This window comes from Capsicum annuum, chromosome 7, assembly GCF_002878395.1.
Source record: "Capsicum annuum cultivar UCD-10X-F1 chromosome 7, UCD10Xv1.1, whole genome shotgun sequence".
Lineage (NCBI taxonomy): Eukaryota > Viridiplantae > Streptophyta > Magnoliopsida > Solanales > Solanaceae > Capsicum > Capsicum annuum.
The window spans coordinates 157,769,801-158,022,360 of NC_061117.1; the positions used below are offsets into that span (position 1 = coordinate 157,769,801).

Below are 252,560 nucleotides of genomic sequence, written 5' to 3' on the forward strand. Positions count from 1 at the left end.
CACCACTTTGACCATCACAGCCAAGCCAATAGAGCCACGTTCTGGATAAGGATTGATGGACGAGTTGATGGACCGTTAGATTTTTTACGGACCGTCATCCAAGCCGTCAACTCTTATCCAGTGAACCCCATTTCTGGTCCATGTATGTCGGTCAAAATGACAGATCATCAAGTTCCTGATGAACCGTCAGTCGGTTCATCTCACGCCACGTTCAGTTTACTTCCAGGTCATTTTAAAAAGGGCATTTTGGTCACTTACCACTTGCCTATATATACCCAGATGAGTCCAAATTCAGCTATTTTTCTCATTATTATTTCACAAACAAAAACTAGGGTTTCTCTCTAAATTTAATCTCCCAGAACAAGACCTAATTTTCTTCAAAAATCAAAGGATTTCAAATCCTTCAAGTTCAAAAATATCAAGAACCTTGAGTCAGGTATGCGTAGTGTTTATCTATGGATCCATTTCATTCATAGAGCTCAAGAACTATGTTTTAAATATTATTTTGTGATTGTCTTATTGTGATATGAGCATGTATATGTTGATGATTGTTGTTTAAGTTTCAAGGTGATATCTAAAGGTGTTTCCATGAAGTATATGTGTTTGTTAGTTGAAAACCATGATCCTTATGTGGCTTAATGTGGTAAAAATCATGAACATGCTTAAGCTAAAAGAATGTATGAAAACTGTTTGATAATATGCCTAGGATGATAGAATTCATGTCCTATGATTTAATAGTGCTTAAATGACAAGTCCATGCTCTATGCTTTACGATTTCCCATGAATTCCATATGAGTGATATACGTTGTTGTTGTGATATGGATTGACCATGATATTGAAGCTATGCAAGTATATACATGTTGTATGAATTTCCCTTCCATGTATAAGATGTTGAGAACTATGATTAGTGTGAAATCCCCTACTCATGATATGGTAAATTGTGGACTCTACTCTTACGATCAAGTTAGCAATGTGTGTCAGTTTCCTTCCATTGAGTCCTGAGGGTACTTATACCTAAAAATATAGTTGTGTGCCTAGATCTATGTCATGTATCACGATAATCTCATTCAAGCCATGATCCATAGAACTCAGTCGGGCATGTGACTCAAGAAACCTCAGAAATCTCATGATCTCATTTAATTCTCAAATAGTAGCACTAATCCATCAGTCAACGGATGTCAGTTACTCAGTCAATGTACAGTCAGTAAAATATCGTTCAGTCTCTTTAGATGGGAGTAGGAGTTAGCACCGAGTGAACCCAAGGATAGGAACTCACCTGCCAGTTTAGGGTGTGATTCTTAGTAATCATCCTTGTGTTCCAGAACTACGTAGCCAGCATAGGTTGAGATATCTTAACCTGTCAAATTAGGGCTGATGAGGTGGCTTAATCCACCAGTTTAACGATTCCCACCATTCTTATTTTGAGTACCTGCCAGCTAAGGGGCACTCACAGTGGTCCTTACCAGTGGCGCAGTATTGACATCCTTCCAATTGGGGCAGAGATTGGACCCTAACTTAGCTATATGCATTATTGGGGCATGTCGGTCAAACAACTACCTCCCACAGTTTCAGTCCTAGACTTAGTAAAAAAAACTCAGATAGTTCTTCAAATTTTAGTATATCAGGATAGTCAGATAGAGTCAATTCAGTTACAAAATGGAACACAGATAGTTCTATTAGATTCAGGACTGTTAGACGCAGTCATCTATGTTATCAGAATTTCAGTATTTGTCATGATATATATCAGTAGATCATGCATTAGTGTTCAGATCTAGATATCACGTAATCATGATCTCAGTTACTATGTATGCATGTTTGCACTCTTACGTTCATATCAGACAGTCAGTTAGCACCGTTCATGTATGTAAACCCTTTTGCATTTAGCCTACCTCACTCGTATACTCAGTACTCCCAGTTGTTTTGACGTATTTGTGCTATGGTGCTTTCTTTCACGTTACGCCATAGGTTCACAGATACGATCTCCAGATCAGCAGTAGCAGTAGCATTCCAGTCGCAGAGTTGCAGTGAGTCTTCATTCATTCGAGGATGATATTATTTATTTCATTTATTAATTTAGTTCAGTTTTGCTAGACGGAGTTACTTGGAGACATGTTCCTTCAACTCCTTATTCACACAGTATTTAGAGGCTTTCAGATTTAGCTCGGATTTGATTCAGATTTCAGTTGTTTTGGGTAATCGTTACCCCATATGTATGTTATGATTTGTCAGATATTCTATGTAGTTGAACCTTATGGCCTATTATTTATGCTTTTCACATTATAACATCACATATTGTAGTATATAGGTACAGATATCAGTCATGGGTTAGCTTGTGGTCCCTCGGGGTCATGGGCACCATGTCGTAATCCAATTCAGAAAACCACGGTGCTACAAACTTGGTATCAGAGCCTAATGTTCAATAGATTCCTAGGAAGTCTGAAAGCCGCATATGGTAAAGTCTTGTGCATGGGTGTGTTGCATGCCATATTTATATTCAAGAGGCTATAAGACATTTTAGGAACAGTTTCCCTTCTTTCAGTATTCATATCGTGCTAGTGAGCATAATCTCAAGTTAAACTCTCAGTCTAATCCGTTCTTCTCTTATTTTAGAATATGCCTCCAAAGAGAGGAAACCAGCCAGTTCCTCAGGCTGAAAATCCTTTGGGCGAACATGTTTCTCATGCGGAGTTTAGGGCCATATTCACCACACTTTCTCAGTTTGTGGCTGCCCAAAATGAACGGCCACCAGTTATTTTGGCCAATCCAGTGGCCAGCTCAGCTGCAGCTAGGATTCGGGACTTTACCCGAATGAACCCTCTATCTTTCTTTGCGTCTAAGTCTGATGAAGACCTTCAGGAATTCATTGACTAAGTCCAAAATGTCATAGACATCATAGGAGTTACTTCTTGTCAAAATGCCAAGTTAGCCGCATACCATTTATGGGATGTTGCTCAAACTTGGTACAAACAGTGAAATTCTGAGAGGTTAGAGGATGCAAGTCCTATAGAGTAGGAGAAATTTGTCATGACTTTCTTAGATAGATTCTTTCCCCAAGAGCTGATGGACGTAAAAGTTCTAGAGTTCATCAACCTTAGGTAGGGAAATATGATGGTTAAGGAGTATTCTCTCAGATTTACTCAGCTAGCTAGATATGCCCCTCATATGGTTGCAGACAATAGGGATAAGATGAGAAAGTTCGTGTCAGGGGTGAATGATAGCATGTTAAATGAGTGTAGGTCTACGATGTTGAAAAGTGATATGACTTTAGCCAGGCTCATGACTCATGCTCAACAAATATAGGAGCAGAAGATTAGGAATAGGGAGAGACAGAACAAGAGAGCAAGGTCAGGTAGTTTTAGTTTTGATCAACCAAAATCAGAAGGAGGAAACTGTTCACATTTTTATCCAAATCCATCAGTTATAGCTCCTTCCTCCACCACTGCCCCAGTGCTAAAATTCAGAGACGGCAACAGAGATAGAGCACCAGGCTCTAAGTCTCAGGGCAGTGTCAGCAGTGCCCGAACTAATCCCTGTGTTAGACTTATGGTAAGAGCCATAAGGGTACCTGTAGAGCTGGTAGCGATGTTTGTTTTGGTTGTTGCAAGCCAGGCCACAGGATTAGAGGGTGTCCACAGTTAGGTTACGGGGTTAGCAGAATCGCACCACAGCCCAGTTCGATCGCCTAAATCAGTAGAGTGCCGCTTCCAGTGTTACTAGTGGACAACGTCTAAATAGACTCTATGCTCTTCAGACCCGACAGGATCAGGAAAATTCTCCTGATGTCGTTACTGGTACGTTATAGATTTTCCATATTCATGTTTATGCTTTGCTTAATCCAGGTCCATCCTTGTCTTTTGTTACTCCTTATATAGCAGGAGATTTTGGAATCAGTCTCAAAATTCTAGCAGAGCCCTTTAAGTCTCTACCCTAGTAGGTAAAACCATCATAGCTCGGCGGGTATATAGGAACTGCCCAGTTATGATGATTTAGAAAGCCATATCAGCAGATTTAATCGAGTTAGATATGACTGATTTTGATGTCATTCTCGGCATAGATTAGCTTCATTCCTACTATACCACAGTCGACTGCAGAACCAGGGTAGCTCAGTTTCAGTTCTCGAATGGCCTCATCCTAGAGTGGAAGGGTAGAACTTCATCTTTTAGGGGTCATCTTGTCTCCTACCTTCGGGTAAGGAAAATGATTCCTAAGGGGTGTGTGTATCATCTCGTGCATATTAAAGATTCCAGTTCTGAATCTTCTAGTCTTAAATCAGTCCCAGTTGTAAATGAGTATTCAGACGTGTTTCTTGAACATCTTTCAGGCATTTCTCCTGAAAGGGAAATAGACTTCGGCATTGACCTTATTTCAGATACTCGGCCTATTTCTATTCCTCCATACAGAATGGCACCAGCAAAACTCAAGGAACTGAAAGATCAGTTGAAGGATCTCTTAAATAAGGGATTCATCAGGCCCAGTGTATCCCCATGGGGTGCACCAGTCTTATTCGTGCGCAAGAAAGATATTTCTCTCAGGATGTGTATTGATTACCGTCAGCTCAACAAAGTTATGGTCAAGAACAAGTATCCTCTTCCCAAAATAGATGACTTGTTTGACCAACTTCAGGGTGCCAGTTATTTCTCCAAAATAAACCTCAGATTAGGCTACCATCAGCTCAGAGTTAGAGAATGTAACAGACCAAAGATAGCTTTCCGTACTCGGTATGATCACTTCGAGCTTCTAGTTATGTCCTTTGTTTTTACCAATGCCCCAGCTAATTTCATGGACTTGATGAATCGTGTGTTCAAGCAGTACTTGGACATGTTCGTCATAGTCCTCATAGATGATATCCTGGTCTATTCCCGTACAGAGTGTGATCATTCAAACTATCTCAGGTTTGTTCTTCAGACTCTCAAAGATCACCAACAATTTACCAAATTCAGTAACTACGAGGTTTGGCTAAGATCAGTAGCATTCTTTGGCCATCTTATTTCCGGTGATGGCATTAGAGTAGATCCTCAGAAGACCAAAGCGGTAAGAACCTGGCCTCGCCCTGTATCTCCATTAGATATCAAGAGTTTCTTAGGATTGGCTGGCTATTATAGACTTTTTGTCGAGGGATTTTCTTCTATTGTATCCCCATGTCCAGATTGACTCAGAAGAAGGTCAAGTTTCAGTGGTCAGATCCTTGTGAGAAGAGTTTTCAAGATTTGAAGACTTGACTGACCTCAGCTTCAGTTCTATCTCTTTCAGATGGTTCAGATAGGTTCGTGGTGTATTGTGATGCATTCAGAATGGGTTTAGGTTGTGTCCTCATAGAGCATAGTGAGGTCATAGCCTACGCCTCAAACAGTTAAAGCCCAATGAGAAGAATTATCCTACTCATTTTCTTGAGTTAGCAGCCGTAATATTTGCCATAAAGATTTAGAGGCATTATCTATATGGAGTTTATGTAGATGTCTTCACGGATCATAAGAGTTTCGAGTATGTCTTTTCTCAGAAAGATCTCAATCTTCGTCAGAGAAGGTTGTTAGAGCTTTTGAAAGATTATGAAATAAGTGTCCTTTACCATCTGAGCAAGGCCAACATTGTGGTTGACGCTCTCAGTAGACTCTCCATAGGTAGTGTTTCTTACGTCGAGGACAATAAGAAGAAGATAGCTTAGGAAATCCATCATCTCGCCAGACTAGGTGTACGCTGAGTCGATTCTTTGAGGGTGGTGCATGTATTCAGAGTAGTTCAGAGTCATCTCTAGTTTTCGAGGTAAAAGAAAAGCAAAAAAGAGATCCTAGCCTTGTCAAGCTAAAAGAGTCAGTTTAGAATCAAAGACTAGAGGTTTTCTCCCAATGGGGAGATGGGGTTCCTCGTTGTCAGGGTCTCTGTTTGTTCCAGGTGTTGATGACTTAAAGCAGCAGATTCTTCCAGAAGCACATGGTGCATGATACTCTATTCATCCAGGGGACACTAAGATACACCACAACCTACAGAAAATCTATTGGTGAAGTGCGATGAAGAGAGATATTGCAGAGTTTATGGCTAAGTGCTCTACATGTCAGCAAGTTAAGATAGAGCATCAGAAGCCTAGTGGACCCATGCAGGAGTTCACCATTCCTACTTGGAAGTAGGAAGAAGTGAACATGGACTTTGTGATGGGTTTGCCTTGAACTCGTCATCAGCACAATTCAGTTTGGTTATTATTGACAGGATGAACAGATTAGATCATTTCCTTTTAGTTCATACCTCTTATTCAGCCGAGGATTACGCCAAACTCTATATCAGGGAGTTGGTCAGATTACACGGTGCTCTATTATCTATTATTTCAGACAGAGGTACCCAGTTCACCATTCACTTTTAGAAAGCATTCCAAAAGAGTCTTGGTATCCAAGTCCATCTCAGTACAGCCTTTCATCCTCAGACAGATAGTCAAGCAAAAAGGACCATTCAGATTCTTTAAGATATGCTAAAGGCGTATGCAATTGATTTCAAGGAAAGTTGGGATGACCACTTGCCTTTGATTGAGTTTGCATACAACAATAGCTATTATTCCAGTATTAAAATGGCTCCATTCAAAGCTCTCTGTGGAAGGAGGTGTAGATCTCCAATTGGTTGGTTTGAAGTTAGTGAGGCCTCAGTCATAGGTCCTGACTTGGTTTTTGACGCCTTACAGAAAGTTCAGTTGATCAGAGAGAGACTACAGGCTGCTCAGACCCAATAGAAGTCTTATGCTGATGTTCGTAGAAAGGATCTCAAGTTTGAGGTTGATGACTATGTCTATCTCAAAATCTCTCCCATGAAGGGAGTGAAGAGGTTCGGCAAGAAAGGGAAACTCAGTCCCCGCTATGTTGGTCCCTTCAGGATTCTCAGTCATTTAGGCAAGGTAGCTTATCAGCTTGAATTGCCTTCAGATTTAGCCTCAGTTCATTCGTTCTTCCTTGTATCCTTGCACAAGAAGTGCATAGGTGACCTAGCAGTTGTAGTCCCTATCTAGAGCGTTGATGTTAAGAACAGTCTCTATTTTGAAGAGATTCCAGTCAAAATCTTAGACTATTAGACTCATCGATTTAGGAACAAAGAGGACCCTCTAGTTAAGGTTCTTTGGCAAAATCAGTCCATCGAGGGAGCTACTTGGGAAGCAGAAGCAAATATGCGTACCAAGTATCCTTACCTCTTCTCTAATGATTCAGATCAAGCTCAAGGTAATAGTTTGCCTTAAACTTATTCAGTTTCATATTCATGTTCCCATTATAAACGTGGTATCTACTACCATTTCATACTCTTCATGCATTCATGTATCAGTTCGGTTATAAAATCATGCATCAGCTATGCATTCTCGTCTTGAGAAACTCGGTTTATCAGAACACTCAGTTAGCCATGCATCAGATGTGAAAGAGTTTAGTATATTTAGCATGTCAGTCATGAAGTCATGTCTCAGTCACTCATGTTCAGTTCATGTTTATTTATTATTTTCCATCTTAGTCAGTCTTATTTGAAGACGAATGTTTTCAAGGGGGAGATATTGTAATACCCGTGCTTATTCCTAGCTAGAAATCATATCAAGGATGCTAGTACTTTCTTTGAAATACAAATTTATTTTTTTACCCATGGTATTTTTGAGATTTCTACTTTCTATCATGTGGGAAATTGAGTTATCTTTCTAACGATACCAATTTTGTCCAAATCCGACACCAGACGAGGAAGTTATGGATGTTTTACTCAGAACTAACCAAAACGTCTATATGCGACGTCCAAGTTGATGGACCACCAAATAAGTGACGGACTGCCACTTTGACCATCACAGCCAAGGCAGTAGGGCCACGTTCTGGATAAGGATTGACGGACGAGTTGACGGACCATCAGATTTTTGATGGACCGTCATCCAGGCCATCAAATCTTATCCAGTAAACCCTATTTCTAGTCCACGTATGACGGTTGAAATGACGGACCATCAAGTTCCTGATGGACCGTCAGTTGGGTCGTCACACGCCGCGTTCAGTTTACTTCCAGGCCATTTTAATAGGGATATTTGGTTACTTACCACTCGCCTATATATACCTAGATGAGTTCAAATTTAGCCATTTTGCTCATTATTATTTCACAAACAAAAACTAGGGTTTCTCTCTAAATTTAATCTCCAAGAACAAGACCCAATCTTCTTCAAAAATCAAAGGATTTCAAATCCTTCAAGTTCAAAAACATCAAGAACCTTGAGTCAAGTATGCGTAGTGTTCATCTATGGATCCATTTCGTTCATTAAGCTCAAGAACCATGTTTTAAATATTATTTTGTGATTCTCTTGTTGTGATATGAGCATGTACATGTTGATGATTGTTGTTTAAGTTTCAAGGTGATATCTAAAGGTGTTTTCATGAAGTATATGTGTTTGTTAGTTGAAAGCCATGATCCTTATGTGGCTTAATATGGTGAATTTCATGAACATTCTTAAGCTAAAATAATGCATGCAAAGTATTTGATAATATGACTAGGATGATAGAATTCATGTCCCATGATTTAATAGTGCTTAAATGACAAGTCCATGCTCTATGCTTTACGATTTCCCATGAATTCCATGTGAGTGATATGTATTGTTGTTGTGATATGGATTGACCATGATATTGAAGCTATTCCAGTATATACATATTGTATGAATTTCCCTTCCATGTATAATATGTTAAGAACTATGCTTAGTGTGAAATCCCCTACTCATGATATGGTAAATTGTGGACTCTACTCTTATGATCAAGTCAGCCGTGTGTGTTAGTTTTCTTCCATTAAGTCCTGGAGGTACTTGTACCCAAAAAATATATCAAAAGAATAGTATGCATACGGAGGGACGAACATCATCTTATGTACTATCAAGTTTTTTTTTGGTTATCATTGTTCTTGTTTTTGTTATTATTTTAATGAGGAAGTAAGATGCATGGAATAAGTTACATAGAGGTTTACAAATTTATTTAATATTAAAAAGTATGTACATGTCATTCAAGGGGGAGGCCATGGGATCTTGCCTTTAATTTTTCTATATTGAATAATTAAGTTTATTTTGATGTTCTATAGCACTCACTCTTACATAATTATTATTTCTTAATGTTATCCAGTGGTCGAACAAGTTTTGGTTATCATTGTTATTGTTTTTGTTATTATTTTAATGAGGAAGTAATATGCATGACATAAGTTACATAGAGGCTTACAAATTTTTTTAATATCAAAAAGTATGTGCATGTCGTTCAAGGGGGAGGACATGGGATCTTGCCTTTAATTTTTTCTATATTGAATAATTAAGTTTATTTTGATGTTCTATAGTTTTCACCCATACATAATTATTATTCTCTTGATGTTATCCAGTGGTCGATCAAGGATATTGTTCTCAATACTTCTCATTATTTATCATATCTTCCTCTTAGTTTGGTAAAGAAAAAGGTAAGTTATTATAAACAATTCAATTCCACATGTTTAATAAACCAATTCATTGGAAAGAAAAATTTTAAATCTTAAAAAGGAAAATCATCATCGTTGTCTACTTTTTTATTTTATGAAAGACAGGAGTTTTCATAAAATAAAATAAAATTCAAAAACACCAAAATATATAATTTGTTTCAATGGTTTTAAAAATTTAGTAACCAAAGTTCAAAATGTCAAAAAAAAATGTCATTCATTCACTATTAATTAAATTATATGTAAGCTATTTAACCTAAAAAATTATTACATAAGATGTACTTTTTATGATTATGGTTGTTCGCAGATTTTTCTGTGATTATGGTAAGCCAGGATAAGTTAGGGAAAATTTTCCAAGACTTAGTAGGAGGTCAGCGCTAGAATTCTTAGGCTTTTAGGCAATGACATCAAGTTACAGAGGTCCTGGTGGTTCCCATTCAGGTAGGAATGGCATATATTTACCCAAGTGGTGATAGAGGTGTTACCCTTGTCCAAGGATGATTTCCTTCATTACTATGCATTCCCTTGTAGACAAGAGGCTCCTAATGTAGTTACCACAGATGTTTCCCTAGTGTGCCATCAATCTGCTATGGTCTTATTTGATCCTGATGCTACATTCTTTTAATGTGTTTGCATATTTTTATAATATCCCGTATGTTTCCTAGCTTAATTTTTCTTCTAGAATATCAAATACTAGCTTCAAAAAATGGATAACTTTTATTACATGTGAAATCTTCCAGATTTAGACCCTCCATTTTGTAGTAAATTGAATAAGATTTTCATCGATATCAATTTCTCCCAAATTCGATACTCGGTTGAGAAGTTATGGCATTTTTAGTAAATTAGTATGCCATCTGGAAAAACTCCATGTCGTGGTGAGGGATAAATACTCATTCATCAAATTTCAGTAGACCTCCGCGATAAGCCCGCATCGCGGTGATGTCCAATTTTTCAGTTGTCAATTTCCAGTAGGCCAACGAGATGGTACCGCATATAAATGATGGCCTAAATGGCATTTCAATAGAGTACCGCGATGGTGGCGCATCGCGTTGATGTCCCAGGTACCAGTTGTTAAATTCTAGTGAGCCACCACGACAGTGGTGCATCGTGGTGGTGAGTTAAATCGGGATTTTTGTTCTCTTTTTTTAGTTCTGATTAAAGTTTAAAAAGGGGAACTTTGGTCAATTCCCAAGCCCCCAATTCATGAATAACACTAGATTAAACCCATTCTAAACTTATTATGCTTATTTTTCATCCATTCTCTCTCAAAGCAAAACCTAGAGCACAAAGTTTACTCTCCAGGAAATCAAATTCCTCCATTGTTTCTCCAAGAGAGCTCTAAATTGTGGATTCCCAAATCAAGATAATCAAGAACTCATCTTCAAGAACTCAAATAGGAATCAAAAATTCAAGTATCTCCAGTCAATCACCAATTAAGGTATGTGGGGTTTATGAATAAGGGTCCTCTTTTATCCTTGTGATCATACCTAAGTTTTATTTCAAATTTATATGATTTTGAATGATTATACATGAGTTTTAAATTGGGATTCATACCCATTATTTCTAAATTGCAAGATGATGAGATTTCAAGTGTTTTAGAAGTTGAATTGCATGACTATTTTTATATTTTCATGCCTATTGCAGTAATTTTTAGATTTTCGGATGAATTATCATTGTTTTCATTATCAAGCATGATTATTATGATGTTTTGACATGAGATTGATGTATGGGTTATTATCCAAAAATTGAATATTATTATTTCATAAAAGATTATGCTTTAAGCATCAGATGATCAGTTTATTTTCAGATTTTCAGTAAAACTTTGATCTTTTGATCCTTAGATAAGATTTGGAATCCACTTTACAAATTTATTATAGATTACACAACTCAGAATAGCTTTACTTAAAGATTGAATCAGATAAATGCATAATTGGTTTTATGATAATTATGTTGGTTTTTAAAGTGGATTTCCAACAGAATGAACATACAGATTAAAAAGGAAGTAGTATTTAGCACCAAGATGGAACTATTGGATTAGCGTGTCCTATCTTCCACAGAACTACATAGCCAATATAGGTACAGATTATTCCCATTTTTATATGGATGACGGTTACAGATGTGATAACTTAGATTAGGTTATACTCCTTGGCAAGAGTATGACACCTCTCCCCATCGTGAGGTTTTCCCCTAAGGGGAATAAGACTTTGGACTCCATGTTAGCTCACATGATTTATGTCGATTAGAGAACCTCCCTTCTAGTAAAAGTAAATAACAATTTTTGAGTATTTCTCCACTAGTAAAGAAAATCTTTTAGAAAACAAAGTGTAAAGGCTCACAACTTTATTTAGATTATGCTTTACAAAAAGATATTAGTTACAGATTTTAGCTTTCATATTTCAGATACAAAAGTGAGTACTTTCTATACTTGGACATCATGATTTACAGACCAATCACTAGCAGAGCTTTTAGAACTAAATATTATGACTCACTAGATTTTCAAAGTGTGATTTGTTATCCATGATTACAGATTTCAGATATTCTAGCTTATGTGAGTCATTTAAATTTAGCATGCATTATTTTACAAACTATGATGATGATTGACATTATGTTTTACTTAAGTATTTCACCGTTATATACTCAGTACATCCTCAAAGAACTGATCCACATATACATCTGTGTTATATTGTCTCATATTATAGGTGCAGGTGCTCAGTTTCAGCAGCGTGAGTGATTTCGAGCATCTCTATCTACATTCCGACAGTTGGTGAGTCCTCGTAGATTGGGAACTTATTCATTCATTTTACTTTCAGCTTATCAGTTTAGATGATTCAGTATTCTTTTTAGACAGTTCGAGTCAATAGGGGGTTTGTCCCAATGATTCTCTAGTTATTAGTGGTAGAGGCTTGTCAGACCGCTAGATTTGATTCGAACTTACAGTTTTTGGGTTCTCATAGATTATATTCAGATTATTCTCAGTTATTTCAGACAGATTTTTGCATTTAGTATGACTTTTATGTATGTATTTTTCTTGTTATCAGATTCAGACTTAGTAGAAGGCAGATAGGGTTAGCTTAAGGCTACTCATAGTCTTAAGCACCATGTGACATCTCGGGACCAGGTTTTGGAGCGTTATAATTCTATATAGGGTCTTGAAATAATATGTGATTCTCTTTCAAGTGATATAACTATTTCTACCCTTGTGAGAGGTTCCTTAGTGGTGGATTGAGTGCATCAATCTTGTGTTGTGACATTGTTGTGTTATGCCACATGGGTAGACTTGATTATCCTTGATATGAAAAATTTTAATGTTGATTTGAGAATGGATTGGCTTTACTCTATGTAACGCAATTCTTGATTGTAATGTCAAGACAATCATTTTACTCGTCCCAGGAGCTTGGCTTACTCTATGTAATGTGATTCTTGATTGTAATGTCAAGAAAATCATTTTACCCATTCCAAGAGCTCCTAGGTTAGAGTGGAGGGAAACCCAATGCCTATATTTGAAAAGGGTGATATTATTCTCAAACACATTAAAGTTAGCTGGGAAGAGTTATATATTATATTTGGTCTATGTTTGTGATACTAATGCTTATACACCTCCTTTAGAGTTGGTACAAGTACTTAGATATTTCTCGAACATGTTTTTAAAGGACCTTTAAGACATCTGATGTTGGTATATACACTTTTTTGCCAAGCTTTTTCAATGACTTCACTTAATTTTGAGGATAATATAGCTTGATTTACTTATTTATAGTCATTCGATGTTTTAGAACTTATGTAAGGTGCTTTTTGTATTATAGGTGAACAAAAATTATTTGACTAAACATAGAATAAAAAGAAAGGATCTTTCCAAAACAAGCTAGAAATAAAGACCAAAGGGTTGCAGCGCAAGTCCCAAGGTGACGAGAGTTTAAATTTCACACCTTTATGAAGTTTTTACCTGCGGGAGCTCCTCTGAGGTGAGGAGATCCAAGGTAAAGTCCATTAATTATTCTTTATTACTATTGTGATGCCCATGTGAGAGTTTAGATTGATATCATTGATGTCTTATATGATTCTTTATCATTGTGTTTCCATGAGAGGGCTTATATCATAACTTATTTGAGATTTGGGTAATTTGAACCAATGCATTCCATTGTTGAGTAGATTATTGTATGTTATTACATTGATTTTGATATGATCATGCATTCCTTGTTATTGATTTTACCAGGACCATGCATACGCATTCATCACTCATTTTTATGAAACTGGTACTACTATGAAATTTGGATTCATTGTTAAAGAAAATGAACCATTTTATAAAATATCTTAGTCTATAAAAGTGTCGCCAAGGTTGATTGATGATATTGAGATTAGTATATGGGTTGTGAATTCCCATAGGTCCTTTCCTTAAGCTTAAGGCTCGAAAGATATATACAGGTTGTACTTTGGGCATTGCATTTTATCTCATATAAACACACAACATTGCATTGCACTGCCTATTGGGTGATATTGTGGTATTATTACATGTTGTGTATTCATTATGACTTGATCCATTGAGACTTTGTGCCACATCTATTGATTGCAGGCTATGCACTTTCTCTATATTACAATGGATTACTATTTTTGTATGATGAGTGTATATATATTAATGCATAGTGGAATTCTCCCCTGATATGTCTTATTCTACTTTTATTGATAGTAAAGACAAACTATTGTCGCTGACAAAACAAACCATCGCTGATAAAGCCAAACCGTTAGTGCATTATTATTTCTCTAACATACTTGGATAAAGCCAAAACCACCAAATTGTCATCACCATCATCGTCGTTCCACCTCTCTCATCATGTTTGGTGCCACCAATTACTGAGCTACACCACTATGTCATTGGTGTTCTTTTTAGTGAACTTTTTTTATGAATCCAACATCTTGTTTTTATGAATCTGATCTTTTGTGACCTTTTCTCCCCTGTTTTTGTTTTTCTTTCCTCTTTCAGCAGTCTCTGATATTTTTTATTTCCCAGATGCACCAGTAACAAGACCAATATGAGTTGTCTCCGATAATAAGATTTCAGCGACCCATTTCAACCCAACTTGCCAAAATCATACAAACTACCAAAGAAAATAACAAGTGCACTCACTCCCTCTTACTAAGAAATCCTCTCATTATCAATTAGCTCATGAGCAGATTTCTCAATAACTGACAAACGACCAATTCTTAATTAGTTTGTTCATCATCAAAACTTGTTCCATAGTATATTGATTTTATTACTTATGACATATGTTGTTGATTCTTGTTTATTTCTTCTATATTTATTGCTTTTGGCATACATTGTTCATTTTTGTTATTTTTTATAGATAATTGCTTATGGCGTATGTTGTTGAATCTTGATTCTCTTTTGTATATTCCTATTTTTTCCTTAGCATATAGTGGTGCACTTCAAATTTCATTACCGATTCACTCGTTATTACCATTGTGTCTTGTTAATCTTACCTATTTATTTTAGTCTTACCTATATGAATGAATTCTTATTTTCTTCTCTTATTGAGTAGTAGTTGTGGTGGTTGATGGTATACTAGAAGTATATCATAGGTTGAGGTCAGGGTCGGGGTTGGGGTCGGGATCAGGGATCGAGGTGAGGTCGGGGTCTGAGTTTGGTGTTTGGGTAGGGTTGAGTTTTGGGTTAGGATCGAGGGGTGGTAGTGTTAAGTGGGATAAAGGAACCTCTAGGTTGAGAATTTGGTCTTGGAACATAGGAACTCTTCAAGGTAAGTCCATAGAGCTCCTAAAGATATTTAGGAGAAAGAAGATTAGTATAGCTTGTCCAGGAGACCAAATGAGTAGGTTCTAAGGCAACGAATGTGGACGAGTATAAGTAGGGGTACTCTGGTAGCTTGAGACATATTTTTTCAATTTTCATCAATGATCTTGTGCTCCCCACACTTAAGCTCAAACATGTTTTTTAGCTATAAAATTGGATATTCAAACTTTTTTAAATCTACAAAAGAAAATAAAACAAAGAAAAAAAATGTGAGATTATAAAAATAAATAAAAAAATAAGAAGTTACACTACTACTTCATTTGCCTATCACTTTTCCTTCCACTTTGAAGCTATGACTGGCACCCCTAATTTTTTTTCTAATTTTCTACTATGTCCAAGGGACGATGGTATCAAAATAAAGGAACAAAGCAAAATAGAGGTTGCATGTTGCACCTCTTGGCCCTTAAGCAAGGAATACATTTCTTTGAATTTGGCACAAGAAAATCAAGAATGTAGACATATTTTTCCTCCTCTTTACACTTTTTTGTAAGCTCAGATGGTTCGATTATGCTATCTAAACACAATATGGAGAAATAATTAGAATGAGGTCTAATACATCCTAACTCATGAATTATATTATTATTTACACACTCATATTCACACATACTAGATTCTTTAAAAATAATAATTTCTAAGATGTCAATAAAATAAGAGTCCTCATCGCTCCATATTTTGTAAAGATGTTTAATAAGAGTAGTAAAATATTCAAAAATAATAATAATAATAATAATAATAACAATAACAATACAAACTTAGCATATATATATATATATATATATATATATATATATATATATGTGTGTGTATACACACACACATACATACATACATACATATATACATACACACTCACACAAAAGATATAAGGAGGACTAAAAGTCAAATAAACACAATTGATCTAATTCTAAATCGTATTTTTTTGCAACAGTGTAAGAATTTGATATCGCACAAATTACACCATGCAATGAAAAATGAAGCGGTCATTGTCAAATGTAGAACTCAACCAATATTGAGGTCAATCCCACGAGGAATATGGTTAGGACCTAGGTCAATGCAGTTATTTAGGATTTTAATCATTTATTTTCAATGGGGGGATTTGATAGAACAAGTAAACAGTTTTTTTTAATTGAAGTAAAAAGTGAAAAAATATCAGTTTATGTTGAAAAAAATCAATAAGAATGATAAACAAAGATTGTGTTTCTGATGATTTCATAACTCTGTAGGTTCTACGTACTAGTGATTTATCTTGGTGCTTAACGTGTAGAATTGAGAGGTTACGTATACTTAGAATAGCTTTATGCTCTTGAATGACCTCAAGTAAGTTTTCTTCTCTCCTGAGTTTGTGTTACTAACCCCTATCACACCCGAGTTTTACCCAAAAGGTTTTATGTAAGGGTTTTCAAATTCAAAGGTAATCAAAATACTATTTTGAAAAGAAATTTACATTTTAAACTCAGAGTCACCACTTGACATTGGTCTGGTGTGCCAACTCACCTTAAAAATATACCTTTTCAAAACAAATGACTCAAAATTGATTCGCAAATAGAGATTTTGGTTAAAAAATTTATAAATCGAGAAAAAGGTGTGAGCTGTGGTTTTAGCATGGTCTCTTCATTAACTCATATCAGTATTAATAGACACTATAAGTGAATACATCACACCAAAAAACCAAACACATAAGAAATACACAAAAATAAAGAGTAATGTTTAGTTTGATTATACATTCCAAAATAAAAGAAAGTACAAAAATAAATTTATGTTATCCTAACTAGCCTAAACTATTCTTTACCCGACATCTAGGGTCTTGATCGTGATCGGCCTCTACATTTATATTTGTACTTTGGGGCATTCCTCCAACAAAATAAATACATTTGACTCAAAAAACATAATTAAAGAAAATCAAATCAATATAAAACTAAATAATTATCAAAAACTTATAATTTTCGTACTCAAATTTTTGAACTACCGAGCGCATAACACAACCTAATCTAATAAAGAAACTAACGGTGGAACTTTAGACTTAATCCTTCAATGTTTAAAAAAAGATGAAACTCCTTATTTTGGATCTTTACTGTTCAATCTCATTAACAACTCATAACCAAAAATTAAATTAATCTACCACACCCCAAACAATTGTGAGTCATATATTTGTAACATCAGCACATCAAATTAAGACAAAATAAAAAGGGATAAAAGTAAAGAATTGAACCTCTAATAAAAATTTTTGATATTACTATAGTATAAATCTGAACCATAATTCAAATAAAAGTCACACCGAACATTGACCAAAACTCGGGAACTGATTTCGAACCTCCAATATTTGTTTTGCACCAAATGATCAACCTTTTATAAGAAAGAACTAGAAATGAACTTTCTTTTTTTCTCAATGATATTTTCAATAAAGGAAGGTGTGGTTTGATGGAGTTTATTGTGTGTGTTGATGGTCTTCACCATTGAATTACTGAATTGGGTCGCTCTATTGAAATAAATTCACCAGAGATGGAGTTTGTCGTTGGTGGGTGTTAATGGCAAAGGGAGTTATGGAATTAGAGGATGTATAATGGAGATTCTGAAGGAAATTAGAGTGTGTTGCGACTTTTAATTGAGGAATTATAAGGAGAATAGTGGAGATTTTGTATAAAATTCAAAGTGTTTGGATTGATAAGGATGAATGAAATTTCGTTTTATGTCCTGTTGTTACTAACAATGGCATGGAAAATTGGAATTGGTCATGTTATTTTCTGGTTGTTGTTGTTGGATGTGTAGTAGAGAAGTTATTAATAATGTATGGATATTCTGTCAATTGTCATGAATGAAGAGAGTAGTTTTGCCATTTTTGTGTTCGGCGGTGAAGGAGGTTCCAAGTGGAATTTTGTGTGTGGTTTATCTATGATGATGAAATACTTTATGTGTATATTCATGTTGAGAGAGTAATGTCCAGATTGTTAAAAATGTGAGATGAGGTAATTTCTTTAGTAAAATATGGAAATTTGTTAGTGCGGGTGAGTTTAAGTGCGTCAACTATTGTGGTGGAGGAAAGAAATATTATGTTATAGTCTAGTGTAGGGTTGGTGGAATATTGAGGGTGTAGATTTGAATATTGTAGAATGATGTGTGAATATTATTAGGTGATTAGTGAATATTTTTGGAGGGTGTAGTCTAAATATTGTTTGCGTGAGTGTAGGGTAGTATACCAAAACTGGATGAACAAGATAAATAGAAAATTAAAATATTAGGATGACTGAAAATTTGCTATGTGGCTCTATCTAATTAGTTACTATTTTGGTATTTTCTTTATAAAGGAAGTACTAAATAAAAGGTAAAGATATTTTTGTATTTTTTATTCTTTTCGATAAAAATGAAATATTAGCATAAGATACGATTCTTTTTTGATAATTTTGAATTTTCAAATTAAAACCTACTAAAAATAATATAAAACTCATAAATGAGAAGATTATGTCGAAACAAGAAAATATTTAAGGTTATGATACTTTGAAAGGTTTAGGGAGGATCAAAAATCACATGTTAATAGTTGGCCCTCTTTGTTTTGAAACACAACGTTTTTTCAAATAAAAAAGTAGATAACAAGTCAAGTTTTGATCCGACTGTTATTTTAATGAAAAAATAAAGAAAGAGATGTCATCGAGTCATTATTTGGGACAACCTATATATTTCAGGTTATAAGTTAATCAGGTTATGTATGATTCAAGAGAGTAAAAGGTGAGAATAGAATATACCAAGATGGGGAGTCGAGCAAGGTTCTGTCTGCGGCTCTTGCTATTCCATCAAAGTAAAAACTAAAACTTAAAAGGAAAATACAAGTACAAGATCCTACATATGTAGCTTCTCTTGAATCTTGACTTGAATCTTTACTTGAGTCTTGAGTTTCAGATATCATCTTACTTTTTGATAAGTGCCTTGATCTTGAAGTTGAGATTTGATACTTGAACTTGGGTGACACTTTTCAAATGATCTTTTGAGGATATTCTTGAATATTTGTTCTTGTGATTTATAGTAGGATTGAAGCAGATGTCCAAGTTCTACGCCACTACATGTTAACTATGATTGTCATTGAGATCAAATGTTCTCGAAAATATGAGAATCAAATTATTTTTAGCAGGTGAAACCTACACGACATCATAAACAAAAGAAACAAATCCAATTTTTAGCCCTGATTTGCACTGAAACAATTTTGTAGGTTATTAGCAATTGCAAACTTTAAACACAAACTCATATTAGGAAATACTTATCTTAGAAGAAAATAGAATAAAGGATCTCAGACTGGGAAGCGTGTATCCTAGGAGCAAAGAAAAGGGAAGTCTCCGACTAAAAAATTTTATCCCTGGAGAAAATAAAAGGTGATTGTCTACTACTAGGAATGGTCATCCTAGGAGACGAATTCAAGATAATTGTCTTCTACTAGGGATGTTCATCCTGGGATATAAATGCAAGATGATTATTTGCTTTTATGAACGTTTATCCTAGGAAACGAATGAAAGATGATTATCTGCTACTAGAAAATGTCATCCTAGGTGACAAATGCAAGATAACAAGATGACTATCTACTATTAGGAATATTCATCCTAGGAAACGAATCGAAGATGATTGTCTGCTACTAGAATGTTTCTCCTAGGAGCTGAATGCAAGATGACTGTCCGTAATTAGGAATGTTCATTCCAGGAGACGAATGTAAGATCATTGTCTGTGCTAGAAAATTTCATCCTAAGAGATGCATGCAAGATAACTGTTAGCTACTAGAAAATGTCATTCTAGGAGATACATGTAAGATAATTATCTGCTATTAGAAAATGTCATCCTAGAAGATGAATGTGAAATGACTGTCTCATACTAGAAGATACTATTCTAGGAGAAAATAAAAACAATCAACTCAGACTAGGAAGTGTCATCCTAGAAGAAAATGAAAATCTACTGTCTTAGACTAGGAAATGCCATCCTAGGAGAAGAATTAAAAAAAACTATCTCAAACTAAAAAATGTCATCCTAAAAGAAAATAAAAAATAACTGTCTCAGACTAGGAAATGTCATTCTCAGAGAAAATGAAAAGTGATGGATATATGCATGAAATAGTGAAAAGTGAGAGATTTTACTGCAATTCTATTTGTAAACTCAAACCTCTGGAATTGACTTTATATCACAAAATTTGCCCTAATTTTAGGGGGAAAAAAAAAAGAAAGATTGTGAGTTTCAAAATAGTGGTTGGTTTGTGGTCTTGACTTTGAATGCAACAGCTCTTTTTATTGTCATATTCGATTTTGACCTCAATTTTTCTATATTATGTTTGTTTTGGGGGCAATCTTATTGCAAAATTACTAATTGAAAATTTCAAACTTTCATAACTATTGTACTGGTCTCATCCAACAAACATTGAACCTTGTATTCATTCTCAACTGGACAACCACAGTAAATAATGGTGTGTTTCATGTTTAATGTGCTGATAAGACTTTGCTTTGTGCAATTAAAAAATTGGTAGCAAATTTTAAAATTATTTCTTAGTTTTTATCAAAGACTGACTCAAGAAAAATAAAAAATAATAAAGTGATGAAAAAAAAGATTATTTGACAAACATTGTCCCTTTGAGAAAAGAAAAGAAAAAAGGACTCCTTGAATGGCAGTCGACTTTAATGATCATGACATGCATTTTGATTTAAATGACCTGATTTGTTGATTCCATCTGAACTCTGTCCTTGTTGAATGTTAAAATTTTGAAGTCAAGTTTTGTAGTTGTAACTTATGCACTGGACTTGAAACCTTATTCGACTAGTTGTGGTCTGAAGAGTTTTCACCAATAAGTCTCTCTCTTTTTTTTCTAAATCTTTCATTCACCATCGCCTCATGATTCCCATTATGATTTTCATCGATAAGACTCTTTCATTTTTTTACTTTCTCTCAACTTAAAGATACCTTAGACGTTCGTGAGGATTTCCTCTAATAAGACTCTCTAATAGAACGACATTGTCTTTTGTATGATAATCAAATCGAAAGCATGTTTGATTTTTCTATTCTTAAAAATTGATCAGAAGGTCTTTCTTTGGACTATAATGTGGCTTTTGAATAGAATTAGAAAGAAAAGAATGGAATGAAGGCATAAAGATAACACCTATAACAGGGTTAAAGACTTACAACTTTTGAAATTGACTCTTTTGACAAACATAACAACTTTTTGTCCCAATTCCTGTGATAAAAAATTTTCAAGATATTTCTTGGTTGGACCGAACTCCAGGGTAGGACTGCCTACATATCTTGCCAAATTAAAAATCAGATCACACGTAGTTCAAGAAGCTTTTGCTGATTTTTTGATTTGATTAATGTTTTTTTTATTTTTTGACTCTAATTTTGATTCTCTTTTTTGTTTTCTTCAACTCTGTTCTTTTTGGATTTATTTTCTTGATACTTTTTCTAACTCAAAATTTTGACTCTATTGGAATTCCAAAAAAGGGATATGAAATAAATAATATTAAGACTCAAAAGGAATAGCAAAGGATGAAACAACATTTGGATAGTAAAATAAAATGTATTATTCACATAAATCCTTCAAAATACCAAATACAAGCACTGTACATTAAGAAACAAAAGTAGAATCACAACATATATATTAGGGAACATTTATGCCACTTTTATTTCATGATTGTTCAATAGAAATCTTTATCTGGGAGATATCTTCTTCACAGCAGATGATACATTTCAAGTTAGATGAAATTTGCCCTTTTAGCTTTCTTTGACATCAAAGGATTTGTTTCCTCTTATTGAACCTCTTCAAACTTTTGTAGTTCAAGATGCTTCTGTGCTCCTTCTATTTCTCAAATGTTTTTTTTCTCTATAGTTATTTCATAACTAGACAGGATTCTAAGATCTGACCAAAAATTCCTCATGCATATCATGTGATCAAAGCTAAAATAAAATAAAATATTTACAAAGAGAGTTAAATGGAAAGGATCAAAATGACTCAAAATAGAAAATTATATTTCATTAAGCAAAGATAGAAAGGCTTGACAACAAAAACTATGACAAGATTCATTAAAAAAAGCTATGACACAACTCATTAAACAAACAAAATAAACAAGAATAGGAAGATTTGACTCAATTAAAAAAAAACAAAACCTGAACTGTAAAATAGAAATGATGAAAAAGTAAACTACCGGTATGTTCCCCAAAGAAAGAATTGTTACTTCAATTGTCAAGCTTGACATCGTACCACTCATTTACATATCAGTTTTAATGAAATCTCCAACAATTTTGTTTACTTTTTTCTTGAGAATTGAGAGAATTACTATACTCCTTTTCACCATACTGAATGTGATGGTTATATAGGTCAATGATTTTGAATATCGTTTCTAGATAGTAATAGTGACTATCAAAAGAAGTAGGTGAACTTTTGTTAATAGACCCAGGTATGAAAGTGGTTGTGGACTTGTGAAAGTGGGAGCAGTGGACACGACAAAAGGAGTACTTCTGAGAGGTACAATTGGAGTTTGTATAGTGGAAATACCCAGAATAGTAAGAAGATTATATGTTGGGCTAATAACTGGAGGGTAAAGGGGATCAATTGTCCTAGAAAATGGAGCTTGGGTGGATATTGATATAGTAGAAGCACCTCATAAAGACAATGGTGTGGTGGAGGTGGGGGTTGGCCAGTAATCCAAGCATAATGCACATGAGCCAATTGTTCTTTCAACCTTCTTACTTCCTTGAACAACCCTAATTCATGTTCAGCCAATTGAATTTGAAATTCATCTCTAACTAAAGTGTTTCTTTCTTCCACCATTGATACTTTTTTCGTTGATCTTGTGAAGTAGTTCAATTTTGTCAGTGTACCACAAACCAACCACTTTAAGAAAATCTATAAAGGAAGTTTTTCTTTTGAATTTTTCTATTAAAGCACAAAAGAAAGATTTTCTTTTGAATTTTCTATAAAAGAAGTTTAAGAAAATCTTTTTGCATTTTTTATTTTGAATTTCAAATGAAAATGAAATCTAAAATTATCAAAGAAAACTATTTTTGAACTTTTCTCTTAAAGACAAGTGTGAAACAAATTAATATAAAAGAAATAACGAAGAAAATCTGTTTTTTTAATAAGGATAAAACCGCCAATTTTTGATATCTTCTAAATAAAGATTACCGAACCAAAGAAAGATTGTCTATATATCTCACTCTGAAAGAGGAGAATCAAGCTTGCGTAATTCGTCCAGTTGGACTGTTGAGAAATCTATGAAAGGATAGATTGTGACTTGTGATACACGACTCTTATGTACAAATGAAAATAATTTTTTTGAATTTTTACCATGAAATAATTCTAAAAACCAAAAACCCAAGAAAACCACAAATAAATAGAAAAGAAAGTAAAATATTTTTTGAAAAAAATAATTTTTGATAAGCATAAAGACACTATAATACAAGAAAAATCTTTTTAAAATTTTTGTCAAGATAAAAATATAGAAATCTCCTAAAAAAATATTTTTGAATTTTCTAGTTATAAAAGCATGCTAATGAAAATAATGAAAAACTCGATTTGATTTCTTTACTTTAAGAAATCAGTGCAAAAGGTAAAAATTATTTTGATGTTTTGATATGTGAAAACAAAAGCCACACAAAACTCCCACAAAATAAGAAAATCTTTTTTGATTTTTTCTAACCTGTCCTTGCAACCCTCGAAAATCAGTCCACCAAAACCTTTATGCCCTAAAAAATGCAACAATAAGCACATAGGGATGCTTTAGACGAGTCTTTGTCGAGTCCTGCTAAGTCTTATGATGCATATATTTGTGTCCTGAAGGCTGACCTAAGTTGGGGTCCACTAACAGGGTAAGGTCATTTGGGGCGGCACATAGTCGATAGCGGCTGCTATAGTTTTCCACCCACTCTGTGCTCCAATGCCACCCCACCTAAATAATTTGAAAGACTAAATAAAATATTTGTGTATTGATACGAGACAAGATACGAGAATAAGAATCTAAATACGAAAAATGAAAGACAAAGGGATAGAATGATAATAATAGAAAGATAGACACAAAGAAGGTAACAAAAGAGCAATCAAAAGGTATTTCAAATCCAAATACCATTCTTGTTGATTACCAACTAGCACCTAGCTCTTACGTTGACAAAAAGGAAATCGAAAACTCTATATAACCACCATTTCTAAAAAAATATCAACATTGGCATTTATAAGAACTTCAACACACTCTCTAAAAGAGTTTTATCTCAATCAATATCCAAAAACTAACTAAGAAAATAAGCTAGCTGACAGCGCCCAAGCACACACGCAAGTGTACGTGGTCTTATCAAGTAGTAAAGTGGCTTCAAGAAAGCCCAAGTATCGATCTCTCAGGGACTTGCGTTCGCCGCCTATCTAATTCTAGTTTAACCAATTGAGGAAAGTTGCAAATAGAGTTTTAGAATGTAAACTAAAAAATAAACTAAACAAATGTGGGAAAGTAAATAACTTTGGACAATGAAAGGATAGAGATCCAGGGTTAAGGTTTATGATCAATCATACTACGTTATTGAACTACATTCATTAAATTGCTTATCATGGTTGTTGATTCGTAGGGTTAATTGTGTGATTATCCTTTCCCAACCTCTAATCTTTATCTAAGTTGAACCTTACATCTACATCATTGAGCGGGGATGTAATGATCCAATTAGGTTATTTAAGCTATCTTCCTACGTGTGAATCAAGTAAGGCATCTAAGTATATCCATGTCCTAGATGCTAATTCAAGTCTCTTATTTTATAAAAAAACAAGAACCATACTTTGCTTATCTCTGTGTTCTATCTCCCAATTCCCTCTCCTGAGATCACAAGGTTGACAAATTAAAATAAGAATAAACAAATAACTAATGATGATAAGCAAATTAACAAACTTAATTCAAAACGAAAGTAGTCATGATCTTGGACTTAACCCCGGAAAGGGGGTTTATCCTCTAATGGGAATATTCATCATCCAATTCCTTAGATTGATAATACAAAACCATGAAAGAAACTAAATCAAAGACATATAAACCCTAAAAGAAGTGTTAAGTAGCCCCACAACTCATCCAAGACATCCAAAAGTATGTAAAAACATGATATAACATGTATTTATAGTATAGGAGTAAGCCAAGTCTGTGTTGGAATCAAATTTCAGCAATTTGTGAGCATGGGAATGGGTGGGGCGTCGCCCTGGCTATAGCCCCGCTCCAGGTGAGGCTGAGCCTTGGATAGAGTGCCACTCTAAGTGAGGCTGCGCCCTAGCTATAGACCTTCTCTAGGAAAGGATAAGCCCTGCTTATAGCCCCGCTCCAGTTAAGGCGGCGCCTCAACATAGCCTTGAGCTACTGGAATTTGCTCTTCGGATTTTGGTTAAGTGTTGAGTCTCCCCTCTTAATTCCTTGTCTTGTGGCGTCTTTCCCATGATTTCCAAGATTCTTTAACATCAAAATATCATTATATTCAGATCCAAAAGCCTTCTACATTATCACACCACACGAATTAAAAGAGAAACACAACACAACATCCATAATGACTAATCAAAACAAGAGATAAGCATAGCTAGTTCGCATTGATCTTTCACTTATTGTTCCAGCTGTAGACTCATTTAAATTGAACTTTTATCACCACCAACAAGTTATTCCACTCATAATCACTCATAAAAATCATTTGGAACACATTAAACACAATAGAATCCACCGAAATCAACTAGACAAGTACCTAGCTCAAGCTAGTAACACTAGTTTTCCGGGTTGAACTCTAAATGAAACTTTTAGGTACAAACTTGTTTGGAAATCACTCTAAACATCATAAACACATGCTTAAATACTTTGATACAGATTTATCTCATTATCAACCTATATAGAACATGAATCATCCTCAAAATAAGGCTAAAAAGGCTAGAATAGTGACGCTAGAATGCATAAATATGCCCAACATCACCACCTCACACTTAAAGCCTTGTTCTTCCTCGAACAACTCTTAACTATAATAATCATCAACTCAGGAGACTCTACACTTCTACTAAATGCAAGACACTCAAGCTAGCACTACAATGACTACATGGATTGCAAGTTTACAACACTAAGCATGTTACAAACACAACTAAAAACTAATGAACATTAATCCAAAACATCCTAGCCTCAAGAATTGACTCACCTAGTTGGCAAACTCATGCTTATAATTCAATCAAGGAAATCATACAAATTACCCACATTCATCAAACATGTTCCCCTCACAACAAGAGAGTTACCCATAATCACTCATAATCAAGCAATTCATAACATGATGGGTACAAGAATAAAATTATACTCACTCTCACAAAGAGTTCACAAGTCACACACAATGAACCATAGGCTTTTCCTTAGTGTAATGCTCCACTAAAAGTCGAATGTAAAGCTTAGGATCAATTAGGCCTTTTCCAGGTTGTAATATAGGCTAAGGGATGGGTAGAAACTATTTAGGAATAGCGACTAACCTCTCTAAGAGCTTTAATACACTACATTATATATTTAAAATCAATCTTCAACAACCAAAGTACAATTTTCATACACCCATATCTTTTTGTTTTACCCCATCTCTTTTAAGTGTTTTCACAAACATATGGTGGGCATATTGTTTATTCCTTCAAGATTCAATTTTTCTCATTCTCTACAATTATGGAAATATTTCTAACATTTATTATAACAATCCTAACCATCACACATCAATCATACACACCAATAACTCTTACCTTGGGGCATCAATTTCACCTTTTTCTTCTTTAATTTCTTAAACTCTTTTTTCAATTTTTCATTAAAGTACTTAGGAGCTTTTTGGATCAAATTATGATCTATCAAAAAAGGGATTAGTCTACATATGATGCTACCAAATAAAAGGCTAAAGGATCAATTGGGGTTAACAAGGATAATACATAAAGGGTAGGATAAATAGAAGGTACAAACCAAAGCTATTAAAGAAATGTCTAAATCATCTCTTAAACCCATACTCTTTATTTGATTCACACACACACCGGGTAAGTTCTAGACATCATATGTAACAAAGAATATACAAAAATCTCACCCTCATATGGAACATTCTCAACTCATATAGGATTATTATATAATCTTAACCAAACCATAGCATGAATTCAAAATTAAGCCAACAAGTACAAGAGTCACTAACTTGAGCCTAAGAGTCTCAAAAATAACAATTCACTTATTCTACATGCTTTTACCAAATAAAACACTTGCACCATGCAATCAAAAATAGCACCAGTAAGAATATATCACTTATTCCTAACCTAAAAAAAATTAAATTGAGCTAGAATTTGAGAATTTCCCCACCCCACACTTAAAAATATACTTTGTCCCCTAAGTGAATTTAAAAGTAAGATATAGAAATACTTCTTGAGGCCTCTATGCCTAGCTAGTAGCATCCTTACACATAAAGAAGATCCATGAGACCCCACACTCAATTTTTGCTATGTTCTTAGCTCAAGTTTATGGTACTCAGACTTTCCATCAACCTGTGACTCAACTAAAAACAAAAACTACGTGAAATAAAACTAAAAACTAAAAAAGAAAACATACCTTATCTTGGGTTGCCTCCCAAGAAGCGCCTGATTTAGTGTCGCAGCACGACCCAATCATGTTTTTTTCTCCGCCTTGAGGATATAAATTTCACCCCCAACATCGCATCTGTCTTTTTGCCTCGATCATAGGGAGGTGCATTTTTATATTGCTTATCTTGTGCAAAATTAAGAATATAGGATTCTTTTTCCTCAACTTCACACTCTTTCACTATTTTAAATGATTCCACAGACAAGACATCATCTAAACATAATGTAGAAAAGTTCTTTGAATGAAGCCCAACCAATCCTACTTTAAAATTTACACTATCTTCAACACCCTCACTCATATTCACCTTCTCAATTTCAGACTCAAATGAAAAATGACAATCGAGTGTTTATGATTCTTGTTGTGGTAGTTGTATCCTCTTAACCTCTTCAACATATTTAGTTTCTGAGTACTCAGACTTCTATGAATTATCACTAACTTTCTCTGCAACTAGTTGGAGAGTCAACTCAGCATCTACCTTCAACTTATTATCCAATTGCTCTACAGCCTCCCGATAGTTCTTCATGTCGGCCAACATTTGTACCTGAGAAGCTAAAATTTATTTCATCATCTCCTCCAAGTTTTTAGTTGACTGATTTGGTTGGACCTGTTAAAACTACTGCTGGTGGTTATTCTATAATTGAATTTGTGACTGATTCAGCCCTATTTAATTATAGTAGTTTATATAATTTTCCCTTTCAGCATAGCCCACAAACATTACTGAATTGGGATTTATAGGGTACACATCTTCACAATTACCACTTTGACCACAAATCATACACCATATAGAACGTCATCACTTGAAAACCATCTATCCTAGGATGCCATATCAAGAAGTGTGACAAAAAGAAATAAAAAAAAAAAAACTAAACAAAAATTATATCATCTACAACTCAATCTAGAAAAACTAAAAATAAGATAGTTGCCTAGTTACAAGTCCCCAGAAATGGCGCCAGAAACTTAACAGCGCATACACAAGTGTACGTGGTCTTATCAAGTAGTAAAGTGGCTTCAAGAAAGCCCAAGTATCAATCTCTCAGGGACTTGTGTTCGTTGCCTATCTAATTCTAGTTTAACCAATTGAGAAAAGTAGCAAATAGAGTTTTAGAATGTAAACTAAAAAATAAACTAAACAAATGTGGGAAAGTAAATGACTTTGGACAATCAAAGGATAGAGATCCAGGGTTAAGGTTTACGATCAATCATACTACGTTATTGAACTGTATTCGTTAAATTGCTTATCGTGGTTGTTGATTCGGAGGGTTAATTGCACGATTATGGTTTGCCAACCTCTAATCCTTTACCTAAGTTAAACCTTACAACTACATCATTAAGCGGGGATGTAATGATCTGATTAGGTTATTTAAGCTATCTTCCTACGTGTGAATCAAGTAAGGCATCAGTACATCCCTGTCTTAGATACTAATTCAAGTCTCTTATTTTATAAAGAAACAAGAACTATACTTTGCTTATTCCCATGTTCTATCTTTATATTCCCTCTCCCGAGATCACAAGGTTGACAATTGATGTATTCTAAGGGTAGCTAATTCTTAAAATAGATAAAACAAGAATAAACAAAAAACTAATGATGATAAGCAAATTAACAAACTTAATTCAAAATAAAAGTAGTCATGATCTTGGCCTTAACCCCAGAAAGGGGGTTTAGCCTCTAATGGGAATATTCATCATCCAATCCCTTGGATTGGTGATACAAACCCATGAAAGAATCTAAAGTAAGGAGATATAAACCCTAAAAGAAGTGTTGAGTAGCCCTGAAACTCACCCAAGACGTCCAAAAGTATGTAAAAATGTGATATAACATGTATTTATACTATAGGAATAAGCCAAGTCTGTGTTGGAATCCAATTTCAGCAATTTGTGAGTATGGGAATGGGTGAGGCATCGCCTTGGCTATAGCCCCGCTCCAGGTGAGGCTGAGCCTTGGCTAGAGCGTCGCTCCATGTGAGGCTCACCTAGTTATAGCCCCACTCCAGGCAAGGCTGAGCCCTACTTATAGCCCCGCTCCAGTTAGGGCAGAGCCTCAACATAGCATTGAGCTACTGGAATTTGCTCTCCTAATTTTGGTTAAGCGTTGAGTCTCCCCTCTTAATTCCTTGTCTTATGGCGTCTTTCCCATGAATTTCAAGCTTTTTTAACATCAAAATATCATCATATTCATCTCTAAAAGCCTCCTTCATCATCACACCACACGAATTAAAAGAGAAACACAACACCCATAACGACGAATCAAAACTAGAGCTAAGCATAACTAGTTCGCATTGATCTTTCACTTATTGTTCCAGTTGTAGACTCATTCAAATTGAACTTTGCTCATCACCAACAAGTTATTTCACTCATAATCACTCATAAAAACCTTTTGGAACACTTTAAACACAATATAATCCACAAAAATCAACTAGACAAGCACCTAGCTCAAGCTAGTAACACTAGTTTTCCAAGTTGAACTCTAAATGAATCTTTTAGGTACAAACTTATTTGGAACTCACTTTAAACATCATAAACACATGCTTAAACACTTTGATACACATTTATGTCATTATCAAGCTATATAGTACATGAATCATCCTCAAAATACGGCCAAAAAGGCTAGAATAGTGACACTAGAATGCATAAATACACCCAACATCACTAGCTCCTATGTATTTATAGGTTGGGCTAATTATTACACCTTTAGGGCCCAAAATTGAACCAATCGAAAGAAAAGGCCAACTAGGGGATGGTTTGAGACACTTTTGAAATGCTCTTGCCTCCTTCAACCTCGTCAAAGTACTTTAACCCTTCTTAATGGTAGTTTTCATCCATGTGGAATATTTTAATAGCACTACGGAGTCATTAAGAACCTCAAGCATTATATGTATCCTATCCAAAGGTCTGGAGACAATTTGGCTTGTGTCATCCTCCCCTTCTTAAAAAGGATTCGGCCCCAAATCCAAACCTTAGAAAATAAAAAAGGACAAACAAACACAACATCCTCATGACATGAGGGTTAGGTTTAGTACAAATAATCATAGCATTATGACAAGGTTGCACACACTTAATATATAACCAAGGATCCCTCGTTTTAATAATGAAAAACTTATTAAAAATATTACAGAGGAATTAGATATGACAAATATTAAGAGATAAGGAAATCACAAAGGTCATAAGAAGGTGAGACTGCATTCATGTTAGGAGTCATAAGACACAATTGCTTCACTATCTCTTCAAGAGATCATACCAAATATGGTACCAACAATGGTTCAAAAATTTAGAAGGGTTTTTTGGAGTCAAAGATGTGAATGACCCACATAGAATTATAACTCAACCAAGTGAACCAACAAACAAGATTCTTAGATCCACATAAAATAATTCCAAGACTAGCACGGATATCATCATAGGCAAAGAGATAGTATAAAAAAGAATCAAGTATACAAGTATCATCCAAGGTGCTATTATCTATAAGAAGGCTATTTCGCTCAAAAGATTTAGAACATAATGCACATAAGGATGGAATCAAATCTTTAAGCACATATAACTTTTTCCATTCAAACAAGTTCCCTTAAAAAGGGGGCCACCAATTGTAAGCAAGTCACAAAGAAGGGTATCACATTCATGGAATTCATCTAAAGTATTTTCAAGAGGTAACTCTCTCCTTGACCTACAAGTAATGAAAATTTGGTCAAAAATGAAAACACATAATGTTGAACTCTCTTGGATCTTTTTCTTATTTCCCTTCTCTAATGAATGCTCATCTTTGTTGAAAATGCATCCCATGCACAACTTGGGTCTATCAAGCGAGTGATACATCCCCGATCGCCATTTCTACATGAATTTTGTAGAGATTCGTAAAAATAATGAAATTTCTCGAGCTAAACAACTAGATCGACACCAAAAAGCTATGATACCATGTTAAATCTCTGCAATGCAAGAGGTTAACTAGCAAATAATGAGCTCAAGCTGGAAAAAATATTTCCTGATCATAAGCTGCAGATTAGAGTGAATACAAAAGAGGAAGAATATAATTGCTACTACCTAAATCCTCTCTCTATATAGACAAAAGCTTTTCTAGACTATTAAATTTTTGAATTTGAAAATATATTATTATTATTTAAAAAAATTATTAATTAACTTAAAAATAAAAACCCACAATGAAAGAGTTCTAAATGAACTCTTATATCTCATAAACTTATCTGTATAAAAAAAAATGAGATATATATATATATATATATATATAATGATATATATAGTGGTAGTAGCACTACTTGGTGATATTAATAGTAGTAGGAGTAATAAAATAAAATAATATATATAGCTATTTACAATTATAATGATTTATGTATTTAAATAAATATCGATTTATGGTGTGGGCCCATATCTCCCTACTTTAAATTATTTTAAATTCATTAAAAGAATTCATATTTTTAAATCATTATTACCTTTCATAACAAAAAAAATAATCTCTTAATAAACAAATAAAAGAAAAGAAAAGAAGAAAAAAAAATAGAATAGGAAAAAGTTTAAACAATGTCTATATTTTACAATAATAATAATTAATAAAAATGACCTACACGTCTCATACCTTAATTACGTCATAAAGATTAGATGAACTTTGGATTCAAAATCAATTGGTTGTGACTTTTCCTTTTTAATAGCATATTTTTGTGTCACAAAAATTATAATCCTCTTTAGGTTCCTTCTTATTAGTAACTATAAACTTTTACTCCTTTATCTTTTACTTTGTTTTTTAAATTTATATTTATCCAAATCAAGATCCTAATCAGTTAATTTATTTTTTGTGATAATTTATTCATCTAAAATGATATTTTGATATTTTTGGTGTACTTATGGAATGGCAATAAAGTGGATTAAATTTTAAACACCAATTGAACTTGGTGTTACTCTCAATGATAAATTGGTAAATTTCAATCAACAATCACTTATGACTTATATTTTCTTATTGTTAGTCTTATTATCTTTATCATACCTTCACTAAATTTTTATACATTTAATTTCTCTGAAAGCATAAAAAATATCTTAAGAGAAACCAACATCAAAGAATATTTCAATCAAGAAAAAGCCAAATCCATTAAAAAAAATATCCGCTTACAAATGTTGATGCGATAGAATATAAGGTTACAGTATAATTTTGACTAAGATTAAAAAAGTACAATTCTCTGTCGTAATCATATTCATTATAAAGAACAATACTCTAATTAGTATTTTTTTTTACTGTCACTTTTTTGGGATCCAAATATGAATTAGTAATATTATTATATATAATTTTTAACTTTAAAAAATTCTAAATAAAATTATTAGTAATCACAATAATAATAAAAATAATAATAATAAAATAAATAAATAAACAATAGTAGAGGTCATAATAGTACATATTAATAATAATATAATAAATGGTGTTTTAACCTTTTCATTTTATTCAAAAATAAAATAATTCTTTCCCTGTTCCTAAATAGTGGTATTTCAATCTTTTCATTTTATTTTAAAATAAATAATGTTTTGACTTTCACATGAAGATATAAAATGGCAGAAATGTTCCAGATACTATTTTGAATTATAAAACAAATATTGAATTGATAATGAAAAATTTAAATTTAAATATTGAATTTTAATAGAAATATATAAATTTTTGAATTGAAGAAAAAAATAAAGATCGTATTCAAAATTGAATTTAAAAATACGTATTTGAAATTAAAGTTATTTTGTTAATTATTATTTTATTTTTACTCATATAGATTTGGTTAAAGATGGGGAGAGAGTAATTAATAATATAATATCTCTAGATTGTGAACAATATAATAAATTAAAGTATAAAAATAACATGATTATTTTTTTCATTTAGATTTGATTAGAGGAGGGAAGATTGGGTGGGGGAGGAGGCGTGTGATGGCAATGGTGATGGTGGTGGAGTATCATTATTTCTAAAAAGATTACTATCTTTTTAGGCAAATTATAACATAAATTTATAAACATTTAGATATTTAAATTTATTCATTATATATTTGAGATCATAAAAATATGAAACATAATTTTTTTTGCTAATTATAATTCTATTTTTACTCATAGATTTGGTTAGAGAAGTGGAGTGGAGAGGAGGTATATTAACAATCTAATATTTTAAATTGTTTCTTTGTATAAATTTGGTTAGAAGTGGAGCGAGGGGGGGGTGGGGGGGGGGGGGGGGGGGGGGGGGGGTTATGGTGATGGTGGTGGGGGTAGAATTTTTTTTTTTTTCTAATTTTGTTGAGAAATAATATAATAATTAATTATTTTTTTAAGATAATATAATTTAATATGCTCGATGAGATATTTCAATATGAAACAATTAGAAATAACACTTTAAGATTATCCGCGCATCGGGCAGGTATATATACTAGTATATATATAAATTAAAACTACAAGCAAGACAAGAAGTCAAGTGGCAAGATATCAAAAAGCCACGTGGTAGTTTTAGGATAAAATTAAAAAATATTGTAATAAAATTTTGAATTGAACAATTAGTATTTGAATTTGAATTACACTATCCTTTAAGAAATACTTTCATTATCTGAAAAATAGAAACCATAATTAAAGAGTTTTAATAGACATTTACTATTTTAAGTTTATCTCTTTTAAAATTTAAATATTATAAAATATATTTAAATATAATTTATTTACATGAAAAGGATAAAAATATTATTAAACTAATATTAATACAAATAGTAGTACACAAGTTGTAGTACTTTTAGTTTAAAAAAGAAAACATAGGAGTAATTATTACATGAATAATTGTAGTAGTAGTAGTAGTAACAACAACATATTATCAACGACAATAATATAATTATTACAATAGTGATATTAATTAAAATAATTAATACAATATTTTTTATGAATATTAAATTGTGTGGTGTAATGGATAAAGTAATAAGGTAAAATTTCAAAGGAAAAACTACATAAATTAGCAATCTTAAGACATTGATTACAATTAATAGCAATAGTTTCTCAAAATTACAACTTATAACAAAAGTAGCAATATTTTGCCTTTTTAAGGGAAAAGCTCGTAACTTTAATCCCTAATTTTATCTTACCCTTTTTTTATGCTACTTTACCAATTTCAATTTTTTTTTCAAATACCGATTTTTTCTACATCTATTAAGGTAAATTGATTTTACAGATGTAATATTTTTCATATATCTCTTTCATGTAATTTATTGTCATCATTTTTTTTCCATCTTCTTCTGCGTATTGGTTTTTTCTTCTTCTTCTTCTGATTTTGCTGCTTAATAGAAGATGTCCCACCATTCTCATAGCAGTAACTCTCATCATCATCTTCTTTTGCTATGTTCTCATGTTCATTTAGTTTTTTAACTTGTTCAGATTGATAAGGTGAGAGTTCCATGTTAGGCTTCTCTATTTGATCAGAAAATTTGACTATTTTAGGGTGCATATAGTAGTCTTTTTCGCTATCAGAAAGTTCAACACTTGCTTCAGGTTCATTTTTGGCTAACGATTCTTCAAATAACACTGACAACTCCTCAAATTTCTTCAATGATGCAGGTTCTCTACTTTGAATCTTCGTATTTTCACAAATAATATTCTGGACCTCTTTTTCTTTGGCCATTAAACGTTTCTGAAATCTCACGCCCTCGTTCTTTGCTTCACCAAGGACCTCCTTTAGATAAGTCACCTCAGATTCAAATTTCTTGAGGGAATTCTTCAAATAGGCTTCTTCATCTTTTTTGGCAGAAGCTTGTTCCTCAACTGTCAAAATCATGAAAAGAAAAATATTGAGAAAATATTCATCACCAAAATCCACAAAAATTCAAAAATCAGTGAAAAAGAGGTAGTCGAATGAAAAAGGAGAATCTAGTAAAATTGCAAGTCTGTTTTATCTGATTATGAATCTGAAGAAGAGAAAGTGAGAGAAATTTTATAGTTTCTGGACAACATCCGAATATACGTATTTTATATATACAATTTATAAGGTGTGTATTTATTTTGAGTTTTGTTAAGATATGAAATTGTAGTTGTTAATTTGATGATATGTCTATGTTATTTTTAAGATATGTATTTTGTATTTAGATTTGTTATTGATAACATTTGTATTGTTATGTATAAGATATTTAAGATATGTATTTTGTATTTAAGATTTGTGTAAGATATTTGTATTTGTTACTGATAAGGTTTGTATTTGATGTCCAGTTGTATTCTTTTTTTAGTAACTTATATTTGGACCATTCATGTATTCTTTTCTTGTTATTGATATACATATGTTATATTCATGTACATATGTGGTAATGTAACTTGAATATGTATTTTGTTAATATATATGTTGATTTTGATCCAAATCTTCTTCGCACGAGATATGCTTTAATTTTGTAGCATTATGGAGATAACAGAAAATAAGAGAAGGCACAAAGTGATGATGAAGCACTAATAAGGCCTCCTAGGAAAATCGGGATAGCAGAAAACGCTGAAGTTTATAAAATTTGATGTGTGCTTTTAATTTATTGTATTTGACAACAATTAACTTTAGGTGGACAAAAATGTAGTTGAATATTTCTTAAGTTTCATATGTTACTTTAATGTTGAAAGTTAATGATATGTTAATGTTAATTTTTCTTTTATATTTGGATTATTGATGTTCAATATTATAAAATAGAATAATTTTTGTGGTTATATTATGAATCTGTTAGCAATATGTCGTTATGAATATGTATTTTTCAGTTTTGCATATGTATTTATTAGTAATGCATATGTATTTTTCAGTTATTCTTATAGATTTATAAATAATACATATATATTTGTCCAGTTTTGTAAATGTATTTATTAGTAATTTATATTTATATTCCAATTATGCTTATAAATTTATCAATAATACATATTGTATTTTATCAGATTTAAAAAGTATTTTTGAAAAATGAATATGTATTTTTTCAGATACGCAAAGCAGATATGAATATGTATTTATGAACAATACATTTGTCCTTTACAATTTATATATGTATTTATGATCAATGCATATGAATTTTTTCAGATATGCATATGGTTCAATGTAATAAAAATACATATGTATTTTTTTTGTTATTCATATGTAGTTATGAATAACGCATATGTATGTATCTTTAATGCATAATTTTTTTTTTATTAATACATAGGGAAAAGGCATCATTTCCACCCCAAACTATACCCGAAAAGTCTAAGTCACACCTAAACTATACAAGTGACCCATTACACACCTAAACTATATAAAAGTGATATTATTTCCTCCCCGCGACACCCATGCCCAAGTTTAATGAGTGGAGTGCACTCCACTCGCCCTCTTGTGGTGCCACGTGTCTAATTTAATTTTCCTTTTTTATTAAAACTTGACCTGCCCCTATTACTCTTTTAACCCATTTATTTAACCCATCCGGTCCGACCCAACCTCATTTTATACCCTAACCCGATCAAACTTCTTCATCCAAATGAGAAGTCATCGGATGAGATAAAAAACGTGGTAGATGATTCACCTCTCTTCACTCCTTCAATTTTTTATCAAATTTAAACCCGATAGAATAGATAAACAATAATTTTGCTCTGTTTCTCATTGTTGACAAGTAAAAATTATTTTTTATCTCTTTTCAGTTCAAGTTGATTTGGTTGATTTCAACGGAGGTGGTACGATCTAGGATAAACACTTAAGGTTACGATCTTTTATGTAGGAACTACTAATTTTTAGTTCAAAGGTTAGTTTTCTTTTCTAAATATAGTAGATCTAGGATTTATTTTCGTTCCTAAGTTAGATCTACCGTTTTTTGAGTTAGGGTTTTTCCGCCTTTAATTTGTCCAAATTAACGTTTTATTTTTATTTTGATGCTCAATATGTGATAATATAACCCTTGACATTTATAGTAGTTCGATTTTACTAGGGTTTTGACTAGGGTTTTTAATTAGGTTTTTTGAATTAGGGGTTTTTGTTTTCTTTAATTTATCTTGAAAACTGATCTGTTATAGTTTGTTTATGTGCTTCAATCTATAACAATATGAGCTTTGAGGTTCAATATGTGATAAATAACGTGTGATACTTATAATTGTTGCATAAATACTATAATTTTTTTATTTTTATGTACTGTGAGACTTGTATCTTTTTGGGTTTTGTGTATTATGAGACTTGTATCGTTATTGTGTTTTTGTGGTCAATGATTTCAAGTTTATAAAATGAGTTTTGAACTGATCACTTTGCGATTGTACCATGGTGGAGAACTTAATATGGGTAAGGTGAAGGGGAAAAAAGGAAAAAGATTAGGGGGTGGACAAGTTACTGAATTTTTGGATGTTGATGTAGATAGGTTTTTTTTATTTGAATTTAGGGATTATGTAAGGTATTTAGGGTATATTCCCAAACAATGCGTACTATATGTTAGACTGCCCAAATGTTCTAAATTAAAAGAAATTAGGTCAAACAAGGACACACTTAACATTTCAAAGAAATTGGGTAATGGGCAAGTTTTGGAAGCTTTTGTGTGTCACATGGTTGGTGAACCTGAGGTGGCCCCACTTTTGGAATTTGTAAGTGATGAAGAATGGCATGTGGAGGGGAAAAGTTGTGTATCTTTTAATAAAGACACTAAAAATGACATTGAAAGTGTTGACGGGCATCTAAAAATAGTGAAGATGCCCCTCCTTTTAACCAACCTATTGCTCATACTTCTTCTCTTCCTACTGACCAACCTACTGCTCATGTCTCTTCTCCTATAGCTGCTACTCCTAGTAGTTATACTGCTGCTCCTAGTATTTCTATTGCTGCTCCTACTAATTCTACTGCTGCACCTTTTGAATCTGTTGTAGATTCAGATGTAAAATTTATTGATGGAGGTATAGAGATTGGGAGTGATATGGATGAATATGTGGATGAAGAGTTAAGAGGTTTTAGGGAAGAAAAGAGGAAAAAAAAAAGAGGGGAGAGAAACGAGTAATTCCTGAACATATTAAGTTAGGAACTGGAAGAAAGGGACCAGATATTGGCTATGATGAATCTGCAGGTGGTGATAGAAATTGTTTGGAGGGAAAGTTAGCTGGTGATGAACCTTTTTACCTATCTGATGAAGCTGCCAACTTTGAAACTGATTCAGATGATGTAATAGATGAAGAAGATGAAGTTGAACAGGTTGAACACAGAGATAAAGCTAGAAGGAGGAAAAAAGTTAAGAGAGTTGCATATTATTCAGACTGTCAGAAAGTTGTGTGGGAGTTAGGACTTGTTTTAGAAAGTGTTAATGAATTTAGAGCTACTGTTACTAAATATGTTGTTGCTGAACATGTTGCAATTGAGAAATGTGTTAATGAACCTACAAGGGTAAGGGTTAGGTGTACAACTGGTTGTCCATGGCTTCTTTATACTAGCATTGATTCTAGGTCTATGAACTTTGTTGTGAAAACCTATAATTCAGTTCATAAGTGTGATCCTATCAATAGGAACATACTTTGTAATACCAAGTTCTTAGCTAGTAACTTCAATGAAAGGATAAAGAAACAACCAAATATTAGAATTTTTGAGTTTCAGCTGCTTATTAAGAAGGAGCTGGATTTACATGTTGGGAGAACAGTGTGTAGGAGAGCTAAAAATAAGGTGATTGTAGAACTAATGGGTGACTATAATTTGGAATTTGAGAGAATTTTAGATTATAGAGATGAGTTGTTAAGATTAAATCCAGGTAGTACATGTGTAGTGAAGCTTCATGATGAAATATTTGAAGATGGTAGAAAAATGTTTCAAGGTTTCTACATATGTTTTGATGCAATGAAGAAGTCCTTACTAACTGGTTGTAGGAAGTGCATTGGTTTGGATGGATGTTTTTTAAAAGGAGTGACAAAAGGGCAGTTATTAGTTGTTGTGTGTAAAGATGGTAACAATCAAATGTTGCCACTGGCATGGGCTGTGGTTGAGATTGAAAACAAGACTAGTTGGAGTTGGTTTATCAGGATTGTAAAAGAAGATCTTCAGCTAGGAAATGGGACAGATTTGACAGTGATAACAAACTTGCAAAAGGTAAAGAAATGTTGTTTTTGCTTCTGTTTCTGTTTATATTGTATTTGTTTCTATTTATGTTTATGTTGTAACTATTTTTGTTTCTGTTTTAGTTGCAGGGATTAGAAATTGTTGTAACTGAATATTTACCAAATGTTGAACATAGAATGTGTGCAAGGCATGTCCTTGCAAACTGGTCAAAAGATGCTATATGTAGAGGTATTAAGAAGAAAAAATATTTTTGGAGGTGTGCAAGATCTACCTTTGAGGCTGAGCTTAGGGACAACATTAGATATATGAAGATGTTAGGGGGAGAAGGAATACTAGATAAGTTGATGTATTTTAATCCAGAGAGATGGAGCAAGGTTTACTTTAGCTTTGGAACAAAGTGTGATGTTGTAGACAACAACATGACAAAATATTTTAATGCATGGATTTTAGGAGCTAGGCATAAGACTATAATTACAATGTTAAAGGAGATAAGGGTAAAAATAATGAAAAGAGTGGGACAGATGAGGGGTTTTTGTGAAACTTGGATCAGTGACATTTCTCCAATGGCTTTGAAAGTGTTAAATGATAATACAACAAGGTTTATGAAGTGCAGCATAGAATGGAATTCTGATACAGGATATGACGTGCTTGATAGAGGATATAGGCATATTGTGGATCTTGGTAGAGAATATTGCAGTTGTAGAGAATGGATGTTGAAGGGCATACCATGTCCTCATGCAGTGGCTGCTCTTCACCACAAAAAATTAGAACCAATAAACTACATCTCTCACTGGTACAATAAAGAAACTTACATGAACACATATAGTTTCTTCATTCAACCAGTTTTGAATATGAACATGTGGCCACAATCACAAAATATCTCTGTTATGTCACCTCCTGTTAAGAAGCTACCAGGTAGGCCTAGAAAGAATAAAAAGAAAGAAGAAGGTGAAACCAGATTGAGATTTCATGTGGCACTTGCCATAACAAGGGTCAAAATAAAAGAAGATGTCCAATAGGTGCACCTGTTGCTGGCACTAATGAAAATCCTGGCCCAAGTCCATCTGCTAGTGTAGACCCAAGTATAGGTGCAAGTGCAGCACCTACTGTTGGAAAAGGAAGAGGTTCAACTAGAAGAGGAAGAGGTAGACCACCAAAGAATTCTAAAGAAAAGGTATTTTATTTAATTTGATAGTGTTGTGAACTAATTATGCTTGCCTTATACTAAATATCTTCTTTTCTTTGTTTTTAGTGTGCTGGCAGACCAATAATGGTTGGAATGAGATTACTTGACACACAAAGTGGATGCACAATTCTTAATGTAAGTTTACTACTACATTTACTATCTAAATTTTATTTACTACAATTTCATTTACTAAAGTTGACACTTTTTTCATTTGAGCAGTCGGGAATGCCTAGTGAAAGATTTAAAACTGCCAAGTCTTCAGCATTTATGACTGGAAATCTCGGATATACGCCAAAAACTGGTGTAAAATGGAAAGGAAAAAAAGTTATGACCTCCAGGAAACTACAAGAAATGAGAGGCAGAAAAGAAGTGCAAACAAGGTCCAAGGCTGCACACTAGTCAAGAAAGCTTCAATATTCAATCTCTATGAGAAGTTGGTGTAGATTACATTTAACAGTGTATAAAGCTTGGCAGTTGTGATTGCATTTAAGACTGTTTTTGATAATTCACTGATGTTGGCATCTGGGACTGCATTTAAGACTATTTTTTGGTAGTTCACTGATGTTGGCAACTGTGACTACTTTAAGAACAATCTATTAGTGGCAGCTTTGACTGCATTTTGTAACTGTAATTAGTTTAATAGTACTGATCTTTTTGTAAATGTATTTGGCTATAAGATGTAATTGACACTCATTTTTTGTTAATGATTGTGCAGTTGTAAGTTCATTGTTGCTGAAATTTATGTTTTTGCTTTTGTACCAGTTGTGGCTGTATTTATTAATGTTAAATTTGTGTTGTGATATTGAAATTTATGTTTGTGCTTGTACATCAGCTGTGATTGCATTTAGTGTTGTTATGTATACAAATTACAACACAAAGAACCACTGAAAACAAAGCCAAAACTGTTAAGCTCAACCGTACAATTTTATTACATAATAATTTAATTACACAAACTGGCAGTTTTGTCAAAGGTAACACCTAATAATTGATACAAATTTCAGCCCCCTAAAACATAATAAAAACAAAGCAACTTAGTTTAGGGTTGCCTTCTTGGAGCTCCTTTCAAGAACATGAATTGAAATAGAAAACTAACACCCAAAATACATACACAAATGAGAGTAGTCCATAGTATTTTTTCCCTTTTCTTGGACTTAGCCAACGTGATCTTCCATTTCTTCTCATTTTCCTTCATCATCTTTAAATCATCCTGAAAATTGTCCATTTGTAATTTTATTTTGTTAATGTCTATTTTGCTCTCCACAGATTTGGTTGTCCTAGTAGTCTTGTCATCAACTATTTTGTGTTCACAAAATGCACAATTTGCCGAAGATTCAACTATTTCCTCAAGCTCCCAATTCTTCCCAACAATTTAGGAATAACAAATTTTGATCGTTCATCAATAGAATCATCCTTTCAAAGTCAAAAATTGCATGATCTAGCATTCTAAAATGAAAGCAATTAGATTCTTATACACTATTCAAGATCAATGTTTGAAGGAAAAATTCACTTAATCCATAGTAAGGACAAGTCCAATATCGTCTACCCGGATTTCTTGAGGTACATGAAGTCATCAAAGGCAAAAAATGTCCATGTTTGCATCGAACCTCGACCAACTCGTGATCTTTTTCTTGCTTACAAAGTCTACTCAAACTTATCTTAGTCATTAAAGTACCTTGATTAAGAAAAGAAGGTTTAAGAGAGGTTGAACAACATTTGTGGGAAGAAAAAATTATGAAAATGGCAACAAAATTAAGACAAAATAATCATCAATATAGCAAGAAATGGAAGGACTAGAAAGATTTAGTTACCAATTCTTCAAAAAAATGCTCTTCAATTTCAATTTTGAGAGATAAAATCGGGAATTAGGGTTTCCTTTTGAGCCCCAAATTGGATTTAAATAAGAATAGATCTGTTGCATATTAAAGAGATATACTTTTAGCCGTTTAAGTTTTTCATTGAATAGGCTGGACGCGCTTACACCAAGTGTAACATATGCGCCTAAGAATGGGTGTCACGGGGAGGAAATAATATCACTTTTATATAGTTTAGGTGTGTAATAGGTCACTTGTATAGTTTAGGTGTGACTTAGACTTTTTAGGTATAGTCTGGAGTGGAAACGATGCCTTTTCCCTTAATACATATGTATTTTCAGTTCTGATTAATATGTCGTTATATGTTTTTTCAATTTCATATATTTTTATAATGCAGATGTATTTATCAATAACACAAATGTACCTTTTCAGTCTGTATATGTAGTTTATGGGAATATTTATTTATTAGATTCTTAGACGTATTTTTTAGACTTTAACTATTTGTATGTGTAGTTTTCATTATCTTTAGGTTTAAATATTGATACAAGTATGATCATGATCATGACACTTTTGAGTATATTTGAAGACTAGTCACTAAAAGGCTCTTTTGTCATTTATCTATTATTTGTAATGTTATATAGATAGAACCTTGTAGGGTTTATTTCTTAGTTTATGCTTGATATTGAAGACACTACTCTTGTGATATAGAGTTCTCAAAATTGAAATTAGGGCATAACATAAGGGTGGATTCTCTTATATATTGCAAAGTTTGAGACTTTGGTTCTTTGAGAGGTGGATGCCCATCTTGTGTCATTGTAAGAGTTAGGTGTTTTTTGTATGAAGTGCTAAAGGTCCAAGAGTGAATATGCTCTTGGGTTGTTAAGACTACATCAACACTTGTCTAACTATCTATCTTTGTTTCTTGTCCTAATCTTGTAGTTTGTGTTGTTGTTGTTCAAGCTGTTTGGTTATTGTCGTTCTAACATTGTTGTTCTTTATTTTTATTATCATAATATAGTTTGGCTTGCTGTTGGAAATTAGGTGTTAAATACCTCATTACATGGTGTTCTAGTTGTGTTCTTGAATCCGAGAGGGGTCACCAAAAGAGGTCCATAGTTCCTTGAACTAGTGGACTATTTTAGTGTTTGTTTTCTTGTGTTCTTGGGCTGTCTTGTATCATTTGGCATCAAAACAAGGTTTGATTTTGTTCCAACAAAATCAATCTTGGGATTGTTATCTTGAAAATTAAAAAAAAAAAGTGAAAAGAAAGAAAAAAAGTTATTGTTCACATTTTTAGGGTCTTTTAAAAAAACTTGATTTTTGTATGTTTTGTGTGTTTGTAGTGTTAGATCCTTGTTCCCTAACACTATCAGAGTCTATAAATTGAAAATACCAACAAAAAAGAAGTGTTAAAATTAAAAATCCCCCCCCCCCAAAAAAAAACTAAACCCGTTTTTGACCCTATGTCAAATTTTGAGTTTTTGATTTTGTGTTTTTCTTGTGTTTTTAGTGTTAGGTTTGTGTCCTCTAACACTATAGGAGTATAGGGTTAGAATTTGAGCTAAATTGAAGGTTATTTGAGCCATCCACCATAGTTAAGCTTGGGTTTGAAGAAACCTGAAGGTGGGATCTCATTGTGGGAGGTTGTTTTGAGCTCACGAGTGTTTTTTTTTGTAGAATTTGTATTGTATTGTTGTGTGTGGCATTGTGGACTGATTGGGTGTCTTGTTGGAATGTAACTTGAAGGGTTATTTTTGGTATAACCACAATGGAACCTTAGGCTTCAAATGCTCAAACAATGGATAATAATGCCATCAATCTCATTTTGGCTCACCTTGAAACTATGTCCCGAAATGTGGCTAGGTTGAATGTGGGTCTTAAGAAATTAGATACTGGATGTGGCATCAATAAGTGGGATATTAGAACGTGTGGAAAGCCAAAGGAGTTGATCTTCCACAACTCAAAACAATTCCCCAACTAATACTCCCGGGACCATGCACCAAATGCTATATCCACCAATTGCCACAAATCCAACCAATCTCTACTCCCGAAGACAAGAACAAGATAGACCAAACCATCCTCCACTCCACCAAGTCTAACAAAAAGGTCTTGGAACCAAAATAACACCACCAAACCTTCCTATCCAAACTCCACTTGACCAAAGACTTCACTATCCAAATCCAATCCCGCCACTACAAGCTCTACTAAACCCAAATAGAAGAATCCATGTTGAGGGCTATGGTAGGGGAGAACAATATGGTGGTTATAGGACGTATGATGATGTTTGCTTGAGGAAAGAAAAAATGAGGGGTAAACATAGGGAGTTAGACCGAGAGGTGAGATATGGCCATCTAAACCGAGATGTAGGTCTCAATTTCATCAAAGTGAGCCTTCCCATTTTCAAAGATGAGAGTGATCCTGAAGCCTACCTTGCATGGGAGTTGTCTTGTGACAAGATCTTCCAACGTAATGATCTCATCGAAGAAAAGAAAAGTTGTTATGCTATAGCTCACTTCGAAGGGAATGCTAATACATAGTGGGAATATGTTAAATGGTTTGGGAATGAGATGATTGGGGGACAACCTCCTCCTTGGTTTCGGTTGAAGAACCTTATGCGGCAACGGTACTTGCTTGAGACTTATAGACATAAGCTTCTTGCCAAATTTTATAATTTGAGGCAAGGGAGCAAGAGTGTCATGGATTACTACGATGAATTTCAACAATTAATATTGAAACTTGACCACCGAGGAGAGAAAGTAAGTCATGACATTGTACTCTTCAAGGTTGGGTTAAACAAGGACATCTCCACTCGCATGACGCTTTACAAATTTGACACCGTAGATGGAATCTTCCACGTGGCTTTAGAGGTTGAGAGGGAGCTCAAAGAGAACTCATTCATGGATACCCAAGCTGAGGCCACTAAGGGTTTCCAAAAACATCCTCCAAGGTATGAAGGTAAATTGAATTCTACTTCTAATCCCAAGGAATTTCAATGCTTCAAGTGTCAAGGGTGGGGGCACAAGGATAGTGAGTGCCCAAACCGGCAGAATATGATCCTAAAGGGAGGTATATTGTACTATCTTGGAGAAGAGGTAGGCATTGACTCGGTTAATAATGATGACAAACCGCAGGATGGAGAGAAAAAAAAGCTGAAGTGCAAAATGAAGAGTATAGAGAAGATGTGTGGCCGAAAGAAGGAGATTGTGAAGTGCCTTTGTAAAAGAGGTGAGCCCGTGAATTTGTGGTCAAATTCCTCTCAAGATGGAGAGGATGATACAAATATGATCATGATCATGATACTTTTGAGTATTTTTGAAAACTAGTCACTAAAAGGCTCTTTTGTCATTTCTCTATTATTTGTAGTGTTGTATAAATAGGACCTTATAGGTTTTATTTTCTTAGTTTATGCTTGATATTGAAGACACTACTCTTGTGAGAGAGAGTTCTCAAAACTAAATTTAGGGTATAGCATAAGGGTGGATTCTCTTGTGTGTTACAAAGCTTGAGACTTTGGTGCTTTGAGAGGTGGATGCCCCTCTTGTGTCATTGTAAGATTTAGGTGTTTGTTGTATGAAGTGTTAAATATGCAAGAGTGAATATGCTCTTGGGTTGTTAAGACTACATCAACACTTGTCTAACTATCTATCTTTGTTTCTTGTCCTAATCTTGTAGTTTGTGTTGTTGTTGTTCAAGCCGTTTGATTATTGTGGTTGTAACATTGTTGTTCTTCATTTTCATTGTCATAATATAGTTTGGTTTTCTGCTATAAATTAGGTGTTAAATACTTCATTACATGGTGTTCTTGTTGTGTTCTTGAATCCGAGAGGGGTCACCAAAAGAGGTCCATAGTTCCTTAAACTAGTGGACTGTTTTGGTGTTTGTTTTCTTATGTTCTTGAGCTTTCTTGTATCAAATATGTATTTTACAGAATAGTAGTTGTATTAATTGATTACATATATAATGACTTTATATAATGATGTATATATTTGCAACTTCAGTAAAATAATTACAACAAATTAAATATAACAAATTCAAGAACATCAAACATTTTGTCTTACAACATAGAATCACATAATTGTCAATGAAAAAATTCAACACTTGTTTATTGACTGAATACATCAACAAACTTATCCTTATTATATTTCCTACATAAACGCCTATTATGACATTTAAATCCACATGAATTACAATAATTTTTGTTCTTCTTTCCGATTATATCTCTTCCTGATTTTTCACGATCCTTCTTTGAGGGTCTTTCAGGTGGCTGCTTATATTTCGGGGGCAGAACAACCTCCTCTAATGCCTCCGATAAAATTATCCAGTCATTTTTATAAGGTAGAGGATAAACTGAAAGATCATACGTTCTCAAGACTGTTGGATAAACTGAAAGATCATACGTTCTCAAGACTGTTTTTGGCTTGTATAAATCTGAGCAATATGGTTCCTTCTTATAATTTTTTATCAAGTACTACAAAAACATGCACACATGGTATCTCGTTCAATTGGAATGCATGGCAAGATCATTTTTTTTCTTAAGGAAAATAATAAAATATTGCTCCTTGTCGTGGATTGTATAGACATACTCTGAGGCTGATATAACCTGAAATTATTATAAAAAAATTTACAAAAATAAAAATAATTTTGACATTTGTAATTTCTAATTAGCAAATGTATTTTACAAATGCAGCATATGTATTTTACAAGTCTGCATATGTATTTTTCTGCTATGCATATGTGTATTCAATTTGAATGCATTTGCAATTCAGATCTACATCAATATAAGAAGTCCGTAGTGTGTAGTGTTGATTATACAAAGTATTTATGCTCATCAATATAGCATCACTGATGTAATCTTCATATTTTTATTCATATGTCCATCTATCGGAGTGTTTAACGAGAACAAATATGTTTTTCATTGTCAATGTCCAGAACACTACAAAACAGTAAATATAAATTCAATTATCAAATATGTACACATACAATAAATCATTTGTATATACACAACTGGAAAACAAATTTCAATGAAACAAATCCTTTAGTCGAATAATATGTATCATCAACTAAAATTCAAAATTAACGTATAAGAATTGTTATTTAGTTTTATAAATACATAATGACAAGGAAAACTTTGAATTTGAAAAAAAAAATTGCTAAGAAAATTTTTCAAAATACGATCTCAAAATTTGAACTTTATGACTATTACGCAAATTTGTTATTAATTTTTGAGAAATTTTCGCAATTATATTTTATGAAATTCATAAATAGAACCAAGATTGTTTATTAATACCTGTAATTGTAGTGTTGTATTTTTAATTTTTCTTCACAAATTTCAGACATTGGTCAATAATATTAGAAGCACTCTATTTTTTTTAATTTGTTTTGAGTTGCTGTTTATCAAAAATATTTTTTGAATTTGAATGTGTTGATGTAAATTAATGGTTGAGGTAAAAATAAAAGAGTCATATAAGGTAAAAGGAATCTGTTTAATTAAATGTGGCATAAATTAAGGAACAGTTTCATCCCTAATTTAACTCTAACTGATTAGAGTTAAATAAGGAATGGATACCTATTTGTATATATATTTATATAGCAACCTCTACTAAAATACAAAATACATATTGCTATTTTTCGTAATTTTGAAACTATTGCTATGAAAGTTATAATTAAGGCAATACAGTTGCTATTTCTGAATTTTTCCCAATTTCAAATAGCAATTTCAAATATTTTATCTCATTCAAATATTACTTATAAGGTAAATATGTATTGTTTTTTTTAAAAAAAAAAAATGGATAAGAAAGAGTAACAACTAAGAGTAACAACCTAATCTTTCTATAATAATTAATATGATATTTAAATTTGAATTCAAAGGAACTTAAGCTGGAATGAATCTCTTACACATACTCATACAATAACAGGTACTCCTACAATAATAGGTAATGTTAATCTTCTTTTTCTTCTTTTGTTATTGATCATTAACTTCATTTACTGCATTTTTATGTTTTTCACTATTTAAATTTTTTTTTTCTGGTTTTAACATTTTTATTTTTTATATGTAGATTAGTGATAATCATATTGCAGGCTAATTTTAAGTTTCTTTCTCTTTTTTTTTTGTTATTGATCGTTATATTCTTCGTATTCTTCACTTTTTAGATTTATTTTAACATTTTACTATTATATTTAATAGGTTAATTTTTATCTACTATATTCAAGTCTAGATTCAAGTAAATGATATTTTTTAATCTAATTTTGTTCTTTTTATTTTTGCTAAATATAAATAAAATTGAATACATTAAATAAAGATTTATTTTTTATTGAGAATTTTTGTTATGTTGACATTTATTGAAAAATTAAGCTCCTTTCTTCTATAATTTGATGCAAATTTAATATTTTTAATTAAAATAATAATTTAAAATTGTATATTTTTTTAAAAAAAACAATAAATATATCCACTGGGTAAGAAAATAGGCCTATTGAAAATAGCCACTAGTAATAAAATATGCCTATTGAATATAAATATTGATGTTGAGTTGGTTGAAACTTGAAAGTTAGAGAATTTGTAGGAATCCCGGTGCAGTTTAATTTTGTTTTTACTTCTCCAGAAAATACGGTCAATTTACTTGTATTTTTATTTTTCAAGAAAAAATATACACTATAATCTTGGCTTCATTAAAAGTTGAAGAAATATACTTTGATTTTATTGTATGTAAAATTTATAACAAAAAATTTTAATTTTTAATGACTAGTTAAAAATTTTATTATCAAAAATAATTGCAGTTACAATTAAATAAAATACAGCTAGCTGGTCTTTTGTGAATGAGACACTTAGAGATATTTATAAAAATATTTAAATGGAGTAATAATTTGAAAAAAAGAGTTAAGGAGAGTATTTTGTCTAAAATGGAAACTTTTAATAAAGGACAAAAAATTCAAATAATATTTCTAAAGCTCTTCACACTATTAGAAATTAGAGATTAGAGATAGAGATTGGAGGTTAGATATTCTGTAGGGGTGTGCATCGGTCGGTTTGATTCGGCTTTCTATATTATCGGTTCAGTTTATCGATTTTCGATTTTTAAATATGCTAAACCAATAATCAAACCAATAAAATATTTTTTATCGATTTTCGATTTGTCGGTTTATAGGCCTTAACGGTTTGGTTTTCGGTTTAGCCGATAAGAAAATACTCATAAAATAGAAATAGTAATAACTAACATGAAGAAAAATGAATCTTAGTTGCAACCAAAAAATCCTAGATAATGTGTTTTAATTTACAAGAATCTTTAAGTTTGGACTAAATGTTGTTAGGAAAAATTAAGAGTTTGTATAATTGAAATAATAGGTTTTTTAATTTATAAAAATTAAAGAGAAAATAAGATAAATATATAATAGGTCATATATATATATATTCTAATTGGGTTATCGGTTTACCTAATAACTCAATACAAAAAAATCGAACCGAACCAATAACCTAATAAATTTTTTTAATAAAATCATTAAAAACCATTAACCCAATAACATTTTTATCGATTCGGTTTGTCGTTCGGTTCGATATTTGCACACCCCTTGATTAGAGTTAGAGATTAGAGATAGATGCAGATGTATTGTAGATGTAAATGTAGATATTTTCTTTAGAAAATTTTCTTGAAATTGAAAAAAATGGTTTTTTTTTTTTTTTGTTTGTTTTTACAAGTGTCACTTCACATTGATTGTGTTCTCTCCACTTCTCATTTTCACCCTCTCCCTTATCCCCATATTATTTGTTTAAATTACATACAAATATTTTAGAATTATATTTTCTACTTAAATAATTAACATAAGAAAATAGATAAGAAATTGAATCATTTTCCTAAAAATGAAAAAGGGATAAATATACCCCAAGTTATGATAAATGATATGTATATATTCTCTGTCATATCTTGGGTACACATATGCCCCAATCTAATATCAATTATGATAAACGGTAGGGACATATGTGTGCCCAAAGTATGAGGAGGTTATATACAAATCATTTATCATAGTTCGAGGATATATTTGTACCTTTTCCGTTCTGAAAAACATGTTTCAAGAAAATATTTTTCATAAAAAAATTTCCTTCTTACCAAACACACTTTTAATATAGAATGACACTTGTGAAATTTATTTTTTCTATTCCATTAAAGAAATTATTTTCCGTATTTTAAAAAACTTATTTTCCAATATCTCTGACTAGATAATTTATTTTTTAAAAAAAATAAAAAATTAGAAAACATACACATGAATTTTCAATTATCGAACAACGAAGAGGGCATGCTATATTCCTACTTAAAACATAAGCACAATACAAATAAAATATAAGTTTCTTGGATTCTTCACACTAGGTGTCACACCTATATCAATATGATATGAATGTGAGTGTGGGTGTGAGAACCATATCTGATTATCAATTAATTGTGGGAACTTTAAACAAAGTTGACAGAGTAACTTCAGACAGATTCAATGATTTTTACAATCAAAATAAAAGTTAAGGTGAAATTAGAGAAAATGAAATACCTTGTACATAGAAACTTCTATACTACCTTTTCTTTATAACCTTTATAATTCTCTGCTAAAGTTCTCCACATTATATCTCATAATTTAGGTTTTAAAACTTTATTTTTAAATATTTGAATCATTTTTAGCCGTCCCTGCACTCGTATTTATACCTGAATTCATATCCTCGAATCTTAAAATTTAAATCATGTCGATCTTTAGGTTTCATATGAGACACTCACACCTGGGTATTTTTTTTAAATAAACTGTGCATTTTATTCATCTTCAGCCAAAAAGGTTCACGATGATTTGAGGGAGTTACATCAGTGAATTACTACCTCTCCAGTTAGAAGAGAAGAATAGACACTTATCCTATCCACATGAGATAAATGCATTGAATGACTTGGGTAAATGCCTAAACAGAGTCCCAAGATCCCAAAAAACCTACTAAAGTTCTACTAGAGACAAAAATTTGTACAAGGTCAAAGAAATCATTACGGGGGATCCCATGTTAGATCTTTCTTCTTTCTTGTGAATTACTACCTCTCCAGTTAGAAGAGAAGAATAGACACTTATCCTATCCAGATGAGATAAATGCATTGAATGACTTGGGTAAATGCCTAAACAGAGTCCCAAGATCCCAAAAAACCTACTAAAGTTCTACTAGATACAAAAATTTGTACAAGGTCAAAGAAATCATTACGGGGGATCCCATGTTAGATCTTTCTTCTTTCTTCTTTCTTCTACTGATTCTGAGGCTAGCCATGTACCATTTATCCATTGTCATCAATCCTTTAACCCCTGTTGGCAGTTCATTAAAATCTTCATTCACTCGGTTGTGAGGATGTGAAAAGCTCAAAGAAGCCAGTAGACCGGCTACTTTGTTTGCTTCTCTAAAGCAATGTTTCAATGTGTAACCAGTAGTATCTATATGGACCTTAAATTCTTCCACCTCCTTTTGAATTCTCCATGAGGCTACGTCAAACTCATTCACACAATCCACCAAAAGTTTTAGAGTCACTTTCCACCAAGATCATATCATACCGATTCTCGACACACCACTCTATACCATAAAGCAATGCCTTGGCCTCTGCCCAATTGCTAGTGCCTTGCCCAAGGTTAAGCGAATATGCCAGAATAAAATGCCCCCGATGGTCCCTAATCATACCTCCTCCTCTATAAAATCCCACCTTATAACTATCGTCTGAACTTACCTTAATGAAGCTGATGAGAGGTTTCAACCACTTTACCTAAATATGATTTTTGTCTGTGATTGATCCTCGCATCGGATTTATAATACCATTCCAGTTCAGCTGGACATTAATTTTCTCAAATTGGTTATTTACAATCACGGCTACCGTCTTAGCTATGTGATTTATGGCCTTGCCAATATTGTAAAATTCTTTATCATGCTTAGCCATGCATCTTGTTATATATAACTCCCAAATAATAACTGTCGGGATGCATTTCACAACCAATTCATGAATAGGGTTTTTGCCCTTCCAGGTCAACCAATATTTCAACATGATTCTTAATGTCACATTAGCTGAGGGGATACCCACTACACCGTAGAATGCTAACCAGGCATCTTTAGCGAATTCCCCGGTGCAACTGAAGTGCTCAATATCTTTCTCATGAGGAGTCTTACAACAGCAACATCTTTCATAGCAATTCCCATATTTTCTAACCTCGAGTCTATTGGAATTTTGTCTCTTAACGCTATCCACAACATAAAACACATTTTGAAAGGCACTTTTTATGCCAAGTTCTCATATCAAGCCAGTTCCTCTCTCTTTTTGTCTCTGCAAGTTCTAGGCTGATGATACAATGAATTTGCCACCTTGTTCAGGTATCCAAATGGCCTTGTCCTCATCTTCATTAACCAAAACCAAATTCATTGCATATATGTGATCTAAAATGTGATCTGGAAGGTAGATATCCCATCCATTCCAGTGCCATTGACCATTAAAAAAGTATCATTTAACTTTCTCTCTCCAGGTTTTCTATCTTCGGGAAAAAATTGCCACGAAGTATCAAACCCTGTCCAAGTTGTCTTGCCATATTGAGATTTCTCCTCTACCAACTTTCCACAAAATGAATTCATCCATATTAGCCTTCACTTTGCACATGGCATTCAAGGAATGAGAGTTGCCAAGTACCATCTTTTGATAACTGGGTGGATTCTAGTGCAATATTTTGCCATAACAAACTCTCTCCATAAAGAATTAGAGGATCTAAGAATCTACCATTGTTTCATGGCAAAGGCCTTGCAAATATCTTGTAACCTTCTAAAGCCACCCCCTCCTTCCTCATATGGATAATAGAGCTTCTCCCAGGAAGCCCAATGATATTTTTTTTTCTCATTGGAGCCTCCTAGAGAAATCTAATGAGCATTTTCTCTACTTCATTAATCAAACTCATTGGAGGGTGTAAAGTTGTTATTATATTAATATGAAGTGAAATCAATATATATTTTATCAATATTTCCCTTCCTCCGATTGACAACAGTTCATTTGGCCGTCTTTCAATCCTGTTAATAATTTTACACATTATTTCAACAAACAAGGAAGCCTTCTTCCTTCCTTTATATAGAGGGCATCCCAAACACTTGATAAGAAGTTCCTTGTAGTCCATCCCAGTAATCTTCACTACTCTTTGAGCTGCCTGGGGATGTCCTTTGCTGGAAATCGAGATACTAGATTTCATCTTATTTATTTCCTGGCCTGAGACTTGTTCATAGTTATTTAGAGTTTCCAATAGCAACTCCAAGAATTTTCTGCATCCACTAGAGAAAAGAATAACATCATCAGCAAATGCTAAATGGTTAATAAAAAGGCCTCTTTTATTCATACTAAAACCTTTAAAGTCCAGAATATTAAACAGGTTGTTCAATTTCATAAAAAGATATTCAGCACTAAAAACAAACAAACAAGGGTATATAGGATCTCCTTGTCTTAGGCCCCTTTCAGATTTAAAGAAGTCATGTTTGTTTCCATTGACAAGTAAGGAATACCAGTTAGAAGAAATATGTCTAAAAATTATGTCAATCCATCTTTTACAGAATGCCATCCTTCTCATAAGAATATATAAGTATGGACAGGAAACTCTATCATACACCTTAGCCATATCTAGCTTTAGCACAACATTCTCATCTACATTAGCTTTGTTAATGTCTTGAATGATTTCCTGGGCTAGCAAAATATTTTCAGTATTAGATCTCTCTTTAATAAAACCACTTTGATTATTGCTAATAAGAGTAGGAAGAAATTTATTCAATCTATTGTTAAGAACTTTAGAAAAAATTTTACTAGTTACATTGTAGAGGCTAATAGGTCTCATGTCAGAAATTTATTGAGGGTGGTTAACTTTAGGAATCATAGCAATATTGGTATGAGTAAGCCATTTAGGGAGGTTATCACCATAAAAAAAATTAAAGCATTAGTGATCTCAGGGGTTACCACTCCCCAAGAGGATTGAAAGAACTTAGTTGTGAATCCATCAGGCCTAGGGACACTATCAGGATCCATGCTCATCAGGCAATTCCTAATTTCTTCTTCAGTGGGAATCTTAGTAAGCTCCTCGTTGATCTCTTCTGTGACTGCTATATTTAGACAATCCAAAAAGGTGAAATCATTATATTCTGGGCACTTGCTGAAAATGTCCTTGAAATACCTGACTCCTGCATCAGCTATTTCATCATCATTTTCAATCCATTGCTACTCTTCATTCATAATTTTGTTGATGCCTATCCTTCTCCCCCTATTCTTTAGGACTGCATAAAAGTACGCAATATCTTCATCTCCATCAATTAACCATCGAGCTTTGGCCTTTTGTCTTAGAATATCCTCTTAGATCTTCGGGTACTGAACATACTCAACCTTGGTTTTATTAAGCTCAGTTCTAGTGGAAGGAGTACCATTGTCTTGTATTTTTTTTCAAGGTTGATGATCTTCTGTTCTAGCTTCTTTGGTACCTCATAAAAAATTCCCATATGTAGATTTAGACCATCTACTAAGTTCTGCAACAGTTCTTTTGAATTTCTAATGAAGCACCCGCATTGTATTTCCTTGGCATTCAATAGACCAACTCTTTTTTATAGTTTCTAAGAACTGTGGATGGATTGTCCAAGTATTTAGAAATTTAAAGTATCTAGTAAACACTTTCTCCTTATTAGTAAATTGGATAAGAAGGGGTTCATGATCCGAACAGGTTCTTGCCAATTGACTTACAGATGTCTTGGAGAAGAGGTCAAACCACTCAGTGTTGTAGAGCATTCTATCTAGTCTCTTCCATATAGTATCAGGAGAATCTCTCTTGTTGCACCAATAACGAATATTTCCAGAGAATCTTGTATTCTGTACTCCTACATCTGTCATGAAATCGAGGAAATCAAAACTCTTTTCTAATCTATAGGGGGATCCTCCAAGTTTTTCCTCTATTTCCGCAATCACATTAAAATCTCCAGTTAAGCTCCACGGTACTTGGATATTTTCTGATATGTTAACAATCTCTTCCCATGATAATTTTCTTTGTATAGACCTACATTTAGCATACACCATAGATAAATGAAAATCAGTTCCTGAGGTAACATGATTAATTCTACCATTAACACTTTGATATGAATCATGAATAATATTAATATTAAAGTCACTGGTCCAGAGAAGCCGTATTTTGTTATTAACATTAGCATAAGATCCTTGCATGCCAAATAATCTCATATAGAAATCTATATGAATGGCATTAATAAAAGGTTCTTGAAGGCTAACCAAGGAGATATTATATTGGGACTTAAGGGTCTGTCAAAAGCACTTAGGGTCCTAACACTTCTAATATTCTAAGACAATATGTTTATTATTGGGAACTATTAGGATTAGAACTCTATAAATTTATTTGATCATTATTGTCACTATCTACCATAGAACAGTCCTTATGGGTTGCATCTTTGGTATCTAGTTTATTAAGGATTGAAGTAAGCTTCATTTCATCCATTATGTTATTTTGAGAAGTATTAAAAACTCCCTATAGTTCCATAGAGTTGTTGTTGGGATCATTATTCGTCTGTTGAGTTGGGATATCATGAAAGAGATATTCTTCCATTTCCTCTTCAGAAACTGATTTGTACTCATCCTCCATGTTGCTTTCTTTCTTTGCATCTTCTTGGCTAGGGTTCTTGTTAGTGTTTAGTTGCATTCCTTGTTTTAAAACCAAGGCTTCATCCTGCCTCTTCTCTTTCAGGCCTATCTCAGGACCTTTAATCTTTATCGATACTGACGTACATCATTGTTTTTCTTTAGGGCCTCAATTTTCATTAAACAACACTTTTGTTTCTCATTTGAGATATCTGCTACCAGTTGGCTTATGTCACCTTCTTTATTTTGCTTTCCTCTTCTACTTCTAGTCCTCCTTTCGCATGGTGGATTAATGTTCTCTACTACTTTATTTTGTGCTCGGGGTTTCCCATTTGATTATTTGTAGCTCATCTCTTGGGGGGATTAGAACTGCTAAAACTTTTTCTTTTGCCCTTTTTATTATTGAGGGCCCCACCTTTATTGGTGCCTTGAGTTGTGAATGTCCTTCCAAAGACACTAGTTTTTCAGGTACTCTATCTTTAGCCTCATCCTCGAAATGTTAGACTTGGTTTTCGACTTGGTTGTTCTGTTGTTTCCTTGAGGCCGCTTCTCCCTTTATCAACCTTGAAAGTGTCCCTTGTTTTTTGTTCTTACTTCTTCCTTTTGTCATTATTTCCCAACCCTCTTCATCACGTTTGCTAGGATTTTTCTCCAAAGTATTCTTAGCAATGGCTTTTTTTTTTTTTTTTTTTTTTTTTTTTTTTTTTTATCATGAGCCCCAATCTTATCCACTTGCATAGAATTAAGGTCCTTGAGAATGCCTCCTTGATTATCCTGCATTCCCTGCTGATTCACTTACACATCCCCTTTGTTATTATTGTCAGTTTTTTCTCTCAGCTCTGGATGTAGTATCCTACAATTGAAATTGTGCCCTGTGCTTTACAATTGAAAAAATATTCTCGGACATTTTCATATTCCACCCTTTGTTTGATGGATCCTATTTCTCCAATATCATTTTTAATCACAATATGAATTTCAATCAACTAAGGTTTGGTTACATCAATCTCTACCTTAATTTTTGTTGTAATTGGCCTAGATTTGGATAGAGTTTCTTTGTCGAATAAAATCGGGACCCTAACTAGGTCTGTAATTTTGCAAAGAGTGTCCCATTCAAAGAAGTGCAATCTTAAATTTGGGATGTTGATCCAAATCAGGGCTAAAGTGGTTTCATCTTCAGGTTTGAAATCTGCCCGCCACTTTAAAAGCTTCATTTACATATTGCACACTGTTATGAAATTTCTCCCGTAGACATTCCTATAGTCCCCTTTTAAGGCAAAATCCAAGAATATATGGTACATACTGTAGGCACCTATCTTAACAGTGCCTCTTAGAGAGATAACTTTTTGAAAATCCTCTCTTATTTTCTCAATAGCGGGGCGGGTTCTTGAGAACTTACCTATTATGGTTAGTCTGTAAGTTTTCGCTAGCATATTATTTTCTTCTTTGGAGAAGGAGACCATAGGTTTTCCTTCTACTATATCGTAGGGTTAATGAGATAGTCTCACCTTCCTCTTTGTCCTACTTCCTCTGAGGCACCCAGAGCCCCTTTGAAGTGGAAGGAGGGATCAATTTGGTTGTTGATAGAAGGGTTGTTATTCAGATGATTCAAAGGTGGAAAGTCCCATTTAGCTTGATTTTGAGAATCTGGTGTGTGTGGGGAAGGGGGGTTTATGTTAAGGATTGATGATTTTTCATAGTATCCATTAGAGCTCCGCTGATCGTAGCTCCAAGAGACAATCGTTGTCGGTCTAAGTCGACCGTTGTAGAGTAACGTTAGAGAGAAGTTAAGAGAGAGAAAAATAATCGTGCCCTTTACTCATTTCCTACTTACTGGTTTATTTGATACCTCACACTCGAGTATGAGGACAAAATTGAAGGAAAGATGTCTTTTAAGTCTTGAATAAAGGACTGGTGACATTGACCAACTTAAAGGGTCAAACATCATTAGAAAACTTGATTAAGTTAATTGTGGACTTGATTAATATTTTTAAAACTTTCTAATCTTTTCAAAAATACAAATCAACCCAACCCACACCTCTCTTCAATCCAAATCAACCGGTCTTTCTCCTCTCTCTCGACAGCTTCTCTCAACTCTCTCCCAACCAATAATTCTATGAATTTCTCCTTTCAATCCTCGGTGACTTCAACCTTCGACGGCAAATAGTTGGGCTTTGAGTTCCCCTCTTCAATCTAAATTAGCTAGTCTCTTTCTTCTCTCTCTGGACAGTTTTTCTCAACTCTCTCCTAACCAACAGTTCTACAAATTTCTCCTTTCAATCCTCGGTGACTTCAACATCCGATGAAAAATAGTTGGGCTTTGAGCTCCTTTTCAACCTTCAATCGATATGACAGCCTTGCTCTCCAGCTATAATAGCTTCAAATTCTTCAACCTTCAATCGACGTGACATCCTTGCTCTCCAGCCACAACAACTTCAAATTCTTCATCATTACTTTTCTTCTTTCACAGGTAAAAATTTATGGCCTTTTTAGTTTGAAGAAAACAAGGAACTTGAGCTAACATCTCTTATAGTATTGGTTAACAATTTCAATATTTGTTGCTTTAATTTGAAAAACGATCTGAATAAAACTCTAATTTCTGGTATTTCTTGTCTTCACTTTTTGAAGTGAATTATAATTTTTGGTTGTTTGTTGCATTTTTTTGAAGTTTGATTTTTATTGTTTGTGTTTATACAAACAAAACAACAATTTGGGTTGATTTGTTTTGTTCTTGTTCTTGATAAAAATGGTGATATTGTTATTTTTCTGTTGAACAAAATTGTGCTACTATTTTTTGTTTTCTCCAACAGATTATCAATCTGGTGCAACATTTTAACCCTCTGATGCAATAGATTTATACTATGATGCAACAGATCAACCATCTGATGCACTAGAAGATCCATCAGATTAAAATTCTGATGTAATAGATTAATCATCTGATGCAATAGATTTAACATATAATGTAACAATTTAACTATCTGATGTAACAGATTAACCATAGGTTGCAACAGATTAAGCATCGAATAAAAAATCTAATGCAACTAATTAACCATTTGATGCAATAGAGAAACCATCAGATTAATGATCTGATGCAATAGATAAACTTCCTATTAGATAAAATCCTATCAACTCTTCAAATAGGACATGTCCAAGACTTGATTTTTTCAACTGATCATTCAATTGCCATGATAGACGACCCTTATGTTGGAAGAAATATAAACAATATTGACCGTTGATAATTGTTCTAATAGATCACTCATATATTGCAATAGATATGTGACCTGTTGCACAGACCATTCATCTTTCTTAACAGATGAGTGATATATTTTGTATTATCGCAATAGATTACTCAGTCGTTGCTGTACGTTAGTTTACTATTCTGACAAATCACTCATACGTTACAACAGATGTGTGATCTGTTGCACAAACCATTTATCTTTCTCAACAGAGGAGTAATATATTTTGTATTATCCCAATAGATTACTCAGCTATTGCTATAGTTTATTTAACTAAACCAATAGATCACTCATATATTGCAACAGATGTGTGATTTGCTGCCCAGACCATTCATTTTTCTCAACAGATGAGTGATATGTTTTGTATTATTACAACAGATTACTCATTTATTGCAACAAGTTATGTAACTGTTCTAATAGATCACTCATATATTGCAACAATATAGGATCTATTGCATAGACCATTCATCTATCTTAAAAGATAAGTGGTACGTTTTGTATTATTACAATAGATTACTTATTCGCTACAACAGGTTTGTTATATACTGCAACAGATATACTACCTAGAACAATAGATAAGTGATCTGTTAGAACTGTTATTTTACTATTTTGCTTATTTGATTTACTGTTATCCTTTTTTAACAATGCATTAATCAACTATAATATATTTTTTTATGTTTTTGTTAATTTTAGATAATATGTCTCCCAAATGAACAGAAACTGAATCAAGTCTAAGTAAAGGAACAAGTGAAGTAGCTAGGCTACATTCACCATGCTTTGAGTTTGCTTTACAAGCATTATCTCAATCAGGAGCAGAATATGATAAACACAGGGAGGAGGAATATTTCAAAACAGATGATCCAAATGCTAGTAGCCCTTCCACCAATGATTTGGCCAAAACCTTCAACATTAATCGTTATCCTGTGAGAATGCAATACGATGGTGCCACAGATTTAACGGGTGATTTCATGGTTAAGTCATCCATAGGAAAATTTTTCGACGCCTTCATAAAAATACTTTGAGAACAAAAATTAGATGCTTATTTCAGGGACAGCTGCTTTAAGAAATATCTTGATTCGCCGAAAGACAACAATGCTCGTTTCTAAATGAAAATGGTATATGAACTTCTCAAGCGTAGGTTTATATATGAAAACAAAGATAAGATGGATGAGTTATGGATAAATTACTATGGCATGCCATTTTTTTTGTTGGAAGAAGTTTGCCATAGTTACTGAACTAAAATGTTATCCTCCTTCTCAAGTTATACCAATTCTAACCCCAAAGAAAGCACCCCGCACACCCAAAAAAGGCAAAGGCAAGTCGTGTGATCGTGATGACTTGGTGTCTATTGTTGGTCCAAGCTTTAAAAATAAAAATTTGATAGAAGTGTTGAAAGATAAAGGACTTTCAAAGAAGCACAGTCATTGTGCATGGTTTGGTTTGTACATAATATTCTTTGGCCGAGAGACGCTAACAACAACATAAGTGTTGGTTTAATAAAGCTCTTCGAGGATCTTGAGACATTTAACAACTATCCTTGGGGTTATGAAAGCTTCAAAATGAATATCAAATATTTATTGACTCCATTAGCGCCAAAGACAATCAACTTATATGACTTTCCATGAGCTTTCATGGTAAATGTTTCTTTCTTTTATTATTATATCATTCATTTTTTTACTCAATAATGGTTTTGATTTATTGGCGTTATTTTATAGGCTTGGGCATTTGAAGTCATTCCTTATTTGAGATAACAAGTGAACTACAAGGAAGAAGTTTTCTGTCCAAGAATCTTGAGATGGTTGTCGGCCAAAACTGATAAAAATGTAAATTTTTTTGATCTCTTCAACTCCCCGAAGGATGCAGTAAGTATAATTATAATTAAGTTTTTATTTTAATTAATGATTTTTTTGAATGATCTAATCATCATTCTAATAGATGTAATGATTTATGTTAGATTGTGCATCCGTCGCTAGTTCAGAACAATCAAGAGTTGAAGATGCCATATTTTCTTACTTTATGGTCTGTGCAAACTTTATCAGACCCTAAGGTCATAGACAGAATAAAAGTGGAATTGTTTGGAGCAACAACCATTACAAGAAAAATAATTTTTGAGAGTGGACTTGTTGTTGATGATAGTCTTAGTGGTGATGGAGCTGTTGGTGATGGTAGTGGTGCTACTATTGATGCTAATGACGATCCTCTTATAGTATTTAAAATAAACAATTATGAGTATGATCATACTGGTTATACAGATTTTACCTCTCTCAACGAATGTTTTGCATGTAAATGTCAAGACTGTAGGGTGAAACATGATGTAGTAATTAATGTTATTGATGTATTAAATGCTTCTATAAAAGGAATTAACATCTAAGAGGGGTGTCAATCCATCAAAGAGGATTTTATTTCCATCCACTCCATTAGAGATTAAGGCTAAGAGGAGAAGAAAAGTAATTTCCAAGGTATTATCAAGCATCCAAAAAAGCGAAATTGCAACTCCTCTGTCTGTGTGTTGTACTGAGCAATGTACAATGTCCAAAAGAGAGTAGCACGAGACAAAGAAGGTGAATATATATGCCTTCCAACTAACAAATAGATACATATCTATTTCAACAGATGATACATCAGCTGAAAATTATCAAACAGATATATATATCTGTTACAACAGTTGACTAACTTATTACACCAGATAAAGTATCTATTGTGACATATGTCTCATCTATTTTAGAAAATCAAACATCTTTTCGTACCACTTTTATTTGTACCAACAGATGACCTATCTACTGCAACAGATGGTTCATCCGTTGGAAATTATCATACAGGTCTTCCTCATGTAGAAATTTTTCCCAACAGTTGATTCATTATTGCAACATAAATATAATCTGTGTGGGATAATTTAAAATAGGAGGAAGACCTGTTTGATTTGCTAAAATAGATGAGTTATCGTTTTGCATTATGTTGTATCTCCGTGATTAGCATTGACCAATTCTGACTTTCTAGGTGGATGTAGAAGCTACTGCTGAATAACATTAACAATACGCTACTCATTTTATGGAAATACGGAGAATAGAAAGCGCAGAAACCATACGTAGAGACAATAAATATCCATGATGAGCAAAATCGAATTTCATAGCACCGGATGAAGAACTACTTGTCCATATTGAGTAGATCTTTATAGCTTGAGTCTATCAAAGTAATAACCTCACCCATCCTTAGGAATCCTTGACATCAATACTTAAATTATTGATGTATTTGTTGAGATCTGTACCCATAACAATATTTTACATTTCATTTATTCATTGATTTATTTCAGCTAATATCTTAAGGCTTTAATTTATTTTATTTTGTCTATGAGTTTTATTTTTTCTTAGATTTGAACTTATTAATTGAAATGGAATACTAGATTCAAATATTGCAATTGATAATGTATCTGTTGCAACATACGACACATCTGTTGGAAAATATCGAATAGATTTAGACATATGTTGCAACAGGTAGGTAATCTGTTGGAATTTATCAAACAGGTCTTTCCACTATTATAACAGATAGACTTAGATAGAAACATCGACATAATGCAAGATATGACCAATCTATTGCAACAGATAAATGATATGTCAGAACAGGTAGAATATCGGTTACAATGGATGGAGAATCTGTTGAATTATAAAAATTCAACTTTTATTGGACATAAAAAATTGCCACTACATGTAAAAAAATGAAAGTGAATTGAAATAAAAAAGACGGAACCCATCGATAGTGTTCAGTTCAAACACCTAAAATAAAATAGACATCAAATATGTCAGGCTGGCACTTTTTGCTGACTTGGCGTCTGATTTGGCCCCCAACGATCATTTTTTCCCCCATTGTCTTATATATTCATCTTCTTCCTAACCTACCATACAAATGCCTTGAGTGACAGAAAACATGGTGTACCGTCAGACATGTGACAAACCACCAGATGGACCGTCAACCCTTATCCAGAAATCACCTTTCAGAGGAACTCAGTGATGATCAATATAGTAGACCGTCAGTCATGCAATGGACCACCAGATGGACCATCAATGCTTACCTAGAAACCACCCTCCAGAGGAACTCAATGACGGTTAATATGGTGGACCGTCAGTCATGCGACGGACCACCAGGTGGATCGTCAGGTCTTATCCAGAAACTGCTATTTGGAAGAAATGAGTGACGGACAAGATGGTGCACTGTCAACTCTTTGACGGTCTGCCATATGGACCGTCAACTAGGATGCGACTTTTCTGTTTTTAAATTTTAAATTCCTTTTTTAGCTAGGAACATATAAATACAAAATTATAAGGTTAAGAAGGGATCCTTTTTATTTCTTTTACAAGTTTTATCATCTATTAAAACTCTTTGTAACCTAGTACTTTGAGGATTATTTAGATCTGGAAGTACTTTAGCATTATACAATTGATGGCTGAAGATTGAAGAACTGATTCTTAGGATTATTTGTAAGTAAATTCTTAATTTATTTATGAATAATACAAGAATGGCTTCTTCTTCTTCTTCTTCTTCTATGGAGTATTGTGGCTAAGATCCCATAACTAGGGTTATGGGATCCTTAATGTGAAACGCATCTATGGGTTGGGAATCAATTTGAGTTCCATAATTCAATGACATTGCATAAACCTTTCTTCAATTTCATGACTTTTCTTGGTTGCAAAATTGAAGAGTGAGCCCTAGAACAACACTTGTTTGAAAGGAAAGTGTTTGTTGGGAAAAGAAAATGTTTACATGAATTCTAAGGGCTTTAACCTTTAGAGTAATAGCAAATGCCCTAACAGGATTAGCTTACATGAGAAATGAGTTGAAAGAATAATGCATCATTCGAGTTTGAGAGAATTAGAGGATAATCTATCCACTTAGGTTGAGAAACTAAGGGATAAAGAATAAGACTCAACCTTTTTTGCAATTGAATTTGCTAAGAGGAACTCATAAATGATTCACAACCCAAATGGTGCTAGCATTTTGGTGACCATAACCCTGGTTTGTTTAATCTCATAAAGTTACAAAATACAAAGAGAATCATTAGTTGGAATACTTTTGTTACAATTAATTATTTTACAAATTAAAACCCCAAAACTCCCCTTTTTTGGTTAGGAACCTTTGAACAACAGTCTAATAACGATTACAACACTTAGTGAGCATAGTATTCCTTGTGGGATTCGACACCCAACCTAGTTGGGTTCTATATTTGACAGCGACCACTTACACTTTCTACCGAGAGTTATAATTTGGGCGTATCAAATTTTGGCGCTGTTGCCGGGGAATACGATTGTCAACTAAGTTTGTGATAGTTAACAGACCCTTTGGTCAAAGATGCTCAAACTTTACTTTTGGTTTGTTGTTTTTGTTTTGAATAGGTTGACTATTGTGCATGACAAGTACACGGAGACCGGGTCAACCATTATTACCTATAAATCCTGAACCATATCTCATTGCAGAATGGATGCGCAATGAGACCCTGAAAGGATAGCTGCTCAATAGGAGAAGGCTAGATTAGCTGCAATGGCAGTTGTGCAAGTAAATCAGCAGAATGCTGATAATCCATGTCGGGTACCAAATCCTGATGATGAGAACCTGGGTGATGATGAGCTATTAATTCCAAGGCGTGCAGATGATATGGCTGCACCAGTGAACAGGAATGTCAACAAAGATTGTCAGGCTAGAATGAGACCCCAATACAGAGCTATGCAGTTTGCTTTTGATGATGATGATGACAAATTGGATGGGGCTGGTGCCACAGGGGTTAGTATTCCTCCGCCTTTAGCACCCGGAGCTAAGTTTAATATTACTAGCAGTATGATCCTGCTATTGCAACTCAAAGGGTTATTTGGTGGACTTGCAGGCGACGATCCAAATATGCATCTGATTAATTTTATCTCAACATGCAAGTCGTTTGACAATCTAGGGGTTGGAAAAAATGTAATCCGACTGCGCTTATTCCCATTGTCTCTATTTGGAGGGGTCTAACTCCCAACTCTATTACCAATTGGAGGCAACTGAAAGATGCTTTCCTAGAAAGATTCTTTCCGCCGTCCAAGAGAGCATAATTGAGAGATGAGATAAGCAATTTCAGATAGCTTCCAACTGAATCTCTCCAAGAGACTTGGGAGAGGTTCAAGAAGAATATTATGCGGTGCCCAAATAAGTAGATGACCAATGTCCACTTGATGGAGATATTACTTAGGGCCTTGAATTCGGTGACTAAACCAGTGGTAGATAATGCTGCGGGTGGGTCATTCATGGACCTCACTTTTCTTGAGGCATCTGAAATGCTTGATCATATGACAAATAAGAGTAGAGCTTGGCATACCAGGGATTCTGAGGTAGCGAGCTCTATTGTATCTATTGGCATGACCACAGAATAGAGGCAAAGGAAAGAGGAACGTGACCTAGATATTGCTCACATGAAAACACAAATGGACCTTCTTACTAAGCATTTATTATCAGAAAAAACAAAAGGTTAAAGTTGTTGCATCACAGGGAAGAGCTGAATCTGATTCTGAGAAGAAAGCAAATTACTTGAATAATCAGGGGGGTTTTTGAGGCAGTGGCCAAGGAAACCAAGGTCGGAACTACTATAAAAAATACTGGTACAAGGACCAAGACCAAGGGAATTGGAAGAATAAGAATGACAGAAGTGGTTTGTATGTCCCTCTTGGAAATCGTGCAGCTACTGCATCTAACTCTAGGAAGATATCCATGGAGGACATGATGGCTAAGCTATTGAAAGGAGTTGAGGCAACCAACACAGGAGTAGATGAGCTAAAAAATGATTCATCTTTAATGAATTAATTGGTTGACTCACATTCCACTTCAATAAAACAGTTGGAGCAGCAAATAAGTCAACTATCGGCGGTATTTAATCAAAGGAAGGCTGGCACTCTACCAAGTGACACAGTGTAAAATCCAAGAAAAAATGGGTCATGTGTGGCAATTACTACCAGGAGTGGTAAGGTGTTGGAAAACCCATTCGTGGGTAAGCCTGTGGTTGATTGTATGGAGGAGAGTGTTGTTAAACCAGGATGAGATAATTCATAATACTACACCTAGCTGTCAGTAGTCTGAAAAGATTGAAGATGAGAAGAACAAAGAAAAGAAAGTGTGGAGAAAACTCTCCCAAAACCACCATCCCTTTTTTCTCAGAGAATGAAGAAGAAGGACGATGACAATAAGTTCAGTAAATTCGTGACCATACTGAAGCAACCGACTATAAATGTGCCTTTGGTGGAGGCACTGGAGCAGATACCAGGGTATGCTAAATTCATGAAGGACCTTTTGACAAAGAAAAAGGGCAGCAATCTTTGAACCGACAGATAATTTCCATCATTGCAGTGCGATTGCCATAAGGTCCTTAGTATAGAAGAAGGCAGATTCGAGAGCTTTCACTATTCCTTGCACGGTTGGATCTTTGGATTTTGATAAGGCTTTGTGTGATTTGGGGGCTAGCATTAATTTGATGCCGCTAGCCATTTATAAAAAGTTGGGGTTGGGAGATCCTACTCCAACTAATATGCGGCTCGTGATGGCAGATTGGTCGGTAAAACGGCCTGTTGGTATTTTGTACTATGTATTAGTGAAGGTTACTACCATTATTTTTCATGCGGATTTTATTATTTTGGATTGCGAGGTAGAGTTCGAGGTGCCCATCATCTTAGGTCAACCTTTCCTCATAATCGAAAGTGTGCTGATCGATCTGCGAGCGAATGAGCTTTTATTTTGGATGAATGATGAAGTGGTACGTTTTGATGTATGCAAATCAATAAAGCAACACAAAGAAATAAATGTGTTCTCTATAGTTGATGTTTATTATGAGGACGAGCAGGAATTATCTTTAGAGGAGCAACTTACTGTTAGGCCATTGACTGCTGTGCTTATGAACTTTGATCGTGAGGATATTGAGGAGTACAAAGAAACTGTCTGTGCTTTGATAAAAATGGGGTCATATTCTTATGCCCCTAAGAAGCTTGATCTAGACCTTAAGAATCGACCTTCACCATCGGCGAAGCCATCCATTGAAGAGCCACCGGTGTTAGACTTGAAAGAGCTACCTAGTCATCTAAGGTATGTACTCTTGGGTAGTGGAAATACACTGCCGGTTATTATTGCTGCTGATCTAGGCGAACAACAGGTGGAAGTTCTCATCTCTGTTCTTAAGAGATACAAGAGAGCTATTGGTTGTACTATTGCAGATATCATTGGTATCCTTTCTGGCATATGTACGCATAAGATTCAGCTAGAGAAAGATACCCACTATTGAGCATCAGTGTTGCCGAATCCACCTATGCAAGAGGTAGTATGGAAAGAAATCATCAAGTGGCTAGATGCAGGGGTGGTGTACCCAATCTCAGACAGTAAATGGGTGAGTCCTGTACAGTGTGTGCCCAAGAAAGGGGGCATGACCGTGTGACCAATGAGAAAAACAAGTTAATTCCACTCAGGCCTGTCATAGGGTAGAGGGTGTGTATGGAATACTGAAAGCCCAACTCGTGGACACTAAAAGATCACTTTCCAATGCTATTCATGGATCAGATGCTCGATCGATTGGAAGGTAGAGGTTGGCACTGTTTCTTGGATAGTTATTTCGGGTATAACCAGATCTCCATTGCTCCTGAAGATCAGGAGAAGACGACGTTCACATGACCATATGGAGCATTTGCTTTTAAAAGGATGCCCTTTGGTTTATGTAATGCACCGACCACATTTCAGAGGTGCATGGTGTCGATCTTCTTTGATATGGTTGAAGACACCTTGGAGGAGTTTATGGATGATTTTTTAGTTGTTGGAGATTCCTTTGACTTGTGTTTGCTGAACTTAAGTCAAGCATTACAGCGGTGTAAAGATTTTCACCTGGAACTTAACTAGGAGAAATGCCACTTCATGGTAAAGGAAGGCATTGTTGTCTGTCATAAAATTTCTGTGAAAGGTATTAAGGTAGATAGGTCCAAGGTTTAGGTCATCAAGAAACTACCTCCCCCATCTCTGTAAAAGAGGTGTGTAGCTTTTTTGGTCATTCAGGATTTTATCGTAGATTTATAAAAAATTTCTCGAAGGTTACAAACCCATTATGGAAACTTCTTGAAAAGGAGGCCAAGTTCTTTTTTGATGATGACTGCAGGTAGGCGTTCGAATGCATTAGGCTGAAATTAGTGGAGGCTCCAGTTATTATTACTCTGGACTAGATAAAGCCGTTTGAACTAATGTGTGATGCTAGTGGGGTCGCGTTTGGTGCTATGTTGGGCTAGAAAAAAGATAAGTTATTTCATCCAATCTATTATGCCAGCAAAGCCCTGAATGGGGCTCAAAAGAACTACACTGTCATTGAACAAGAGCTCCTGGCTGTAGTTTACGCCTTTGAGAAATTCAGAGCGTATTTTCTAGGGACCAAGGTGGTGGTCCACAGGGATCATGCATCTCTGAGGTACTTAAAGGCTAAGAAAGATGTGAAGCCGAGATTGATCCGGTGGGTATTGTTGCTTCAAGAATTTGACTTTGAAGTAAAGGATCGTAAGGGATGTGAAAATCAGGTGGCTAATAACTTATCCAGACTTGAATGTGAACAAGCAATCAAGGACAAGTTAGATATTGATGATTCTTTTCCTGATGAGAAGATACTAGCTACAAAGCTCGAGCAGATTCCGTGGAATACTGATTTCGCAAACTATATGGTGAGTGAGGTGATGCCAGATAATATTTTCTTTCACTAAAGGAAAAAGTTCCTTCATGATGTGACCCAGTATTTCTGGGATGATCCCTATATTTTTTGGTGAAGTGCAGATTGTGTTATTAGGCGCTGTGTCCCAGATGTGGAGATGCTGAGTATTTTGAAAGCATCCCATGCTTCACCTGTTGGTGGCCACTGTGCAGGTGACTGTACTGCTTAGAAAGTATTGCAGAGTGGATACTATTGGCCCACGTTATTCAGATATGCATATGAGCTTGTTCGTAGATGTGATCAATGTCAAAGACAAGGATCAATCTCCAAACGCCATGAGATGCCAATGTCCAAAATAATGGAAGTAGAGTTGTTTGATGTATGGGGCATTGACTTCATGGGCCCATTTGTAAGATCATATGGGTTAAAATATATCCTAGTAGCTATAGACTATGTATCGAAATGGGTAGAAGCTATGGCGTTGGATGACAATGAAGGAAAAAAAGTTGTAGCATTTTTTAAGAAGAACATATTCTCCCGTTTTGGAGTACCAAGAACAATCATAAGTGATGGGGGATGCCATTTCTTTAATAAAGTTTTTAGGGTTGTTTTGGCAAAGTATGGAGTAAAACAACACCGAGTAGCAACTCCATATCACCCACAAACTAGTGGGCAAGTGGAGGTGTGGAATCGTGAGATTAAGGCCATTCTCGCCAAAACTATGAACCTAATAGGAAAGATCGGTCTCGGAAGCTAGATGACGCCTTGTGGGCGTACCGAACTACTTTTAAGACACTAATTGGCATGTCTCCGTATCAGCTGGTCTATGGAAAGGTATGTCATTTGCCAATCGAGCTTGAGCATAAGGCCTTATGGGCTCTCAAAAGGCTGCATATGCACTGGAAGGAAGCAACTGATCTAAGATTGGAGCAGATAAATTAGATGGATAAATTTTGTCTCAGGGCTTATGAAAGAGCTGACTTGTATAAAGAGAAGATGAAGAAATACCATAATCAAAGGATTGCATAGAGAGAATTTAGGAAAGGTTATTTGGTACTTCTTTTCAACTTCAGACTGAAGCTATTTCTAGGTAAGTTGAAGTCTAAATGGTCAGGTTCATTCAAAATTAGCCAAGTCTACTCATCTGGAGTAGTTGAGCTTGAAAATGAAGATAGTTGTGTCTTCAAAGTGAACGGGCAAAGAATCAAACTTTATATTGGTCCAAAAGACATAATAAAAAATGTTGATGTCTTTTATCTCGATGAAGTCTAAGTACTCGAGATACCTGAGTCATTCCGTGACATTAAATCAGACGCTAGTTGGAAGCAACCCACAACATGTTGTTGTAACCATAATTAGAGTCTATTTTATGTTTTTGTGCAATTTTGATGCGTTAATGAAGTGTGCAGGGCCAGAAATGCGGTGAAAAGGGAAATAGCCATACATCTGAGTGACTGGACCATTGTGATAGACGACTTGATGAACCACTAGTCCTCTGATGGACCAACACTTGAACCGTCAAGAATTGGCAAGAAAATGCATACACTGGATAGGATATGATGGACTAAGTGGTGGACCGTCACATACCTGGTGGGCCGTCAAAACAACCGTCAGAAGTAAGACTGGTGACCCATATTCTGGTAAGCAGTGACAGCCAATCTGGTGGACCATCACAGATTTGGTAGACTGTCCCACTTACCGTCACACCAAAATAGAAACACATCGACTCAGGTAAGGGATGACGTTCCGAGTGGTGGTACATTACATTCATGATGTGCCGTCAATTTGACTGTCACTTTAACCCTAACTCTGAATCGGGTTGGGCTAAATTGGTACGCTTTATAAGTACTCCGTATTTGACCCGAAGTGAGTTTTTGAGAATAAAATTGAGTGGGTACGCTCATTGTAACCATTCCATGACCTTTGACTTTTCCACTTCTTTAAGATTCAAAGAACCTAAAGAGAGTTATCCCATCTGAGGCCCCTCATCTCCTCTATTTGTGCCTTAGTTAAATCAACTCAACTCTCCCGTCTCTCCATCACAAACCAAAAAGTAACACAGGTGCTAGAATTCATATGTTAGCTTTGTCTCTAAAGCTTCAACCACATAGTGTAATTGAGAATCGAGGTAAGTGAAAACCCTTCTCTTCTGGTAGTCCATATTAAGTGTAAAAGAATGATTTATTGGTTTGTTCTTAGTGTACTGAGTATGAATGTCTTGAATTAAAATTCAAAGTACAAACTGGTGTGAAATCTGGGTGATATAAAGTGTAAAATGAGACTAATGTGCTTAAAATATGAGTTTAGAGCTGTGATGGTAGTTGAAAATATGATTTGATGTGCTATTGCTCGACAAAATGGTCGAAACCATACTTTTTGGCTGAAGACGAAGATACGATGGTCAAACTGGTGGATCGTCAACTTTTTGATGGACCACCAAGATGACTGTCAGAATACTTAAAATGCATCTTCTATATAAGCCATGACGGTCGAAATGGTGGACCTTCAACTTTGTGATGGACCACCACGTTGATTGTCAGAAGGCTCAAGATTTTTTTTGTCACTGCTTAAGGGCTGGCAGTTGAGTTGGTGAACTGTCAACTTTGTGATGGACCACCTAGTTGATCGTAAAAAATCCTAAGATGTTGTGGGTCACTACTTAAAGATTGACGACAGAGTTGGTGGACCGTCAGATCCACCGTCAGACCATATTTGCAATAATTCTAACTGTGTTTGAATTTTGAACTGACTTCTTAAACTGGTTTTCAGGTGATATGGCCCCTAAAATTCCATAAGCCAGAGGAGGAAGATCTCAACAGTGTAGAAATGCATCCGCACCGGCCTATAATACTAGGCGAACTGAAAGGGAAGCCATCACAATCCCCCAGTCTGAGGAGGGGAGTGACAATAGCATTAGTTTCACTGATTCAAGTCCGAATGAAGCAACAGTTTTTTTAACCCAACCATTACCCATAGAAGGTGAAGCTGAAACAGCTAATGTGGGGGATCAAACAGAAACTACTGATGCAGAAAATGAATAGGAGGGTGATAATGTTAGTAGGAGAAAAGACCCCCAAATTCGAGATGCTATCAGGTGGAAAATAGAGGGATCACATAAAGAGTTCTATGACGGGTTGACACCCATAGATTGAGGGATCCGAAGGTCATTTCTAGATCAACATCAGATTATAACAACAGAGCTTCATGAATATCCCAAGTTAGAGCGCTGGTTCAACGAATATGGACTAGCATGGATGAGCAGGCCACCAGGAAACTATCAACTGAATTGGGTAAGAGAATTCTTTGAAAATTACCTATGTTTGGTGAAAGCAGAATGTCCAAAGGGAAATCCAATCTCACATAGACCAAATAGGAAGTCTGTATCGATCCGAGGGGTCACCATTGATATCTCAGCCTGAACAATTAATAGGATGCTATTCGAGCCAGGATATGAGGCTCCACCTGTGGTCCCAGATTTTGAGTATAGAATAAGAAATGCTTCCGGTCAGAGACGTTGGGTGGTCTCGTTATTTACTGATGATGAAAATCCCTCTTGGTTGACTAATTCCAAAGAGTGCATCGCAAAGTTCACTCTTAGCTTTAAAGCTAAGTTATGGTGGGCTATTGTCTGGTTGAGGTTAATGCCAACAAAAGGAGATGGGAACCTGGATCATCACAGAACAGTAGTAGTGTCCAGTGTTATTTCAGGGCTACCAATTGATTTTGGTCAGCTAATTGTAGATGAGATATTTGTGCGAGAACTTAAAGTGACCACCTCTGTACCCTTCCCATGTTTGATCACTGAATTATGCAAACAAGATGGGGTGACACTGATCAGTGGGGTTGACAATGAGGTACAGGCTACACGTAAGCAAGACATTGAGAAGTCAAAAAATGAATCAAAGTTTAAAATTCATGTGACCAAAGCTTCAATATCAGTCTCAGTCTGTACCACTTCCCGAAGCCACAGAAATGCCCGAAGGTATGCCTTTAACCATTACGACATATGTGCCACCTGATTATGGCCCTAGGGTACGTCTGCAGGGTTAGATTCTACACAGTTTATTGGTGGAGCGAATTTTGCGGAATACAGATTCAACCCGGTGAATTTTTTCAAGGTGGTGAAGAATCAAAAGTGGTTTCAGAAGCAGTTGGAAAAGTGGGTTGGAGATTTCAAACCTTTTATGGATGAAATTATGGCTGAAGCAGTCAGGTCATTTCAAACTATTCAAGTTAGGATGGATAACATGGAAGCTTACATCAACAAAAGGCTAGATTCACTATCTCCCCCTGATCTTGCCAATCTCATGGCTGAATTTGAGCAGGCAAAGGCTGACATAGTGGAGTTAAAGAAGAAAAAATCACAAATGCCTGCATTTGACCTAACTTTGGCGATAAGTGATGATGATAAGGGAATTCTGGATCTGATAGGTAGACCCGTGAAGGATAAAGGCAAGCAACAAACGGATGAAAAAGCAGTAAGAAAAGAAGAAAAAAGGAGAAAGAGAGAAGCAATGTCACCTGATGAGTTACACTAGCATAACCTGAAGAGAGCTGTAAAGAAGTTAAAGAAAGAAGCTAAAATAAAGCAAAGACAAGAAAATAATGAAGCGGAAGGAGTCTCTAATAGTGCTACCCCAGCAAGGGGGCGCAGTGCAGGTTTAATTCATGATACTATCCCTCAAAATATGGAGGGTGAAGTTGTGAGCGCTTCTACCACCATAGGGGCCAACATTGCATAGGGTGAGGACGCAGGGACCTCACCCCACCTGACAGATGCCTCAGAGGGTAGGAGGCAAAGTAGATAACCCAATCCTCAGTTATGGTAATTTATTGCTTTAAGGATAATGCATATCTTTTTATGTGGAGGTGGGGTATATTTACACCATGGTTGGATGTATTGCCGATATTCTGAATCTAATCATGTACTATGTAGTAGAAGTAGCATTTTTAGGGTATTTTTATTATTGCATTTCAAATTCTGCAGCCTATGATGTAAATATATATGTTTAATGAGTATCTATAAAATATTTCTGTTTCAGTACTTTGTTGTAAATATAGGCTATAAATGATACGGGATAACACTATGAGCATGTGTATGTAATTATTTACCTTATTCATGTAAACATGTGTATATAACTCTCAGTAATTCTGCATTTAGCATTAGTCTAGAAGAGGTGCATGCAACATACAATGAACATTCCAAGAAATGCAAAGGAAGTTTAATTTCGTTGCCTGTGGGTGTGAGGTTTTACTTGCAGTTCTTTCATAGGTTAAGACCTAGAACTTGCCCAAGTCATAGATACAGTCTTCTAGGGGAGTCATTAGGATATAATAATAGGTCTCCTTGTACTTTGAGCCCTTCTAACCTAAATAAACAACACCTACCAGAAAGATTATCTCTTTTGAACCCATCTTTTGTCTTTAAAACCCGTTCTGAAATCCTGTCACTGTTAATTACTCTCTGTAGGGTTTTAACATTCAGCTCCAGCCTTAGTAAATTACTTAGCATTGTACATTTTAACTTAGATAAAGCATCTAAGTTGAGGGTGGCTAATGTTAAAAGATTGGCCACTGACTGCATTAGCCTGGGTCGAAAGACAGCTGTTATAAAAAATAATAATATATATAGAAACTTGAAGTTGAAATGATGCTAGGGCAAGGAGAGTTAAGTTTCAATAAGTCACTTTACCCAAAAACATACCCCTCCTGACCTGAAACCTTATTGCAAGCCTCGAAAAAACCTGTTTGATCCTAGTGAGTCAATCTTGAGGTAGTGTAGTATGGCTAGGGTAAGCCTATGGGTATTTGGACTATGGTTGTAACTTCTTTATGAGTGTGAGAGTTAGACTTTGTCCACATCAAATAATGAGTGGTGGATTTCATTGTTGTGAGGGCAACCTAAGTTTCAATAAACTTAATTGTTCTCGGTAGAATGTAACATTCATACTTGTGAACTGAACTATGATAAATGCTGGGTGTGGAGCCTGATGTGTTAAATGTAAGTGATTGAACTCATAAGTGAATAGTTGCATCAAAATATTTCAAGGGCGGGTTGCTTGTCATTTTACTGTTCATGTGTGCAATTAGGTGCTGAGTTGCTTGAGGACAAGCAATTACCTTAAGTTGAGGGTGTTGATGTTCCGGTATATTACGGAATATTTAGCATCATTTTCTTAGGAAAATTGTATGTTTTCAAGCAACCAAAGTGTTATTTAATAAATTTTTTAGTGTTTTCAGTGAAAGGAGATAACCACAGAAGAAAGTTGGAAAAAGTAGCAGAAACTGAGTTTGACGGTCAAAATGGTGGACCGTCAGTCTTTTGACGAACCACCAAGTCGACCGTCAAGGCAATCCAAAACCTACCATACAAATGCCTTGAGTGACGAAAAATATGGCGGATCGTCAGACATGTGACGGACCACCAGATGGACCGTCAACCCTTATCTAGAAATCACCTTTCAGAGGATTTCAATGATGATTAACATGGTGGACCGTCAGTCATGCGACGGACCACCAGATGGACCATCAATGCTTATCCAGAAACCTCCCTCCAGAAGAACTCAGTGATGGTTAATGTGGTGGACCGTCAGTCATGCGACGAACCACCAGGTGGACCATCAGGTCTTATCTAGAAACTGCTATTTGGAAGAAACAAGTGACGGACAAGATGGTGGACCATCAACTCTTTGACGGTCCGCTATATGAACTGTCAACTGGGACACAGATTTTTTGTTTTTAAATTTTAAATTCCTTTTTTAGCCGGGAACATATAAATACAAAATTTTAGGGTTAAGAAGGGATCTTTTTTCTTTCTTTTACAAGTTTTATCATCTATTAAAACTCTTTGTAACCCAATACTTTGGGGATTCTTTAGATCTGGGAGTACTTTAGCATTTAACAATTGATTATTAAAGATTGAAGAACTGATTCATGGGATTCTTTGTAAGTAAATTCTTAATCTATTTATCAATAATATAAGAATGACTTCTTCTTCTTCTATGGAGTATTATGGCTAAGATCCCATATCTAGGGTTATGGGATCCTTAATGTGAAACACATCTATGGGCTGGGAATTAATTTGAGTTCCATAATTCAATGACATTGCATAAACCTTTCTTCAATTTCATGACTTTTCTTGGTTGCAAACTTGAAGAGTGAGGCCTAGAACAACACTTGTCTGAAAGGAAAGTGTTTGTTGGGAAAAGAAAGTGTTTACATGAATTCTAAGGGCTTTAACCTTTAGAGTAACAGAAAATGCCCTAATAGGATTAGCTTACATGAGAAATGGGTTGAAAGAATAATGCATCCTTCGAGTTTGAGAGAATTAGAGGATAATCTATCCACTTAGGTTGAGAAACTAAGGTATAAAGAATAAGACTCAACCTTTCTTGCAATTGAATTTTCTAAGAGAAACTCATAAATGATTCACAACCCAAATGGTGCTAGCATTTTGATGACCATAAACCTGGTTTATTTAATCTCATAAAGTTACGAAATACAAAGAGAATTATTAGTTGGAATACTCTTGTTACAATTAATTATTTTACAAATTAAAACCCAAAACTCCCCCTTTTTGGTTTGGAACCTCTGATCAACAGTCTAATAACGATTACAACACTTAGTGAGCACAGTATTCCCTATAGGATTCGACACCCAACCTAGTTGGGTTCCATATTTGACAGCGACTGCTTACACTTTCTACCGAGAGTTGTAATTTGGGCGTATCACTAGGGTTTGTTGAACAAAGTCAAGGCTTCTGAAGAGAAATAAAATCAAGCAAGAAGATACTACATTGTTGTCGTTATTGCTATTGGTTTGGTGTTATTGGGCACACAGATATTCAAGCCTAATTGATAAAATTTGTATGGTGGTGTATTTGCTACTGGTTTGTTGTTGTCGAGCACATGGATATTTGAGAGTAATTGTTGGAAAATATCAAATAGATTTAGGCATATGTTGTAAAATTTAGCTCATCTATTGGAAATTATCAAACAAGGCTTCCCAATGTTGCAACAAATTAGACTCAGATTAGATAGAAATAACATCGGCATAATGCAACAGATGACCAACCTATTGCAACAGATAAATTATCTACCAAAACTGATAGAATATATTTTACAACAGATTGACAATCTATTGCATTATAAAAAATTCAAATTTTATCAGAAAAAAATTATTGCCACTACATGTATATGTAATTTAAAGTAAAGTGAAGTATGACTTGAAATAAAAAATTATTATTTTACAGGCTCTTCTATATACACAGGCTCTAAGCATTTAGTTAGTACCCCATAAGCCCAAACCTCTTATAGGTTTACCACATCATTATCGTACAAAAAAGTCATTGGCTCCGCCATTTCTGTGCCGGTCAACAAATATTCGATGTATGCAAGAGCGTATAAACCACACGCAAAATAGATATCATATTTTGGAAGGTTCATTCCCTTGTTTCGAACTTCAAAATCCCATGATTTCTTCATCAACACTTCAACTAGCAAATGATTCAGCAGTTTACTCTCCCTCAACAAGATATGTAATAGGTCCATCAGTGGCTGCACGTGGAAAAAAAGATTGACCTCGTCGATGGCAGGTTCATTACAGTCATAAACTTTGATCTTTCTCTCCTCGAGTAGAATATCAATAGCACGATAATGTATGTTGTTTATGCTAATGACTGTAATAATCCTCTTTACCTCGGTCCAACTCTTATCGTGTGGATTTGGCCTCTCCCTTCTAACATATTTTATCAGTTCTTTTTCATCTAAGTCCAATATAAAGACCAAGAAATCAAGTCCCGCGCCACAGGCAGATGCATTAGTATTGATTTGATCGTACTTACCCTTGAGCTTCTTGCAGAAGTAGAGGTCCACTATCCTATCGGCAGCATCATAAGCTTTCGGGTACGTTAATTGCCTTTTCCTCATAAGGCTGAGAATTTTGTCAACATGCTGTGATATAAGAATTCAATTTTTAAATAGGTTAGTACTTGTAAGGATGGTCCATCTGTTGCATAGGGTTCTCTGAAACAATAATCCAACGCAACTAATGCAACAGATGGATAATAAGTTACAACAGATACACTACCAGTTGCACCAGAATACCCAGCTGTTGCAACAGATTTTACATTTGTTGTGTAGATTATTCTTTGTGGGGTAGATTAGAATTCTAGGTTGGGAAAAGTAAACTTGGCTTATCCTCGTATCTCATACGCATATCAGTCATAGTCTGGAAGTCTTGGGGGAAAAAGGAGGCCTGTGGTAATCTGGTGTGCCTGACTTGGCATTCTTGGCCTATTGTAGATCCCTCTTCTCTTTGGTGCCAATTTCTGTGTATATGTCCACCTTCTTGAATGACCCTTGAACTTTAACTGCTTTTGGAGAGGGAGGAGTTGCAATTATTTTTTATTTTTGAACGGAGAGTACGTCGGTTATTTCTCTTTTCTTCCTCCTAACCAATATTGTAGAAGTGTATGGCTCTCTCACCTTCTTGGATGGTATGACACTCCTCTTGGATTTGAATTCCTCGACAGCTTTAGAGATAACCTCTACTTTTTCAAAGAGTTTATCCTGGCTGTCCTTGCACTCTTCGTATTCGCAATGGGAACACGAGGGTAAAGAAGGGTGAGAGAGACTTGTGTAAGGGTGAAAAGGGGTGTTTTCAAACATATTTATTTTTTCTTGAGCATCAACATGCTCATCATCATGAATGGTAGCAGCATCAGGATGCCTACCACCAACACCAACAACTCCACCAGAAGAAACAACCAGATCTGCCTTAGTAGGTTGGTCATGTAGAGCCTCAACATTAGGCTGACCTTGCCTAACTACTATTCTTATGGCTATTGCTCCATCCTATTCCTTCTTTATTAACTCCACCATTGGGTCTGCTATAGTATCAACATGACCTAGAGTAATATAACAAGTCATCACCGACTCCTTCTCAGTAGACACGATCCATGGATGCACAACCTAGAAAAAAAAGACAGACACATTTAAATCATATAATATAATAATTTTCACAGTTGGGTTACATTTTAACACAGTCAACTTCTGCAATAGATTAACAATATATTGCATCAGATTACCCATCTATTACATAGTTTGCAGTAGATGGTTTAAATCCATTTGAGTTGGGTTCAGAGAACCAGAGAAACATATGGAAATTTGATGCAAAATATCAATCATCTATCGCAACAGATTACCAATCTGTTGCACCAGTTGCACAAGATGGGTAATCTGTTATGTTACATATTATGCAATAGATGATCTGTATGTCGCAATAAATTAATAATATATTATATTAGATTACACATCTATTGCATTATTTTGCAGTAGATGGTTAATTTGTTAGGAGTCGGGTTTAGAGAATCATAAAAATTGATGGGTAATCTGATTCAAGATATCAATCGTCTGTTGCAACAGATTATCCATCTGTTGCACCAGTTAGCACAGGATGGGTAATTTGTCACAACAGATGTCCCATCTTGTGCATCAGATATAACATCTATTGCATCAGATATAACATCTGTTTAATGTCTTTCATTGAGTAAAATATTTTACTTGAAGAAGACATACTACATCATTCGGAGGGTTAAAGAGATCAGCCTTATTAATTTTGGTGTTGCTCTTTGTAGCCAACTACCTAAACATCCTTGGATGAGAAACCTCATCTGGGTAATCCATTACTTACTTTCGGAGGAGAGAAATGACTTCAAATTCCCAAGCATAAAAAATGTAAATGGGAAGCAAGCAAAAAAAATTCATAATAACTACATTCAATATAAATTAATAGGTGAGTGAAAATAGTGATTAATTTTACCATGAAAGCCCAAGGAAAGCCGTATAATGTGGTCATCCCTTAGGATATTTTGTCAGTAAATATTAGACAGTTAAGTAGAAGCTGTCATATCCCCAGGGGTAATTGTTGAATTTATCAAAATCCTCAGCACGTGCAAATAAATCATCTTCTATGATCTTGTTGACATCTCTTGCAAATATAACCGAATGGGCAAACCAAACTAAGAACAATTGCTCCCTGTACTGCTTTGGTATGGTTTTATCAATGATAACTGTCAACAAATTCAATGCTTTGTAGCCACGTCGAGCTATGTCAAACAACCCATCTATTTTTTCCTTGCATTTTTTTGCCTTGGATCTTTTGTGGGGTGTTCCCTTTGCGATAGGTGGTTCTTCTAGACGATGACATCTCAAGCCTGTCATTATGGCAAACTCTTGCAAACCAAAACAAATCGGCATGTCACAGTAGTTGATCAAAATTTCATCCATCTTTTTGCCTCTCTCATTTGAATCTTTATCATCCCTCACATACTTGATCTTGTGCTTGAGAAGACCATATACCATCCTCATATGGAAATGGGCAAGGGGGCCCTCAAGGAGCTCAAAAAAGCGTCCAAAGCAGCTCTTCTTAAAAAGTCCATCTACGTTTTCGTTCTTCATAATTTTCCTAAAATAAATAAATTTTCTCCCCATTTGACATTTAAATACAATTTTACCAGTTGGTTCTTCTTCTTCTTTTGGGTCATTTATCGGCATCACAACTTGAAACTTGTCAATACTAAAAATTTTGACATGATCATGCTAGGATGTCGATATTAATTCACGCCCTATTGGTGATCCATTATCATCATATTAATGATCATCCTCTTTCTCTTTCTCACTCTCTAATTCCTCCCCTTTCTTACTTTCATTTTCTTCATCACCATCTATAGACCCTTGCCCATCTTCCTTAATGTTGTTTTCATATCTCTCCTTAGCTTCACTTTTCCCTGACTGAGATTATTTGGGAAGCTCCTCCGAATCCCTCTGTACTGTAGCCTATTTTTGGGTGGTCAGACGTTGATCCACTTTCACTTTCTTTTATTTTGTGAGAAATGTTTTACCTACAAACAATAGAAAAATAAAAATTACATTATAATTGTTGTATGCATAAATTTTAAAAAGTATATTACAAACACCACCAATACTGACACACCAACAGCCACCACCACCATAAATACCACTAACCAATTCTACAAATACCATAAATACCAACACCACCGACAGCCACCACAAACACCACCAACCAATGCCACCAACAGCCATTACAAGTGCCACCACGATGACCACCAACACCATTACCACCACCACCAACACCACAAACACCATTCAATAGTACCGTGACAGTCAATGGAACACTGCGATAGAAACTAGGGTTTACTCGAGTTCTTCCTACGATTTTACCATCAAAACTTAAAATTGTAAATCCATTCGCGAAGATAATACAACTAAAAGTTTTTTTTCATCATTAACTTAAAAGCCCTTATTTTTAGAAAAAATAATAAATATAAAACTCTTCTTAAACTCTGTTACCGATGAAGACAGAGAAAACAACTGATACAAGCAAGAATAAAGTTGAAAATAACACCTATATGGTCAAAAATGAGAAGAAAATTGATCTGTTGTGAAGGGTTGAGCTATTTGTTAAGTAGTTGTTGTCTGTACTGTATAATTGAGTGAGAAAGAGAAAAGGGCGAGAACTCAAAATTTAAAATGATGAGACATTTTTCTTGCAAATGGATGATTTGTAGGGGTTGATTTGTATTTTAAAAAAGAACGACAAGTTTTGAAAATGTTAATTTGGTCCGAATTGATCTTAATTATTTTTTAAATCTATAAAAGAGATGAGTAATTTTTAACCATCTCATCATGCAATTTCCAAAGACTCAATTGAAGTTGTAGTTGACCCTATGAACTCACCCCTGGTCCTAGATTAATCAATTTAGGTATTAGACTCTAACATATGAACTCAATTGAAATTGTATAAAAACAAATGTTCAACCTGTTGCATCAGATTATGCATCTGTTGTAAATGATGAATCAGATTAAGTCATTTGTTGCAATAGATTAGGCATCTGTTGTAAATAATCAAACAGATTAAGTCATCTGTTGCGACAAATTACCCATCTGTTGTAAATTATCAAATTGATTATCATATGTCGCAACATATTACACATCTGCTATAAATTATCAAATAGGCGCTGCCATCTGTTGTAGTTAGCCCTATGAGAACTCACTCTTAGTACTAGATTAATCAATTAAGGTATTAGTTGAACATATAAGGTAGTAAGAATCGGTTCAAATCAGAGTGATAGATTGACGACTCTGGTCAGGAGGAACGCAACACCGTCTCATTATGCAATTTCCAAAAGTCTCAATTAAAGTTGTAGTTAACCCTATGAGAACTCGCCCCTGGTCCTAGATTAATTAATTAATGTATTAGTATAACATATGAGCTCAATTGAAATTGTATAAAAGAAAATGTTCAACCTATTACAATAGATTAACCATCTATTGTAAATTATCAAACAGATTATGTCATTTGTTGCAACAGATTATGCATCTGTTGTAAAAAATAAAATAAATTGTCATCTATTGCGACAGATTACCCATCTACTGTAAATTATCAAATAGATTAAGTCATATGTTGCAACAGGTTACCCATCTATTATAAATTATCAAATTGGCACTGCCATCTCTTGTAGTTGACCCTATGAGAACTCACCTCTGTTCCTAGTGTAAACACCTAATTTTTGACCAAACCTAAGTTTTTTCGCCATTTTAGTGTTCAATGTATTTTTAAGGGTCTAAATTAGATATTTTAAGTTTATCTTATTTTTACTAAATTTGTTTTAAAATTTCTGAAAAAACTTCAAAAATAGAGTTAAATTTTTAAATAAGTTTTTATTTATTGTTTATTTATTTATTTATTTTAAGGAAAAAGAAAATTTTCTAAATTATATTTGTTTTCTTCTTTTTAACGTTTAATAAATAATTTAGTGATATTAATATTTCGTAAAACACGCTTTTAACTTACTTGTATTTTATTAGATTTAAATAAATTTTATCTTCTTTTTATTATGTATTTTTATTTTTATTTTAAACATTAATTTGGAAAAAGAAGAAAAAAAAGAAAGAAAAGAAACCCGAAACTACTCCCACACTTCATGTTCTCTCCCACTCTCTCCACATACACATGTCTCAACCTCTCCTAAATCCAACTCCCTCACATTCAACACAAAACAAACATACATACATAGATCAATATATAAACACACACATAACAGAAGAGAAGAGGAAAGATATAGAGGATTAGGGAAACAACGAGGCACATCTGCCCAAAAAAAAATAAAAGTAGGAGAAAAAGAAGAAAACAAATCCAACACTTTTGTTCCAAACACATACAGACAAAACCCAAAAACAAGAAAGGAAAAAAGTAAAAGAAAGAAAAAGTAGTGAATCCAAAGGCAAACAAAAAAAAAAGAAAATTGAGAGAACAAAGGGGATAATAAGTTGGATATTGAGGTTTGGTTCATGATTTCGAGTTCGTGGCTTCTTTCTTTTTTAGGAAATTATTTTACACAAGAGGTAACCCTGAATCTTCACCTATAATTCAATTTCATGTTTATATGAAACTTGATTCTAATATAATGAAGTTGCTCAAGTGTCATGTGCTTAACTGTTAACATTTATAGCATATGTATTCTCATAATTTTATATAGTCAAATTCATATTAAAGTGGACGTAACAAATGATATGTTTTTGCATGCTTAAGTTAAATTACTTGTCCTTAAGTTGATAAGAAAAATTATTATTTTTAATGTTGGTACTAGCGGACATTGTGTAATTTGTAATAGTGAGCAAAAGTTAGTTCATATATTAAATTTAATAAAGGATATACAGTAATATGAAATAATTTGTACAGAAATCTTCTGTTTAAGGTCCACTCTTTCCCTTCAAACATTTTTTTCCGAATTTACATTGATTAGTTGTTGAGTTAATACATTTTATTTGATTCGTCTGATTTTATGTTCAGTACTGAAATATATTGTTACTTTCATATAATATAATGACTATAGAGTTTTAAGTCGTTATAATTGAGTTTATTTAAAACTTAAAGATTAGGTTTTAATGTGAGTACAAACAGTAAAGAGAAGTTGAACTAAAACGTGAATAAATAGTTGAATAATTTATTTTCATTTAAACTCTCTGCTGATTTAAGTGAATAAAAAATTAGGCAAACATTAATGCTTCATTGATTGTTAAGATTTCTTTTAGGAATGAAATACAATCAAAAGAGCGAAGCGAATAATTCGTAAAAGAATGAATTTAGGTTCTTGACCTTTAGTAAACTAAAAGTTCAATATATAAGTGAAGATTAACGATGAAGTTGGAAAGCCTTGCTACCGACCATTCATTATAATAAAATTAATCTACCTTTTGAAGCCGATTGAATTGGGTTGGGTAGATTTTATACCTATTAGGTGATTATTTAGACTAGGAAAATGGGGATGGATCATAAATGACTCAAAGGCGCGAGAAATATATCAAAATTTGTAGTAAGGCTGGAAAGTACTGCTACCGGTAAAGCTGCATAATCATATAATAGTCAGTTTTAAATATATTTCAAAAATAAATAAAAGCAGGATGTAAGTAACTTTTAGGCTAACAAATATTATGTATCCAAGAGATTAATTTAAGCCAGACGTAAGTCATTGAAGCAACCGTGCTAGAACCACCAGACTCGAGGGGTGCCTAACACCTTCCCCTTGGTCAACAGAATTCCTTATTCGAATTTCTAATTCACAGACCAAAAATAAAGAGTCATTTTCTTTTGAATAGGGATTCAATAAGGTGACTTGGAACACCCAAACTCAATTCAAAGTGGCGACTCTCTAAATAAAATAATCTCTATTCAAAACATTACTTTAATTGAAAAAACCCATTTTTCTCTAAAACCAACTCCTTAGCGGGGTTGGATGCAGTAAAAAATAGGGGTATGATAAATGGCGACTCCGCTGGGGATATAATCAGAATTCGAGCTTTTATATTCACTTGTTTTGCTTTATTTACTTTTTATATTATATATTGTTTGCCTAAATGTGCTATTTGTCTACATGTTTATCTGCTTTGATATTATTTGAATTGCAATATAAACTGTCTTCTCTCGTGCACCTATCTGAGTCTTCTAAGATATTGTATATTCGAAGATGCGGTATACGCTCCTGAGCTTGAGATACTAGAGATGCGACAACACTCCTGGGAAGGATTCTGTAGTCACCCATGATTTAGGACGGGAAGGGACCAACAGTGAGGCCGGAAAGTCCTGCTACTAGTAAAGCTGTCCCTACCCTACTCGAGTTGTCCGCTCATTTTATAGCTAGTATAGACACCTTTCTCCATTAAGTTAAACCTAGTTGAACTGAAACTTAGATATGGTTATCCCTTTTAGGCTCCACTTTATTTGCATCACGTGCATATTTTACTTAGTGGAGGCTCGACAAAGGTTTGAATGTCTAAAAGTACCCTCTTTTAAGACTATCTATTTTCTATACCACTAATTGCATTAGCTGTTAGACTGTTTCGAATGTTTGCCAATTTCGGAATCCGCTAATGTAAGAGAGGCTAAAAATTGCCCTCTAAGACCTATTCTTTTTCGAAACCCAAATAAGGTGCAAAATTTGCTTTCACGATAAAAGAAAAAAATTAAAATTATCAAGTTTGTCCCAATCTGGACGAACTACGCACACTTGATTCTCATCTCTGCGAGATACGTAGGCAGCCCTCCACGGGTTTGATGATCCTCAAAAACGAAGGTTGTATTTTCTTAAGAAAAGAAAAAAAAAAATTTTGATCCTTATAAAAAAAATCAATCAATTTGTTTTCAAAATTTTTTTAAAAAAATTATTAATAAATTCAATAAAATCATTTTCTTTTCAAATAAAAAGAGGATTTCTTCATGTCTCCTACTTCACAAACTACGCACACTTGATTCTCATCTCAGTGAAATACGTAGGCAGCCTTTCTTAGGTTCGGTGATCCTCATTAAATTTGAAAAAAAAAATAAAGGACGTTAGTCTTCTTCTAAAAGAAATACTTATATAAAGTAAAAAAAAAGGTGTTTATTAAGATTTCAAAAACAAAAATAGAAAAGAAAAAAAAAGTTTTTCCTAATTCAAAATCCTAAAAAAAAAAAAAAGTTCTTTCTTCATCTTTTAAGCTTCCTGAACTACGTTTGACCTGATTCTAGTTTCAACACGATACGTAGGCAACTCTTCTTTTGAGTTCGGTCTTATCTTAAAAAATAAATCTTTACCTAATAATTGGGACCAACATACTTAAAAATATGAATTGAAAAAAAAATTAAGTGTATTATGAGATACGATAGAGCGGACCAACTTGATTGTGAACTACAGATTCTTTTGATGCCTCTAATTATACTAAAGTTCACTTGCAAAGTTTTATTGTTCTAAGTAAAGTTTAAAATAAATCTTACCTCACTGTTTCATGTGCATTGAGTGGTGAGCTTTAGATTGAAAATTCAAAGGCATCGCTCTGTTGATCTAGAACTTGGCTTGAATGTTTGTTGAGGGAAAATTTTGAGATACACTAGGTTTGGGAAAGGATCATAGTCCTTATTTCATTCGATTGTACATTCCATAACCCACCAAATGACATTAATCCCTAGCACTTCTCTCTTTGAGCCTAAAATATTTTCCTTGGATAGCCATATCTGGGCCTATACCTTTCGAGTGCTTATATGCACTATCCCTCTTTTGGCCTACTTCATTGAGCGCACTAAATAAGTACAAGTTGAAAATGAATATTTAAGATCAAAGGCACCAGAGTCAAAGAACGTATAGCCCAAGAGAACAAAAACAAAAGATGACTTCAAAGAAGAAAGAGCAAAACTCCACAAAAAAAAAGATGAAAAAAAGAAACTCCAACAAAGATGGAGAATCCTCATCATCATAAAAAAAGATTAAGAAAATACTTTTACCAAAAAGAAAAGGGGAAAAGCTCTAGCACAAGATTCATACAAAGTCAAAGCAAATACACGACAAGGGGCAACGAAGCACAACAAAGAATATTGAGCGCCAAATCGTAACTAATGGCAAAAGCACAAAAATAATGCAGTGCTCATTGAGGAATTAGTCACTTGACTCTCAAATATCATCCTACCTGTCCCTAATCCTATAATATCATCCAATGACAAGTCCTACATGATTTCATTTTGAGTGTTCTCTTATTAGGGAATATTTACATGATTTTCAAGCTTATGGTATCTCATTGCATGTGTTGAATATCTTCTTGAGTGTGAGTGATTCTTGAATGTCCTCAAATCTGAACTCTTTTATTACGAGTAAATTAGGACTCTAGTTGTGGTAAGGGCACTTGAAACTTGAGGATAAGAAGGATTTTAAATACTTGATTGAGGCAAGATAAAAAGATCTTGTCAAAAATTAAGTATATTTGAGGTACCATTTGAAACTATAAGGATCACTTCTAAGTTGATCTTGATTTTTGCTCGAAAGTAATTAGAAATAATTCGACCATAATGCTAATTGTTGGTACCAATTGAAGTCAAGAAATTAATTAATTTCATTCTTTCATTCTCCAGATATTTACAAAGCACATACTTTAAAAAAATGAAATAAAAAATATTATGTTCTCGTGAACTACGTTAGACCTAATTCTTGCTACGCAAGATACGTAGGCAATCCTACAATAGGGTTTGGTCTCGTTGAATAAAATTCTTTTTACATCCCTAAAAGGTATAATACTGGGGTATATTCTTTTTATTAAAAAAAGAATTTCAAAGTTCCTTGCATCTAAAACTGGGGCATATTTAAAAAAAAAAAATCTCACATACCTCAACTGGTAAAACATCTCCTGAGTACTCTTTAGGGAACAAAACTCCCTAATTCATTTTCGTCTCCATAGGGCACCATCCCCTAGTTGAAATCTTATTCATCTTCATAGGGTTGACATCTTATCTCATCTTCACAGGGCGCCATCCCCTAGTTGACATATTATCTTATCTTCATAGGGTGCCATCCCCTAGTTGACATCTTATTCGTCTTCATAGGGTGCCATACCCTAGTTGACATCTTATTCGTCTTCATAGGGCGTCATCCTCTAGTTGACATCTTATCTCATCTTCATAGGGCGCCATCCCCTAGTTGACATCTTATTCTTCTTCATAGGGCGCCATCCCCTAGTTGACATCTTATTTATCTTCATAGGGCACCATCCCCTAGTGGATATCTTATTTTGTCTTCATAGGGTGCCATCTCCTAGTTGACATCTTATTCGTCTTCATAGGGCATCATTCCTTAGTGGACATCTTATCTCATCTTCATAGAGCTCCATCCCCTAGTTGACATCTTATTCATCTTCATAGGATGCCATTCCTTAGTTGACATCTTATCTCATCTTCATAGGTCTCTATCCCCTAGTGGACATCTTATTTCGCCTTCATAGGGTGCTATTTCCTAGTTGACATCTTATCTCATCTTCATAGGGCGCCATTCCATAGTTGATATCTTATCTCATCTTCATAGGGCGTCATCCCCTAGTTGACATCTTATTCGTCTTCATAGGGCGCCATCATCTAGTTGACATCTTATTCGTCTTCATAGGGCGTCATATCCTAGTTTATATCTTATTCATCTTCATAGGGCGCCATCCCCTAGTTGATATCTTATCTCGTCTTCATAGGGCGCCATCCCCTAGAGGACATCTTATTTCATCTTCATAGGGTGCCATCCCCTAGTTGATATCTTATTCATCTTCATGGGGCGCCATACCCTAGTTGATATCTTATCTCGTCTTCATAGGGCTCCATCCCCTAGTGGACATCTTATTTCGTCTTCATAGGGCGTCATCCCCTAGTTAACATCTTATTATCTTTATAGGGCACCATCCCCTAGTGGATATATTATTTCATCTTCATAGGGAGCCATCCCCTAATTGACATCTTATTCGTCTTCATATGGAGTCATCTCCTAGTTGACATCTTATTTCGTTTTCATAGGGCGCCATCCCCTAGTTGATATTTTTTTCGTCTTCATAGGGCGCTATCCCCTAGTTTCCATTTTCTTCGTCTTCATAGGACGCCATCTCCTAATTGACATCTTCTTCATCTTCATAGGGTGCCAACCCTTAGTTGACATCTTAGGAAACAAACTTTCCTATTTTTCTTCTTTATATCTTCTTAGGGTATGACAATCCCTAGTTACATTTTAAGAAGTAAATATCCTAATTCTTTTTTCATGCATTCTCAAGGTATAATATCCCTTGGTCGCATCTTTGAGAATAAGAATATTATTTTATTGCGTACCTAGCTTAGATTTCTATAATTCTCATTTATTTATTTTTAAATTAGTTTATAATTTTTTTTCTAATTACTCACAAAATTTTAATAGTGCAAACTAGGGCAAAAAATTTTGTTTCTTTTGTTTTGTTTTCTTTGATGAATTGCAGGTTTTTCTGCAAAGCACATGTTTGATGCCAAGAATGGATTTTCATCTATGGTCAGAATATAGAAGAATGATCAGTTTGAAGATAGTTAGAGTCAGCTTTGCATCTGCCCAACACTCAAGAGACGTTTTTTTAGCTTCTGATCAGGAGAACAAGCATCCAAAGTATTCTATGAACTATTCTTTAGTAGAGTGTCAATGACTCAATTCAAGTTTCAAGTTCAAGTCTCAAATCCTAACTTCAAGATAAAATTTTGACATCAAGGTACCCACCAGAAGAAGGTGAGGCGATAACGGAAGATCCAAGAGGAAGATCTGAAGCAAGAGCATCAAGACAAATAGAATAGATAGGATCTTGTAATTTCATTTCTAGTTTCATTTTTTTCTTTTGCTCTAATGTAATAAAGGAGCCAAGAACCAGAGCCTTGACAGGACCTCACTCGACTCTCTAACTCATTTTTCTCATTTCTACACCTATCAGAACTACATGTGACCTGATACTCTTATAACCCGAGATATGTAGGATGCCCAAAGCCAGGGCTCGGTCACACCTCTTTCCCACTTATTTACAAATTAATTTTGAATACATGGTTGGGACCAAAATTAGTTATGTTAACTTCTTTGCTTGAAAATTCTCCATATTTCAAAGCAAAGAGAGACATTCTGTAAACACCTAATTTTTGACCAAACCTAAGTGTTTTTCACCATTTTAGTGTTCAATGTATTTTTTTAGGGTCTAAATTAGATATTTTAAGTTTATCTTATTTTTACTAAATTTTTTTTAAATTTTTTGAAAAGACTTCAAAAATAAAGTCAAATTTTTAAATAAGTTTTTATTTTATTGTTTATTTTTTATTTATTTTAAGGAAAAAGAAAATTTTATAAATTATATTTTTTTTCTTCTTTTTAACGTTTAATAAATAATTTAGTGATATTAATACTTCATAAACATGTTTTTAACTTACTTGTATTTTATTAGTTTTAAATAAATTTTATCTTCTTTTTATTATGTATTTTTATTTTAAACATTAATTTGGAAAAAGAAAAAAAGAAACCCTAAACTACTCCCACATTTCACGTTCTCTCCCACTCTCTCTCTCCACACACACGTCTCTCAATCCTCCCAAATCCAACTCCCTCACGTTCTGCACACAACAAACGTACATACATAGACCAATAGATAAACACACGCACAACAGAAGAGAAGAGGACAGATAGAGAGGATTAGGAAAATAATGAGGCACATCTGCACAAAGAAAAAGAAAAGTAGGAGAAAAAGAAGAAAACAAGTCCAACACTTTTGTTCCAAACACACACGGACAAAACCCAAAAACAAGAAAGGAAAAAAGTAAAAGAAAGAAAAAGTAGTGAATCCAAAGGCAAACAAAAAAAGAAAATTGAGAGAATAAGGGGACAATAAGTTGGAGATTGAGGTTTGGTTCGTGATTTCGAGTTCGTGGCTTCTTTCTTTTTTTGGAAATTATTTTGCACAAGATGTAACCCTGAATCTTCACCTGTAATTCAATTTCATATTTATATGAAACTTGATTCTAATATAATGAAGTTGCTCAAGTGTAATGTGCTTAACTGTTAACATTTATAGCATATGTATTCTCATAATTTTATATAGTCAGATTCATATTAAAGTGGACGTACCAAATGATATGTTTTTTCATTCTTAAGTTAAATCACTTGTCCTTAAGTTGATGTGAAAAATTATTATTTTTAATATTGGTACTAGCGCACACTGTGTAATTTGTAATAGTGAGCAAAAGTTAGTTCATATATTAAATTTAATAAAGGATATACAGTAATATGAAATAATTTGTACAGAAATCTTCTGTTTAAGGTCCACTCTTTCCCTTCATACATTTTTTCTTCCGAATTTACATTGATTAGTTGTTGAGTTAATGCATTTTATTTGATTTGTCTAATTTTATGTTCAGTACTGAAATATATTGTTACTTTCATACAATATAATGACCATAGAGTTTTAAGTCGTTATAATTGAGTTTATTTAAAACATAAAGATTAGGTTTTAAGTTGAGTACAAACAGTAAAGAGAAGTTGAACTAAAATGTGAATAAATAGCTGAATAATTTATTTTCATTTAAACTCTCTGCTGATTTAAGTGAATAAAAAATTAGGCAAACATTAACGCTTCATTGATTGTTAAGATTTCTTTAAAAATGAAATACTATCAAAAGAGCAAAGTGAATAATTCATAAAATAATGAATTTAGGTTCTTGACCTTTAGTAAACTAAAAGTTCAATATATAAGTGAAGATTAGTGATGAAGTTGGAAAGCCCTACTATCGACCATTCATTATAATAAAATTAATCTACCGTTTGAAGCTGATTGAATTGGGTTGGGTAGATTTTAAACCTATTAGGTGATTATTTAGACTAGGAAAATGGGGACGGCTCATAAATGATTCAAAGGCACAAGAAATATATCAAAATTCATAGTGACGCTGGAAAGTACTACTACCTGTAAAGCTACGTAATCATATAATAGACAGTTTTAAATATATTTCAAAAATAAATAAAAGCAGGATGTAAGTAACTTTTAGGCTAACAAATATTATGTATTCAAGAGATTAATTTAAGCCAGACGTAAGTCATTAAAGCGACCATGCTACAACCACGGGACTTGAGGGGTACCTAACATCTTCCCCTCGATCAACAAAATTTCTTATCCGAATTTTTAGTTTGCAGACCAAAAATAAAAAGTCATTTCCTTTTGAATAAGGATTCAATAAGGTGACTTGAAACACCCAAACTCAATTCCAAGTGGCAACTCTATAAATAAAATAATTCCTATTCAAAACGTCACTTTAATTGGAAAAACTTATTTTTCTCTAAAACCAACTCCCTAAAGAGGTTGGATGTGGTAAAAAATAGGAGTGTGACACCTAGATTAATCAATTAAGGTATTAAATCAATATATGAGGTAGTAAGAATTAGTTTATCTCAGATTAATCGATCGACGACTCTGGTCAGGATGAACGCAATACCATCTCATAATGTAATTTCCAAAAGACTCAATTAAAGCTGTAGTTGACCCTATGAGAACTCACCCTTGGTCCTAGATTAATAAATTAAGGTATTAGTCTAACATATGAGGTAGTAAGAATCGGTTCAGCTAAGAGTGATCGATCGACGACTCGGGTCGAGAGAAATACAATACCGTCTCATCATGCAATTGTCTAAAGACTCAATTGAAGTTGTAGTTGACCCATGAGAACTCACTCCTAGTCCTAGATTAATCAATTAAGGTATTAGTCTAACATTTGTGCTTAATTAAAATTGTATAAAAACAAATGTTCAACCTGTTGCAACAGATTAACCATCTATTGTAAATTATCAAACAGATTAAGTCATTTGTTACAACAGATTATGAATTTGTTGTAAATAATCAAACAGATTAAGTCATCTGTTGTGACAGACTACCCATCTGTTGTAAATTATCAAATGGATTGTCATATGTCGCAATAGATTACCCATCTGTTGTAAATTATCAAATAGGCACTGTCATCTGTTGTAGTTGACCCTATGAGAACTCACCCCTGGTCCTAGATTAATCAAGTAAGGTATTAGTTGAACATATGAGGTAGTAAGAATTAGTTCAGCTCAGAGTGATTGATCAACGACTCTGGTTGGGAGGAACGCAATATCATCTGATCATGCAATTTCCAACGACTCAATTGAAGTTGTAGTTGACCCTATGAGAAATAACCCCTAGTCCTATGTTACATTTGGTGTAGGCACAATGAACAAGATATGAGCTAAATATATACTACTACATCATCATAGTAAATCGTTGAAGGGGAGGATGGTTTGTTATTTCGGGTACAATATCTGCATAAATAACAATATGAACTTCAACACTAAGTTCAAGAACAACTTCAAGAACTACAATGAAGTTCAACAACTGCAAACACAAGTTCAAATGAACTATCAAAATGAAGTTTCTACTATTTTCAGGAAAATAATAAAACCAACTTAATAAATGAAGATGAAACAGAAAAGTTTTAGAATCAAGTCTCCCGAATTCACGGTGTGTCCTTAAGAAATTTATTCCCATCAAGTACCTGGGGTTAATGGAATCTTTCCTCCTAGGATAAAATGATTCACTTTCAGAAATAGTCGTACCTCAAATTTTCTAAAACTTCAAAATCACTCAACGATTTGATGATCATACAAGAGTTTTTATAAGAAGAAGAAGATGCTTTTTCAACACAAATTGGTGGCTTTACCGGAGAAAAAATTCAGGTATTTATAACCATCAAGGTGTTGCTTTATAAATATAAGTAGAGTTGTCAATATAGGCTAGCACAGCCCAGCCCAGCCCAACCCTAACTGGCTACAGAGATAAGTAGGCTAGGATGGGCTGGCCTTTTTTAATAAAGGTCCATTGAAAAGTCAGCCCAGCCCAGCCCTAAGCGGCCTACGAGTTAGGATGGGTTGGCCCTTTAAAAAATAAAAATGACCTAAAACATAAGAAACGAAAATATATAGCCCTTTTAAAAATCACTTTATTGCATGTTCTAATAGTACAAATAAAGTGATTAGAAAGATCAATTCACAGGCAATATTAATTAGAGATCCAGCCAGCTCATTCCCCCAAAAAAATGCCAACCACCAAAAGATGGACAAAAATTAAATTCAAAAACTTACGAGTCTTAACAGGACTAAAATATTGCCCAGTTACAAAATAAGTCTAAGTTTTTAAATATTACAAAACCAATCAATTAAAACTTATCAACTCCATTGCACTTGCACTTGTATTATATTCTGAACCATCAATCACATTTGAATCAACATTTGACATAGTTTCCTTAAGAAGTTCATCTTCATCTACAAATAATTCACATGAAGCAAGATATTAGTTATATAACCATAAATAATTCACATCAAACAAAATATTAGTTATATAACCATTAATAAATGCTTTAAGAAAAATAGAAAATATTACCTGTATTAGATTGGGTAAATCCATGCAACCAATTTCTTGTAGCAACAAGAATTTGAACATTTTCATGGTGGATACAATTTCTATACTTAGTAACAACACGACACCAATACTAAATGCAGATTTTGATGCTACTGAAGTAATTGGAATACTCAGTACATCACGTACCATCACTAAAAGATTAGGATATTTTTTTCATTATCCTTCCAATACTTGATAACATCCATCTCTTGAAAAGATTCATAATCAAGCTTTTGTTCCTCTAAATAAAGGGTCAATTCTGACTTTCCAGCATTACAAACAGATAAACTCTCATAATCTTTAAACTCCTATTAATTTAAAAAAGAAAATATAATAACAATATAATTAAAAAAGATTTGTAAGAGGAAAAAGAAAAAGAAAATTGGAGAGGGAAAACGGCTGGAACAAAAGTAAAATAATGTAGATATCAACACTTTGGCAGACCAACTTTACCTCTTTTCCTCCTTTTATTTCTTCCTTCTATTTTTTACTACTATATAATAATAATAATAATAATAATAATAATAATAATAATAATAATAATAATAATAATAAGTTAACAACAACAACTACAACTTTATTGCCCAGCCCTGCAAATAGTAAGAAGCTACTAATCAAAGCACCACATAACTAATTATTATTATGTGAATATATATAATAAACAAATTAGTACTTGTACCAAACTACCAATCAAAGAATCACATAACTAATTATTCCGTAAACTGTAATATGTCATATTAGAGTTAAAGACAAATTTGAAGAAAGAAAAGTAGAAAAAAATAAAAGAAAAAGAATTTGATACTTACAACAAATAAACTGGATTTTTTTGTTTGGATTGATTTCCTTCTTCAATTGGTTTACATAGAAGAGTAGTAGCTATCAATGTCTTAGCTTGATTATTTTCATATTGTTCAAAGAGCTTGTGCAATTTTTTCTCAATAGTTGCAACACTTTCTTCTGTCGAAGAAGCATCCACCTTTGAGAAACAAAATTCTAAAAGTTGTGTCTTGAAGCGAGGATCAAGAATGGCTCCAAATGAGAGTACCAGACTAAATCTATTCTAATATTTCTGAAACATTTTGAACATTCTTGCAGCCATTTCCTTAATAACTTCTTCATAACTACTTAAATTCTCCTTCAACATGCATTCAATTTTCCAAACTTGCATAAAATACAAGTTGGATGTCGGATAACTTGAACCAGAAATCAGATTAGTTATTTCATATAAAGGTTCCAAGAATCCAAGTATTTTTCTGCCCTTCTCCAATGATCAAATGTAGGACAAGGAGAGTAATTTCTGTCGACCAACTGTAGACTAGAAAAAGCTTTTACATATTGTAGTGCACTCTCAAGCATCAAGTACGTTGAGTTCCATTTGGTTGCCACATCCAAACTTAAACCCAATTTTGTACTAATCCCCACTTGCTTAACACATTGTTCAAATTTTCTCATTCTACCATCAGATCTTTTTACATACTTCACACTTTTTCTAATTCTAAACAAGGCATCAGTAGCTGCTTTTAAACCTTCTTAGACAATCAAATTAAGAATATAAGCAGAACAACGAACATGAAAAAATTCGCCATCACATAATAAACTCTTTTGCAAGCCAAGATGTCTTTTTAAAATAGTTTGCAGGCTATCATTATTAGTGGCGTTATCCAAAGTAATAGAGAAAACCTTCCTATCAATGCCCCATTTCTTCAAACAATCATATATGGTTACAACCAATTCAACTCCAGTATGAGGAGGAACCATACGACAAAAGTTTTAAATTTTAGCAACTAACTTCCAATTATCATCAACATATTGAGCAGTTAAACAAAGATAACCCTCAGACGTACCTGCTGTCCAGCAATCAGAAGTTAAGCAAACTCGATTAGGAATCTTGGCCAAGGCTTATATTAACTTTTCTTTCTCTTTGAAATACACCTTTTGAACATCCACAACACAAGTGTTTCTTGACGACATTATCACTTCTGAATTAACATAATCTAACAAAGCTTTGATTTTTTTTATATTCAACAAAAGAATACAACAAATCATGCTCAATAATAGCTTCATCAAGCTTTTCATGTGAAATCATTTGATCAATTTTTCTCGACTGTATATTACCTTGCTGATCTATATACATCTAACCCAAATCATGGTATTTGAGCATTTTGCATTTATGTATGTATCATTTTAAATGTGATGTTCCATAGTTCTTACTATTTGGTCTCAGAGTAGAACCAACATTGTATATTTGGTCTCAGAGTAGAACCAACCTTGTATACTCCCTTACAGCCTCCGCATTCTGCCCTTTCCACGCCATCTTTGCCTTTACCAATCTTTTTCATATATGTACAAACTTATGATTTTAATTGCTTTGTTTTCTTCTTCTCAGGTTCTTCATTCACCTCTATAGAATTCTCATCTGCACTATGTCTATCAACATTCTCCATTGATTCTCCTATAAAAAAAATAAACATTTCAAAATATAATTTCAGACTTCAAAAACTAAAAATAAACTGTAAAAATGGTACCAAAGAGAGGTGTGAAAATAATGCAAGTATATAGTGAGGAATTTGTTAATTCAATCTCATACATTACATAAACTGATCTGTTAATCTCGTAAATATCATAAACTGATCTGTTAATCTCGTACATATACATAAAGACCCTTGGCTCAAGTAAAACAATTGAAAGATGGTTTGAAAAGGAAATACAGTAGTGAGGAGGTCATGTTGAAAATAATAGAGAAAAGAACATTAACAACAACTATTAGTATGAAAAGTTGACAATAGAAATACAAAAAATATCAAGGTGTTTGACCATAAAGGAAAACTACTTTAGAGCAGCAACAAAAACTATATAGAAAAAGTAGAAACAGAAGTAGGGAATTAAGTTTTCAAGACCAAAATATGCTTACCTAATTTTCTAAAATTTACAAAGCTATTCAATCGCAGCACGACAGTTCATCACTTTAGCACGACAGCAGCAAGTTCAGCAGTTCCTGTTCAGCACAGTCACAGCATGGCAATAACAAGTCTTAAAGAAAACAAATAAAAATAATATATATTTATAATTTGTAAACCCCAAAGGCTAAAGTGTAAGGCTAATCCAGTAAAATGAGTAATCCTAATTCCTAATTCTCTAATGTAAAACTATGTAAGTTTGTGTATGTGGGGTTGGGCTTGGGCTTGTCTGAATGGGGTTGGGGCATTGGGCCTTGTAGTGACTAGTGTGCACTTCAATTTTTTTATTTTATGATTTATTAAAATTGATAAATAAAATACTAATCTTAAATATTTTATAATTATTTTTTTAATTTACAGCCCACGGGCTGGCCTCTGAGGCCGACGGGCTAGGCCTCTAGGGCCAACGAGTCAGGTGGGGCTGGGCTTATAAGCCTTATATTTAAAAGGGCTGAAAAAAATATAACCCAAACCCATTTTAATTAAAGGGTTGGGCTGGGCCGGCCTCACGGGCTAAGCCCATACTGACAGCTCTAATTAGATAAGCACTGGTTAAGAAAGGTGCACCTCTTCATAAAGGTGCAACTCTTCGAAAAAGATGTAAATCTTTGGAAAATTCACAACCCATTAGAAAGGTTATAACCATCAAAAGTGAAAAGGTGCCTATTCAAATTGCATTCTTTATCTTGACATCTTTCCAGAAAAAACATATATTCATTTTTCATTCACATATCTTACAAGCCTTACAATCCCCCACAAGAATGGATAATGGCTACATTATAAAAAAAATATGGAAAAGTATGTGATCTACAAGCAAAGACTAATTGCATCTGGATACGTAAGTTTTTGTTTGAACTTTCCGTAGTGAACTTGCATCAGATGCACTAGGTTAATCGATAGATGTGATATCCTTAAACCGTCGAACTTTAATGTACATCTAGGCAACACAAGCCATGCAATCAGTCTTTTACCATTTATGGTTCTCATGATTTTGTTCATTTTATCTATGAACACGACTTGCTTTCATGAGAACTTAGAGAATAGGCCTTTACTATTATTCTTCTTGAAGTGGCTTCGACTTTACTTTCACATAGGTGATTCATAAATGTTTTATCCTTTAAATAAAATTATTTGGTCAAATATTCCAACCTTAGAAATTATTTAAAAGCATCAAACCATAAGCCTTATCCTTGTTTCCTAAAAACTGTCTTCTTCATAAGAATAGGTTAAGAATATTGACAATGTTGAACCATCGGTCACAATTTTATTTGATCTCCTTGAACCTAGCTCTTGGAATCTCCGGTCTGCTAGGTAGAGTTACCGCTATGATGACTTGTCCAAGGCCATAAATCTATTCTCTTTGATTGTCTCTTAAATCTTTGTCTAGATAGGCCCTTTGTAAGTGGATCCAATAGATTATCTAATGATGGGTGTATTTGTGCACTCTAATGTTACTATTCTAGCTTGTTTAGTCTTGTTTTAAGGACAATTAGTGTGATTTATGTGTGACGATGATATAAATAGGCATATAAGTGTTCAAGGATGTTTTTACAATGGTTAAAAGTGTTTTCAAACAAATGTGGGTTTAGTTCGTTCAATTAGAGTTTAGATGAGAAAACTAGTGTTACTAGCTTGAGCTAGGTATCATTCTAGTTAGTCTCAGTGGATTCTAATGTGTTTAATATATTCCTTATGGTATGAATGAGTAATATTATATGGAACAACTTGTTTAAATTGTGCAACATTCAATTAAAATAAGCCAAGAGTCAACAAAACATTATAACGTAAAGTGGTCGAGACTAGTGCTTAGATAGAGTTTTTTGTTTGTCGTTCTTGTTATTTTAATGTGTTGAACTCTAATACATGATTTTTGATGATGTAGGATGCTTTGGAGTTGATTATGGTGATGTATGGATGTCTAAATGCCAGAAATTAAAGGAAAAACAACACCAAAGGCTTGGAAGGGAAGGTAAAATAATGTCACTAGCATGGAACACAAAGATGGATGTTGAGCACTTAACCAAATATTTGGATGCAATTTCCAGTAGCTGTAGGCTATATACTGGCGACACAGGCTCCATAGCATGCTGTTTTACCTTATAAAAATTTATGAGATGCAACTTCCAGTGAAGGCATGCGATATGCCCGTGCAGCACCCTTTATTTTGGTGCAATTAAGCTCGTGACGCGTGCTATACTATGGTGCAATTATAGGCATGACCTATGCTGTATTTCGGTGCTCCCATGCCTGCATTGCATGCTTTAGTTCACTGCTCTAGTTTTATGATTAAAAGCACGTGACATCTTTTAATCCTACAAGGTTTAGGATTAGTTTATTATATATACACACACATTACATACTTTATGGGGAATCTTGGACAAGCTTGGAAAGCTTGTGACGTTTTGGACGTATTTGGTAGGCTGCTGCACATTATTTTTGGTTTTATCATTCTTTATTTAGCTTTTAATAATATCATAACATGTATTCAATTATTTGGATCATGATTATGAATATTAGTGGCTAAAAACTCCCTTGTCGGGGTTAAATCCAAGAACATGACTACTATTATTTTGGATTAATTTTGTTTAATTTGCTTAGCATATTTGGTTACTTGTTTATTCTTGTTTTAACTATTTTGAGGATTGAACACCCTTAGAATTAAGGGTGACAATTTCAGCCCATATTTGCGAAAAGAGTCCATTTAACCCATATTTAGTGAATTGGATCACTCATATTTCAAATGGGTAAATATGGATTTCAACTCATTTTAAAAGCTCATACAAATATGGACAAAATGGGTAAAATATGGATACCTATTTAAACACAGAGATCACCCACCTATGCTTAAAGTTTCAGTTTTTTTTCTTTTCTAGTTTCTTTTCTTGTTCTTTTTTCTTTCTTTTTTTATTTAATTTAATTTTTTTCTTTTTTATTTTTTTACTCATTCATTATAATTTCTTTTTTTCTTTCTCATTTTTTCATCTATTTTTTTATTTTATTTTTCTTTGTATTCTTTTTTTTTTGCTTTCCCCTTTCTTATTCTTATTTCATCATTCGTATTTGCTTGAGACCTACATGTGTTAATAAATATAAACTTCTAATTATCTCATTTAGCCTATATAATTCATAACATCTCTTATCAATTAAATATAATCCATAGTCTCACTCCTTTATTATTATTGTTTTCTATCTTTTTTTTTGTTTTTTCCTTTCTTTTTTCCTTCAATTTACTATTTTTTTCTTTCTTTTTTCCTTTAATTTACTTTTTTTTTGTTTTTTTTTCAATTATTTTTTACTTGTTTCTTACCCTTTTTTTCTCTTGTTTCTTACACTTTTTTTCTTTCTTCTTTTTCATTATTTTTTTCTTTTTCAATTTTATTTCTTTGCATTCTTTTTTTTTGTATTTCCGTTTTTCCCCTTTTCATTCTTGATTCGTCATTTTTTTATTTTTTTATTTTTTTATATTCTTTTCCTTATCTTTTTTTTTGTCATTGCATTTTATATTTTTTTACTTTAAATTTATTTGTATCATACTATATATTTTAAATAAATTTATTATTTGTATTTGAATAGTTTAGTTGTCAATATATGCAATTTATTATTTGTATTTATATACAAATAAGTATATGAATTAAAATAAATATGGGTTATGGTGTAGTGGATGGGGCTGCTCCACCCTTAATCAGAGATCGATGGTACGACCCTGGTTATGGAGAAAACTCTGTTAGGAGCGCTGCCACCTTAATGGGCCCTGCAATGCCCGATTCGAATTAGTCGGGGCTCCATTGCAAGCACCGAACACAGATGAAAAATAAAAAAAAAGTATATGAATTATTTGTATTTTCTTGAGACTAAAATATATATGGCTGAGGATCCACATAGCCCTCGAACTATAAATGTTAGGCGAATATAAATCAATATGCACTTATGGTATTTTCATTATCATAAAAAAAAAAAGGAAACCAAAAGTAGAAAAAAAAATAAAAAGTAGAAAGAGAGATAGAAGTTAGAGATAGAAGAGAGAAAAAAGCGTAAAGAAAGAATTGAAGAAAAAAATACAAAAAAAATCAAAAAGAAAAAATAATGAAAAAGGAGAAAAAAAAACTAAAAAAGATGATGGTGAAAACAAATATACTGAGTGGTTACGATATTTTAGTCATCATCCATAATTTGTACTTGACTTAACCATGTTCTTCGAAAATAAAAAAAAATATAAAACATAAAATACAACCAAAAAAGAAAAAAATGAGAAACAAGTAAAAACAAAAAAATAAAAAATAGAAAAAATAGAGACTAAAAAGGAAAAGGAAAAAAAAGAAAGAGAAACAAAGGGTAGAGGGTAGAGATAGAAGAGAGAAAGAAAAAATAAATGACAAAAAAATGAAAAAAAAAAAAAAAACTAGAGGCTACATATAGAAGAGAGACAAAAAAAACTAAAAAGAAAAAACTAAAAAAAACAGAAATGGAAAAAAAGTCAAGTTGATATGATATAAAAGTTTTAAGTTTTTGACTTAGGATTTAAAGTGGGTTGAAATCATTTTTACCCAATCCATATTTGACCAAATCTATATTTACCCATATTTATATGGGCGGACTACAATCCAAAGCATTTTTGCTCTATCCATATTTAACCCGTCCAAATCCAATCCAATCCGCCCGCTTGCCACCCCTACTTAGAATACATATATTGTCTACCTTTTGATCTCAGGAGAGGGAATAGGAGGATAGAACGTAGGGATAAATAAAGTAAGGTTTGTATTCTTTTATAAAATAAGGAATTCAAATTAGCGTCCAGGACAAGGATGTACCTAGAAGCCTTACTTGATTCATATGAAGAAAGATAGATTTATGCACTTAATTGGATTATTACATCCCCGCTCAACAATGTAGTTGTAATATCCAAGTTAGGTAAATGACTAGAGGTTGGAAGACCATGATCATGCGATTAACTCTACGAATGAACAACCAAATAAGTGATCTAACGAATGAAGTTCAATAACATAGTATGATTGTTCGAAGTTCTTTAACCCTTGGATTTACTCTATTGATTGTCTCAGGTTTTTTATCTTACGTATTGCTTACTTTACTTTAGTTTGCAGATATTCAAAACTCTTGTTTTGTTACGCTTGTACTAGATTGATCTAAATTGTGAACTGAAATTAAATAGTTGTTAGAACAAGTCCCTGTGGGATCGATATTCAGCTTTCTTGAAGGCCGCTCTATTACTTGGTAGATCACGTACTCTTGTGTGTGCATTGTCAAGTTTTTGGCGCCGTTGTCGGGGGCTTGTAGTTTGACAACTGTTTATTTTTAGTTTTGCTTTTTGGATTACTTTAGTGTTTTATGCTTGGTTTTGGTTTTGTATTTGCAGGAAGCATGTTTTCAAAGTAGTAAGCTGGCAAAGGCTCTGGAATTGGTTGAACCAAGCCCTAAACCTGAGCAACTTTTCCATCAATGAAGGAGAAACAATCCTTCTTCCATGGGTTCCACAAATCGAAGAAGATCAAGATAATCCTGCTCTTTTGGCTGATGAATAAGAAGCTCGTAGGACAGTTCATGAAGTGGCAATCCCACTTCTAACAAATCTAACCTCACATTTTCAGAAACCAGCTGATGGATAGAGGTTCTAGCTAACTAATAATATGGTGCAACTATTGATTAGCAGTAGAAAGTTTACAGGGCTTGCACATGAAGATCCACAGGCCGACTTGCAGAATTTCATTGAATTCACTGACATATTTATTCTGACAGATGTGAATACTGATTATGTGAGGCTGACACTCTTCCCCTATTCACTTATTGGGGAAGCTAAAAAGTGGTTGAACTCTGAGCCAGTGAATTCAATCACATCATGGGATGACTTATTGTAACACTCCGATTTGCTGAACCAAAATGCTATACGGTTCTCATGACCCCAAAGGACCACAAGCTAGCCCATAACTGATATCTGAACCTGTATACTACATAAAATACTGAATAATATGAAAACATGCACTGAAAGGCCACAAGGTTCAATACTAAACATAACATGGATGAGATAACATCTGTGGGGTAATACAATACCCAAAATAGAAATGTAAATACTAAAGTCTGAAACATAATAGTCTGCATCTAGTCTGAAATCCTCTACTGTCTAAATAATTTGAATAAGGAGTTGATGGGATATGTACCCAACTAACTCCAACTAATAACTAATCAATGAAATAGTGGAGAAATAATTATGTCCTCGAAGGATGAGGACTCACTTCTATTCTAACTACTGAGATTAGAATCTACTGCTGATCTGGAACTTGTGTCTCTGAACCTATGGTGCAACATAAAAAGAAAGCACCATAGCACAAATGTGTTATTACAATGGAATGTACTGAGTATACACGTGAGGTAGGCTAATGTAAGGGTTGACATGCATGAATAATGCTAGCTGACTATCTAACATGAATGCGAGAATACATATATAACTATGTAACTGTAACTAACACTGTGATATCGTGATTACTGAATCTGAATACTGATGACATGACATACTAATACCTGATAGCATAAATAGCAGTATTTGAATATAACTAATAACATGGGTGACTGTATCTGACAGTCCTGAATCTGATGGAACTATCTGAGTTCCTTACTGTATCTGAGTCAACTGTATTTGAAAATCTTAAATCTAAAGAACTATCTGAGTTCTTTTACTGAGATTGGTACTGAAACTATGGGAGGTAGTATTTAACCGACATGCCCCTGATACTCCATTATGGCTGAGTTGGGGTCCAATCTGTAACCCCAATTGGAAGGGTGTCAATACCGCACCACTGGTAAGATCAAGCTATGGGCGATCCTTTTCTGATAGTGTCCCCAAAAGAAAATGGTGGGGCCCTTATCTGACAGTGCTTATCCACCTCATCAACCCTCAACAAACAGTGTTGATGTCTCAACCTATGCTGGCTACATAGTTCTGGAATGTAAGGATGACTTCTAAGGATCACACCCTCATCTGATAGTGTGTGTCCCCATCCTTAGGTTCACACGGTACTAATTCATACTCCCATATGATTGGACACTAAACATGATTTACTGAACTGAACATGAGCTGAGTTACTAAGTTCTATTGACTGACAGAATACTACAAATATCTGACAACTGACTGAGTCATGAGATCATGGAGATTTTTCCTGAGTCATAAGACTATCTGAAGTCTAAGGATTCATAGCTTGACTGAGATGTAAGGCCCCACAAAGTTTCCTCATAGTTTGAGCCATAGGGCATGTCGAGTGAGGCATGATTCCAGCCCTAAAAGATTGAGAAGTTTCTTTCTAAGTGAGTGACATGTTAACCATATAGAATTTCCCTAATTTTTACTTTTTTCATGTGGAAAATATGATAAGCTTTTTGTCGATATAAGATTTGCCCAAATCCGATACTCGAGTAAGAAGTTATGGCTAATTTAAGCCTTAGTTGTAAAACTGCATCATTTAAATGCCTGGCTCATCACGGAGAGGGTTGATTTGGCAATTGTTAATTTCCAGTGAAACCCCGCGATAGTGGTGCATCATGGAGGAGTCCCAGATCCCAACCAGTAGGAAAACACGATGGCTTCGCATCACGGATGCTGCCAATTTCCCAATTGGCAAATTCCAATGAGCCACCGCGATAAGTGGCACGCCGCGGAGGCCAATGAAATCGTGTTCCAGTTCAATTTTTCCAGTTTCGTACAGATGTTTAAAAGGGCACTTTGGACCTTTTTCAAGCCTATAAAATCATGGAAACACTAAATCAAAGTCATTTACAGGCATGTTATGAGGTTTTTCTTAAGTTTTCTCTCAACATAAACCCTAAGTATCCAAACCACTTCCAAGAACCTCCAGAATCCACCATGGATTTCCTAAATTGAGTCGAGATTCAAGGTTCCCAAGTCAAGGACCTCAAGAACCCTCATTCTAGAGTATGAATGGAGTTCCAAAAGTGAGAGTTCATCAAAAGTTTCTAATTCAAGGTATGTGAGTTTTTTAACAAGGGCAACCCTTTCACCCTTGTGCCCAAAAGGCTATTTATATCATGAAATTCTTAAAATATATGAGGTTTTTTTTACATGAATTTGAATTGGGTTTTTCACCCATTATTATTGAATGCTTTATATTGATATTTCCCATGAATTAGGAGTCAAATGACATGATTTCTACATGTTTTCTTGAGTATTTAATGCTGGGTATAAATCCCATGATTTTACTCCTTGATAAGCTAATATTTTTAATGTTGAGATATTGAAGCATATGGCTATATTGGGATTTTGAGGTAACTTACTGAAATTTCCAGATTTTCACATGATTTATGAATCTATATGCTATATATTATGCTTTTGATAAGCTTTAACTTGAGATTTAATTATGGGTTAGTAAGCCCTATTTGAGACTTGTGAAATTATGAACTCTTGTGCTATGAGCAACCATGTTTTGAATATTTTGAGATGATTGAGAAATGAATTGACCTAATGGTCCCTGAGCTTTGAAATCCACTTCACTATATGAGATTATCAATTTGATTATTGGGTTCGTGGTGAACCATGTGATTATTCTAAAAGTAGATTTTTTTATAAGATGAGCGTAGATAATCTAAAGGGAGTAGTATTTAGCACCAAGTGGGTAAGTTACTACGGTTTCTTATCCCAAAACTACATGCCACAATAGGCTGGGCCTGAGGCTGAGTTTATGATGATTATGACTGGGCCCGAGGTCATGTTTTATTTAGTGATCACTAGACCTAGGTTATACTTTGTGGCAAGAGTATGACGCTCCTCCCCAATGTGGGGTCTCTTCCTTAAGAGGACAAAACGTTGGACTCCATATAGCTCACATGGTTTATGTTGGTTACGAGAACCTCTCTTGACATTTAGACTTCGAGATCAAATACTTATTTTTCCTTCACTATAAACTATTTTTCCTAAATGGTTAAATTGCAAAGATGTTTCCCCAACTAAAGTATCTTCTTGATGTGAGTTCTTTCCTAAATGAAAGCATTTTCCCTTCTTATAGTACTTTTATAAAGCCTTGAGGTAAGTTGTTCCCATAAATTAGAATGCCTTTCCATTTAAGATGGAGTGATTTCCCTAAAGCTTGAGATTAGATATTTTCCTAAAGTGAATAAAATGCCTTCAAGTATGTTTTCAAGTTATATGATTCTGAAATCCAAGTATATGAGTTCTAAATAGTTATGAAATGTTCAGCATTGAAGAAGTTTTACTCTCTATGAGACTTATGCATGAGTTGAAAGTATTGTTTAAAGTCCCTTAGCCTTTGGGTATTGAGAATAAAAGAAGGTTTTGAATTTTGAGATTAAACAATGAGGACTCACGAGATTTGTATTACATGCTCTATTCTACATGACTTACGAGCTTTATATTTTATACTTGTTCAAGCCATGAGAGTCGTCTCATAATGCATACATGATTTGATTAAAGAATACTGTTACTATTTTATTCATATGAATTCTTCCCGCATACTCAGTACATTCCAAGTACCGATCCATATATATGTCTATGTGCTATATTGTGTCATAATGTAGGTTCAGGTGCTCAGTCCTAGCCTCGTCAGTGATTCTTCGAGTACCTTGCCTACGTTTTCTATAGTGGTGAGTCCTCATGATTCGAGGACTAATCTTCAGATATTTACCGTACTTGAGAGACTATGTTTTATTTTTAGTTTATTTTGAGTCAGTTAGGACCTATCCCAATGTCTCTCTAGATTTTAATTTGTAGAGGCTTGTCAGACTAGTGTCAGACTTGTGATGTGTTGAGGGTTCAATATTATGGTTTTATTGAGATTTCTCTATATTATGGTCTTATGGACCGAGTATATTTTCCATATTTCTTTTCATGTGATATGACTATGCTAGTGCTGAGTCCAGTCTTATCTAGAATTGAGTGTCATTGGTAAAAACCGGCTCTAAGGGTTAGCTTAGGGCTACTCGTAGCCTTAGGCACCCTGTGATGTCCCGGGAGATGATTTCAGGTCATTACAAACTTGGTATCAGAGCCTATGGTTTCTAAGGATTCCTAGGGAGTCTGACAAGCAGCGTTGAGTAGAATTTTGATCATCGGTGTATAGCGTGCCACACCTATGAGCAAGAGGCTATGAGATAATTTAGGAAAAAGCTATTTCTTCTTTTAGATTCTATTATGCCTACAGTTGTCCCTCTTATCTAATGATCCATGCACTTTTATTTTCAGAAAATGCCTCCTCGAAGAGTGAATGTCTGAGGAAACAATGATGAGCAACCCCCACCTGTTGATCCTTTGAATGAGATAGCGTCCCAAGCTGAGTTTAGGGCAGCCTTTCAAGCATTTGCCCAAACGGTCACCGCAAATGTTCGGGCCAATAACTAGGCCCCAGTTGCTAACCAGCAGGGTGGTGATATAGCCGTGGCTAGGATTCATGACTTTATACGGATGAACCCACCTGAGTTCTATGGGTCAAAGATAGATGAGGACCCACATTTGTACTTGGAGGAGGTGAGGAAGATCACAGACGTAATGCATGTTTCAGAAGATGAAAGTGTTTAGTTGGTATCCTACAGACTGAAGGATATTGCTTATGATTGGTTTATGTCATGGAGGAAGGGTAGAGGTGAGAATATCGCACCTATAACTTGGCAAGTTTTCCAAGATGCCTTCTTGGATCAGTTCTTTCCACTTGAGATGAAAGAGGCAAAGATTGAGGAGTTCATGAACTTCAGATAGGGATCCATGACTGGTAAGGAGTATTGTTTGAAGTTCAATCAGTTGGCCAAGTACGCTACTGATTTGATTTCTGACACCCGGGCTAGTATGAGTAAGTTTGTGACCGATGTTTCTGGGATGGAACTGAAGGAGTGTAAGGCTGTGATGTTGCATAAGGATATGTATATGGCTAGGTTGATAAAGCATGCCCAATAGATAGAGGTGGATAAGGTTAGAGAAAGAAATAAAATGAGGGGTATCAAGAGGGAGAGATCTGATCAGCATGAGTTTAGCCAGCCTAGGTTCCGTAGAGGGAATCGCCCCCAATTTTGGAGACGTCCGTCTATTCCAGTTCCTTATTCAGCTAGTGCTCCTACGCCGAGAGGTAGGCCAAAGCAAAGGAGTAGGTCTTTCATTTATGGGCCACAGAATAGTGTTGGTAATAGGCCCCGTTATTCTTCTTATGCTAAATGTGGTAGAAATCACCTTGGGAAGTGTTTTAAAGATGTGAAGGGTTGTTTTGGTTGTGGTAAGCAAGGCCACAGACTTAGAGATTGTCCCCATGCTAGACTGGGGAATAGAGATGCCCGACCTCAGGCACAGGCTGCTAGTGCACCAGTTCTGGTACTTCGTCCTGGCCCTGCTCAGTGTGCTTCTTCGATCACTGCTAGCGGTCAGTGCCAGAATAGGTTCTATGCTTTGCCACCCTATCAAGAGCAGGAGGACTGTCCTAATATTGTTACTGGTATGCTCCGTGTCTTTTGTCTTGATGTTTATGTGTTGTTGGACCCCGGGTCAAATCTCTCTTATGTGACCCCACTTATGGTGGTAAATTTCGAAATGAGTCCTGAAAAGATTCCTGAGCCTTTCCTAGTTTCTACACCAGTCGAAGAGTCAGTTGTTGCAAAACAAGTGTATAGAAATTTCCTTGTTACTATGCTTTATAGAGTCATACTTGCAGATTTGATAGAGTTAGACATGATAGATTTTGACCTTATTCTGGGTATGGATTGGCTTCATTCTTATTATGAATCTATAGATTGTCGTACCCATGTGGTCAAGTTTTAGTTTACTGATAAACCAGTGTTTGAGTGGTCCGAGAGTTCGGTATCTCCAAAGAATTATTTTATCTCCTATATTAAAGCCAGAAAGCTTATATCCAAAGGTTGCATCTACCACCTAGTTAGGGTCATGGACACTAAGTCCGATTCTCCAACCATCCCGTCGATTGATGTTGTTAATGAGTTCCTCTATGTCTTTTCAGAAGATCTCCCAAGGGTACCTCCCAATAGAGAGATAGAGTTTGGAATTGACCTTCTTCCCGACACTCGGCCTATTTCCATTTTGCCATATTATATGGCACCTGCCGAGCTTAAGGATTTGAAGAAAACACTCAAAGATCTCTTAGACAAAGTTTTCATTAGACCCAGTATTTCTCCTTGGGGCGCATCTATTTTGTTCGTGCAGAAGAAAGATGGATCTTTGCGTATGTGTATTGACTACCATCAACTGAACAAGGTCACAGTCAAAAATAAGTATCCTCTTCCGAGAATTGATGACCTGTTTGATCAGTTGCAAGGTACAAGTTATTTTTCCAAGATAGACCTTAGATGCGGCTATCATCAACTTAAAGTGAGGGAATGTAATATTCCAAAGGCAGCCTTCCAAACCCGTTATGGTCACTTTGAGTTTCTAGTCATGTCTTTCGGGCTAACCAATGCCCCTGCAGCCTACATGGACCTCATGAATCGAGTGTTCAAGCAATACCTTGATATGTTTGTCATTATCTTTATATATGACATCCTTGTTTACTCCCGTGATGAGAATAACGATGCATCCCATCTTAGAATTATCTTGTAATCTTTTACAGATCACTTTTTGTTGTTAAATTTAGTAAGTGTGAATTTTAGCTAAGGTCTGTAGCCTTTTTGGGTTATGTTATTTCAGCCAAAGGTATTAGAGTTGATTCCCAGAAGACAGAAGCTGTGAGAAACTGGCCTAGACCCATCTCTCCATCTGACATTAGGAGTTTCTTGGGTCTAGCAAGCAATTACCATCATTTTTTAAGGGTTTCTCTTCTATTGGATCTCCTATGACTCGGTTGACCCAAAAAAAGGTTAAATTCCAGTGGTCCGATTCCTGTGAGAAGAGTTTTTAGGAGTTGAAGACTCGTCTCACTTTAGCCCTTGTGTTGACATTGGCTAATGGTACTAATGGTTTTATGGTGTATTGTGATGCCTCTAGAGTTGGTTTGGGTTGTGTGTTGATGCAAGGGGGTAAGATTATAGCCTATACCTTTAGACAGTTGAAGCCGCACGAAAAGAACTACCTGACCCATGATCTTGAGTTAGCTGCCATGGTTTTTCCTTTAAAAATTTAGAGACACTATCTTTATGGTGTTCATGTTGATGTGTTTACTGATCATAAAAGCCTACAGTACGTGTTTACCCCAGAAGGAGTTGAATCTTAGGTAGAGGAGGTGGTTAGAGTTTTTGAACGATTATGATATGAGTGTGTTGTATCACCTAGGCAAGGCCAATATAGTGACGGATACCCTTAGCAGATTGTCCATGGATAGTGTTGTGCATATTGAGGAAGGTAAGAGAGAGTTAGCTCATGATGTTCATTGTCTGGCTAGGTTGGGTGTTAGATTGCTTGATTCAGTGGAAGGGAGTACGTTGGTGCAGAGTAGTTTTGAATCCTCTTTAGCTTTGGAAGTGAAGGAGAAGCAAGATAGGGATCCTAGTTTGGTCAAACTGAAGGAGTAAGTTAAGGACCAAAAGGTCGAGGTTTTCTCCTAAGGAGAGATGGTATATTTAGGGTGCATGGTAGGTTGTGTGTTCTATGCGTTGATGATTTGAAGCGGAGGATTATGGGTGAAGCACATGGCATGCGTTGTTCCATTCATCCCGTTACTACCAAGATATATCACAACTTACAGGAAATTTATTGGTGAAACAGTATTAAGAAGGACATCTTCGAGTTTGTAGCAAAGTGTGTGACATGTCAATAGGTTAAGGTGGAGCACCAAAGACCGGGTGGTGAGATGTAAGAGTTTAGTATACCCACTTAGAAGTGGGAGATGGTGAATATGGACTTCGTGATCAGGTTGCCTCTTTTGTGTCATCATCATAATTCTATTTGGGTTGTTGTGGATAGTTTGACTAACTCTGCACATTTCTTGCCCGTGCATATATCTTATACGGCTGAGGATTATGCTAGATTGTATGTCTGGGAGTTGGTCAGACTACATGGAGTTCCTTTGTCTGTCATTTATGATAGGGGTACTCAATTTACTTCTCAGTTTTGGAGGGCATTTCAGTAGGGTCTTGGTATCCAAGTTCTTTTGAGTGTAGATTTTCACTAATGATAGATGGTTAGGCTGAGAGGACCATTCAAACCCTAGAGGATCTATTGAGGGCGTGCGCTCTTGATTTCAAAGGAAGTTGGGATGAGCATTTACCATTGATAGAGTTCGCCTATAACAATAGTTTCCATGCTACCATTGAGATAGAACTATTTGAGGCTTTGTATGGTAGGAGGTGTAGATCACCCATAAGTTGGTTTGGAGTGGACGAAACTGCTGCGTGTGGGCCTTATGTAGTGTTCGAATCTATGGAGAAAGTTAAGTTGATTAGAGAAAGGTTAAAGACTACTCAGAGTCCACAAAAGTCTTACGCAGATGTGAGAAGGAGAGATCTTAAGTTTAAGGTAAGTGATTTGGTGTACTTAAAGATTTCACCCATGAAAGGGGTAAAAAGGTTTGGTAGGAAGGGAAAGCTTAGTCCCCGTTATGTTGGCCCGTATAGAGTCTTGAGCCGTGATGGTAAAGTGGCTTATGAGGTTGAGTTGCCTTCGGAGTTGTCCGTCGTTCATCCTATCTTACATGTCTCCATGCTTAAGAAGCAGATTGGTGATTCCGTTGTGGTTGATCCTTCAGAGAGTGTTGATATTTAGGATAGCCTATCCTTCGATGAGATTCCCATGGAGATCCTAGATTTTTAGATTCGTAGACTAAGGAACAAAGAAGTTCCCTTGGTCAAAGTTTTGTGGCAGAACCAATCTGTTGAGGGTGCTACTTGGGAGGCAGAAGCAGACATCCGAGCCAAATACCCACACCTCTTTTCCGCAAGTTCAGATCAATCCGAAGGTACCATTCTTCCTTGATTCAGCTTTTCTAATCTAAAGTTCAGCTATGCATCTATCTTTGTATGAGTTCTTGCGATATCTGAAGTGGTCATCAGTTTAGGAAGATCTTGAACCGTTTAGTAATTGTTTTGGCTGTGTGTACTCAGATTTTACTGTATTCTGAGCCTAACTAGCGACATTCGAGGATAAATGTTTCCAAGGGGTAGATATTGTAAGGCCTCGCAAAGTTCCCTCATAGTTTGAGCTGTAGGGCGTGTCGAGTGAGGCATAATTTCGGCCCTAAAAGATTGAGAAATTTCTTCCTAAGTGAGTAACGTGTTAACCATATAGAATTTCCCTAATTTCTAATTTTGTCACGTGGGAAATCTGATAATCTTTCCATCGATATAAGATTTGCCCAAATCCAACACTCGGATAAGAAGTTATGGGTAATTTAAGCCTTAGTCGTAAAACGGCATCATTTAACTGCCTGGCACGTCGCGGAGAGGGTTAATTTGGCAATTGTCAATTTCCAATGGAACCTCGTGATAGTGGCGCGTCGCGGAGGAGTCCCAGGTCCCAACCAGTGGGAAAATACAATGGCTCCGTGTCGCGGAGGCTGCCAATTTCTCTATTGTCAAATTCCAGTGAGCCACCACGATAAGTGGTGCGTCGGGAGGCCAATGAAATAGGGTTCCAGTTCAATTTTTCCATTTTCGCACAGATATTTAAAAGGGCACTTTGGACCTTTTCCAAGCCTATAAAATCATGGAAACACTAAATCAAAGCCATTTACAAGCATCTTATGAGGTTTGTCTCAAGTTTTCTCTCAACATAAACCCTTAGTATCCAAAACCTCTTCCAAGAATCTCAAGAATCCACCATGGATTTCCTAAATTGAGTCAAGATTCAAGGTTCCCAAGTCAAGGACCTCAAGAACGCTCATTCTAAAGCACGAATAGAGTTCCAAAAGTGAGAGTTCATCAAAATCTTCTAATTCAAGGTATGTGAGGTTTTTGAACAAGGGTAACCCTTTCACCCTTATGCCCAAAAGGCTATTTACATCATGAAATTCTTAAAATATATGAGGTATTTTTTACATTAATTGGAATTGGGTTTTTCACCCATTATTATTGAATGCATTATATTGATATTTCCCATGAATTGAGAGTCAAATGACATGATGTCTACATATTTTCTTGAGTATTTACAGCTGGGTATAAACCCCATGATTTTACTCCTTGATAAGCTAATATTTGCATTGTTGAGATATTGAAGCATATGGCTATATTGGGATTTTGAGGTAACTTGCTGAAATTTCCAGATTTTCACATGATTTATGAATCTATATGCTATATATTATGCTTTTGATAAGCTTTAATTGAGATTTAATTATGGGTTAGTAAGCCCTATTTGAGACTTGTGAAATTATGAACTCTTGTGCGATGAGCAACCATGTTTTGAGTATTTTGAGATGATTGAGAAATGAATTGACGTAATGGTCCTTTAGCTTTGAAATCCACTTCACTATATGAGATTATCAATTTGATTATTGGGTTCGTGGTGAACCATGTGATTATTCTAAAAGTGGATTTTTTTATAAGATGAGCGTAGATAATCTAAAGGGAGTAGTATTTAGCACCAATTGGGTAAGTTACTACGGTTTCTTACACCAAAACTACATGCCACCATAGGTTGGGCCTGAGGCCGAGTTTATGATGATTATGACTGGGCCCAAGGCCGAGTTTCGTTTAGTGATCACTAGACCTAGGTTGTACTCCCTGGCAAGAGTATGATGCTCCTCCCCAATGTGGGATCTCTTCCTTAGGAGGACAAAACGTTGGACTCCATATAGCTCGCATGGTTTATGTTGGTTATGAGAACCTCTCTTGACATTTAGACTTCGATATCAAATACCTATTTTTCCTTCACTATAAGCTATTTTCCTAAATGGTTGAACTGCAAAGATGTTTCCCCAACTAAAGTATCTTCTTGATGTGAGTTCTTTCCTAAATGAAAGCATCTTCCCTTCTTATAGCACTTTTATAAAGCCTTGAGGTAAGTTGTTTCCATAAATTAGAATGCCTTTCCATTTAAGATGGAGTGATTTCCCTAAAGCTTGAGATTAGATATTTTCCTAAAGTGAATAAAATGCCTTCAATTATGCTTTCAAGTTATATGATTCCGAATTCCAAGTATATGAGTTCTAAATAGTTATGAAATGTTGAGCATTGAAGAATTTTTACCCTCCATGAGACTTATGCATGAGTTGAAAGTATTGTTTAAAGTCCCTTAGCCTTTGGGTATTGAGAATAAGAGAAGATTTTGAATTTTGAGATTAAACAATGATGACTCACGAGATTTGTATTACATGCACTATTCTACATAACTTATGAGCTTTATATTTTATACTTGTTCAAGCCATGAGAGTCGTCTCATAATGCATACATGATTTGATTAAAGAATACTATTACTATTTTATTCATATGAATTCTCCCCGCATACTCAGTACATTCCAAGTACTGATCCATATATATGTCTGTGTGCTATATTGTGTCATAATGTAGGTTCAGGTGCTCAGTCCCAGCCTCATGCATGATTTTTCGAGTACCTTGCCTACGTTTTCTACGGTGGTGAGTCCTCATTATACGAGGACCAATCTTCAGATATTTATCATACTTGAGAGACTATATTTTATTTTCAGTTCATTTTGAGTCAGTTGGGACCTATCCCAATGTCTCTCTAGATTTTGATTTGTAGAGGCTTGTCAGACTACTATCAGACTTGTGATGTGTCGAGGGTTCAATATTATGGTTTTGTTGAGATTTCTCTATATTATGGTCTTATGGACCGAGTATATTTTCCATATTTCCTTTCATGTGATATGAATATGCTAGTGCTGAGTCCAGTCTTATCCTGAATTGAGTGTTATTGGTAAAAACCAGCTCTAAGGGTTAGCTTAGGGCTACTCGTAGCCTTAGGCACCCTGTGATGTCCCGGGAGATGATTTCAGGTTATTACAAACTTGGTATCAGGGCCTATGGTTTCTAACGATTCCTAGGGAGTCTGACAAGCCGCATTGAATAGAATCTTGATCATCGGTGTGTAGCGTGCCACACCTATGAGCAAGAGGCTATGAGACAATTTAGGAAAAAGCTATTTTTTCTTTTATATTCTATTATGCCTACAGTTGTCCCTCTTATCTAATGATCCATGCTCTTTCATTTTCAGAAAATGCCTCCTCGAAGAGCGAATGTCCTAGGAAACAATGATGAGCAACGCCCACCCGTTGATCCTTTGAATGAGATAGTGTCCCATACTGGGTTTAGGGCATCCTTTCAAGCATTTGCCCAAACGGTCACCGCAAATGTTCGGGCCAATAACTAGGCCCCATTTGCTAACCAGCAGGGTGGTGATGTAGCCGTGGCTAGGATTCATGACTTTATACGGATGAACCCACCTTAGTTTTATGGGTCAAAGATAGATGAGGATCCACACTTGTACTTAGAGGAGGTGAGGAAGATCACAGACGTGATGTATATTTCAGAAGATGAAAATGTTTAGTTGGTATCCTACAGACTGAAGGATATTGCTTATGATTGGGTTGTGTAATGGAGGAAGGGTAGAGGTGAGAATGCTGCTCCTATAACTTGGCAAGTTTTCGAAGATGCCTTCTTGGATTAGTTCTTTCCACTTCAGATGAAAGAGGCAAAGATTCAGGAGTTTATGAACTTGAGACAGGGATCCATGACTGGTAAGGAGTATTGTTTGAAGTTCAATCAGTTGGCCAAGTACGCTACTGATTTGATTTCTGACACCCGGGCTAGTATGAGTAAGTTTGTGACCGGTGTTTCTAGGATGGAACTGAAGGAGTGTAAGGCTGTGATGTTGCATAAGGATATGTATATGGCTAGGTTGATAAAGCATGCCCAATAGATAGAGGTGGATAAGGTTAGAGAAAGAAATAAAATGAGGGGTATCAAGAGGGAGAGATCTGATCAGCATGAGTTTAGCCAGCCTAGGTTCCGTAGAGGGAATCGCCCCCAATTTCTGAGACGTCCGTCTATTCCAGTTCCTTATTCAGCTAGTGCTCCTACGCCGAGAGGTAGGCCAAAGCAATGGAGTAGTTCTTTCATTTATGGGCCACAGAATAGTGTTGGTAATAGGCCCCGTTATTCTTCTTATGCTAAATGTGGTAGAAATCACCTTGGGAAGTGTTTTAAAGATGTGAAGGGTTGTTTTGGTTGTGGTAAGCAAGGCCACAGACTTAGAGATTGTCCCCATGCTAGATGGGGAATAGAGATGCCCGACCTCAGGCACAGGCTGCTAGTGCATCAGTTCTGGTACTTCGTCCTGGCCCTGCTCAGTGTGCTTCTTCGATCACTGCTGGCGGTCAGTGCCAGAATAGGTTCTATGCTTTGCCACCCTATCAAGAGCAGGAGGACTGTCCTAATATTGTTACTGGTATGCTCCGTGTCTTTTGTCTTGATGTTTATGTGTTGTTGGACACCGGGTCAAATCTCTCTTATGTGACCCCACTTATGGTGGTAAATTTCGAAATGAGTCCTGAAAAGATTCCTGAGCCTTTCCTAGTTTCTACACCAGTCGAAGAGTCAGTTGTTGCAAAACAAGTGTATAGAAATTTCCTTGTTACTATGCTTTATAGAGTCATACTTGCAGATTCGATAGAGTTAGACATGATAGATTTTGACCTTATTCTGGGTATGGATTGGCTTCATTCTTATTATGCATCTATAGATTGTCGTACCCATGTGGTCAAGTTTTAGTTTACTGATAAACCAGTGTTTGAGTGGTCCGAGAGTTCGGGATCTCCAAAGAATTATTTTATCTCCTATATCAAAGCCAGAAAGCTTATATCCAAAGGTTGCATCTACCACCTAGTTAGGGTCATGGACACTAAGTCCGATTCTCCAACCATCCCGTCGATTGATGTTGTTAATGAGTTCCTCTATGTCTTTCCGGAAGATCTCCCAAGGGTACCTCCCAATAGAGAGATAGAGTTTGGAATTGACCTTCTTCCCGACACTCGGCCTATTTCCATTTTGCCATATTGTATGGCACCTGCCGAGCTTAAGGATTTGAAGAAAACACTCAAAGATCTCTTAGACAAAGGTTTCATTAGACCCAGTATTTCTCCTTGGGGCGCACCTATTTTGTTCGTGCAGAAGAAAGATGGATCTTTGCGTATGTGTATTGACTACCGTCAACTGAACAAGGTCACAGTAAAAATTAAGTATCCTCTTCCAAGAATTGATGACCTGTTTGATCAGTTGCATGGTACAAGTTATTTTTCCAAGATAGACCTTAGATGCGGCAATCATCAACTTAAAGTGAGGGAATGTGATATTCCAAAGGCAGCCTTCCAAACCCGTTATGGTCACTTTGAGTTTCTAGTCATGTCTTTCGGGCTAACCAATGCCCCTGCAGCCTACATGGACCTCATGAATCGAGTGTTCAAGCAATACCTTGATATGTTTGTCATTATCTTCATAGAGGACATCCTTGTGTACTCCCGTGATGAGAATGACCATGCATCCCATCTTAGAATTATCTTGTAATCTCTTAGAGATCACTTTTTGTTGTCAAATTTAGTAAGTGTGAATTTTAGCTAAGGTCTGTAGCCTTTCTGGGTTATGTTGTTTCAGCCAAAGGTATTAGAGTTGATTCCCAAAAGAAAGAAGCTGTGAGAAACTGGCCTAGACCTATCTCTCCATCTGACATTAGGAGTTTCTTGGGTCTAGCGAGCTATTACCGTCGTTTTTTAAGGGTTTCTCTTCTATTGCATCTCCTATGACTCGGTTGACCCAAAAGAAGGTTAAATTCCAGTGGTCCGATTCCTGTGAGAAGAGTTTTCAAGAGTTGAAGACTCGACTCACTTCAGCCCTTATGTTGACATTGCCTAATAGTACTGATGGTTTTGTGGTGTATTGTGATGCCTCTAGAGTTGGTTTGGGTTGTGTGTTGATGCAAAGGGGTAAGATTATAGCCTATACCTCTAGACAGTTGAAGCCGCATAAAAAGAACTACCTGACCCATGATCTTGAGTTAGCTGCCGTGGTTTTTGCTTTGAAAATTTAGAGATACTATCTTTAAGGTGTTCATGTTGATGTGTTTACTGATCATAAAAGCCTACGGTATGTGTTTACCCCAGAAGGAGTTGAATCTAAGGTAGAGGAGGTGGTTAGAGGTTTTGAAAGATTATGATATGAGTGTGTTGTATCACCTAGGCTAGGCCAATATAGTGGCGGATACCCTTAGCAGATTGTCCATGGATAATGTTATGCATATTGAGGAAGGTAAGAGAGAGTTAGCTCATGATGTTCATTGTCTAGCTAGGTTGGGTGTTAGATTGCTTGATTCAGCAGAAGGGAGTATGTTGGTGCAGAGTAGTTTTGAATCCTTTTTAGCTTTGGAAGTGAAGGAGAAGCAAGATAGGGATCCTAGTTTGGTCAAACTTAAGGAGTCAGTTAAGGACCAAAAGGTAAAGGTTTTCTCCTAAGGGAGAGATGGTATGTTTTGGGTGCATGGTAGGTTGTGTGTTCCGTGTGTTGATGATTTGAAGTGGAGGATTATGGGTGAAGCACATGGCACGCGTTATTCCATTCATCTCGATACTACCAAGATATATCGCAACTTACAGGAAATTTATTGGTGAAACGGTATGAAAAAGGACATCTTCGAGTTTGTAGTAAAGTGTGCGACATGTCAATAGGTTAAGGTGGAGCACCAAAGACCAGGTGGTGAGATGTAAGAGTTTAGTATACCCACTTGGAAGTGGGAGATGGTGAATATGGACTTCGTGATCAGGTTGCCTCTTTTGTGTCGTCATCATAATTCTATTTGGGTTGTTATGGATAGTTTGACTAAGTCTGCACATTTCTTGCCCGTGCATACATCTTATACGACTGAAGATTATGCTAGATTTTATGTCTGAGAGTTGGTCAGACTACATGGAGTTCCCTTGTCTGTCATTTTGGATAGAGGTACTCGATTTACTTCTCAGTTTTGGAGGGCATTTCAGTAGGGTCTTGGTATCCAAGTTCTTTTGAGTTTAGATTTTCACTAATGATAGATGGTCAGGCTGAAAAGACCATTCAAACCCTAGAGGATCTATTGAGGATGTGCGCTCTTGATTTCAAAGGAAGTTGGGATGAGCATTTGCCATTGATAGAGTTCGCCTATAACAATAGTTTCTATGCTACCATTGAGATGGCACTATTTTAGGCTTTGTATGGTAGGAGGTGTAGATTACCCATAAGTTGGTTTGAAGTGGGTGAAGCTACTGCGTGTGGGCCTGATGCAGTGTTCGAATCTATGGAGAAAGTTAAGTTGATTAGAGAAAGGTTAAAGACCGCTCAGAGTCTTCAAAAGTCTTACGCAGATGTGAGAAGGAGAGATCTTGAGTTTAAGGTAGGTGATTTGGTGTACTTAAAGATTTCACCCATGAAAGGGGTAAAAAGGTTTGGTAGGAAGGGAAAGCTTAGTCCCCTTTATGTTGGCTCGTATAGAGTCTTGAGCTGTGTTGGTAAAGTGGCTTATGAGGTTGAGTTGCCTTCGGAGTTGTCCGCCGTTCATCCTATCTTACATGTCTCCATGCTTTAGAAGCAGATTGGTGATTCTGTTGTGGTTGATCCTTCAGAGAGTGTTGATATTTAGGATAGCCTTTCCTTCGATGAGATTCCCATGGAGATCCTAGATTTTCAGATTCGTAGACTAAGGAACAAAGAAGTTCCCTTGGTCAAAGTTTTGTGGCGAAACCAATCTGTTGAGGGTGCTACTTAGGAGGCAGAAGCAGACATGCGAGCCAAATACCCACACCTCTTTTCCGCAAGTTCAGATCAATCCGAAGGTACCATTCTTCCTTGATTCAGCTTTTCTAATCTAAAGTTCAGCTATGCATCTATCTTTGTATGAGTTCTTGCGATAGCCGGAGTGGTCATGAGTTTAGGAAGATCTTGAACCGTTTAGTAATTGTTTCGGCTGTGTGTACTCAGCTTTTCCTGTATTCTGAGCCTAACTAGCAACATTCGAGGATAAATGTTCCCAAGGGGGAGATATTATAAGGCCTCGGAAAGTTCCCTCGTAGTTTTAGCCGTAGGGCGTGTCGAGTGAGGCATGATTTCAGCCCTAAAAGATTGAGAAGTTTCTTCCTAAGTGAGTAACGTGTTAAACATATAGAATTTCCCTAATTTCTAATTTTTTCACGTAGGAAATCTGATAAGCTTTCCATCGATATAAGATTTGCCCAAATCCAACACTCGGATAAGAAGTTATGACTAATTTAAGCCTTAGTCGTAAAATTGCATCATTTAACTGCCTGGCGCGTTGCGGAGAGGGTTGATTTGGCAATTGTCAATTTCCAATGGAACCTCGTGATAGTGGCGCATCGCGGAGGAGTCCCAGGTCCCAACCAGTGGGAAAATACGATGGCTCCGTGTCGCGGAGGCTGCCAATTTCTCAATTGTCAAATTCCAGTGAGCCACCACGATAAGTGGTGCGTCGGGAGGCCAATGAAATAGGGTTCCAGTTCAATTTTTCCATTTTCGCACAGATATTTAAAAGGGCACTTTGTACCTTTTCCAAGCCTATAAAATCATGGAAACACTAAATCAAAGCCATTTACAAGCATCTTATGAGTTTTTTCTCAAGTTTTCTCTCAACATAAACCCTAAGTATCCAAAACCTCTTCCAAGAATCTCAAGAATCCACCATGGATTTCCTAAATTGAGTCAAGATTCAAGGTTCCCAAGTCAAGGACCTCAAGAACCCTCATTCTAGAGCACGAATAGAGTTCCAAAAGTGAGAGTTCATCAAAATCTTCTAACTCAAGGTGTGTGAGGTGTTTGAACAAGGGTAACCCTTTCACCCTTATGCCCAAAAGGCTATTTACATCATGAAATTCTTAAAATATATGAGGTTTTTCCTACATGAATTTGAATTGGGTTTTTCACCCATTATTATTGAATGCATTATAATGATATTTCCCATGAATTGAGAGTCAAATGGCATGATTTCTACATATTTTCTTGAGTATTTACAGCTGGGTATAAACCCCATGATTTTACTCCTTGATAAGCTAATATTTGCATTGTTGAGATATTGAAGCATATGGCTATATTGGGATTTTGAGGTAACTTGCTGAAATTTCCAGATTTTCACATGATTTATGAATCTATATGCTATATATTATGCTTTTGGTAAGCTTTAACTTGAGAATTAATTATGGGTTGGTAAGCCCTATTTGAGACTTGTGAAATTATGAACTCTTGTGCTATGAGCAACCATGTTTTGAGTATTTTGAGATGATTGAGAAATGAATTGACGTAATGGTCCTTTAGCTTTGAAATCCACTTCACTATATGAGATTATCGATTTGATTATTGGGTTCGTGGTGAACCATGTGATTATTCTAAAAGTGGATTTTCTTATAAGATGAGCGTAGATAATCTAAAGGAAGTAGTATTTGGCACCAAGTGGGTAAGTTACTACGGTTTCTTAACCCAAAACTACATGCCACCATAGGTTGGGCCTGAGGCTGAGTTTATGACTATGCTAGTATTGAGTCTATTCTTATCTTGAATTGAGTGTCATTGGTAGAAACCGGATCTAAGAGTTAGCTTGGGGCTACTCGTAGCCTTAGGCACCGTGTGACGTCCCGGGAGAAGATTTCGGGTTGTTATAGAGAGTATCATGAAAACATGACATGGCTCTAGGTGCACAGCTAATGTTTCGGGTACAAGTACCCCAGGACTCGATGGAAGGAAACTAACAAAGCATTACTTACTTGAATACATAATAATCATCATAATACATTTACTGAAGCATTTCATCAAACATGTGATAGGCATAAGCTTGTACGTACATGGGGATTTCATGATATCATGCTAATCAGACACTTTTCCCTCATCTAGGCATCCAACCAAACACATAATAGGTATAGAATGTGTAAACAACATCACACAACAATTAACTATCGTGATTCAATTCCAATTTAATCATTCAAGGGTTTAGTCCTAGGGTTTCATGAATCTATACCAATACAAATCAACCCATATGGAATTTAACACTCATTCATGGAATACAATTAAATTACTCATTATCAACATGAACAAAAGCATCCCAATCATGAAATTCATAAGAAAATCCATAACTTGAATTTAGAAAAGGGATTCTTGGGCTTCATGGACGAAAAGAGTCCATGAATGAACACTATGTATACCTTAGTTCATGATTTCATGAAGATTGATGGTGAAACCTTCTTGAATTTGAATCCCCAATAGAAACCATAGCTTGTTCTTGAGAGAAACTTGAGAGAAAATAGTATATTTTGGGTGAAGAATAGCTAAATCACGTGTTATTGGGTTTAAATAAGGGTAGAAAATTGACCCTTTTAACCCTGGACGTGTCATTTAATTTTAGAAAAATTTTCCCGAACTGGGCCCTGGCGCGACGCGGTGTTATCGTGCCGTGTCACTATAAATTGACAATTGGGAAATTAAGGGATGGTGCAATGCGGAGCCATTGTGTTGCCTCTTCTTTCGTGACCTGGAACTTTGGTGCGACGTAGGGGAAATTGCGCTGAGACACTGGGAAAAGGAAAATTCTGAATTTGAGTGCTGCCGCAATGCGCCATAATTGCGGACACCTAATGGAAATTGCCAAATGCCATTTCCTCTTGTGGCGTGGTGCGTCACTGACTAATATGGTGCTGTTTTTCGACGGGAACTTGAAATAGTCATAACTTCTTACCCGGTTATCATATTTAAGCGAATCATATATCGATGGAAAGTTTATTGAATTTTCTACATGACAAAAAGTGAAAATCTTGAAAATTCCTCATGGAATAATTATCATTCACTTTAGAAGCTAATACTAGGAATTCTTGGGATAAAATTTGCTAGAAATCTTCAGGGTATTACAATGTCTCCCCCTTGAGAACATTCATCCTTGAATGAGACTAACTGAGAGGGGAAACAATAAGTTGAACATAAACTGAACATGAATAACTGGAACATGATCTCATGACTAACAAGCAGAACATAATATACTGAACATGCATATCTGATGCATGTGTAACTGATTCATGAATGCATGACTGAATATGCAATGGAACTTGATACCAAGTTTATACTGGGAACATGAGCGTGAAACTGAATACCAAGTTCGTGATGAGCACTGATCATGAAATTGAGTAAGCTTAAGGAGAACTGTTACCTTGAGTTTGATCTGAATTAGCGGAGAAGAGGTGAGGATACTTGGTACACATGTCTGCTTCTGCTTCCCAAGTAGCTCCCTCGACGGACTGATTTTGCCAAAGAACTTTAACTAGAGGGACTTCTTTCTTCCTCAATCTAAGAGTCTGATAGTCTATGATTTTGACTGGAATCTTCTCGTAGAAGAGACTATTTTGAACATCAATGTTCTAAATAGGGACTACGACTGAGGGTTCACCTATGTACTTCTTGATCAAAGAGACGTGAAAGACTGTATGAACTGAGGCTAGATCTAAAGGCGATTCAAGCTCATAAGCTACCTTGCCAAAATGACTGAGAATCTTGAAGGGACTGACATATCAGGGACTGAGCTTTCTCTTCTTTTTGAATCTCTTCACTCCCTTCATGGGAGAGATCTTTATATAGACATGATCACCAACCTCAAACTCGAGATCTTTTCTATGAACATTTGTAAAAGACTTCTATCGGCTCTGAGTATCCCAGAGTCTTTCTCTGATTCATTGGACTTTTTCTAAGGGGTCGAATACTAAGTTAGGACCTATGACTGAGGTCTCACTAACTTCGAACCAACCAATTAGAGATCTACATCTCCTACCATAGAGACCTTTGAATGGAGCCATCTGAATACTGGAATGATAGTTGTTGTTGTATACAAACTCAATCAAAGGTAACTGGTCATCCTAACTTCCCTTGAAATCAATTGCACACGCCCTTAGCATATATTCTAAAGTCTGAATGGTCCTTTCTGGTTGACCATCTATCTAAGGATGGAAGGCTGTATTGAGATGAACTTGGGTACCGAGACCCTTTTAGAATGATTTCCAGAAATGAGAGGTAAACTGGGTACCTCTTTTTGAGATAATAGACAACGGAACACCGTACAATCTAACCAACTCCTTGATATAGAGTTTGGCGTAATCCTCAATTGAATAGAAGGTATGAACTGGAAGAAAATGAGCTGATTTGGTCATTCTGTCTATAATGACCCAGACTGAATCATGCTGATGACGAGTTTGAGGCAAACCCGTCACAAAGTCCATGTTCACAACTTCCCACATCCAAGTAGGAATACTAAACTCGAGCATGGACCTACTAGGCTTCTGATGTTCTATCTTAATTTGCTGACATCTAGAGCACTTAGCCACAAACTCTGCAATGTCTCTCTTCATCCCACTCCACCAATAGATTTCCCGCAAGTCGCGGTACATTTTTGTGGACCATGGATAAATAGAGTAGTGTGCACCATGCACTTCTGCAGGAATTCGCTGCCTTAAGTCGTCTACACCTGGAACACAGAGATGACCCTGACAACATAAAAAAACATCTCCCCCTTGGGAGAAAACCTCTACTTTCTGATCCTGAACTGACTCTTTCAACTTGACAAGGCTGGGATCTCTATCTTGCTTTTCTCTCACCTCGGAAACTAGAGATGATTCTGAACTACTCTGAACACATACACCACCCTCTGAAGAATTGACTAAGTAAATGCTTAGTCTAGCAAGTTGATGGAATTCTTGAGCTAACTTCTTCTTACTATCCTCTACATTAGAAACACTACCCATGGATAGCCTACTGAGTGCGTCGGCCACTACGTTGGCCTTGCTCAGATGATAGAGGACACTGATGTTGTAGTCTTTCAAGAGCTCTAACCACCTTCTCTGACGAAGATTGAGATCTTTTTGAGAAAAGACATACTGAAGACTCTTGTGATCTGTGAAGACATCTATATGAACTCCGTAGAGATAATGACTCCAAATCTTCAAGGCAAAGACTATAGCTGCTAACTCAATATCATGAGTAGGATAATTTCTCTCATGGATTTTAAGCTGTCTGGAGCCGTAGGCTATAACCTTACCATGCTACATGAGGACACAACCCAAACCTACTCTGGATGCATCACAATACACCACGAACCCATTAGAACCATCTGGAAGAGCTAAAACTGGGGCTGAGGTAACTCGAATCTTCAACTCCTAAAAACTCTTCTCGCAAGGGTCTGACCACTGAAACTTGACTTTCCTGAGTCAAAAGACTATCTGAAGTCTAAGGATTCATAGATTTACTGAGAGTATCGTGAAAACATGACATGGATTTAGGTACACAGCTAATGTTTTGGGTACAATTACCCCCAGGACTCGATGGAAGGAAACTGGCAAAGCATGAGTTACTTGAATACATAATAATCATCATAATACATTTACTGAAGCATTTTTATCAAATATGTGATAGGCATAAGCTTGTACGTACATGGGTATTTCATGATATCATGCTAATTAGATAATTTCCCTTCATCTAGGCATTCAACCAAACACATAGTAGCCATAGAATGTGTAAACAATATCACACAACAATTAGCTGGTAGGATTCAATTCCAATTTAATCATTCAAGGGTTTAGTCCTAGGGTTTCATGAATCTATACTGATACAAATCAACCCATATGAAATTTAACACTCATTCATGGAATACAATTAAATTACTCATTATCAATATGAACAAAAGCAACCCAACCATGAAATTCATAAGAAAATCTATTACTTGAATTTGAAAAGGGATTCTTGGGAATTATGGATGAAATGAGTCCATGAATGAACACTATGCACACCTTAGTTTATTATTTTGTGAAGATTGATGGTGAAGCCTTCTTGAATTTGAATCCCCAATAGAAACCTTAGCTTGTTCTTGAGAGAAAATAGTATATTTTGGGTTAATAATATCTAAATCACGTGTTATTGGGTTTAAATAGGGGTAGAAAATTAACCCTTTTAACCCTGGACGCGTCATTTAATTTTAGTAAAATTTTTCCAAATTGGGCCCTAGCACGATACAACGTTATCGCGCTGTGTTACTGGAAATTGACAATTGGAAAATTGAGGGATGGCGCGACATAGAGATATTGCGTTTCCCTTTCCTTCATGACCTGGAACTTTGGCGCAACGCGGGGGAAATTGCGTCGAGACACTGGAAAAAGAAAAATTCTAAATTTGAGTGCTGGCGCGACGCGCCATAATTGCAGACACCTACTGGAAATTGCCAAATGCCATTTCCTCTTGTGGAACAGCGCGCCACTGACTAATATGGTGCTGTTTTACGACGGAAACTTGAAATAGTCATAACTTCTTACCCGATTATTGGATTTAAGAGAATCATATATCGATGGAAAGCATATTGAATTTTCCATATGATGAAAAGTGAAAATCTTAAAAATTTATCATGGAATAATTATCATTCACTTTATAAGCTAATACTAGGCATTCTTGGGATGAAATTTGCTAGAAATCTTTGGGGTATTACACTTATCCTGAAAGTTCCTCATCAGATTCTATCTATCTGGAAAAACTACAAAACTTCATACTAGGATAGTGAGCTTTAAATAGAGGCCATATGAGAACTTCTATCATGCTTAGGAGCGGTTTAAGGCACTTCTTCAAAACTATCCACATCATTAATGGTCCAATGAGATACTTGCTCATACTTTTGTAGAAGAAATTGACACAACACAAAAATTTTGCTAATTTAGCTGCATGTGGTCAAGTGCTGGAGTTGACTTATGATGAGCTATACACCTTATTGAACCATATTGCACAAGAAAATCCAGAGTGGCATGGTGATTCTAAGAGTGCCACAAAGAAAGTTGCAGGAGTGTTGGAGGTTGACCAATACACTACTTTATTAGCTCAGGTTACTGCATTACAAAATTTGATTCATACTCAGTTCAGCAGCCTGAAAGTGGGAGCTACACAGCCTGCAATATCAATTAATGTAGTTCAGTAGACCAGTGGTTGGTGTGAGGTTTATGGTAAGAGTGGTCATTTAGTGACTATTTATGCTGGCAATCTTGAGTCTATGATGTATGTCGGAAATACTTAAAGGCAGAATTATGGGAACACCTACAACATGAAGTGGCAAAATCATTCACTGAATCAGTCTTAGAACACCCAACAACAACAGATTTAGCAGCCACAGACACAATAAAATTAGTCAACTAGCAACTTGGAAAAGATGATGAAATGGATTCTAGCTAATTAAACGCAGTTGGGTGCAGTTTTAAAGAACCAACATACAACCACAAGAAGCTTAGAGTTGTAGTTAGGGAAGTTATCACAGACACTAAATACTTGGCCTCAATGTGGTTTTCCAGGACATACAAAAAACCAAAAATAAGCTATGGCAATCACTTTGAGGAGTGGTAAAGAGCATAATAAAGAACCTCTAGAGGTAACTAAGGACATAGATGCTGATGCAGTGACTGAATAGGTAAATGGAAAAGTTGCTAAAGAGTCTAGGAAGTCTAAGTAATCGAGAGAAAAAGTTTCTGAAAAAGTGAAAAAGATCCCCCAACTACCTTTCTCGCAGAAACATATAAAGGCAAAGGAGGATGCGTGCTTCAATAAGTTTATTGACACGTTCAGAGAGCTACACATTAACTTAACTCTTTTAGATATTTTATAAGTAATTCCCAAGTACGTGAAGTACTTGAGGGATGTAGTTTCTAACAAAGTTAAGTTACAGGATGTGGGGGCGGTAACCTCACTGAGGAGTGTAGTTTTGTGGTTACTCAAAAGATGCCCAAGAAGCTTAAGGTCCCAGGGAAGTTTACTCTCCCTATTTAGATTGGTAAAAATAAGGTGGTTCAGGCACTTAGTGATTTAAGGGTAAGTAGCAACTTAATACCCCTATCTTTGTTCAACACATTGGGCTTCGAAAAGCCTAGATCGAGCTCTGTGCTACAGCAGCTGGAAAATGGGACCATAGCTCATCCTAAAGGGGTTATAGAGGATGTTCTCATAAAGGTTGGTAAATTTATTATTCCTGCTGACTTTATTGTTCTAGATTTTCAGGCAGACGAACAGGTACCAATCATCTTGGGGAATCCATTTTTTGAAATAAGAGGAGCTTTAATTGATGTGAGAGAAGGAACACTCACAATGAGGTTGGAGGATGAATAGGAAATTTTCAAAGCTTACAAACCGCTTAACACACTATCCCACTATAAACACTTATGCATGATTATTGTTATCAAAGAGGATAAATGTGAGGTGGTGGAGCATATTCCACAAAATACCTCTTCGAACACCCTCATTGAGTAGCGTAACCCACAACTACCTAAGCCCAACATAATGTAGATTGATGAGCCTAAGAAGGCTAGAGTTGACAAAGAGGCTGACCTTGAGAGTTCACACTCAAGAGGTTAGAAACAAATAAGAAGATGGCCTCCAAGTGTGAGGAAAATAATGAAAAAATTAGGTTAAGTTAAGTTGGGTCGTGCTTCGACACTAAATCAGGCGCTGCTTTGGAGGAAACCCAAGTTAAGTAGGCATGTTTTATTTTTAGTGTTTACTTCACGTAGTTTTTGTTTTGTTGAGTCACGGGTTGAGGGAAAGTATGAGTACCAAAAACCTAAGCTAAGGAGCATGGAGAAGACTAAGTGTGAGGTTCCTGGACCCTCTTGATGTTTAAAGATGCTACTAGGTAGGCCTAGAGGCCTCAAGAAGTATTTCTATCTCGACTTTTAAAGTATACTTTGGGGACATAGTAGATTTTTAAGTGTGGGGTAGGGAAATTCTTATTTTTAGGGTAAATTTAAATTTTCTTTTGTGTTAGGAATAAGTGAGATATTCTTGTTGGTGCTATATTTGACTACATGATGCAAGTGTTTTGGTTGTAAGAGTATGTTGATTGTGTGAATTAGTTGTTTTTAGACTTCTAGGCTCATGATTATAACTCTTGTACTTGTGGCTTAAATCTGAATTCATGCTATTATTGGTTGAGAGTCTATGATGATCCTACTTGAAATTAAGCATGTGCCAGGTGCGTGTGAGGTATTGTATATTCCTTGTTGCATATGACGTCTAAAACTTGCCTGGTGTGTGTGCAAAGCAAAATAAAGAGTGTGGGTTTAGGTGGTAATATAGTCATTTCTTTGATAGCCTTATTTTAGACCTTCTTTTTGACCTACCCTTTGTGCTTAATCCTACTAAGCCCCATTGAGCCTTTAGCTTTTTCTTTGGTATCCTCATATGTAGCCTAATCCTTTCTTTGAAAAAATTAGGGAGTTAAAGAGTGTGAAATTGAAGAAGAAAAAGGTTAAAGTCAAGTCCCAAAGTGATGGTCACTGGTGTGCAAAAAAGTTATTGTGTTGTGGTTGGGAGTTAAAGAAATTATTTGAAAGAAGTTCCCATTTTTAGCTCTATTGTGTTACAATGAAACATTTTTTGCCCTGGTCCTTCTTGGACATTGTGCACCTCAACTAAGGCAAAATGCTTACATTAAAGGTGGATATCATAGGGGTGCATAGTGTAAAGTGGGTGCCAAAAAAAGAAAAATAGAAAGATATATGTGTACCATACTCTCACCATAGTGTACGTAAATGAGCTTAATAAGATGGGGTGAAAAGAAAAAATAATAGGGTAGACATAAGTGGTGTGAATTGGTTATTAGAGTTGAATTAAATGTAAAAAGTGATGTATTGAAGCTCTTAGGGAAAATAGTCACTATTAAGCCAAAATTGTTCCTACCACTATTAAAGACCTATTGATCCTAAGCTTCATCATTCTAATATTAGTGGAGTACTGCACTAACGGAAATCATATGGTTCATTATGTGCAACTTGTGAATTCTTTGTGAGAGTGAGCAAAATTCAGTTCTTGTACCTATTGTGTTATGAAATGCAATTATATGAGTGAGCAGGGGTAAATTTCTTATTGTGAGGGAACATGTTTAATGAATATGGGTGATTTGTATGATGCCCTTTATTGAGAAATATGCAAAAGTTTGCCATTTGTTGATTCAAATATTAAGGCTAGGTGTATGTAAGTAGTAGTCTTGAACTACCAATTGTGTACATAACTTGTTTAGTGTAGAATCTTGCATCCTGTGTAGTCATTATAGTATTATCTTGAGTGTCTTTGCAGTAGTTTAAGTGGAGAGTCTCCTCAGCTTATGATGCTTATAGTTAAGAGTTGTTCGAGGACGAACAAGGCTTTAAGTGTGGGATGATGATGTTGGGTGTATTTATGCACTCTAGTGTTACTATTCTAGCTTGTTTAGTCATGTTTTAAGGATAATTCGTGTGGTTTATGTGTGATGATGATATAAATTAGCATATAAGTGTTCAATTATATGATTACAATAGTTAAAAGTGTTTTCAAACAAGTGTGGGTTTAATTCGTTCAATTAGAGTTTAGACGAGAAAACTAGTGTTACTAGCTTAAGCTAAGTGTCGTTCTAGTTAGTCTCGGTGGATTCTAATGTATTTAATGAATTACTTATGGTTTTAATGTGTAATATTATGTGTAACAAATTGTTTAAAGTGTGCAACATTTAATTAAAATAAGACAAGAGTCAACAATGCATTATAACGTAAAACGATCGAGACTAGTGCTTAGATTGAGTTTTTAGTTTGTTGTTCCTGTTGTTTAAATGTGTTGAACTCTAATCCATGGTGTTTGATGATGTAGGATTCTTGTGGAGTTGATTATTTTAATGTATGAATGTCTAACATGCTAGAAATTAAAGGAAAAACAACACCAAAAGCTTGGAAGAGAAGGCAAAATAATGTCATGAGCATGGAACACAAAGATGGATATTGAACGCTTAACCAAATATTTGGATGCGATTTCCAGTAGTTGTAGGAATATTTGGATGCAATTTCCAGTAGCTGCAGGCTATATACCGGCAACACAGGCTCCATACCGTGATGCTTTACCTTAGAAAAATTTGTGAGATGCAACTTCCAGTGAAGGCATGTGATATGCCGATGCAGAACCCTTCATTTGGGTGCAATTAAGCTCACAACGCGTGCTATACTAAGATGTAACTATGGGCGTGAAACATGCTGTATTTCGGTGCTCCCATGCCTGCATTGTATGCTTTAGTTCACTGCTCTATTTTGATGCTTAAAAGCAAATGACATCTTTTAATCCTACAAGTTTTAGGATTAGCTTATTATAAATACATATACGTTACACACTTTGTGGGGAATCTGGGATAATCTTGGAAAACTTGTGATGTCTTGGACGAATTTGGGAGGCTGCTACATATTATTTTAGGTTTTATCATTATTTATTTAGCTTTTAATTATATCATAATATGTATTCAATTATTTGGATCATGATTATGAATATTAGTGGCTAAAAACTCTCTTTTCGGGGTTAAAGCCAAGAACATGACTACTATGTTTTGGATTAATTTCGTTTAATTCACTTATCATATTTGGTTGATTGTTTATTCTTGTTTTAATTATTTTGAGGATTTAACACCCTTAGAATACATATATTATCAACCTTTTAATCTCAGGAGAGGGAATAGGTAGATAGAACATGGGGAAAAAAAGTAAGGTTTGTACTCTTTTATAAAATAAGAAATTCAAATTAGCATCTAGGACAGGGATATACTTAGAAGCCTTACTTGATTCACATGTAAGAAGATAGCGTTAAGAACTTAATTGGATTATTACATCCCGGTCAACAATGTAGTTGTAATGTCCAAGTTAGGTAAACGATTAGAGGTCGGGAGACCATTATCATGTGATTAACCCTACGAATCAACAACCAAGATAAACGATATAATTGTTCAAAGTGATTTAACCCTGGGCTTTACTCTATTGATTGTCTTAAGTCTTTTATTTTACGCATTGCTTACTTTACTTTAGTTTACAAATTTTCAAAACTCTTGTTTGGTTATGCTTGCACTAGATTGATCTAAATTTTGAACTGAAATTATACAGTTTTTAGAACAAGTCCCTGTGGGATCGATATTCAACTTTCTTGAAGGCCACTATATTACTTGGTAGACCACGTACACTTGCGTGTTCGCTGTCGTTATCCTTTAATGTGACATAGTCTACTGTGATAATTCCACTAGAGAGTAGTTCTCTAACGTTATTATGCCTTTGTCTTATATAATAAGATTTACCATTATACGTCATACACAGTATATACATACTGGTTCAAAAGGTTTGAGCTAATAAGGAATATCTTTCAAGAAATGTTGGAGTCATTCAACTTCTTCACCAACTTTATCTAACGTGATAAATTCATATTTCAGTATAGAGCGGGTAATACATATCAATTTGTATGATTTTCAAGAGACTGCTCCTCCACCTAAAGTAAATACACATCCACTTATGGATTTTATTTCATTTGATCCGATGATCTAATTTGCATCACTATATCCATCAACTATCACTGGATATTTGTTATAATGCAAGCATAGTCTTGAGTATGTTGTAGATCCCCCAAAACTCTTTTCATTGCCATCCAATGAGTTTGATTAAGACTACCTGCTATGTCTGGTCACGTACAATTCATAATATATATCAAACTTTCCAACACTCTTGCATCGTCGAACTGTGAGTCACTTTCACCTACATTCTTTTGAAGTGAGAAGCTCATGTCTAATGGAGTCTTGGCAATTGAAGTCCAAATACTTGAATTTGTCAAGTACGTTTTCAATGTAAAGAGACTGTGACAACCAACCCTTGCAGAATTCTATGAATTCTTATTCCTCAGATCACATTTAAAACTCCAAGGTATTTCATATCAAACCTATTCTCAAGCATTCGTTTCATAGCATTTATGTGAGAAATGTCTCTACTTATGATCAACATATCATCCACATACAAGCAAATAATGACTTTGTGATTTGAAGTGTTTTTAATGCAAACAAATTTATCACATTCATTTATATTGAAGCCATTTTCCATGCATTCCACTATTTGGAAGCTTAATTTAGTTCATAAAGTGACTTTACAAGTTTTCACACTTTCTTTTCTTTACTAGGAACCACAAAACCCTTAGGTTGTTCCATATAAATTTCTTCCTCCAATTCTCCATTTAAGAATGCCCATTTGATGAATTTCAAGATCATAGACTGTAGCTAAGGTAAATAACATTCGAATGGACGTTATCCTTGTTTTAGGCAAGTATGTGTCAAAATAACCAAGGCCTTCTTTTTATCTAAAGCCTTTCACAACAAGTCTTGCCTTGTATTTGTTAATTGTACCATCAAATTTTATTTTTCTTCTGAAAATTCATTTGGAATATAAAGGTTTATTTCCTAGAGGAAGATCAATCAACTCCCAAATATTGTTTCTCAAGATTGAATCAATCTCACTATTGACTGCCTCTTTTTAAAGGATGAGTCCGAAGACAACAACACTTCTTAAATATCTGTGGCTCATTTTTTAGTAGAATGATACAAAATCTGATCCAAAGAAAGTCGGCATTCTTTGATGGGTGCTACACCTTGGATTCTCATCATTAAGTACATTCTTGTTTAGTTTACCTTAAGGTCATTTAGACCCCCCACTAGATTTCTCGTGTGCAATTTTATACCAAAAATGTGTTTAAAGAACTCAACATTATCTGATCCAATTATCAATTTTTTTTAATATCTAGACATTTGGATTTATGAATCAAAAATCGACATACTTTACTGCTTTTAGCATATCCAATAACACATACTCACAATTATTTTTATCCTATAAAACATAGGAACTTGAAATTTTACTAGAAACCCCCACACTTTGAAATATTTCAAGTTGGATTCCTTCCTTTTCATTTTTCATATGGAATTGAATGTGTCTTACTATGGGGCACTCTATTGAGTATTTAGTTTGCTGTAAGAATAGCTTCCCCCAACAAGTTTTGTGGTAAACCTTACTTATGACTAAGACATTCATTATTTTCTTTAATATTTGATTTTTCTTTCCATAATCCCATATGCCTGAGGTGAATATAGGGTAGTAGTTTGATGGACAATCCATTTACTAAACATATCTCTGTAAAAGAAGATTCATAATCTCCTCCCCTATCACTTTTTATTATTTTAATCTTTTTATCTAACAAACTTTCAACTTCTATTTTATATTGCCTAAACGTGTCTATTGTTTCATCCTTAACATTTAACAAATAAGAATAAAAATATCTAGTGTAATTGTCAATAAAAATTATAAAATACTTTTTCTCACCACAAGATGGTGTTGACTTCATATTACAAATGCATGTATGCATTAAGTCCAAAGGATTGGAAGTCCTTTCAATAGACTTATACGGATGCATGACATACTTTGATTCCACATATGTTTGACACTTTGATTTGATGCACTCAAAGTTAGGAAAAACTTCTAAATTGATAATATTTTCAAGGTTTTGTAATTGCCATGTCCTAAACATTCATGCCACAATTCATTTTACTCATGTAAGTAAGAAGAGATAGAAATTTAATTAATTTCAACAGTCATTACATGATCTTAAAAACACCCTCGGTGAGGTAACCTTTACCTACATACACTCCGCCTTTGATAATTACATTCTTATCAGAAACAAATACTTATTTGAATCCATTTTTGGTCAGAAGTGAAATAGAAACCAAGTTCTTTCTCAACTCTAAAACATGAAGGACGTTGTTGATCGTCACCACCTTGCCCGATGTTATTTCATGCAATTTTATCTCATTTCTTTAACTTTTGCTATTGCGGGGTTAGCCATATAAATATTTTTCTCATCTTGAGCCATAACATACGATGAAAACAACTCCTTGTTGGCACATAATATTTTTCTCATCTTGAGCCATAGCATACGATGCAAACAACTCCTTCTTGGCATATATTTGGTAGGTGGCAGCCGAATCAATCCACCACCCTCTAGGATTACCAACCAAGTTGCATTCTGAAAGTACATTACAAAGATCATCAATTCATCTTTGGATTCAATTATATTGGCTTGATCCTTCTTCTTTCCTTTGTTAGGGGCTCGATAGTCTACGAACATATGGCCAACCTTTTCATAATTAAAGAAATTTCCTTTGTATTTCTTCTTTGGAGGATTGCTTTGTTGTCCAAATGCTTTATTTCATTTCTTTGCTTTGTTAGGGTCTTTCTCCACAGTATTTGCTCCACTAATTATAGAATTCCATTTTGACCTCTCCTCGACTGCTTTGTTATATTATTTAATTTGTAACCTCACAATGAGGTCTTCAACTGACATCTCCTTTCTGTTATGCTTCAAGTAGTTTTTGAAGTCTTTCCACAAAGGTGGTAACTTCTCTATTATAGTCGCTAATTGAAAATACTCATTCACAATCAACCCTATATTAAAGGTCATGTAATAACTAAGAACAATATTAACATGCTCAAATAAGGTATTTATATATTAATACCTTCTCCTAGAAGATAATGGATGATTACTTGCAATTCTTGAACTTAAGAGATGATAGTTTTACTATCTATCATCATAAAGTCAAGATTACAATGAACTTTTTTATTCCTGCATCCTCAGTCTTATATTTCTTTTCCAAAGCATCCCATAATTCTTTCAAGCTTTTCATACCGCTGTACATATTGTACAGGTCGTCTTGAAGGTCACTCAGTATATAGTTCTTATATAAGAAATTCAAGTGTTTTTAAGCCTCCAATAGAATGAAAAATTCCTTGTCCGATGTTTCTTCGAGCAATTCTGAAGCGTTTCGGAGATGAACCTTTGAATACTTAAAGTAGTCAAACAAAAGAACATTTTTTGCTGCCAACATTTGAAATTCATACCCAAAAACTTTCCTGGTTTCTCCCCTAGTGTCATAGAGGGTGCATCACTTGAATGGCTTAGCGTAGTAATAGCTGTTGCTGCTACACTTGCCATTCCATCATTAGTGTGACTTTCAACAGGAATTTTTTTTTGTCACAAAGAGACAACCAATTTAGTATGTCAAAATACTAGCTATAAAGTTCTAAAACTTTAAACACCAACTTGTTTCTAGTATAATGATGAAGTGTTTATGTTCTTCTAATCTTCAACCGAATGAACTTTAACTCATGATTAAGTTTTTATATCTTAAAATTACTTTTAAGTTGAAATAGAGTAGAAATCCAAAAGGTTTATTCTCCAGATACACAAAAATACAGAGAGTCCAATGAATCGCTGAAGTTTTTATATTTTTCAAACCAAATACCCACACTGATTTATTGGTGAAGTTTTTATATTCTTCCAACCAAGGTATTAGACAATCACAAGACTTTAGTTTCCAGAAAATCAGTCTCAATAAAGATTACAAAAGTACTTTCTTTATAAATGGTGAATTTTTCCCCTTTACCAAACAAGCACAAAATAAATATATTTTTTCTATTAAATTTCTTAAGATTGTTATTCTAGGTACAAAATCTGTATATATAACAATATGAACTTCAACACTAAGTTAAAAAACTACAATGAAGTTCAACAACTTCAAATACAAGTTCAAATGAATGATCAAATAAACTGTCAAAATGAAGTTTCTACTATTTTCAGGAAAATAGTAAAACCAACTTAAGAAATGAAGATGAAACAGAAAAAGTTTTAGAATCAAGTCCACCAAATTTATGATGTGTCCTCAAGGAATTTATTTCCATCAAGTACCTGAGGTTAATGCAATTTTTTCTCCTAGGATAAAATGATTCACTTTCAGAAAATAGCGGTACCTCAATTTTTTTTAAAACTTCAAACTCACTCAACGATTTGATGATCGCACAAGAGTTTTTAGAAGAATAAGAAGATGCTTTTCAATTCAAATTCGTGTCTTTACCTGAGATAAAATTTAGGTATTTATAACAATAAAAGCATTACTTCATAAAGAGAAATAATGATTTAGAAAGGTTCACCTTTTCATAAAGGTGCAACTCTTTGGAAAAGGTGTAACTTTTCAAAAAAATCACAACCCATTGAAAGGTTATAACCATACAAAGTGAAAAAGTGTCTATTCAAATTGCATCCTTTCTCTTGGTTTTTTTTGAAAGAAACACCTATTCATTTTCCATTCACATCTCTTACAAACCTGAATGGTTAAATATAGAGATCACCAAAAAGAGAGAGCAACCAAGATATTTCAGCGGTAGCATGGGCAGTAGAGCAATATTCTACCTCAGCACTCGAGCGTGAAACAACACTTTTCTTTTTTGAGGACCAAGAAATTAGATTATTACCAAGAAAAATATAGTATACCGAGATAGATCAATGGGTAATAGGGAAACCAACCCAACCTGCATTAATATAACACTTTAAAGAACCAATTGAGCCTCATGGAATGAACAAATCATGATTTATGAAACCATATAGGTAACGTAGAATACATTTAACCACAATTAAATGGATATCCAAGGAAGAATTCATGAACTGTGCAATCTGACTAACAACATAGGCAATGTTAGGATGAGTAAAAGTTAGGATTGAAGACCACCAACAAGACTACGATACAATGAAGGATAAAGAAAAGAGTTATCATTAGAAGATAAAAGACTTACTTATTCAAGAAGATCCTGAATGTACTTGGATTGTCTAAGAAAATAACTACCCTTACATCTAGAAATAGAAATTCAAAAAAAAAAATTGACTAGACCTAGATTTCTCATGGAGAATTAAGACATAAGATTTTGGATGGTAGATTGAAGTAAGGAACAAGAAGATGAAGTGATAAGAATGTCATCCACATATAGAAGAAGAATGATTATGTGAGAAGAAGATTTGTAAACAAAGAGAGAATTTTCAGACATACTATTTTTAAAATTATATTTGATAATAAAGGAGGTGAACCGACAAAACCATGCTCTTGGATCTTGTTTTAAGACATAAAGGACTTTGTTCTACTGAAAAATATAATATGGAAGTTGTAAAAAACTAGTTGACTATTTCATAATACCAGTTCACTAAGAGTGATATGTAAAAAATGCATTCTTAACGTCTATTGATGCTAATTGATGAATTTCCAACCTATAGAAGTCGTTAAAACAAAAATAGTTCAAATGCTGACTGGTTTACCACTGGACTAAACATTTGATCATAGTCTAATCTAATTTTTGAACTATTCGCTAGTGGTTAGGGATTCTTTAGTGGAGAGAAATGAGATTATCGAGTGTAAAACATCATCTGGAAAATTCATAATCAAGTATGAAGCTTATATTTTTCCACTAATGGCAATATAATTAAACTTCTGATGTTTTCGATTTTGCATTTGAAGATAATGCTAGGCTTTGGAAACTTGATCAATAGGTTCCATCGATTAATAGATGTCAATTATTACTATGATTTCTTGTTGGCTCGTATTTCAGGTGTTTTCCTACGGTTTTATAAGACCCCACAAAATTCCTAAGCTTAATTCAGTCCTTTAAGTATGTCAAGGGGATCCCAGACATAGAAAATTCTAACTAAGTTTCCAGACTTCGCGTTTGGACTTATATTAGGTATTAAAAATCCCAATGGGATGAAAGTTCTTAAATGTAACAACATTCCTATATTTGGGGATAAGGGAAAGGTAGGTTTCCCTGACCTTTTCCTCAATGGAGCATGCAGAGAAAGTATATTTGCAGAATTTTAATAATGATTAGCCCACAATGCTCCAGTATTTTTTAAAACTAGAAAGGTTGGATCCCATTTGGTCTCAGAGATTATTAGATTTAAAAGAAAGCATAACTATGTTGATTTCCTTATCATAACGAATAACAAATAGAAATAGTGATCATCCTAGAGGATTGACCCTTGAGAATAGGGGTGGGTTTGGAATTGGACAGGGGATTGAGAATGGTCATAAGTATATAGAGTGTTGTAAAATTGAAGAATAATATAATTTATTTTGTCTTGGGTGAAAATCCAATTACTAGACTCAGACTTAAGAGAGGTTATCCTATTTCTCCTTCTTCTATTAATGGTGGTGGAATGAAAGAATTTAGTATTAGCATCACCCTCAGCTAGCCAATTTATGCTGGATTTAATTTTCCAAAACTCATGCTCCTGTCTGAGGATTTCACTAAAAGAGAGGGTTTAATATATTTCCAGACCATAGAGAAAAGGGTTATTAGGGTAATTTAGAGACCTTTGGATACCATCCAACCCGTCCAGTAAATTTTTCTTATTATGGAAGATGTGCCCAAAGGTACCTTTATTCCATATCTTTATATGGGTCTCAAAGTGAGAAATTGCTTTAGAGAAGTTGCTGTGGAGATCAAAAGATCACTGGACCAAAGTAGGAAAAGAGGGTTGAGAGTACTACATGATCTTTAACCCGAAAGGATTTGAATAGGTAGGATGGTATCTACAGAGTTAAAGAAGAAGAGGAAAGTGATTAGAGTGTGTCCTAGGGAGTTGGAAGATAGAAGAGTCTGGGAAGGAATTTATCCAAACTTTATTGGCCAAATACCTATCTAACCTTTCAAGAATCAGAGAGTGTCCATTTTGATATCTTTTATTAGTCCAAGTGAACTTAATTTGATTGAAACCTAAGTATATAAGTGTGACACCCCAGATTATTGGTTCTTAAAACTTTCTAATAGTTTATTCTCACTGCCTGAACTATGATTACCCTTATGAACCATAGGAAGTCTTGACGGGTATTACAAACCCAAACTGTAACTTGAACACTGTGTATGGCTAAGTTTCTATTCTGAGTACGAGTGGCTCACAACAAATCGTATGGACTTATTATGAGTCGTGATGTCCCAACCATCATCAAACTAGTGTGTGTTCCAAGTGTTGCTGTCTTGGATATGACTTAGACCCTACGAGTCGTAGTTTCACAATCTGAGTCGTATGATGTAAGTCGTAGGATCAACATTACAGGTGCCCTCTTACACTATCTTGACTACGACTCATGGTAATGAGTCATAAGTTTTCTTAACGAGTCACTATGAGACTCGTAACGACTGGCGATAATTTCCCAGCTCTTAAGTGGATGGCACTTTAGACAATTTCATTCTTACCCAATTAAAACCCCACATCCATAAAGCACTAAAGGGGGTTATTTTTCATTAATAATGTAATCAAAACACACTTTATTCTCTCCAAATTTTCTCAAGCAAGATACTTAAGAGTTTCCAAGAGGCTCATCAATTAGAGCTCTTAAGGGAAAATTCTCTCTGTAACTCTTGATATTTTAGGCATGTATATCTTCCCCAAAACTTATTTTGTTAAAATAATGTGTTTAAATGGTTACCCATGTGGTTTAATTGTTGGTTTTAGAACATGGGTTGAGGGTTTTGAATGATTGTTATTTATGTGATGTTCTATGTTTACATATAAATTGTTTATGTTTAAATAGTGGTTTTTAAATCAATTTAATGCACGGGTATAGTGAATAACATAGGGGATTATGCTTTCCCTAAATTTTGTGGATATTGACAATTGAATTAGTAAAAACCCCAATCTAATTTTGTAAAGTCAATTTTGAGTATGAGTAAAATTGTATTGAACTATTTTTGAAATAATTGCATGTTATAAAGAGGTTATTAAAACATAGTAGTTTGATTTAATGAACAAATATAGTCATTTTTCCCAAGTTAATGGAATTATGATGGAAAGTTGATGTTACCTTGCAAGTGTAGTTGGTTTGACGATACCAACAGTGTATGCCTAAATGTTTATTCTGGTTCAATGAATGAGAATGTGTGAAAAATATTTTAATGGGGCTTGAAAGAGGGTTGTGTAGCTGAGTCATGAAAGTAGAGGTTTTGGGGGAAAAATAATGGAAGCCGCGATTGCAGACTTGGGGATATAAATGACCGGGTGTTTTGATTCTCCCTTATTATATGATTAGGGGGTTTGCGTACCCCATATTATATTGCATGATTGGGTGCTTAAGTTACCTTGGTATGCCAGGTGGTTCGAGTCCTTCATGGTGCATATATACATCCTCTAGTTCGTGTGGCTACACATACTGGGCCCTTCTAGTTGTGGAAGAGCTAGACCCATATAGACAATGGGTTCCTCTTTATAAAAGTTAAGCTACAAAAATCTAGGCTAAAGTTTTAAAGTGCATGCTAAGCCTTGTTCCCTTTCTCGACATATTATTTATGTGTGTATATGATGATGCTCACATGGTTTTGAATTTGATTTGACTTGGTTTTATTTTATTCCCTATCCCTAAGTTACATGCTAGTTCTCAACCCACTAACTGTCCCTAGATGATGTATCCCCACGCAATGCTAGCACCGGAGATACTTTTACTTTTCCTATATAGTGTTAGGTGGATTAGCTTAGTTCGTTGGTCATTCTGGTGAAGTAGTGAGATTAAATTCTCTAGAAGACTTGAATATTTGATAAAGTTCAAACTACACCTCCTCTTAGAAGATGATACGATCGTTGTCAATATATAGTAACCCAACGAAGGTTGGGGTTCAATCCAAAGGGAACACGTGGAATCGTGGATCTTATTAGTTGTAGTTAGCAGGCAGAACAAGAAAAGTAAATGGGTGGTTTTGTGTAGTAATCTCGAGCAAGTAACTTTATCAAATTTGGTTGTATTCAGTTGTAGGTGAACACTTGGATTGTGTTCCCATAGCTTCTCAACTTTGTAGTCTTATCATGCTTTTTTGAACCAACCCAATACTTTACATGCATAATTGATAAGTTATGTACCTTCTATAGTCTTTTGGATGAGCATAAGGATTTCACCCTCTACCTTATAAGTCTTAGGATGTCACCTTACTAACCCTTATCTTGATCCCAGTTAACTATTACTTTTGGGTCTCTAGTGATTAGATAAAAGCTAACAATCTTACTTAGACATAACCTAGAAATGTGGATCGATAGTTAAAATCCAAATTAATGTTGTCTTTATCTTTTTCTAGTCACTACTCCTTTTTGGGAGTAAGCAAAAATATCTAGGCAGGATCCTAACGTGTGCACCCATTAAGAAAACAATCATAATGAAGATAAAGAAATGCATGCATGGGTATCAGTTTAGAACAAAAACAACACTTCTCCTACTTTTTCAATCCGCTAGGGTTTCCACAACCTTAGCTATAGGTTTTATCCACATATGCATGTGAATAAATCAATATCATTCATAATCGAAAACATAGATGAAATCACAATGACAGAAGTAATAAGCCCTACAACCGTAACTAAATTAATCAACTGAAGTCAATACAAGAGAATCCCATGATCAAAATTGAATCTTGGAATCAAAATATGTTTGTGAGTATCAAAATTGCATAACTCCTACTAAAACACATAGAGGGTATTTATAGTACATGTACTCACAAATTGCACAATTCCAACTAAAACACATAAAGGGTATTTATAGTACATGAGGATACCCTAAAACCACAACCTAAATGGAATATGAGAAAATAGGGTCGGTGGCCACATGTGGTCTATACTTGTACCCTAACCCTGGACGCAGTAGTACCTTCGGTTAGTAGGGTAAGTGCAGGTACCAGATGTAAAAAATCCTTCAAGTTAGCTCTTGGGATTTTGGAATTTTGGCACTTGTTTTGCCTACTTGTGGTTTGTAGGTCCTATTTGCAGTCCACGTGTTGACTTGATAAGTGCCAGGAGTCATTTTTTAGCTCTTCTTAAATTCTTGAACATGCTTTGATCATGAACAAGCTGGAAAGTGTCCTGAACATCTATAATTGCTCCAAAAAGTAGCCAAAAACACTTTTTTTCATCTTTTTCATGAACTTAGCATCCAAAATATGGTTTTCTGCAAAACATACCCAAAATGCATCATATCTAACAAAATAACTTCAAAAACTTGCATATTTTCCCCTTTTTAAGCATAGAAAGTGCTATATTTCTGTAGCACATCAACACCCTTAACTTATAATGTTTACATGTCCTCATGCAACAAAACACGACAAAAATAAAAATGATGCTTTACTAGGAGAATCTAAGCTATTCAAGGCAGTTAGTCAACACTTTAACTTAAATTACAACATCCCCCTCCTATCTAAATTTTTGAAACCACTGTGTATAAATATAAAGCACAACATTGTGACACAATGGGATCAAGGTATGATTATTACATGAGCAATAAACAACTACTCATATATACAAGTTACACTACCCAAAATATGCAAATAGCTAGCTATGTGACTCAAGTGCCCTCACAACAAGGATGTCCCACTCACTCATATGCAATAATAGATGCCAATATAGGGACAGTCAAGATACACTCATACTCAAAAGATAAGTTCTAATCAATGTGCATCAAATATCATAGGCTTGCACTTATTTTCTTCACCTTAGCATTCGGATAGTCAAGTTAGGATCCATATAGGACTTAGCATTCGAATAGTCAAGTTAGGATCCATATAGGACTTTTCTCAGCTTGTAATGTAGGCTTAGGGGCTGGTATGGTGCATATAGACATATCAAGTGACTAAGCCTCCTTAGCACTATACTAACCTTGGGGTCTTACTTACTAGCAAGTTTTCTTTTTATTCCACCCTTATTTCTCCCTTTTTATTCTTTATTGCACATTTTGGTTGGGTGTGGTCTTAATTTTTTTTTTTTTGCTTTTCCATAATTTTTTCTTTTTTTATCTTTATTTTGCTACCACACTAAAACATCCTAGGTTTTCACCCTTAGAAAATTTCCTAGAAATCTATTCTCCAAACCCAATACAACTCTGTATATTGGGGTATGAGTGGTATGGTATAGTGTTAGTTGGTAGGATGGCTTTGGTCACTGGAATGGATACGACTTAGGGGTGCAAGTCGTATTAGTGGTTACGGGTCGTTTGGTTTCTTAACTTAATCTTAGACCTTGTTACTAAGGTTGAATCTGAGTATGAGTGGCTCATCATGAGCCATAAGCCAGGGTACGAGTCATACGCAGGACTCGTATAGTAGATAGTATTTAATTCCTCAACTATTCCATTCGGCCATGGATATGGGTTATGGGTATTGATCATATACTATGGTTACGACTTGGTTAGATGAGTAGTATATTGGACAGTGTTTGATCCAAGGGATGAGGTTGGGATATAAGTGGTGTAAACCAGTTATATAGGAGGATACAACTCGTATGGGTTAGTCGTATGATATTTCCCTACTTACCCTAATTAGGACTCATGACTTTTAATACATTTAACAGTTTATTTATCCTATTATTCTATTCATTAACACTTATAAACTATTCCAAAACATCTCATAATTCTCTCAAGAGCTTTTGGGGCAAGGAAGCTAGGTTTTTAACTAAGGGCTTGCTTTGGGGTTTGCTTTGGTGATTTCTTTCCATCAATTCTTTTGTTTAAGGCATGATTCTCTTCCCTCATTGTAATTTCAACTAAAGTCATCATTTATATGATTGATTTCATAGTTTTTACTATTTTATGATTGTGGTTTTCAACTATTATTGTGGGTCTTGTTATTGAATGCTTGGTTATGGTTTTAATTATTCTTTTATATGCATTAATGGCAGTTTTGGACAATTGGATTGCATGGTAATGGTTTAATGGTCATTGGAATAGGTTTTAATTATATTATGCCCCCAAGGTGTTTGATGAAATACTTATAAAGATATGTTCATTGCATTAACTTCTTTTAATGGAAATTTTACATATTTTAAATTGGATCAAAGATTTATGCATGGTTTAAATGGTTTGAAAAAAATAAAGGCTAAATGGTTATTCTTATGGAGAACATGGAATTCTCCCAAGTGGATTTAATATGGTATATGGAAAGGGCACCTAAGGTCCCCTTTAACCTAAATGGTTTATCTATGAATATTACTAGCAAGTAATGGGGTGGTATGATGATACCACCAATATTGGCCTTGGTAATAAATGGTAAATGGATGGTTATGGCATGGTTTTAATTGGGCATTAATGGTAGGGTGTGTAGCTAAGCCGTGGAAGGTGGCAGGCTCGGTGGGGCCAAAACTAGAAACTACTATTTGTCGATATGAGGGGTCCTTGATAATCGTATTTGGGTGTCATATTTTATATTGGAGGGATGTACTAGTCATCCCATGTGATATTGCTCGATTGTGCGGATACAAGCACTGGGACACTTTCAGTAGGAGGAGCTGAAATCATATCGCTAGTGGGTAGTTAGGACGACAAAGATACACAGCCCATGCAAAGGTTTTCAGTGCATGCTAAACCCGATCCCTTTTTTCCTGGCACTTATATATGTATGGTTTTATGCATTATGGATGGCTTTACTTGGTTTTATGAATGGCATTATTTTATCCTTACCCTGAGTTTCATACTAGCGGTCATTTGCTAACCCCGTCTACTGGCAATTGTATACCCATGCGATGCAGGAACCGACAATTCTACTCCTCCTGTTTATCATATGGATTTGATATCAACACTTGGATTAAAGTGGTGACCTTCTATTCTTTTGTAAGGCATTATTTCATGTTATGGATTTCGTTAGACACTTTTCTTTTATTTTGGATATTGGTTTTAGCCATGGTTGGGGGCATGTCCTAACCGAATTCATTTACTCTTTTGGATAGAATCTTTATGGTACTTCTGAAGGTTGGTACGAGAGAAATCGATATTGGTTCAACCTTGGCATTGGAATAAGTCAGAGGGTTAACATCATTGGATGATATTGTTGGTTGTTCATCCAATTACATTTTAGGATTGATTTTATATTATCTATTGGTTTTCCCTTTTATTTATAGTCTATAGTCTGGTTTGGTATGATTGGGTGGTTGGTGTGGTACAGTTGGACTCAGTTGGGTCGGTCATGATTGTGGCCCTATCCCTGAGTTTTAATGAGAACAATAATGTTATCTTGTTATATGTTCGAAATTCAACCCATCTAAGGCTAAACATAGGTGGTTGGGTTGGGTAACAGAGGGTGGTCTACAGTCCTAGTTGAACTTGGGATGCCCATTATGACAAGGCCCAGGGTCGGGTCATGTCAAGTTGGTATTAGATCTTTAGGTTAATGGTCAATTGAGAAGTCCATAAAGACATGTCGAGTAGAGTCTCTTTTAGGGGTTTGAAGCATGCCACACCCATAAGAGAGAGGCTGCAAGACATTTAGGAATGTTTTACTTTCTTGGTATTCTATGTTCAAGCTTGAGTTCTCAATACTGGAATCTCCTCTAATCCTTTTTTATTCGTCTTTCAGATTATTCCTCCTAGATTTGGAACAGAAGGAAATTCTTCTGTCCCATATGGGGATAATACTGAAGGGTTACATCCTACGTCTGGAGTATATCTTTGATCCCATATTTCTATTCCTAATGGTGATGGAGTTCTTCCTATTCTGGCTTGTTCTCCTTAGGTACCTTAGGGCAACGTGACGAACATAAAATTTCGTCAGTCTATTTAAGTCGTTGCCCAATTAGTTGCTGCTTAGGCTGAGTGGGGTGTAACTGGTGCTTAATCTATGGAGGCCACAAAGGTTGGTAAATTTATGAAGATTGGTCCTCTAACTTTTACTAGGGTGATGGTGGAGGAGGATCAACAGGGATTTTTGGATAAGTTGGAAAAGATCTTTTGGGTGATATAGGCCACTACTGTAGAGGGGGTTAACTTTGCATCTTATCAACTCAAAGATATTATTTATCAGGGGTATGAAGAGTGTATAGGGATAGAGGTGCTATAAAAGAGAAAGAGTTATGGGAGGCTTTTTTTAATGCCTTAATGGATCGATTCTTTCCTCCAAAGTTGAGGAAAGCAAAGATGGAGGAGTTTATGAACCTTAGGTAGGGGAGAATGTCTATAAAAGAATATGCTTTGATGTTTCATTAGCTATCATGATATGCAACTAATTTGGTGGCTGATAAGGTTGAGAATGAGGAAGTTTTCTTCTAGGTTTAATAGAGATCTAATTATGGAGAGAAAAACTGCCTTGCTGATTAAAGATATAGACATCTCAACATTGACTATTCATATGCAATAGGTTCAGGATGAGAAGAGGAAACAAGCAAAGTTTGGGGATAGCTAGGAGAAGCAGAGAAGGTTTTCTAATCAAGGAGATGCTCAGTCTCAGGGTGGTAAAGATGGTGACAAGTGGAAGAAAAAAAAGTGGGTGAGTTTGGTTTTCTTTTTTATCAGTGCTTCTTACACACAACAGTTGGGAGACAGGCATCATTAAGCTGGTGAGAATTCTCGAGCATAGGTTACCCAATCTTAGGTGAGCGAAGGTCAGTTAGTTTCTTTGTGTTCTCATTGTTGATTGTATGGTCATGCTTATTGGGGTTATTGTGAGGTAGTAAGGGATAAGTTCTTCAAGTATGGCTAGGCAGGCCATTGGCTCAGGGATTATCCGATCAATAAGGTTGCTAAGGGGTGAATAAGATTCTTGTGGCTTCATCTTCTACTCCTACACCTGGTGGTATGGCATCTGCTTCTATTACTACTCCTGGTTCTAGTGTTGGTCGGAACAAGCTGTATGCTATAGAGTCCTGACAGGAATCCGAGGCACACCTAATATAGTTTATGGTATGTTACAGCTTTTCTTATATGATGTATATTTATTGCTTGATCTGGGGTCCACTCTTTCTTTTGTGACTCCATATGTGGCTGTCTCTTTTGGTTTTGATCCAAAAGTTATCGCGGATTCTTTTTCTATTTATACCCCGATAGGTGACTCAATTATTACTAAGAGAGTCTATAAGTAGTGTGTGGTATCTATTAGTAGCAAGAAGACCTTGGCAGATTTGCTTGAGTTGGATATGGTAGATTTAGATGTAATCTTAGGTATGGATTGGTTGTATTCTTGTTATGCATCTATGGATTGTTATAACTATAGGGTTATCTTTAAGTTTCTGGGTGAAACGGTTATAGAATGGGAAGGTAGTTTCTTAGCTCCTAGGAGGAGGTTTATTTCTTATCTTAGAGCTCGGAAGTTAATCTCTAAGGGTTGTCTTTATCACTTGGTCCGGGTTAAAGATTCTAACTTGAAATATCCTTCTTTATCTTCGGTCCCTGTGGTCAATGATTTTCCAGAGGTCTTTTCAGATGATCTTCCTGGTGTTTCTTAGGATTGAGAAATAGGGTTTGGTACTAATTTGTTTTCGGACACTCATCCAATTTCAATTCCTCTATATAGAATGGCTCCGGCTGAGTTGTGGAAACTCAAAGAGTAACTTAAGGATCTTCTGGATAAGGGGTTTATTCATTCCAGTATTTCTCTATGGGGTAAGCTGGTGTTGTTTGTACACAAGAAGGATGGTTCTCTTTGGATGTGCATTGACTACAAGCAATTGAACAAGGTGATGGTCAATAACAAGTATCCTCTTCCTAGGATAGATAATTTGTTTGATCAGTTATAGGGTGCCAAGTTCTTCTATAAGATAGATCCTTGGTCTGGGTACCATCAACATAGGATTAGGGAGGTGGATATTCTTAAGATGGCTTTTCATACTCGGTATGGGCATTTTGAGTTCTTGGTGATGTTGTTTAGGTTGACTAATGTTCCAACAGCATTTATGGACTTGATGAACAGAGTGTTCAAGAAATATTTAGATCTCTTGGTCATTATGTTTATTGACGACATTCTGGTTTATTTAAAGAGTGAGTTGGATCATATTAATCACCTCTGTGTGATGTTACAGGCCCTAAAAGAACAATAGTTGTATGCCAAGTTCTCTAAGTATGAGTTCTGGTTGAACGCTGTGACTTTCATGGGTCATATTATTTCAAGTGAATGGATCATGGTGGATCCGCAGAATGTTGCTGTGGTGAAAAAGTGGCCTAGGCCCATGACTCCATCCTATATTCGGAGCTTCTTAGGTTTAGCCGGGTGTTATAGGTGGTTTGTGGAAAGCTTTTCTTCGATAGCTGCTCCTTTGACTAAGTTGACTCAGAAGAAGGTTAAGTTTTCTTGGTCGGATGCTTGTGAAGGGAGTTTTGAGAAGTTAAAAGATAAGTTGACTTTGGCTCTAATCCTGACCTTGCTGGAAAGCAATGATGGGTTTGTGGTTTATTATGATGCATCTTGGGTAGGGCTTGGTTGTGTTTTGATGTAGCATGGAAAGGTGATTGCCTATGCTTCCAGGCAGTTAAAGGTACATAGGAGGAATTATCCTACTCATGATTTAGAGTTACTAGAGATTGTGTTTACTTTGAAAATATGGCGGCATTATTTGCGTAGATTTCACGTGGATATCTTTTCTGATCTCAAGAGCCTTCAGTACGCATTCACTCAAAAAGAGGTAAATCTCAAGAAGATGAGATGGCTTGAGCTTATCAAGGATTATGATATAAGTCTTCACTACTACGCAGGTAAGTCTAATAAGGTTGTTGATGCTCTTAGTAGGTTATCCATGGGGAGTTTAGTTCACGTGGAGGAAGGCAAACAGGAATTGGTGAAGGATATTCACCGCTTGGCTAATCTTGGAGTTCGTCTCTTAGACTCTAAGGATGGTGGTGTGATGGTGCAAAAAGTAGTTCGGTCCTCTCTTGGTGCAGAGATTAAGGAGAAACAAGTGTTATATCCTATCTTAATGAAGATTAAGAGTGATGTTGGTAAGCAAAAGGTAGTGATGTTTGAGATCAGTGGTGATGGAACTTTATGGTACCAAGGTAGGTTGTTTGTTCCTAATGTCGACAGGTTGTGGTAAAGGGTTTTGACTAAAGCGCATGAGTCACACTATGTTGTTCATCCCGACTCGACGAAGATGTATCATGATCTCAAGAAGATCTATTGGTGGAATGGCATGAAGAGGGATATGGCTAATTTTGTGGCTAAGTACATGGTGTGTCGATAGATTAAGGTTGAGTACACGAGACCAAGAGGGTTGTATCAAGTAATTGATTTTCCTGAATACAAGTAGGAAGTAATCAATATGGAATTTATTATCAATTTTTCTAAGTCTCGAAATTAGTATAATTTGATTTGGGTAATTATGGATAGGATGACCAAGTCTGTGCATTTCTTACCGGTGCAGACTACCTTTTTGATAGAAGATTATGCAGTGTTGTATCTTAAAGAGATTGTGAAGCTACCTAGGGTACCTATTTCGATTATCTCTGATAGTGGCACACAGTTTAAATCTCACTTCTAGCGGTCTTTCTAGAAAGGGTTGGGAACTAAGGTTAGTCTGAGTACTTCTTTTCATCTACAGTCAGATGGATAAGCGGAGAGAACCATTCAGACATTGGAAGATGTACTCCGTGGATAGGGTGACTAAGTCTGCCCACTTTTTACCAGTGCGAACTACCTTCTTGGTGGAAGATTATGCGAAGCTGTATCTTTAGGAGATTATGAAGTGGCATGGGGTTCCTGCTTCAATTATTTCTGATCGTGGCACGCAGTTCACATCTCACTTTCAGCATTTTTTTCAAAAAAGGTTGGGGATAAATATTAGTTTGAGTACTGCTTTTCACTCGTAGATGGATGGGCAAGCAAAGAGAACTATTTAGACATGGTGGCAATTGAGTTGAGCATCAACCTTTGGTGGAGTTTGCTTATAATAATAGCTATCATTCTAGTATTAGTATGGCTCCTTTCAAGGCATTGTATAGTAGAAGGTGTATATCTCGATTAGATGGTTTGAGCTTTGAGAAGCGGATATATTTGGTCCTGATTTGGTTTATCAGGTGATAGAGAAGGTGAAGGTGATTTTGGATAGGCTTAAAGCTACCCAAAGTCACCAAAAGTCCTATACGGATGTTAGGTATAAATACTTAGAGTTATAGATTGGGGATAGAGTGTTCCTCAAGGTATATCCCATGAAGGGAGTTGTGCGATTTGGCAAAAAGAGGAAACTCAGTCCTTGGTTCATTGGTCCTTATGTGATTTTGCAGAGAGTTGGCAATGTTTCTTGTGAGTTGGAGTTTCCATCTAGCTTAAGATTTTTTCATCTGGTCTTTCATGTTTCTATGTTGAGGAAGTGTCTTGGTAATCCTTCTTGGGTTGTCCTTTGGAAGGATTGGGTATCTCAGATTCTCTGTCTTATGAAGAAGTCCCGGTTGATATATTAGATAGGTAAGTTCATTCGTTTTGGACCAAGGATGTGTCTTTGTTTATGGTTCTATGGTAGAACCATAAGGTAGAAGAAGCTACTTAGGAAGTAGAAGAGGACATAAAGTCCAATTACCCGTATTTGTTTTCTACTTCTTGGATTCATGTGGAAGATATGTATCTTGAACACATCTTTATTTTTTGAGTTTGTTAAAGGAAAGATTTACATTTCTTCCTCTTTGTTTTCAAACTTTGTTGAAGGGGTGTTTGATAATGCAAATGACTCTGTGTGTGGTTACCCCTACCTTGTTTGTCATTCGAGGAAAAAAGTTCCTAGTGGGGGAGACTAAACATCCTGGTTTTTGACCCTTAGAAAATTTCCTAGAAATCCCTTCTCCAAACCCAATATGACTCATGGGTACAAGCCGTATGCTGGGTACGAGTGGTATGTTCGTATCGTATGCTGACCAATGTTAGTTGGTGGGATAGTTTTGATCACTGGAATGGTCACAACTTAGGGGTACGAGTCATAAGGCTTGGTACGAGTCGTATCAAGAACTCATATTGTGGGCAGTGTTTGATCCTCCTGGTATTTCATTCTGCCACGAATACAGGTCATGTGTACAGATCGTATGATGTGGTTATGACTTGGTTGGATAAGTCATATACTTGACAGTGTTTGATCCAGGGGTTGAGGCTTGGATACGAGTGGCAGATACCAATCATATAAGAGGGTACAACTCGAATATGTCAGTCGAATACCTGTGATATGTTTTTAAGGGATTTAAGTAGGGGTGTTCTGGATATTACCCTACTAACCCTAATTAAAACCCACGATTTCTAATATACTTAGGAGGTTATTTACCCTATTATTCTATTCATTAACACTTAGAAACTATTCCAAAATATCTTATAATTCTCTCAAGAGCTTTTGGGGCAAGAAGGCTAGGGTTTCATCTTACGGATTTCTTTGGGCTTGCTTTGGTGATTTCTTTCCATTAATTCTTTGGTATAAGGCATGATTCTCTTCCCTTATTGTAATTTCAATGAAAGACATAGTTTATATGATTGATTTCATTGTTTTACTATTACATGATTTTGGTTTTATCTATTATTTAGGGTTTTTGATATTAAATGCTTGGTTATGGTTTCCTATGGTTTTAATTATGCTTTTTATATACATTAATGGTGGTTTTGGACAATTGGATTGCATGGTAATGGTTTAATGGTCTTTGTAATTGGTTTTGGTTATATTATGCCCCCAAGGTGTTTGATAAAATGCTTATAAAGATATGTTCATTGCATTGACTTCTTTTAATGGAAGTCTTACATGTTTTAAACTGGATAAAGGATTTATACATGGTTTAAATGATTTGGAAAGGCTAAATTCTAAAAGGTTATGCTTGTGGAAAATATGGAAGTCTCCCAAGTGGATTTAAATGGTAATTGGAAGGGTACCTAAGGTGCCCTTAACATAAATGGTTAGGCTATGGATATCTTGCAAGTAATGGGGTGGTATGACGATACCACTAATATTGGCCTTGGTTAATAAATGATAAATGTATTTTTTGGACATGGTTTTAATTGGGCATTAATGGTGAGGTATGTAGCTAAGTCGTAGAAGGTGGCAGTCCCGGGGGGACCAAAACTGGAAACTCATAGTTGTTGATATGAGGGGTATTCAATGACCATGTGCGTGTGTCACATTTTATATAGGTGGATGTACTAGTCATTCCATGGGATATTCCCTGGTTGTGAAGCTACACATACTGGGGCCCTTTCAGCCAGTGGAGCTAAACCCATATGGCCTGTGGTAGGATGAACGGCAAAGCTACCCAACCCAGGTAAAGGTTTTAAATGTATGCTAAACCCGGTCCCCTTTCCTGGTACTTATATATGTATGGTTGTATGCATTATGGATGGTTTTACTTGGTTTTATGATTGCCATTATTTTATCCTTATCCTGATATTCATCTTAGCGCCCATTCGCTAACTCCGTCTACTAGCGATTGTATACCCACGCTATGAAAGAACCGACCATTCTACTTCTCTTGTTTAGCATGCAGATATGGTATCAGCATTTGGACTGAAGTGGTGAGCTTTCATCCTTTTGGAAGGCATCATTTCATGTTATGAATTTATTTAGACACTTTTCTTTTATTTTGGATATTGGTTTTGGCCATGGTTGGGAGCATTTCCCAACCAGATTTGTTTATTCTTTAGGATAGAGGCTATGTGGTACTTCTAGGGGGTTGGTATGGGCGGGATTAGTAGAGGTGTCTGTGATACCCGATTTTTACTTAGGGTTAAAACAGGCACGCCGTATGGACTCTAAAAAGAATTAATTTTGTACAGAGTCACCACCTAATTTTAAGGGAAATTATTAAACAAGTGTGACTTTATTTAATCTGCAAAACCATTTTAGATTCCAAGTAAGGCTTCAAATTATTCCGAAAGAAAGAGATTAGGTACCCTTCAGAATTCACAAATGTGGTTCTCCGCCGGACTTAGGTTTATTAAAAGATGAAGGAAAAAATTAATGTTTATAAATATAAATATAAAATGCATATTAAAATAATCTATATTTAAAGTGTATATAAATTACATATATCATTATAAAAATATGAACGTAAAAGTATGTAAAGACATGCAACCAAAGTACATAAGCAAATTGTATGGAAAATGAAAAGGAATTCCTAAAAGAAAGTATTTTTAATTCTGTTTGATTAAATATCTAAATTAATTTAATTTTTTTTTTGTATAAATGTTAACTACCTAAGTTTGCCTATACGCGTGGTGAATTTGTATAAATAAATAACATCCCCGCCCAACGCCCCAAAAAATAAAATTTTACTATGATAGTATTTGTTCAAGTATAAAAATATAAAAATACAAACACAAATTTAAGGTCTTCTTTTCATGCCATTCCCAACGAATATTCCCAATAACCTGTACAAACACTTGTAATAACAATGTTAGTAACTAATAAATAATAACAAAATAAATTATAAAGGAAAGATATGTGTGTATATATGTATTTAAAAGTATAATTTTTGTTAAAAAGAAGGCTTAGATAAAGTTTTAAAAAAATTATAAAAATTTCATCATTGCCCGAATTTATTTATTTTATTACGTATTTATATACGTAATATCCGTCTTTTTATTTGCGGAGGCCTCAAAAAATGACTAAAAATTTAGTCATCCACCAAGTGTTGGTCCTTGATATAAAATTATAATTTTGAGTCTTTTGTAATGGGATGGCCTCGAAAATCCGATGGAAAGATCATTTCATCAGCCAAGTTTCTATTTTTGATATAAAATAAATAACTTGAAAAGTAAAGGTCATCTTTTGTATTGAGGTGGCCTCAAAAATTCGACGAAAAGATAATGTCATCGGCCATTTTAACAACAACGTGCCATAACAATTAAACCTAATTAAAATTTAATACTAAAACCAACAAACTACAATAACAAATTAAAATCCAATTGAAAATAATACTAAAATTAATGAGAGGACATGGAAAATTAAATTCAATCGAAAATTACACATCAGTGACTAAAGAATAAAACCCAAACTCAAATATCACTTCCAAATATCTTTAAGAACAAATATTATGAACAAAACAGTGCAATAACATAAAAATAAGATAAAAACAATACAAGTCATAGGAAAAGCTCAATGAAGTTACTGAAAATTGTGTGCAAAATCATCTAAAAGGTTATGGTAATCATAAATATTAATTAAAAAAATAGAACAAAGAGCAACAAAGTAGAGAAGCAAACAATGATGGTGAAATAACATTAGATAATACCCATAAATGGAGAACCCCATGAAGTTTCTTGAAGGCTGCTGTCAATAGCATTTCTTAGCCAGATCTAAAATTCATCAGTAGCCTAAGCAAGGAGCATCTTCATTAACTATGGAAGATCTGGTTTTACGAGCTCATCATTTGCAATTTGTGGTGGTGGGCAACAAGGAAAGAAGGAAGAGGGAGACAGCGACAGTGAGACCCGCTGGAGCTCCGACAATGGTGGTAGCATGGGCTGCTAGCTTGTCTGGTTGACTGCTCTGCCGGTGCTATTGAGGTGGAATAGCGGTTGACAGAGATGGAAAGGAAGAGAAAAGAGGGATGAGAGGCGGCAACGAAATCCGTCGTCCATAGCCATAGTTTAATGCAGCGAAGAACAAAATGGCATTAGGTTTTTAGAGAGATAAAGATGGTTGATATGTGTATATGCATGTGTTGTGTGTGTGTGTTGGTGTCTTTTTTTTAGTCCTTTTCAAAGAAAGTAAAAGGAGTAATATTGAAAATTAAAAATAAATAGTAAATAAAATCATCAAATCCACTTTTTCTCAACAAATTCCTTAAATTTGGGTAGTAGGTGAAAGAAAGTCAAGTGTCATAATGATGATGAGACCTTGACTTGACTGATTTGTTGCTCTGTGCATTAAAATAATTGACCCGACTCAACTTTTACGGGTTATAATAAATTTACAAAAATGTAGGTATTGATATGTAATTACAGAAAAATGTAAAGAACGTTAAAATTATTAAAATAAAATTAATTTGAAAATACTGTAAAAAAATTATGACGTCAGGTCGTGCACGTGTGCAGATGATTGTAAAAATGTTAAAAGATAATAAATTGATAAAAAATCTCAATATACAGAGAATTATCAATAAATTATAAAAAGTAAAAATATAAAAAATAAATTGACAAACTCCTAAAGTAAAGATGAATATCATTAATTTATTAACAATTGCAAAAAATATGTGAAAATTGTATTTTGTCCCCTTTAACGATCAGGAAGCCCAAAGACGTTAATTTTAAGCATGGAGAGCAAAAATTGGGCGTCAACAATGATGATTATCAATAATTTATTAACAATTGCAAGAATATGTGAAAAATTGCATTTTGTATGATGTGTTAATTTTAAGTATGGAGAGCCAAAATTGGGTGTCAATAATGTCAGCCTTAGCATTGTATTAATGTTGAGGTTGACATCATCGGACATGATTTCTCACCATCCCATCATATTAAATTTTGTGATTGATTTTCATATTATATTTTGGTATTCCCTTTTGGTTTATGGTCTATGGTTTGATTTGGTATGGTAGGGCAGTTATTGTGATACAGTTGGACTCAGTTGGGTCGGTCATGGTTGTGACCATATGCCAAAGTCTTAATGAGAACAATAACGCTATCTTGTTATATGTTGTAAATTCAACTCATCTAAGGATGGATATAAGTGGTTGGTAGGGTAAAAGAGGACGGTCCCCAGTCCTAGTTGAACTTAGGATGCCCATTACGACAAGGCCCGATGTTGTGTCGTGTCAGACCCCCCAAAATTAGAATCCTTAACCCGAACTAAGTGATACAAACACCTTTTAGAAGTCATCTTCTGAGCTATAAGTTAAGAAATAAACATACCTTGAGTCACTAAGGAACTTCCCTCCCATTCGACTACCGGTTCATTAGGAAATTAAAAACTAACTTTTTGTGTCCTATAATCCAAAGTACTATAGCACGAATAGAGCCAATCTATCCCCAAAATTACATCAAAATATACCATGTAAAGCTTTAGAAAATCTATCAATGTCTATCTTTGAAAGATAGACACCACACAACCTCTATAGATCTTTCTGGCCACAACATAATCACTCATCAGAGTAGACACAGAGAAAGACTCAAAAATGGTTTAAGGACCAAAACCAAAATGCACAGCCACATATGGGGTCACTAAGAAAAAGTGGACCCTGAATTAAGCAAACAATAAATATCATGGGTGAAAAGCTATAACATACCACTGACAACATAAGGAGATGCCTTAGATTCCTAGCAACTGGAAAGAGCCTAGATACGATTTTGGCCAAATCCGGTACTAGAAGTAGCACCCATTGGTGCAAGAGCTGAAAAAGAAGAAATCGGGACCTTATTAGCCCTAGTGCCTACTCTACCTGTAGGACAGTCCTACTACATGTGACTTAACTAACCACAGTTAAACCACTAATTTCTCCCTTATAACAATAACTCCAGTAAAGTTGGCCTCAAAATATATAAGGAGGACATGATGAGGCTGACTGAGCACCGCTATCCAAAGATAAGGCACTGTATGACTTTGTATCACCCCAGGTTTTTTGTCCCTAAGAATTTCTTGACCTTTTGAGATCACAACCCAAATTATGACTCTCCCTAAGTGTCGTAGGGTGTTTATACTAGTTGTAGGACCCTAATCATAGCCTGACCAATAAAGTTTTCCTAAGTTACTGCCGTGATAATTGGTAGACTCAACGAGTCATAATGACTCTCTATGAATCATAAAGTACAAGTGGTAGGGTGACCAATGGGTGCCCAAAAGTTTTTGTCTTGATTACGACTTGGACCTTATGAGTCGTAAGGTTAGTTGATGAGTTGTATGGTGACCCATAATCACTGGCGACCATTTTTTAGCTTTTAATTAAGGGCACTTTGATATTTTCCCTCTTCCCCAATCATGACCCATGACTTAAGACGATTTTAGCGTATCATTATCACTCCAAAACTAATTAAAATAGCTTCTCAAACTCTCTCAAATCTCCAAGTTAAAGAACACTGAGGGTTTCTAAAAAGTTGGTCACTTAGGACCCTCAAGGGTGATTTCTCTCTAAAATTATGATACTTTCAGGCATGTTACTTTTCTTAAAATCTTATTTTATGAAAAATCCATGATTTAAATGGTTTAATTGTATGTATTTTAATATAGGTTTTGACATGGGTTGAGGATTTTGGAATGGTTGATCCTTGAATTCTTTTTCAGTGTTTTTCATAAGTTGTTCACATTTTGAATTTAATATTTTTGAACTAACGGGGTGCATGGTTATGGGAATTGGAATAAGGGTCGATTTATTCCACCAAATGATGGTTTGGGCTTAAAATTGGTCTTGGATAATTGTGTTCCCTCACCCCATTTGTGTAAATGGCTTTAAATAGTAAAATGATCACTTGTCTTGACTTACTCACCAATGTTGTTGCATTGGTGGTTAAACAATGAGCATGCATTTTGAAAGCTTTTTTGGCTATGTTTTGATTTAATTAACAAAGGGGGTCAAGGCATTTCCCCAACTAACTGCAATTGTAATGGAATAATTATGAGCTTCCAAGCTAATGGTATAATGACACCTGAGGTGTGACTTAACGTATAATTCCTTAGTTAAAGAATGGGTTATGTAAAACTTCTTTTAATTGGGATTAATAAGGGTTATGTAGCTAAGCCATAAAGAAGTGGGTCTTGAATGACTTATACTGGAAACTCATGTTTACCGACGTAAGGGTTGGTCTTGATAATCATGTGCATAGTATACACTATTGATATATAGTTGTATCTTGGATTGACATGGGGTTGGGGTATTCCCTGTTCTTCCTTGATACCTTTGATTTGTGTGGCTAACATGGACTAAGTCCCTTTCAGTATGAGAAGTTGAACCCATATAGCTCATGGGTGCATGTGTATGATGGTTGAACTACATAGCTAGGATAATGATTTACTATCATGCTAAACCGTGTTCCTTATCTTGATATGTTATATATATGTATATGATTATCTATGCATGGTTTTGAATTGTATTCTAACTTGGCATTATTTTATCCTTTCCCAGAGTGATATGCTAGTGCTTACCCCACTAACTGTCTGTGGACATTGTATCATCATGCAATTTTAGGTCCGAAGGCATTTCTACTTTTTCCAGCACAGTAATAGGTGATTTTAGAATTTTTCATATATCAGCTTAAAGTAGTAAGCCTCCTTCTTCTAAAAGGCCCATTACTTTTTAATTTAATATGTCATAGACTATTTCCTTTTTGGACTTGTTTGGCTATTGTCGAGGATATGTCCAAAGTTAGATTATTTTCGGATTATTAAGGCCTTTGTAGATATTACTATGGATTGGGTATTGATGTTAACACTATTAGATTTCTTTAAGTTTATTATTTTCTATCTAATTATATATATAAAATTCAACTACTACTGGGTGTGTTATGTTCTTTTTGACTAGGCAATGAGGGAGGTCTCCGATCCTAGATGGACTTGAGTTACCCATCATGGCTAGGCCCTAGTTTATGTCATGACAAAGTTGGTATCAGAAAGTAGGTTTTGTGTCATTGGGTGTCCAAAAAGCCATGTTAAGTAGAGTCTTTTTATGGATGTGTAGCGCTCTACACTTATAAGGGAGAGACTATAAGGAATTTAGGAATATTTCCCTTTATTGTGCTCTATTTTTGGGATGTAGAATCTAGGATGTTGAGATCTCCTCTAATTCTAGTTTGTTCACATTTCAGTTCATGCTTCCTCGAAGATCAGATGCTTGCGGAACCTTTTCTATCTCACCTGAGGATAATGTGAATGGAACACATCCTTCTTATTGAGTTTAGACCTGGTCTAGGATCTTGGATCCTAACTATACTACCTCTCTTGGAGTTCCACCGATCCCTACCAAACCTTCTCGGGCTCCTCAGGTTAAGGGTGATCATGCCTTACCGCTTCAACGAGAGGTACTAATGCCAAGTTTTGCCATTCTATTCATCTATTAACCAATTAGTGACATCTCAGTTACGTCAATCAAGTCTTACAGGTACTGCTGTGAGTTCATTTGAGGTTACTCGAGTTAAATGGTTTATGAGACTTAATAATTTGACCTTTTCTAGCTCTAAGGTTGAGGGGGATCCTCAAGGTTCATAGATGAGATGGAGAATATTTTTGGTGCGATGTGTGCTTCTAACTCTGGGGGTGTGGATTTTGCTGCATACTAGATAAAGAAAGTAGCATATCAGTGGTATGAGGAATGAGATCATTCTAGGGGTGGTGATGCAGAGTTGGTAATATGGGATAATTTTTATAGCACTTTTCTTGATTGCTTATTTCCTCAGGCTTTGAGGGAGGCAAAAGCTGAGGAGTTCATAAATCTAAAATAGGGTAGGATGGATATGAAAGAATAAGTATTGAAATTTCACTAGTTGTCCTGCTATACTCCTGAGCTAGTGTCAAGTATGAAGGCTACGTTGAGGAAGTTTTCTTTGGGCTTTTCACAAGGCTTGGTGTTAGAGTGCAAGGCCGCCTTGCTAAATAATAACATAGATCTCTGTAGGCTTGTGGTGTATATACAACAAGTTGAGGATAAAAAGAAGAAACAAGTCGAGATAGGGGAGAGGTAAAGGAAGAGATCTAGGTATTTTAAGCCGGGTGGAGGCAAGCAGATTAGTGGTAGAAATAACAGGAAGTGGTCTATGAATAAGTGGGGAAATTCTAATTCTTATTCTACGGCTAGTTCTCCATATCCTAAGATGTTTGGTGATCCCTTCTTTTAAAGAAATAGTGGATTTAAGATACAAGGTGCCTAATATTAGTCCAGTGAGGCTGGTCTGCTCCATAGTATCCTCCTTGTAGATTTTATGGTCAATTACACTGTGGTTTTTGTTATGAAGGAAAAAATAAATGTTTCATATATGGCTAGCCTATCCATATTCAGAGGAACTTTCATCCAGGCGATGTTGCTACTAGGGATAATAAGGTCCTAATTGCTGCTTCTTCTGATCAAACACCAAAGAGTGCAAAATCTGGCTCTTGAAATAGTTAGAACTATCTTTATGCTCTTGCCACATATTAGGATTTTGAGGTTTCTCCTTATGATGTTATTGGTATGCTTAAAATTTTCTCTTGTGATCTATATTGTCTGCTAGATCCTGGGTCTACCTTTTCTTATGTGACTTCTCATGCAGCTATTCATTTTAGTTTTGGTAGCCAAAGTAATTCAGACCTCTTTTCTATATCTAACCTGATGGGTGATTTAATATTTGCTAAAAGAGTTTATAGGGGTTGCGTGGTGTCTATCTGTGGTAGGGGGACTTTAGTGGATTTGATCGAGCTGGACATGTTACTTAGGGATGGATTGGCTTCACTCGTGCTATGCTTGTCTTAAATTTAGGACCCAAAGGTACAGTTTTCAATTCCCAATGAACTGGTGATTAAGTGGGAAGGTAGTTCCCTAGTGCCTAAGGGAAGGTTTATTTAATATCTAAGAGCCCAGAAATTGGTTTCCAAGGGGTGTCTATATCACCTAGTTCAGGCTAAAGATTCTATCTCGAGGGGTCTTTCATTGCAATCTTTCTCGATCATTGGTGAATTTTCTAAAGTGTTCCCAGATGATCTTTGTGGTATTTATCCCGATAGAGAAATAGACTTTGGGATTGATCTTTTGCCAGATACCTGTCCTATCTTTATCCCTCCTTATAGAATGGCTTTAGTTGAGTTGAAAGAACTTAAGGAAAAGCTAAAATATCTTCTTGATAAGGTTTTTAATCATCCTAGTGTTTTCCCATAGGGTGCTCCTGTGCTTTTCATACATAAGAAGGATAAGTCCCTTCGAATGTGTATAGACTACCTCTAGTTGAATTAGGTGATAGTAAGGAATAAGTATACTCTTTCGAGGATTGATAACCTGTTTGACCAACTTCAGAGTGCTAAGTACTTTTCTAAGATTGAACTTTGGTTGGGTTATCATCAGTTGAAGATTATGGAGGTGGATACACCTAAGACTACTTTGTGTACCTGGTATGGTCATTTTAAGTTTCTAGTGATGTCTTTTAGGTTGATTAACACCCCGACAACATTTATGGATCTTATGAATTGGGTATTTTATCAGTTTTTAGATTTTTTTTATAATTGTGTTTATTGATGATATTCTGGTATATTTGAGGAGTGAGGAAGATCATCCCAATCACCTCTGTATAGTGTTAAAGTCCCTTAAAGAACAACATTTGTATGATAAGTTTTCTAAGTGTGAGTTATGGTTGAATGTTGTTACATTTCTAGGTCATATTGTTTCTAGTGAAGGGATCATAGTAGATCCATAGAAAGTTGAAGTAGTTAAGAAGTGGCCTAGACCCACGACTCCAACTGATATTCATAGCTTCTTGTGTTTAGTTGGGTATTATAGGAGGTTTGTGAAGAGTTTCTCTTCAATTGTTGTTTCATTGACTGATTGACTCAAAAAAGGTGAAGTGTTTGTGGTCGGATACTTATGAGGGTAGATTTGAGAAGTAGAAGGATAAGTTGACTTTTTCTCCTATTTTGACCCTGCCAGAGGCTACTGATGGTTTCATTGTTTATTGTGATGCGTCCTGTGTTAGATAAGGTTGTGTGTCGATGTAGTGGGGCAAGGTTGTGGCATATGCCTCTATGTAGTTGAAGGTTCATGAGAAGCACTATCTAACTAATGACTTAGAATTATTGGTTATAGTCTTTGCTTTGAAAATTGGGTGCCACTAATTGTATGGGGTTTATGTTGTTATCTTCTCAAACCATAAGTGTTTACAGTATTTGTTCACCCAAAAGGAGTTAAATCTCAGGGAAAGGAGGTGGCTTGAGTTGCTCAAGAACTATGATATGAGTCCTTATAATCATCCAGGTAAAGCTAATATGGTTACTAATGCTCTTAGCAAGTTATCCATGGGGAGCTTAGCTCATGTGGATGAGGAGAAGGGGATTTTGGTGAAAGATATTCACTAGTTGGCTAATCTTGGAGTTTGTCTCTTAAACTCTGAGGATGGTGGTGTGATTGTTCAAGCGGTAGAGAAGTCCTCTCTTTATGATGTGGTGGAGGAGAAAAACATTTTGGATCCTATTTTGATGCAGATCAAGAATGATAAGGGTAATTAGAAGGTGATGGATTTTGAGATCGGTAGTGACGGTATCTTGAGGTACTAAGGTAGATTGTGTGTTCCTTATGTTGATGGGTTGCGAGAAAGGATCAAAACTAAGGCTCAGGAGTCAAGGTACACTGTTCATCCCAATTGAGAAAGATGTACCATGACTTGAAAGATATCTATAAGTGGAGTAACATAAAAAGAAATGTGGCCAAGTTTATGGCTAAGCGCATGGTGTGTCAACAAGTGAAGGTTGAACACTTAGAGGCCTGGTGATTTTTCTCAAGAGATTGAGTTGCCTGTGTAGAAGTGGGAAATGATCAATATGGATTTTGCCAGCGGTCTTCCACGGTCTATCCATTAGTTTAATTCAATTTAGGTCATTGTTGATAGGATTACCAAGTCCTCTCATTTCCTACCAGTGGAGACTAACTATTCTACACAGAATTATTCTAATCTCTTCATTCAGGAGGTCGTCAAGTTGCATGGTGCGCCTGTCTCTGTTATGTATGATCGTGGTATGTTGTTCTTATCTGATTTTTGGCGCTTATTTAAGAAAGGTTTAGGGACTAAGGTGATCCTTAGAACCATTTTTCATTCTAAAATGAATGGACAAGTGGAAAGGACTATTCATACTTTTGATGATATGCTAAGGTCTTGTGTGCTTAATTTTTGTTGTAGTTTGGTTAAACACTTGCCTCTCATAGAGTTTGTATATAATAATAGTTTTCACTCTAGCATTAGGATGGATCATTTTGAGGCTCTTTATGGTAGGAGTTTTATGTCTCCTATTGGGTGGTTTGAGGTTTGTGAGAATGGGTTGTATGGTCAAGACTTGGTTCACCAATCCATGGAGAAGGTGAAGGTTATTCGAAGTAGGATTAAGACTGCCTAATATCGCCAAAAGTCCTATAAGGATGTGATGTTAAGGGACTTGGAGTATCATGTGAATTATTTGGTGTTCTTGAAGGTGTCTCCTATGAAGGGGGTTATGTGGTTTGTAAAAAGGGAAAGCTTAGTCCCCGTTATGTTGATCCCTATTGTATTTTGTGACGAGTGGCAATGTGGCTTATGAGTTGGAATTTTCTTTGAGTTTGGGTTCTATTCACCTATTGTTCATTTTAAATGTTGAAGAAGTGCATCGTTGATCCTTTCTTGGTTATTCCTTTTAAGAGTGTTGGTATTTTAGATTCCTTGTCTTATAAGAAAACCCCGATAAAGATTTTGGATAGGCAAACCTGTCATTTAAGGACTAAGGATATGGCTTCAGTGAAGGTCCTATATAGGAACCAAAAGGTTAAAAAAAGCTATTTAGGAATCTATAAATGACATGAATTCCAAATATCCATTATTGTTCTCCGTTTTGGATAATCATGCTTGAGGTATGTGTATTCATTGATATCTTTGTTTTTTATCTTTGTTAAAGGGAAGTATAATTGTGTTCTGTGTTAAATCGTGCTAAAGGATGGCTTGATTGACGTAATACCCCGTACTAATCCTATCTCGATTCAGCTCTTAGTTGCATGCTTAAGGGGCTTAAGACCTAAAAATTTAGCCAAGTGTAGGAGACTTAGTTTTATTTTTGGCCACTTAACTTCGATGATTTTTATAGTGACCTTCTTAACCCTGAGATGTAAGTTTTTGAGTTGATTTATGTTCAGGGGTGTAAGTAGCATGTCTCGGGTAAGTTTTGAATTTTTTGGATGAGGTTTGGACCACGTTTAGATTTCGAAAGAAACAAGTCACCGCGATTGTGGCGTCGTGGTAGAATAGCGAAGGAGGCCTTGGCGCATCATGATGAAGGATCAATCAGCGTTTTAGTCACAAATAATTTTAGAGGGATATTCTGGTTTTTTCCCATGTCCCCAATTCATAAAAACATGACCTAAGTCTTCAGTTAGGGATTATATGCCCATATTCTCCACTTTTTTCTCTTAAGAACAAACCCTAATCTCCCTCTCTAAGCTCATCCATTCCATCATCTTCTCTTCAGGAAAAATCAAGATTTTAAGTTCCCTAATCTAAGAATCTAAAGAAAGCTTTCAAGATCATCTCTATGGATTTTAAAGTCAAGGTTTCTCCACAAAGTCAAGTCTATTAAGGTATGCAAGAGTTCATCCATGGGTCCCCTTTCACCCATGGAGCCCAAAACCTTTTTTTTTTAATTAAAGAATGAATTTTTTGATCATTATATTATTTTAGATATTCAACAAAGATTAAATTTCTTGTTTTCATTGTGTGTTTAATTCAATACAGCTTATGTGTGATTCCATGCAAGATTTTGAATTCCTCATGCCATGAATTTGAGTTTCCCTATGCTGTATTCAAGTGAATTCCATGATACATCCTAAATTCATGATTTTTAGCAACATTCCCATATTTGAATTTCATGCTTTCCACATGTTTGACGAAATCCCCATATCATGTTTAATCAATTTCAATATGAATCTCCAGTTATGAATTTTACCATGTAACTCTATTATTCGCTCATGGTTAAGACATTCCCGTGTTCAAGTTCATGATTCCTAAGTGTTTTCATTGCAATTCACCCTTGACACATTTGAATGGTGATTTTTGCATGTCACATCCTTAACCCATAATTTTAGTATTGAAATTATATTATTATCTCACGTTTTAACCATTCCCATGCTTAAGTCTATGAATTCCAAGTGTTTGATGAAATGCCCTAATGATTGGGTTTTGAATATTGACTACTTATTATGTCCCAAAGCTTTAGTATGTCCTATTGTTATCATTATCGAGTCCTTGGGGTTATGAATACCCTAAATTTAGTTGTTTACCTAGTTTTCAGTACCTACAGAATGGCTTCAGATATATTTGAGTATTATCAATTCAGTTAGTTATCATATCAGTCAAACTTAGATCAGTTTAGTAATTTGAGTCAGTTCAGTTAGGAGTAGGATTTAGCATCGAGCGAACCCAGGGATGGGAGCTCACCTACCAGTTGAGGGTGTGACCTTTAGTAGCAGTCCCTGTATTCCAAAACTACGTAGCCAGCGTAGGTTGAGATGTTAACCTACCAGTTGGGGGTTAATATATATCTCACTGTTTCACTTGCCAGTAGAGGGTGAATCTTTAGTCCTTTAGGACTTTACTTTAGTGGATCTATGCAGCCATGTGTTAGTAACCATGGCACAGTACTGACACCCTTCCAACTGGGGTCACAGGTTGGTCCCTAATTAGCTCATATTAGGGCATGTCAGTTAGATGATAACTCCCATAGTCTCAGTATAGTGTTCAATGTAGTTTCAGTTCAGGTATGTTTGACCAAAGCATACAAATCTTCAATTATTTAGTTATTAGATTTCAGTCTTTCAATTTATAGATTATTCTAGAAATATTCTTATGTTTGGTCTTGCATTCTCAGATTTTATAGTTTTTATGCATTTGTGCTCAGCTATCTCGTGTTGTTCAGTAGTCCATATTCATATATCAGTTACTCAGTATGTAAAGATAGTTACCCCTTTTTCTTAGATTTCACTCATTCCGTCAGCCAGGCATCAATTATTCAGTTAATCACATCAGTTCGGTACATATATGTTTGGTTTAGAACATTTACGTATTTATGTTTTACCATATCCCAACTTAGGTTCTACTTATAATATAAAAGGAAAGTCTTAAGAAACTAAGTATAGTGATTCACCAACTTATCATATTATGTTTGTTACTTATGATTTAAGCTACTTCAGATTTTAGTTTATTTTAGTCTCTCGGTGAGTCTACTTACACCTAGTCATGCATGTTTTAAGATTACATATAAAACCATTCTTATTATTGAATTCACCCCCGCTTACTCAGTATATTCCAGAAGTACTGATCTACATATATGTCTGTGTGGCTACATTATTTGATAATATAGGTACTCGTTGTAGTCCACACATCATGATCAGATAGTTGCAGATTTCAGCCAGCAGGTGATGAGTTCTCCTACTTCAGGGACTTCAGTCAGATGTTGTTCATGTACTTTACTTTATTACTCATATATATTGATTAGTGGTAGTTGGGGTCATGTCCTAGCTATCTATAGTCAGTATAGTAGAGGCTTCATAGATGCCAGTCAGAGTCAGTCATGTAATTTTAGTTCTCTCCATAGTTTTTATCAGATTGTAAATTATATCCGTAATATAATTTCTCTCAGATTATGTCATGATTAGATTTTTGCATAGCAAAATAACTGTTATTATATTATAATTCAGATGCTTAACAGTATGCCAGTTCATGGGTTATCTTGGGATCACCTATGATTCCAAGCACTGTGTTACGACTAGGGGGTAGTCTCAGGTCTTAACACTTCATTGTTCAGGGTTGAATGATCCTGGGGGGGAGAATATAACACTCTATATTTTTGGTCACTGAAAATTTATCGACCTTTGAGCTCATTGCCAAGATTATGACTCTCACTGTGAGTCATAGGGTGTCTATACGGGTCGTAGGACCCCAACCATAGCCTGACCAGTAAGGTTTGTCCAAGTTGCTTCCTTGATCACAACTAGACTCAACTAGTCTTAATGACTCTGTATGAGTCGTACGGTACCCGTCGTAGGGTGACCAGTGGGTACCCAAAAGTTTTTGTCATGATTACAACTTGGATGTTACGAGTTGTAGGGTCACTTAAAGAGTCATATGGTGACTTGTAGTCACTACCGACCATTTTTTATCTTTAAAATAAGGGTTCTTCGACATTTTCCCTCTTACCCAATCGTGACCCATGACTTAAAACCCCTTTAGGGTATCATTATCATACTAAAATAAATCAAAATAACTTCTCAATCTCTCTCAAATCTCCAAGGTTAAGAACATTTATGGTTTCCAAGAAGTTAGTTAATTAGGTGTCACGACCCAATTTCCTCGGGTCATGATGGATTATAGGTTATAAGTGTTCAGATGATAGCCCATAGGCCTCGTATTGGTTATTTCAGTTTTAACCTCGAGTTTCATCTTTCTTTAGGATTTTTTTATGATTTACTCAGCGGGAGTAATATTCTTGAATTGGATTCAGTATGTCTTCATTCTCGATGGATGAGACATCTTAGAGTGGAATATTCAGTGATGAGTAGTTATACCTTGGATTTTTAGATTTTAGTTTAATTTTCATTCAGACTGGTTGGAGCATTGGTATGGATTACGTTCCATTATTATCTCAATTTGTATGCTCAGATAGAACCTTATGAGCTTATTCTCATGTTTACTTTATAGAATTTCTACGGATCAACTTCAGTTCTTTGATTTGTCGTGATAAGACTGTGTGGACGAGACTCAAGTGATTTTCCTCTTGGCTTGGAGTAGATAGCAGGTGCAAAAATGTAAAGGAAGGTTATTTTTGGATTTAGAGTCAATTTTATGACTCATGTCTTGGTTTGATTTTTGCTTGGATGAGCCTTTATTGATTTATGTTGATATAGAGGTGGTATCATCGTGATGTGATTCAGATGTGAGTCCATAAGACTTTCTAGTACAGTTGAAGGCCAGTTAGCGATTAAGTTGGCTATTTTGGAAGTAGAATGGGAGTTCCAATTGAAAAAGGGATACCTATGGAAAAATTCCTTGCAAATGTTTTCTCTCCGCTAAGGTTATTTGTGAAGTCATGCTTGGATCAGGCAAGCCCAGTAACTTATCTTTTCAATTGAGATTCTTTCTATTCGTTGACTTTCGGGGCGAAAGTTATTTTAGTAGTGGATATTGTAATGATCCTTCAGGTTATTTTTCATACTTATGCTTATCTTCTGAGGTTATTTTCTGAGCATCTCTTTAGCTCAGTAACTTATCTGAGGTTATTTGTGAAGTCATGCTTGGAGCAGGCAAGCCCAGTAACTTATCTTTTCAATTGAGATTCTTTCTATTCGTTGACTTTCAGGGCGAAAGTTATTTTAGTAGTGGATATTGTAATGATCGTTCAGGTTATTTTTCATACTTATGCTTATCTTCTGAGGTTATTTTTCGAGCATCTCTTTAGCTGTAGGGGCTATATAAAGGCCCCAAGATGCGTTTGGGGCATTTACCCTTCACCATTTAGACCCATAAACCCCAAAATAAGTGTAATAACTCAAAACTAGTCTGGGGGGTAACTTGGGAGCTTAATTATCATCTTGTATCATGATTATCTTCAAGATTATGGAAAGAATTTCTTGAATTCATGCTTGAATTTCTTAGTTTGAATCCAAAACCCCAATTTAGCTTAGGGATTGATTTTAGGACAAAGTATTCTTAGGTTTTACCCATTCCTTGAGGGTTATGATTCCTTATTCATGTGTTAACATTGGGTTGGTCTTGGAAACTCATTTTTCGTATGCGGGACCCACTTGGAGTTTTGGTGTCATTTTTGGACCCAAAGCACAATAGTGCAACATGGGTATCATTAGACTCGTATTAATGAGTAGATTATGGTGTTTATAGTGTGATGGAATTTTGTTGATTGTAAAGTGAAAATGAGAATTTGGTGCATGAAGTGAGGTTTTACGGTTTAGCCTTGAGGTAGGCTTCTATCTACTTTTCTTCATAGATAATGTGTGATATATGTTGCTTGCAAATATGGATGTTAGGCTTGATTATAAGTAGGATAACTTTTCCTTGGTATATTGATGTTTGGGGATTAGATGAGGGTTTTAGACTCGTAAGATGACATGTTTATAACCCTTTTGTATCCTATTGCCTTCCCTCTTTACTTTAGATTAGTTATAGCATGGATATGCTATAATGCTATGTTTGGAATATGGCTTTAGATTTGAAGCATGATTTGTATATGTAGACTTATTGGGCTAGTAAGGTAGTCTTGAAATCATAAGTTGGGTAGAGTTGACTTGAGTACCCTTGTTTCTAGTCGAAGTTGCTATCTTAGGCTTGAATATGTCTTACTTGACATCTTGAAGATGAACTAGATACCTTAGCCTAGTTTGGGGCACAGCGTGCCTAATTATTAAAATTATGGATTAGAAATGAGATCGTTCGATCCACTTAGGCCTAATATTATGTTAAATCTTGTGGACTTAGTTGCAGATGTTAGACATAAATGAGGCTAGTAAACCTTAGAATAAGTTTACTTCATAACTTGGTAACTTGTATTGATGTTCCTGGATTGTGGCTTATTAGTTATGGTTATGATGCTCCTTGCTGAAGTGATATTGGAAATTTAGAGATGATATTCTTCCTAGATACGTTATGTGGCCTAAAGAGATGCTATTTTCTCTTAGACTTAATGATTGGCCTATAATGATGTTATTTCCTCTTAGACTTGATGATTGGCCAATAGAGTTTCTATTTACTTTAGTCATGATTGTTGGACCTATAGAGATGATGTTCCTCTTGGATATGTAATTTGGCCTAAAGAGGTGATATTTCTCGTAGTCATGATGTATGACTGTAAGACCCCTCAAAATTTCCTAGATTAATTCAGTCCTTTAAGTTTGTCAAGGGGTCCCAGACTTAGAAAATTCTATACTTAAGACTTAGTTTATTTTTAGGATTTCGAAAGTTGGCAATCTCATTTTGCGAGCTTAAAGTCCCTTAAATATCTATATTTTAGTTAATTCATGATCAGGAAGGTCAATAGGTGTTCCCAGACAAGTTTCAGATTTTCGGACTTCGTTTGAAGCTCCTTTGGAATCCTAAAATAGTGTACCAACGCAATTTTGGTGTGCCGCATCGCCCATCGCGTTGGTTAATATTTTCCTCAGCTACCAGAATCAAATTCCAGTGAGTCAATGTGATCATGGTGCGACACGTTGGATATCGTATCAGTGCCATTGATGCACCGCGTCGACTTGCGTATCAGCAATCCAGTTTTCACTCATTAAAAGACCGTGTTCTTGGGGGTATTTGGATCTTTATCCCCCGACTCTCATCCCCCAAAACACAAAATTTAATACCCTAGGAAGCAAATACACTCATTCTTTCTCAATTTCTCTCAAGAACAAGCCTTAGGGTTTTTAAATTTCAAATCAAGAACACAAGATTCCACCATTAATTTCCAGAAATTCTTTAACAAGGTATGTAAATTGTTCATCCAAGGGTCCTTTCCACCCTTGGAGTTCAAGAAACTTCTTTCAAAACTATGAGTTGTGATTTCCATGTTGTGGGTTTGAATGTAATCATGTTGATGTTGTGGAATGCATTCCAAGTTGAAATCTTTATGTGTTTCTTGGTATTATGATAGCATGTAAGTTGAAATTTGATTCTCTTATATTGAAACTCTTGAATTATGAAGTCATGATGTATTAGAATTATTGATCATACCCAAGTATAAAGCTATGCCTACCATATGTTTGATAAAATGCTAAATTGAGACTATGGTGCTTTTGTGATCCTTTGGTGATCTAAATGATGAACTTATGCTATACCCACATGTTCACAATATCTTCTATGTTAAAGCTGTACTTTGTATGTGTTTGATGAAATGCCTCATAAGATCATATTGTGAGTTGTTGACTATTGTCAAGTATTCAAGAATTGTCATGTCTTATTATTTTCATTCTATCGAGTCCTGGGGGTATTTAATACCAAATAATTTAGCTGTGTACCTAGAGCTAGTGTTAGTTACAGACAGTCTCAATCATGTCATGATCAGTAGTACTCTAGTCCAGTTACAGATGTCAGGAAAACTCAGTATCAATCCAATCCCATTAAGTATTCAGTTCAGTCCTCTGCAAACTCAGTCAAATAACAAGACCCAGTAGTATTCCATCAGTCAACGGAACTCAATAAACTCAGCTTAGTTCAGTTAATCAGTACAATCAGTAACAGACCAGTCCAGCCTAGTATGAACTAGGAAATCAGTCAGTGTCTATTCAGTTGGGAGTAGGATTCAGCACTGAGTAAATCCAAGGACGGGGACTCACCTGCCAACAGAGGGTGTGATCCTTAGAAGCAGTCCTTATATTCCAGGACTATGTATGTAGCGTAGGTTGAGATATTAAAACCTGCTAGTTGAGGGTTGATGGGGTGTCTTAGCCTGACAGTTGAGGGTCCTACCATTCTTATTTGAGAACCTGCCAGATAAGGGTATCTCTTTAGTGTCTTTACCCGTGGCACGGTACTGATACACTTCCACCTGGGGTTATAGGTTAGATCCCAAATCTATTCAGAAAAGGGCATATCGATTAGATGATTACCTCCCATAGTCTCAACCTCAATCTTCAGTAAAAAACTCAGATAGTTTTACAGATTTCAAGATTTTCATATACAGTCACTCAGTTCAGTACGAAACTCAGCTAGTTCCATTAGAAATGGGGCTGTCAGACACAGTCACTCAGCAAACAGCATATCAGTTATCAGTTATACAAGTTATCAGTAATCTATGTTATTGGTAAACTCAGTATTCAGAATCTTTATGACTTTAGTTACAGTTATATATTTATGCATGTATTCTCACGCCGTCATGTTCCTATTAGTCAGTCAGTTATAGTTCATAGATATGAACCCTTGCATTAAGCCTTACCTCACTCTGCATACCAGTGCATTCACACGTACTGACACATACTTTTCTTTTGTGCTATGGTGTTTTATACCATAGGTTCAAATGTACGAGCCCCAGAGTATTCTTAGCGATTTAGACATTCAGCCAACAATAGTAGACTAGCAGTGCGTCCTCATCATTTGAGGATTTTCTTTTATTTCATTATCTCATTAGATTCAGCATTTCTGTTGATGGAGTTAGTTGAGGGATTGTCCCATCAACTCCTTATTTAGATAGTTCAGTTTAGAGGATTTTTAGACTAGAAGTTCAGCTAGTATTTAGTATTTCAGATTCTGATATTTTATTAGACTTTATAGTTTTCCTTTTATTAATATTATAGTTTTGAACCTTATGGCATTTCAGTCCATTATTCCGCATTATACAGTGTTATTACTCAGTTATTGCAGCAGGTATTAGTCATGGGTTAGCTTGTGGTCCTTCGAGATTATGAGCATCGTGTAGCATCCGGGGTACCAGACTCGGGGCGTTATAATGACCTATTGATATAAGATATCCTATAGACGATTACATGCCCATATATGTTATGCCTCCTAGATGTGAAATGCCTCTTATGTGAGAGATGATTACATGTCTATCTATATTATGACTCCTAGTTGTGAGATGATTAGTGGTATTCTATGACTTATAAATATGATTATTGATGTAAGTCCCGAATATATGTATGGGCCTAAGGCCATGATTATGATGTTGTGATTATTCTGGATAAATTAATGGGCCAAGGGGTGTGTTATGATATTGATTCAATAGACAAGAAGTGTTTATCATCATGATAGATGTGATTACAATTTATAAATATGAATATGCATATGCTTGTATACACATATCTCTGGTATGGGACAGAGGAAGATGATGTACGATGCTTACTATTCCATTGATTGAATACTGGTGATGGAATGCATAGATTTGGTATGTTCATGATTATTTACCATTATAAATTATGTGATTATAGCTGAACTGTGATCTTATGACTTCACGTATTAGTTAATGAATCTTGCTTAGTTGAAACATGGTATCTAACGATAGTTAGTTAATGAATGGTGTCAGTTAATAAAGAATGGTTAGGTGACAAGTAGTAATATATTGTCTAGTAATGATTAATGGATATAGGATGATTAGTTGATTATAATGAATGGTAGATAAATTGAGGTTTTGGCCTAGTGATGAACCTTGACTAGATGATAGGAATTGGCTATTTAATAAATAATGGTTAGTTGCTATCCCATGAATAAAGATTATGTGAAGGATATTGTTTAGGCTAATAACTAAAGGTTATATGATGACTAGTGAACTAATGGTTCTATTTAATAAGTGCTGGTTAACTAATAACGAGTAATTGAGAAGTATTGACTAGATAGATATTCTATTGTGATATGTCTATGTTTATGATTATTTTAGTGTATCTTATTCGATAATGGTAATTATGATGATATTTATACCCGACAAGTCCAGAGGATACTATTGTGATGATATTGATACCCGCCAAGGCCGGAGGATACTATTGTGATGATATTGATACCCGCCAAGGCCGGAGGATACTATTGTGATGATATTGATACCCGACAACGCTGGAGGATACTATTATGATGATATTGATACACGGCAAGGTCAAAGGATACTATTATGATGATATTGATACCCGACAAGACCAGAGGATACTTTTGTGATGATTTTGATACCCATCAAGGCTATAGGATATATTGATAATATGTTGGGATCCGGCAAATACGGAGGTTAACTACGATGACGATGGTCCTGATGAGGACAGTTATAATGAGTTGTGATAATGATTCTATACTTTGCATTCATTCCTTCATGCGCATCTCCTATCACCAGTATGCACCTATGTCTATCAACCGGTATGGGACAAATTATATGGATGTGGGTGAACAATATGCCTTGTGTTGTTGTGTGTTGATTGAAGCTTCCGAGTTTAGGGCAGTGGGGGTACGCATTGGATCGGCTAGGTATTTGGTTATCCGGAGTAGTTGGTTATTCACACCATTATTGATATTGTTGTTATCATTGTTATGATCATTATTACGGCTAGCTTATGAAAGATTGATCCTTAATTTGGTATCGGAATTTGAGGTATGTAATCGGCCTCTCCTATCATATAATTTCAGTATTATGCATGATTATTTCATTTCTAGCCATGTGGATTAGAAACCTCGAGTATGATAGTATTTAAATCCCAATTCTATTATAATGAAGTCTCAAAATGAGAATATGATTATATAGGTTATTCTTTGAGATGACCTCATGTTTATATGTATGTATACCTATATATATCTAGCTATATGAAGCTATGATACTACCGTATATCCCTTCTTTCATTGTTCATGTTGTATAGTCATTTCTTCGCCTTGTATATTATTATATATATTTTTCTTTTAGTCTTTATTCGAATATTGACCTAGGATATGCGATATAGCATTGACATAAATTAAATGTAGATAGAATAGGATAGTTCGCCCTGATACTTCCTTAGTTTTATTATTTTAGACTTTTTGACATGAATATGATAGTTGTTCCTTATTATCTTATTGACTTGTCATATGATTTTTGTACTCTTGGTTGTAGTTTCCATTTTGTTTATATATTGTATATATCTACTTTATCTTTGGAGCTCAGTTAGCAGTAGCCTACTGAGTACCATTCATTTGGTACTCATACTACACTTTTACAGCCTGCAGATCATAGTATGGGTTATCGCTGCTAATTTGTGCATCGTGCAGAGCATCCCTGATCCAGAGACTTAGAGTGAGCTCCTGAAGTTTAGAGTATAACTTATCTCTCTCTTATGTATTAGACTAGTCTCTCTTATGTATCAACAAATACGTCTTGGGGCCTTTATATAGCCCCTAGAAACTCAAAAATAAGTTTTTGACCCTCAGAACTCATCCGGAATCCAAAGAACATGATCCAATAGTGAGTTTTGAGTGTAAATCACATTTAAAATCCATTGGAATCATCAAAACTTTCATCGGAGATCATTAAGGAAAAAGGTGGGAAGCACACCTATAGTTTCATCAATCTTATTAAAATCAACGTTTTGAATGCGATGGTGAAGTCTAATTTTCATTTTGAGGTCATTTCAACCAAATGTGGGTACCACGCCCATCCTTTCCAATTTTTAACTTTCTGACCAATAGGTTGAAATGAGCTTGGATGCATTGGGACCCAAACCAATGGTCTACCTAAACTAAAATTGATATTGTGGATCTTTTGGCATAGTTGAATCCAAGATAGTTTACTAAATTTTCTGTCTGATGGCCATTAGGAACCAGCAAAGACTTCAAAATAAGGAATTAGCTCTAAAAACCAAATGAACTGCCTGGTAACCGAACTATCAGTCCCAGCAAGTCATAAATGAATTAGGGCATCTATGGAGAAGCTCAAATGGTGAAGATGAGCATAAATATGGAAAACGGCCTGAAGGGTCAATACATTAGGACTCATAAAGGTTATTTCTCTCCATAGTTGTTATACTTTCAGGCATGTTACTCTTCCCTAAATCTTATTTTATGAAAAACATATGATTTAAATGGTTAAATTATATGGATTTGAATGTGGATTTTGACATGGGTTGAGGGTTTTGGAATGGTTGATCCTTGAATTATTTTCCCATGGTTTCATGAGTTGTTAATTCTATGAATTGAATGTTTTTGAACTAGTGGAGTGCATGGATGTGGGAGCTGGAATGGGGGTCTAGGTATTTCCCCAAATTGATGTTTTGGATTTGAAATTGGTCATGGATAATTGTGTTCCCCCAACCTACTTGTTTAAATAGCTTCAAATTGTGATATTGATACTTGGCTTGAGTTACTCACCTATGATGTTGCATTGATGGTTAAACAATGAACATAGATTTTAAAATCCTTGTTGGATATATTTTTATTTAATCAAAAAAATGGGTCGAGGCATTCCCTCAAATTAATGAAATTGTAGTGGCATAATTATGAGCTTGCAAGCGAATGGTATGATGATACCTGAGGTATGCCTTAATGTATAATTCCTTGGTTAAAGAATGGGTTATGTTAAAATTATTTTAATTGGGCTTAGTGGGGGTTATGTAGCTAAGCCGTGAAGGTGTGGATCATGAATAACTTGCACTGGAAAGTAATATTTGCCAATTTGAGGGATGGTCTTAATAACTGTGTGTATAGTTCACACTATTGATATATATATTTTTGTATCTTGGATTGAGATGGAGTTGGGTCATTCCATGGTCTTTCTTAATACCTTTAGTTTGTGTGGACAACATGTATTAGGGCCCTTTCAAAAGGCAGAGCTGAACCTATGTAGCTCGTGGGTGCCTATTTATGACGGTCTAGCTGCATAGTCCAGGATGATGATTTACTATCATTCTAAATCTTCTAAATCTATGTTTATGTATATGATTATGTGTGCATGGTTTTGAATTGCATTCTGATGTGGCACTATTTTATTCTCTCCATAAGTGACATGCTAGTGGTTATCCCACTAACCATCCCAGACGCTTTATCCCCGCGTGATGCACGGTCTAAAGGCTCTTCTACTTTTCCAGCGTAGTGATAGGTCATTCAATAATTTGTCATGTGCCAGCTTAAAGTGATGAGACTCCTTCTTCCGAAAGGCCCGTTACTACGTGTTTTAGTATGACATAGACTTTACCTTTTTGGAATTTTTTTTGCTATTGTCAGGGGTATGTATCGACTTAAATTATTTTCGAATTAGTAGAGGCCTTGTGGATATTACTGTGGATTGCGTATTGACGTTGACACTCTTAGATGTTTTTGAGCTTATTATTTTCTATCTTGTTATATGTTTGGAATTCAGCAGCTGCTTGGTGTGTTATGTTCTGTCTGACAAGGCAATGGGGGAGGTCTCCGATCCTTGGTGGACTTGAGTTACCCATCATGGCTAGGCCCTGGTTTAGGGTGTGGCAGCCTTAGGATCACTACTAGTCTGAAATCTATGATCACCAGATGGCTTTGGATAAGGGGCACAAGAAAAAAAATATGAACCAAAATTTCCCCAGTTCTTTTTATTTCACTATTCTTCTGACCCCCACCTAGCTCTGAATACTTGAACTTCTTATTATGCCTCTCTACAATCTCTGCCTGTTTCTTGTTTTCATCCTTAACCTGTTGCATATAAACCACAATTCTAGAGATTTCTAGGTCATTGTTCTACATAGCGGCCTTACATTCCAAGACTAAATCACAAGACAAACTAAAGCAAACTTTCTCATCCTAGCCCTCATGATAGATACCAACTCCGGAGCATAATGAGACAACTGATGGAACTTCAGGGCATACTCATTCACAAAAATCATACCCTACTTAAAATTTACAAACTCTTTTGCCTTAGCTTCCCTCAACTGCTGAGGAAAGAAATGAGCAAGAAAAGCACTGGAGAACTCCTCCCATATTGCCTGCTCAACATCATCTCCCCTCGACTACTCCCAGTACTCATTGCATTGATATGCCACGCCCTTCAACCGATATGCTGTAATACCTCGAAAATGAGTCTTGGGATGCCACACGGTGCTCGAACTCCAAGTAGTCTCAGACTAACCCTAAAAGCCTGTTGCTTATTTTGATGACTCAAATAAGGTAATAAAGGCATACGGTATGAGAAAATACTAAAATACTGTCTGAACTGAATTGAGTGTATCGGCATATAATGTTTGAAAATACTTAACTAAGGAAAATCCAAAGAACTAACACTAAAAATCTAAAATGTAGCTATTAGTTGGACAAGTCTATAATACTACTACTAGAGAGTCTCTGGGACAGACCCCTAACTGAGGACTCACCATTGTCGGGATGTAGATAGAGATACTCATGGTCAATCACGTTGCTAGAACTGAGCACCTGAACCTATATTATGAGATAATGTAATGCATAGACATATATATGGATCAGTAGTTTTGGAATGTACTGAGAATGTGGAAGTGAATGCATAAGTATAAATAATATCTCAATGTTATCAAAATTCATAAAATATGCATGCTAAATGTAGATGATTCACATAAGCTGAAATATCTGAATGCTAAAAATCACGAATCATGAATGATAAAACATACTGCATAAATCTAGTGAGTTATAATATTTAGTTCTGAAAGTTGTACTTTTACTCTTTCAAATCATGCATACTAAGTGAAAAAGGACTCATCTTTGTATCTATAAACTAAAACTGAACTCTCATAGCTAATGACTTATGTAAAACAAAATCTGAATAAAATCGTGAGCCTTTACACTTAGTTTCTAAACGTTGTTCTGTTATTCTATTTTAGGACTCAGGCTTTGGGGAAATACTTTTAAAAACTATTCTGCAAGGGAGGTTCTTCTAACCAATATATACTATATGAACTGACAGCGCCCAAGAGCACACGAAAGTGTACGTGGTCTTATCAAGTAGTAAAGTGGTTTCAATAAAGCCCAAGTATCGATCTCTCAGGGACTTGCATTCTCCGTCTATCCAATTCTAGTTCAACAATTGAGAAAAAGTAAACAATATAGTTTTAGAATTGTAAACTAAAAAGAAACTAAACTAATGTGGAAAAGTAATCACTTTGGACAATCAAAGAATAGAAGCCAGGGTTAAGGCTTACGAACAATCATACTACGTTATTGAACTTTTTTCATTAAATTGTTTATCTTGGTTGTTGATTCATAGGGTTGATTCATGATCATGGTCTCCCAACCTCTAACCGTTTACCTCACTTGGATATTACAACTACATCTTGAGCGGGGATGTAATAGTCCAATTAAGTTCTTTAAGCTATCATCTTACGTGCGATTCAAGTAAGGCTTCTAGGTACATCCCTATCCTAGATGCTAATTCGAAACCCTTATTTCATAAAAGACTACGAACCTTACCCTGTATATTTCCATGTTCTATCACTCTATTCCCTCTCCCGAGATCACAAGGTTGACAATTGATGTATTCTAAGAGAAGATAATCCTTAAAATAGTTAAAGCAAGAATAAACAAACAACCAATAATGATAAGAAACTTAAATGAAATCAATTCAAAATAAAAGTAGTCATGATCTTGGCCTTAACCCTGGAGAGGGAGTTTAGCCTTTAATGGAAATATTCATCATCCAATCCCTTGGATTGATGATATAAATCATAAAGAAACTAAATTAAAGAATGATTAAACCTAAAAATAAGTTATGGTAGCCTCCAATGCTCCAAGATGTCCCAAAGTGATTAAAAACGTTTACAAAGTTGTATTTATAGCAAAAGGGTTATCCAATATGTGTTGGGCAAGGAATCAACGTGCAGTCCAGGGGTGAATGGAGCATGCGACGCACGCTGTATTACATAGGAATAGAGCATGTGATGCACGCATATCGCACATACACTGTTTTGGGTCCCTTCTGAGTCTTTTGTTGTGTAGCATGGACCAAGACACTTTCCACGCACTCTCACTCTCCCAAGACATTTCAGGTTTACAAATTTGTGTCAAGTTGCGTATTGTGCTTCCATGATCCATTCCAAGCCTTTTTGAGTTGTTTCCACTTGATTTGAAGCTTGTATATCCTTAATATATCATCATGATCCATTAACCAGGCATCCTTTAACATTAAATACAATAATTTAGAACTCAAAACAACACAACATCCAAGATAGAGAACTAGAAACACGAGCTAAGCATAGGCTTAATTCACTTTGATTTCTAACTTATTGTTTTTACTCTTGTCTTAATCCAATTGACCCTTGAAAATTACCAAAAAGTTGATTCACATATAAATACACAATAACAACCTTAGTAAATCATTAAACATGTTAGAACCCAATACGATAGACTAGACAAACACCTAGCTCAAGCTAGTCACACTAGTTTTCTCGGTTGACTCCTAAATAATCAATTTGAATCAAAACTTGTTTGGAAACACTATTAAACATTGTAAACACATACATGGAAACTTAGATGCACACTTATATCATTATCACCAAATTAAGCACATGAATAATCCTCAAAACAAGGCTAAAAAGGCTAGAATAGCAATGCTAAAATGTATAAATTCACCCAACATCACTACGCTAAAAGCCTTGTTCGTCCTTGAACAATTATTAACTATAAGAATCATGATCTTAAGAGACTCCACACTTTTACTACATGCAAAAAACTTAAGTTAGTACTACAATGACTAAATGGAATGCAAGTTTGCAACACTACGTATGTTATATACCATTTAAAGCTCAAGAATCGTACTCCAAAAATCCTAACCTCAAGAATTGACTCAATACATGGAAAACTCATGCATATTGCTCAATATAAGACATCATACAAATCACCCACATTAATCAAACATATGCCCTCTCAACAAGAGAGTTACCCATAAACACTCACAATAATGCAATTATCATAATGGGTATACAAATCAAGTTACGCTCACTCTCATAAAGAAATAACAAATTACACATAATAAACCATAGGCTTTCCCTTAGTATCATACTCCACTTAATATTAGAATGTTAAATATAGCATCAAATAGGTATTTTCTAGGTTGTAATGTAGGATAAGGGACGAGTAGGAACTATTTTGGCCAAGAATAGTGACTATCTTTCCTAGCTCTTTAATACACTACATCATACATTTAAAAACAATTTATAACAACCAAATCACACCATTTTGTTGACTTCCCCATTCTTTTGTTTTTGCCCCATCTGTTTTAAGTATTTTCACATGCGCATAGTGGGTGTATTGTTTATTCTTTCAAGATTTAATTTTTTTTCTTTTTCACAACCTTGGGAATATTTCTACACGATATACATCACTCCAAACAACCACACATCAAATATAAACACCAATAACTCTTATCTTGGGGCATCAATTTCACCTGATTCTTCTTCAATTTCTCAAACTCCTTACTAAATCAATTTTTCATTAAAGAACTTAGGAGCCTTTTTGGATCAAAATAAGGTTCATAAAAGAAGGGATTAGGATACTTATGTGGCTAACAAAGAAAAGGTTAAAGGCTCAATGGGGGTTGACTAGGATAATGCCCAAAGGGTAGGACAAATAGAAGGTCTAAAACAAGGCTATCAAAGAAATGCCTATATCATCTCCAAAACCCACATTCTTTATTTTGCTCCACACACATACCGGGAAAGTTCTAGACATCACATGCAACAAGGGATATACAAAAACCTCATACGCATATGGTACATGCTCAACTCAACAGGATCATCATAGACTCCTAACCAAAGAATATCATGATTTCAAATTTTAAGCCACAAAGTACAAGAGCCAAAAACTTGAGCCTAGGAGTCTCAAAAATAGCAATTCACTCATTAAAAATGCTTTTATCAAACAAAACGCTTGTACCATGCAATCAAAAAGAGCACCAACAAGAATGTCTCACTTACTCCTAACCTAAAATTTTTAAATTGAGCCAAAAATTGGAAAATTCTCCACCCCCACTTAAGAATCTACTTTGTCCCCAAAGTAAATTTAAAGGTAGGAGATAGAAATACTTCCTAAGTCCTCTAGGCCTAGCTAATAGCATATTTTTGCATCAAAAGGAATTCGGAGGACCCTACACTCAGTCTTTACCCTGCTTATTAGCTCAAGTTTTTGGTACTCAGACTTTCCATTAACCTGTGACTCAACCAAAAATAAAAACTACATGAAGTAAAAAAATTAAAAATTAAAAAATAAAACATACCTACTTAAATTTACTCGGGTTGCCTCCCAAGAAGCGCCTAATTTAGTGTCGCAGCATGACCTAATCAACTTTTTGCTCCATCTTGAGGATATAAATTTCACCCCCAACTTAGCTTCTATCTTTTTGCCTAGCTCATAGAGAGGTGGTACAAAAATTAAGGAACCGAGTAATAGAATGTGCATGGTAAACCACTCGGCCTTAAAGTGAGGTATGTTTTTATGTTGTTTTTCTTGTGTAAAATTAAGAATATAGAATTCTTGTTCCTCGTATTCATACTCTTCAACTATTTTAACTGATTCCACAGAAAAGATATCATCTAAACATAATGTAGAAAAGTGCTTTGAATGAGGACCAACCAATCCCACATCGAAATTTACCCAATCCACAACATCCTTACTTATATTCTCCTTCTCAACTGAAGTCTCAAGAGAAAGATGACAATTGAATGGTTGCAATTCATATGGTAGTGGTGGTATATCCTTAACCTCTTCAACAATTTTAGCTTTCGAGTACTCAGACTTCCTTGAACTGTCAGGAAATTTATCTTCAATAGGTTGGGAAGTCAACTCTGTATTTACCTTCATAGATATCTGTGAAGGTTCTTCATTGAGATCTGTACCATTCCTTAAAGTAATTGCAATTACTTATTCACTATACTTGACAAATCACCTTGAGGTCTGGTATTATGTACCTATTGCACTTGCCTTACCTGCATTACTAAGTTTTTCACGATAATTTGCTGATGCTTTAAAATGGCCGCATTTATCTTTATGTCTGCTGACATCTATGTTTGATCAACTACAATTTATCTTAGCATCCCTTCCAAAGTAGTCGTTTGAATTGGGGCCTCGTAATTCTAAACCTGTGACTGTTCAAACTGTTACTGCTAATTATAGGCGTTCACATAGTATTGCCTTTGATCATAGCCCATAAACACTACTGAATAAGGATTTACAACACACATATCTTCAGAATAAATACTATTTCCACAAACCATACACCATATAGAATCTTCATCACTCGAAAACCATCTATCCCAAGCTTCCATGTCAAAAAATGTGATAACAGCAAGTAAAAAGAAATAAAAAGAAAAAAAAAGTAATAAACTATATACAACTCAATGTAGCTAAACTAAAAATAAGATAATTGCCTAATTACAAGTCCCCAGCAACGGCGCCAAAACCTTGACAGCGCCTAAGCACACACGCATATGTACATAGTTTTATCAAGTAGTAAAGTGACTTTAAGAAAGCCCAAGTATCGATCTCTCAGGGACTTGCGTTCACCGACTATCCAATTCTAGTTCAACAATTGAGAAAACGTAAACAAAAAGGTTTTAGAATTGTAAACTAAAAATAAACTAAATTAATGTGGTAAAACAATAACTTTGGATAATCAAAGGATAGAAGCCCAGGGTTAAGGCTTAAGAACAACCATATGACGTTATTGAACTTCTTTCGTTAAATTTCTTATCTTGGTTATTGATTCATAAGGTTAATTGCATGATCATGGTCTCTTGATCTCTAACCGTTTACCTAACTTGGATATTACAACAACATCGTTGAGCAGGGGTGTAATAGTCCAATTAAGTTCTTTAAGCTATCATCCTATGTGTGAATCAAGTAAGGAATCTAAGTACATCCCTATGCCAGATACTAATTTGATTTCCTTATTTCATAAAGAAACACAAACCATACTTTACTTATTCCCATGTTATATCACCCTATTCCTTTTTTTGAGTTCACAAAGTTGACAATTGATGTATTCTAAGGGTCGCGAATCCTTAAAATGGTTATAAAAGAATAAACAACTAACCAATAATCATAAGAAACTTAAACAAAATCAATTCAAAATAAAAGTAGTCAAGATCTTAGCCTTAACCTCGAAAAGGGAGTTTAGCCTCTAATGGAAATATTCATCATCCAATCCCTTGGGTTGATGATACAAACCATAAAGAAAAATAAATTAAAGAATGATAAAAGCTACAAAGAAGTTTTGGTATCCTCTAATATCTTCCAAGGACTTCCAGAAGTGATTAAAAATGTTTACAGAGTTGTATTTATAGAAATACATAAGCCCAAGCCGTGTTGATGAAGGAATCAATGTGCAGTCCAGGGGTGAAATGGAGCATGCGACGTATGCTGTATTCCATAGGAATGGAGCATGCGATGCATGAATATCACATGTACACACTTTTTTGGGTCCCTTCTGAGTCTTTTGGTGTGTAGCATGCGCCAAGATACTTTTCCATGCGCTCTCACTCACCCAAGACATTTCAGGTATCCAAATTTCTGTCAAGTTGGATATTATGATTTCGTGATCCATTCACCCAAGACATTTCAGGTGTCCAAATTTCTGTCAAGTTGCATATTGTACTTCCGTGATCCATTCCAAGCCTTTTTATGTTGTTTTCACTTGATTTAACTCTTGTATATCCTTCATATATCATCATAATCCATTCACCAATCATCCTATAGCATACATCACAATTTAGAGATCAAAACAATACAATATCCAAGACGGAGAACTAGAAACACGAGCTAAGCTAAGGCTTCATTCACTTTGATTTCTAACGTATTGTTTTGACTCTTATCTTGATCCAATTGACCCTTGAACATTAACAAGTTGTTTCGCATATAAATACATAATAACAACCTTAGGAACTCATTAAACATGTTAGAACCCAAATCGAAAGACTAGATAAACACCTAGCTCAAGCTAGTCATACTAGTTTTCTCGGTTGACTTTTAAATGATCAATTTGAATCAAAAATTGCATGGAAACACTATTAAACATTGTAACCACATACATGGACACTTGGATGAACATTTATATCATTATTACCACATTAAAAACATGAATAATCCTCAAAATAAGGCTAAAAAGACTAGAATAACAATGTTAAAATGCATAAATTCACCCAACATCACCATCACTCACAATTAAGAAATTTATAACAATGGGTACAATAATATTATATAGTGGTATACCAAGTAATATAGTGGACTTCAAGTAAGAGGAATATCGATCCCACAGAGACTTGATTCGGCAACGATTTAATTTTAGTTTATAATTTAAATTCAATTGATGCAAGAGTATCCAAAATAGAGTTTGGATATTATAAACAAGGAAAAGTAAATAATACGGAAAGTAAAGGTCTTGAGACAATCAATAATAGAAAACCCAGGGTTGAAGTACTCTGAACATTCATATTATGCTTTTGGATTTCATTCGTTAACTTGCTTATCTTGGTTGTTGATTCTAGGGTTAATTGCACGATTATGGTTTCCCAAATCAAGTAACAAATATCATTGTCCTAGATACTAATTCAAGTTTCTTATTTTATAAAAAAAAAACAAGAACCATACTCTACTTATTCCCATGTTCTATCTCCACATTCCCTCTTCCGAGTTCATAAGGTTGATAATGGATGTATTCTAAGGATTTTGAATCCTTAAGATAGTTAAAACAAGAATAAGAAAACAACCAATAATTATAATCAAATCAAACAATATTAATCCATAGCAATAATACTCATGTTCTTGGTTTCAACCCCAAAAAGGGGGTTTTAGCCATGCATAGTCATAATCGTAATCATAAAGTTGTAATTAACGATTAAAAACATATATGAACTAAATGAAATTAATAAAAAACTAATTATAAAGTTGTATAAGCCCCTAGATCTATAAAATATTTCCAAAGATATGTAAAAACGTGATACAACATGTATATATAGCATAAGGATAAGCCAAGTCCATGTTGGAGTCGAATTGGAGTGAAAAGCCCAGGGTAGAGTGGACCATGCATCGCACCCTATATTCCTATGGAATGGAGCATGCGATGAACCATATATTCCATAGGAATAGAGCATGGAACGTATGCTAATAGCATGATGCTACGGGAATTTGTCCTCCAAATTTTTGTTAAGTGTTGGTCCTTCCTCCTTCTATCCCTTGTCTTGTGGTGTCTTTTCATTGATTTTAAAGACTCTATATAATTCATATATCATCATATTAAGCTCATAAAGGATACTACAAGAACAAACCATAAGAATTATAAGCACAAACACGTAACATCCATCACGATGAATAAAAAACAAGAGCTTAGACTAGGTTGATTTCCATGATCTTTCACTTCAAGTCTCCACTCTTCTCTTGACTCATTTGACTTTATAGACTCCTAAAAACTTGTTCCACATATAATAAAACATTTAAATCCACAAAGAAAACATATAACATAACAGAATCCAACAAGATAGACTAGACAAGAAGCTAGCTCAAACTAGAAAGACTAGTTTTCTCTATTGAACTCTAATTGACTCTTTTATGTACCAAATTGTTGGAAAACCCTTGTAACCATTATAAATACATGATTTAACACTTTGATACATATTTATATCATTATATACCTATATAGTATAGAATCATCCTCAAAACAAGGCTAAAAAGGCTAGGATAGTGATGCTAGAATGCACAAATGTACCCAACATCACCACCCTACACTTAAATCCTTGTTCGTCCTCAAACAACTCTTAACTATAATCATTATCAACTAAGGAGATTCAACACTTCTACTGAATGTAAGATACTCAAGATATCACTACAATGACTACATAGAATGCAAGTTACTACACTAAGCATGTTATTTACGCAATTGAAAGCTCATGAACACTACTTTAAAACATCCTAACTTCAAGAATTGACTCACCTAGTGGCAAACTCATGCATATTTCTCAATCAAGGACATCATACAAATCACCCACATTAATCAAACATATGCCCCTTACAACAACAGAGTTACCCATAATCACTCACAATAATGCAATTCATAATATGGTGGGTACAAGAATCAAATTAACCTCACTCTCACAAAGAATTCACAAGTTACACATAATGAACCATAGGATTTCCCTTAGTGTAATGCTCCACTAATATTGGAATGTAAAGTTTAGGATCAATTAGGACTTTTTGGGTTGTAATGTAGGATAAGGGACGGGTAGGAACTATTTGGAGAATAGTGAATAACCTCTCTAAGCATTTTAATACACTACATTATACATTTAAAAACAATTTCCATAACCAAATTACACCATTTTTGTCTACCCTATTCATTTATTTTTCCCCATCTCTTTTAAGCATTTTCACAAACATGTGGTGGACGCATAGTTTACTACCGTAAGAATCAATTTTTCTCTTTTTTTTCACAACCTTGGCAATATTTCTAGCATAAATTATATCACATCCATCCACTACACATCACATATAAACACCAATGACTATTACCTTAGGGCATTAATTTCACCTTTTTTTTCTTTAATTTCTCAAAGCCCTTACTAATTCAATTTTTCATTAAAGCACTTAGGAGCTCTTTAGATTAAATCATGTTCTATCAAAGAAAGGAATTAGGATACATATGAGGCTACCAAGGAAAAGGCTCAATGGGGGTTTACTAGGATAACACACAAGGGTAGGACAAATGAAAGGTATAAAACAAGGCTATCAAAGAAATGCCTAAATTATTTCCTAAATCCACACTCTTTATTTCGCTTCACACACAAACCGGGCAAGTTCTAGACATTACATGCAACAAGGAATATGCAAAAACCTTACACCCACATGGCACATGCTCAACTCATATAGGATCATCATAGACTGTCAACCAAATAATAGAATAAATTCAAATTAAAGCCAACAAGTACAAGAGTCATAAACATGAGCCTAAGAGTTTCAAAAATAGCAATTCACTCAATCAACATGCTCTTACAAACAAACCCACTTGCATAATGTAATAAAAAATAGCACTAACAAAATATCTCACTTATTACTAACCTAAAAAATTTTAAATTGAGCCAAAATTTTAGATTTCCCCACCCCACACTTAAAAATCTACTTTGTTCCCAAAGTGAATTTTTAAAGTAAGAGATAGAAATTCTTCCTGAGGCCTCTAGGTCTAGCTAGTAGCATTTTTTTCATCACGAAGGTCTGTGGACCCCACGCTTAGTCTTTGCCATGCTTCTTAGCTCAAGTTTATAGTACTAAGACTTCCCATTAACCAGTGACTCAACCAAAAACAAAAAATCCATGAAGTAAAAAAAATTAAAAAATAAAAAATAGAACATACCTACTTAACTTTACTCGGGTTGCCTCCCAAGAAGCGCCTAATTTAGTGTCGCGGCACGACCCAATCAACTTTTTCCTCCATATTGAGGATATCAATTTCACCCCCAACTTAGTATCCATATTTTTGCCTCGCTCATAGGGAGGTGGTACAAAGATTAAGGAACCGAGTAATAGAATGTGAATGGTAAACCACTCGGCCTTAAAGTGAGCTATGTTCTTATATTGCTTTTCTTGTGTAAAATTAAGAATATAGGATTCTTGTTTCTTATCTTCATACTCTTCCACTATTTTAAATGATTCCACAAATAAGATATCATCTAAACATAATATAGAAAAGAGCTTTGAATGTGGACCATTGTAATGCCTCGGATCTGGTACCCGAAATGCTACACGGTGCTCATGACCCCAAAGGACTACAAACTAACCCGTGACTGATATCTGTACCTGTATATTGCATAATATACTGTATCATTGCAGAAACATGAACTGAAAGGCCATAAGGTTCAAGAGTGTAACATAACTGATAAAGATATAACATTTAAATGGGGTATGAAATATCCAAAACAAAACTGAAATAACATGATAGTCTAAACATGATAGTCTGAAAAGCCTCTAACTGACTGAACTGTCTAAATGAGGAGTTGATGGGACATGTCCCCAACTAACTCCAACTAATAAATTACTTAATGAGATAATAAATAAATGATCATGTCCTCAAGAGTTGAGGACTCACTGCTAACTCTGACTTCTGAGACTAGAATGCTACTGATGCTCTGGAGCTCATGCTTTTGAACCTATGGTATAAGACACCATAGCGTAAATGTGCCAGTCCTTTGAATATACTGGTATACATGGAAGGTAGGCTTAATGAATGGAGTTCATATGCATGAACAATACTGTCTAACTGACTAATATGAACGTGAGAATACATGTATCAATACGTAGTAACTATATCTGAGATCGTGATAACATAAATTTACTAATAACTAATATGACTGATAACTAAATTTTGATGACTGATATAACTAATGACATGAGTGACTGTATCTGACAATTCTAAATCTGATGAAACTAGCTGAGTTTTATACTGTATCGGAGTTAACTGTATCTGATAGTCCTAAATTTTGTAGAACTATCTGAGTTCTAATACTGAGACTGAATAACTGTATCTGATAGTCCTGATTCTGTAACTGAAACTGTGGAAAGTAGTTATCTAACCGACATGCCCCTAATATGCTATTATGGTTGAGTTGGGGTCCAATCTGTAACCCCAATTAGAAGGGTGCCAATGCCGTACCACTAGCAAGGACAAGCTGTGAGTGACCCTCATCTGATAGTGTGTGTTTTCATCCTTGGGTTCACTCGGTGCTAATTTTTACTCCCATCTGAATAGAACTGAACATGGATTACTGAAATGAACTAGACTGAATTAATAAGTTCCGTTGACTAACGGAATAGTATTGAGATTACTATATTACTGAGTTTTCCTGAGTCACATGACTGACTGAGTTCTATGGATCATGACTTGACTGAGGATATCATGAAAATATGACACTAAAGCTAGGCACACAACTATATTTTTTTGGGTATAAGTACCCCCAGGACTCGATGAAAGGAAACTGACAAGGCATGACATTCTTGAATCCATGACTAACATCAACAATATATAGTCTATTGACTAAGACATTTCACCAAACACTTGACATACATAACTTATACATGAATGGGGATTTCATAATATCATACTAGTATGGCATTTTTCCTTCACATAGGCATTTAATTAAACATGTGGGGAGCATACTTTGGTTATACAATCATCAACACATGTAATAATCAAGGATACATCAATCAACTTGTAAATTGAAGAAGGTTTATCATGATTATTATGCAAATAATCACATACTAGGGTCAATCATTGGAATATGTAATTTAAAACATGAATCAAAACCACACAACATAATCAACATGAATTTCAATTCAATTTGAATCATGAACAGTCACAAATGCCCAAATCTTAGGTTTTGAAAAGAGATTCTTAAGCTTCACAGGTGAGAGAGACCCATGAATCAACATATGACATACCTTAGTTCTTGATTTAGTGAAAATTAATGGAGAAACTTTCTTGAAATTGAATTCCTAATTAAAACCCTAGCTTGTTCTTGAGAGAAAATTGAGACTTTCATGTTAAAGAGCTTGAATAGAGGTAAAAACTTGACCCTTTTAACCCTTGACGTGTCTTTTAATTTTAGTGAAATTTTCCTAAATTGGACCCCTAGTTCGACGCGGCGCTATCATGCCGTGTTACTGGAATTTGACAACTAGGAAATTGAGGGATGGCGTGATACGGAGCCATAGCGTTGCCAATTTATTTGCAACCTAGAAGTTTGGCGCGACGCTCCACTATCGTAGACCCCTACTGGAATTCGACAATTGCCATTTTCTCCTACGGCGCGGCGTACCATAGACTAATATAGCACAGTTTTACGACAAGAACTTGAAATAGTCATAACTTCTTACCCTGTTATCGGATTTAGGCGAATTTTATATCGATGGAAAGTTTATTGAATTTTCCACATGGCAAAAAGTGTAAATCTTAAAAATTCCTCATAGAATAAACATTATTCAATTTAGAAGCTAACACTTTACATTCTTGGGATAAAAAATTTAGTTAGGAAACTTTGGGGTATTACAACCATCCATTCCCATATTTAAATTTACACAATCCACAATATCTTAACTTACATTCACCTTATCAATTGTAGTCTAAGAAAAAGATGACAACTCAATGGCTACGATTCATATGGTGGTGGTGGCATCTCCGTAACCTCCTTAACAATTTCAGTTCCTGAGTACTCAGACTTCCTTGAATTGTCAACAAATTTGTTTACCTAGAGCTACAGTAGTTACAGAATATTCTCAGTAATGTTACTAACAATAGTACTCAGCAATCAGTCACAGTTTTAGATCAGTATTCAGTTCAGAACTCAGTAAACTTAGTCAGTTAACTAGATTCAGTAGTACTTCATTAGTTAGCGAAACCTAGTAAACTCATTTCAGTTCAGTTAGATAGTACGATCAGTAATAGTTTCGTCAAGACTAGTATGGACTAGAAATCAGTTCAGTGTCTATTCAGTTGGGAGTAGGATTCAGCACCAGGCGGACCAGGGATGGGGACATTCTTAACAATATAGGGTTTGATCCTTAGTAGCAATCCCTGCATTAAAGAACTACGTAGCCAGCGTAGGTTGAGATATCTCCTAAAAGACTAGGGTTGATACATCTCGTATGAGTTTTTTTGCCAGTGAGGGTTAACAAAAGAGCTTTCTGTCTGAGAGGGTTAAATTACAGCTTATCTTTACTTGTGGCACGGTATTGATACCCTTCCAACTGAGGTTATAGGTTGGACCTTAATATATTCAAAGAGGGGCATGTTGGTTAGATAATTACCTCCTATAGTTTCAGTTTAAGTCTCAGTATAGAACACAATTTAGTTTTACAGAATCAGGACTGTCAAATATAGTCACCCAACTCAATATAGAACTTAGTTCAGTTTTACATAATTTGGACTGTCAGAAATAGTCACCCAGTTATCAATCAATAATGTCAGAAATAGTTACTCAATTATCAGTATTACAGTATCAGTAACTCAAATATTAGTTAATCAGTATTTAGAACTCAGTAACCAGTGTTAATATGATCTCAGTTACAGTTTATGTATTCATGTATATTCTCTTATTCAGTTATGTTCATGTTATTCAGACAGTTATTCTTCATACATATGAACCCATGCCTATCAGCCTACCTCACTTAGCATACTAGTATATTCAAGGGTCGTTTGGTAGAGCATATAAGATAATACTGAATAGGCTATATTAGTAATGCTGGGATTAGTAGTGCAATGATTAGTAATACTTGGATTAGTAATACTGGGATTATTTTTTAAGCAGTGTTTGGTTTGATGTATTGAAAATAATATGTATTATTATATTTTAAAAAGAATACTTATTTGTTTACAAAAATAACCTTAACATATTATAACTTTGTGTAATTTCTTCGCAAAACTTTATTATTCTTTTTTTTAAATTAAAAAAATGAACAATATAACTAATTATTTACTTTGAAATAATTTTAAGATTTAATCATTCACTTGCAATTTTTTTGGAGTTATCGTTTCTTTATTTGTTTATTATTTGCTTGTTGTTCCCATTTTGTGGTATTTTTAAGTTGGAGGGGGGTATGTGTAACTTTCGAATGAGATAATAGAATCATTATTAAAATAAAGTTGTGTTCGGTAGAGTGTTAAAACTAAGTAGAAAAATTATTTTTATTTATGAATATCCTATTTACAAAATTAAAGCTTATATGTAATCCTACAATTTATTTTCGGATTTCGATCAATAAGTATTTTTTTAAGTTAATGGAGTAATTTTTTTATGATTAAAATTATTTAGAGGGATATTATTATCTTGATAAATTGAAAAGAAGTAACTCACATTGAATAAATTGAAAAAGATTTAGAAAAAAATAAATGAAATTTGAGGCATTTTTGTAAATAATAATAAAATTTGTAAAATAATTTATTTAAATAAATTTATCAGTACAAATATAAAAAATAAAATTACGAAAATAAAAAAATATTTAAAAGAATTTGAGGGATATTTTTGTCTTTACACATATTAGTCCATGGTATTAAAACTCATGTACTAATAATACCACCATATAGGATGTATTAGTAATACACCCTATAATACCATATAGGGTGTATAACTAATACATGGTATTAGTAATACATAGGTTCAAAATTCTACCAAACATAGTATTAAGTAATACCACGCTTAATCATGGACTATTTTTTTACTACGTCCTACAAAACGACCCCTCAAAGTACTGACGCATCCTTTCTTTTGCGTTATGATGTCTTATATCATTGGTTCAGATGCACAGGCTCCTGACTGTACTTAGCAGCCCAGCCAATCAGCATCAGATTTAGTGGTGAGTCCTCATTATTCGAGGATAGAATATTATTTCAGTATTTCAGTACAGTTTTCAGTAGTCGGAGTTAGTTGGGGGCTTATCCCATCAACTCCATAATTTAGACAGTTAGAGGCTTTCAGACTAGAGTATTTCAGATAGATATTTTAGTATTCAAATTTCAGTACTCAGTATTTGTTTCAGTTACGAACCTTATGGCATTTACAACCCTTACTTCCATATTTATTTTAGTTATATTATTATTACAGTGATACTATTAGTGCTCATAGCAGGTACCGGTCATAGGTTAGCTGGTGGTCCTTCGGGGTCGCTAACACCATGTAACGTCTGGGGTATTTACTCGAGGCATTACAAACTTGGTATTAAAGCCTAAGGTTCAATAGAGTCCTAGGAGATCTGTAAGCCGAGTCTAGTAGAGTCTTGTGCATGGGTATGTAGCACACCATACTTATGGACAGGAGGCTATTAGATGTTTTGGGAAAATTTTTCCTTCTTTCAGTATTCATGTCGTGCGAGTGAGCATGAGCTCCAGTTAAACTCTTAGTCTAATCCTTTCCCCTTCCTTTTATAGAATATGCCTCCAAAAAGGACTAAGAGAAGAGGAACGGGAGACCTGCCAGCACCTCAACCCATCCTGCCAGATCATCTGGATGAGCATGTCTCCCACACAGAATTCAGAGCAGTTTTCACCACCCTAACTCATTTTATGGCAGCCTAGAATAAATGCCCAGCTGTGGTTCCAGCCAACCCAATAGCCAATACTGTTGCAGCCAGGATTTGGGACTTCACCCGAATGAACCCTCCCTCTTTTACTAGGTCAAAGTCAGATGAGGGCCCACAGAAATTACTTGATCAGGTGTAGAAGGTTACAGATATTATAGGGGTGACTGCTAGTGAGAGTGTTGAGTTAGCTGCATATCAGTTATAGGATGTGGCTTACTCGTGGTTTAAATTATGGAAAGTAGAGAGGGCCAGAGATATAGGGCCTATAGAATGAGAGGAGTTTGCTATTGATTTTCTGGATAGGTTCTTCCTGCTAGAGTTGAGGAAAGCGAAGGTTTTAGAGTTTATTAATCTGAAGCAGCGCAACATGATAGTACAAGAGTATTCTCTCAATTTTACTCAATTAGCCAGATATGCCCCTCATGTGGTAGCAGATAACAAATCTAAGATGAATAAAATTATGTGTATAACAGTGTGGTTAACAAGTATAGGACCACAATGCTGATTAAGAAGATAGACATATCTAGGCTCATGGTCTATTCTAAGAAGATAGAATAGGCTAAAAATAAAGAAAAGAAGAGGGAGAAAAAAAAGCTGGAACTGGTAGCTTCAACTTCACCCAACCTAAGTCAAAGAGTGGTAATCATTCTCAGTTTTGACCAAAATCTTCAGTTCTAGTTCTGTCCTCAGCCAGTGCTCCAGTGCCAAAATTTAGAGACGGCAATAGAGATAGGGCAAATGGCCTTAAACCATAGGGTAGTGTTAGTAGTGCCCAAACAAATCCTCTCTGTTAGAAGTATGGTAGAAACCATTAGAGTGTCTATAGACCTGGTAGTGACGTATGTTTTAGATGTGGCAAGCTAGGTCATAGGGTCAGACAGTGTCCTCAGATGGGTTTATAGAGCCAGCATAATCGTCCCCCAGCTCAGTCTGGTTGCCTAAATCAAAGGGTGCCACTTCCAGTACCACCAGTGGACAACGTTCAAATAGACTCTATGCACTTCAATACCGACAAGATCAGGAGAGTTCTCCTGAAGTGGTCACTGCTACATTACAAGTTTATCATTTGCATGTTTATGATTTGCTAGATCCAGGAGCTTCTTTGTCCTTTGTAACTTCTTATATAGCTGTTGACTTCAGAGTTATTCCTAAAATTATAGCAAAGCCTTTCTCCATATCTACCCTAGTGGGTAAATCTAACATATCCCGATGGGTATACATGAATTGTCCGCTTATGGTATCTCAGAAAGTCACTTCAGTAGACTTAGTAAAATTAAAGATGACAGATTTTGTTGTCATTATCGACATGGATTGGCTTCATTCATGCTATTCTTTAGTTGACTATAGAAATAGAATCATCCAATTTTAGTTTTCTAGTAAACCTTTCCTAGAATAAAGGGGTAGTACTTCAGCACTTAAGGGTCAGCTTATTTCCTACATTAGGTCAAAGAGAATGATATCTAAGTGATATGTCTACCATCTCATACGAGTCCAATGCTCTAGTTCAAAAACCCCTAATCTTGAATCAGTGTCAGTAGCATGCGAATTCCCTGATGTGTTTCTCAAAGATCTTCCCGAGTTCCTCCCAAAAGGGAAATTGACTTCGGAATTGATCTTCTTCCAGATACCCAACCCATCTCTATTTTACCATACAGAATGGCTCCAACAAAACTCAAGGAGTTCAAAGAACAATTGAAAGATCTCCTAGATAAGGGATTCATCAGACCCAGCATATCCCCGTAGGGTGTACCAGTTCTATTCATGCGTAAGAAAGATGGTTCTCTTAGAATGTGCATTGACTACCATCAGTTGAATAAATTCATGGTCAAGAACAAGTATCCACTTCTTTGAATTGATGACTTATTTGACAAACTTTAGGTTTCCTATTACTTTTCTAAGCTAGACCTCAGATCAAGCTATCATTAGTTCAGAGTCAGAGAATGTGACATTCCAAAAATAGCTTTTAGAACTCGCTATGGTAAATTTGAATTCTTAGTCATGTCCTTTGGTCTTACCAATGTCCCAACAGCTTTCATGGACTTGATGAACCATCTGTTCAAGTAGTACTTGGACATGTTCGTCATAGTCTTTATAGATGACATTCTTGTCTACTCCTGCAGTGAACATGATCATGCAGACTATCTCAGAATAGTATTACAGACTCTCAAAAGCCATTAGTTGTTCACCAAATTTAGTAAGTGAGAATATTAGCTAAGGTCAGTAGCCTTCCTTGGTCATATAGTTTCTGTGATGGCATTAGAGTGGATCTTCAAAAGACCAAAGCAGTAAGAAACTATCCCAAGCCCATTTCTCCAACAAATATCAGGAGTTTCTTGGGTTTGGCTGGATATTACCAATGGTTTGTTGAGGGATTTTTGTCTATTACATCCTCTATGTCTAGATTAACTCAGAAGAAAGTCAAATTCCAATGGTTAGATTCTTGTGAGAAGAGTTTTCAGGAGTTGAAGACAACTCACTACAACTCCAATTTTGACTATACTAGATGGTTTAGATGGATTTGTGGTATATTTTGATACATCCAGAGTTGGTTTGGGTTATGTTTTGAAGTAGAGAGGTAAGGTCATAGCCTATGCCTCGTGACAGCTTAAGCCCCATCAGAAGAACTACCCCACTCATGATCTTGAGTTAGCAGGTGTAGTATTTGCCTTAAATATTTAGAGGCACTATTTGTATGGGGTCCATGTTGATGTGTTCACAGACCATAAGAGCCTCCAGTATGTGTTCTCTCAAAAAGACCTAAACCTCCATCAGAGAAGGTGTTTAGAGCTATTGAAAGACTATGATATGAGTGTTCTGTATCATCCATGCAAGGCCAATGTAATGGCTGATGCTCTCAGTAGGATGTCTATGGGTAGTGTTGCTCACGTGGATGATGATAAGAAGAAGTTAGCTCAGGAAGTTTATCAACTTACTCGACTAGGTATCCACTTAGTTGATTCAGCAGGGGGTAGTGTATGGGTTCAGAGTAGTTCAGAATCACCTCTGGTTTCTAAGGTAAAGGAAAAGTATGAAAGAGATACCAGTTTAGTTAAGTTGAAGGGATCAGAAGATAGAGGTTTTCTCCTAATGGGGAGATGGTATATTGCGTTGCTAGGGTCGGATATATATACCAAGTGTAGATGACTTGAGGTAACGGATTCATATAGAAGCACATGGTGCGTGCTACTCTATTCATCCAGGGTCCACTAAGATATACCACAACTTGTGGGAAGTTTATTGGTAGAGTAGGATAAAGAGAGATATTGCAGAGTTTGAAGCTAGATTCTCAATATGTCAGTAGGGTTAAGATTGAACATCATAAGCCTAGTGGGTCTATGTAGGAGTTCAGTATTCCCATATGGAAATAGAAAGAAGTGGACATAGACTTTGTGATGGTTTTGCCTCTTACTCATTGTTAGCATAATTCAGTTTGGGTTATTATAGACAGGATGACTAAATCATTTCATTTCCTACCAGTCCATACCTCTTATTCAGCCGAGGATTATGCTAAGATTTATGTAAGAGAGTTGGTCAAATTGCACGGAGTTTTGTTATTCATCATCTCAGATAGAGGTACGCAGTTCACCTCTCATTTCTGGAAAGCCTTCCAAAAGGATCTTGGTACCCAAGTTCACCTCAGTACAGCCTTCCACCCTCAGACAGATGGTCAAGTAGAAAGGACCATTCAAACTTTGGAAGATATGCTAAGGGCATGTGTCATTGACTTTAAGGGTAGTTGGGATGACCATTTGTCATTGATTGAGTTTGCGTATAACTACAGTTACCATTTCTGCATTCAGATGGCTCCATTTGAGGCACTGTATAGGAGGAGATATAGATCTCCTATTGGTTGGTTTGAAGTGGTTGAGGCTGCAGTGGTGGGGCCTGGCTTGGTATTTAATACCTTAGAAAAAGTTCAGTTGATCAGGAAATAGCTTAAGATAGCTCAGAGCCGACAGAAATTGTATGCCGATATGTGTAGAAAGGATCTCGAGTTTGAGATTAATGACTATATGTATTTGAAAATCTCTCTTATGAAAGGAGTGAAGAGGTTTCGTAACAAGCGGAATCTCATTCCCTGACATATCAATCCTTACCGAATTCTCAGCCGTTTTAGAAAGGTAGCTTACGAGCTTGAGTTGCCTTCAGACTTAGCCTCAGCACACCCAATGTTTCACGTCTCCTTGCTAAAGAAATGCATAGGTGACCCAATAGGTGTAGTCCCTGTAGAGGGTATAGATGTTCAAAACAGCCTCTCTTATAAGGAAATTCCAGTCAAAATCCTTGATTATCAGATTTAGAGACTGAGGAACAAAGATGTCCCTCTAGTCAAAGTTCTTTGGCAAAATCAGACTATTGAGGGAGCAACTTGGGAATCAGAAGCAGATATGCAGACCAAGTATCCTTACCTCTTCTCCACAAACTTAGACTCAGCTCAAGGTAACAGTCTTCCTTAAATTTACTCAATTTCATGCTCAAATGTAGTTACCAACTAGGTATCAAGTAACGTTTCATACTCATTCATGCATTCATGAATCAGTTCAGTCATGTACTCATGCATCAGATATGCATGTTCAGTATACAAACTAAGCTTATCAGTAATATCAGTTATGAAATCATGCATCAATTCTGCATGTTCAGTATGATAATTCAGTATATCAGTACTCTCAGCCATGAAATCATGATTTAGTTGTGTATGTCCAGTATGTACTTTCAGTCTATTAGTTCTCCCATATTAGTCAGTCTCATTCGAGGATGAATGTTCCCAAGGGGGAGATATTGTAAGACCCTGCAAAATCCTAAGATTAATTCAGTCCTTTAAAGCGTGTTAAGGTGTCCCAGACTCAAAACGTTTTACCTAAGTATTCATACTTAGAGTTATTTTAGACTTCATAGTTTGCGATCTTATTTCATGACCCTTACGACCATTAAATGTTGATCTTTAAGTTGCTTCATGATCAGGAATGTCAGTAGGTGTTCCGGATGAGTTTTAGATTTTTTGAACATCATTTGAAGCATGTTTGGAGTCCAAACCAGTGTATCAACGCGATCTCAATGCGCCTCATCGCCTATCGAATTGATGAATATTTTCACCCAGCTCCCAGTGCAATTCAAGTGAACCAATGCGGACTCAATGTAGCGCGTTGGCCATCGCATCAACCCATCGATGCGGTGCATCAGTCTGCGCGTCGTTAGGCCAGTTTTCAGTCATTGAAAAGACACATCCTTAGGAGTATTTGGGTTATTTTTCCATGTCTATCAGCCCTCAAAACACGAGATTTATCCACTTTAGAGTCAAAATTCATTCATTATTCTCAAAATTACTCAAGAACAAAACCCTAGGGCTTTTAATTCAAGGTTCAAGATTCAAGAACTCACCATCAACCTTCATAAATTCAAGTACTCAGGTATGTGAAGTGTTCATCCAAGGGTTCCTTTCACCCTTGGAGTCTAAGAAACTCTTTTAAACTTCAACTAGATTATTTTCATGATTTCCAAGATTGGATTTAAGTGTATTCATGATTATAATGTTAATTGGGGTTCCCGTCTATGGTCTATTACAAGTTTCATATGGAATTGATTATCATGTGTGTAGTATCATGTGAATTTATGTTAAAGCCATTGAATTTATGAATTTGGGAATTTATGTTATGATGCCTACATGTTGTTTTAGTATCATGTGCATAGTTCTGCTCCCCAAGTGTTTGTTAAAATACACATGTAAGTTAAATGGGAAAGAATTCTTGGCATGCTAGTATATGTGTAAACTTATACCTTACAGGTGTTTGATAAAGTGTCTCTATGGATGAGTTATGAACCAGCACATAGTTTTATACTTTTAAAGTTTACTCTATGCTTTATTTTTCATGCTATCGAGCTAAAAATTTAGCAGTTTACCTAGAGCTACAGTAGTTGCAGAATAGTCTCAGTAATGTTACAAACAGTAGTACTCAGTAATCAGTCACAGTTTCAGATCAATATTCAGTTCAGAACTCAGTGAACTCAGTCTGTTAACCAGATTCAGTAGTACTCCATCTGTTAGCAGAACCCCGTGAACTCAGTTCAGTTCAGTTAGACAGTACGATCAATAACAGTTTAGTCAAGCCTACTATGGACTAGAAATTAGTTCAGTGTCTATTCAGTTGGGAGTAGGATTCAGCACCGAGCGAACCCAGGGATGGGGGCATACCTGCCAGTATAGGGTTTGATCCTTAGTTGCAATCCTTGTGTTATAGAACTACATAGCCAGCGTAGGTTAAGATATCTTCCTACCAGACTAGGTTTTATATATCTCGTATGAGTTTTTCTGCCTGCAAGGGTTGAGAAAAAAGCTTCTTTTCAGAGAGGGTTAACTCAAAGCTTGTCTTTACCCGTGGCACGGTACTGACACCGTTCCAACTAGGGTTACTAGTTGAACCCCAATCCATTTAGAGAGGGGCATGTCAGTTAGATGATTACCTCTCATAGTTTTAGTTTCAGTCTCAGTATAGAACTCAGTTCAGCTCTACAGAATCAGGACTGTCAGATATAGTCACCAGCTCAGTATAAAACTCAGTTCAGTTCTACAGAATTAGGACTATCAGAAATAGTCACCCAGTTATCAATCAAGACTATCAGAAACAGTCACTCAGTTATCAGTATTATAGTATTAGTAAACTCAGATATCAGTTAATTAGTATTCAAAACTCAATAACCAGTATTAACATAATCTTAGTTACAATTTATGTATTCATACATGTTCTCTCATTAAGTTATGTTTATGTTACTCAGTCAATTATTGTTCATGAATATGAACGCATACTAGTACATTCAAAGTACTGACACATACTTTTCTTTTGCGCTATGATATCTTATATCATAGGTTTAGATGCACGGGCTCCTGACCGTACTTAGCAGCCCAGCTTATCAGTAGCATACTTAGTGGTGAGTCCTTATAGTTTGAGGACAGAATATTATTTTAGTATTTCAGTACAATTTTCATTAGTCGGAGTTAGTTGGGGTCTTATTCCATCAACTCCATAATTCAGACAGTTAGAGGCTTTCAAACTAGAGTATTTCAGACAGATGTTTCAGTATTTAAATTTCAGTACTCAGTATTTGTTTCAGTTACAAACCTTATGGCATTTACAGCCCTTACTTCCGCATTTATTTTAGTTATATTATTATTACAGTGTTACTATTGTTTAGTGCTCATAGCAAGTACAAGTCATGGGTTAGCTGGTGGTCCTTCGAGGTCGCTAGCACCGTGTAGCTTCCGAGATATAGACTCAGGGCATTACAATTTACCTCCTTAGTTATTTGTGAAGGTTCTTCATTGAGATCTATACCATTCCTCAAAGTAATTGCAATTACTTGTTCACTGCCGTTTGGCAAATAACCTTGAGGCCAGGTATTATTTACCTGTTGCACTTGCCCTACCTGCATCACTAAGTTTTTCACGACAATTTCCTGATGCTCTAAACTGGCCCCATAACTTTTTAAATCTGTTGACATCCATGGTTGATCATCTAGAATTTGTCTTAACATCTCTTCCAAATTGCTCGTTTCAATTGGGGCCTGGTAATTCTAAACTTGCGGCTGTTCAAACTGATGTTGCTGATTATAGGCGTTCATATAGTATTGCCTTTGATCATAGCCCACAAACATTACTGAATCAAAATTTATGGCATACATATCTTCAGAATGACCACTATTGCCACAAACCATACGCCATATAGAATCTTCATCACTCGGAAACCATCTATCCCAGGCTGCCATTTCAAGAATTGTGATAACAAAAAGTAAAAGGAAATAAAAAGGAAAAAAACTAATAAACTATATACAAATCAATATAGCTAAACTAAAACAAGATAATTGCCTAATTACAGGTCCCTGGCAACGACGCCAAAAACTTGACAGCACCCAAGCGCACACGCAAGTGTACGTGAACTTATCAAGTAGTAAAATGACTTCAAGAAAGCGCAAGTATCAATCTCTCAAGGACTTTCATTCGCCGACTATCCAATTCTAGTACAACAATTGATAAAACGTAAATAAAAAGGTTTTAGAATTGTAAACTAAGAAGAAACTAAACTAATACGGAAAAATAATGACTTTGGACAATCAGAGGATAGAAGCCCAGTAAGAACAATCATACTACATTATTTAACTTCTTTCGTTAAATCGCTTATATTAGTTATTGAGTCGCAGGGTTAATCGTATGATCATAGTCTCCCAATCTCTAACAGTTGACCTAACTTGGAATTACAACAACATCGTTGAGCAGGGATGTAATAGTCCTATTAAGTTCTTTAAGCTATCATCCTACGTGTGAATCGAGTAAGGAATCTAAGTATATCCATATCCTAGATACTAATTTGAATTTGTTATTTCTTAAAGAAACACAAACATACTTTGCTTATTCCCATGTTATATCGCCCTATTCCCTCTCTCGAGTTTACAAAGTTGACAATTGATGTATTCTAAGGGTCGCAAATCCTTAAAATAGTTATAAAAAGAATAAACAACTAACAAATAATGATAAGCAACTTAAATAAAATCAATTAAAAATGAAAGTAGTCATAATCTTGGCCTTAACCCTGGAAAGGGAGTTTATCCTCAAATGGAAATATTGATAATCCAATCCCTTGGATTGATGATACAAACCATAAAGAAAACTAAATTAAAGAATGATAAAACCTAAAAAGAAGTTGTGGTATCCTCCAATATCTTTCAAGGACGTCCAAAAGTGATTAAAAATATTTACAATTTTTATTTATAGCAATAGGTTAAGCCCAAGCCGTGGTAGCCAAGGAATCAACGTGCAGTCCAGGAGAGAAATAGAGCATGTAACGCATGCTGTATTCCGTAGGAATGGAGCATACAACGCACGCATATCACACGTACACACTATTTTGGGTCCCTTTTGAGTCTTTTAGTGTGTATCATGCACCAATATACTTTTCCACGTGCTGTCACTCGTCCAAAACATTTAAGGTGTCCAAATTTAAGTTAAGTTGTGTATTGCGCTTCCGTGACCCATTTCAAGCCTCTATGAGTTGTTTCCACTTGATTTAAAGCTTGTATATCCTTCATATATCATAATAATATATTCATAAATAATCCTATAGAATTAAACACAACAATTTAGAGCTCAAAATAATACAACATCCAAGATGGAGAACTAGAACCACGAGCTAAGGATAGGCTTCATTCACTTTGATTTCTAAATTATTGTTTTGACTCTTGTCTTGATACAATTGACCATTGAACATTACAAATAAGTTTTTTCACATATAAATACACAATAACATCCTTAGAAACTCATTAAACACATTATAACCCAATACGATAGACTAGACAAACACCTAAATCAAGCTAGTCACACTAGTTTTCTTGATTGACTTCTTGATGATCAATTTGAATCAAAACTTGTGTGGAAACACTATTAAACATTGTAAACACATACATGGAAACTTAGTTTCACATTTATATCATTATCACCATATTAAGCACATGAATAATCCTCCAAGCAAGGGTAAAAGGGCTAAAATAGCAATGCTAAAATGCATAAATCACCCAATATCATGAGCTATCATAGTGTCCAACGTCTAGTTCCCTTATAGGAAAACCTCATGTTGGGGAGAGGTGTTATACTCTTTCCAAAAAGTATAACCTAATATAAGTTATCATAGCTATAATTGTCATCCATATTAAAATAGGAATAATCTGAATAATTTGTACGTACTTTGGCTCGTAGTTCTGGGGCATGTAAACATATCCAACTCAGTGCTAAATACTGATCCCTTTAAATATGTATGCTTATTCTTTAGGAAATCCACTTTAAAAGCTAGAATAAGGGTTTATAATGAATATCAGTAATACATCTATCTGTTTTAAGTTGTAATCAAAACTAATCGATTTTCTATAAACTGTAGTAAAACAGTAAAGTGGATTCCATAACTTAACTGAGGATCAAAAGATTAAATCTTTTCTAAAAATTATGAATGTAAGCTAGTCATGGGATGCTTAAAGACATCATCTTCTTGAAATATCAATACTTATACTTAGGGCTTAAATCCCACATTTCAAACTCATGTCAAACTATAATAAAGTCATGCTCAATCATCAAAATCAAGAAATTCTTGCATAATTCTAGTCAAGATAGTGAAATTTAATTCTATATAAAGTCATCTCATACGTATAAACATGCAAAAGTAGAGAGGCAATTCAACATTTTATCAATTGAAACATCAACATTTTCAAATAATGATAATTGGGTATGAACTCTAAACTGTAAATCATAGAAATTCATGTAAATTTAATTTAACAATCTAGTTTTGGGTACAAGGATAAAAGAGGATCCTTGCTCATAACCCCACATACCTTGGTTGATGAATTGAACATAAAAGCTTGAACCTTTGACTCTTTAATGGTGTTCTTGAAGCTTCTTCTTAAAGTTCTTGAACCCAGAACTTTGGATTATAAGCTTTCTTGGAGTAGAAGTTATGGAATTTTTATTGATTCTTGGAGCTAGGGTTTTGTTCTTGGAGAAGAAAAGGATGAATAATGAAGCAACTTTGTTATTTGGGGCTAAAATTATGTGTTTTAGACGGATTTGGGTGAGGGTTAATGACTCAAATACCCCTATAACACGTCATTTAACACATAAAAACTGGGCACCGATGCGATCAATTATGCATCGTGTCACTCACTTCAACACGATTGGCGACGCGTCATCTACATTGATGTATCCACCGATGTGGCGCAATGATATCACATTGAGGTTTCGTTTTGTCCAACTAAACATGCCCCAATCCTTTTTCAAAAATTACAAAACTCACCCTGAAGGTATTATGGACTACCTTGATTATGAAACAACTTAGAATTCTCATTCCAAGGTTGAAAAGGTTGAGAATAAAGTCGTTAAAGTTTAGAAGCCAAAAGTGAGACTAAGCCTTCAACACTTAGCTAAAATTTCAGGTCCTGTGTTTATAATATGCCTCTTCTGTGTTGAATTAAACTAGAAAAAATATGGTGTATTATAATATTTCCCCCTTGAGAACATTCATTCTCGAATGAGACTAGCCAAATTGAAGATACTGGAGAACTGAGACTATATACTAGCATGCACAACTAAAACTAAGACTATATGACTGAATCTAAAACATGATGAGCTATTGAACTAATCTGTGAGTGCATGAATTGACATAAAAATAACCATATGGCTGAAACTGATACTGGAAATGAACTTAGTTAAAGAAGACTGTTACCTTCGGCTGAATCTTAGTTTGGAGAAAAGAGGTGAGGGTACTTGGTTCATATGTCTGCTTCTGTTTCCCAAGTGGAACCCTTAACAGACTGATTTCTCCATAGAACTTTGACCAAGGAAACTTCTTTTTTCCTTAGTATATGAATTTGGTGATCAAGAATCTCTACTGGAAGCTCTTTGTATTAGAGGCTATTCTAAATATCTATGCTTTCTAGAGGGACTATAACAGCTGAATCATCCATGCACTTCTTTAATAAGGATACATGGAACACTGGGTGAACTGATGCCAAGTCTACGGGTAGCTCAAGATCATACGCTACCTTCCCCACACAACTCAAAATCCTATAGGGACCTATATACCGGGGACTAAGATTCCCTTTTATGCCAAGTCTCTTCACCAGCTTCATGGATAAAACTTTCAAATAAATAAGGCCATTCACCTCAAACTGAAGATCCATCCTTCTTATGTCTGCATAAGATTTCTGACGACTCTGGGCTACTTTTAATCTCTCTTGAATCAACTGAACTTTCTTCATAGCCTCAAACACCATATCTGGCCCAAACAAAGTAGCCTCACCCACTTTGAACTAACTGACTAGTGACCTATATCTTCTCCTATATAGAGCTTCAAACGGGGCCATTTGAATGCTAGAATGGTAACTGTTATTATAGGCAAACTCAATCAACAATAAGTGGCCATCCCAACTGCCTTTGAAATAAAGTAACACATGCCCTCAACATATCCGCTAAGTTCTAAATGGTTCTCTCTGTCTGACCATCTGTCTACGGATGAAAAGCTAGACTAAGATGAACTTGGGTACCAAGACCCTTCTGAAAGGCTTTCTAAAACTGAGTACCCCTATCTGAGATGATGGACAATGGAACTCTGTGCAATCTGACCAACTCTCGGATATACAGTTTAGCATAATCTTCATGTTGCAAAGACTGATAGGGTAATCCAGTCACAAAGTCCATATTCACCTCTTCCTACTTCAAAGTAGGAATACCAAACTCCTGCAATGTGCCATCAGGTCTATGCTATTCTACCATAACCTATTGACAAGTTGCACACTTGGCTACAAATTTTGCTATATCCTTCTTTATACCACTCCACTAGTAGACTTCCCACAATTTATGGCACATCTTAGTGGCTCTTGGATGAATGGAGTAACGCTTACCATGAGCTTTTACCATAATTTTCTTTCTCAAATCATTAACACATGGCACACATAATATACTCTGGGATCTCAACACACCATCTCCCCCTTGGGAGAAAACCTCTACCTTTTGGTCTTTGACTGACCCCTTCAGTTTGACCAAACTAGAGTCCCTGTCCTGATTCTCTTTCACTTCAAAAACTAGAGAAGATTCTAAACTACCCTAAACCCAAATATTCCCTTCAGCTAAGTCAACCAACCTCACACCCAATCTAGCTAACCGTTGAATTTCCCAAACTAGTTCTCTTTTATCATTCTCTATATGAGCCACACTACCCATAGACAGTCTACTAAGAGCATCTACCACAACATTGGCCTTACCCGAATGATACAACACACTCATGTCATAATCCTTCAACAATTCTAACCGCCTTCTCCAACAAAGATTTAACTCTCTTTGAGTAAACACATACTGCAAACTTTTGTGGTACATAAACACATCAACATGCACCCTTTTGAGATCAACTTTCTACCCTTAAGATAGGATATAAAATGACTCTTGGGAGACACTGAATTACCTTCCCACTCAAAGACTGGCTCATCAGGAAACTGAAACTTTACTACTCGGGTGTGACAATCTATAGATACATAACAGGAATAGAGCTAATCCATATTAAGAATAAGGTCAAAGTTGATCATATCTAACTTTACTAAATCTGCTACTATGATCTTATGAAGGATAATGATAGGACACTTTCTATAAATCTATTTGTCAACAACTGACTCATCCACTGGGGTAGAAACCAAGAAGGGCTCAGAAAGTTTTTCATGTCCTATATTAAAATTTACTGCAACTAATGGGGTCACATAAGAGAAATTCAACCTGGGGTCTAACAACCCATAAACATCAAGATGAAAGACATGAAGCATACCAGTAACAATATTTGGTGAACTCTCCTGCTCCTGTTTGGATGGTAAATCATAAAACTAATTCAGGCGTTGACCGCCACCGGTACTGGATGAAGTACCCTGAGAAGGTATTGGCAGCCTAGAGGAGCTGGGGCACTAGTAGCCTAAGTCTGGGGATGAGCATCCCTGTCTCCTACTTAGCATGCAAACACTCTTTGATTCCATGACCTAACTTACCACAACCTTTCTGTCCCAACAGAAAATCACCGAGATGATTCTTACCACACTTAGCACATAGAAGATAACTGGCTTTTATACTCACACTACTCTGAGATCTGGACATGGAAGCCTTACCTCATATCTCCTACCTAGCCCTGGGGGTGGGATCACTGGTTGAAGACAACGTTGGTATAGATAAATGATTTTGAAACTGTGAATAATTTCCCCCTCCAAACTTAGCCTGGCCATAATCAAACTTCCCAATTCTAGCCTTTTTATTTCCCCTCTCTCTTTCCTTCAACTTTTCTACCTTAATCTGTTATGTATGAATCATCAGTCTAGTAAGATCTATATCCCCAATAAATAGGGAAATCCTATACTTCTTGACTACCAAACCAGATACTCCAGTAATAAACTTACTCATACTTGCTCTAGGGTGAGTCATCGTATTAGGGGCACACTTAGACAACTGATTGAACTTAAGGCAGTATTCTTTCAATGTCATCAAGCCCTGCCTTAGGTTCATAAACTTCTCTACCTTAGCTTCTCATATTTCACGTGGAAAGAACCTGTTTAAAAATGCATCCTGGGACACCTGCTAACTCATAGGAGCTGCATTCTCAACTCTACCATTATTCCACATAACCAGCCAATCATATGCTACATCTTTCAGCCTATAGGATACCAACTCTAAAATCTCTTCTTTAGTAGCATGCATAATCTGAGTGGTCTTCCTCACCTCATCTAAGTAAAGTTATGGGTCCTTACCTGCCTTTGACCTAAAAAAACTCAGGCGAATTCATTCTCATGAAGTCATAAATTTTAGTTGTTGCTAAATCCCTGTTCTGCTGAAGTGGAACTACCAACTGATGGTTGCCCTAAACATTGGCAGTTACACCTTATGCCAATGCCTGAAAGGCAGCCCAAAATTTAGCATGGGATATATTCTCATTCAGAAGGTCAGCAGGATGGGTGGTTGGTTATCCTTTCTGCATGCATTAGCTTGGTGAGGAGGCATTTTCAACTATCAGGTAAGAGCACGAGTTAAAAATAGATAAAGACACTGTAAGCATGATAGATAATAAAATAAAAAGATGATTTCCTAAAAATGTCATATAGCCTCTTGCTCATAAATGTGGCGCGCTTCACACCCATGATCAAGACTCTAAGTAACACGGCTTGCCTGACACTCTAGGACTCTTATAACCTTAGGCTCTGATACCAAGTTTGTAACGCCCCAAAAATGAGTCCCGAGGCGCCATACAGTGTTCGAACTACAAGTAGTCCCGAGCTAACCCTGAAAGCCTATTACTCATTTTGATGACTCAAATAAGGTAATATAGGCATGCAGTATGAGAAAATACTGAAATACTACCTGAATTGAACCGAGTTTATCTACATATAATGTCTGAAAATACTTAACTAAGGAAAATCTGAAGAACTAACACTAAAAATCTGAAATGTATCTATTAGTTGGATAAGCCTCTAATACTAGTACTAGAAAGTCACTGGGACAGACCCCCAGCTGACTGGAACTGTCTGACATAACTGACTAAAATAATCTGGAAAGATGGAAATCTGAATAAATGGGTCCCCAAACTATAAGGACTCACCAATGTCGGGATGTAGATAGAGATGCTCATGGTCAATCAAGCTGCTAGAACTAAGCACCTAAACCTACATTATGAGACAATGTAGCACATAGACATATACGTGGATTAGTACTTTCGGAATGTACTGAGCATGTAGGGGTGATTGCATAAGTAGAGATAATAGCTCAATGTTATCAAAATTCATAAAATATGCATGCTAAATGTAGATGACTCACATAAGCTAGAATATCTAAAAGCTAAAAATCATGAATCATGAATGATAAAACATACTGCATAAATCTAGTTAGTCATAACATTTAGTTCTGACAGTTGTACTTTTAATCTTTCTGCTAGTGAAATAAGTAGGACTGAAGTTAAGTTTATTTTCAAATAATGCATGTTAAGTGAAAAGGACTCACCTTTGTATCTGTAAACTAAAACTGAAATCTCATAGCTATTGACTTATGTAAAACAATTTCTGAATAAAATTGTGAGCCTTTACATTTAGTTTCTAAAAGTTGTTCTGTTATTCTGATTTAGGACTCAGGATTTGGGAAAATACTTTTAAAAACTATTCCGCAAGGAAGGTTCTTATAACTGACATACACTATGTGCGCTATCATAGTGTCCAATATCTAGTTCTCTTATAGGAAAACCTCACATTGGGGAAAGGTGTTATACTCTTGCTAAGCAGTATAACCTAATCTAAGTAATTACATCTGTAATTGTAATCCACATAGAAATGGGAATAATGTAAATAATCTATGCCTACGTTGGCTCGTAGTTCTGGGGCATGTAAACATACCCAACTCGGTGCTAAATACTACTTCCCTTAAATTTGTATGCTCATTTTGTAGGAAATCCACTTTAAAAGCTAGCATAAGGGTCTATAATAAAAACCAGTTATGCATTTGTCTGTTTTAAGCTGTAATCAAAACTAATCTAATTTCTATAAACTATAATAAAACTGTAAAGTGGATTACATAACTTAACTGAGGATTAAAAGATTAAATCTTTTCTAAAAAATTTGAATGTAAGCTAGTCATGGGATGCTTAAAAACATCATCTTCTTGAAATATCAATACTTATAATAAAGTCATGCACAATCATCAAAATCTTGAAATTCTTAGATAATTCTAGTCAAGACAATGAAATTTAATTCTCAATGTATATAATATCATCTCATATGCATAAAAATGCAAAAGTAGAGAGGCAATTCAACATTTAATCACTTCAAATATCAACATCTTCAAATAATGATAATTGGGTATGAACCCTAAACTATAAATAATAGAAATTCATGTAAATTCAATTTAACAATCTAGTTTTGGGCTTAAGGATGAAAGAGGATCCTTGTTCATAACCCCACATACCTTTCTTGATGAATTGAACGTAAAAGCTTGAACCTTTGACTCTCTAGTGGTGTTCTTGAAGCATCTTCTTGAAGTTCTTAAACCCAGAACTTTGGATTATAAGCTTACTTGGAGTAGGAGTTATGGGATTTTTCTTGATTCTTGGAGCTAGGATTTGATTCGTGGAGCTAGGGTTTTGTTCTTAGAGAAGAAAAGGATGAATAATGAAGCAACTTTGCTATTTAGGATTAAAATTATATGCTTTGGGAGGATGTAGGTGAGGGTAAATAACTCAAATGCCCCCATAACCCATTATTTAACACATAAAAACTGGGCACCGATACTATGAGCGACGTGTCACGCCGCTTACTGCAACGTAATTGGTGATGCATGGCATCATTTACATCGATGCGGCTACCGACGTGGTGCAATGATATCGCGTTGAGGTTCTGTTTTGGCCAACCAAACGTGCCCAATCCTTCCTGAAGGTACTATGGACTACCCTGATCATGAAACAACTTAGAAATTGACATTCCAAGGTCAGAAAGATTGAGAATAAATTTGTCAACATTTAGAGGCCAAAAGTGACACAAAGCCTTCAACACTTAGCTAAAATTTTAGGTCCTAAGTCTCTAATGTGCCTCTTTTGAGTTGAATGGAACTAGAAAGAATACGGGGTATTACATATGCATCAAAATCAACACCCTCTACATCTGTAGCATACATCACCCTAAAGATATTCTCCATCTCATTAGTAAACCCTTAAATATCATCTTCAACCTTAGAGCCAGTAAAGGTTGGGGGATTCAACCACGTAAACTACCCAACTTGTGTAACCTTAAAAGAACTCATAACAGTACCAATAGAAATAGAGTGATGACACTGAGATGTCACCAATTGAGTAAGTAAATGAATAGATCTAAGAAACTCTACATTCAAGATTTCTTTTTGAGGTGACTAAGCATACGTATCACCAACTGAGAGGGACTAGTGGGGACTGATGGAACTCCAGGTGCAGCGGCACAATCTGGAGCAGGGACCTTGACTGGGTCTGTACTCTCTAAATAAGTTAAGTTCCTTCCACTTTGCCCTTAGATGGGGCAAAGGTTTTGGAAGAGTTTCTACGAATATCATATCTCCAAGGAAGCATGATCTGAAATGCGAGCAAACTAGGGGTTAGAAAAGTTCAAGACACCAGACTCTATAGCCCCAAATAGAACATAAGAAAAGGAAACATTCCTAATTGCCTTGTAGCCTTCCCCTTATAAATGTGGCATGTTACATACCAATAAAAAGGAATTTTACTCGACACGTCTTTGTGGATACCCAATGATTTTGAACCTATACTCTAATCCAAGTATGTAACGACCAGAACTAGGGTCTAGTCGTAATGCATATCTCAAGCCCACTGAGGTCCAAAGACCACACCCACATCCTGTCTAAAAGATAATCCAAGATGACAAAAAAAGACAACCGAACATTATATAAGATAGTCAATGTACTCAAAAGTAGATTACAAGAGTCAATAACAACCATTCAACCCATACAGGTCCACAAAAGACTCTAAACCAATCTAAATATCAAATTAGGTCAGGACATACCCCCGACCATTACAACGACAATGATAATGATAATGTTAATGTAAACTCTTTACTTTTAAAGTATGGAAAGAAACCAAAGGAATCACTAAGCTTTCCAAAGGATGGAATCTCACCACTTCACCTCGAACCAACTAACGAATTAGATCACCTAATACACAATGGTCAAGGAATTATCTTCGAACCCTATATTATAAAACAATGTAGTGTCCTATGATGATTAGCAGGGTAAGCGCTAGCATGTAACTCAGTATAGGGATAAAATAATGCAATTTCAAAATCATGACCAACTCAGTGTACATATTTATATACTTACATCCATCCATATATATATAAGATGTTGGGATAGGGAACAAGGTTTAGCATGAGATTAAAAGCCATTAACTTAGACTGAGTAGCTTTAACAATCCTAAAAACACCCAATGGCTATATGGGTTCGACTTCTCCCTTTGAAAGGGCCTAGTGCATGATAACCACATGAACCAAAGAAATCCAAGGAAGGGGCAGGGAATCCACGACCCCAACCATTCCAAAATATAGATATATATAAAGTGTGAAATATGCACAAAACCACCCAGGCCCCCACGCTGCCAAATATTATTTCCTGTATCGGTTCCCTCAGGACCTCCACATTCCATGATGAGATACAAAACCCCTTTTAAGCCTAATTAAAATATTTATATGTAACCCTTTCATTTAAGCAAGGATTCATTTATTTAGGCATATACTAAATGGTATCTTCATACCAATTTAATTAAGCTTGGAATCCAATTTCAGTATGTCAAATCAAACCAATTAGCCATAAGACTCCAAAGTTCAAATTTTAAATTAGTCCATGGACACCAAGGCCTTACAAAACTATTTTATCCATTTAGTCATTAACGCAATGCAATAGTATAGTAAATTATGCAAGACCATGTAATTGTCCATATTTCAAAATCAATTATGCACGTGGGTTGGGGTTAATACAAATTCTAAACCAAAAACCATAGTTTTGGGGAATTCATGACCCCCCTTACATTATCCATACCCATACACCAAATGAGTTTCAAAATCCATTAATAAAGCATAAACAATTGCATATAAACCATAGGAATTACCATTTAAAGAATAATCATCCAAAACCCTAAACCAAAATTCCAAAATGAAACATTTAAACTATGTAAATGACAAAGCATTAAATGCCAAGATAAAATACAAGTTTTAAGGGTGAGATACATGCCTAAAAATATTGAGAATTTGGAGAAAAAACCACGCATTAAGCCCTAGATGACCAATCCCTCAAAACCCTAGCCTTGCTCTTGATTGGTGAATTTGAGAAAGGAGAGTAGTTTATTTGATTGAGTAATAAATAGTTATGGAGTTTATTAGGTTGTTTTATGTCGTGAGTTTTAATTGGTGAAGGAAGGAAATCACCAAAGTTCCAATAATTAAAATATAGGAAAAACTATACCTAATGACTATGGGTCACTTCACGATTCCTGAGAACTGGTCACGAGTCATCACCATGACTCCTGTCTGGGTAGAAAGTTTGGGCCACTATACTAGTTTTGTCACGAGTCTCTCATTGTGACTTTTGACCTAACCATATGATTCGTAAGGTCTAAATCGTGACCTCAACAGAAACCATAGACAAACTTACTACTCAGGCTACAATTATCACCATACAACTCATCAACTAAGTCATAGCCTGAGCAGTGAGCACAATACCAAGAAAATTTCAGAGTTTAAAACCTGGGGTGTTACTATTTAGGTCTTAATTTCTTATATTGTAAGTAATGAGAATGTTGGTCTTATATAGATAATGTGACGAGTTCTATCCAGGCACAGGTGAATTTTAACAGGATAAAAATATAATTTAATGATTTATTTTAGATATTTTTCTTTTCCTGATTGGTGGATTGTCATGTGATTAGTGGTTTAGTGTTTGTGTTGAACTTTCTATGTATTGATATTGATGGTATTTCCCTTTATGCACGAGCTTTGAATTATTTAAATTAAATTGATGAATACTTGAGCTTGTATCTAGTGTTGTTGATGTGAGTATGGTCTTGTAAGCTTGAATTTTAGATATAATTTATTTCTTATCATTGTGTATCATGCAAACATTGAGAATGATGATATTTTAAAAAAAGCTTATTTTGAAATGACTTATATGCCTAATAGAAAGTATTTGAGTGGGGTTTTCAAATTTACATGCATGCTCGATGGAAAATCATTTTTGGTGGCTCGATTGGAAATCGTTTTGAGTGGAGTCATCAATTTTTATGCCTAATTGGTAAGCGTATCTAGACCTTTTGAGTCCCTTATAGGTCCCAATTAGGCAAACAGAGCAGTGGGTGTATATTGTTATATATTGCTTAATATTTCATCTTATTATCATTTCCATATGATCATTTCGTTGTGTTTTAATATTGCATTAGCTAACTTAATTATATAATAGTGTACTGAAAAATCTTGTTGTTTTCCCTTATATTGAGATATATCTACTAGACTTGGTGTGATTTTCCTGAGTGCAAGTTATATAGTTATTTTGAGTGGTTGGTTTTGGTGTTTCTCGCCACCATATTGAAATAGAGTCGATGGACAATGCCTATGCATACATGTGTTTTCATATTCATGCTTGTTAGTTTCTTCACCTTATGTGCAGGTACTAATCTGGAGGTATTCGGACATTAATTTTACGATTGTATGAAGATTTCTTCATGGAGATCCCTAGTTAGTGGCTATTGATTTTAGTTTCCTTGGATTTCCTGTATATTTTACTCTTGTAATTTCTCCATATTTTAGACTACTTTGGACAATTCACTATATTATTTTTATTAGAGGCTTGTACCTGTGACTACCAGACCTTGAGTATTTGAGATCATTATATTGTATTTTTCTATTTTAAGAGTATCTGAGTTTTGTTATTTATCTTAATTTCTTTCTACTTCTTAATTATTTGGGTTAATGTCTTGGTTTGGGTTTAGGCTATCTTGTCGCGATGGGCATGATAGGTTCCATCGTAATCCTGATGTTGGGTCATGACAGTTGTTACCTGAACTATAACTAAAACAATAATACTTTAATCTTATTGATTAGTTGGCTTAATCAATTCATATTATCGTTCCTTATACATTCACCTAACAATGTATTCACTTACTTAATCTCTAATTTATAGGTCAAATTGAAATGCATATCCTTAACCTCATAGAAAATTCAACTATGATATTTTTTATCAAGTAAATATTTTGGTGCGCACCATAAGGCTAGGACAATTATGCTACTGATTTGTCTCGCTATCCCATTTACTAAATTTCTTAGACTTTTATTTTAAAAATAAGTTTTGGTAGTTATGAATAGCAATTATTCTAGTGGCCAAAAAAAATAGTGGATGGACAATTCCTCCCCAACTGTCCTTGGGGTCAAATAGGTCAAAATGAGGAGCACCCTACTATTACATTGTAGTAGGGACCAAATCATGTGACACTACATTTCATAGATGGGAATGTACATTGGCATTTCAGAGAAAGGACACCTAATGATCTATAAGATGAGTAAGAAAAACATTACTAGAATTATGCTAGTTTAGATACGGAAACCACAAGAAGAATTGGAATTTTTTACTATTCAGTCCAAGTCCTTGATGAAATAGTTGTACAATTAGGACTAAAGAGTGATAGAGTTGCAAAAATCACTAAGTATAATGTCTTCTAACAACATCAAAATAGGCGATCAAACTCTTCATGATCCAAGCCATAGATCATGCAGGCAGCTACCTAACTCTACCCTAGGTAGGAGAGACCTTACTACCGAATCATTCATTTCACGTGGAAGTTAAAATAATTCTTAATTCAAAATATATTTCAGTTTAGTTTTTTCATACACCATTAGTTCAGTACATTTGAAAAGAAAAAATAATGGGGAAAATAATAAAAAGTTAATTTATAGAAACTAGTCTAAACCGGTACATGAACACTAGACATGGAGTAGGGGAATCCATGATATAATATCTATGCAACATCGAGAGGAAGGCATTGTAGGATAAGTATTACTATCACTATTATAGAAACCCAAACTGACCTGCAACATGGCTATGTCCTCGAAAAGAAATGTAGTAATTGAAATTTTAGTACAACCACACTACTGGTAGGTACCATCAGTCAACCAGGTTAGAAACAAATAATAATAAAAGAAAATAGGAAAGAATCCATGACTTCAAGTAAAATTCTAATTATTAATCCCATACTCCCAACTTATTTAATCACACTTAGTCTCTCTATGACCTACTTGTCATTTAAGATCTTCGTATATCATTATCCTTAATAATTCATTCTACCATGCCTTATTTTATCATTTTATATGCCCTATTTCTAACGTAGCTTTGTCAACTCTATAGGGTTCATTATATCAACACTTGAGACCACTAGTGATAATAGGGTTCCTTATAATTCAGATAAATAGTGTTGCCCTTATAGTCATATAATCTCAGAAAATTGTACTCACATCATATTCCCTTGAGACTGACTAGAAAGAAAAAGCCATCACCCGTAATAACAATTTCCATAAAACAGACAATCACCATGTATAAATATAAGCACACACAAACTGCATATGAGGAATATTCAACATGCACAACATCGCTTCCCCTTCTCAACTTATCGCCATCATCATCATCCACATAAACATCATGAACATCTGATATAATATCATATTCAACAACATTAATTCACCATCCCATTATCATTTACATCATCAATATCATGAGCCAATATGATCATTATCAACATCATCTCATTATAATCAATATCAACGTTAATAACATCAACATCATAAATACCATGAGCTCAATATCATCATAATCAACAATATCATGAATGGATATGTAATGTAGTCACAATCACATATAGAACCTAAAAGAGCATTATGAACATTCAATCATAAATATATGTAAAATATCAAAGGGACTACCACACCCTCATCACTGGTCACTACAAAAAAGGCCAAAAAATGATGCAAAAAAGCGACGAACTGTGTTTCTTTAAAAACCAATGAGAAAAGTGACAATGTCCGTCATTTTTTTAGTTTAATGTTTATTTTTATTTATTTTTAATTAAAATCGACAGCCAACATCTTAATATCCATTGCTTTTTTTGCAGATTATTGTGTCAACTAATTAAAAAATAATTTATAATTTTTTTTAATAAATGTGATATATAGCATCGTAATTTATTAAAAACTAATAATAATTATTTTTTTGAAAAGCGACATAATCCGTCGATTTTTAAATTTGATTTTTATTTTTATTTATTTTTATTAAAAGCGAAGGACAACGTCGCTATAATTTTATTTTTTAAAATATTAATTCTAGAAAAGTGACACTGTCCGTCGCAATTTATAATTATTTTTTTTATTTTTTACAAAAAGCGACGAACAGCATCGATTATATTAAAACTAAATAAAAATTAATTTTTTGAAAATCAAAGTTGTCACTCGCTTTTTAAAATTAATTTTTATTTTTATTTATTTTTATTAAAATCGACGAACAAGGTCAATATAAATTTTTATTTTTAAAATATTAATTATAGAAAAGCGACGCTATCCACAAAATTTTTAATTAATTTTAACTTTTTTGTACTTTACAAAAAGTGAAGGACAGTGTCGCTTTTGTTAAAAATAAATAAAAATTATTTTATGATAAAAAGCGATGTTTTCTGTCGGTTTTTAAATTTAATTTTTATTTGTATTTATTTTTATTAATATCGACGGACAACGTCGGTATAATTTTTTATTTTTAAAATATTATTTATAGAAAAGAGACTTTATCCGTCGCAATTTTTAATTTTTTTTATTTTTTCATATTTTTTACAAAAAGGGACAGACAATGTCGTTTTTGTTAAAAATAAATAAAAGTTAACTGTATGAAAATGACACTGTACATCGATATTTGATATTTTTAATTTACTATTAAAAAAATAATTTTTATATTTAGAAAAATTAAGTGTATTCAATTATATATTGAATACATTGATATCATACGATCGGTTGATCAAGATAATAATATACTGTTGAAGTTATAATATAATACTATAAGCTAAATTAAATGATAATTTATCAGAGAATATATGAAATACGTTGTATTACGAGGTAATATAAATGTGTATGTGATGTATATATTACATATTGTGAAGTTTATAGTCAATCAACTATATATATTGAATACATTGATATCATACGGTCGATTGATCAAAGTAATAATATATTGTTGTAGTTATAATATAATAATGTAAGCTAAATTAAATGATAATTCATCAGAGTATAAATAAAATACGTTGTATTACGAGGTAATATACTCGTGTATGCGATGTATATAGTACATATTACAAAGTTGATGGTCAATCATATATATATATATATATGCATGTATGTATGTATAAATACATATCTCTCGTATAGTGATGTACATAGTAGTTAAAAGCTAGCTAACTGAATCTATATATTCAAATATTTTGAATAATATGTTAACATCATATGATCGAGGTAATAATACACTATGAAAGTTATAATAATGAAACTAATTAACTGACAATTCATCATATTAATACGTTGTATTATCGAAATCTCCAATTCAATCTTTTTTTAACTCAATTTCTAATCCCAATTTGACTCACCTTCCTAATTTTAATCTCAATTGTTCATCATATTTGATCAACGGTCAATATTAAAATCAATTTTCATTTTTTTTCTTGAAATTAGGTGTGCGTATCTGTAATGCCCCAAAACCTTGTCCCGAAATGTCACACGGTGCTCAAGACTACAAGTAGCCTTAGGCTAACCCTGTCTTCCTGTTACTAAATCTGAATCTCATACTGATAGGAAATATAGACATAGAAGTCATGCAAAATATGGAAATCTTTCTAAAATAACTGAGAATAATCAGAATTTAATCTCTGAAAACCAAATACTGTAAGTCTGAACAAATCTAGCGGTCTGACAAGCCTCTACTACCAATAACTAGAGAGTCACTGGGACAAACCCCCAGCTGACTCGAACAGTCTGAAAAGAATACTAAACCATCTAGGCTGAAAATCTGAATAACTAAGTCCCCAAACTACGAGGACTCACCAACTGTCGAGATGTAGATGGAGATGCTCGAAAATCACTCATGCTGTTGAAACTGAACACCTGAACCTACATTATGAGACAATGTGACACATAGACATATATGTGGATTAACACTTTGAGGATGTATTAATATATGGGGGTGAAATGTATAAGTAAAATAAAGTCTCAATAAACATCATAGTTTGTAAAATAATGCATGCTAGATGTAAATGACTCACATAGGCTGGAATATCTGAAATACTGATATTTGTAATCATGAATAACAAATCATACTTTATAAATATAGTGAGTCATAACATGTAGTTCTGAAAGTTGTACTAAAGTTATGTCTGTAAATTATACTATCTAAGTGTGAAAAGGGATCACTTCTATTTCTGAAATTTAAAAGCTGAAATTTGTAACTAATCTTTTTTTGTGAAACAAGATTTGAATAAAGTTGTGAACCCTTACACTTAGTTTTCTTAAAAGTTTTTTCGTTATTCTTTTCTATTAGGGAGGTTCTTCTAACCGATATTAACTATGTGAGCTAACATGGAGTCCAACGTCTCGTTTCCCTATAGGAAACCTCACGATGGGGAGAGGTGTCATACTCTTGCCAATGAGTATAACTTAATCTAAGTGATCACATTTGTAACTGTCATCCATATAAAAATGGGAATAATCTGATAATTTGTACCTACGTTGGCTACATAGTTCTGTGGAAGATAGGGAATGTTAATCCCACACTTCTCGCTTGGTGCTAAATACTACTGCCTTTAATTTGTGCTCATTCTGTTGGAAAATCCACTTTAAAACGCATAAGGGTTTATTATAAAACTAATTATTCATTTATCTAATTAAATCTGTAAGTAAAGCAAATCTGATTTCTGTAACCTGTAGTAAATCTGTAATATGGATTCCAAATCTTATCTGAAGATCAAAAGATCAAATCTTTACTGAAAAACTGAAAATAAACTGATCATTCGATGCTTAAAGCATAATCTTTCTTGAAATAATAATCTTCAATCTTGGGATAACAACCCATGCATCAATCTCATGTCAAAACATCATAATAATCATTCCAATAGAGTACCGCAAATGGCCTACTGAAAATTGACAAATGGGAAATTAGACTTCACCATAATGCAAGCTTATCATGGTGGTTCACTGAAATTTGACAATTTCTAAATAAGCCTTCACCACGATATGGTGCTTGTCCCAATGGCACACTGTCAACACTAAAAGTACCATAACTTCTCAACTGAGTATCAAATTTAGGCGAATTTGGTATCGATGGAAAGCTAATTCAATTTTCTACTTAATAGAGGGTCTAAATCTGGAGAATTCTATATGTAACAAAAGATAATTCATTTTTGAAGCTAGTCTTTGACATTCTAGGAGAGAAATTAAGCTAGGAAAAGTATGGGGTATTACAATATCTCCACCTTGGGAACATTCATCCTCGAATATGGCTAGTTATGCTGAAAATATTAAGGACTCTAAGGCTATAAGCCATCATGCACAACTGAAATAAACTGTATGACTGGGTCTAAAACATACTGAGCTACTGAATTGATCTGCGAGTGCATGAATTTATATGAGGACAACTATACAGCTGAATATGAGAATGGAAAAGAGCTGAATGTAGGAAGACTATTACCTTCGACTGAATCTGAGTTCGTGGGGAAGAGATAAGGATACTTGGTATACATGTCTGCTTCTGCTTCCCAAGTAGCACCCTCAACGGACTGCTTTCACCACAGAACTTTGACTAAGGAAACTTCTTTGTTCCTTAGTCTACAAATCTGATGATCAAGAATCTCTATAGAACTTCTTCGTATGAAAGACTATTTTGAATACCTGTACTTTTTAGAGGAACTATAACGGTGGAATCGACCATGCAATTCTTCAACAAGGACACATGGAATACTGGATGAACTAAGGACAAATCTGTGGGTAGCTCAAGCTCATACGCTACCTTTCCAAAATGACTCAAAATTTATAAGGGACCTACATATTGGGGACTAAGCTTCCCTTTTTTGCTAAATCTCTTCACCCCCTTCATGGGTGAAACTTTTAAATACACAAGGTCATTAACCTCAAATTCAAGATCTCTTCTTCTTATGTCTGCATAAGATTTCTGATGACTCTGGGCTGCTTTTAATCTCTCTCTAATCAACTGAACTTTCTCCATGGCTTCAAACACCATGTATGGCCCAATCAAAGCGGTCTCACCTACTTCAAACCAACCAACTGGCGATCTATATCTCCGCCTATAACGAGCTTCAAACGGAGCCATCTGAATACTAGTATGATAACTGTTATTATAAGTGATCTCAATCAACGACAAATGGTCATCCCAACTACCTTTGAAATCAAGAACACAAGCCCTCAATATATCCTCTAGAGTCTAAATGGTCCTTTCTGCCTGACCATCTGTCAGTGGATAAAAATCTAAACTAAGATAAACTTGGGTACCAAGACCCTTCTGAAAGGCTATCCAAAACTGAGAGGTAAACTGAGTACCCCAATCTGAGATGATACACAAAGGAACTGGATGCAATCTAACCAACTCTCTCATATACAGTTTGGCATAGTCTTTAGCTGTGTATGATATGTGAACTGGCAGAAAATGTGCTGACTTTGTCAATCTGTCTACTATCACCCAAATCAAATCATGATTTACGACTCAAATGGGATAATCCAGTCACAAAGTCCATATTCACCTCTTTCCACTTCCAAGTGGGGATACCAAACTATTGCAATGTACCACCAGGTATTTGGTGCTCTACCTTAACCTGTTGATAAGTTGCGCACATGTCTACACTCTACTATATCTTTCTTCATACCAATAGATTTCCCACAAGTCGTGGTACATCTTGGTAGCACCTGGATGAATAGAGTAACGCGCACCATGCGCTTCTGCCATAATCTACTACCGCAAATAATCAACACATGGCACACATAATCTACTTTAGTATCTTAACACACCATCTCCCCCTTAGGAGAAAATCTCTACCTCTTGGTCTTTAACTGACTCCTACAGTTTGACCAAACTAGAATCCTTATCTTGCTTTTCTTTCACTTCCAAAACTAGAAAAGATTCAGAAATACTCTGAACCCAAACATTCCTTTCAGACGAATCAACAAACCTCACAACCAATCTAGCTAACCGGTGAACTTCTCAAACTAACTCTTTCTTATCATTCTTCACATGACCAACACTGCCCATACACAATCTACTAAGGGCGTCTGTCACTACATTAGCCTTTCTCGGATGATACAACACACTCATATCATAATTCTTCAATATTTCTAACCACCTTCTCTGAAGAAGATTCAAATCCCTCTGGGTAAACACATGCTGCAAGCTTTTGTGATCCGTGAACACATCAACATGCACCCCATAAAGATAGTACCTCCAAATTTTAAAAGCAAACACAACAGCAGCTAAGTTAAGCTCATGGGTCGGGTAATTCTTCTCGTAAGGCTTAAGTTGTCTAGAGGCATAGGCTATAACCTTACCTCTCTGCATCAGAACACAACCCAGACCAATTCTAGAGGCTTCACAATATACAATGAAACCATCTGTACCATCAGGTAATGCTAAAACTGGGGCTAAAGTGAGTCAAGTCTTCAACTCCTGAAAACTCTTCTCCCAAGAATCTAACCACTAAAACTTAACTTTCTTCTAGGTCAATCTAGACATAGGAGACATAATGGATGAGAAACCCTTAACAAAACATCTGTAAGACCCATCTAAACCCAAGAAACTCCTAATGTCTGATGGAGAGATAGGTTTAGGCCAATTTCTTACTTCTTCTGTCTTTTGGGGATCAACTTTAATACCATCACTGGAAATAATATGACAAAGAAAAGCTACTAACCTTAGCCAAAACTCACATTTACTGTATTTGGTGAACAATTGGTAATCTCTAAGAGTTTGCAATACAATTCTAAGATGGTCTGCATGATCATCCTCACTATGAGAGTAGACAAGAATATTATTGATAAAGACTATAACAAACATGTCCAGATACTATTTGAATACTCTGTCCATCAAGTCCATGAAGGCTGCTAGGGCATTTGTTAGCCCAAATGACATAACTACAAACTCGAAATCACCATAATGGGTTCTGAAAGCTGTCTTTGGAATATCATATTCCCTTACTCTAAGTTGATGATAGTCGAATCTAAAGTCTATCTTGGAGAAATAACTTGCACCATGGAGTTGATCAAATAAGTCATCAATTCTAGGAAGAGGATATTTGTTTTTTATTGTAACTTTATTCAGCTGACGATAGTCAATGAAATATGCAAAGAACCATCTTTCTTTTACACGAATAGGACGGGAGCGCCCCATGAAGAAACACTAGGCCTTATGAAAACTTTATCTAAGAGATGTTTAAGCTACTCTTTTAACTCTTTAAGCTCAGATGGAGCCTTACGATATAGAGAAATAGAGATGGGCTGAGTGTCTGGAAGAAGGTCAATCCCGAATTTTATTTCCCTATCGAGAGGTACCCCTGGCAAATCTTCAAGAAAAACATCATGAAACTCATTGACTACACTAACTGACTGAACTGTAGGAGTCTCAGACTTAGTGTCATTGACTCAAACTAAATTATAGATGTACCCTTTAGAAATGGACTTTCTAGCTTTAAGATAGGATATGAAATGACTCTTGGGAGATATTGAATTATCTTTATACTCAAAGACTAGCTCATCTAGAAACTGGAACTTCACCACTCGGGTGCGACAATCTATGGATGCATAACTAAAATAGAGCTAATCCATACCAAGAATAAGATCAAAGTCAACCATATCTAGCTCTATTAAGTCTGCTAATAAGATTTTATGAAGGATAGTGATAGGACACTTGCTATAGATCTGTTTGGCAATAACTGACTCACCTATTGGTGTAGAAACCAAGAAGGGCTCAGGGATCTTTTCAGAGCTTATTTAAAAATTCACTGCAACTAGTGGAGTTGCATAGGAGAAACTCGACCCAGGGTATAAAAACACATAAACATCAAGATGAAAGACACGAAGCATACCAGTAACAACATCTAGTCAATCTTCCTGCTCCTGATGGTATGGTAAAGTATAAAACTGATTCTAGCACTGATCGCCATCGGTTCTGGACGATGTGCTCTAAGGAGGGACTGGGCGACCCAGAAGAGATGGTGCACTAGTAGCCTGAGTCTGGGGATGAACATCTATGTTTCCCTGCTTATCATATGGACACTCTTTGATTCTATGACCCAGCTTACCATAACCATAACAACCCTTCTGTCCATCCAAGCACTCACCAGGATAATTCTTTCCACACTTAGCACATAGAGGATAACTGGCCTTCCATTACACTATTCTGAGATCTGGACATAGAAGACTTACCCCACTGCTCCTGCCTAGCTCTGGGTGCGGGAGCACAAACTGAAGATAGTGCTGTAATAGATGAATGATTCTGATACAGCGAATGATTTCCCTCTTGAGACCTAGCCTGTCCATACTCAAACTGCCCAATTCTAACCTTCTTATTACTTCTATCTCTTCCCTTCAACTTTTTTGCCTCAATATATTGAGTATGAATTATCAATCTAGCAAGATCTATGTCTCCAATAATCATGGAAGTCCTACACTCCTTGAGTACCAAGATAGATACACTCCAGTAACAAACTTACTCATACTAGCCCTAGGATCAGCCATCGTATCTAGTGCATACTTAAACAACAGATTGAACTTAAGGCAGTATTCCTTCACTATCATTGAGACCTACCTTCAATTCACAAACTCCTCTATCATAGCTTTTCTCATCTTATGAGGAAAGAACCTATCTAGAAAAGTATCTCAAAATGCCTGCCAACTCATAGGAGCTTTATTCTCACCTCTTCTTTTCCATATAACCACCCAATTATATACTACATTCTTTAATCTATAAGATGCCAACTCTATACTCTCTTTCTTAGAAATATGCATAATCTGAGTGATCTTCTTCACCTCATCTAAATAAAGTTATGGGTCCTCACCAGCTTTCGACCCAAAAAACTTTGGTAGATTCATTCTCATGAAATCGCTAATTCTGGCTGCCACTAAATCACCATTCTACTGAAGTGGGACTGCAGCCTGATGGTTTCCCTGAACATTAGCAGTCACATCTTGGACTAATGCCTAAAAAATAGCCCAAAATTTGCCATGGGATACGTTCTCATTCAAAAGATTAGCGGGCTGGGGTAGCTGCTTATCATTTTTTCAGACATTAGCTCGACGAGGAGGCATATTCAACTGTCATGTAAAAGCATAAGTTAAAAGCAGATAGAGATACTGTAAGCATGATAGATTATGAAAGAAAGAGATGATTTCGTAAGAATACCCCTAGTCTTCTTCTCATAAATGTGGCATGCTTCACACCCATAATCAAGACTCTACGTAACACGGCTTGTCTTGCTCCCTAGGACTCTTATAAATTTCAGGCTCTGATACCAAGTTTGCAACACCTCAAAACCTAGTCTCGAGATGTTACACAGTGCTCAATACTATGAGTAGCCTCAAGCTAACCCTGTCTGTCTATTACTAATTCTAAATTTCATAATAATGGGAAATATAGACATAGAAGTCATGCTAAAAGCGGAAATCTATCTGAAATAACTGATAATAATCTGAATATAATCTCTAAGAACCATATATGTGTAATACCCTCCAACCAATATTAGAGCCATGTACCAAGCTTATGCATAGTGCATCATGGTTCTTTTATAGTTTTATGAGTAAGTTTGATATATATTAAGGCTTCAAATAACTCCCAGCTATCAGACGAATCAAAACATTCCTTACCAATTCAATTCTTGAGAAGGATATTAGTATAGTCAAATTCAAATGATCATATCTCTCATTATACTTTGAATTTTTGAGCTCATGATCTATCAACAGATATATAATTGAATTATATTTCCAACGATACTAATTTTGCCTAAATCCAAAATCGGAGCAAAGAGTTATTCCTATTTTACTCCAACATGTCAGGCTAGAAATAGTGTGACGACATTCGTGATAGCTTACCACATTTGTGATGCCCTATCACGAAGGTCGTCAGCCTTAGGTAGAAACCAGATCCTAAGTGACAATATTCGTAACAGCTTACCACATTTATGATACCCTATCACGAAGGTCATCAGCCTTAGGCAGAAACCAGCTTCTAAGTGACGACATTTATGATAGCTTACCACATTTGTGACGCCCTATCACGAAGGTCGTCAGCCTTAGGCAGAAACCAGCTCCTAAGTGATGAAATTCATGATAGATTACAATATTTTTGATGCCCTATCACGAAAGTCGTCAGCCTTAGGCAGAAACCAGCTCCTAAGTGATGACATTCGTGACAGCTTACCATATTTATGATGCCCTATCACGAAGGTCATCAGCCTTAGGCAAAAACCAGCTCCTAAGTGATGACATTCGTGATAGCTTACCACATTTGTGATGCCCTATCACGAAGGTCGTCAGCCTTAGGCAGAAACCAGCTTGTAAGTGACGACATTTGTGATAGCTTACCATATTTGTGATGCCCTATCACGAAGGTCGTCAGCCTTAGGAAGAAACCAGCTCCTAAGTGATGACATTCATGATAGCTTATCATATTTGTGATGCCCTATCACGAAGGTCGTCAGCTATGATTTTTCAGTAACTGGGAATTTATTTCATAAGGGTATTTTGGTCATTTCCTTCACCTTCCACGAATTATAACCCTAAAGAGGCATAATTTTTCCCATTATTTTCATCAGTTAAACATCTCAAAAACCCTCTCTTACGCTCTCAACCATAAGATTAGGGTTTCCATTAAACTCATCTCTCAAAAGTAAGATTCAAGCCCTTTTCCAAGATAAATGAGAATTAAGTTTCCCAATCCAAGAAATCTCCAGCAAATCATCAAGGTTTCCTTTCTAAGGTATGTGTAGTGTTCATCTATGGATCCAATCCGTTCAAAGAGCCCAAGAACCATGTTTAAAATATTATTTTGTAAACTTTTTATGGTGATATGAGTATGTACATATTGACGATTATTGGTTAAGTTTCAATGTGAATTCTAAAGGTGTTTTCATGGAATATATATGTTTGTTAATTGAAAACCATGACCTTTAGGTGGTTTAATATGGTGCAAGTATGAAACTCACCTATGCCTTAAAGAATGCATGCAAGGTGTTTGATAAAATACTTAGGATGCTATAAATTCATATTTGTATGGTTCTATGATGTCTAAATGACAAGTCCATGTTATCTATATACTTCAATATAAATCCCATGCTTTTTATGTGTTACTATTGTGGTGGTATAAAGTATGTAATATAATGGAGATATATAATATGTACACGAAATATATCCATGCATTCCCTACAATGTTTAAGATGTTGAATAACTATATGAAATATGATATCCCCTACTTATGATATTATAAATTGTGGACTCAAATCTTGTGATCAAGTCATGTCATGTGTGTCAATTTCCTTCTATCGAGTCCTGGGGTATTCATACTCAAAAAACATAGTTGTGTGCCTAGAGCCATGTTATGTTGTCATGATAATCTCAGTCAAGCTATAATCTATAGAACTCAGTCAGTCATGTGACTCACGAAACCTCAGAAATCTCATGATCTCAATTAACTCTCAGATAATAGTACTACTCCATCAGTCAATGCAAGTCAGTTAATCTGTCCATGTATAGTCAGTTGAATCATGTTTAGTCTCTTTAAATGGGAGTAGAAGTTAGCATCGAGTGAACCCAAGGATGGGGACTCACCTACCAGTTTAGGGTGTGTTTCTTAGCAGTCATCCTTGTATTCCAGAACTATGTAGCCAGCGTAGGTTGAGATATCTTAGCCTGTCAGATTAGGGTTGATGAGGTGGCATAACCTGTCAGTTTAGGGTTCCTACTATTCTCCTTTTGAATACCTTCTAGCTAAGGGTCACCCACAACTATCCTTACCAGTGGCGCGGCATTGACACCCCTCCAGTCGAGACAGAGATTAGACCTCAACTTAGCTATATGCTTTATTGGGGCATGTCAGTTAAACAACTACCTTCCACAGTTTCAGAATCAGTCTCAGTAAAAGAACTTAGATAGGTCTTCAGATTTTAGTATTTTAGGACTGTCAAGTATAGTCAGACGCAGTTACAGTACAGAACTTAGACAGTTCTAGCAGATTTAGGATTGTCAGATACAATTGCCCATGTTATCAGAATTTCAGTATCAGTTATGTTAGCCATCAGTAAACCATGTATTAGCATACATGACTAGCTATCATGCACCCATAATTTCAATTACTATGTATGCATGTTTGTACTCTTACATTCATGTCAGTCAGACAGTTAGCATTGTTCATGCATGTAAACCATATTTATTTTTAGCCTACCTTACTCGTATACTCAGTACATTCCCTCGTACTGACATATTTGCGCTATGGTGCTTTCTTTTTATGTTACACCATAGGTTTAAAGACACGAGCTCCAGATCAGCAGTAGCAGTAGCATTTCCAATCGCAGAGATTCAGTGAGTTCTCTTCATTCGAGGACAATATGATTTGATTTATTCATTATTATTTTAGCTAGTTATCAGTTTATAGAGTTATTTGGAGACATGTTCTTTCAACTCCTTATTCAGACAGCACTTAGAGGATTTCAGATTCAGTATTCAGACTTATGTTCAGATTTGATTTAGTTTTTAGTTGTTTTGGGTATCTTTCACCCTTATGGATGTTATGTTTTGATGGATTCTTTATTCAGTTGAACCTTATGGCCTACATGTTCATGTTTTCCACATTATTATGTTATATATTTCAGTGTAAAGGTACAGATATTAGTCATGGGTTAGCTTGTGATCCTTTGTGGTCATAAGCACCATGTAGCATTTCTGTTCAGAAAAAAATTGGGGCATTACAAACTTGGTATCAGAGCCTAAGGTTCAATAGAGTCCTAGGAAATTTGAAAGCCGCATCTAGTAGAGTCTTGTACATGGGTGTATTGCGCACCATATTTATGTACAGGAGGTTATGAGATGTTTTAGGAATAGTTCCCTTTCTTCAATATTCATATTGTGCTAGTAAGCATAATTTCAACTCAGTCTCTCAGTCTAATCCACGTCAGTAGATTTAGTCAAGTTAGAGATGACTGATTTTGATGTCATTGTCGGCATGGATTGGCTTCATTCCTGCTATGCCACAGTCGACTACAGAAACAGAATAGTTTAGTTTCAGTTCCTGAATGAGCCCGTCCTAGAGTGGAAGGGTAGTACTTCGTCTTTTAGGGGCCAGCTTGTTTCCTACCTTCAGGCAAGCAAAATAATTTCTAAGGGGTGTGTGTATCATCTTGTGCATGTTAAGGTTTCCAGTTTTGAATCTCCCAGTCTCGAATCAGTCCCAGTGGTTAATGAATATTCGGATGTCTTTCTCGAAAATCCTCTAAGCATTTCTCCTAAAAGGTAAATAGACTTCGGCATAGACCTTCTCTTAGATACTCAGCCTATTTCTATTCTGCCATACAAAATGGCACCAGCAGAACTCAAGAAACTAAAAGATCAGTTGAAGTATCTCTTAGATAAGGGATTCATCAGGCCCAGTGTATCCCCATGAGGTGCGCCAGTCTTATTCGTGCGCAATAAAGATGATTCTCTCAGAATGTGTATTGATTACCGTCAGCTCAACAAAGTCACGATCAAGAATAGGTATCCGCTACCTAGGATAGACGACTTGTTTGACCAACTTTAGGGTGCCAGTTATTTCTCTAAGATAGACCTCAGATCAGGCTATCACAGCTTAGAGTTAGAGAATGTGACACCCGAAGACTGTTTTTCATACTCGATATGGTCACTTTGAATTTCTAGTCATGTCCTTTGGTCTTACCAATCCCCCTGCAGATTTCATGGACTTGATGAACCGGGTATTCAAGCAGTACTTTGGACACATTCATCATATTCTTCATAGATGATATTCTGGTCTATTCTCACAGAGAGTGATCATTCAGACCATCTCATAATTGTTCTTTAGACTTTCTGGGATCACCAGTTCTTTGCCAAGTTCAGTAAGTGCGAATTTTGGCTAAGATCAGTAGCATTCCTTGGCCATATTTTTTTTAATGATGGCATTAAAGTAGATCCTCAGAAAATTAAAGTGGTAAGAAACTGGCCTCGCCCTGTCTCTCCATCAAATATCAAGAGTTTCTTGGGTTTGGCTGGCTATTACAGACAGTTTGTCAAGGGAATTTCTTCTATTGCTTCTCCTATGTCCATTTGACTCAGAAGAAGGTCAAGTTTCAGTGGTCAGAACCTTACGAGAAGAGTTTTCAGGAGCTGAAGACTCGACTCACCTCAGCTCCAATTTTATCACTTCCCGACGATTTCGATGGATTCGTAGTATATTGTGATACTTCCAGAGTAGGTTTAGGTTATGTCTTCATGCATAATAGTAGAGTCATAGCCTACGCCTTCAGACAGTTAAAGCCCCATGAGAAAAATTATCCTACTCATGACCTTGAGTTAGCAGCTGCTGTCTTTGCCTTAAAGATTTGGAGGTATTATCTATACGGTGTTCATGTAGACGTCTTCACAGATCATAAGATCCTTCAGTATGTCTTTTCCTAGAAAGATCTCAATCTTCGTCAGAGAAGGTGGTTGGAGCTCTTGAAGGATTATGACATGAGTATCTTTTATCATCCTGGCAAGGCCAATGTAGTAGTCGACGCACTCAGTAGACTGTCCATGGGTAGTGTTTTCTATGTTGAGGATAGTAAGAAAAAATTAGCTCAGGAGATTCATTAGCTTTCCAGACTAGGCATTCGCTTAGTCGACTCTTCAGAGGGTGGTGTATGTGTTCAGAGTAATTCAGAGTCATCTCTAGTTTCCGAGGTGAAAGAGAAGTAAGACAGGGATCCTATCCTTTTCAAGCTAAAAGAGTCAGTTCAGAGTCAGGAAGTAGAGGTTTTCTCCCAAGGGGGAGATAGTGTTCTTCATTGTCAGGGGTCGTCTGTGTGTTCCCGATGTAGATAACTTGAGGCAGCGAATTCTTGTATAAGCGCATGGTGCGCGATACCCTATTCATCCAGGGGCCACTAAGTTGTACCGCAACTTGCAGGAGATCTACTGGTAGAGTGGGATGAAGAGGGACATTGCAGAGTTTGTGGCTAAGTGCTCTATATGTCAGCAGGTTAAGATAGAGCATCAGAAACCTAGTGGTTCCATACAGGAGTTCACTATTTCTACTTGGAAGTGGGAAAAAATAAACATGGACTTCGTGACGGGTTTGCCTAGAACACATCATCAGCATGATTCAGTTTGGGTTATTGTAGACAGAATGACCAAGTCAGCTCATTTCCTTCCAGTTTGTACCTCTTACTCAGCCGAGGATTATGCCAAACTCTATATCAGGGAGTTGGTCAGATTACATGGTGTTCCACTATTTATCATCTCAGACATAGGTACCCAGTTCACCTCTTACTTCTGGAAAGCGTTCCAAAAGGGTCTTGGTACTCAAGTTCATCTCAGTACAGCGTTTTATCCTCAGACAGATGGTCAAGCTGAAAGGACCATTCAGACTCTAGAAGATATGCTAAGGGCGTGTGCAATTGATTTCAAAGGAAGCTGGGATGACCATTTGCCTTTGATTGAGTTTGCATACAACAACAGCTATCACTCCAGTATTCAAATGGCTTCATTCGAATATCTCTATGGTAGGAGATGTAGGTCTCCGATCGGTTGGTTCGAAGTTAGTGATACCGCAGTCATAGGGCCTGACTTAGTATTTGATGCCTTAGAGAAAGTTCAGTTGATCAGAGAAAGACTCCAGGCTGCTCAGAGCTGACAGAAGTCTTATGCGGAAGTTCATAGAAAGGATCTTGACTTTGAGGTCGATGACTATGTCTATCTCAAGATCTCTCCCATGAAGGGAGTGAAGAGATTTGGTAAGAAGGGAAAGCTCAGTCCCCGATATGTCGGTCCCTTCAATATTCTCAGTCGCTTCGGCAAGGTAGCCTATGAGCTCGAATTACCTTCAGATCTAGCCTCAGTTTATCCAGTCTTTCATGTCTCTTTGCTCAAGAAGTGCATAGGTGACCCAGCAGTTGTAGTCCCTATTCAGAGCGTTGACATTAAGAATAGCCTCTCTTATGAAGAGATTCCAGTCGAAATCCTCGACTATCAGACTCGTAGGCTGAGGAACAAAGAAGTCCCTCTATTCAAGGTTCTTTGGTGGAATCAGTCCATGGAGGGAGCTACTTGGGAAGCAGAAGCGAACATGCAAACCAAGTACCCTTATCTTTTCTCCGCTAATTCAGACTTAGCTCGAGGTAACCATTTTTCTTAAGCTTATTCAGTTACATATTCAAAATTCCAGTATAAAATTGGTATCAAGTATCAATGCATAGCTTATCATGCATTCATGAGTTCAACTTATCAGCCATGCATCAGATATGCATGTTCAGTTGGGCTATATTCAGTTTAGAATTTAATTCAGTCCTAAAATTATGTGCCAGTTGACCATGATCAGTGTATGTGTCGTTTTATCTTTTCTCCCCTCTCAAGCAGTCATCATTCGAAGATGAATGTTTCCAAGGGGGAGATATTGTAATACCCTAAAAAATCCAAACCAATATTAGAGCCATATACCAAGCTCATGCATAGTACATCATGGTTCTTTTATAGTTTTATGAGTAAGTTAGATGTATATTAAGGTTTCAAATAACTCCCAGCTATCAGACAAATCAAAACATTCCTTACCAATTGAATTCTTAAGAAGGATATTGGTATAGTCAACTTCAAACGAGCATATCTCTCATTATATTTGGAATTTTTGAGCTCATGGCCTATGAACAGATAGATAATGAATTATCTTTCCAACGATACTAATTTTTCCTAAATCCAATATCGAAAAAAAGAGTTATTACTATTTTACTCCAGCATGTCAGGCTGGAAACAGTGTGACGACATTCGTGATAGCTTACCACATTTGTGACGCCATATCACGAAGGTCGTCAGCCTTAGGCAGAAACCAGCTCCTAAGTGACGACATTCGTGACAGCTTACTACATTTGTGACGTCCTATCACGAAGGTCGTCAGGCTTAGGCAGAAACCAGCTCCTAAGTGATGAGATTTGTGATAGCTTACCATATTTGTGACGCCCTATCACGAAGGTCATCAGCCATAGGCAGAAACCAGCTCCTAAGTGACGATATTCGTGATAGCTTACCACATTTGTAATGCCCTATCACGAAGGTGGTCAGCCTTATGCAGAAACCAGCTCCTAAGTAACGACATTCGTGACAGCTTACCATATTTATGACACCCTATCACGAAGGTCGTCAGCCTTAGGCAGAAACCAGCTCCTAAGTGACGAGATTTGTGATAGCTTACCACATTTGTGACGCCCTATCACGAAGTTTGTCATCCTTAGGCAGAAACCAGCTCCTAAGTGATGACATTTGTGATAGCTTACCACATTTGTGATGCCCTATCACGAAGGTCGTCAGCCTTAGGAAGAAACCAGCTCCTAGTGACGACATTCAAGACAGCTTATCATATTTGTGACGCCCTATCATAAAGGTCGTCAGTTATGATTTTTCAGCAACTAGAAATTTATTTCATAAAGGTATTTTGGTCATTTCCTTCACCTTCCATGAATTATAACCCTAAAGAGGCGTAATTTTTCCCATTATTTTCTTCAGTTAAGCATCTCAAAAACCCTCTCTTACGCTCTCAACCACAAGATTAGGGTTTCGATCAAACTCATCTCTCAAAAGCAAAATTCAAGCCTTTTTCCAAGATAATTGAGAATTAAGTTTCCCAATCTAAGAACTCTCCAGCAAATCATTAAGGTTTCCTTTCTAAGGTATGCGTAGTGTTCATCTATGGATCCAATCCATTCATAGAGCTCAAGAACCATGTTTTAAATATTATTTTATAAACTTTTTGTGGTGATATGAGTATGTACATGTTGACGATTGTTGTTTAAGTTTTAATGTAATGTCTAAAGGTGTTTTCATGGAATATATATGTTTGTTAATTGAAAACCATGAACTTTAGGTGGTTTAATATGGTGCAAGTATGAAACTCACCTATGCCTTAAAGAATGCATGCAAGGTGTTTGATAAAATGCTTAGGATGCTAGAAATTCATGTTTGTATAGTTTTATGATGTCTAAATGACAAGTCCATCTTAGCTATATACTTCAATATAAATCCCATGTTTTTCATGTGTTGCTATTGTGGTGGTATAAAGCATGTACGATAATGGAGATATACAATATATACACGAAATATATCCATGCATTCACTATAATGTTTAAGATGTTGAATAACTATATGAAATATGATATCCCTTACTTATGATATTATGAATTGTGGACTCAAATCTTATGATCAAGTCATATCATGTGTGTCAGTTTCCTTCTATCGAGTCCTGGGGGTGTTCGTACCCGAAAAACATAGTTGTGTGCCTAGATCCATGTCATGTTGTCACGATAATATCAGTCAAGCTATAATCTATAGAACTCAGTCAGTCATGTGACTCAGGAAACCTCAGAAATCTCATGATCTCAGTTAACTCTCAGATAATAGTACTACTCCGTCAGTCAACGGAAGTCAGTTAATCTGTCCATGTACGGTCAGTTGAATCATGTTTAGTCTCTTCAGATGGGAGTAGAAGTTAGCACTGAGTGAACCCAAGGATGGGGACTCACCTACCAATTTAGGGTGTGTTTCTTAGCAGTCATCCTTGTGTTCCAGAATTACGTAGCCAGCGTAGGTTGACACATCTTAGCCTGTCAGATTAGGGTTGATGAGGTGGCTTAACCTGTTAGTTTAGGGTTCCTACCATTCTCCTTTCGATTACCTTCCAGCTAAGGGTCACCCACAACTATCCTTACCAGTTGCACGGTATTGACACCCCTCCAGTCGGGGCAGAGATTGGACCCCAACTTAGCTATATGCGTTATTGGGGCATGTCGGTTAAACAACTACCTCCCACAATTTCAGAATTAGTCTCATTAAAAGAACTCAGATAGGTCTTCAGATTTTAGCATATGAGGACTGTCAGGTACAGTCAGACTCAGTTATAGTACGAAACTCAGATAGTTCTAACAGATTCAAAATTGTCAGATACAGTCGCCCATGTTATCAGAATTTTAGTATCAGTCATATTAGCCATCAGTAAACCATGTATTAGCATACATGACTAGCTATCATGCACCTACGATTTCAGTTACTATGTATGCATGTTTGTACTCTTACATTCATGTCAGTCAGACAGTTAGCATTGTTCATACATGTAAACCCTATTTATTTTTAGCCTACCTCACTCGTATACTCAGTACAATTCCTCGTACTGACGCATTTGCGCTATGGTGTTTTCTTTTTATGTTACACCATAGGTTCAGAGACATGAGCTCCAGATCAGCAGTAGCAGTATCATTTTCAGTCGCAAAGATTCAGTGAGTCCTCTTCATTCAAGGACAATATGATTTGATTTATTTATTATTATTTTAGCCAGTTATCAGTTTACGGAGTTAGTTGGAGACATGTTCCTTCAACCCCTTATTCAGACAGCACTTAGAGGCTTTCAGATTCAGTATTTAGACTTATGTTCAGATTTGATTTACTTTTCAGTTGTTTTGGGTATCTTTCACCCATATGGATGTTATGTTTTGACAGATTCTTTATTCAGTTGAACCTTATGGCCTACATATTCATGTTTTCTGCATTATTACATTATATATTGTAGTATACTGGTACAGATATTAGTCATGGGTTAGCTTGTGATCCTTTGGGGTCATAAGTACCGTGTAGCATTTCGGTTCAGAAAAAAATTAGGGTGTTACATATTGTAAGTCTAAATCAAATCTAGCGGTCTGACAAGCCTCTACTACCAATAACTAGAGAGCCATTAGGATAAACCCCAACTGAATCGAACTGTCTGAAAAGAATACTGAATCATCTAAGCTGAAAATCTAAATAACTAAGTTCCCAAACTATGAGGACTCACCAACTGCCAGAATGTAGATAGAGATGCTCAAAAATCACTCACGCTGCTAAAACTGAGCACCTGAACCTACATTATGAGACAATGTAGGACATTGACATATATGTGGATCGGCACTTTGAGGATGTACTGAGTATATGGGGTGAAATGCATAAGTAAAACAAAGTCTCAATAGTCATCGTAGTTTGTGAAACAATGCATGCTAGATGTAAATGACTCGCATAGGCTAGAATATCTGAAATACTGAAATCCGTAAACACGAATAACAAATCATACTTTGTAAATCTAGTTAGTCATAACATGTAGTTCTTAAAGCTTTACTAATGTTTTTTTTGTAAATCATACTGTCTAAGTGTAAAAAGGCCTCACTTCTATATCTAATATCTGAAAGCTAAAATCTGTAACTAATATCTTTTAGTGAAACATAATCTGAATAAAGTTGTGAGCTTTACACTTAGTTTTCTTAAAATCTTTTGTATTATTCTTTTTTATTAGGGAGGTTTTTTTAACCGACATAAACCATGTGATCTAACATGGAGTCCAACAACTCGTTCCCCTATAAAAAACCTCACGATAGAGAGAGGTGTCATACTCTTGCCAATGAGTATAACCTAATCTAAGAGATCACATTTGTAATTGTCATCCTTATAAAAATGAGAATAATATGATAATTTGTACGTACGTTGGCTACGTAGTTCTGTGGAAGATAAGGAACGCTAATCCCATACTTCTCGCTCGATACTAAATACTACTCCCTTTAATTTGAGCTTATTCTGTTGGAAAATCCACTTTAAAACTAGCATAAGGGTTTATTATAAAACTAATTATGCATTTATCTGATTAAATCTAAAATCAAAGCTAATTTGATTTTTGAAACCTATAGTAAATCTGTAATGTGGATTCCAAATCTTATATGAGGATCAAAAGATCAAATCTTTACTGAAAATCTGAAAATAAACTGATCATCTGATGCTTAAAGCATAATCTTTCTTGAAATAATAATAATTAATCTTGAGATAGCAACACATGCATCAATCGCATGTCAAAACATTATAATAATTATGCTTGATGATGAAAACAATGATAATTAATCTCAAAATCTGGAAATTACTGCAATAGGCATGAAAATAGTCATGCAATTAAACTTCTAAAACACTTGAAATCTCATAATCTTGAAATTAGCAATAATGGGTATGAATCCCAATTTAAAACTCATGTATAACCATTCAAAATCATATAAATTTGAAATAGAAATTTGATTTTGGGCACAAGGATGAAAGAGAATCCTTGTTCATAAACCCCACAAACCTTAATTGATGATTAAATGGAGAAACTTGAAATTTTGATTCCTATTTGAGTTCTTGAAGATGAATTCTTGATTATCTTGATTTGGTAATCCTCAATTTAGAGTTTTCTCAGAGAAATAATGGAGGATTTTGATTTCTTGGAGAGTAAGCTTTGAGTTCTAGGGCTTTTCTTTGAGAGAGAATGGATGAAAGATAAGCATAATAGGCTTAGAATAGGTTTAATCTTGTGTTATTCACGAATTGGGGGCTTGGGAATTAACCAAAGTGCCTCCTTTTAAACTTTAATCAGAACTGGAAAAAAGGAACAAAAATCCCGATTTAATATGCCACCGCGATGCGCCACCGTCGCGGTAGCTTACTGGAAATTAACGGCTGGGAAATTGGAGACCTCCGCGACGCAGAGCTATCGCGTTGCCCCACTGGATTTTGAGAATTGGGAACTGAAATTTCTCTGCGATGCGGGCCAATTGTGGTACTCTATTAGAATGCCATTTAGGCCATCGTCGCGATGCGGTACTATCACGTTGGCCTACTGAAAATTGACAAATAGGATATTGACCTCACAACGATGCGAGCTTATCGCGGTGGTTCACTGAAATTTGACAATTGCTAAATAAGCCTTCATCGCGATGCGGTGCTTGTCTAAATGGCACACTGTCAACACTAAAAATACCATAACTTCTCAACCGAGTATCGGATAGAGGCGAATTTGGTATCGATGGAAAGCTAATTCAATTTTATACAAAATGGAAGGTCTAAATATGGAGAATTCTATATGTAACAAAAGTTATTCATTTTTTAATCTAGTTTTTTACATTCTAGAAGTGAAATTAAGTTATAAAAAGTATGGGGTATTACAGCATCGGTTAGTTCGATTTGATTTTATATATTATCGGTTTGATTTATTGGTTATCAATTTTTAAATACGTTAAACTAATAATCAAATCAATAAGATATTTCTTATCGATTTTTGATTTATCATTTTTTAGTCCTTAACGGTTCAATTTTTGATTTAACTAATAAGAAAATATGCATAAAATAGAAATAGTAGCAACTAATTAAATTATTTTTGCAAACATGTACCCTCACAATTTTTAAATGCATTGTCTACCACTATTATTATTGTTAAAATAACAGTCAATTCAATTTAATTTTTCTTTGATGTTTAATTTTTCTTTGATGTTTAATTTTTAGATAATTTTATACTCAATTAGCGTCAATTACAGTCAAAATTGACCTCAATTTGACCATAAATTAAATTCTAATTTAAACCTTTTTTTCAATCATATTTTATCTCAGTCGTTTATCAAAATAATCCAACAACTGAGAACCAAAACACCCACTTTTTCCTTTCAAACAAAACAAAACCCTAATCCCTCATTTCTCAAAAAATCAACCGTTGCCTCTCCACTCTGTCTCTACAATCCCTCTCTTCTCTACTTCTCTCTAAAACAAAACCATTGCCAACCACAAGCCGCCTCGCCGAACTCCGTCGCTGCTACGTCTTCCTCCGTTCATCTCCCAACAGCAGCCACCCAGCACCGCCACCGATAAAATGACTGCAGTCACCACCATCTCTCCTCCTCAAATAGCCGTCGTCGCTGCTCTCTCCTTCACTGGTGAGCTCCTCTCCCATCACCAATTGTTGCTCCAGTCGGCTCCACGGTGGAGCAAGTTCTAGACCAACGCCATTTCGGCAAGCACCAATTTTTACTCCTTTGTTTCGTGTAAGCTAACCATGTCATTAATACTGAATTAGTCAGATCCCTATGTCAGTGTTTAGACATACTTGAGTATTGAGTTGACAAAGTATCCATACTTAGTTGGATTTATTGGGTTCTTTTTCTACATGTATACTTTTTCTACATGTATAACCAAATTTGTTTAGGAAAAGACTATAATAATTAATAAGTCTCGTTAAAAGTCCATGCCGTGGTGCAAGTGCTATACAAAGTCTTGTTATGCACTTCGTTTTCTCTACATAGCTGGCAAATTATGTTTTCTCCAAAAATGTAAATGGGTAAACAAAATTATTGGAAGTAGATAACTTTCATGCATGATCTTTTATATAAAATTTGACCCTGAAGCTCGAGTTGGGTTGCATAAATTAATATTTTGCTGAACCTAGGAACTCATCATCGGATCTTTATACTTTGCTTATGTCTAATGTTCCCGGGATCAATATAATTTTTAGTGAATATATATCACTTTATTTATTGTATGGTGTGTTGTTTCCTTTTCATATGTTCATATTAATTATAGTTACATATATATTCATATCAGATACAATTGTGATTCAAATTATTATTGAGAAAGCAGACGGTTTGAAAGGGAGTGGCTTCCTAAGAGACGTCCAGAATACCTTTACTCTGGTCAATAATAAATAAAATTAGTAAAGTGTAATCACTTGAAAATGTGAATTCATAACTTGAATTGGCACTTGAAATGTGAATTCATGACTTGAAAATGGTTAGGTTTATTCACTTGAAATGTGAATTAGAGAGTTGAAATTGGTTAAGTGTAGTGTTTTGAAATGTGTAGTAATCACTTGAGAAGTGGATTAGCGACTTGAAAATGGTTTAGTGTAGTTACTTGATAGGTGAACTTGTGTTTTGAAATTAGTAAAGTGTAATCACTTGAAAATGTGAATTCATAACTTGAAATTGGTTTAGTGTTGACACTTGAAATGTGAATTCATGACTTGAAAATGTTTAGTTTTATTCACTTGAAATGTGAATTAGAAAGTTGAAAATGGTTAAGTGTAGTGTTAAGTTGAATTAGAAGTGGATTAGCGACTTGAAAATGGTTTAGTGTAGTTACTTGAAAGGTGAACTTGTGTTTTGAAATTAGTTTAGTGTAATCACTTGAAAATGTGAATTCATGACTTGAAATTGGTTTAGAGTTGATACTTGACATGTGAATTCATGACTTGAAAATGATTAAATTTAGTCATTTGAAATGTGAATTAGAGAGTTGAAAATGGTTATGTATAGTGTTTTGAAATGTGTACTAGTGGATTAGCGACTTGTGGAATGCAAGAAGCAAGACGGAGTATGTGGAATGCAAGTTTAATGACGTGAGGCGGGAGAATGAGGTAGTAGTGAAGCTGGAAGCACAGGAGGTATGTAAGAGGGATAAGTTCAAGTATCTTGGGTCCGTGATCCAGAGTAACGGTGAGATTGACGAGGATGTCTCGCACCGTATTGGGGCGGGATGGATGAAGTGGAAACTCGCATCGGGGGTGCTGTGTGATAAGAAGGTGCCGCCCAAGCTTAAAGGCAAATTCTACAGGGTGGTAGTCCGTCCGGCCTTGTTGTATGGAGCGGAGTGTTGGCCAGTTAAGAACTCCCACATCCAAAAAATGAAGGTGGCAGAAATGCGGATGTTGCGCTGGATGTGTGGACTGACTAGAGGGGATAGAGTTCGGAATGAGACTATCCGGAAGAAGGTTGGTGTGACTTCAATGGAGTGCAAGATGCGGGAAGCACGATTGAGATGGTTCGGACACGTGAAGAGGAGGGGCAGGGATGCCCCGGTCCGTAGGTGTGAGAGGCTAGCGTTGGATGGTTTTAGGCGGGGTAGGGGTAGGCCGAAGAAGTACTGGGGTGAGGTGATTAGGTGGGACATGGAACAGTTACAGCTCACCGAGGACATGACAAGGTCTGGAGGGCGCGAATTTCGGCAGAGGATTAGGGCCAGTTTGGGTCGCTAGTGTAGGGAATTACTTGGTGGGGGTTTTATTCCTGTTATGATTCCGTGTTCCATGTTTTATTACGAATCTGTGTGCTTTCCTCTGCTTTCCTCTGTTTTATATTACTTATGGGTGCCGTATTTATGTTATGTAATCTGCTTCTGTGCTTTACTATGTGTTTGTGTGGTATCTCGTGCCTTGAGCCAGGGGTCTATCAGAAACAGCCTTTCTACTTCATCAGAGGTAGAGGTATGGACTGCGTACATCTTACCCCCCAGACCCCACTAGGTGGGAATACACTAGGTTTGTTGTTGACTAGTGGATTAGCGACTTGAAAATGGTGTAGTGTAGTTCTTGAAAGGTGAACTTGTGTTTTGAAATTAGGAAAGTTTAGTCACTTGAAAATGTGAATTCATGACTTGAAATTGGTTTATTGTTGGCACTTGAAATGTGAATTCATGACTTGAAAATGGTTAGGCTTAGCCACTTGCAATGTGAATTAGAGAGTTGAAAATGGTCAAGTGTAGTATTTTGAAATGTGTACTAGTTGCTTGAGAAGTGGATTAGCGACTTGAAAATGGTTTTGTTTAGTTTTTGAAAGGTGAACTTGTGTTTTTAAATTAGTAAAGTGTAATCACTTGAAAATGTGAATTCATAACTTGAAATTGGTTTAGTGTTGCACACCATGCTTAAAGATTCTCTAGTGTAAAGCTGAAACAATTTCACGTTATGGCAGAAGAGAACAAAGAAATCCTCAGCACCTAGTGAAAAGGACTGAATCCAAGAATCAGCAAAGGAATACCAAAAGGCATAGAAAGTGAACTAGTTGCTGCTGGATGGCCTAACTGTCTTGTTGCAGTAGCTAGCGAAGCTTTAGTTGGATGGCTTCCAAGAACACCTGAAACTTCCGAGAAGATAAGATGGGTTAAGACAGTAATGTCTACAAGGCTCGCGATCGTTTGCTCAATAAGATTGTGGCCCTGAAAAAGGTTTCTGCTGACGATCTTGATCCCAAAAGTTTCAAGTTTATGGCAGAGAGATTTTTATATTGCGAAGGCTCAGTGATCACCCGAATGTTAGCAGCTGGACGGTGTAGTCCCCTCAAATTGTCCTGCATCCTTTTTTTTATTGCATGGAATATAATCTCAAGGGAATTCAAGAACAAAAAGGTGTCAAGTTTTCCTAATCTGAGATGAAGTATTACAGAACCAGCTGCTTAAAGGGCTTGATCACTGCCATAGCCATGGTATTTTGCATCGAGATGTAAAAACTTTTTAGCTAAGAAAAATGGTATCTTGAAAACTGCAGATTTTGGGCTGTCAGAAATTTTTGATCCATAACAAAGCATTTCCCTTAACTAGCAAAATTGTGATTCTCTGGTATAGGCCATCAGAACTTTTGCTTGGATCAAATTCTTATGGAATTGGAGTTGATTTATGGGGTGTTGGTTGTATACTTGGTGAATTATTTACTGGCAGGCCTATTATTCCTGGTAAAACTGAATTTGATCAATTGCATAAAATCTTCAAGCTTTGTGGTTCTCCATCTGATAACTTTTTGGAAAAATCGCAAATTGTCTAATGCATCAATATGTAAGCTGCAAATACCTTATAGGCGACAAATTGCATAAAATCTTCAAGCTTTGTGGTTCTCCATCTGATAACTTTTTGGAAAAATCGCAAATTGTCTAATGCATCAATATGTAAGCTGCAAATGCCTTATAGGCGACAAATTTCAAGCAATCTTTCATGATCTTCCTGCTGCTCCTGTAGGACTAATGGACACTTTTTTTCATAGAACCTGAATGTCGAGGAACTGCAGCTCTTGCTCTTCAGGATGAGTTTTTTACAATAGAACCATGTGCTTCTGATCCTTCAAGTCTGCCACAATGCCCTCCCAGAAAAGAGATTGATGCGAAAGTAACCAAGAGGATTAGGGAAGCTAATGCAGAATTACGGAGGTCAATAGACAGAAGAAGACTCCTTACCCATACAAAAGCCTGGAATAGTCTTGAAGGAACAAATGAATACGTCTTAGGAGGTGTTCTAAATGAAGGAAGAAATTCTTTTGCATCTTTTCAAAGTTTAGACACAATGCAGGATTTACTCCAAGAGTGTGATGCCATGATCCGCAAAGCTGTTGCATGTGGGAGTTTAGGGAAAGAAGAATCATTATTTAGGTCTATCAACGTCAACCAGCCATAAGACTACAGGAAACAACCAAATTTCTAGTCACTTGCCTACTAAATCGACCAAATTGCAGGGCTTAACAAAAAGTGAACGAGGCACGGATAGTAAAAGATGATCAATGAGTAATGTCTGACGAGAAAAAAAATAGTGGAAGGGGGAGGAAATAACTCCAGGTAGAGAAGAACCAACTTACTGAACAGTTCTTGCCTCTTGCAGAATCGGATGGCCTTAACTTCCTGGAAGACAACCACTATTTTGGTCCACTTGCAGCTGCATCAAAACCAATCGATGTGGATTGAATACTTGGAGAGCATTGCCAACAGATCCAAGAATCTATTAAACGTGCCAAGAAACAGAAAATATTAGCTAAAGCTCGATTGGTAAATCTACCCTGATTTTCTATTTCCAAAATGGGAAGGTGAAACTAAAAGTTGCCGCCAACTAGTGACATGACCTCATGTGCCTCAGATTGTATCTAGATGCAGTGGTAGAGGAAATATGAAGCTAACTTTACGAGGGGTCGTTTGGTAGAGTGTATTGAAGTGGTAGAGGAAATATGAAGCAACTTTACAAGGGGTCGTTTGGTAGAATGTATTGAAATGTTAATGCATGCATTAGTTTAATGTGTATTAGTAGTACCTTGTTTGGTATACTTTTTTACCCTATGTATAACTAATGCAAGCATTAGTTATACACTCTATTGTGTATTAAGGTGTGTATTACTAATACCTCAAAATTTATGGCATTAGTAATGCAATGGATCTAATGCATGCATTAACATACTTAAAAATCCTATTACCCCTCAAAAAAAATTTCTCATCCTTTCCAACATATATATAGAGGGTATTATGTAAAAAAAAAATATTTTAGAAATCATGTAATTCATGTTTTTTTTAATACATAAAACCAAACACTGCATAAGAAAAATATAAGCATAACTAATGCAAGTATAACTAACACAAGCATTACTAATACAAATATTACTAATACATCATATTTTGTATTATTCTTATACCCTCTATCAAACGATCCCTAAGTATATTTTTAGGGATATAGGAATAATGATTCTTTATACCAATGTAAGGATTTTTTTTCTTATTTTTTGGGTTTCACTTTGAAGTAGATATAGTAGAAGAAATACTAATAATCCTCTACATCTAGATCTTTGCTGGCCTCTTTGGACTCCAATTTTGTACCCAAAACAGTGAACAAGGCTTTGAAGCATCCTAGGTGATCTGATGCAATGCTTGATGAAATATATGCATTAGAGGAAAATCACATGTGGGATTTGGTGGATTTATCCAATGGAAAGAAAACCATGGGATGTTAGTGAATCTTTACAGTTAAAGTAAATCCAGTTGGTTCCGTAACAAAACTTAAGGCCAGATTTGTGGGGTAGATTATTCGGACACTTTCTCCACGGTTTCCAAGCCCACCTCAATTCGCTTGTTCATTTTTCGAGCTGATAAAAACAAAACACAGTGAGAAGTTTGTTTTTCTATTAACTTCAGTATATTTCAATGATTACAAGGCTGCAACTTTATACTAAAAGAAAAGAGATCAAAATGGTAAGATAATATATAATAACCAATACAAACACCTAAATGGAAAGATAATCAACATTAATGAAAACAAAATAAAAATAATTTAGGCTCCAATCCCACCAATCACTCATTTTACTTCCTCAATTAGCTCACTGTACAGCTCATTGCAACACTCCCGCTCAAGTTAGTAGGTAGATGTCTTTGATACCCAACTTGTCCAATGAGCTATTAAATGGTATACTTGGAACAACTTTTGTTAGCATGTCTGCTAACTGGTCTTTTGATTTCACATCAGGAAAACATATTATTTTCTCTTCAAGTTTCTCTTTAATGAAATGTCAATCTACTTCAATATGTTTTGTCCTGTCATGTTGAACAGGATTCTGAGCAATTTGTATAGTTGGCTTGTTATCACAGAACATCTTTATCATTGAACTTGAGTCAAGACCTATTTTTGTTAATAATCTCTTCAACCAAAGAAGTTCACAATTTCCCTTTGTCATACTTCTAAATTTTGCCTCTGCGCTAGATAAAGCCACTACTTTTTGTTTCTTGCTTCTCCAAGTAACTACAAAGGTCAAATAACCTGATGTTAATCTTCTATCTGTTACACTCCCAGCCCAATCCGCATTTGTATAGCCATTAATATTCAAATGACTATGTTTCTTGAACATAAGTCCTCTTCCAGGAGACGACTTAAGATATTGTAAAATACGAGTAACCGTTCTCATATGTTCTTCACTAGGATTATGTATGAATTGACTAACAAGACTCACTACATATGCTATATTCGATCTTGTATGGGATAAATAAATCAACTTGCCAACAAGTTGTTGATACCTCCTTTTGTTTGTTGGCGTCTGATTCTGATGCTTCTTTAGTCCATGATTTTGGACTGTGGGAGTGTCAACTGGTCTACAATTGAGCATTTTTATTTCTGCCAATAAGTCAAGAACATATTTTCTTTGGGAAAAGAAAATTTCTTTTCTAGACGAGCCACCTCTATCCCAAGAAAATACTTAAGCCCTCTAAGGTTCTTCATTTCAAACTCTGTAGCTAAATACCTTTGTAACTTTGTAATCTCTTCTTTGTCATCTCCTGTAATAATCATATCATCAACATAGATAATTAAGGTTGTGACCATACCTCTTCGGTGATTCAAGAATAAATGTGATCAACATTACTTTGCTTGTAACCTCGCCTCTTCATGGCCAAGCTAAAGCGTCCAAACCACGCTCTTGGTGACTGCTTTAATCCACATAATCCTTTGTTTAAATTTCATACAATTCCTGCTTGTGAAGTAACAAAGCTTTGTGGATTTCCATATATACTTCCTCTTTAAGATCACCATGTAAGAAAGTATTTTTGTAACGCCCCAAAATTTGATTCCTGGGACACTACACGGTGCTCTGAACTACAAGTAGTCTTGAGCTAACCCTAGCTACCTTCTACTAAATCTAAGTCTCAAAATAGGGGAATATGAATGTAAAATCATAATAAATGCGAAACACTATCTGAATTATCTGAGTATATCTGAAAATACTAATCTCATCAGTCTGATAAAGCAATTACTGAAAATCTAAATACTGAAACTAAAATCTAAAACTGAATCTAGTAGTCCGACAAACATCTACTGACTGAATCTAGAGAGTCACTGGGATAGGCCCCAGCTGACTCAAATTATCTGCAATGAATACTGAATCATCTACTAATAAATAGAAAATCTGAATAGCTAAGTCCCAGAGCTATGAGGACTCACCAACTGCAGAGATGTAGATGAGATACTTGAAAATCACTCACGCTACTGAGACTGAGCACCTGAACCTACATTATGAGACAATATAGCACATAGACGTATATGTGGATCAGTACTTTGGAAATATGTTGAGCATATGGGGGTAAATGCAATAAGTAAACAATATCATAAAAAATTATAAAATCATGCATGGTCAATGTAAATGACTCGCATAGGCTTGAGTAATCTGAAACTGAGGATCATAAATCATGAATAATAAAGCATATAATATAAATCTTGTGAGCCATTATATTCAGTTCCAAAATCTGTTCTTTTTGAAACTACAACGTTATCTTGTCAACTATAAGGGAAATACTTATTCTCAAGACTTTAAGAATCTAAAAAAAGACATAGCTTCCAAAACATATGTTTTTATCTTAAGGCTCTAAACCAATGACTGTTTTAAGAGTAGGGGACTTCTTTTGGGAGGTTCTTCTAATCGACATAAACCATGTGAGCATTCATGGAGTCCAAAGGCTTACCCACGTTCGGGAGAGCTATTCTACCCTTTCTATTGGAATAGAACTTCTTATCTTAAGTGATCACAACTTTAGTCATCCATGTAGAAGTGGGAATAATCTTAATCCTACGGAGGCACGTAGTTCAGGGGCATGAAACCTTGATAACATACCCATCTTGATGCTAAATACTACTCCCATTCTTATGCTCAGGATCTTAGAAAATCCACTTCAAAATAGCACAAGGGTTTACAAGAAAACCAATTATGCTTTTCTTTCTTTAAATCTCAAGTCATATGAACAATGTGGATTTCTTTATCTTAGGTTAGGACCAAAAGGTCAAATCTTTATAAAAAATATGAGAATAATCTTATCATAGGGTTCTCATAGCACAAATAATCTTGAAATAACAACCTCTAATTAGGGCTTAATGACCCATGCATTAAACTCATGTCAAAACACCAAAATGTTCATGCTTGATAATGTAAATATTGATAAATCAACTCAAAATATGGAAATTTCTGTAATGTGAATTAAAATATGAACATAAACATGCAACTCAACTTCTAAATCACTTGAAATCCCATAATCTTATAAATGGCAATATTGGGTATAAACCCTAACTTCAATTCCATGGGAAATCACATAAAATTCAATAAATTTGTAATTAAAATAAGTTTTGGGCACAAGGATGAAAGGATTATCCTTGTTGGAAAAACCTACATACCTCAATTGATGAACTAGATGCTAAGACTTGAATCTTAGATCTCTATTGATGCTTTTAAAGTTGAATTTTTTAGAGTTCTTGAGTTGGGAATCCTTAATCTTGAATTTCCTTGGAGAATTAATGAAGAAATTGGATTTTCTTGGAGAGAAAGTTTAAACTTTAGGATTTTATTTTGAGAGAGAATTGATGAAATAATCATAAAGTTCTTTGAAATATGCTTAATGATGTGTTTTACATGAACTGAGGCCTTGGGAATTGACCAAAATGCCCCTATTAAACTTTAAATTGGAATTGGTAAAACAACCAAAAATCTCGATTTACTAGGTCACCGCTACGCACTACTATCGTGGTGGATCACTGGAAAAGGATGAGTGGAGATTGGGCGTTCACCGCGACCCGCCACAATCACGGTGCCCTTTTGGATTGCCATTTTGGCCACTGGCGCGATGCACCAATATCGCGTAGGCTCACTGAAAATTGCCAAATATGAAATGGGACTCCTCCGCGACACTCCATAATTATGGAGTCTCACTAGAATTTGACAATTGTGATTTTACACTTCTCTGCAATGCGCTACGGGCACAAATCATGGTGTTTTACGACTAAAACTTAAAATAGCTATAACTTCTTACTCGGTTATCGGATTTAGGCAAATCTTATATCGTTGGAAAGCTAATTCAATTTCCTACGCATTGGAGGGTCTAAAACTGAAAAGTTGCATATGTATGGAAATTCATTCTTTCTTAAAGTTAACGCTTGACATTCTAGACGTCAAATTGAGTTAAGAAAAGTACGAGGTATTATAATTTGTCACATTATATTGATGTAATAGACAGTTCAAATTAACAGCAAGCGATAATAGTACTCTCACGGTATTTAATTTTGCTATAGGAGAAAAGTTTCTAAATAATCTATACCATAAGATTGAGTGTATTCTTTTGCCACAAGTCTCGCTTTGTAGCAGTCAATCGATCCAGCATCACTGTATTTGATAGTGAACACCCACCTGTATCCGACCACTTTCTCTCCTTTAGGTAGTGGTACTAGTCTCCATGTATTCATATTCTCCACTGCTTCTATTTCTTCTTTTATTGCTTGAGTCCACTTTGAGTCACTCATGGCCTCTTGTACAGTGTTTGGAATATTTGCAAAGGATAGATTGTAAGTGATCGCTTTGAGTGATTTTGACAAATTGTTTGTGCTAACGTAGTCGGCTATTGGGTATTTTTCTTTTTTTTTTCTTCAAGATCTGGAGAGTATCGATTTGGTGGCTGCCCTCGATTATGCCTGAAAGGGAGTTTATATGTGGAAGGACAATTTAGTTCATTATTATTAGGAGTAGAATTCAGAGATTGTACCTCAGGAATGCCCTCAAGAGATTGGTCTTCGTGTGGTACTAAGCTTTGAGTGACAATTTGCTCAGTCAACTGCTCATGTGTATATTCTGGCCCTCTTGCACATCCTTTTGTATACTCATACCAAGCTTTTTAGATTCTTCCATCAAGCCAACTATGTAATTTAAAGCTGGATTATCTTTAAAAAATGGCCAATTCTCCCTATCATTTGTACTCTACTCTTTAAGAAGTTTCTCTCACTGAAGAAAAAAGTCTATATGGCTCTTAGAAAAAAATAGTTCTAATTCTAAGAAAGTAACATCCAATGTGACATACAACTTTCTACTTCTGGGATCATAGCAGCGATAGCCTTTCTTATGATCACCATATCCAAGAAAAACACAATGAATAACACATGGATCTAGCTTAGATCACTGATTTTTGTAGATATAGACATAGGCTAAACAACCAAATATTTTGGGTTCAAGCATTAGTACCGATGGTAATGAAGAATGATTAGTGAGTGTCTGTAATGGAGTTTGAAAGTTCAATACTCGTGATGGCATCCTATTCAACAAATAAACCCCAGTACAAATTGCATCCATCCAATAACGTTGAGGTGCTTTAGATGTTATCAAAAACGATCTAGTAGTTTTTAAAATATGCCTATTTTTTCGTTCTGCGACACCGTTTTGTTGAGGTGTCTGAGTGCAAGATGTTTTATGAAGTATTCCATTCTCTCGAAAGTAATCAGCAAACTGGTTACTTGCATATTCTCCACCATTATCTGATTGTAAAACTTTTGCAATAGCAAAGAATTGAGTTCATATCATGTTATGAAATGAATGAAAAATTCTAAACACCTCATCTTTACCTTTCATCAAATAAAGCCAAGTTATATGTGTACAATCATCTACAAATATCACAAACCATCTAACACCCGAAGAAACTAAGATAGGCCTTGGACCCCAAACATCAGAGTGAATTAACATAAATGGTGATTCACATTTATTCAAACTCATTGGATAAGAAACATGATGACTCTTAGCAAGAATTAATCTTCGTATTTGAACTTTGTTTCATCTAAATTTAAGAACAAACTTGGAAATAATCGCCTTAAATAAGGAAAAATGGATGTCCTAGCCTATGATGCCACAACCATATCTGTTTATCCTTGCTACTCATTCTCTGAGTTGCATTTGTCAAGCCACAGTTGTAATCATCCATGTAATATAGGCCTCCTCGCTTAGTACCACGATAAATAATCTCCTTCATGGGAATATCCTAAAATAGATAAAACTTTGGATATATTAGTGCACAATAGTTCAAGTCCTCCGTCATTTGACCCGTAGATAATAATTTATTGTAGAGAGAGGAGACAAGTAAAGTATTTTGTAAAGAGAGATTTGGTGCTAGTGTCACTCTTCCAACCCCTTCAACAGGATATGCCACTCCATTTGCATTAACTATGCATGTGCGTCTTGGTTGAGTTGAGTTTACTAAATTATGAGAATTAAAGGTCATATGATCGGTTTCCCTATAATAAATAATCCAACTATGATTACCTAAATCATTATGAGCCATAGAATTGTTGACACTTGCCGGTGAAGTATTCTCAGGTTGTGGTATTTGTTTCAATGATTCAGCTCTTTTTGAGTTCTCCCCAGTGTTTGCCAATGATTCTCTACCAGCCTCCCGCTTCCTTTTCTTTTTCAGTTCATACCACCTGACTGGAGTCCCATTCAATTGGAAATATGTTTCAATTATATGATTCAGGTTTCCACTGTGTGTGCAACCACCTTTTCCATCTTGTTGCTTTAGTTTTGACGTGTTATTCTTGACATTGATCATTGGTTGAAGAGAGACTTGTCGTTGGGATATTTGTCCTTCCCTTGAATCATAGTTGCACTACTCATATCCTTTTCTTTAGTAAACATTACAGATTGCCTCAGGTCTTCTCGCCGAACAAGTGCATATACTTCCTCTACAGTAGGAAATGACTTGAGTTGCAAGACAACACCTTTGATTTTATCAAGTCTATCATCCAATCCATCAAGAAAAGTATATACTCTATCTTTTTGTAATATAGAATTATACTTTTCAATGTCAAATTGATATTTCATTGGATTTGGTCGACGAAATTTGATTTCTCTCCATAAGCCTTAAAGATGGTTGAAATACGTCTTAATCGATCCCTCCTTGCTTCAACTTCATCACTTTTCTTTTCAAATTATAAACTTGAGAAGTGTCTCCTCCATCAAAATATGTAGTGGCAATAGCATCCCAAACTATTTTTGCAGTCGAAAATCGAATGTAATTTTCAATTAACTTGGGATCCATTGAGTTGATTAACCAACTCTTTACCATTGTATTTTCTGTTCTCCATCTCCTGAATGTGGAATTTGTTTCTTCTGGTGGTTGAAGATCTCCATTAATATATACCAATTTGTCTTTTCCAGAGATGTACATCTCTACAACCTGGGACCAAATCGCATAGTTAGTACCATCTAGCTTGATACTTGCAAAACAACAAGAGCTTCATGGCTTGCTGCAGTTGATGTACTGCCTATAAATTGTGATAATTTTGATGTTAGTTCAAAGATCAGGGAACTCTCATATCCAATACCGGACCTCCCAGTCGTTGAATAGTTTCCCCCATAATCTAATTTTTATCCCGCTTTCACTTTTTTTTCAATCTCGCTCTATATTACTTGCCCCTTCTCACATATTTGAACAATACTTTGATACCATGATAAAAACTAAACACAGTGAGAAGTTTGTTTTTCTATTAACTTCAGTATATTTCAATGATTACAAGGCTACAACTTTATACTAAAAGAAAAGAGATCTAAATGGTAAGATAATAAACAATAATCAATACAAACACCTAAATGGAAAGATAATAAACATTAATGAAAATAGAATAAAAATAATTTAGGCTCCATCCCACCAATGACTTATTTTACTTCCTGAATTAGCTCACTATGCAGCTCATTGCAACACTTGCTGCTTCTGAGAATTGGCCTTTATATTAGTTGAATATCAAGAATGTGTTCCTTCATGATGATTTTGTGCATATGGATTAACCACCTGACTTTTTTTTGCGGGAGGGGGGGGGGTATGGGAATGCTATTTGAAGAATTCCTTGTATGCCTTGAAGCAGGTACCTCGAGCTTGGTTTATCAAGTTCAGTGTTGTAGTTCAGAATTTTGGGCAGAAAATGATCAAATGTGATAACTCAGTCTTCTACAGGAAATCACTATCTTTCTTGTTGTATATGTTGATGAAATTATTATCACAGGAAGTGGGACATTGTTATCACAGGAAGTGATTATG

General features: G+C 35.3%; 1 pseudogene; it reads left to right on the forward strand.

The window, feature by feature from the left end:
• Nucleotides 1-116,746: 116,746 nt before the first annotated feature.
• Nucleotides 116,747-243,381, forward strand: LOC124885800 (annotated as a pseudogene).
• Nucleotides 243,382-252,560: the final 9,179 nt, after the last annotated feature.